The 288,358-nt window shown below is 43.9% G+C and overlaps 4 protein-coding genes and 1 long non-coding RNA gene across 12 annotated transcripts in view; 4 read left to right on the plus strand and 1 right to left on the minus strand.

Moving 5' to 3' along the window:
- The first annotated feature begins 2,887 nt into the window (after positions 1-2,887).
- LOC123491623 (plexin-B1-like) lies at positions 2,888-115,991 on the plus strand. The gene is made up of 38 exons (XM_045223063.1): positions 2,888-3,387; positions 30,161-30,236; positions 47,954-48,043; positions 73,732-73,824; positions 74,189-75,368; positions 77,486-77,668; positions 81,175-81,303; positions 81,825-81,925; positions 83,211-83,343; positions 84,308-84,464; positions 86,082-86,190; positions 87,633-87,741; positions 88,224-89,237; positions 89,681-89,815; positions 89,957-90,079; positions 90,579-90,672; positions 91,220-91,386; positions 91,809-91,960; positions 92,049-92,291; positions 92,501-92,677; positions 92,918-93,146; positions 94,954-95,199; positions 95,627-95,812; positions 97,362-97,510; positions 97,677-97,777; positions 104,863-105,080; positions 105,468-105,646; positions 105,773-105,839; positions 106,501-106,647; positions 106,943-107,108; positions 107,332-107,435; positions 107,685-107,769; positions 109,706-109,872; positions 110,025-110,185; positions 111,559-111,706; positions 111,854-111,994; positions 112,322-112,396; positions 112,877-115,991. The coding sequence occupies exons 5-38, from the start codon at positions 74,199-74,201 to the stop codon at positions 112,979-112,981; spliced, it is 6,870 nt and encodes a 2,289-aa protein (XP_045078998.1). The 5' UTR covers positions 2,888-3,387; positions 30,161-30,236; positions 47,954-48,043; positions 73,732-73,824; positions 74,189-74,198; the 3' UTR covers positions 112,982-115,991.
- Positions 115,992-121,528: 5,537 nt separating this feature from the next.
- LOC123491624 (probable peptidyl-tRNA hydrolase 2) lies at positions 121,529-128,772 on the plus strand. 3 transcript variants are annotated; one of them, XM_045223065.1, is made up of 7 exons: positions 121,529-121,552; positions 124,392-124,508; positions 124,707-124,778; positions 124,888-124,962; positions 125,290-125,387; positions 125,646-125,760; positions 126,915-128,772. In XM_045223065.1, the coding sequence occupies exons 2-7, from the start codon at positions 124,398-124,400 to the stop codon at positions 126,999-127,001; spliced, it is 558 nt and encodes a 185-aa protein (XP_045079000.1). In that variant the 5' UTR covers positions 121,529-121,552; positions 124,392-124,397; the 3' UTR covers positions 127,002-128,772. The 3 variants fall into 3 exon arrangements, with proteins under 3 accessions (XP_045079000.1, XP_045078999.1, XP_045079001.1); XM_045223064.1 differs by lacking the exon at positions 121,529-121,552 and adding an exon at positions 121,947-122,392; XM_045223066.1 differs by lacking the exon at positions 121,529-121,552 and adding an exon at positions 122,488-122,510.
- Positions 128,773-155,292: 26,520 nt separating this feature from the next.
- On the plus strand, positions 155,293-185,855 carry LOC123491625 (histone-lysine N-methyltransferase SETD5-like). 5 transcript variants are annotated; one of them, XM_045223067.1, is made up of 23 exons: positions 155,293-155,406; positions 159,687-159,789; positions 160,240-160,514; positions 168,288-168,346; positions 172,702-172,889; positions 173,501-173,539; positions 173,919-174,379; positions 174,683-174,800; positions 175,583-175,692; positions 175,848-176,157; positions 176,370-176,453; positions 176,564-176,713; positions 176,831-177,193; positions 177,480-177,737; positions 177,954-178,077; positions 178,586-178,872; positions 179,095-179,151; positions 179,318-179,824; positions 180,437-180,529; positions 182,269-182,579; positions 183,521-183,648; positions 183,971-184,059; positions 184,222-185,855. In XM_045223067.1, the coding sequence occupies exons 1-23, from the start codon at positions 155,336-155,338 to the stop codon at positions 184,876-184,878; spliced, it is 4,842 nt and encodes a 1,613-aa protein (XP_045079002.1). In that variant the 5' UTR covers positions 155,293-155,335; the 3' UTR covers positions 184,879-185,855. The 5 variants fall into 5 exon arrangements, with proteins under 5 accessions (XP_045079002.1, XP_045079003.1, XP_045079004.1 ...); XM_045223068.1 differs by having other exon boundaries at positions 184,228-185,855; XM_045223069.1 differs by having other exon boundaries at positions 160,270-160,514.
- Positions 185,856-226,525: 40,670 nt separating this feature from the next.
- LOC123491626 (LHFPL tetraspan subfamily member 4 protein-like) overlaps positions 226,526-288,358 on the minus strand; it is an 83,110-nt gene continuing 21,277 nt past the window's right edge. Inside the window, exons 2-4 of one of the 2 annotated variants that reach the window (XM_045223072.1) lie at positions 256,001-256,240; positions 235,536-235,552; positions 226,526-228,541 (exon numbers count right to left, since the gene is read on the minus strand). In XM_045223072.1, coding sequence (XP_045079007.1) covers positions 228,488-228,541; positions 235,536-235,552; positions 256,001-256,240 — 311 coding nt within the window. In that variant the 3' untranslated portion in view covers positions 226,526-228,487. The remainder of the gene's footprint in view (positions 228,542-235,535; positions 235,553-256,000; positions 256,241-288,358) is intronic. The other variant, XM_045223073.1, reaches the window with a different exon arrangement.
- On the plus strand, positions 228,487-232,339 carry LOC123491627. Its single transcript, XR_006661497.1, has 3 exons — positions 228,487-228,571; positions 231,844-231,950; positions 232,084-232,339. It is a non-coding gene; the product is annotated as an uncharacterized LOC123491627 (long non-coding RNA).

The raw sequence follows: 288,358 nt of genomic DNA on the forward strand, positions 1-288,358 counted from the left end.
CACATCTGCCACGCTGCTCCTCAGGGGTGCGTGCTCAGTCCTCTCCTGTACTCCCTGTTCACCCATGACTGCATGGCCAGGCACGACTCCAACACGATTATTAAGTTTGCCGACGACACAACAGTGGTAGGCCTGATCACCGACAACGATGAGACAGCCTATAGGGAGGAGGTCAGAGACCTGGCCGTGTGGTGCCAGGACAACAACCTCTCCCTCAACGTGATCAAGACAAAGGAGATGATTGTGGACTATAGGAAAAAGAAGAGGACCGAGCACGCCCCCATTCTCATAGACGGGCTGTAGTTGAGCAGGTTGAGAGCTTCAAATTCCTTGGTGTCCACATCACCAACAAACTAACATGGTCCAAGCACACCAAGAGAGTCGTGAAGAGGGCACGACAAAACCTATTCCCCCTAAGGAGACTGAAAATATTTGGCATGGGTCCTCAGATCCACAAAAGGTTCTACAGCTGCACCATCGAGAGCTTCCTGACTGGTTGCATCACTGCCTGGTATGGCAACTGCTCAGCCTCCGACCGCATGGCACTACAAAGGGTGCTACATCACTTGGGGCAAGCTTCCTGACATCCAGGACCTCTATACCAGGCGGTGTCAGAGGAAGGCCCTAAAAATTGTCAAAGACTCCAGCCACCCTAGTCATAGACTGTTCTCTCTGCTACCACACGGCAAGCGGTACCGGAGCGCCAAGTCTAGGTCCAAGAGGCTTCTAAACAGCTTCTACCCCCAAGCCATAAGACTCCTGAATATCTAATCAAATGGCTACCCAGACTATTTGCATTGCCCCCCTCTTTTATACTGATGCTACTCTCTGTTTATTATCTATGCATAGTCACTTTAATAACTCTACCTACATGTACATATTACTTCAATTACCTCGACTAACCGGTGCCCCCGCACATTGACTCGGTACCGGTACCCCCTGTATATAGCCTCACTATTGTTATTTTACTGCTGCTCTTTAATTATTTGTTACTTTTATTTTGTATTATTTTATATTGTATTTTTTTGTGTAATTTTTTTGGTATTCTTTCTTAAAACTGCATTGTTGGTTGAGGGTTTGTAAGTAAGCATTTCACTGTAAGATCTACACATGTTGTATTCGGCGCATGTGACAAATACAATTTGATTTGATTTGATTTAAGGCAAAAACGAAAGGATGGTGGTTGGGTGGGTGTATTATGCGAACGTCTAGCAACCTTTGTGTGTTCGAATCTCATCAGGCCAACTTTAGCATTTAAGCAACTTTTCAACTACTTACTACTTGGTGTTTCAGATGCCAAGCTTATGGTCATGTTGCACATCCTGGTCGTAAAACATTTCGTATTATTCTGTATGTAAATCCGAGACACTCTATTTAGTATGATATGTTACGTTTCGTATTGTATGAATTATTTTGTGGATGTCCATCATCCATTTCATATGATATTTTACGAATTACAATTCATATGATATGTTATGAATTTGCAAAAATTTACAATATGTTACGAATTCACAAAACATACAATAGTTCTGAATTTGCCAAACGTATGATATGTTATGAATTCCAATTTGTTGTGGCTAGTGTTAGCTAGGTGGCTAACGATAATGTTAGCTAGCTGGCTAACGTTAGCTACGCTGGCTAACATCAGTTACGCTAGGGCAGGGTTCTTCAATTCCGGTCCTGGAGGGCCGAAACACCTCTGTTTTTCATCCTCTCCTTCTAATCAGGGGCTAATTCAGACCTGGGACACCAGGTGAGTGCAATTAACTACCAGGTAGAAATAAAAAACAGAAGTGTTTCGGCCCTCCAGGACCGGAATTGAAGAACCCTGCGCTAGGGGTATGGTTAAAGGGTTAAGGTTAGGGGAAGGGTTAGCTAAAAGGGTTAAGGTTAGGGGAAGGGTTTGGAAACATGCAGTTGCAAAGTAGCTAAAAAGTAGTAAGTAGTTGAAACGTTGCTAATTACCTAAAATGCTAAAGTTGATGAGATTCGAACACCTAAAGGTTGCGTGTTCGAATCTTATCACGGACAACTTTAGCATTTTAGCTAATTATCAACTTTTTAGCTACTTACTACTTTTGATCTACCTTGCAACTGCATGTTAGCTAACCCTTCCCCTAACCCTTTTAGCTAACCCTTCCCCTAACCTTAACATTTTAACCTTAACCCTTTAACCCTATCCCTAGCGTAGCTAACATTTGTAAATTCGTAACTATTGTACCTTTTGCAAATTCGTAACATATTGTAGATTCATATCATATGAAATGGATGATGCACATCCACAAATGAATACATACCATACGAAAAGTAACATAACATACTAAATGGAGTAGCTCGGCTTTACGTACAGAATAATACGAAATGCGCTGAGACCAGGTTGTGCAACATGACCATAAGCTTGGAATCTGAAACACCTTAGTGGGTTCCTGCCAAAACAACTGCTATGTGGATGTGGCTAAATCGGATCTGAATCAACCCCTAACCTGTTGCCCCTTTAAAGGGGTAATCTGCTGATACTACATTTTTTTGTTGTTGCACAAAACATTCATTGTATATACCCATTGATTCTTGAAGAATATAACTTATAAATGCCTGATGGGCTTAGTTCAAATGTCATACCCCATCCCATCAGAACCCAAAATATAAGCTTTTTTAAACAATGTAGGCTAATGGTAAACAAACACTGTATAGCCTCAAATGTTGATCTCTTGGATGATCAGTCCTTGCATCCATAGCTCTGTCAATGAATTTGAGAGTGGTTACATTTCTCCAGCTCCATCCCTGAGCTGTTTACCAAATCAGTGGCGGGGTCTCGTTTTTGTTGTTGTTTGAACTGCAGATTGCCCCGTTTAGATAACCAAATTGGTTGGCCAGGAGGGGCCCGCCAGTCACCAGGGCATTTCAGCAGTCGGTGTGGCCAAGCCCCTTTAAAACATTACGCATATCGGGGGCTGGCGTATCTGGGGCTGTCGTGAGGTAATCTATCCATTCTCGCCACTATTCGCCGGGCAGGCTTACATGTGGTAATCGTAGAAAGTGCACAGTGCAACATGAGAAAAAAGCTATAACAATAAGATCGCGCACGAGTTGGTTTTAAGCCGGGAAATGTACATGGAACATTGCAGACTTTACTAAAGCTGAAGGTTGTTTGATCTCGTGAAACAATCTTAAACCAGCAGAAAACTAATACCAACCAAACGCAAGTTTGAACGAAAATTGAATTTGCGTTATCCTGACCCCTGGGAACCGTTGTGATTTGCCTGGATTTAAAAGCACAAGTTGCTGACAAATTGGATAAGCTTGCCCCTGACGGCACTGAACTCACTTGCCTTGTATCCAGAACGAAACGGCGGGTCGTGGAATAAACCTCATTTATCTGAATTTAAGGTGAGTGTATGAGGTCTAAGCTTACTGTTACTGCGAAAACCTACTTTTGAGGCTTGCAAAACCCTGTTTCTCAGAAACGTCGTCCATAGTTCCTGCAAATTGGGGTTATCTCCTAAATACGTGGAGTCTAGTGCAAGTTGAATGCTGATTGTGGCCAATGTTACTATTCAATTCATACGGCTTTTATTGGCACGGGAAATATGTTTACATTGCCAAAGCAAGTTAAATAAACAAACAAAAGTGAGAAGAAACAAATTTAACAACATCAACCAAAAACGACTAGAAATTAACAGTAAACATTGCACTCAAAAATGTTGTACAAATATAGACATTTCAAGTGTTATATTATCAGTTACGTACATGTTTTTTTAGCAATATGAAAATAGTTGGTAGTACGAATAGTGTGGTACTACTATCTTAACGTTGAAAGCCAATAGTTAATGTATGGAGTCCAGTTTTGCCATGTAAAATAAGTCCTAGTTTTGAATGTGTAAATACACTTCGGTAATACGAAGGCTACTATCTCTATTACAAATCAATTGTCTTTTCATTAGGCTATATGGTGTGATAAACTTGACCACACTATAGGTTAGCTTTCCAAAACAACATCGGGAGTCTGTGCAAGGGCGAAATTGTGGTGTAGATATTGGTGGGGACGAACTATAGACTGGGTGTCCTGGGGTCCTTCCACTGAGTTATTTTTTGGGACATTTTAAAACGCGTTTCCTGCAATTTTACACAGTTTGACACAACTTATTATGCCTCTCTTGAGGGGTATATGGAGAGTTATTTAGAAAACAGTGGAAGGATAAGTAGAATTTTATTGGGATAACAGATTTATATTTTTAAAGGAAAACAGCTAACTTCCTGCATTTCACCACATTTTGCCATGGGGCAGAGAAACAAATGTGCAGTTTTATAATGCTATTCTACAAATTTAGTCATAAATCTCAGAGAAAATGTTGTAGTTTTAAAACGAATTTCCTGCAATGCTACACTTTGTCATGGGGCAGAGAGAAAAATATGCTTTTATAGCTCATCTCATGCTATTCTTCACATTTTGCAATGAGGATGAGAGAACATTTCACAGTTTTAAAGCTAATTTTCAGCTACATGTTTCAGTTTTAAAGTATCTGTCCAGTGAAAATCTCACTTTAAAAACGTCATATTCTGTTAACTCATACCAAAATAATATTGTTGAATCATCCTAAACTCGTAATTGTGGCCAAAGCATAATTTGGAGAAAAAAAACACTTAAAAAACTCTACATCAAACTTGTATCTCGAACAGACCGTTTAAAAAATGCTTGCTATTTCCTCACAGGGGTTGATGTCATCCTCCTGAGGAGGAGGAGCTGGCCAATCAGCGGTCTACTCACATTCATATTTTTAATGACCGGTATAAGCCCACACCATTCTGTTGTTGGGGTACACCTACGCCATTCCAACACAGAAAAGCTGCTTTTTAGCATACCTAATTCAAATATGTTGGAAGGAATACTATTTCACTCCTGTTAATTATAGGTAATATTTCATAGAAATCTGGAAACTTTGGACAGTTACATTAAAGTTTGACTTTCGGCAAAAATGCAAAAATAAGTTTTAAACTGTAAAACTGATTAATACAACATCATACCAGGTCATTTAATGATTACTTTTTTTAAATGAATAAGGTATTTGGCTACAGAAGTGCCATTTGTTACTGATCTCAACAGCTTCCGTCCAAAAACAAATAGTGTAAAATGAAGTCAACACATACTGGGGGAGTTACTGTCTAGCTACAAGTGGCTAGCTTAGCTAACAAACTAGCTACATCGGTCGCAGCGTGCATTACCAGAATGACACGTCGATGAACCATCAAAGGCACACCCAATTTCTGTTTAAAAATTGAGAAAGAGGAGGAGTTGGACCGTTTTTCATGCCCAAAGTCGACCGTTAAAGTTAATTTCCTGCAATTCTACACATTTTTCCATTTCTTATGACATGTTCATATGCTATCTGGGGGCCCCCCGACATTCAGTTCATTAAACCACAGCGGGCGGTGGGTTATTGGAGTAGGACTGCTTGTTCTGTTTTTACAGCCCGTTTTGTCTCTCTCCGGCAGGCGTCGTTGCTTTACGTTGCAGTCTTTACATTACTTTTCCGGTGGCATTTAGTGTATTGAAAATACTTAATATCAATATCTGGTTTCTAAGTTTCATGGGTATGTATGTTCTATGTTGAAGATGCACATTAAGAATTCCTCTTCAAGAGATCGCAAGAATGGACTTCATGCCTATTCAGCTCTTTGACAAATTGATCCCTAACAAATTCACATGTTTGATATGTTCCACCATTTGCACCCCAGTTTGTGTCTTGACAGATGCAGTTCTATGGAAGATGTCACAAGCTGAGCTACAGTCATGCACCCCCTCTCTCCACAAACACCCACACACAATCCACTCCCATAATAACAGTACCAGTCAAACGTTTGGAAACACCTACTCATGCAAGTGTTTTTCTTAATTTTTTACTAGTTTCTACATAGTAGAATAATAGTGAAGACATCAAAACTATGAAATAACACATTGAATCATGTAGGAACCAAAAAAGTGTTAAACAAATCAAAATAGATTTTAGATTCTTCAAAGTAGCCACCCTTTGTCTTAATGACAGCTTTGCACACTCTTGGCATCATCTCAACCAGCTTCATGGGGTAGTCATGAGGACCGCCACAGGAAAGGAAGACCCAGAGTTACCTCTGCTGCAGAGGATAAGTTTAGTAGAGTTACCAGCCTCAGAAATTGCAGCCCAAATAAATGCTTCACAGAGTTCAAGCAACAGACACATCTCAACATCAACTGTTCAGAGGGGACTGCGTGAATCAGGCCTTCATAGTCGAATTGCTGGAAAGATACCACTACTAAAGGACACTAAGAAGAAGAGACTTGCTTGGGCCAAGAAAAACGAGCAATGGACATTAGACAGGTGGAAATCTGTCCTTTGGTCTGATGAGTTCAAATTTGAGATTTTTGGTTCCAACCGCTGTGTCTGTGAGATGCAGAGTAGGTGAATGATCTCCACATTTGTGGTTCCCACCGTGAAGCATGGAGGAGGAGGTGTGATGGTGTGGGGGTGCTTTGCTGGTGACACTGTCCGTGATTTATTTAGAATTGAAAGCACACTTAACCAGCATGGCTACCACAGCATTCTGCAGCGATACGCCATCCCATCTGGTTTGCGTTTAGTGGGAGTATCATTTGTTTTTCAACAGGACAATGACACAACACACCTCCAGGCTGTGTAAGGGCTATTTGACCAAGAAGGAGAGATCAGATGACCTGGCCTCCACAATCACCCGACCTCAACCCAATTGAGATGGTTTGAGATGGGTTGGATCGCAGAGTGAAGGAAAAGCAGCCAACAAGTGCTCAGCATATGTGGGAACTCCTTCAAGACTGTAGGAAAAGCATTCCAGGTGAAGCTGGTTGAGATGATGCCAAGAGTGTGCAAAGCTGTCATCAAGGCAAAGGGTGGCTACTTTGAAGAATCTAAAATATATTTTGATTTGTTTAACACTTTTTTGGTTACTACATGATTCCATATGTGTTATTTCATAGTTTTGATGTCTTCATATTCTACAATGTAGAAAATAGTAAAAATAAAGAAAAACCCTTGAATGAGTAGGTGTGTCCAAACTTTTGACTGGTACTGTATATATTTATATTTCCTGAGTTTTAAAAAAAATCTCCTAGATTTAGGACAGACACTTCAAAACCTTGTTTCTTATGATAGATTTTTTTACTGTCCTTTTTGCCATTTATGAGTGTTATTCAATGCATTTCTATGGCCAAAATAGTAAAGGTCAAAATCAATACTTTATCAAATACATTATTTTTTGATACCTAAAGAGGTCCTAAAATCTAATAGCTAAATGATTATAATAATATAATATGCCATTTAGCAGACGCTTTTATCCAAAGCGACTTAGTCATGCGTGCATACATTTTTGTGTATGGGTGGTCCCGGGGATCGAACCCACTACCTTGGCGTTACAAGCGCCGTGCTCTACCAGCTGAGCTACAGAGGACCACAATGATCCATTGTATGACCATCTTAAAACAATTCCATATGTCAGCTTAGCACCCCCCTCCCCCAACGTCTTAGACTCTAAATAATTAACCGGTTGTGAGAAGGTTCTTCAGATGGGAGAACGTTTCTTGTCAAGAAAGGCATGTGAAGCCAAATCTAATGGTAAACTGTAATTATTTGAAGTATTGTGTGTTGAATTACTCTATCTGGGACAGTTATTAGAAGGTAAAAGTTCAAGTCCAGGTCATGATGTTTTCTATCACGTAATTTTTATTTGTGTTGATATTCACCAATCCAACAGTGTCATCCATGGCAGAAGAGCCATCAGTGAGAGTGACTGCGTGACCTTTTCCTCAAATGCTAGCCAACTGCTCTTCTTTTTAAGATCATAGCCTTGTAATTTAAGTGACAGATTAAGTTATCGCAACACCATAAGCACAGAAACCACTTGGAATATCCCATCTTGATGTTGATTGCCCATTGGATTTGCTTCGTAGTCTTGGTCGGACCTGGCATCTAATAACTGGGTCATTCCTCGTCATTTTTGTTATTGCATTTTTCCTGATTTGTTTTTGGCCGTGGCTGCCCAAAAAAAACAGCATCCACTCGGTTTGTTTTTACGCTCATCCGCAGATTGTCATTTTTGTGTGCGCTATTTTTGTCTTAGGCTGCACGGCATACACAGCTGTCATTTTTGGTTATTAACGGTTTGGCCTAAACCCCCTTGATAGGCTACAAAGACTAGATAAGTATTTAGCACAATCCATTTCTCTATAAAGCATCACTTTTTTTTGTTTTGGGTAGATTATTAAAAGTTTTTGAGACATTTATGGCTGTATTTCGGCAGCATGGAGATCAAAAGACTAACAGGGCATTAGCTTATGGACGGCTAAATTTGTCTCCAGTCATAAATATATAAAAGGGAAGTTACCTTTAAACAGAGGAGAGAAAGCTGCCAATTATGTCCCTTGGCTGTGGAAGCTCAAATAAACAGTTCAAGCTGGCCACTGTTGTAGGAGGTTGCTGAACAGCACTGCTGTTCATGATTGTGGCTAATTGGGACTGATTTTTACTGAGTGTGTATCAGTCACAAAGAAAGCAGTTACCAAGGCTCAAATATGTGGCAAGTTTTCTTTGCGAATGAGAGTGTCGTTGTATGCAGACATGTGGAAGCTGGCCGGCACCATTTTGCACTGGACCTGGACAGAGTCCGACAAGACAAGACAGATCAGTCTTGACTTGTAAAATGACCCTTGACTCCATGTATAAATGGTACCATTATTTGTTCACCGTTTTACCTTTGGAGATTTGACCTGTCATTACCTGAGCCAGAAATGCAATTTTGGAAGGGTGCCAGGTGAGTAGGGCTGTGACGATACCAGTATCGCAATATTGGTCCTTTTAAAACTTGCTGTATGTAAAATATTGTTTGCTATAGCTTGGAAAATAAATCAATGTGACTGGATGACACAATGATGTTTGTTTCCACATTTTAAATTCACCTTGTGTTTTGTTTCCTTTCTATGATATGTATCGTGATACTGGTATCATCCAGGTCCTACAGATGAGGGCTGAGGAATTTGATTATCTCCCATTTTAACCTTATTCACAGGGAATTGTTTTAGTGGAATTGATATTGTAATTTCAATGACTGTTGATTATGTTCATATTATTCCATTGCAATTTAGGCCCTCACCAGTTTGGCTTGCTGCTCAAAGAAAAATAATGATATGAATTGTACATTAATGCCCTTACAACTGCCATTACCATAACCTCACTTCCATGTTCTGAATATATTCAATATGGGTGGTGATGTATATGCTACTGAAGGTGGATTATTTTATGAGATTAAACCACAGTGGTATAATATGCATGACTGACTACACTAATTGCCTCCAGCTGAGTTAAAAGGGCATCGATACTTAACAGACTTCTGTGAAAGAGAGGGCTCCAGTGATAATGACCCAATTGGGCAGAGCACTCCTCACCTCTCTGCCAGTAAATGGTGCTAGTGTGACCTCAGACACCATGTAACTGTTAGTGTCAAAGACTGAAGGGGGATGGGTGTTGGCCCCCCTTGTTCTCCATGGCTGGCAGCTGTACGGGCTAGCATGAACATGTGGTGTCACCACCTTTCATCAGTCCTACTCCCTCAAACTAGTGCACCTCAGTCCTTCAGTCTGTCCGTCCTTTTGTCAAGTCATCCCCAGCAAAGGCAAGTAGGCGGGCTAGACGCTTTCGTGATTTGTCTTGTTTAGCATTCTTTGTGACTTATCTTGCCGGCCTGGCAATTAACAGGTGGGGAGATATCAAGGACGGGGAGATTGGATAAACTGCGACTGGGTGGCGATGGCAGTAGATCATCAGTGGTGTTGTTGATTAAATGATGTCTTGCGGCAGCACACTCAGTCAGGCCAGAGGTGTCACCACAAAGTGCCATATCCTGTGATGATACGGAGGCACAGAATCACAGCCCTGAACAGTTGAAACGGCTTTGGGTTACCGGAATAGGCCAATGTGTTGATAACGCTAACCCTGCAATGAGGGAAAGAAGGCCACTGCTTGCAACGAGCTGGCTGGATGGTCGCCTACTGACTGGTTTTGGAGGATAATTGCTCTGGTGTGGTTCCCCTCTTAGATATGGTAAAGCCCCTTATCCATCCAAGACTGGAGGGCAATTTCATGGTAACGGAATTATGCTGAGATTCCGATTTTTCACTTTAAAATGTACACCAGTTTAACAAACAAAATAACTCTGGACAAGGACTACCTTTGACTATTTCCACTGAAACTTTTACAAAAACACATTTACAGGAAGAACTGTGCAGATCCAAAGTTTGTTAACATAATAAAACTGAGGGAGACTTTACCGTAATTCTGTTACCAAACTTCGTATCTGCACAGTTTTTCCAGTAAATGTTAATTTTACTTTATAAATTGTTCAAAGTAGTCAATGTTGGTAAACTTGTTTGGCATACATTTTAAAGAGAAAAAATTGGAGTCTTAGCGTAATTCCTTTATCGTGGAATTGCCCTGGAGCAAATCTGTTTAACATGGATGGAAATACAACTTGTTGGGAAGGATAGCCAGCCTTACACGATTCGTGAAGGCTACACTTGCTTTAAAGTGGTCTTGCCCCTCAACAACCATGGCCAGATTAAATACCCTATTTAATTATGTCAGTGGGCATTAACTCAACCTTTATCAGAATGGTCTGGTCTTTTAATGGGGCTTTGCAAGCCAACAGATGCAAAAAGATTAAGAAGAATATACTGGTGGCACAAAGCACAATCCCCCTAAAAGAGGGGGTGGGGTGGGTTTCAGAATCAGATACCCAGTGCCAGACTGACTATTTCAACCATTTGAGATCTTTGGATCTTGCTAGATGGCAGCTATCCGACGATCTATCTCTAGATATCAATCAAAGGCTGCATTTTTTTTGGTAGCAGATAAGGTTCTGGGAATAACCGAAGACAACAGGCTTCCTGCTCTATTACATCACAGTGAACGTATCATTATAGATTATTGTATGTAATGTGTGGAGAAATAACATAAATAAAATGGTAGTTCCCATTAAACACTTGCCCCCCAATCCTCCCTTCCCCAAAACACATGTAAATATTGGACAAAAAAATAGTGCCTTCCTGTATTACACTTATGCTAAAAATTGTATTCTATTATACTGAGCCAGTTACTTTATGTTCGTATTCTTATCTTTTTATTATTTCTTATTGTTGTCGAGAAGAAACCTGCAAGTAAGCATTTCATTGGACGGTGTATACCATGTGTATCCCATACGACTAATAAAACTTAACTTGATCTAGGCTTAATCTTAATTCCCATCTTTATTCATTATTTGGCTGTGGTTCAGGCCATAGAAACAGTGCAAGGGTGCCAAGTTATTCTGCTATGATACTCTGCTAGTTTTATTTTGCTGTTACTTCTTAAGGTGTCCGCATGCTTCCCAGCCGAAACAGTTCAGAAGAGTTCTTGCAAATATCGTGACGACATTATGTGACGTTTTTGTTCGTTTTGGACTTCGGACACACACATTTTCTTCGGGAGGAAAGCTGAAGTTCGTAGCCGAAGTCTACGCCCGTTAGTCAGGTGATTGGTCAAGAGTAGGGATTCTTCAATAAAGTCTTTGTCATTTAACGAGACGACTTGTTTTCATGCAAATTTTTTCATTGAGAGATACTGCACCAAACATCTTAGTTAGACGTAAAATCGCGCGACTAAGATCTCCTTGGAAAAAACGTTAAAATTAATGACAGATTTCTTGGACATGTCTTAGATTAATTCTGACTATTTTGAGGAAGTGTATACTGGCTATGGCGTCTCAAAATGGACAAAAGCACTATTTTTACACTTTTTCTTGTTTTTCAAGCGAAGGTCTTTTAAGGGAGGCTGGCTAGGCGCCAGCCGAACTGAAGCATGCTAACGCCTTTAGTCAGTTAATTTAATCAAATTCAGATGCACAAGGGTAAACACTGCTCAAGAGGCCCCATTTAACATGTTACCCACACCCTCCAGACATGCCCTTGATTCTAATCAGTAGCCTAACCCCATGGATGTATGTTAAAACTTCTGTGATAATTTTTTCAAAAACTTGACTTTAGTCTTAACTCTCATAGGGTTTAATTAGACTGGAAAGCCTGTTCATTATTCAAATATGTAAATAGAGACCTAGATCATATGCAAACTATGAAAACTACGCACAGTGCAGTATCGGCATTCCTTTGAAGCACAACTGAAGTGCCCTATCGGAGTGTGAATTATTAACTCAGAAGGGCACGCTGCATGCTTCCACCGAATGCAGCGTACGAGTATAAATGGTATATGCGTGTGAGCTCCCTCATGAATGGAGTTGGTTAGTGTGTGTCTATCTGAATCCATGTTCAAATTCCGTAACACGAACGTTGTCTTCCTCCAGTTTAGCACATGGTAGGGCGGGTCGACATATTGTGAAGGCCTGCCTAGTTATTCAATTTCGATCTGCATGATGGATCTTAGCGTTCTACTATATTTACACTACCTCTGCATGCCTAAATGCATTTCTCACCCCTGCATACAGAGAAAACGGTAAGGATGTGTGTGGTAGTGGTGTGGGGGGGGGGGTGGTTCACAGCACAGGCTGGGGGAAAAGAGCAAAGCAGTTCCTGGGTTGTTGTTTTTGGTTGCGTGGGGTGTTGTCGCTCTCTTATTCGTTCCTTCTCGTCATCTCTTTTTTTGCGTCACTCTTTCTCTTCCTACTGAATGTGTCCATTTCCCATATCCTATATTTCGCTGTCTCACTCTCTTCCACATTCTCACTCTCACAAGTTCAAGCAGCCTCTTAGAGAATGAAGCCCTTGTGGTGAGATGGTATAGTATGACATGGCTGAGGAGGTCTTTGTCAAAGCCTCGGATGATTATGAGAAGATGAGACCCCCACCTGAGGCAGGTGAAGAGGGAGAACTGGAGACAGGGGAACAGACACAAACACACACGCACAACTAATTGGCATCTGTCTTGTGCACTGCAAACGGCATTCCTTTGGAGGCAACATGTAGAATGGTACATAATCTGCAGTTTGTCAGGCTGTAGTCAAAATAATGTTGATGTGCTCACTAAAGGTGTGTGTGTCTGCCCTCAAGTTTGTGTGCATATTTTGTGCAGGCCATATTTGTGTATTTGCATGTTTTCAGAAGTCAGGGGTAATGTGTGTCCTCGTGAAATGGTGTGTGTTAGCACTGTGGGTCTGTGTTTGCAGCATGAGTTTGCATTCACACACATGTGCGTACTTTGTGTACATGTGTCTACAGGTATGTGCGTGTGTAGAGTTTATTGCTGTGCTTGGCCTTTGCAGTCCCAATACTTATCTGAAAGGGTGGCCTGGTCTCTCTCTACCCTTTCTCTCTCTGCACTGGCTCCTTTTGTTTCTTTTGTTGGCGAAGGTTGAAAAGGCCAGCCAACAAGAGGGGGAACTGGGGCGGAGGGAAGGGATGGAGGGAAGGGATGGAGGGGGGTGAGGTATAGGTCTGGATGCGGTAGGATGGGGGGAGGGATGTGAAAGAAGGGAGGATTCGTGTTGCTTTGCTCTGTCTGTCTGAACTGTGTGTCTGTCTGTCTTTGGGAGAACAGCTGGTGTTGACTGGCTGCAGACTTGAGTCCTCCGCCGAGGGATAGGTAGGTAAGTGGGTGTGGTAGAGGGGGAGTGTCCACCATCTGGAACCCGACCCAAAAACTAGGGCAGAACTTCTCCAAAAGTCAGAACTTTGAAGCTTGAAAAGTTCTGAGAGTTTTTAGTTTTCTTCGGCATCAGTTCACCTCTAGTTTTTTGCCAAAGCTTGACAGGTGGCTATTCACTCGGATATTAAACTGCTCTTGAAACAGAAAATCATCTCAATAACATCAGGGGTTTTTCTGTGGCTTTTGACTCCCTGAAAACAATACACGGGGCATCTGTTATGGTGACATTCGCCAGGTTTTTGTGTTCCTGTGTGGTTTTGGCAGGCCGATAGGCAGGCTGTGTGAAAAGCGGTGTTCGGAATACCGACGCTTCTGGCCGTTGCTAAGTAGGAACTATGGAGTCCTTGGAAAATGGGGAGCACTCTGTTTCCCCAGAAACACCCTTTTTCTCAAGACGACTGCCAAAGCTGGAGCAGTCACCCTTAAACCCACACCCCACCATACATGCCGTGATGATGGGGTGCTAGGGGTGGGACATTCACAGCCTGCATGTGCCCCCCCTCCCCAACCCTCACCTCCCCATGACATTTCCTGCAAGTTCACACTTCTAAACGGTCAAAGGTGAAAGGTTGAGTGTCATCTCTCTAAAGACATGTTACTTTGCTGACAGGGGCTTTCCTCCACGCTGGATTTTTTTCAACACATCAGGAGTTTAATACAAAGCTCCAGTTAATACATTGAAGTGTATATGTGTATGCGTGTGCCCCCGCTCCCAGAGAGCAAGGTGTTTCCTAGCAACCTTTTGCCACTTGTTGCTAAGCTAAGCTAGGACGTACACTGTTAAGGGAACGATCTCTGGCTGTGAGAACATGGCCTCTCTTTTTAGCATTCCCTAGTCTGGGGGGTGGGGGGGCTGGCACAATTACTAATATTATAACTGTGTAACCGACAGTTATGGATGAAGACTGTCATGAAAATAACCATCATAACTGTTTTAAAAAAACACACTGAAAAACAGCTGACTGAAGCTGGACATTCGTGAGGTTGAGTCCGTTTCGGTCGTAACATGGACTCTTAACAACGTGATGAAACTGTGATGCTCCTTGCTGAAACAAGAAAACTAGTCTTTGTTGCCTAGGCACCACCCCACAATGCAGCAGCAGCACACATAGACATAGAATGAATAGAACGGGCTTGGAACCTCACCCTGGCAATTTGACTGGTAAACTCATGGGTACACTCACAATGGCTGCCTGGTATTGTGATGCAATAATTTCCATGTTAATGTAGAATGTTCTGTTAACTGATGTGGCTCATGCAATGGAATGTATTTTTTGTAATGTCAGTTGAGTTTAATCAACAAATCACAGCACATATTTTACTTCCCGCTTTGCTCCTATAGAGGGCTTGCAGTTGCGTCACAAATCACCTAGCAACCACACCAGGCCCCATGTTGGAAGACCAGAGACAGTCTGTTGGAACTCCTCCAATCATCCACATGGCTGGCTGCGTTTTGCTACCACTGGAAACTTTGTGAAGATTACCCATTATTTTGTTTTTCTAAGGACCCAGAAAACGGAGGCAGTGGGAGAATCTATTCAAGTAAAATGATAAACAATGGATCATTAGTTGGCTAGCTTGACGTATTTACCGTTGTAACTCGAAATGGATTTGTAGCTAAGTACAGTGCCTTCAGAAAGTATTCACACCCCTTTACCTTTTCCACATTTTGTTGTGTTACTGCCTGAATTTAAAATGTATTACGTTAAAATTGTTTTGTAACTGGCCTACACCCAATACCCCATAATGTCAGTGGAATTATGTTTTTTTAAATTGTTACACATTTATTAAAAATGAAAAGCCAAAATATATTCAGTCAATAAGTAGTCAACCCCTTTTTTATGGCAAGCCTAAATAAGTTCAGGAGTAAGTATTTGCTTAACAAGTCACATAATAAGTTGCATGGACTCACTCTGTGTGCAATAATACTGTTTAGCATGATTTTTGAATGACTACATAATCTCTGTACCCCACACATACAATTATCTGTATGGTCCCTCAGTCAAGCAGTGAATTTCAAGCACATATTCAACCACAAAGACCAGGGAGGTTTTCCAATGCCTTGCAAAGAAGGGCACTTATTGGTAGATGGGTAAAAAAAAAGCAGACCATGAATATCCCTTTGAGCATGGTGAAGTTGTTAATTACACTTTTGATGGTGTATCAATACACCCAGTCACTACAAAGATACAGGCGTCCTTCCTAACTCAGTTGCTGGAGAGGAAGGAAACCGCTCAGAGATTTCACCATGAGGCCAATGGTGACTTTAAAACAGTTACAGAGTTTAATGGCTGTGATAGGGGAAAACTAAGGCTGGATCAACATTGTAGTAACGCCACAATACTAACCTAATTGACAGAGTGAAAAGAAGGAAGCCTGTACAGAATACAAATATTACAAAACATGGATCTTGTTTGCAACAAGGCACTAAAGTAATTCTGCAAAAAATGTGGCAAAGTAATTCACTTTTTCAAGCATAGTGGTGGCTGCGTCATTATGGGTATGCTTGTAATCGTTAAGGACTTGAGAGTTTTTCAGGATAAAAAAGAAACGGAATGGAGCTAAGCACAGGGAAAATCCTAGAGGAAAATCTGGTTCAGTCTGCGTTCCACCAGACACTGGGAGATTAATTCACCTTTCAGCAGGACAATAACCTGACACACTGGCGTTGCTTACCAAGAAGATAGTGAATGTCCCTGAGTTACAGTTTTGACTTAAATCTACTTAAATCTATGGCAAGACCTGAAAATGGATGTGTAGCAATGATCAACAACCAATTTCACAGAGCTTAAAGAATTTTTAAAAGAATAATGGGCAAATGTTGCACAACCCAGGTGTGGAAAGCTCTTAGAAATTTACCCAGAAAGACTCACAGCTGTAATCGCTGCCAAAGGTGCTTCTGCAAAGAATTGACTCAGGGGTGTGAATACTTATGTAAATTAGGTATTTCTGTATTTCATTTGAAATAAATTGGCTAAAATTGCTAAAAACATGTTTTCACTGTCATTATGGGGTATTATGTGTAGGTGTGTGAGAAATCAATTTCATCCATTTTAGAATATAGGCTGTAACACAATAAAATGTGGAATAAGAATGAATACTTTCTCAAGGCACAATAGCTAGCAAAACAGCCATGGAAGAGGGTGAAAGGATTAGTTAGCAGTTCCAGCTGTCAGAGAACGGTGAGTAGGCTTCTCTGGATAGGGCAGGTAACTTTGAGGGAGGACATTATGAAAATATTCTCCAGTTCCTGTCCCCAACGAGAAACTGAGGACAGAGATATAGCAACATAATATTCAGTGCTGTCTAATTTGAGTATAATGCAGCCTGTTTCTTTGTGATCTTTTATGTACTCAGATACAGAGAGCTGTGAAACCCTGTCTGCAGATAGAGGTCCCAATGAATGCCCCAAGAGAATAAGGGTACATCATACTTTTCATACCATGGATTATATGTGTACCTATGTTAGCAAATTTTGTTAACAAAAATACAGTTTAAAAGTCACACAGAATGTGTAAACCTATTACAACTAGAGCAGGCCAACCCTGCTGAGTGTGCAGGCTTCTGTTCCAGCCCAGCACTAACACACCGAATTCAATTTATCAAACCTAATTAGTTGATAATTAAGTGTGCTATTGCTGTGATTAGTGTGCTATCAGGGATCAGTGGAGGAAGGTTGGCAACCTCTGGTATGGACTTTTTTTTGTTCACCTGAAATTATGCTTTAGTAATAATAGCCTACTTGTTACTAAGATGTCTAACCTTTTCCAAATGAGTTAGCTTACTTGTACACTATGAAATTATATTAAATAGTGTTGATTATTTTGAAGTGAAGTGTTTTAAACTTGTTTTAATTGTTAACTTAAAACTATTAAAGATGAACTAGTGTCAATGTTGATAGATCACAATCCTGCAATAGAGGGGAAGGGAATCTCTCTAATTTGTCTGTGTTTCTCTGTTGTATTCTGAACTGAACACTACTTTATTGTTCAATTGTAAGCTCTCCAATTAGTTGTATTTGATTTTCACTCTTTTTTTCAGAATATCAGCCATGTGAACCCATTTTGCAGCTGATAATGGCAGGCAAAACCAATGCAGCCATAGGCCTACAGCAGTGGTTCCCAACTCCAGTCGTTGAGTACCCCCAACAACACACATTTTTGTTGTAGCCCGGACAAACAAACCTGATTCAACTCAGAGGGCCTGATGATTAGTTGACAAGTTGAATCAGGTCTGCTTGTCTGGGGCTATAATAAATATGTGTACTGTTGGGGGTACTCTTGGGTTGGGAACCAATGGCCTACAGTATGATGGCATTTGTCTTATGGGTATTTGCAATGCATCCCTTGACATTTTGCATCTGAAGGAGAGAATAGCTTAACTCCCACATTATTTACATATTGTTGAGCTATATGTTCTCAATTTTAAAACGATACCAGTAGACGATGTATTTGAGACTAATCATTATACTAGATTTTGTACATGCCTTGTGCTGACATGAAATTGTTTAGTGCAAATTCAACCCTAGGTGGTGAAATGTCTGGAAGCAGGAGATGATGGGATCCTTAGCTTAAAACATACAACTACTACTACCAAGTTCAATGCCAGATACCTTTCTCCCAGAAGGTCTGAGTGGCACTTGGAGGTGCCACTGTGATAATGAAGATGGTTTGCCTAAGACTACCACAACAATTACATTGTCTATGCTAAATGTGTTTAAATTGTAAAAGAAAGAATAGTTAGTTATAAGTACATTGTGTTCAATGGGGCAAAGCAGAGATGACGACACAAAATACTTTTCATTTCACCAATACAACAATAAAGCATATTATTGAGGTACGGTATGGTTACAATATCATAAATAATAGTATTTTACATGTTCCAAATACATACGGTTTAATGGGGCACTTTTGTCATGACAAGGTGAAGGTGCTCTTTACTCAAGTGTCACAACAGAATCATTCAGATTGACCAAAGCACAGCATATGACAACCATCTTGTATTACTGAGGGATGCCTCCTTTCATATCTGGAAAAGGACAATGTAGTGAAGGAGAAACTGATGCTGCTGCAGCATTGCTCATCTTCACAGTGGAGTCCAATCGACATGGGTGACTTGATAGAGGTCAGCTGGTGAACCTACAGTACACAAACAAATGAGAAGCACACCTGATGTTAGAATATCACTTCAGGTCACCTTTACCATCAGGGCTCATGCTTGTTTGGTTGTGTTTAATTCATTCGGGTGTTTTAGTATTATATAAAGATGAAATCTATTGTTGGTTCTGGAACAACCAATAGTCAACACATCAGGTTGTCCTATCCCATTGAGGCCTTTGTCCTATGCTCTAATGTCCATACATTTTCCCTCTTATGAATAAAGTTCAACAAATTATCATTGGGTCAGTGCCACTGGAGTTTTCAGGCTAAATGGATGTCATATTGTACAATTTGTGTCTCCCCTTTTCATGGTTATGGCTAGAAGGGATCCAGCTTTGGTGAAATTAACGTCAGATTTGACTTTTTGTAGCAGGTTAGGAGAATTTTAGGTTAAGGTTAGGAACTTTTGAAGTTAATTTGACAACTGGATCCCTTCTAGCCATGACCCCTTTTCATAGGCCGAGATTACATGGTTGCGTTCAAGACAAGGTTGTTTTTATTGATCTGTTATCAGTGTAAGCAGAGTAGGGCTAGGCTACCGTCATATTAAAATGATTCTGCTAATGTCTCCAGTCATATAAAGTGTAGTAGAATTTCGTGAAATGTTTATCAAAGGCCACATTTTTCCCGTGTAAAGGAACGAAACATCTCTGAAATAGCCTATAAGGCTATGCCACTACACGCTTATTAATAGCCTAAATTATCACTATCCAATCTACTCATCACATTAGGGATAGTAGGCTTACATTAGTCTGCAAATGCAATGATAGATGCATGCAATCCTTTGTTATAAAGGTGCATTTTATGGTGAAAAAATTGCTTCCCCAAAACATGAAACTCGCGTGCCGCCTACGTAAGAGACTTGCTAATAGTTAGACTACAAGCTATCTAGCGAACTAATGTGGGCTAACTTAGTCTTGTTGTTAACACCTGGTTAGCATAACAGCTAAGCTAAACTCAAAATCGATCAGAAAACCAGTGGGTTCAGGTCTTGACGGGAAAAAAGGTTTCTAAGCTTTTCTGACAGTTCTTGAGTCTTATCTCGTTGGTGTTGTATGATTGCGGGGAACCTGTAAAATACACTGCTCAAAAAAATAAAGGGAACACTAAAATAACACATCCTAGATCTGAATGAATGAAATCTTATTAAATACTTTTTTCTTTACATAGTTGAATGTGCTGACAACAAAATCACACAAAAATTATCAATGGAAATCAAATTGATCAACCCATGGAGGTCTGGATTTGGAGTCACCCTCAATATTAAAGTGGACCACACTACAGGCTGATCCAACTTTGATGTAATGTCCTTAAAACAAGTCAATGAGGCTCAGTAGTGTGTGTGGCCTCCACGTGCCTGTATGACCTCCCTACAACGCCTGGGCATGCTCCTGATGAGGTGGCGGATGGTCTCCTTAGGTATCTCCTCCCAGACCTGGACTAAAGCATCCGCCAACTCCTGAACAGTCTGTGGTGCAACGTGGCGTTGGTGGATGGAGCGAGACATGATGTCCCAGATGTGCTCGATTGGATTCAGGTCTGGGGTACGGGCGGGCCAGTCCATAGCATCAATGCCTTCCTCTTGCAGGAACTGCTGACACACTCCAGCCACATGAGGTCTAGCATTGTCTTGCATTAGGAGGAACCCAGGGCCAACCGCACCAGCATATGGTCTCACAAGGGGTCTGAGGATCTCATCTCGGTACCTAATGGCAGTCAGGCTACCTCTGGCAAGCACATGGAGGGCTGTGCGGCCCCCCAAAGAAATGCCACCCCACACCATGACTGACCCACCGCCAAACCGGTCATGCTGGAGGATGTTGCAGGCAGCAGAACGTTCTCCACGGCGTCTCCAGACTCTGTCACGTGCTCAGTGTGAACCTGCTTTCATCTGGGAAGAGCACAGGGCGCCAGTGGCGAATTTGCCAATCTTGGTGTTCTCTGGCAAATGCCAAACGTCCTGCACGGTGTTGGGCTGTAAGCACAACCCCCACCTGTGGACGTCGGGCCCTCATACCACCCTCATGGAGTCTGTTTCTGACCGTTTGAGCAGACACATGCACATTTGTGGCCTGCTGGAGGTCATTTTGCAGGGCTCTGGCAGTGCTCCTCCTGCACCTCCTTGCACAAAGGCGGAGGTAGCAGTCCTGCTGCTGAGTTGTTGCCCTCCTACGGCCTCCTCCACGTCTCCTGATGTACTGGCCTGTCTCCTGGTAGCGCCTCCATGATCTGGACACTACGCTGACAGACACAGCAAACCTTCTTGCCACAGCTCGCATTGATGTGCCATCCTGGATGAGCTGCACTACCTGAGCCACTTGTGTGGGTTGTAGACTCCGTCTCATGCTACCACTAGAGTGAAAGCACCGCCAGCATTCAAAAGTGACCAAAACATCAGCCAGGAAGCATAGGAACTGAGAAGTGGTCTGTTGTCACCACCTGCAAAACCAGTCCTTTATTGGGGGTGTCTTGCTAATTGCCTATAATTTCCACCTGTTGTCTATTCCATTTGCACAACAGCATGTGAAATGTATTGTCAATCAGTGTTGCTTCCTAAGTGGACAGTTTGATTTCACAGAAGTGTGATTGACTTGGAGTTACATTGTGTTGTTTAAGTGTTCCCTTTATTTTTTTGAGATATATATATATATACACACACATGCATACATACATACATACATACATACATACATACATACATACATACAGTGGGGAGAACAAGTATTTGATACACTGCCGATTTTGCAGGTTTTCCTACTTACAAAGCATGTAGAGGTCTGTAATTTTTATCATAGGTACACATCAACTGTGAGAGACGGAATCTGGTCTTGGCCATTGTGGAGAGGTTGGAGTCTGTTTGAGTGTGTGGACAGGTGTCTTTTATACAGGTAACGAGTTCAAACAGGTGCAGTTAATACAGGTAATGAGTGGAGAACAGGAGGGCTTCTTAAAGAAAAAACAGGTCTGTGAGAGCTGGAATTCTTACTGGTTGGTAGGTGATCAAATACTTATGTCATGCAATAAAATGCAAATTAATTACTTAAAAATCATACAATGTGATTTTCTGGATTTTTGTTTTAGATTCCGTCTCTCACAGTTGAAGTGTACCTATGATAAAAATGACAGACCTCTACATGCTTTGTAAGTAGGAAAACCTGCAAAATCGGCAGTGTATCAAATACTTGTTCTCCCCACTGTATATTTTAAATCCCTGTTATCGTTCCTGCCTTGTTAGAGCAGTCAAATACTGCACAGAAATGGACTGTGGTTATGGATCAACTAGTTTTAGGCACCGTCGTTATCATGCAGCTTGGTGTAGCCACTCAGCTGTTGTTGTCGAAAGAATTGATGCGATGGTCTTCCAACATGGCCGCCAGGAGGCATCATGCGTCAACTGGCAACCCTCTATGGGTACACAAGGCTGCCAGTCGTCCCATTAAGACATAATTCACTTGAATTCCAGCACATGCAGTCAGGAGGAGAGGAGAGGAGAAAATGTGCATAAAAAATAAATATTTATGTTGCTATTCAAACCGTTATTACGGTGACTGCGGTCATTTGGCTGGCCAATTACCGTCATCCAAAATTCCATGACTGTCACAGCCGTGTGTGTGTGTGTGAGGGAGAATAGCCTTTTACGTTACTACAGTTGTAAGATAAATGATTTAGTGTTATAAAATATGGTATGCAACATTGTTTCTCACTGTATTTGAACAGCTTTCAAGGTTTCTCTGGTAGGCAAACAAATGTACTATAGGCCTAGAGCTGAGAGCTGACAATATTTGTAGAGTAACCATGGGTCCTTCATCTCTTGTGATTATGTTTTGGATTAGGGAACATTTCACCTGTATCACACTGTATCATGTCTCTGGAAACTTGTGTCCCACTCCCTTTACACCACACCATAATCGAGGCCTATCTCTGATACCTATAGGCTTACTGTATTGTAGTGACAGATCTTTGTCAAACGTTTCTCTCAATGCGAAAACAAATGCGTGTTCATAACCCTCAATCGGCAAGGGCCTCTTGCATATACGCTAAACAGTATGTGTGTGGCGGGGTAGGGTTCGACGTGTGTTGGTTGTAATTCGTTGGGTAACTTGGCATGCATGGCTAACAGCAGACTACGGCCCTGTACGTCCACTACACCACAGCAGAACCTCCAGGCAGCTTCATAAATAACTCACTCTCTACATATTGTTAGTGGAGGGCTTAAGGCTTTTTTTTTTTTTTTTGCTTACTGAGAATACAGTAAGTGTTTCCAACCGCCTGCTCCACCCCAATGGCCTAATCTGGGGGGTGAACTGGGCCTCTGTTTCTACATGACCGTGTTATGGAGGGACCTGGAGGGGTTGGGCTGGAGGTTGGAGGAGATGAAACCCCTCACATCACCCCACTAGTGGTTTTGTGTAATTTGCAGTCCTCTGCCCTGTCCTAAGAGGTGGTGCAAAGTGTGTGTGTGTGTTGGGGGGGGGTATTGGACTGCACACAACACTCTTATTCTACTGTATGATAGTAACACAATATCGACCATGGATCACACAACCGTTTAAACGAAATCTCCACACGTTAAATGGGTGTGAAGGGTGTAAAATGCAAGTCAGTTGCTCGAGTTCTAAATTGGTCGGAACAAGGAGTTAATTTACTGTCTGCTACACTAAAGTTTTAGATACTGTAATGTAGGCCTACTGCCTGACATAGCAAGTAGGGTGTGTAGCCTACTATCCTTGAACTTGCCTACCTTTGTCTCCCTCGTCCTGAGTACCAACCCCCCCTATCTCTATCGCCCTTTCTCTTCTCTTCTTCTGTTTTGTTTTTCTCTATTGTCCTCTCTGTTCTCGAGTCAAGGCATTGGCATGGAATAGCCTGAGGTGTCGGCGCTGGCTGGGCCAACCTGTGGGAAGCTGCTGATAAGTCAGTGGCTTTGTTGTTGTTTGGTGGCTTGGCAGTCTCCTCAGCCGCCTCCTCAGTTCTATTGGCAGATAGCTGCCATTGCTCAGCTGGAGACAGTGGAGGCTATCTCAGGCAGCGGCCAATAACATTCCATCCATAAAAATGTCAACAGGCCAGGCCAGGCAATTCCAAGGCCAGAAGGTATTCACAGATCCCGTCGACAAAACCACCCTCCCTGGGGAAGATGGGTATGGCGTATATAACCCTATGCCTGTCAATTTTTGTTTTTTAAAATGTCGAACACACTTTTTTTTTATTTTCATTTAAAATGTGTGTGTGTGTGTTCTTTAGCACAGGGTTTGATTTGGAAGTTTGAAAGAGGTGAGGCGTTTCCAATGGACCAGCTCAACTTGACTGAATGAAGGGGGGGAGGACTCCATTGTTTTCACTTTTCTTAGGTGGACCGCTTGCTAATAGAGTTCAGTCATGGTTCGTCACCCAGCCACCACTGTCTTGTCAAGTCATGTTGGTTATGTTTTGGTACAATGACTGATGGCTGGAAAGCGTTGTGTAACACACATTGTCATGGTTTATCTTTATTAGTGTGATATGTTTATCGTTCGTGTCATAGCTTCCCAACTAATGAAAACCAAACTCTTACACAAGCACTAGGGGCCAAATCCTATTAAAATGCTCATCACTGCATGATTTACACTAAAGTTAGTTTCTCACACACGTTAAGCTACGGTCCAAAGTTACTTACACTAGGTGTTCCTGAGAGTAGGTGTAGCTCTCTGGGACCCAGTAAGTATGACTTCAGTTACTTCTCTGGTCTAAACTGTTTATCAGATGGATTCACTCTGAGAATGTGTTGTAATTGGTTTTGGTTATGTTCACAGGGAAACATGGTGTATTTGTAGTTTTACTTTACTTACATGCCCGAGTTACTACACTAGCAGAAATAGAAGAGTGAATTATTTATTTCCTACAAGAAAGTCCAACTCGCCCTGAAGCTTTATTTTCTATGAAGGTTGAATTCCTTATTCCCTGGATTATATATGCCTAGAAGGGGGCACACACACACGGCATATGGGATCAGAATCGGATGTGTTCAGCACAGCTGGCCTAATGAGATCCAGCTGGAGGGAATTCTGGTAGCAGAGAGACTGTATCTGGACCCACAGACGTCACACACGCTCATACTTAAACCACACACACACACACTCACTCAATGCATATGTCTTGCAAAATCACAGCGTTTTAATAGACAGTTTTGGTCTGTGACATTCATCAAAGTGTTCCACACGTGTGTGTGTGTGTGTGTGTGTGTGTATATGTATGTCTTCCTTTGCACCTATAAGATAAGAACAAGAAAGAACCCATGTTTTCTTTTTGTATTATCCAAGCACACACATTGACAGTTTGGGCTGAGCACATTCCACAGATTTAGGGGTTAACCCAAAAAGCAGTGGTTTGAAAATAAAAACACTCGTCATGCACACAAACACACAGATCTCTGGGGACTGCGATACAATTAGTGTTTTTATTTTGCTGCCCGTGCATGTATGGGTCTTAAAGTCTGGGTCTCAAAGTCTCTGCACACAACTATCTGTTGGATCCAGAAAGTTCCATGTATCTCTTTTGTACTTAGAGGGCTGGTTGGTTATAGCTGAACTGACACCAATGGGTTTGAGTCAGAAGTCTTGGCTGTTATCAAGAAGAAAGAACGCCACCACATTTAGCATTTTATTGAATCTTCACTTGAACGATGAATGTTGACATGCTGAATGCTGACAAGGCCTCATTGGTGATATTGTATTTACCATTGATGTGGGCTTTGTTGTTGACTTTGTCTGTAAAATTGTTTATCACTGAAGGTGAAGACTCAACAGTAGTCAATATCAATGCTTATCAACGGTAACCAATAATTGAAATACTATTTGGTTGATGACCCTGAACCTCCCCCATTGAGTTTCAACAGTCAATCCGCTTCCTATCGACTGCGCTCCACAAATTTTCGTTACAGTCCCACAACCGCATGTCCTAGATAGCAGAAGTCCATCGACAATCCGTGGTCTCATTTGAGACTTGTTACTACGTGTCTCACGTTACTACTAGTCTCACTGACTTGAGCGATGGCTCTTTTGATTTCTCCTCTGGCTCATAATGGAAAAATTGCTGATCTTAACCCCAAGCTTGAGGAAATGGTTTTCATCACATCAACTGCACCCTCTCATCAAGTCAATGTATTTCAAAATGTATCTACCTTCTTGTTTTATGTTTGTTAAATCAAGTGGAAATGTCCTTTTTCATTGAACTTTGTGATTTAACTCGCTGATCTTGGCCCTATGAGATCCTTGGCCTACTTGTTGTGCCAGTCCGTTGGTTCGTATTGAGACGAAAGATTTGGAAAAGGTAATAGCTTTTGCCAGTGTAGGATAACTCTGTGGTAGAGAAATGAGCGCAGTGAAAAATATGAAGAGGCAATTTCTAGAGTCTGACTGTCTTGTATTTCTTGGCCCATAAAAGTAAGGTGTTGAATGAGTTGCTTACTGGCAAGACTCAAGCTTGGAGTCAAGCTTGCTTCTCTCCTCGGGATCTCTGGTCAAACAAAGCTAGCCAGTGTGAAAATTATAAAAATCACTATGACGCAAAGTAACAAATAATTCTCAAAGGTAGGAAGTGCCAGGAAAAGCCTATTACTCCCAAATCCACAGGAAATCCAGAGGACATTTTTCTCACTCTTGAATCGGAGGAGATTTTGCCACATTAACCAATTCTGCTTGTTCAGAGTACGACCGAGTTCCTCTGCCCTCAGTCATTACTATTTTGACATACTAGTCACTAGATTGTCATGCTAGAAAGACCAAACAAAACTTGCAATATCGTCAGAACTGATTCACCCTATTTTGCGGAGAAGAAGCAGCGGACTGTGGTCAGGCCACTGGAGAAAGGTCAATGTGTTGTCTGTGATGAACCAAAATTCAGCGGTTGGTTGTAGGCCAGAAAAGCCACCGCCTGACTTGACAAAACCGCACAAACAACACACTCTGTTTTCCCTCCTCCAAATTAGATTGACTCTGGATTGGCTCTCGCTCAGTTGTTAACTTTATGTGATATCTGGAGATGTGTGAAAGACTCTCTGAGGGGTGGGGGTGGGACAGCTAGAGGGACGTTGACCTCTCACCCGGGGAGTTAGAAAAGCATTGGTAATGAAAGAAGGCAGATGACACCCAAAAGATAACCGGGGCAGTGAGTGTGTGTGTGCAGCAGGCAAAAGGCATGCAGACTGCACAATAATGCATCTTATTTTCTACTTACAAAATATGGAAGCATGCTAATGTGAATTGGAGATTTTGCAGACATATGCCATGTGTCACTGTCGGATTAAAATGGTCAGCTTACTCCCAGTGCATGCCATTACAGATATGCAAAGGAAACTTAATGAGGTAGCCATACAAATATAGGCTAATGGTCATCATTTTGACTGAGAACACAGAAAGGCATTCAGCCCCGATCTCATCAAAGTGAGTGGAGAAGCCCATTCTCTCCCAGTTTCTCATTATGTAGTAACATGAGTAATCCTGGTTAGAGCTTCACATGGCTGCAGAATCATGGCCAATGAACATTCTCATATCTTTCTGATGGAGTCAAGTAGGCTCCACTAATTGCCCGTGGGCCTCCCTGACTCACCCACGATGCTATATAGTGTACTCTCATTAAGAAACTGAAGCCTCAATGGCCCTTTTGTTATGTTTGTTTGGTGGACCGTGACTGCGTTGGCATAACCTTTTGTGGAGTTTGGGGAGGCGATAATGTATTGTTAGTTCGGGAAGGAAGCAATTAGAATAGCATCAGCCGCGTGCCAAGTGGCTGGAGAGGGCAAGCCCTTTTGGACAGGATGCTGTGGAGTTATATATGGGACCCTTTTATCCTCTGCTTGAGAGGAAAAAAATTTAACTGTGTATTTTTTTGTATTTAAATATAGACCCACTGTGGCCAAAGAAACACTGTCAGTGGTAGTTTTAAGAGCCATAGCTTAACCACACAAGAAATGGTGGCATTGTTGGTTTTGATGACGTTGTGCTGTTTCTCCTCAGGTATTTTTTATGTGCTAGTTGAATGTGTGTTACAAACCCGCCAGACAGGAAAAATAGAGAAGCTGGTAGAGTGTGTGCAAATAGCTGGTACGAGAAAATCGTTGAGATTTATACTACATCTCATGATTCATATAATCAACAAACAAATTGTATGCTCATTTTTAGTACTTTTATTGAGTTTGCTGATGATTATATAAAATACATTTAGAATGTTCTCTTTTGAAGTCCCATTTACTCACAGCAGCCTTTATATTGAAGGTTCCAAGTTGCTATGAAGAAACCACTTTTCCTCCCAAACTGTTTACGGCCAACTAGTTTTCTGAAGTCCGGTGTGGTGGCAGTAATATTTTATTTTCTCTGTATGTCTGACCTGATTTACATAGAGTTAGCCCTATTCGGCCCGGTTAAAAAAAGGCCTTGTTTATTTGGAGCGCCGGCCATGTTTGAGAGGGCTTTCAGTACAATGAGTGTGATGTCAACCCCCAGAGTGTGTGTGAGGGTACAATTACCCCTCTGTTTAGCGCTGGTGACCCCCAATTTTGGCAGGGGTGAGCGAACATGCTATGTCACTAGTTGAGTCACTGTACAGTCTCAAACGCTGGGAAGTCTTGTTGAAATGGGTCCAGTCCATTTCATGGCCACAATGGGACCCATTAAGCTTGAAACCTCCATTGAATTAAAGTGTGGGGTGGTGTTTCACAACTGCCTTTACACAATTCTATCAAGCCCTACAACATACCATTTCCTACCTGTCAGAGGTAGTCAAAAGCTGACAGTGCAATATGTGCACAGTGAAGATCTGTAATAAAGACTCACACTATCTGGCTTTCTTACTCTTTCTGAGAAGGTTGTCTGTAGACAGTCTGCTCAACCTGAGGGACTATTGTGCTACTAATCCTTGAATGGGAAGTCCTATAGAGAAAACAAACAAGATCTTAGATGACAATATTTGTCTCCAACAAATCGCATGAAGTCAAATCGACCAGCTAAAGAATATCCAATATGTATCCTTGGGTTCTCCATTTGTCTTCATTTAGACGTCAACTCAGGCCCTAGCAGTCTTAGTCTAGATCAGTGATAAATTAACCCATTATATGACCGAGCGACTCCGCTTTTCCCTTGGGTTTGTGCTTGCCTCACCTGAGGGGAAGCGTCGCACAGTAAGACCCGACAGATCCAGGAATGGGAAGTTCCATGAATGAGCTCAGCTGGCGGAAGGACACAGGGTTTCCTGAGGTTTAAAAGCGTCATCGTGGCAATGCGAAAATGTTAAGACAGCAGATGCTACTGTAGTGCAGACCTCTGGGCAGAAACGTATAGTTTACTTACCACTTTCTCTTTTTACAACCGGGAGGGATTTCTGGAGATTATCCAGCTTTGACCGAATGTTGGCCCGTTATACAGGCAGCATTCCTTGACAATTGCTGTTATTTTGAACTCCTGTGTAGGAGAAGTTAATAATATTCCTTACAACCATCTAAGATGAATGATGAAATTCCACAATGTGATTGAAAGTGATTTTTAGTCTGGGAATAAAATTAATCTGGGTCTGGGAAACTGTCCCTTTTTGAAGTTGTTTAGTCCGGTTAGTCGTCTTTGATCCATTTTTGTTTGGCGTAGCGAAATAACAACGTTATGTCTAGTTAAGTGATAGTCTGTTTAAAAATAGTGATATTTACTCTGGTACTCTGGTCTACTCCGTCTGGTTGATATCTTAATGTCTAGACTCGTTCCTAACTGGTAACTGACTGACCTGGTTATAACTCAATATTCCCAGTCATTCTCTGCTCAAGGACATGTGGGAGTCTTTTTAAAAGCACTACAATGGGCCATGTTTCATGTTCTGCCAGACCTCTCCTCTGTGGTTGTCATTTGTCTGCCTTTTTGAAGGTGACTTTTGTTTCGCCCTGCTCCTCCGTGTTCAGCATGGCTTTTGTAGTCATCTCCGACAAAGGCTGCCTTGCCCTACTCGTGTAGGCTTCACCTAGGCAGCAGGATGATTCAACACAAACGTTTAACAGATTTAGGTCCAGCCAGCAGAAAATATATATCTTTAGCATATAATTGCATATGTAGGAACATTCAAGTAATTCCTCTTTTAGCCTTTTAGCAATATGATAATGATGTATGCATGATTGGATATGCTGTAGCCTAGTAGCAAGTAATTTCGCTACTAGCTAAATTAATTGTTTTACTTCTGTTTTTCTTATTTGCTTATTCACGCAAAGGTAGTGTAGACCTGAACAACATTTTCTCTGCATGTTTTAAGCATCAATTGTCTGCGGTTTTAATTTTAATCTCCTCTCTTCTCCATCTTCAGGTTTGAGCTGGTACACGTGTAATTCCGGAACGTTTGGAATGTAAGCGAAGGAACAGTAGAAATTGTAATACTACAGGTAAGAACCTTAAGGCTCTGTCTGTTTCTGTTAGGGGGGAATGGTTGCATGACTGACAGGAAGGAAAACTGTGGGAATAGAATGGCATGTTCACACAGTAAAACATAGCCGTCTTGGCCTCCTCCACCATTTCTCTATTCGCAGTGATTTTCAGTCTTATAAACTATACAGTTGAAGTTGGACATTTACATACACTTAGGTTGGAGTCATTAAAACTTGTTTTTCAACCACTCCACACATTTCTTGTTAACAAACTATAGTTTTGGCAAGTCGGTTAGGACATCAACTTTGTGCATGACACAAGTAATTTTTCCAACAATTTTTTACAGACAGATTAATTCACTTATAATTCACTGTATCACAATTCCAGTGGGTCAGAAGTTTACATACACTAAGTTGACTGTGCCTTTAAACAGCTTGGAAAATTCCAGAAAATGATGTCATGGCTTTAGAAGCTTCTGATAGGCTAATTGACATCATTTGAGTCAATTGGAGGTGTACCTGTGGATGTATTTCAAGGCCTACCTTCAAACTCAGTGCCTCTTTGCTTGACATCATGGGAAAATCAAAATAAATCAGCCAAGACCTCAGGGGAAAAAAACTGTAGACCTCCACAAGTCTTGTTTATCCTTAGGAGGAAAATAGAACTGTTTGGCCATAATGACCATCATTGTGTTTGGAGGAAAAAGGGGGTTCCTTGCAAGCCGAAGAACACCATCCCAACCGTGAAACACGGGGGTGGCGGCATCATGCTGTGGGGGTGCTTTGCTGCAGGAGGGACTGGTGCACTTCACAAAATAGATGGCATCATGAGGAAGGAAAATGTGGATATATTGAAGCAACATCTCAAGATATCAGTCAGGAAGTTAAAGCTTGGACGCAAATGGGGCTTCCATATGTACAATGACCCCAAGCATACTTCCAAAGTTGCAAAGGACAACAAAGTCAAGGTATTGGAGTGGCCATCACAAAGCCCTGACCTCAATCCTATAGAAAATGTGTGGGCAGAATTGAAAAGGCGTGTACGAGCAAGGAGGCCTACAAACCTGACTCCGTTACACCAGCTCTGTCAGGAGGAATGGGCCAAAATTCACCCAACTTATTGTGGGAAGCTTGTGGAAGGCTACCCAAAACGTTTGACCCAAGTTAAACAATTTAAAGGCAATGCTACCAAATACTAATTGAGTGTATGTAAACTTCTGACCCACTGGGAATGTGATGAAAAAAATAAAAGCTGAAATAAATAATTCTCTCTACTATTATTCTGACATTTCACATTCTTAAAATAAAGTGGTGATCCTAACTGACCTAACACAGGGAATTTTTACTAGGATTGAATGTCAGGAATTGTGAAAAACTGAGTTTAAATGTATTTGGCTAAGGTGTCTGTAAACTTCCGACTTCAACTGTATGTACAGTGCCCTCCATAATTATTGGGCCAGTGAAGCATTTCTTCATCTTTTGGCTCTATACTTCAAAAGTTTGGATTTCAAATCAAACGATGACTATGGGGTTAAATTGCAGACTGTCCGCTTTAATTTGAGGGTATTTTCATCCACATCGGGTGAACCATTTAGAAATTACAGCACCTTTTGTACATAGTCCCCCCATTTTAGAGGACCAAAAGTATTGGGACAAATTCACTTACACTACCAGTCAGAAGTTTGGACACACCTACTAATTCCAGGGTTTTTCTTTATTTTTACTATTTTCTACATCGTATAATAATAGTGAAGAAATCAAAACTATGAAATAACACATGGAATCATGTGGTAACCAAATAAGTGTTAAACAAATCAAAATAAATTTGAGATTTGAGATTCTTCAAATAGCCACATTTGCCTTGATGACAGCTTTGCACACTCTTGGCATTCTCTCAAACAGCTTCATGAGGTAGTCACCTGGAATGCATTTCAATTAACAGGTGTGCCTTCTTAAAAGTTAATTTGTGGAATTTATTTCCGTCTTAATGTGTTTGAGCCAATCAGTTGTGTTGTGACAAGGTAGGGGGGCTATACAGAAGATAGCCCTATTTGGTAAAAGACAAAGTCCATATTATGTCAAGAACAGCTCAGATAAGCAAAAAGAAATGACAGTCCATCATTACTTTAAGACATGACGGTCAGTCAATACAGAACATTTTCAAGAACTTTGAAAGTTTCTACAAGTGCAGTCGCATAAACCATCAAGCGCTATGATGAAACTAACTGGCTCTCATGAGGACCACCACAGGAATGGAAGACCCAGAATTACCTCTGCTGCAGAGGATACGTTCATTAGAGTTACCAGCCTCAGAAATTGCAGTCCAAATAAATGCTTCACAGAGTTCAAGTAACAGACACATCTCAACATCAACTGTTCAGAGGGGACTGTGTGAATCAGGCCTTCATGGTCGAATTGCTGCAAAGAAACCCCTACTAAAGGACACCAATAATAAGAAGAGACCTGCTTGGGCCAAGAACCACGAGCAATGAACATTAGTGGAAATGTTGTCCTTTTGGTCTGGAGTCCAAATGTGAGGTTTTTGTCTTTGTGAGACACGGTGTGGGTGAACGGATGATCTCCGCATGTGTATTTCCCACCATAAAGCATGGAGGAGGAGGTGTTATGGTTTAGGGGTGCTTTGTTGGTGGCAGTCGTATCATAAACATTTTAATCTGGGGCCGATGCGTATCGGTGAATCAGTACATCCCTAGGAAGCAGACATGGTGACCAGATCTGCTAGAACCTGATTTCAGCTGTTGTTTTGGTAGAAAGTCCTATTGTAAACCGGGCAGTGCCCATTGTGGCAACATAAATAACTGTTATGAATTTCGAGACATTTCCTCTAATTCATCTGAATTATAGAATAGCTCAGCGCCTGGGATTGGAGTTTCCTACCCTCTGGTGACAAGTCCACTTCCACCAACCGCATGCCAACGCATTCAGCAGCTATTTAAAGTGTCCACGTCTGGTCCCAATTACCTCCCCAAACCAGAGGCTTTAGCCGCTTTGTGGACCAAAGGGCCCTCCTACAGTAGCTTTTATCCGTTTGTTTTCATATTTCCCTTCCCTTTGGTTAGCGCTCTTCCCTTATTCTCCTCCTCGCCATTGCCCTTTTTGGCCCAGCCAAGGATTATAACAATTGTTCCTCCCATGCTGACCATGGTTATGTAAACTTGCCTCCTGATCCCCGCTTGATTCCACCCAGTCCAAGTTGCCATTTTGCCCCATTCTACGAGGACCAGCGCCCACAAAGTGTTTTGATTACATTGTGAAATCGGATCGGGGACAATTTTCCCCCCAGGCTGGCTGGGTGGGTAAAAGGGGTGGAGAGGGGAGGAGGTGCAGAGAGAGAGGGAGGATTGAAGGCGGGTGCGTGGGAGGAAGTTGTTGTGGTGGAACCCGGAGGGTTGTAGTGTGTGAGCGTGTGTAGGCTGTTTGCGCCTCCGCTAACCTCTCCTCATGCCCCTTGTGGCAAAGCAGCTGTTTCAATTACACAGAAAAACCCAATTTATGTCTCAGCAACCATATCAGTTTCATTCCCAACTCTTTCTTTATTGCCCATCCTAACCTCATTATTCAACTTTTTTCCCACAAAAGACAAATATTGAGGAAACAATTGGGAAACACTCTGGCCGATCAGACCTTTTTCATTAACACCCTTTGGACTCCCTCCCTCTATTCTATGGCAACAGGTGTCATCATATTTTTTTTTAAACAACATATTCTTCTTGGTTCAGTCAACCCTTTTCCACTTACTCTTTCTCGTTACCTGGTTAGCCAAACGCTCTGGAAAAGCTAAAGAAACATCAAGGAAACATTTAAGCAGACATTTGTCAGTGTGTCGCTCTCACAGGTTATCACTGAGGAACCTTTTGTCTCCATTAGTTCCCTTAACTCTCAGCACGGTTATTATACCGTTAGCAGCTCACACAAGCCTGTGACCTTGAGCACTGTTTAAACAGTGCTTCACTCACACAAGCCTGTGACCTTGTGCATGTGCCTCCTGAGTGCCTTATCATTGTCTACTTTTTCACTGAGATTTGACTGGGAGGGGAGTGATGTTATGGTAACGTGTGGTGTGTGTGTGTGCGTCATTTGATTGAGGGAGTGATGTTTTGGTTGACCATCGGGACCTCCGACACCCAGTAGCTCTCCCGGAGCCCAACACAACAGTGCCCTGCCTCTGTGTTTACTTAGCTGCTCATCACTCTCACACACCCACACTCTGTCTTCTCTAAACACACACTCACAAACTCTCTATTTCCTCCCTAAACATACACACACCGCTTTCAGTTTGACATTGTTATTGATTACTGCATTGTTGGGGTTAGAGCTGGCAAGAAAGGCATTTCACTGTACTTGTGCATGTGACATTGAAACTTGAAACGTTGCTCCACCAGGCCTTCTCTTCTTTTTTTAAAATCTCAATCTCAACACACATCCAAACACACTTGATTGAGTGCTTTGTTTGGTTCCATAACTTGAGTCACAGTTTCTTACAGTCAAGGATACAGAATAAAACACCACACCATACAAACACACACACTCCCACTCCCAAAGCGAACCGGAGATAAGCAGCCGAGTATTAGATTACAGGGAAATGATCAGCCAGAGTAGACCGGTAACCAGCAGCCACGCTGCAGGGGAGCTGTTTCTGTGTGCGTCCTTGTGTACGCACCTGAACTTTACCCCAAGCAGACTCACTGAACATCACACACCTGGTCTAGACACTATAATGACCGCAGTCCCATACCACTGACAACCAGACCGTGTAATTGTGTCATTTAAAACCCATTGCACATTTTTACTTTTAGGAACAATCAACAACAATACTGAGACCATGAGATAGAATAGGTAAGTACAGCAGCAGTGTATTGTCCTGAACTGTGTCCTGTGATTTGAGGTAGGGAAATGATATGCAAAGTATGGTGGAGCTCAATCTGCTCAGTCTACTCACCATGTATGGTTTTAGTCGGGTGTATTGATTTATAATGGTATTTTGTGTAACTGAGCTCCATGCCAAGATCCATGATGGCAGCTAAGTGCCTAGTTTTGGCAGTCCTGTTCAACTCATGACCAAGGCAGTGTCTGAACGGTGAGGTAACGGTCTGGAAGGAAGGCTAGCACTACTATCATATGGACTGCATTTATCACATTGCCAAATATGGCTCCTCTCAGAGATGTTTTATTGGAAAGGTGGACTGTGTAGTTTATACACTCAACTCTCAGGACCATATAATTAAAGGCACTATTTAGATTGAGACAATCAAAATTAAATCTTAGTGACATTTTATTATGACACTTTCTGTACTCTGTACTGTGGACAACATTATCTACTGTAAACAGCACTGTGTAAAATTCCCCCATCCTTGTCAGTGTTTGTGTGAGGGTTTGAGTAGTAGTCGTTTCGCTTCACTCCTGATAGGTAGCACCAAGCTCTCTAACTAGCGTTTTAATAGGTGGTAGTAGTACATTCATTAAAACATTTTAGTCACACTACTAGCGTATTTCACGACATCCAATTTCGAATGGGAGAAACTGTTACCCACGTCAATGATTCTCACTCCCTTGTTGTGCAGAGGAAAACTCTCTTTCACACGCTCAGTAGAAATGTCTGACATTTTCAGGTGTCTGTGTGATTGGTTGTGGCAATAACAAAATTGTCTGGACATCCTGAGAAATTGGCAACTCAGAAATGAAAGCTTCCACAGACCCAGACCACATGTGAGGCATTAACATAAAGTAATATTGTTATAATTTGGGTGAAGATGACAATTATTTTTGATGACTGTTACACAAATGTATTGCTGTCCTTTTACCAGTGAAATGTCTATTGTTAATAGTTTTCCCCTGGACAGACCAAAACAACACCCTCAAACATAAACCCATTCTCGTCACACATTCTTCTGTGTGTTTGTGGAGGTGACATCTCCACATAGCTTTTCCAAAATGACCCTCCATGCTGTCTGACGAAAGATCCTATTTTTTTCCACGCACTAACATGACCCTAACAGTAGGCAGGGTCTTAAAACACGCTATATATACCACATGTGAGAATTTTGCATCATTCTGTTTGTTTACTACTTAGACAAGGGACCGAAAAGTATTGACGTAGGACTTGAGGATAGGTGAAGAAAGTGCTGTTGTCATTTCAGAAAGTGGCCTATAATACTTACTGAGGTAAGATGTAGACAAGCATTGCCTTGGACACCAATCTGGAGTGTATACTTCTGAAAGGATGTGTTCATTTCAGAAAGTGGCGTATCATCACCAAGTTCACCCTAAGGGACCGTAATATGTGGTGGACCATTTCTTTTGAAAGGGCTGGTCTGTGTATCCGTGATTAGTCCTGCACTGCCATGCTCCAGCTTGTCTAGTATAGGGCACTATAAAATCTGTGTTGTAGAAAATGCGGACGGAATCACGGAATCCAGAAATTTAAAACGTACTTCAACAATATTCGAAAATTCATTAATTTGCCCAAGTTAACCATAAGACATTTAACAAAATGCATCAATGATTCGCATTCCTGCAATTTTCTGAAACGGCACAGGAATGCCCGTTTGTGTGCGGTGTGCTCGTATGTTTAGTCAACACTTTGTGTAGCCGTTAGCGATAATGCTAATAATAACCGTCTGCTGGTAGATGGAAAGGCTTTCCCAAAAACCTTCTCAATTAAATGTTAACTTCAAAGTAGCCTATGCCTACCTGGCAGAATGATATTAATATTTGCATCAATCCAGTGGCCATTTGTTTTGTAAACTCTGCAATCACATGAGCGCTACTGAAACACTGCTAACCCAACAACAGTCTGTCTGGTGCACACTTGCATTAAAAGGTGACTACACCCACATTTTCCCAGACCTCAAAAGTGGTCTGCTGATGCATTTTTTTTTAACTGATTTTATAGGGCACTACTAGTAGTACACACACACAATGTACACACACACACACCCTTCCGCTGAAGTTCGTCTCGCCACAGCCCTTGCCTTCAGGCCTCAGCAACAAACCCTTGATTCAAAAATGAGCCTCTAACCCATTTCCTGTTTTAGTTAGTTTCTTCAGCCATGTCTTTCTACATGACCGTACTCGCATCTGAAAGAGTTAATATATACAGCCGTGATGTAATCAGCAGTCTCTCTTTGCAGAGCAAGGTGACTTTCCTTCAGTGAGGGAGCAGTAGTCATAACAAGCAGGCAGAAGTAATCAAATCATGTCATTCTTTTTTCTCCCCCCTTTACTACATCTCCGTCCCGTGAACAATGTCTGGCTTTAATGCAGTCGCCAGGCCCGCGTTGAAGAGGGGGAGAGGGAACAGGACGCACTCCCCCTTGTCATCCAATGTCATCTCCATCCCTCGCTTCTTACCACTCCGCAGAAACAGTCCGGAATCATAATCACCACTTGACCGTTTGTGACTTTCACATGGCCGACTGTAGATGCTCCGGGGTTGTAGTAGAGTAGACTTCCCCATTATCTAAATTTTTCCAATCTGATGCTTCGTTGCTTGAATACAGAACATTCTAGAGGGAATTATGCACAGGAGGGGTAGGGGCTTAATGGGTGGTGCCTCTGCCTTTGATGTTGAGGTCTTGAAAATCCTGCCCAGTCAAAAATGAATGGGCTTTGAAATGGCAGAAGTGGGTCAATCCCTTGACAGGTTTGCAACTGTGCATACGTTTGGGCCTTGAAACAACACTCATAGAACCATTCTGTTTGGATCCGTTACTAGAGCATGGTGCTTGTAATGTCAAAAGTCATGAGTTGAATTCCCGCTGGAGCCACTCATACAAAAAAGTATGCACACACACGACTAAGTTGCTTTGGACAAAAGGATCTGCTTAATGGCATATATTATAATCATTCACATTACACACATTTTGCCCAGATATTCGTATAGGATGGTCCAAACTTCTTAAGAATGGGATATTGTACGTACATGAAATTAATGGTGAATATTGTGTAGTGTGAAAGCATGTTTGAGTACAGTATCTTAGGATTCAATGCATGCAGGGTCAACTACTTCCTATTGCTATAGTGCCACTGCCTACACACACACATTCTCAAGAAAACTGAAAGCATCTATCTGGTAGTTGAACACTAAATAAGCTATTCAGTCATTCATTTTTGTAATGTTTTGGGAATTTCGTGATATCCAATTGGTAGTTACAGTCTTGTCCCATCAATACAACTCCCGTACGGACTTGGGAAAGGCGTAGGTCGAGAGCCATTCGTCCTCCGAAACACAGCCCTGCCAAGCCGCGCTGCTTCTTGACACACTGCCAGCCGCACCACTGTGTCGGTGGAAACACCGTACAACTGGTGACCGTGTCAGCGTGCATGCGTCCGGCCCGCCACAGGAGTCACTAGAGCACGATGGGACAAGGACATCCCGGCCGGCCAAACCCTCCCCTAACCCGGACGATGCTGGGCCAATTGTGCACCGCCTCATGGGTCTCCCGGTCACGGCCAAGATCGAACCCGGGTCTGTAGTGACGCCTCTCGGGAGGCCATTAATTTCTTACTGACTTATGTAGCAAGCTATGTTCAAATGTTACTCTAAAAATACTTCAATGGTGGATTGGGGCCTTGGTGCTAATTCGAATGTTCTAGCTCAACTGGGTCACGGCCTGCATTGTGGTTTGTTTTGTTATTCAAATGTATTAAAATGGGAAAATATGCCAACCCTGCCGAAACGACCCGCTGTGGTTTTGTTCGCCTTTGTTTATTTGTTTGTTCGTTGGTGGGTTGGTCTTGGATGTTTTTGGCTGTGCGGATCTATGAAGGCCTTTCTAGTCTGTTTGGTTGAACTCTAAATATTTGTCCAGAATGTCCACCATGGGAAATTAAATGAGCAACGATGAATTTGTCTTGAAAGAAAACTGTAGCATTTTTCTATATACATTAATTAGTCATCTTTATTTCCCCAAATACTTTTTTGTTCATTCCATTTGCCAGTTTGGCTGGGTTTTTATGAAGACATAGTGATGATATTGAGGTGTTTTTTTCCTTCAGAAAAGACCCTCTGTGTTCTGTTATTTATTTTCTCAGTCTCTCCCCTCCACATTGGCCTCGTCGTTCACCTCTCTATCATTACCCAGCCTTCCTTGCTTTCTCTCCCTCCCGCTCTCCATCCATCCTCACCCCTGAGATCGACTGAGGAGAGTAAACCAAGAGAAAGACAAACTGAGAGGGAGAAGCAGAGCGACGAAGTCAGAAAGAGGGAGTGAGATTGAAAGAGACGTCTCCAAGACAATTCTAAACAGTGAAAAAGACCGGAACAGAAAGACAAAGTGCGAGGCAGAGCGACAGACTGAAATTAAAGAAACAAATTGAGAGCGACCAAGCCTTTAAACAGAGAGCCAGAGGGTGCAGAAGAACTGTGGTTTTATGCAGACTGAAGAATCCCCAGAGGTACAGTTAAACACACATGGGCCTGATCAATAATGGACACTTGTCCTCAGGTGCTTAGTCTGGCCAGACGCACGCACACATGCGGACACACCATCCTGGGCTAGTCTCCTGGGGAATTGATGCACGCTGACAAATTGGCACTCGTCCCCTCCTCTTTTTCTCCATGCTCTGGCCTCAGACAAGCCTCTGCAATTAGAGCCACTTCAGGAAGCCTTGATTAGGGCCTCTCAACCTGGGTTGGGTGGGCAGACATATTGTTTTATCATGGCAGGTCTGGAAGGCAGACTGTTTTCATGGTGTGTTGATGCTATTTTATGTTTACCGTCTTTGATTGTATCTCGAGGACTGCAGAATAAGGCTCTCCTAACGAGGCTGGACCGCACTGAAGGGAAATGAATGAAGACGCTAGGGAATTGGAGGAGCAGAAGGTAGCCATTTTGAGTGTGTGTAATTATCAGTCTCCGCATCTGTTACCTGACTCTTTAAAGCACAAAGATCCAAGGGTCTGCTTAGGAAGAACGTAGTCTCTCTTCAACCTTGTCCAGCACCAGAATGACTGTTCAGGGAACGCTACTCAAAATACCTTTCAAAGTACTTAGCGACACATGTTGATAGTCATTGACTTCCTAAGAAAACGATGTATAAGTTATGAACAAACAAATAGTCTAGACTCTAGTGCATGTGAAGCATATTGTGCGTGTCTGAAAATGTTACTCGCTGTCAAATCCTTGCTTCCTCCGTCCTTGTTTCCTCAATTCCTCTCAAAGCGCATTGGAAGGGGAGGTCCGACTCTGAGGGAGGGACTCCAATGAGCTTTGAGAGGAATTGAAGAAACAAGGACGGAGGAAGCAAGGATTGGGTGGCAAGGAACGTTTTTAGACACAGCCATAGTGATTTACATTTACATTTTAGTCATTTAGCAGACGCTCCTATCCAGAGCGACTTAGTTATTGAGTGCATACATTTTTCATACTGGCCCCCCGTGGGAAACGAACCCACAACCCTGGCGTTGCAAGCGCCATGCTCTACCAACTGATTTATCCATAAGAACATGACTAGTTTAGCTGTATGCTTCTCATGGTCAGATGGCATGGCCAGGGAGGACAGGGTAATGAGTAGTAGTTAGCTGGCTGTCAGCGCTATACTCATGATAACAGTGTGGGAGCATGGACTGGGGAAATAGGCTGTCAAGCTTACATCAGGACTCCCCTGCCACACAGACAGAGAAAGGGGAAGGGGACCCTCTTAGGAAAAAGTGTGTGTGTGTGTGCCTGCGCCTGTGTGCTGTTGTGCATAGTAAAGATCTACACACTGCTAATTCAAAACTATGGACAGACCAATATATACACCCCTTATAAGACATTGAAGATAATGTAAATTATATATTATCATTATTGAAGATAATGCAAAGAATGTTAACAAAATACATTGCTGAATGTAAAAATGCATAGCTGAATTTGAAACTACATTGCCAAATGGGAAACTACATTGCTGAATGGGAAACTACATTGCCAAATGGGAAACTACATTGCTGAATGGGAAACTATACTGAACAAAAATATAAATGCAACATCTGAAGTGTTGGTCCCATGTTTCAAGACCTGAAATAAAAGATCCCAGAAATGCTCCAAATGCACAAAAAGCTTTTCTCTCAAATGTTGTGCACAAATTGTTTTACATCCCTGTTAGTGTTTGTATGATGTCTGTGTAGCTGGGCAGAAAAATGTTTGTATGCTGTGTGTGTGGTTGTTAGTAAGGGTGTGTATCATCATGGGTAGCGTGTGTGTGTGTGTGGATCAATGGCCCCTATGGATCTGCCTATCAGTGTTAACAGGAGGAGAAGAGCATTAGATTGAGCTCATCTGTGTCTCTACAGGGGGTTATAGTGACCCTGTGGTTACGGAGTGAGGCCGATAATGTGTGTGTGTTGGTGCGTGGGTAGGTTTACATATGTGTTTGCATGTGAATTGACGGTAATGTACAAGTGGGTTCATACAGTGTGTGTGTGCATCTCCCCCTCTTTCTGCATCCCCCCTGTAATCTTCCAACACACACACACACACACACACACACACACACACAGTCCCATTTGCGGTCAGCAGGAGGGTGATGGGGAGATGGAGGGGGTGTCCATTGTGTTTCAAATGGAGCTGTCCATCCCCTGATATTGGAACAGAAGGAATAAGAAACCCCCTCTACCCTATTCTGATACACCTTCTCTCTCTCTCTCTCTTTATCTCTCTCTCTCTTTATCTCTCTCTTTCTTTAACTCTCTGTCTGTGTGTATGTGTCTGCATCACTTCCTCCCGTTGTCTTTTTTTTTGGCGCCCACCTCTTCCCTCCTCCCTATGTGGAAGTATGGGACCCGTGTTTTTTGATTGGGACCCAACGGCTCATCCATCATGGCCTGTCTCCACCACCCCCCACCCTCCTCTACTCCCGGTTGGTTTGACTGGTCCCTTGGGGAGATGATTGGGCTGGACCATTGGTACACAGATGGAGGGGTGGGGAGAGGGTTGACTTTATGACTGGACCTCGTATGGATTTTCTCAGAATCACAATGGAAAGGGTAGAGTGAGTTTTACCTCCACTGGCTTTGTTGTAGGGTGTGTGTGTGTGTGTGCAGTATTTGTGTGAATGGTAGAGTAGACATTATGGATTATCATATCTTCATTGGTGTGTGTGTGTGGGGAGGATCTGACCCCTCTGGTTATCAGCTGCTGGGCACCTGACACCATGTAATCCTATTGATCACATTAGGAACAATATTTAACCAGACCTCAGGCTATGTCCTTCTATATATCATGCTTAAACATCGTGTCAAAGGGCACAAGGTACTAGCACATATCAGCCTTGGGTCCTTGGCGCTATCTTAATTCGCCTTGCATCCTTTTCTCAAGTCCTTGCATCCTTTTCTCCTCGCCGCCTCCTCAACCATATTGGAGGAGAAGGTCCTTTTCCAATGCGTTTTGAGAAGAGGGGAGGAGAGAGAATGCAAGGAATCAAGGAAATATATATTAAGAAAGAGACTTTATGTTGCTCTTTTGAAACTGCCAGAAACAACATGACATCTAAGCCACAGGAGTACACAACACATTCAGCTTGACTCATTAACAACTGTAGGGCCTGCGTCCCAAATGGCACCCTATTCCCTATACAGTGCACTACTTTTGACCAGAGCCTATGGGCCTATATATATATATATAGTAGGGAATAGGGTGTCATAGAGTACCACAGTATGAGTCATAATACCCTTAAAACCTAGCAGTCAAACAAGGAAATGGTTCCAATTGTTTTTCCACCATGAATTTTTTCCATAGGGGCTTTTAGAAACAGTTAAAATAAGGGCTGTGTTTCGCGTAGTCTTACCCTGGCATGATGTTTTGATAACCGTGTAAATCTCTCTCGGACAAGGTGACTTTGATCAATATATTCGCCTGTATTTACCCCCAACAAATGAAATGCTAATTAGCTGCTAATGTGGCTATCATGAAGAACTACAAATGCCATGATGATCTGGACGAGACTGCCGAATCGAGGCAAAGGTAAGAATCTCTGGATTAAGTCTCTGTTAGATAAATTTACTAATTAATAAATTGGCTACTTTTCTGTGAACTGTCTTGGGCAAGTTTTAAATTGACACAATACCTGTTCACAAAGGTGTCAGCTAGAGATGACGTGCAGGAGCTTGCAGTGATTTGTAATCTTACATGATGTCTACTTTGATGCTAATTAGCATTTTCGAATCTGAGAGTAAATAGAGCCAAATATATTGATAAAAGTCACCTTGTCCGAAAACGATTTACATGGTTCTCAAAACATCACGCCAGGGTAAGCCTACACGAAACACAGACCTTATTTTAAGTGTTTCTATAATCCCCTATGGGAAAAATGAATGGTGGAAAAACGATTGGAACCATTTCCCTATTTGACCGCTAGGTTTTATGGGTATTATGACACCTCCACTGTGGGGCGCTATTTGGGAAGCATCCTAAGAAATACCAATTAGGCACATTCCTTTTCAACGTGAGTAAATATCTTTCCTCATGATCCTTGATGGAGAGATTAAACAGGGCCTGTGTGTGTGTGTGTGTGTGTGTGTGTGTGTGTGTTTCCAAGGTCAGGTCAGAGAGACCTTGTTTATCATGTGAGCCGGGCCATGCCGTACTGTACTAGGCTGATGTTATGGTTGATGTTGTTTTGTCTCTTGCGTTCCTGTTTAATGAGGTGTGTGTGTGTGACCCTTGTCCTGTCTGGGACACTTTGATGAATGGGACTGTTCTAGTGGAGGTGTGAGACTTGACTGTGGAGTGTTATCCCGCTTAGCGTACACACACACACGAACACACACACACACACACACACACTCTCTTTGTCTTTCTTGTCTCTCCCCCTCTCCTATAAGGCTGTGTGGGTGTAGTATCACCCTTAAGGATCTTCCGTACTCCTTCTCAGACAAACCCATTACACCACTATACAATCGCTAGACATTATCTATCTATATATAGGCTCTAGTATCTAGATATGTGTATAGCTTGTAGTATATGGTTATAGCATTACAATAAAAAATTAGTTGTGGTAAGTTTTACCCTCTCTAGATAATCAATGGACTAAAAATGCAGACTGACTGGTCAACCAAAATGGATAATATTACACTGGAACTTTCTCTACTTTTTAAGGGAGACATACAAACATAATGTTGCTTTCATGTGATGCAAACATGTTAGACATTTATAGTATCTGGTTAAATGGTTATAAATGACATGTTAATTATCTTCTATAAAGGTATGATGCATTTTTTTAAAGCCCATTTCAAAGTTACGAACAATTTTGGTATTCGGAAACAACTTCCATTCCTGTTGTTTTTGTATCACTGAGGTCCTACTGAAGTTCTACTGATCCTCCAGTCAACTAAAATGGCCACCTTATCTTCTTGAAATAAACATTGAAAGTGTCACCTTAAAGAGACACCAGAACATCTCCACAAGAAAATGATGTAACACCCCCTCAAAACTCTAACAACACGACGAGCCAAACAGTAAGACCACGTAACACCTAGCAATGGCCGACGTTATCCTACAAACATTCTACAGAGCAACCAGCTTTTAAAAGCAGTTCCTCAGCACTATCACTATATCACCATGTCCTAAAAACTGACATCTCTGATCTTTTCGGCCTGTATAAATCTGAGACCTTTTAAAATCTCCATACTATACACATACCATGTTGTCTTGTTTAATGAAGTCGGGTATAATTTAAAGCGTCTTATATTGTGCCGGTCCTCCTATAGGCCGCAGTCGGGGGTCGAGCCTTAGTAGTGTAGGCTAAATGTGCCCCAGTGTGAGTGCTGGAGAGGCTGAAATGTCAAGCGGTGTTTTCCAAGCTTCTTCAAGTGTATATATGGTGGAGAGGAGACGGGAGCACATATGGGAGTACGTAACATTCCTGAACCAGCTTCACAGAGAAGAGAGCTGGAGCGAGGAAGACATGGAGAGAATGAGATGAAAAATATTGATAGAAGAGAGGAAGTGAGGAAGTGGATAGAAAAATAGAAAGAGAGTGAGAGAAATGACGTGATGGAGAGTCTTAACCGTCCGACAGAGTTGAATGCGGCAGAGCTGCGCGATTTATTGGGACATACGTCTGCAACTTGAGAACAGCCAATGAAATGAGGTTTGTAAATGTGGAATAATAAATGGTCAATCAGACTATTGAGGCTACACTGCTGTGGACTATGAATTGAGCTTTATGGAAAGGGGGAGGGTAAAGAGAGAGGCAAGGAAAAGAACAAGGGCGGAGGAGGAATGGAGAAGTGGAAGAGATAGTTGAGTTGTAGAAAGGAGTTTAAGATTGAACTGAGAGGAAGAATGAGAGAAAAAGGAGACAGACAGAAAGAGCGTGAAAGAGAGCAAGAACAAGAGAGGGAGAGGAGAGACGAAGAAAGAGTGGACAGCAGACAGGTGGTCTGAAGGACGGAGGCAAGCCTCTCCATGTCCTCGTGAAAAGAGGAGGCGTATATTCCTCCTCCGGCCCAACCTAATAACCAGTCACGTCCTTCAACGATTTATTAGCTCAATCTCGCATCGGTGTTGTGAAACGGTCAAGGAGAGAAGAACCCAATACAAATGTATGACAGACAGACGTATTGGCGTGTGCATATGATATATAATGTAAACATGATTATGTACGCTAGCTCACCACAGAAATGTACTTGGAACTCTTATCTTCTCCTTTAGTTATCCTCACCAATCATCCCTTCATTCTTCTGTCACAGTTATGTTTGGCTGGAAATAGGCCTAGCTCCGGTCCTGTAATATTGGTTGCTTCATGAAGTAGAGTTGATCATGTCTTGAGTTACCTTAGACAAATTCTGAGTAAGGCGTCTCAAGATGGACAAATGGTGCTATTGCTGCTTTTTTCAAGCGAAGGTCGAATGTATGCGAGCACCCTCGTTCGGTTGGCTAGGCGCCAGCCGAACCGAAGCATGCGGAAGCCTTTAGAGAGACCGGTGCACCAGCCAGCCAGGGAGAGAGCTCGAGAGAGCCCCAGGCTAGTGATACAAAGCTCCAGGAATCCGTGGCATTTCGCAGACCCAGGCGAAGAGTCCTTTGGGGGAATAAATGGGAATGTGTTAAGGTCAACATTTATCCCTATGTGCCCTACGCTGGGGAGAAACACACAAAGACAGACTCCACCAGTCTGCATAGAAGGCACATGTTCTGGAATCTAGTGAATAGATGCATTGGTTAATACTGGAGAGATTTGAGGGTTTCTTCATGGACATTATGGTTTTGGTGGTTGTCCTTGTCCAGTCATAACTCGTACACAACTAGCATATTTATTTTCAAAATGTCTAACTCTTGTAAATTCGATTTGTTTGACTTTGATCTATTTTCGGCTGGAATTGATTAGAATGGTTCACTCTCTTTTTAAGCTCCATCTTTAAATGAATGTAATATTGTTTATTGACAACATTTGGCATGTCCGTGGCTCAGACAATTTACAGTAGGCCTAGCCCCTATATCAGTGCGAATGTTCAACAATACATTTCTATATTGAAGCCATGCAATTAGGCTTCTTAAAATGTGGACTGCAAACATGTTCAACATATTTAGCAAAGATGGGCAAGGCCTATATACATTTTATTTTGTTTCTGTAGGCTATTCAACAAACTATGCTATAACGGACTAACATTCAAATTAGAGTTGATGACAACGCAATACGTAAAAGACTTGAAGCAACCACATACACAAAAATGTGGAACATCTGCTCGTTCCATGACACAGACTGACCAGGTGAATCCAGGTGAAAGCTATGATCCCTTATTGATGTCACTTGTTAAATCCACTTCAATCAGTGTAGATGAAGGGGAGGAGACAAGTTAAAGAAGGATTTTTAAGCCTTGAGACAATTGTGACATGGATTGTGTGTGTGCGATTCAGAGGGTGAATGGGCAAGACAAAAGATTTAAGTGCCTTTGAACGGAGTATGGTAGTAGGTGCCAGGCGCACCGGTTTGAGTGTGTCAAGAACTGCAATGCTCCTGGGTTTTTCACACTCAACTGTGTCAAGAATGGTCCACCACCCAAAGGACATCCAGCCAATTTGACACAACTGTGGGAAGCATTGGAGTCAATATGTGGTCCTCTGTAGCTCAGCTGGTAGAGTACGGCGCTTGTAAAGCCAAGGTAGTGGGTTCGATCCCCGGGACCACCCATACACAAAAAAAAATATATGTATGCACGCACGACTGTAAGTCGCTTTGGATAAAAGCGTCTGCTAAATGGCATATTATTATTATTATTATTATTATTATTATTATTAACATGCCCAGCATCCCTGTGGAACACTTTCAACACCTTGTCGAGTCCATGCCCCGATGAATTGAGGCTGTTCTAAGTGCAAAAGGGGGTACACTTAGTGTATTAAGCCATGGAGCATGTTCTGATTGGCCAGTGAGGGATCAAGCCTCGACACACCTAAAACGTGTTTATTCATCAAAACCCAGCCCTTTTGTGCCACCGCTAGCTACTGTGCCCATAATTTCGGTTGTGAAAATAGCAAAAATATTTCGGACACACCTCCGAAACTATAGCGCTAAGATTTACCATTGCGTTAGGTTTGTTAAAATAGAACCCCTAGTGTTATTTCTGTCTATTTCAATGTCACACTGACTATCTCATACTGAACTTATTGAGGTTAAGTATTTTGCAAGTGACCAGATTATTTTCTATCTTTATCGGCCATCTTGTTTCAGCGCCCTGCCTTAATAAAGACACACTTAAGTGAGCTACAGTAAACACTTCTTTTTCTCCACAGGGCTGGATCTCAATAGTCTAGAGTGGCTTCGTCTCCTTTCCTTCATCTGCACTGATGTGAAAGAGCTGGACAGGTGAACGCTATATCCCGGTAGGCATCCTTTACTGTATATCACTGTACAATCCTGTGTTTATTATCGGATTTGGATTTAATTGGAGAAAAAAGATGACTCCCACACACACACTATTACCTCTGCACTTTGTTTGTGTTTATTTATACGTTACGGTCGGATACCTTTTTCAAAACATTATCATCTCAGTCCATGAGAGGGAAGAAGTCGAGGATAGAAAGCCATTGTAGACTATCTAGATGCAGCCCTTGTCTTTTCCCTGGGTTGTATTTATTAGGCACCAAACGGAAGAAAACGGACTGAAGCAGGGAGGGGACTACCTTAACTTGTCCAATAAGAAACGCTCATTTCATTGTCTGTTTTGCTACAGTGTGCCCTAATGAATACGACCCAGTCCTCATCTCTCAACAGCCTATGGTAGGTAGTAACTACTGTTTCTGCTGCTACAGTGGCACTGGCCCCCTACTATTTTACGGCATCATTTTCACCCCTGGAAGTTTATGCAATGCTGCTCGCTGGGCACCGTAAGCACCCCACACCCTGTGATTTATGTTTACGTTATGGAAAAGCGACGTTTGGGCACAGCAACACAAAGGCTCTTTGTTAACAGGTACATCATTCAGGTTGGGGGCCTAGACAGTTCTCTCTCTCTCTCTCTCTCTCTCTCTCTCTCTCTCTCTCTCTCTCTCTCTCTCTCTCTCTCTCTCTCTCTCTCTCTCTCTCTCTCTCTCTCTCTCTCTCTCTCTCTCTCTCTCTCTCTCTCTCTCTCTCTCTCTCTCTCTCTCTCTCTCTCTCTCATATAACTGTTGTACACACCATTCACATACATATACAGTGCCTTCAGAAAGTATTCACACACCTTTCACTTTTTCCAAATGTTGTTGTTTTACAGCCTGAATTTAAGATTGATTCAATTGAGATTTTGTGAGGCCTCCCGAGTGGCGCAGCGGTCTAAGGCACTGCATTGCAGTGCTTGAGGTGTCACTGCAGACCCGGGTTCGATCCCGGGCTGTGTCGCAGCCAGCCGCGACCGGGAGACCCATGAGCCGGCACGGGTTAGGGGATGGCCGGCCGGGATGTCCTTGTCCCATCGCGCTCTAGCGACTCCTGTGGCGGGCCAGGCGCATGCACGCTGACACGGTCGCCAGTTGTACGGTGTTTCCTCCGACACATTGGTGCGGCTGGCTTCCAGGTTAAGCGAGCAGTGTGTCAAGAAGCAGTGCAGCTTGGCAGGGTCGTGTTTCGGAGGACGCATGGCTCTCGACCTTCGCCTCTCCCGAGTCCATACGGAAGTTGCAGCGATGGGACAAGACTGTAATTGGAAATTGGATGTCACGAAAAAGGGGTAAAATAAGTCAATAATAATACAAAAACAATAGATTTTGTGTCACTGGCCTACACACGATACCCTATAATGTCAAAGTGGAAATCTTTTTTTTTTTTCTTTTTTTTTTGTTGCAAATTAATAAAAAATGTAAAGCTGTAATGTCTTGAGTCAATAAGTATTCGACCCTTTTGTTATGGCAAGCCTAAATAAGTTCAGGAGTAAAAATGTGCTTAACAAATCAAATCACATTTTATTGGTCGCGTACACATATTTTGCAGAGGTTATCGCAGGTGCAGCGAAATGCTTATGTTTCTTGCTCCAACAGTGCAGTAATACCTAACAATACAACATAATACACACAAATCCCAAAAATACAAAAAAAGGAATTAAGAAATATCAGAACGAGCAATGTCAGAGTCTGGAATATAAATATATACAGTGGGGAGAACAAGTATTTGATACACTGCCGATTTTGCAGGTTTTCCTACTTACAAAGCATGTAGAGGTCTGTAATTTTTATCATAGGTACACTTCAACTGTGAGAGACGGAATCTAAAACAAAAATCCAGAAAATCACATTGTATGATTTTAAAGTAATTAATTTGCATTTTATTGCATGACATAAGTATTTGATCACCTACCAACCAGTAAGAATTCCGGCTCTCACAGACCTGTTAGTTGTTCTTTAAGAAGCCCTCCTGTTCTCCACTCATTACCTGTATTAACTGCACCTGTTTGAACTCGTTACCTGTATAAAAGACACCTGTCCACACACTCAATCAAACAGACTCCAACCTCTCCACAATGGCCAAGACCAGAGAGCTGTATAAGGACATCAGGGATAAAATTGTAGACCTGCTCAAGGCTGGGATGGGCTACAGGACAATAGGCAAGCAGCTTGGTGAGAAGGCAACAACTGTTGGCGCAATTATTAGAAAATGGAAGAAGTTCAAGATGACGGTCAATCACCCTCGGTCTGGGGCTCCATGCAAGATCTCACCTCGTGGGGCATCAATGATCATGAGGAAGGTGAGGGATCAGCCCAGAACTACACGGCAGGACCTGGTCAATGACCTGAAGAGAGCTGGGACCACAGTCTCAAAGAAAATCAATAGTAACACACTACGCCGTCATGGATTAAAATCCTGCAGCGCACGCAAGGTCCCCCTGCTCAAGCCAGCGTATGTCCAGGCCCGTCTGAAGTTTGCCAATAACCATCTGGATGATCCAGAGGAGGAATGGGAGAAGGTCATGTGGTCTGATGAGACAAAAATAGAGCTTTTTGGCCTAAACTCCACTCGCCGTGTTTGGAGGAAGAAGGATGAGTACAACCCCAAGAACACCATCCCAACCGTGAAGCATAGAGGTGGAAACATCATTCTTTGGGGATGCTTTTCTGCAAAGGGGACAGGACGACTGCACCGTATTGAGGGGATGATGGATGGGGCCATGTATCGCGAGATCTTGGCCAACAACCTCCTTCCCTCAGTAAGAGCATTGAAGATGGGTCGTGGCTGGGTCTTCCAGCATGACAACGACCCGAAACACACAGCTAGGGCAACTAAGGAGTGGCTCCGTAAGAAGCATCTCAAGGTCCTGGAATGGCCTAGCCAGTCTCCAGACCTGAACCCAATAGAAAATCTTTGGAGGGAGCTGAAAGTCCGTATGGCCCAGCGACAGCCCCGAAACCTGAAGGATCTGGAGAAGGTCTGTATGGAGGAGTGGGCCAAAATCCCTGCTGCAGTGTGTGCAAACCTGGTCAAGACCTACAGGAAACGTATGATCTCTGTAATTGCAAACAAAGGTTTCTGTACCAAATATTAAGTTCTGCTTTTCTGATGTATCAAATACTTATGTCATGCAATAAAATGCAAATGAATTACTTAAAAATCATACAATGTGATTTTCTGGATTTTTGTTTTAGATTCCGTCTCTCACAGTTGAAGTGTACCTATGATAAAAATTACAGACCTCTACATGCTATGTAAGTAGGAAAACCTGCAAAATCGGCAATGTATCAAATACTTGTTCTCCCCACTGTATGTACAATGCCTTCAGAAAGTATTCACACCCCTTGACTTCTTCCACATTTTGTTTTTACAAAGTGGGATTAAAATACTCTGTAAAAATTCTAACATTTTAAAAACATTTATGAAAAATAAAACACAAATATATCTTGATTTGATGAGTATTCAACCCCCTGAGTCAATACATGTTAGAATCACCTTTGACAGCGATTACAGCTGTGAGTCTTTCTGGGCAAGTCTCTAAGCGCTTTCCACACCTGAATTGTGCAACATTTGCCCATTTTATTATTTTCAAAATTCTTCAAGCTCTGTCAAATTGGTTGTTGATCATTGCTGGACAACCATTTTCAGGTCTTGCCATAGATTTTCAAGCAGATTTAAGTCAAAACTGTAACTCGGCTACTCAGGAACATTCACTGTCTTCATGGTAAACAACTCCAGTGTAGATTTGGCCTTGTGTTTTAGGTTATTGTCCTGCTGAAAGGTGAATTAATCTCCCAGTGTCTGGTGGAAAGCAGACTGAACCAGGTTTTCCTCTAGGATTTTGCCTATTCCGTTTCTCTTTTATCCTGAAAAACTCCCCAGTCCCAAGCATACCCATAACATGATGCAGCCACCACTATGCTTGAAAATATGGAGAGTGATACTCAGTAAAGTGTTGTTGTATTGGATTTGGAAATTATAACAACGTTTCCACGCTTGATGAAGACCTAAGTGTCGAAAACATTGTTATAATAAAATCACCTGTGAGCATGAGCAGCAGTGTGCGGCGCTTTCCTTTTTATTTGCCATGAATTCACCTACAACTCCAGCACCTGCAAAAAGTACCTGGATCTGCGTATGTTCTTCAGCTTTTGTATTGGATTTGCCCCAAACATAACACTTTGTATTCAGGACAAAACGTTGATTGCTTTGCCACATTTTTAGCAGTATTATTTGAGTGCCTTGTTGCAAACAGGATGCATGTTTTGGAATATTTGTATTCTATACAGGCTTCTTTCTTTTCACTCTGTCAATTAGGTTGGTATTGTGGAGTAACTACAAAGTTCTTGATCCATCCTCAGTTTTCTCCTATCACAGCCAATCAACTTTGTAACTGTTTTAAAGTGACCATTGACCTCATGGTGAAATCCCTGAGCGGATTCCTTCCTCTCCGGCAACTGAGTTAGGAAGGACGCCTGTATCTTTTAGTGACTGGGTGTCTTGATACACCATCCAAAGTGTAATTAATAACTTTACCATGCTCAAAGGGATATTCAATGTCTGCTTTAAAAATAAAAAAAATCTACCAATAGGTGCCCTTTATTTGCGAGGCATTGGAAAACCTCCCTGGTCTTTATTGGTTGAATCTGTGTTTGAAATTCACTGCTCGACTAAGGGACCTGACAGATAATTGTATGTGTGGGGTACAGAGATGAGGTAGTCATTCAAACATCCTGTTAAACACTATTATTGTACCAGGTGTGTGTGGTAGGTTGGTTGGTGTGTGTGTGTGCGTCCGTCCGTGTTAAATTAAATATTTCTGTATTTCATTTTCAATCAATTTAGCTAAAATAAAAAAAAAAACATGTTTTCACTTTGTCATTATGGGGTATTGTGTGTAGATGGGTGAGATGGAACATCTATTTAATCAATTTTGAATTCAGGCTGTAACACAACAAAATGTGGAATAAGTCAAGGGGTATGAGTACTTTCTGAAGGTACTATATATTTATATTCTGGACTCTTGACATTGCTCATTCTGATATTGCTCGTTCCGATATGTAAAAATGTCTTGTTCTTTAAAAAAAATATGTGGATTATGTGTGTATTGTTATTGTATTGCTAGATACTGCTGCACTGTTGGAGCTAGAAACGAGGTTTCGCTGCACCTGCGATTAAAATCTGCAAAACTGTGTACTTGACCAATAAACTTTGATTTGATTATGACAAGACTTCTGTACTACACTACCCTGAAAAGAGAATTAGACCATTTGGTTTTTCCAAAGAGGGGTGGGTTGGTCCACGGTCGGTCGAAAATGTATGGACCAGTTGTTCAGTGTTTCAGAACTGGTTCTCTGTCTGTGTGTGTGCATGTAATCCTTTAGCATAGCTCCTTTACAGTCCGCCTTGTTCCAAGCAAATCCAAGCATGTCTAAGTATATTTGAGTCATATGAAAATGGGTTAAAGGACCCTTAGTAAAATAATACCCCTAAGAATGTTTTGTAGCCATAGGTTATGAACTGGAGTCACATTTGGCATTACCGCCGTGAAAGAGTGAAAAAAGAGAATGAATACACTGAATAATCGCTGTAATTGCTAATGTATACTAATGGTAGCCTTTCGATAGGGTTGGGCGGTATCCAGATTACCATACCTTCATACCGAGCCTTTGCCTTCCTGCGATATACAATATTACCTGTATTGCACACAAGGAGCACATTTGTATTTTTTTCAGTTGGAAAACAAAGCCCAAAAAACTTCACTTACCAGAATGCCAACAAAATACTAAGGAATCCCCATAAAGGATGGTAGCTAAATGCTAATGAGCGCATTCAAACATTTACTACTAAGACAGACAACCCAGCTCATAAAGCGCTGCAAGTATCTCAAAACGCAGTTTGCAGCACACACAAAACAAATATTAGACAGCAGGGATCTTAATCCAGGGGGGATTCTGCTGCTGTTACCAAGAAGCTTGATCTTGCAAGCTAACGTTAGCCACTTAGCTAACGTTAGCGAGTTAGCAAAATCCAGCTGGAGATAATTTTATTTGCCACATCTTAGATAGTAAGCTGGCAATCTTTAGGAGTGAATTTCATAGTGTAACTTGATCACCTCACTTAAGTTGTGCTGCAGGAGTGGCTCACCTCACAAAGCTCCTGTTTTGCTCATTGTGCTTCTTTGTAAACAAACGAACGTAACTAGCTCAAACAGCTGTTTTTGGAAACTAGTACCGGCAAGCTTCATAATGAAAAATAATCTAACAGGTGAAATGATGCAATATGTTATATCTATTACCTGGTGCACAAGATAAATGCAGGTATTTATTTAAAATGTACAAATATTCAAATTTATTCAAAAAATATGTTGACGGTTTTGGAAAAACATACAGAGGGTATTTCGAAATACCCTGGTAACGGTATACTGCCCACCCCTACCTTTCGACGCTAACGTGCTAAATATGGACACCACTTTGGCTTAAGCATGAAAGCGTAGGGGAGTAAATATTAACCCAGCTCCTCTTTAGTTAGTGGTGCATATAGTGGTGTACTGTAACATATTGTGTACTGTAATATCTCTGGCCTGTGCTTTCTTTTGCTCCGTCACTGTTATTCTGTGAGTTCCATTTCCTGGTCTTCTGACATCATGAGTCATGAGAGAGAGAGAGCGTCTGGGACTAGTGTTGGTGTGTTGATCCACAGTGTGACTTAGTGTGTGTGTGAAAGCAAACGTGTGCATGTAATTCATCACATTGGACTGTATGTTCTTTGGTGTGGCATAATGTGTGTAATGTTTGCCTTAAGGGCTGGATCATGCATATTCGTGTGTGTGCCCCCTAGTGGTCTTGGGTGGTCTCTTACTGTAATGCTACAGTCTGGAAATACCTAACCTCACCTGTTAAACTGTCACTGACTTCGCAGACTGATTGTTATAGATCAACTGTGGAGACTAAGAGGAGCTAGTAAATCTCTTCAGAAGCTCTTCAAAACGTATTACATTTCAACAAAATTATAGATCTTAACAACGCTGTGCTGGCTTGGCTATTTTCTTTTCACATTGTCCTCTCCAGCACGCTTCCAATAACCTATAGTGGATGTGTAACAAGGCCAGTACAGCTCGGCTTGACTTGGCTCAGTTTGGCCATACAGTGTCAATCAGGCACTATAGTATTTTGTTAACTGGGATATAATGACACAAATTAGAAATTGAATTAGTTAGCTCTCTCTCTCTCTCTCTCTCTCTCTCTCTCTCTCTCTCTCTCTCTCTCTCTCTCTCTCTCTCTCTCTCTCTCTCTCTCTCTCTCTCTCTCTCTCTCTCTCTCTCTCTCTCTCTCTCTCTCTCTCTCTCTCTCTCTCTCTCTCTCTCTCTCTCTCTCTCTCTCTCTCTCTCTCTCTCTCTCTCTCTCTCTCTCTCTCTCTCTCTCTCTCTCTCTCTCTCTCTCTCTCTCTCTCTCTCTCTCTCTCTCTCTCTCTCTCTCTCTCTCTCTCTCTCTCTCTCTCTCTCTCTCTCAGGGGAGTCACTCCTCTGTCCATCTGTCCTCTGGCTTGTTGTTGTCCCCTTTCCCAGACGTTATAAATAACTGCTTGTTTTTCCTGCTGTGTCAGAGGCAGAGCTGTTGGCTGCCCCGTGCTGCTGCTGGAGAGAGGAGGGAAAATATTTGTGTTTCTTCCCAGGGCCGTCCCTCATTCACTCCACTTACCAGTCCCCATCCCACCCTCCGCAGCTGGCCTGGTTCTCTGGCGCTCTCCCTGTCTGTCTGGTTCTCTCTAGTGCTCTCTCTCTTCCTCTCTCTCTCACTCACCCACTTATCAGTACTCATACTCTCACCCAGGTTTCTCTCACTCGCTCTCCTGCTTTCAGTATGATGATTGATATTTGTATTTAGCCTTCTCTTTCACGTACACTTTTACACCCCTTTTAGTGCTGATCTGGGATGAGGTCTCCCCTCTTATTAAATATGATCGAAAAGGCTAAACTGATCTTGGATCAGCACTACTCTGAGACACTTGATGAACACGGGCGGGAGAGCAATGCATACCTTCCTTCCTCCATAGTGTCCCAGTTGGTTAATATTTCGTTGATGTAAAGAATACTATTCAAAGCCAAGCTGTGGTTGGTGTCGTCACTATATTCCTGACAAGTGCTTATTAGAATGCCCTGCATTTAGGGACAAGCTAATGTTAGCATGATGGCATTAGCCGCTAACAGTTAGCCTCGACTTATAGATGGTCATATTGCTACTGTGGCTGGTATGTTCTGTCGTGATGAAAATGACCTGAGAAAAAAATGGCTAACTTTTTCCAGCTTCTCCCCCCGTGTCAGCGAAGCTTGCACATTCTTTCCGAGTGTGCACATATTTCTCCCTTCCATAATCGGCATGTGAAAACCCAAGCTGTAATTTCCCTCCGAAAGCATTTGCTCCATGAAAACACACAAACTTATGAATAAACACAGACACACACTATATTCTTGGGATTCTTTCACTCTGTTCATCCTGGATGAATACAATAGTCCTACCCAGTAGACTTTGTCCTGGATCTGTCATAATACCTCTGCATGTTAAGACTAGATATCACACCTTACTGTAACTCACCACACTCTGAGACAGATACAATTGATATGGTATTACTGTATAAGGCTAGGTTATAAATGGGGATTTATCAATGGGTTATCTGTTGAGGTGTCTGACTAGTGATCTCTTGTACTGATGATTGTGTGCCCTCTGCAGAACAGGCCTATTGGTCAGATGTTTACAAAGGCTGAATCCTTTGTAAACCTTGTGTCGATTGCAATTTCTGTCTAGCTCAGGCGTGTGTGTGTGTGCGTTAGTGTGGAAATTCCCCTGCCTGGTCCAAGCACCTCCTGCGACGTGTGTGTGCATGCATGCGTGCGTGCATGTGTACTGCTGACACAGTTATACACACCTTCCCTCCCTTACTCCTGTTGGGGAGTGGTAGGGTACTCATAGTAATCACCAGCAAACTGGTACAGTGTGTCCGTCCACAACCTACTTGCCAGAACAAAAGATGGCCGACATTTTAATGTTTTGTTCCAGTAGTGGTATAGCCACCCACCTAGCCTCTCACACACATACCTGGCTCGTGTTCATTAGACACCAAATGGAAGAAAACAGACTGAAACAGTAAGGGACTACTTGAACTTGTCCAATAACCCTTTAACCCTATTCTCAACTGGCTGGTAGAGCATATTTTGACAATGGATTTAGAAGTGGATATGAAAAATATTGGTCTACTCCCCCAGCCATCCTGCATCATTTGTTGCTACAAAAAAGTGTTGTGGCACTCTAACTTTGCCCGCTCAGCGGGCTGTAAGAAAACTCAAAATCAGTCACCTAAGATATGGGATAAAAGGCAGGAATTCAGTTGGTGAGGGATCAATATTGCACCATTCCTGTTAGTAGAGACCTTGAAGAGTAGGAATATGAAAATAAATAGTTAAAATGTAAAAAAGCTAAAAAGCATGAATTTTGTAAAACATTTGCTCAACCAGGTGGTTGATATGTGAGTAAAAAAGTATGGTGGACTAAGAATAGGGTACATTTATGTTTTACTAAGAATACTTATTTTGGTGACAAATATAATTGAATTGTTGACAGTACGCTATATTAATCAACATAAATAGGTTACACCACATTGTATGACCCATGGGGTCAATTAGTCAATATTCAGACTTAAGGTCGCCTATAATAGTAATACAAATGGTACTTTGTCATATGTGACCGACCGCCTCTTTTCGGGCTTATGTAGCAACATTTGAAATTGTGTCTTTTACATTGGATAAAAGTAGAGACTCAGAGCTAGAAAATGGTACATCATGCAGTTTTTGAACAATTAGTACAAGTAATTCTGCTTTGGGAGTTGATAAACTTGTAACCCCACTTTTTTGAGAAAATGGTCCTTGAATGTTTTGGTACACCTACTGGGAAGCTCTTCTTTGTCTACACACATTCAGCATCGTTCACACCCTCTTAAGCCTTAGCCCCACCCATCTCTTTTAAGGATTCACATGTGAGGCCATGTGGTAAACACACACTATATCAAATGTTTATTTGTCACATGCACAGGATACAGAAGGTGTAAATGGTACAGTGAAGTGATTACTTGCATAGTAGCAATATCAAAAACAAAGTGTCCAGATAAAAATATTGTATAAATATGTTATCATTATTAGATTACGCTTACTGACACACTTGTCTAAATTGATGGGTCATGTGAAGGAAATGCTATAACCACCCCCCAGCCACATCTAGCTAAGTGGATGGGTCACTTGTCTAGACATGTACACATGTTCATGAAATACAATAGATTGCCGTAATCACCCCCACACACCTAATTTGATGGGTCAAGTAATATTCCGGCCGAAGTGGAGTCTTTTGTTTAGATATGTAGCTAGCTAGCTAAACAATGAACTGGCATAATCCCAACGCATACTACTACCAATACAAACATTGTCATAGCTGTAGTATGAATCTGCAGGTAGCTAAAGCTAACAAACTAGGTTCAATGTTAGCTAGCTAACTTTAGGCTATAACTAGCAATGCAAATGGCTTCTGATTCTAATAATATTACTACACAGATCATACATGTAACGTTAGCTAGCGAAACAGCAAGCTAATGTTTGCTAGCTAACTAACAGTTCATGACAAAATTATAAACTTATATCTGAAAATGTAGCTAGACTCTTACTGGAAATATTTTTAAAAAATACTATAGGTCTGCTTCAATCACATTTTCTACCTATAAAAACAATTGAAGCAGACCTACAGTAATTTTTATAATATTGTTTAGATTAGTAAAATTGCTAAGCAAATTGCCATTCTAATATGGAATTGCTGGTACGACCTTCTTTTGACTTCTCAACCGCCTGGTAGAACTCTGTTATTTCCAAAATAAACCTGAAGTTGGAGAAATAAAACTATTGGACAAGTTTTTCAAGAAGGGATAAGCAACACATTTTCGTGGTCCGTTGCAAAACATTTTACTACGGAGTTTCCTAATGAATACAACCCTGGTGTCTATAACTTGAACTGGCCGCTACGTACTGGCAGGACAAAGCAAGCCAATGTCATCCTAGGATGTATATTTTTTTATTTGCACAGTCTTACTGCCACTGCCAGACAACAACAGTACCATTCACTAGACTGGAACCTCCAAGATTTCCCTATATGGCACGCTATAGACTCTCCTATGGTTAACATGTTATAGTGCCACTTATTGGTAGTGCACACTGGCCGTTTTCATTTGGATGTAGTGAAGTTTCACACTGGTGAGATGGTAGATCGAGTGTACTTGTACATGTCATGTAGTTATGTATGTGGTAATATGACTGCATGATGATTTGACCATTTGAAGAGTCTGTTTCTCTATCTCAGTCTCTCACTCTGTGGCTTTGGCTCTCTCTCTCGGTTAATACCCCTTTCAGACTTGTCAGTCATTTTTTCCGGGTCACCTTATAGTACATGATGAAAAAGCTCCACCTGTTTAATGATTGCTTTGGTTCCTTCCTCCATGCTCTGTCTGCCCTTCCCTATCTGACCAAAAATGTTTTATTATCACTCTTTGGGGGCCTTTGAACTATCGAGGCCTACATCATTTGAATTGGTCAGACCTGTAAGCAGTTAAATGCCGTCTAGGAGCACAGGGTCTTAGTGTCTAATGAAAGGGTTAGAGTATGTATGTGTCTGAAGTGGCACCCTATTCCCTATATACTAGTGCACAACTTTTGAACAGAACCCTATGCGGTCCCTTGTCAAAAGTAGTGCACTATATAGGGAATAGGGTGCCATTTCAGACACTGTCTAATGACAGGGTTGCACTCAGTGTTTATTTATGGATCTGTATTTGAGGTCTCGGCCCTGCTGTCAGGGTCCCCACCCTACTATTGCACTGTGGCAGGATGACTGTCCCCTCTGGACAGCTGCCACCAGCGGTGACCACCCTAAATAATGGAATTATACACTCACACCATGGTTTCCGTTAGGAAAATGTGGCACTGGCCATTTTTTAATTTACCGGACATTTGAGAAATCTGTCCTGACCCATAACCTGATTAGGGCGCCCACCCACGGTGCTCAGAATGACAGAAATCACATTTAGATTATGGTAATTAATATTAACAGAACATGCAAGTCGAGGATGCAACGATGTGCGGTCCTTACCGAATTCTGATGTGCACTTTGAAGATGTTAGAATAACTGTCCACATTTACTTTTCCTCAGCCAGCAAGATGAGTAACGAACAGCAAAATCACTAGCCTATGTCAATCTACTATCCCCCATAGTAGAAAAGTTAACTATTCTATTGGTCAGCTTGTCGAGAAATAAATAGCTTATTCCAAGCAGACTCTGGGACAGTTGTGGGAAGATGGATCCCAAATTCATTCAACCAGTAGGCCTAGGCTACATTAAAAAACATTGAAAAGCAATGAGTCTGATGCAACAGATCAGAACATTTAGCTTAAAATGTTGATGAACTATTATTTCTTCACATTATAAGTGCAGCACTGCTCAGAAGGCAGTAGGCTACGAGCGAATGTTCGTTCCACAATGCAATTAGCGGGAAAACACCATTGTCAAAAGGGTATAACGCACATGCAAGCGGTTTCATGTGACAGAGATGAAAATATCTGTTCGAAATTTAGAAAGAGAGGAGATCTAATAGACTACTTTGAAGCAAGGTAAGACGTGCCCCATAGTATATATTAAAACGTTCAGGTTTCAAATAATAAAATATATTTTTCCAAATTATGCATAGCCTACTGCCTCCAGCTCATAACAAAGTGGTGTGTGAGGCACTGATGAGGTCTGGCTTCAGTTGCCGTTTGAGATGCTGCAGCAACAGCTCTCGCGGTGTCTGACAGTTTCCGCTCAAAGGCTCTGTATCTGTATGCAGTAGGCGTGTGATGAATAACGAATATACTATAGCCTACACACGCGGCAATTTAATTCCACTAAATTATGCAAATTAATGTACTGTATTTCCATCGACTGGTATTTCCATCAAGTAATAGGCTAAAAAGCATTATTTCACAATTAAGGATTTTTTAGTCTTCTCCAAACCCCCCCGCCCCCATAACCATAACTGTTATAGACTCACCTCCACCATCTCTCCACATGCATGTTTGCTTGATCAACATGAACTCATCACATCATATCTTAGGACTGTGACAGCAGCTAACATGGTGCAGATGAAGTCAGAGAGATGGGAATTTAGTGGCCTTTCTGAGCTGTTGTGTTTTAACTTCTACTGTTATAAAACCCCTAGACTCTGGCAATTTCAATGGCGACAGCTGGCTGGTCAGCTAAAGCCCTGGAATGCACCAACTCATACCCAAACAATGGCAGAACTTGGGGTAGAAGAGTTGGTGTGTGTGTTTCCACGAAAGAGCGAAATCTCAGCTAAATCATAGCTGAATCATCCGACACACTTGTTATGGTGTGAAAACAGTAGATCCTTTTGAATATGTTGCAATGACATCCACCTGTCTCTATTTGGGTGTAGTTAAATTGACATGAGTTTTAGGCCTACACTTCATTGCTTCCTTGCAGCTGTTGGCGTCTGTATATGCTATGCAAGTGACTCGTCGTATTCCAGGAAGTAGCCTTGTATTCTTTTTAAAAACGTTTGTATTTATAAAAGAAATGTATTTAATGGGAAAAAACGTAGCGCATCTGGCAGAAGTAAATTAATCAACACAAATTAAATTTGATATATACTGTATCTTAAATTACCGCGGATTCACGAATTTGATGATATAATCGTCAAGCCCATTCAAAAGATTAGGGGATGTGATACGGAAGTAGATCGGAAGATGCAGGTACTTTCACAGGGGTATACACTTGTTCCTCTAATTGACAGTTTGTCCCAGAGGACACTCTGCTTACTATCTGCAGCCAACATCTGATTTCAGATGTCGCTGTCCCCACCCTAACTCCTTTTTTATTTTATTTTTTATTTTTATTTTTTTGAGATCTCAAATTCATACGTTTACAGAGTAACGTCTGGTTAGTTGCTTTAGAAGTAAGTGTTCAGAGAAAGGACCATACAGGCTCCTTAGTTTTAACATGAACTGTGAGCTCAACACAGAGAGGGAGCAGTTTGATCAGAGTTCTCATATGTCATGCCCATATCTGTCCCCCTGAAAGAGGGGGGATCCCCTCAACCAAGCCGCTGTCTTCCGGATATCCATCCCTCTGACAACTCATCAGCCTCCCTCACACAGGAGTCACTCCTCCTCAGGGGCCATAAAGTTTAATAGCCATTGGAACTTCCGTCCTCTCTCCTAGTGACAAGTTTCTCTTCCCCCAGAGCAGTGGAACATGACCAAAAGAGTGTGAGAACAAACTTCTCCCTAAAAGGGGCTAATTATTTAAAAAAATGTCTCCGCCAAGTGAATTTCATGTTCCACTTGTACCGGTAGAGAATAACTTTCCGGAAGAACACACAGGCAGTAATCTCCCTATCAGAAAGTTCATCAACTGAGCTGCCGAGGAGGAATGTGTTCTCTTCAGTTCAGCGGCCATTGTTCTCTATAAATAACTTGTTTTCAGTTAGCCAGGCAAGCGGTCAGGCCAACAGGCAGGCTGGGGAACAGTTATTCGTGGGGCACCACTTGTATCACGACCCAACTCTGTCTGGAAATGCTGGGGCAGAAGCCATGAAACGACTTGTACTAAATAAAAAAAATACTCACAGGAACTCTGACAATCTGTAGCCTTTCGAGTGTTATTGATAGTAACGGTAATGTTATGACTTGCTCAGAGTGAAAGGGCTCAAATAGTGTCTTATAAAGAGGGACTGATGGTGAGTAACAATTCGATATCTTAAATGAAACAAACAGTGAAACTCCACTCAGCCCTTTCAAGAGAGTTTTGGAAGAAGAGTCAAGTCTGATACAGAAAATAAATAATGTACCACTGCCTGTAACATAATTTGTGGCCAATTGTAACATATTGTAACATATTACAAACTGTAACATGACTCTGCTCAGTTCAGAGTCTTATAACGAAATGTTTGAAGCACACCGATAAATAAAGGCTACTTGAACTAACTGGACACAGAGCAGTCTAGTTAACTTATACAGTACTTCTCTCACAAGCACCGACATCATACAAGTAATGCAAGTTAACGCCTGGGCAATTTACGTTAGGAATAAACAACATGGCCTTTCAAAGATTCAACTCATGAGTAATAATGAAAACATTTACGATCCTCATATAGATGCTGCTGCCCAGTGACTAGGTGTGTGCTGTCACAGATACAGTGCCTTCAGAAAGTATTCACACCCCTTGACTTTTTACACATTTTGTTGTGTTACAGCCTGAATTTAAAATGGATTAAATTGAGATTTTTTTTGTCACTGGACTACACACAATAAATACCCTATAATGTCAAAGTGGAATTATGTTTACACATTTGTTTTTATAAATGAACTAAAAATGAAAACCTGAAATGTCTTGAGTCTAAGTATTCAACCCCTTTGTTATGGCAAGCCTAAAGAAGTTCAGGAGTAGAACATTTCTTAACAAATCTCATAATACGTTTAATGGACTCACTCTGTGTGTCATTATAGTGTTTAACATGAGTTGTTTTGAATGACTACCTCAGCTATGTAATAATATATAATATAATATGCCATTTAGCAGACGCTTTTATCCAAAGCGACTTACAGTCATGCGTGCATACATTTTTTTGTGTATGGGTGGTCCCGGGGATCGAACCCACTACCTTGGCGTTACAAGCGCCGTGCTCTACCAGCTGAGCTACAGAGGACCACACACATACAATTATCAGTAAGGTCCCTCAGTCGAGCAGTGAATTTCAAACACAGATTCAACCACAAAGGAGGTTTTCCAATACCTCGCAAAGAAGGTCACCTATTGGTAAATTGGTAAAAATAAAAAAACTATATCCCTTTGAGCATGGTGAAGTTATTAATTACCATTTTTATTTTATTAATTACACTTTAGATGGTGTATCAATACAACCAGTAACTACAAAGATACAGGCATCCTTCCTAACTCAGTTGCTGGAGAGGAAGGAAGCCATTTAATGGCTATGATAGGAGAAAACTGAGGATGGATCAACAACATTGTAGTTACTCTACAATACTAACCTAATTGACAGAGTGAAAAGAAGGAAGCCTGTACAGAATAAAAATATTCTAAAACATACATCCTGTTTGCAACAAGGCACTAAAGTAATACTGCAAAAAATGTTGCAAAGCAATTCACTTTTTGTCCTGAATACAAAGTGTTACGTTTCGGGCAAATCCAATACAACACATTACTGAGTACCACTCTCCATATTTTCAAGCATAGTGGTGGCTGCATCATGTTATAGGTATGCTTGTAATAGTTGAGGACTGGGGAGTTTTTCAGAATAAAAATGAAATGGAATGGAGCAAAGCACAGGCAAAATCCTAGAGGAAAACCTGGTTCAGTCTGCTTTTCACCAGACACTGGGAGATGAATTCACTTTTCAGCAGGACAATAACCTAAAACACAAGGCCAAATCTACACTGGAGTTGCTTACCAAGAAGACAGTGAATGTTCCTGTGTGGCCTTGTTACTGTTTTGACTTACAACTGCTTTAAAATCTACGTCAAGACCTGAAAATGGCTGTCAGCAATGATCAACAAACAATTTGACAGAGCTTGAACTCCCAGATTCGTTTTTTGGACCATCTGGGGGGGTCCAAGAAAGTCATCCGGATACACCCCCAGATGGTCCAAAAAACAAATCTGGAAGTCTAAGAAAGTGATCTGGGATACTCCTCTAGATGGTACTCCACCATGCCCCCTGGACTTTTAGTTTTTACAGCAACTTATCCCTTCCCACTCAACATACTTTGTGATTCTTGTGTATGAGACACTACAGTAGATACTACCGTTGTTCAGATTCTGGACCTGCCGTATGCAGTATCTCACCAATGACAGTATCAAAGAAACTCATACAGTGACTTCAGAAAGTATTTGTATTTATTATGGATCCCCATTAGGTCTTGCCTTTGACTTTTTCCAAATGTTGTTGTTATAAAGTTGGATTAATATTGATATAAATGTCATTTTTTGTCAACGATCTACACAAAATACTCTGTCAAAATGGAAGAAAAATTCTAACAACTTTTTGGACCCGGGGTTAGGGTTGACATGCCAATCAATCGCATCCCTTTAGTCGCACCCATTATCATTTGCTCCCACTGAAATGGAAGCCGTACATATCACCCTCTGATATATCCTATATCCTAATGAAAACATACAGTGGCGGGATCAGACACATATTTGGCGACAAGCTAAGAACTTACCGAGGCTCTGACTAACGATGTTGTAATTTCCCCACTCACGCCACTTGATGCTTTGCTTATTTAACGCACAACGGTGTACATTTGTACTGACCCTCGTCGGCTAGCCTTTACGAGCTTCCCCTAATGGTTTAAGCAGCTTGTATATCACAGTTCTGTGTGTGTGCTGTAACAGTTGCACTGTGAAAAGGGGTGGGGTGGAGGGGGGGATATCGACGCCAGTGTTTGTGTAATTGAACATGGGCTCTAAAGCATCCTTTGTAAACACGGTTTGTTGAAAAAATGGATGTGTGTGTGTGTATGTATGTGTATGTATTTATGTGTAAAAATGTATATGGGGGATTGGAAGTGATGCAGACAATTACATTGATGGAAGTTACAATCTATCTGCAATATTAAGCTGGTCTACCCCCTAAAAAAAACGTTAAAAAAAATAAAAAACACTGTTTGTTGATGTTAGGGAGTGACTGACCGCAGAAGGCCGTGTGTACTGTCCAGACCTGATTTTGTCCCGCTTTTCTGTCGAGCCAAGGGAAGAGTGTGTGCGAGCATGGGTGTGAAATGAAGGAGAGGGATGGGATGGGAGTCCACTTCTCCACAGATTTCTGTTTTTGTGTTTTATGTAGACAATCATTTGTCACTAATTAGAAACCCTGCTCCATTCTTTTCCGGTCTGTGAATGAGTGGGTGTTGAATGGGGAATTATGGGTAGGCCCTGTAATTAATGGCTACCTCCCCCCTCATTTTCTCTCTCTCTCTCCAGCTCCCTCCATTTGTGGCTTATTATCATTAGTCACATTCCATCAGTTCTCAGGGAGCACTGAGGCTTGCGAGCACTTGTTTGTGGTGATTTCTCTGGGTCTGTCTCGCTCTTTTCCTCTCTCACTCTCTCTCTCCCTCATTCTTCCCTTCAATAGTCCTATATCTTTCTCTCTCTCTTTTTTGTCCCTTTCTCTCTCTGTGTCTCTGTCTCTGTGTCTCTCTCTCTCTCTCTGTCTCTCTGTGTCTCTCTCTCTCTCTGTGTCTCTGTCTCTGTCTCTGTGTGTGTCTGTCTGCCTGTATGATTTGGCCTTGATTGAATGAGATGGTTGTTGTGTGTGGGAGTCGACTCCAGTAAACAAATGATGGCCCCCCAGGAATGCTCCGTAGTCGTCTGGTCACTTGGCGAGGCCCAGACCAGTGGACCTCCTTGAGTCCTGTACTTATGCCTGAAAACCCAGACCCCAATGCCTGAAAATCCAGTCTGTATCCATGGTGACCTCTCCATATCCAAGGGCAGTACGGCCAATGAGAAAATGGTCAATTGAAAACCCATATAGGCTAGTAAGGCTATATCTCACAAACACAAATAAGCATATACATTGGCCACACATTTAGGCTCTACACAAACAGGCTTGGTCCGCAGCTTTACTTTGGCAATAGACCTAGATACTGTAAACTCTGTTCAATCTGCACAGCTTGACCATAGGAATCCAGTGCATTAGCTTCTGTGTCCACTCCAATCAGTAAAGAGACAGAGGGGAAAAGGAAAGGAATACTCCATTACTCTGAGGTGAAAGAAACATTACATACAGATAAACCAATTACAAGCACACATTTCCTCCCCGCTCTCCTTTCACAGTGATACCTAACCTGCCAGCTAAAGTGCCGGATTTGGAGATCCGACTACAAGAATTGAATCACCACTCCATTCGCCCGTTCTCGTATATCAAAAAAACGGAATAAAGTTTAGTCTGATTGGATTATTGCTTCGGGAAAATGAAATAATTTCCAAGTCAAACAGGACGAAGTGGAGTGAGAAGCCAGTGTACCGTACTTTTTGGCAGCTTTATTTCCAAAAATAAGTTTGAGGGAAGGGAGTAAAAACGAAAAGGATTAACACAGACATTGAACCGACTGTTGCTCTTGGACCGTGAACGTGCAGGCCTGCAAGATGTTTGCCATCATTCAAAGTGACAACCACGTAACTGGGCTGTGCCAAATTCACCATGACCCGAGATGGTATTACATGCGACCTCCAGAATCCGGTGGTCAAGGAGGAAGTGGGAGAAACACTGTTTGTTGCTACAGTCTTTCAAAGAGTTAACATGTCATTCCTGACGGGGCTGCCCTAAACTCTGGGGCTGTAGCGTTCTCAAGGTTAGCGATCCTTCTAGCGAGGCAGAGTTAGTACAGTGAAGATGTTTCCAGAAGGGTCGTGACATGCGCAAAAACATAGGGGAGAGTGGGGTAAGTTGAGCCATTCTTTACATTCAGCATTACTCCATCAACAGAAATATGGTATTCTTTTTAACAAAGATATCTACATATATTTCAGGATGTTGTGTATCACTGGAAAATCAGAATTTATCTAAACATAGCTTGTCCCAAAAAAGTGGTCGCTTGGCACAACTTAGCACATGTATGGGGTAGGTTGAGCCGCGGGACATGGTAATTTAGGAGCCTACACATTTCTGTACTGAATGAAATATTACCACTACTCTACCTTTTTAAAAATCCATGTCTATCTTTTATTTCCCAAACACAATTCAAAACAATCACAAAGCGCTTTTTTTCTTTTAATCATTTTAAGCATATTTTATCACAGGCTTAACACCTAACAAACACTTTGTACTTTTTAAAACACTTTTAACATAGGCCAGGCCCTGTTGTTACCTCATCCCAGCGATAATGCCTTGCAATTACAGCTGGGAAGAAAACACTTCAATTTGCCATTGCCTCAACTTACTCCATGGTAAACATTTAAAATATATTAGCCCCCACAGCTACAAGGCTACACTTTAATGCTCGGTTTAGGACCTTAAATTGAAGATTATAGAGACCCCAACTAATGTATAGAACAAAATTATCTACTTTGGTTTAGATACAAGAATTCTGAAACCTGTAACACAATAAATTCATTTGACTTGGTGAAAATCCGTTTTTTGGACCTAACTTGCTTACCACTTTTTACATGTGGTTTCTTCCTTCACAGACCATGAAATGATGACCTCTTCCTTAATATTTGATCAAATGATACATTTTGTGTATGGTTTCCTAGAAACAAGGGTGGCTCAACTTACCGCACTCTCCCCTACCTGGGTTAAAAAATAATGTGAAATATTTTTATTTATTTTTATACTTAGATTTTATTAGTCTTTTTCAAAAACTATATAGAGTATCAACAGAAACAATGAAACTAAAAAAATAAAAATACAAATCAGTTGCCATACAGTAGGTACAGAATAATATATAGCTTTGCACACCTGGATTGTACAATATTTGCACATTATTCTTTTTAAAATTCTTCAAGCTCTGTCAAGTTGGTTGTTGATTATTGCTAGACAGCCATTGTCAAGTCTTGCCGTAGATTTTCAAGGCAATTGAAGTCAAAACTGTAACTAGGCCACTCAGGAACATTCATTGTCGTCTTGGTAAGCAACTCCAGTGTACAGTTGAAGTCGGAAGTTTACATACACTTAGGTTGGAGTCATTAAAACTTGTTTTTCAACCACTCCACAAATTTCTTGTTAACAAACTATAGTTTTGGCAAGTCGGTTAGGACATCTACTTTGTGCATGACACAAGTCATTTTTCCAACAATTGTTTACAGACAGATTATTTCACTTATAATTCACTGTATCACAATTCCAGTGGGTCAGAAGTTTACATACACTAAGTTGAGTGTGCCTTTAAACAGCTTGGAAAATTCCAGAAAATGATGTCATGGCTTTAGAAGCTTCTGATAGGCTAATTGACATCATTTGAGTCAACTGGAGGTGTACCTGTGGATGTATTTCAAGGCCTACCTTCAAACTCAGTGCCTCTTTGCTTGACATTATGGGAAAATCAAAATAAATCAGCCAAGACCTCAGAAAATAAATTGTAAACCTCCACAAGTCTGGTTCATCCTTGGGAGCAATTTCCAAACGCCTGAAGGTACCACGTTCATCTGTACAAACAATAGTACGCAAGTATAAACACCGTGGGATCACGCAGCCATCATACCGCTCAGGAAGGAGACGCGTTCTATCTCCCAGAGATGAACGTACTTTGGTGCAAAAAGTGCAAATCAATCCCAGAACAACAGCAAAGGACCTTATGAAGATGCTGGGGGAAACGGGTACAAAGTATCTATATCCACAGTAAAACGAGTCCTATATCGACATAACCTGAAAGGCCGCTCAGCAAGGAAGAAGCCACTGCCCCAAAACCGCCATAAAAAAGCCAGACTACAGTTTGCAACTGCACATGGGGACAAAGATCGTACTTTTTGGAGAAATGTCCTCTGGTCTGATGAAACAAAAATATAACTGTTTGGCCATAATGACCATCGTTATGTTTGGAGGAAAAAGGGGGATGCTTGCAAACCGAAGAATACCATCCCATCCGTGAAGCACGGGGGTGGCAGCATCATGCTGTGGGGTGCTTTGCTGCAGGAGGGACTGGTGCACTTCACAATGGATGGCAACATGAGGAAGGAAAATGTAAGTGGATATATTGAAGCAACATCTCAAGACATCAGTCAGGAAGGTAAAGCTTAGTCGCAAATGGATCTTCCAAATGGACAATGACCCCAAACATACTTCCAAAGTTGTGGCAAAATGGCTGAAGGACAACAAAGTCAAGGTATTGGAGTGGCCATCACAAAGCCCTGACCTCAATCCTATAGAACATTTGTGGGCAGAACTGAAAAGCGTGTATGTAAACTTCTGACCCACTGGGAATGTGATGAAAGAAATAAAAGCTGAAATAAATAATTCTCTCTACTATTATTCTGACATTTCACATCCTTAAAATAAAGTGGTGATCCTAACTGACCTAAGACAGGGAATTTTTACTAGGATTAAATGTCAGGAATTGTGAAAAACTGAGTTTAAATGTATTTGGCTAAGGTGTATGTAAACTTCCGACTTCAACTGTACATCTGGCCTTGTGTTTTAGGTTATTGTTCTGCTGAAAGGTGAATTTGTCTCCCAGTGTCTGTTGGAAAGCAGACTGAACCAGGTTTTCCTCTAGGATTTTGCCTGTGCTTAGCTCTATTATGTTTCTTTTTATCCTAAAAAAAAAACCTAGTCCTTGCCGATGACAAGCATACCCATAAAACTGCATTGTTGGTTAAGGGCTTGTAAGTAAGCATTTCACTGTGAGGTCTACACCTGTTGTATTCGGCGCATGTGACAAATAAAATGCGATTTGATTTGATGCAGCCACCACCATGCCTGGAAATATGAAGAGTGTTACACAGAGATGTGTTGTGTTGGATTTTCCCCAAACATAACGCTTTGTATTCAGGACATAGTTAATTTCTTTGCCACATTCTTTGCTGTTTTAATACTGAACAAAAACTTGTAAAGTGTTGGTCCCATGTTTCAGGAGCTGAAATAAAAGATCCCATAAATGTTCCGTACGCACAAAAAGCTTATTTTGTCTCCAATTTTGTGCACACATTTGTTTACATCCCTGTTAGTGAGCATTTCTCCTTTGCCAAGATAACCCATCCACCTGACAGGTGTGGCATATCAAGAAGCTGATTAAACAGCATGATCATTACACAGGTGCACCTTGTGCTGGGGACAATAAAAGGCCACTCTAAAATGTGCAGTTTTGTCACACAACACAATGCCACAGATGTCTCACGTTTTGAGGGAGCGTGCAATTGGCTTGCTGACTGCAGGAATGACTGAAATGTAAATGTAAATTGTCTCATGGTGAAACCCATGAGTGGTTTCCTTCTTCTCCGGCAACTGAGTTAGGAAGGACGCCTGTATCTTTGTAGTGACTGGGCATATTGATACAACATCCAAAGTGGAATTAATAACTTCATCATGCTCAAAGGGATATTCAATGTTTTATGTTTTTTTTTTACCCATCTACCAATAGGTGCCCTTCTTTGCAAGTCATTGGAATACCTTCCTGGTCTTTGTGGTTGAATCTGTGTTTGAAATTCACCGCTCAACTGAGGAACCTTACAGATAATTGTATGCGTGGGGTACAGAGATGAGAGTCATTAAAAAATCATGTTAAACACTATTATTGCGCACTGTGAGTCCATGCAACATTCTTTAACTTATTTAGGCTTGCCATAACAAAGGGGTTGAATACCTATTGACTCAAGACATTTCAGCTTTTTCGTTTTTAATTCATGTCAAAAAAGTTCTGAAAACATAATTCCACTTTGATATTATGGGGTATTGTGTGTAGGCCAGTGACACAAAATCTCAATTTAATCCATTTTAAATTCAGGCTATAACACAACAAATTGTGGAAATAGTTTTCCATATTAAAGATTTATTGGATTATACTTTGCCATTCTTTAGATTTTGATGCTTCCACTTTATACCAGTTCCTGGTAATGTTTTTTAAAAACTTTAATCAGGTGTCTATCACTTCCCATCACATTCTGTGGAATATTGCCAGGATACATTACTGGGTAAGTTCTAGGGACTTCATATCCCAGGACATCTTTTAACCCTGAGCACACGTTATCTCAAAACAATGATATCTTCTGACATTCCCCCAAAAATGGGTGTGGTTGGCATCTACATGGTCACACAGCCGCCAGTATGGCTGTATACCTAGCTGTTGACTTTTGGTTATTTTGAAGTGATAAAAACGTGTCATATTTTTCCAACAAAACTCCCTCCATGTTCTTGAGTTTGTAGAAGTACAGTATGTTGTGTTGTGCATATATTGTCCCAGTCTCCCAGTCAGTTCCTTTTCCTATTTTTGCTTTAATATACAGGGTTGAGTCTTTTGTACAGGCAATCAGGCTGAGAGAGAGTGAAGAGATTGTCTTGGATGATCCTTGTTTATATGGATTTCGAATCACATGAATAGTCTCATTTTGGTATTGAAGATGGTTCTGTCATTTTTATCTAATTTGAAATCTTTCAAATACTTTTAGTTTGTTTTTGCCTGCCTGGATTGCCAGATGGGTGTGGTTTGCATTTCTGCAACTTCTATTGGTTCCATTGAACCAGGCAAGCTCAATGGAGCCCGGCTGAAGCATTTTAAATGATTTCAAATAGTGTTTGAACCCAGGTATGCTCAGGAAAGGGGGTTCACAACCTGAACTCGTACCCAGAGGAAACCTTTTTGGCTTTTCATTTGTTTTTGTTGTTCCTTCGCCAGATCAAAGGGGAGAGTCGGTCTTTTTGTCAGTGTGTCCCATCTTCCCTCTGAATCCCGACTCAATGTTTGGGTTGCTTGTTTTGAATGTTCACCGACTAAGGCGTCAATCAAAGAGCGACTTTGCCTCTGGTGCCTTCAGTTGATTTAAACTTTCCAGAGAACTGTAATTACTTATACATGAGCGGGGCTATCAAGTGGAAAAACAAACATTTGCAGAGGAAGGGCAAAATTTACGGCTTGAGATGTAATTCATGTCAGGTCAAAATGATAGAGAAACTGGTCATTATTATTATGCTTGAGTAAAAATGGTTTTCTCTCTTTCTTTAATAGTTTGGCCCCTTGCCAAGCCTTTACCCTATTTCCCAGATAAAACCTCTGCCCCTCCTCATAAAGAGGGCTCTCTAAATGCCCCAGAGTGGTCAGGAATGAGGTGTGTGGGGGGGGGGGGGTGAATAGTTTATATTTCAGTGTGTGTCTTTCTCTCACTCCTCTCAGTACAGACAGAGAGAGAGATCCGTCTGATCTAGCAGGGGATAATCCCACTTCCGTGCCAGTGACTCACTCAGTATGTTGGTGCCAGGGATGACTGTGGTTAAAGTGTCCAGGGGTGTTAGTGACTGTGCTGAAGTGAAGTGTTTTTGCCTGGTAGCCTAGCAATGGGGAGGGCTTGGAGCAATGAGTGTGTGTGTGTGGTACTGAAAGCTCTCTATGAGTGACACTGCTTGACCTGGCTTTTGATAAGAACGGCTTCCCAGGCCAGTGAAAACGGATGTTGTTGGGAAAAGGCAGGTCTGACTGGAATTTCAATGGGAATGAGCTCCATTGAGCTCCATTTTGTCAAAGGTGCGATCAAGACAACTCACAGTGCGCAACCAAACACAGTATCGCTCAGGGGGATAATTCATTCTTATGGAGTGCAGGAGACCTGGGTTTGAACCCTGCTTCCGAACCTGTCCGGTCACGTGTATCCTCTGGCGCAGGATTAAATTACTTCTTATTTTTGCATAGACTTGTGGTTTATGAGTTAGGATTTGAAGGGATTTGTTCAGTAAGAAACATGCTAACTCTTGGTTTGGGGTAACACTTGTTGCTGCTAGTACTTGTTGCCAACACTTGAGGTGTTGAGGAAAGTGGAAATCTTTATATACACTTGAACTGGTGTCCCTTGGTTTACAGAGATGTTAACCATTTGTCTTTGTTTCCCATTGTCTTGCAGATTGGAGCCGTAGAGGAGGTGTTTTTAACCAAACCAAGCTGCTGGGAGGTCAAGAGGTGACATGCCTCTGTAACACATTGTTGGAAACAAATGGTGAGGAAAAGCTATCCTATTCATTAGTCAAATAGAGGTATAAGTTGTAGTTTATCAGTTTGTACAGGGTCTTTTATTTTTATTATTTTATTTAACCTTTATTTAACTAGGTAAGTCAGTTAAGAACAAATTCGTATTTACAATGATGTCCTACCAAAAGGCAAAAGGCCTCCTGCGGGGATGGGGGCTGGGATAAAAAATAAAAAATATAGGACAAAACACACATCACGACAATGTAAATGTATGTAAATGTGTAGTGTACAAGGGGTTTAGAAATGTTGTGAATCTTGTCTATGTACTGTATATACGGATCTATGGTTATAAATAGTGTGTGAATCCCTCTCTTTCTCTCCTGGGTTGCCAGATTGGTTGCCATGCCTCCGGGGATGGCGCGACGTGGTTTCTCAGTCCCAGCGGCGGTCCCAGTACTGTCGCTGCTGCTGCTGCTAGCCGCCAGCTGGCCCTCCTATGGCCTGGCCTGGGCTTCTGACCCCTCCTCCACCCTCTACTCCCCTTACCCCACCTTCACCCGCACAGACACCCTCTTCGAGCACCTGGCCCTGCACCCGGACCCCGCGGTGGGGCGCATCTACGTGGGGGCGCGGGACCACCTCTTCCAGCTGGACCGCCACCTGAACGCCGAGCTCCAGGACAACACTGGGCCCGTGACGGACAGCCGCGAGTGCCTGCCCCCCGTCACCGAGAGCAACTGCCCGCAAGCGCGGCGCACCAGCAACCACAACAAACTCCTGCTGGTGGACCCCTACTCCATGGAACTGATCACTTGCGGCAGCGTCAACCAGGGCATCTGCCAGAAGCGGAGTCTGGACTCGGTTGGTACGGTGCTGTTCTCGGCCGAGCGGCCTGTGGACACACAGTACGTGGCTGCCAACCACCCCAACGTGAGCACGGTGGGCCTGGTGGTGCGATCCCGCCCCGACCGCCAGCCCGTGCTCTTCGTGGGCCGTGGCTACACCAGCAGCCACCCACCCATCTCCACTCGCAACCTGGCCCAGGAGCCCGTCTTCTCCTACGAGGAAACGGCGAAGCTAGCGGTGGCGGGCCGCCTCTCGGAGTACGACCACCACTTCGTGGCGTCCTTCGCCCACCGCCAACACGTATACTTCCTGTTCTACCGCCGTGACCTCAAGTCGCAGTCGCGCGAGTACCGCACCTACGTGTCACGCGTGTGCCTGGACGACCAGGCCTACTACTCGTATGTGGAAGTGCCCCTGGCCTGTCGCTCGGCGGCCGGTAAGAGCTACAACCTGCTCCAGGCTATCCGCCTTGGTCTACCACCAAAGGAGAGTGGGGGGGAAGCTGGGCAGGCAGAGGTGCTCCTGGGGGTGTTCTCCACCCGGCAGGCCTCGTCCACGCGACCCAGTGAGGACTCTGCTCTCTGCATGTTCAATCTTGACGATTTGGACCAGAGGATCAACTCTACCAGGGACCTGTGTTACACACAGTTCGGCCGGGGCGAGGGAGGGGGGGAGGCGGCCTACATCGAGTACGAGGTCAAATCCAACTGCGCCAACCTGCCGTCGGTGAGTAGGAGTGGGGTTGAGTTGATTGACTTGCCAGATCCTTATTTGATTCAATCCTGGGTTCAAATAGTGTTTGTAATCTTTCCAAACCTTTTAGCGTTCGCTTTAGCCTGTCTTGAGTCTCAGATGGACGGGGTTTGGCATTTTGGACTATTCCATTCGTTCCATAGTGCCAGACAAGCTCAATCAAGCCCCGCTAAAGTATTTGAAATGATTTCATATAGTATTAGAACCCAGGTCTGCTCGCCAATTCCTTATTGTATTGTGTCTCTGGAAGCACTTTAGTTTACAATCCTTTTATTGCTGATATTTAGGCTACCTAGTATGAGGAAATTGTGGGGCAACAATGGGTACTTTCCGGTGCCCCTTGCCAAAAATCCAACAATTTGTAACCATTTGGTGCCAGATAGTAAGCAGTCTGATCCTCGTTTTATTGTGTCTGGTAATGCTTTATTTAATAGTTCTGTTCAGCTGGTATGTATTAGGAAATGACATGGCATGCAATTGATACGTTTTGGTCCTTATTTGAAAACCTAGTGGTAGTATTAGAATATTATTAAGTGATAATAATGTAACATGTATGCTGTGACCATGTTTTATGTACTTAGAAGGCAAATAGGGGATGGTCAAATAGAGTGTAACTGGGTTTCTTCTACATGTGCTCATTAAGATGTTGTTTTTTACAAAGTCAGAATGTCTTTTAGATTTACTGTAAGTCTACTATTGAGTATGCTACTAGATCACATGCTTTCCAGGTTAATTCGGTTTCGGCAACGTGACCTCTGTTAGAAATTCAATGACATTTAATTTGATCTTTTAGTACAGACAAATGTAATCCTCCGATTTGGGGAATTAAATTTGATTATTTTCTCGTAATGCCACTGTAGCTTTGGAAATCCCCCTGTTGTTTCGGTGTGTGTGTATCTGTGTCTATGTGCTGTATACGTGTGTGTGTGTGTGTGTACCTTTGCGTGCGACTACCACTCCAACTATAGTTGGTCACTGAGCCACAATGTGTTTAATGATACATCACAAACAGAACAATTGTTAAACTCTGACCCCTGAATGCTGTTTACCTCAGTGAGGGTCAGGAAATAGTAGTAGTGTGGTGGTGCAGTGTGTCCCGAATAACACCCTGTTCCCTGTATAGTACACTACACAGAACACAGGGTGCCATTTGGGACGTATACAGGGTAATTTAATAGGGTTTTACGGGGGGAATTCGATCGGCGGCATTAGCCTTCATTAGCGGGAGGGCCATGTTTAACGAGGACTGACAAGGACGGATAAAGTCACCCATTGCCGAGAAGCGAAGGAGGGAGATGGCAACAGTGAAGCAGACAGGGAAGGAGAGCGAGGGGGAGGAAGAGAGAGATGGGGTGTGCGTGCGTGAGGGAGAGGGAGGGAGATAGGGGTATGGGGTGATGCGGGTAGTGCTGGGCTAAGGCTCTGTAACAAATAGGAACAACACCATAGGAAACCATCAAAACAAGCCGCTATCAACAGTGGTAGATCCCAATGTTTATTTATTGTACCTCCTGTTGTTGCTACTCTTTTTTTGGGGGGGGGGCAGGAATGCGTAAACTGGTCATATTTATCTTGCCATAATGAAATTCCGTGAATGCGTTTGTGTTTGGGAGATTGTCAAAACGTTGCGAGATTGTCAAAACAGATTGTTGTACTCAGAACAACAGGTCCAACCATAGATCTTCCACTGCCAAAGGGTCGAAGCAAAACAATTATTTAAAGCACTTTGGACACCGTTCGCCGGATTCCTGCAATAGTTTCCCCCTCACCTCTAACCCTACCACTATAAATTGTGACTCCGTGTTCGTATAGGATACGAGGGAGCCACTATAGACTTTTAGCACCTGTCTTATCTTCCTCGCAATTAATAATACTAGCAAATGAGTTGCCACTGCGTATCTGTGCATTTGACCTTAGTCATGCTTTTTGAAGAGCAAATACATCAGTATTTAGACTAGTTGTTGTCTGACTGTAACCCAATTTGTTTCATTATAGATGCATGATTCATCAAAAGTTTATGAATTGTACCTACTTCCTCATACATCTCTAAACTACATTCATTTGCATATTCCTTCCCTCCTGACCTATAGAACACCCTGGATGCCTACCCCTGTGGTTCGGACCACACCCCCAGTCCAATGGCCAGCCGGGTGCCGGTGGAAACCGAGCCCATATTGGACAGCCCGTCCGCCCGTCTCACCGCAGTGGCTGTCAGCGTGAGGGTGGGACATACCATCGCCTTCCTGGGGGACTCCAAGGGGAACCTGCGCAAGGTAGAGACCATAGAGATCAAACTAATGGGGGGTTTATATCTATGGTATAGGGACCACCTTCAATACAGATCAAAATAAGATTACATTGACAGGACTCTTTATTACTAGATCAGGACTCTTTATGAATTTAGGCCCTGACTGGACATGTCCTTTGCTGGTTGTTTTTGTGTAAAGTACATTCCATTGCATGAAGTGAGCCTTTGATAATCTGTAAATAACTGCAGCTCTAGATATTCACAAACTGCCGCACACACACATGCATGCACGCACGCACACACACGCGCCAAGAGGTCAGAAATAGCATCTTCCATAGTAGCACAGACTTTAATAGCAGGAGCAGACTGGCTCAGGTAACTAATGCATCTGTCTTAATTGGCTCTGGGTGCTTTTGCATTTTCCTGGACCTGCCAGATAACACTAGTACTGTTGTTACGGACAATGAGACCTCTTCTCTTTCTCTCTCCTTTTCTTCGGCTGGTCTTTCTTCCCCTTACTTCATTTATTTGTGTTGTCCTGTTTCGTAAAATGTAGTCGTAGTCCTCCATTGTTTGGGAGAAAGCCCTTTAAATGACTACAGGGAAAGGCAGTATTGGTCCAGCATGGACCAGGCCACTGATAGAAGGGCAGCATAGACTGAAACTATTGTTAACCATACACGCTATGAGGGGGATATTCGTACATCCACCCTTTACCATCCTCCGATATAGAGAACAGTGAACGGGCATCTCTATACAAACTCAACAGTCATCATTGTCCCAGAATATTAAGTCCAGGGAGTCCATTGGGTTTCCAGTTTGGCTGGGATAAATCCAATCCATTGGTTTGCCAGTTTGGCTGGGACAAGTCCAGTCCATTGGGTTGCCATGTTGGCTGGAATAAATCCAATCTACTGGGTTGCCATGTCGGCTGGGATAAGTCCAGTCCATTGGCTTTCCTTATTGGCTGGGGTCACATGAAGCTGTTGTAAACAGGAGGCATGGTTCTGTTCTGTCTGCTAGATTTTTGTGTGGTGCCATCACCTGGTGCAGAGCAGAGGTGTCGTGTGGAGCTGTGTCTTCTGGGGTTCACGGACCAGGGCACACACAGGGGAGGGGGGGAAAGAACCTTTGGGTTAACATGCCAGTGATACACAGAGGGCTTGGAGGAAAAAACACCACACTTCAAATATGGTCTTGAAACACATTAGGGCCAGGGATTGAGTTTATATCACCCAAACATGGGAATTAGAGGGGTGATGTGGTGGGGGGCTCATAGGGTGAATCTCAGTAGTTTAAATTTGCTGTCTTGGTGGAAACCCACCAGTCGGTTTGCCTATCACTGTCAGCGAAGCCACGTCAGAGTATTTAAGCATTACAAGTTCATAGCAGTAGTGAGTTCTCTCACTCTCAGAATGTCACTCGAGGAATGGTGACTAGCGCTAACAATTAGCGCTTTGTGTCATTTTTGTCAATGACTGCCCTGCGGTTGTGACCAGAGCGGGGTGGGGTAGAGTGGGGAAGGAAGCTCTATCAGCACAGTATTTTTGCATACACTGACCAGAAAACAAACACCACTGGCCAATGTGGCCGTGCCTCATCATGTCTGGCTAATAGCACTCCATGACTCAGGGCTTTGTTGTGTGTGTCACACTCCGTGTGTGTAACAGTGCACAGACGCTGACTAGTGGCAACTAGATGGTAAAAACCAGCGTTATAAATAGAAGGCCCTATTCTCTTTCCATAGACTTATCAGTCCTCACACACACACTGCCTAATTCTGTGAATGAAGTCCCTAACTGTAGTCCTAGAACTCTATATGACCCTGGGACAAACTAGACCATTGCCTGCCATTGTGCCCTTGAGCAAGCCACATAACCCCATACAATTGCTCTAGGGGTGCTGCACTGTGGCTGACCCATTGCTTCCAGCCCCTCGGTGTGAGAGTGTGTGTGTGAGTGTCTCGGGGGGTTGGGTTGTGAGCATAAAAGGCACATTTTCATTCTCTGTAAGTTAATTGATAATAAAGTACATATTATCTTATATATATGCGTCTCTCGCTAGCATATTACTGCACGTGACTGATACTCACTAGGTGAATTGTCAGTGAAAGAGATATTTGTTGAAAGTGGTATTTGTTTAAGCTCTATAACTAGTACAGATTTGATATTGGGAAATCGATTGATTTGTATTGGCCATCAATGCGATTTCATTGTCACAAATGTCGTATTAACTTCCTGGAGGCCAAAAGTCGGAAGAAAGAGCAATGACATCCATTTTTTTTTTTAAAGCCACATTTCCCCCCAAATTAACAAATGCTACACGTCACAAACCAGTATGACAGGGAGAATGAGAAGGAGCAAGAGGCATAGAAAGAACGTGTGTCTGTTTCAATCTGTGAAAGTGTGTGTGTGTCTAAGTTGGTTTGTTCTGTACTGTATGTGTGTGTCCAGGCGGGGCCACACACAGACACAGATGATGGGGAGGTCGAGATATGGGCCAAGATTTTGCCGTGATGAGATAATCCTATTCTATTGGATGGTGGGGGGGAGTTTTGGGTCAGCTGTGCCGTCGCATGTTCTTTGATCCCGGCGTTCATCAAAGGCTTTGACTGTCCAGGCTCTAATAACAGCAATTTAGCCCACGCTAGATCACTATTAGTTCTCCCAACATGGCAACCCGACAGAACAGATGGGTCAGACGGGTTGCCAGACATGAAACAACCGATTTTAAATTAGAATTCCCCCTCTTCAAAGGGGAGCAAGCTTGGGCCATTGACTCATCAGATCAGCCTTTCTTTTCAAGAAATGCCAAGGCAAATGTCTCTGCGTTTCTTGAAGAAATACACGCCTGCATTGAAATAATATTCAGACAGTTGCGTACACACACACACACACACACACACACACACACATACACACACACGTCCAAACCCAAATCGGGTGTGTATTGGAAAGAGAGCGAGAGGAGAGCGAGAAAAAGAGATGAGGATGACTGAGTGAACAACATCTACTTACAAACAATTACCCTGTCGCCATGTTCCCAGTTGACCTCTTCAAGACAAACATTTCGATTGGCATCCCAACTCATCCAAACAGTGCATCTTTATGCTTTCAGCAGACTTATGTCGTTTCACCATTAAAACTCCTCTCCGAAACCATTGTGGCTCAAAATACTTCAAATACCAACAGAATTCAATTTAGCACGCTTGTTATTCCTAATGGCTATATTTAACAGATCATGCTAGGCTATTTGTCTCCCTGGCTATTGAATTATAGAACTAGGGGTATGTGTCACATTAAAATAGAATTTCTAATAACTTTTTACGAAAATTATAAAATATAGATTCTGTAATATTGTAGCGATCCTCGCTAATGAGCCTACATTACAATTTCCTCAAGTGGGCTAACCCTATTGTATGTTTTCCTTTCACACAAGTGACCCGAGTTCTATTATCCCCCCATCCGTTTGCTATAATGAAATTAAATGTACCTTATGGGTTTCTTAACCATTGGTTTGTGTGTGCTGCAGGTGTTCCTGGGCCCTAACGGTGAGGTGGAGGAGTACGCTGTCGTCTCCATCCAGGCCAACACAGCCATCAGCTCTGACCTGGTCCTGGATCAGTCTGAGGAACACCTCTTCATCATGACCGCCACCATGGTACAGTACACTAGCCTGGTCCCAGAACTGTTGGTGCTGTCTTCCTAACTCTCTCTGGTCAGTGTCTGTGTGTCACAGTTGAATCCCACTTCTGACACCAACAGTACACCCACATCACAACAACTGTGTATTTTCCCCTCCATTCACACAGGCACCATGGCAACAAGTGTCTCTCATAAAATACTAGTTTATAGTTAATAGCAGCATTTCCCAAACTCGGTCCTGGGGACCCCAAGGGGTGCATGTTTGGGAAGCGCTGGCATATAATTATCTCTTTAAGCCTGGGGACGGGTTTACGTTTATAGTAATCACTCAATCCGCAGTACCAATAGGCTAGGACTTGGCAACATTTTCACCACATTGCTTATATCTATCCAACTATCCCTTCAGCTACCCAGTAAGTGATTACAGTTGTGGTCAAATGGGTCTCCTTTGTCTCGGTTAAGAGCTGTGTCATCATTTGCAATGCGTTGGACATAACGTAATGATGAATATTCCCTGTTGTTTTGTTGTGGTCACAGCTGCAGAAGAGGCCAGTGGCAGAGTGCCACGAACACCTGGACTGCCAAGCCTGTCTGTCGGCCCACGACCCCTACTGTGGCTGGTGTGTCCTGGAGGGGAGGTGAGCGACTCATTCTGAGTAATCCAATGGATTCCGTCACAAATTACTTTTATTGTCATGAAATCAGTCATCTTTAACAGATTACATTTTTCAAGTAATCCACCCAACCCTGGCTCTGGTTAAAGGGTTGACATATCAAACTATTGGCCAGAGTTTTCCATTGTCAGGTCAAGCACACTGGAAAAACTCAGGGCATTACAGATTCTCAACACAGTCAGAGAAGGTATTTGTGGTACCACGCGTATTTACTCAGGGGGGTTGCTATGAGTAATGATGCAATGATGTGGTCCTCTGTAGCTCAATTGGTAGAGCATGGCGCTTGTAACGCCAGGGTAGTGGGTTCGATCCCCGGGACCACCCATACGTAAATATGTATGCACACGACTGTAAGTCGCTTTGGATAAAAGCGTCTGCTAAATGTCATATTATTATTTTATTATTATTATATTATTATTAAGAGCATCATCTCTTTTACCATCTGTTTCTCTCTTTCCCTCCGTCTCCCTCATCCCCATCTCACCCCCCTCTCCCTTCTTTTCCTGCACCTTGGCCACCTGTCCTCCCTCCTTTTTCTCTATTTTTCCAGCTAATGTTAGCTAATGTTATCTAGTGTTAGCTAATGTTATCTAGTGTTAGCTAATGTTATCTAGTGTTAGCTAATGTTATCTAGTGTTAGCTAATGTTATCTAGTGTTAGCTAATGTTATCTAGTGTTAGCTAATGTTATGTAATGTTATCTAGTGTCAGCTAATGTTAGCTAGTGTCAGCTAATGTTAGCTAATGTTAGCTAATGTTATCTAGTGTCAGCTAATGTTAGCTAATGTTATCTAGTGTCAGCTAATGTTAGCTAATGTTAGCTAATGTTATCGACTCGCCTGTTTTGCTGTCCTCCTTCCACATTTACTTCATTTTTCCTTTCCATTTCTCTTGCTCCCATCACAATGGTGTAGCCGGTCCACACTCAAAAAGGAGATTCAAGGATTCTTAGTATTTCTTTCATTCAGGGGTAGGTAGATAGACAAACGTTTCGGCCTTCGTCAGTGTCATCACCTCTTTGGCCCCGATTCCCCTATTGCTCTTTCCCGTTCTCCCTCTCTCTGTCCCTCCATTTCCCCTCTCCCTCCCGTCCTTCTTTCCCTTCTAATCTTCTCCTCCCTCTTCCCCTCCACTCTACATCCTGCCTTTTTATAGAGATATGATGCTGAGGTCATAATGTATCTATTACAGTATGATATGATAACATAGTGTATACAGTATTGTATGATAGTAATCTGTTGTATGTGTAGGTGTGGGCAGAAGTCTCAGTGTTCACACGGGGCTCAGGCGGGCCAGTGGCTGTGGAGCTTCGACATGGAGCAGCAGTGCCTCACCATCCAGTCCCTCAGCCCCTCCAACATCAGCCGCGAGGAGAAGAGACATGTACGTGTGTGTGTATATGTGCATGCGCGTCTTTGTCTCTCTGTGTGTGTGTGTGTGTGTGTATATGCATTTGACTGCATGTGTGTCTGTGTGTGTCCATGTACATGGGTATGCGAGCACATGCTTATAGATAGTGCATTCCTTTATGTCCACACTGTACATGGGAGTTAGTTTTAGCCTGGCTGGCAGGGTGTTTGCTCGTTTTACTTCCTGTGTTACAGCAGAGATCAGAGATGGTTATCAGACTCGGTGCTAGCTGCCCCTGTCTCAACATCTAGTAGAAACACAAACAGTATAAATCATGTATTAAGTGATCTGGCTCTGGACAGCTTTACAGATAATTCATGTGAGGTGATGTATATCATCTGACATTGGGGAAGGAGGAACGGTGGATTAATAGTGGGAGGAAGGGGAGGCTCCTTGGACATGTCCAAGTAAACATGCAAGGCATGACCTTGGATGCGTCTCAATAGTTTACAAAAAAGCATATAAACATGCAAGGCATGACCTTGGGTGCATCTCAATAGTTTAAAAAAGCCTCCTCTGCTTTATCTGCGCTGATTTGAAATTGGGGGGTAGGTGAAGGTGATATGGTGGATTCTTCTGGAGGATTTGCTTTTTGAATCTGCTCACATCAATGCGGTGGGACGGAGGGGGCGAGGGCGAGTTTGGACTGTTGAGATGCTGCTTGTCAGTGATGACAAAGCTCCTCGAGGGAGACTCAATCTCTCCTCAGTTTCTCAGCCCTTCAACAACATCTCTGTGAAATCCAGATAAATCCAGATCTTACCGACTTTATCAAGTTCAAACCAGTTATATCAAGCCAACGTCCAATTAGTGTTCCTTGAGATCCTGAATTTAGTTGAAATGCAGATCCATTCTTGCAGAGCCGAGCCAGGTCGTTCATACTCTTTCTCTTTCCCTCTCTCTCACATCCTCCCTCTCTTCTCCCTACCTCCCTTAGATTGCTCTATCAGTCCCGGGCCTGCCCATCCTAGAAGAGGACAACTCATACTCCTGTTTCTTCCATGACACTGAGAGTCCTGCCACCGTTACCGATACGGGCGTCACCTGCCTCTCCCCCGACCCCCACAGGGTGCCAACTGTGCCCCCCGGACAAGGTGAGTACCAACGGGGTGAGATGATCAGCGGGTACTGGGCATTCAACCTGCTTCTCCATACTGTTTACACTCACACACACTGAGGTTCATGGGTTCATTAAAGTGTGTGTGTTGCTATACAAGCCGATCAGCCTCTAGCTCCACCCTAAGCAGCGATATCCTATCCTATGTCCTTAGAGAGCAGATGTGTGTTGCACCCCAATCCTCTTTGGCTCCCAGTTTACACAGCAGGGAGTCATCTCCATCTCCGCCGGTCCGGGTAGCAGCTATAGCTAGTGATTTTTTTTAATTCACGCAACAATTCAGCCATCATCTGCCTATGCGTTTTGATGCACTCTTCCATCATTTTGTCTGGGATAGTCTGCGATGGTTCAGTTGCGTGCTTGGAGCCGTCGATTTGTTTTGGTTAGTCATCTTGGATATATTATGGGGATGAACTGTTAGTCGAATGCCGATTAAAAAAGCAAACGTATACGCTTGCGGGTAGTTGGCCGTATGAATGTACACACACCTTCACACACCAGTGAACTCCTCTTTCACCCCCCCACCTCTCCTTTCTCCCCTCCGTCCCTCCCTCCATCCATCTACTCTTTTTTCATCCCCCCATCTCTCTCTCTCTCCTTGGTTCCCATGAAAATCGTTCCTGGACCAAGGAGGTTTGTTGTGGTTGTCAGGCCGTGGGGGTTAAGTAGTTATGCCCGTCTGCCTGGGGGTATTAGTGAACAGACACACACAGGGGGGATCCACTGATCCCACAGGTATTACAGGGAGATCTCTGTGTGTGAGACTGTGTGTGTATATGGAGTTAATTTGTGCATATAAGCACGTGTGTGTGTGTGATCTGCGGGGGGTTCAAATGGGATCTTGGGAGTAAAGAGAGTCCAGCCGTACTCACATAATGTAATCGTGGTTTAGTTCATAGTCTGAACCATTAATTCATTAAGCAGATGCTCTTATCCTGTGATTAGAATAAGGAAGATCATCTTGTTACTTGGAAAATGACTCAAGATTGTATTAAGTGAATTGATACAATCCAATTGCATGGACCCAGCTCCCGAAAATATTTCTGTGCACGGGCTAGTAAGTGTGAGGGAATACACGTATACAATATTTACATGCCCTTATGTGTGTGTGTGTGTGTGCGAGTGTGTCTGTGTGTGCAATCAGTGCGCTTCAAACTTCACACACAGTGGGCCCCACAGACCTGAACAACTCCCTCTGCACTGTTTACGTCTGGGGCTTTGGGGCTACAGATGGATTTTATTAGAACTCTGTTATGGCTCTTCACTCGGCCAAGCGTACTCTCAGGCACTGTCCCAAATGGCACCCCGTTTCCTACATAGTGCACTACTTTTGACCAGGGCCCATAGAGCTCTGGACAAAAGCAATGCACTGTATAGGCAATGGGGCGCAATGTCTCAATCTCACGTTCTCCCCTCCTCACACTGTTTTGAAGACACAGTGCTTTCATTCGGACAGACCGACACGGCCAAGTCTCTGTCTCTCAAACCTTCAGAACAGAGTATTTTCAGAAAGCTTGGCACGGTGTTCGGGTAGGGATCCTGGGGAAGTGAAACACAATATTTTCTCTTTCTCTCCGTTTCGCTCTCTCCTCAGATTTTGTCACGGTCACCCTGTCCCTGCGCTTCGGTGATGTCATCGTCACGGCGACAGAGTTCACCTTCTACGACTGTACCGCAGTCAAGCAGCTGTCTGGGAGCGTGCCGTGAGTTGGCCCACCACTCTCCCTCTTTTTCCTACTCTTGCTCTGTTTTTTTCTCTCTTCCTCTCTCTCTTTCTCTCCGTCTCCTCTCTCTTTCTCTCTGTTTCTCTCTTCATTTCGATATCCATTTCTGCCCTTCTGTCCCCTTCAATAGGGGCCTCTCTCTTGCTCTCAATTTTTCTCTCCCTCTTGGGCTGATTGACCTGGGTCTGTTGAACCTCTGTACTGCACCACTTGGAACCGCTTATAGCATCTTCCAATCCCCTTGCTCCATTCTAAACCTATTCTAAACCTATTGGACTCTCTTTTCCCTCTCACTTATACTCAGGAGAACCTGTGGTTATTATGGCTGCAGGCACCTGACCCTTGCCCTCCACATGCCTCCTCCGCTCTCTAGTCTGGTTGATATTAAAACCACATCTCAGAGACATCTCCATATATGTCCTGCAGGAAAACTGTCTGCACGTGAACGGACCCAGCTAGAATAATAGGAGTAGGAGCCACATTTCTTCAGAGAAAAATGAAACTTAACTGTCTTTATAATCGTCCATCAGGTGTTATCAATCTGTTAATTTTCATTCAACTTTTTGGTTTCTGCCTTGCATGTTTTATTCCCTATAGATGGTGATAGTTGCAAACTTCACACTGGTGCAAAACCCTTATTAAATCAAATCAAATTGTATTTGTTAAATGCGCCGAACACAACTGGTGTAGACCTTAGTGAAATGCTTACTTACAAGCCCTTAACCAACAATGCAGTTTTAAGAAAAATAACTGTTAAGTAAAAAATAGATAAGTAAATAAATAAAATAATAATAATAATTAAAGAGCAGCAGTACAATAACAGTAGGGAGGCTATATACACGGGGTACCGGTACAGAGTCAATGTGCGGGGGCACAGGTTAGCAATACGTTGGATACAGTTGTTGTCAGAAGTGGGATATCTGGCCATAGGAGTGCCTTGTCAAGCTCTGTCTAGCAATGCTAATATTCACTGTATCAGTTGGGCTGTGTTAGCCATAAATATGGATAGAGGGCACACTTGACCACAAAAGACTGATAGCATGGGCAGCGCCATGGTGGGCACTCTATCCATCTCTATGATGTTAGCACATACACTCACTCAATGATCCTCTTTCTCCTCTCCTTTCCTTTCCTTTCCTGGTACACAGTTCAGAGCACTCTGACTAGGAACCAGCGACCGGTACTTTATTCAATTAAATGATTGACCTTTTTTTACCACTGGCCCTAGATTGCCAGCAATTGGATTGCGCTGTGGGCCAGGCTTGCTCTCTCCTTCCTCACATTTGTCTATCTTTCTGTCATCTCCTTTCTTTCAATACCATCTCACTTTCTTTCTCTCTATACCCCCCTCTTACTCTCCCCCCCTCTCTCTCATTGTAGTAGTGTTAGTATGGTCACTGATTCCTGCACTGTTCCTATAGTTGCCGTGGTTGCGTGTTGAGTCGCTGGGGCTGCAACTGGTGTGTCCACCAGCACACCTGTACCCACAAGCCCACCTGTGACAAGGGGGTCATCATCTACAATGAACACGTAAGTCACACACACAGCGACAATGGTCAGTTAGCTAGAGGTCAAACAGCATGCTGTGTGCATTCTGAAAAAGGAACCGCCAGCCTGGCTATATTGTTTGCTGTAGAGTTTGGTCCACCTAATGCACCCTAGTGACATGGTAAGGCTGGTTGGGGCTGATCAATTGTAGCTGGTTGAGTGAAAGAAGGTCTCTAATGAGAACACAAACTGTTGGGAGTCATTAATAACCCAACACAAATTTTCTCACTGCTCCTCATGTCCCAAAACAAGCATACATCAGATATAACTAATAATCATCTCCATTTTGCGTATGTGTCGCCAACCAAATGCATGAGTTGTGTCATCATTGATGGTAACACTGACAACATTCAGGATATGTGTTTCACATCCAATTTGAGTTTTTCAGTCAACTTATGAGTTTGTTTATTTCTGTCTCACCCTCTCCCCCATGTCTTCCCCCTTTACCCCCCTCCACCACCCAGTTTAAACTCCCCACCTCGGCTCCTCCCACAACTAAAGCCGTAACTATAACAACGACTTCCCCGTCCACAACCGTGGCCCCCACAACAGCAACTGTGCCCCCAACAACGACAACAACAACCACACCCCCAACAACGACAACTACCACAATTTCAACAACTATCGCCACGACTACAACAACCGAAGCCGCAACCACCATAGCGACCACCGAGGAGCCTACGACAACAACCCTGCCTACAACCGTCCCCACAACCACCACCCCAGAGCCGACTACACCGCCCACCACTGTTATGTCAACGGAGGCCCCCACCACTCTTCCCCCGACAACGGTAGTCGAGGCTACAACGCCCATGCCTGAGACCACCACCAGTGAGGAAGAGGAGCAAACGACCGCAGAAGAGCTCTTTGCAGAGGCTGAAACTGAAAGTGAAACTGAAGGACCTGTGGTTACCCCTGGTGACATGGAGCTTGCCGCTGAAACCGAGGTGGCGACAGTTATGCCTGAAGACGAGCAGCCGTCCGATGATCTCGCCATCCTAAACCCCCTGGCGTTCCCCCCCGAGACATCCCCATTGGAAGTGGTCACCGCGTCCCCCCCTCAGGAACTGGACGAGGCTCTGACTCTGGCCAAGCCCCCCATGGAGGTCCAGCCCACCTCTGGCAGCTACCCCTTCCCGACCCCCTTCCCCCTGTGGGAACCGGCCGACTCGGAGCCCACCTTCCACCTGGACCTGACGGGAGCCCACTTCCCGCCTCCGCTAGAGCCTCTCCCCCCCACTGAGGCGGAGGGCCAGGGCGCCGAACCGGAAGTGCTCCTCTGGCCCAGGGAGGAAGTGGAGGAGGAGACAGAGGGCACAGCGGCTGAGAACGACACCAGCGCCGCGTTTTCGGCCGCCACCGTGCTTTCAGGGGACGGAGAGGCAACTGACTCCCCTTCGGCCTCTGCCTACCCCCGGCTTCTTGGCGCCAACTTAGAGCTGGACTACCAGTACGACTCGTCCGACACCTTCCTGCCGGTGAGTTCGAGTTCCCCTGGAGCTTCCATGGCCACCGTTCTCCCAGCTCTTGACTGGACACAGCTCTCTAGAATCCCACTTCTGACACCAATTGCCAGAATCCCCGATCTCCCCTTATCCCCTTGCAATTCCTCACTGTTTTGATTTCATTGTTGACATTGCTTTGGCTTTTGGAAATCGACCTGAAAAAATGGCTGCGTCAGCATAAGCTGGAGCAGTTGCTTTTTTGTGAATGTTTTCATATGTTTTATTGTTTGTTAGGCCATTTTAATAGTCCATTATTACATAAAAAAGCCTATGACATCCTTATAACTTAACTGTCAATTTCTTATGGGTTGATGGGATTTTCAGAAATGTGCGATAGCTTGTGTTGGGTGGAGTGTGTGTGTCCTTGTGAGTGTATGTGTATGTATCTAACATAACTGTGTGTGTGGGGAATGTAGGGGGACGAGGGCTCCTATGTGAGTTGGGGCTCGTCTGCTTGCCCCTGTGTGGAGAAGGTCCAGGGTTCGCCTCTGTTACCAGTCAGAGTGGAGAGGAAGATCACGCTACTCGCCCGAAACCTCCACCTGTACCAGGTAACACACACACACACATCTACTCCGGGGTCTGGGGCAATTACAAAAGTCAGGATTTCATTTGGTTTTGAGGAAGTTATCTGTTAACAATGCCCCTGTTGAAGTTTAATCCTGGCTTGGTGTATGTGTGTGTGTGTGCAGGACAGAGACTTGGACTACGAGTGTGTGTTGGTGATCGAGGGCCGTACAGTGGTGGTGGATGCCTATGTGGAGATGGACGAGATGAACCCGTCTCTCTTTGACATCACCTGTCAGCTGCACCAGGTCAGACTCTATCCCATACTCACTCACTGCCAGCTTGGATGAAGAGTTAGTGTAATCTTGTCAGTTGCTTTAATATGTCTCTGTTCCAATATCCACACTACATTACCTAGAATGATGAAATATATTGGCGTGCATTCTAAGTGGTATGAAAGTATGGGACTTTGGATTTACCCTATATGATTATGTTTTTGTACATGGATTTGTTATACTTAAACACTTTTGATTTATGTGTGTTAAACACTGCTGACACTGCAGCCCACTGTAGTTTTACTTTCTGATCACTGTTATATCCCTTTCTTTTTAATATGAAAATGTTGAAGTTTCTATGGTTTCTGTTGAAACTCTATCTGCCTCGCAAATGGCACCCGTTTCCTTTTATAGTGCACTCTACAGGGAATGTGGTGCCATTTGGGGGACACCCTCTGTCTCTAAGTTTCTATGGAAACTTTAGTACTCTTGAAGTTTCTATGGAAACTTTAATGACTAATTCTCGCTGCAGTATTCCTACTCTGCCCTGGTGGAGGAGTACAACGCCATGGTGTACGTGAAGAGGCGGGACACCTTCCACGTGGACAGCTCTCACGATTTGTATGGTGAGCCCCGGCGCTAGAGCACTGAGGAACAGCTGCTGCCATCCCAGACAGCTTTCAGCCATAACAATGTTTTTCTATTTCACTTCTGTATCAAACATATGGTCCCGAGAAACTGTTCTCGCATTTTCCGTTTTCACACCCATCCCCAAGGACCTGGTAGCACGAGTTGTGTGATGTTTTTATCACGCTGTCTTCTGTTTTGTACACACACACAAGCATGCAAGTGTGCAAGCATGCATGCACTCAGACACACACGCTCTACATCTCTTTCCCCCCGTGACTGTATTCCTCTTCCTCTCACTCTCTAACATCTTTCTCTCACAGACACTCAATCAACTCGAACTCTAAACTCATTCAACATACTGTAAACTCTCTCACACAGTCTGTATAACTCTCTCTCTCTCTGTTCCTCGCAATGACTCTGTTCAACTGTACACACTAGATGTATCATTTTCCCTCAGCACTCTACAACTCTCCTTCAGACTCATTTAAACTCAACTGTCAAGTTTAGCAGGTTGACTATAGTTTGCCTCTCTCTCCCTTCCAGTGACTCTGTACAACTGTTCAGTGGGGCGTTCGGACTGTAGCCGGTGTCACACGGCGGACCAGAAGTACGGCTGTGTGTGGTGCGGAGGGGGCCAGTCCACCTGTCTCTACAGAGACTCCTGCAGCGAGCCTATTGAACAGACCTGCCCCGCCCCCGTCATCCATGCTGTGAGAATCCCCCTATCAAGGGTTCAACGCTCAGGACTTATTATTGCTAATTGATTTACACTTAGTAACACGTTTTTTAAACACTTAACACTTATTGCTCATTGATTTACACGAAGTAACACGTTTTAACACTTGAACTTGAATCCTCCTGTCATTTGGCTCATAAAGCATTTTCACTGTAAAAGATAAGTCAGATGTGATAAACAGTCATATACAGTTGTGACAGCTGATGTCAACTTATGAACTAACTAACTTAGTTTTCTAACGTTCTAGTTTTCTATCTATCACAATTTGCTCAGTTTATCTTCACTAGAATATTTGATAGTCCTATATAGAGATATGAGTAATATATAGAGATATCTTAATAGTGTTGAGGCTTATGTTGGAGGATATGTTTGAATCCCCCCCCCCCCCCGTGTTAGATCGAGCCCCTGTCAGGTCTGGTGGAGGGGGGCACGGTGGTGACCATCTCAGGGTCAAACCTGGGCCAGAAGGCTGAGGACATTCTGCACTCTGTCACTGTGGCTGGGGTTTCCTGCTCTGTCATCCCCCACCTCTACGAGGTCTCCTCCAGGTAAGGACTGTAAATGAGAGTGTGTGTGTGAGATGACTATTTCTATGATGCATTGTCTTACATCTGTGTGTTTGTGTGTTTTCTGTAGGATCGTGTGTAAGACTGAAGCCAGCGGGGGAGAGAAGATGGGCCAGGTGTCAGTAGAAGTGAGCGGGGGAGAGTTTGGCCTCTCCAGCCAGAGGTTCAGTTACCAGGACCCGTTTGTGATGGAGGTGTCCCCCCAGAGGGGTCCCATGGCGGGGGGATCATCCCTTACCATCACTGGGAGGAACCTGCTCACAGGACGCCCTTCTGACATCACTGTCACTGTGGGAGGAGTGCCCTGTGTCATGTGAGTGATAATGAATCACACACTCATGAACACACACATTCATTAATACAGACACATAGACACAAGCACACTCATTCATAAGTATGCACATTCATACGCACAAACACACACACACACAGAGCCATTGATACATTATCCTATTAGCAGTATTGTAGAACTTCTCGGTTCTCAACTACCCTCCCTCTCCTCCTGTTCTCTCCTCCCCCCAGTTTGTCAAAGGTCCAGGAGGGCAGTGTGGTGTGTGTGACGGGCAGCAGCAATGGGACGGGAGAGCACCGCGTGACGCTTCGCTATGGCAACAGCCAGCGCCACCTCCACGAGTCGGCCTACCGCTACACCCCCAACCCCAACATCACCCAGGCCGCGCCCGCCAAGAGCTTCCTCAGGTGTGTGTGTGTTTGGCCCCACTCCTACACAGAAACTGTATATTTCAGAAGCCTAGAATTGGGTATGACCATAGAAATTGAATTAGAAGAAGGGGCAAAGACCCTTAGATCACGTCAATTAGACTGAAACACTTGGAGACACTGAATATGGCCACCGATCCACCAAACATAGAACATAGTGCAAGTTTCCTTCAGACCAGTGTTATGACACATCTCCTCCCCCTCTCTCTCTCTCTGTAGCGGTGGTCGTCTGGTCTTCGTGTCTGGCCATAACCTGGATGTGGTGCAGGAACCTAGGATGTTGGTGACCGTGTCCCCCTATGAGTCAATCGGCCAGAGGAAGAGAAGGAGGAGGAGGAGGAGTGGAGGAGAAAGGGAGGAAGAGACTGAGGACAAGGTGCTGTTGAGGCATCGCAGGATCGTCCCGGAGCCCGATTGCCCCGGCGACCCCCTATGCTCCATCAAACAGGTGTGTGGATAGGGAGAGTGTGTGTGTGTGTGTGTTGTCATCTTTATGGTAGTTGTAACTGAGGAAGGAATAACATTCTGACTGTGTCAGGCTTTCCTCACTCAATGAAATCCCTATCGCTCTCCCTCTCCCGTCCCTCTCCCCCCCCTCTCCCCTCCCTCTCCCCTCCCTTTCCCTCTCCCCCTCCCGCACCTCTCCCTCTCCCCCTCCCGCACCTCTCCCTCTGCCCTCTATCCTGGGCAGTGTTGGGATTAACATGAAAAGGTAATATTACGTATTACTTGTTACATGGGGGGAAAAGTAACTTGTTCCATTACAATATTACTTTGCACAGAAAGTAACGCGTTACATTACTTTGCGTTACTTCCATGAACACAATCTCAAAACCTCACTGTTTGTTTGTCTGTCAGAGGGAGCGAGGCGAGCTACAAACGCTCTACCAAAGATAGGCTACTAATGTCATCTAATTCATTCAAAAATAATCTTCAACCCGATCAGAAACATCTTGATCACAACTTTTATTTCCTAATTGGTGTAGCCTGATGTATTCACTGGTGCATTTATGTCCGAATTTTGCAGAACATTTGCGGTACATATTATACATTTACATTTTAGTCATTTAGCAGACGCTCTTATCCAGAGCGACTTACAGTTAGTGAATACATATATATATATATTTTTTATACTGGCCCCCCGTGGGAATCGAACCCACAACCCTGGCGTTGCAAACGCCATGCTCTATCAACTGAGCTACATCCCTAGGATACACCCATAGCATGGCCCCTCCGTGACACAAGATAATATTTTATGCACACGTGAAATATAGGCTAAGCACTGTTGTTTTCATCCATTTACGAGACAAGAAAAAAATATATTTCTGTAATGTCAACCATCAATAATTTCATGTAGCCTCTTTTGGTTTGATAGAAAACAAGTTGTCCCAGTTGATAGCCTAATCCACAACACTGCAGCCATACGGTATGTGCCAGCGCACTGATCATGAAATTGAAAGCCTGTTATCTATAGAATGCGCGATGATAATGTATATAAATAGGCATACAAAATTAGTAGTAGACAAGGCTATTTGCTGAATCATTTCATGATTACGGATCACTTGGAACTGCTGTCAGAAGTTCCGGTGGGAAAGTTAGTTCATTTTTTGTATTTTTAGCCTAATGAATAGATTTTTTTTTCTATAAATAGAAAGACCCTTTGGTCTATACTTATGTCATCCTATGAAATTGATTGTTATGTTGCACAGCCAAACCTAATATAAACTAAACCTCTGTACAGATTATTTATTTTTATTCAAAATCTTTCCTTCCAGCCGCCAGTGCTACTGTTGGGTAGCTAGACGGCACACTTGCCACTAGATGGTGAAGCCAAAGATAATGGTGTTCCTATTACAGAAGCTGTCAATGGCAATCAGAGGTGCGCCCTCTATCCATTTTATGGACAGCTGTCGTGACAATTCTCCAAAATGCTTTCTCTGCTCGCTCGAGAACTAAATGAGGAAACAAGCCGAGATCAGATCATAGAAACACCACGCCTGGTGGGGAAATATTTTCTTAAAGTAACGTGAAGGTAACTGTAATAATATTACCATTTAAATTTGTTTTGTACTCTGTTACTCATTAAAGTAATCTGATTACTGTAACGCGTTACTTCTGTAACACTTTACCCCCAACACTGATCCTAGATTGCTAAAAACAAGCACTCTTTGACAACTGTCGATGTAAAAAGAGCGTTATAAATACATTTAATTTATTGATATCCCCTCCCCCTCCTCTCTATCTCCCCCCTTCAGTACATAGAGCGCTGCGAGGTCAACTCCTCCAGTCTGATCCTGTGTCGGAGCCCAGCGGTGGAGCCCTCGGTGTGGGGCTCGCGGGTGGACGTGGCCTTTCTCCTGGACAACCTAGTGTTCCCGTTCGGTGCCGTCAGCCCCCAGGGGGCCTTCAGCTATGAGCCCAACCCTGTGCTGCACCCGCTCAACCAGCAGGAGCCCCTCAAGCCCTACCGCTACAACCCAGGAAGCTTCATTCAGCTGGAGGTTAGCATTAGCTGCTACCTGCCACTCTCAACTTGTTAAATTAGCTGCTGGAGGCTAGCCAGCTTTCAGGCTAACGGCATGTACAGTTGACAGCTGGATTAGCATTAACCGCTAGCTAGTACTATAAAGCCAAGGCAAATGGATAGAATGTAAAAAGAAAAATGTTTACTTTCCACTCAACTGGTATTTAGAGAGAGGTCTCCTGGAAGGCCTTGCAGCTGAAATCTGCAGTCAGAAATAAAACGCTTTCATTCTGTCCCCCTGGCTGGAGTTTAGGAGAAGGCTAGACTCCCATGAGAGATGGGGGAAATAGAGGATGGAAATAGAGGAATGTTCCGAAGACGAGGCTGGGAATGCAAAAGTTTTGATTCAAGCATGATGCTCAATGTGGTAATATCGTCTATATTTCTCCCTCCCCCCTCCATAGGGTGAGAACTTGGACCTGGCCATCTCTAAGGAGGAGGTGGTGGTACTGGTGGGGGAGGGTGTATGTTCCGTGAAGACCCTCACCAGGAACCACCTGTACTGCGAGCCCCCGCCCCAGCAGCCCGTCCCGGGACCTCCCAACGGCGGCAGGAAGCGCGAGGGCGCCGACACACTGCCCGAGTTCACCGTAAGTCCACCTTACTATTGCCGTTTCACACTTTTGTTCCAAACAGACAAAAACACACATTTCAAAACACACTGTCCCAAAGATTGACATTTCCCCAAAATACAGTTCAATACACAAGAACAACAAGAGAGTCCATTCCAACACAATAGTACTCTTTTCACACTACTGTGCTGACCAAAACTGTAGTGTGCTGGCTTGGATTCTTTTCACTTTGTCTTTTCCAGCATGGTTTCAGCAACTTTGGTGGATGGATGTGTAACCAGGCCAGCCCAGTACAGTTCCGCTTGGCTTGGTTTGTCCCTATAGTGTGAATCAGACAAAGGTTGACACACATCTCAGTAGTCTCAATTGGACTTCCAAGCCCCAGCTTGTACACGTTCTATATTGAACAGAAATATAAATGCAACATGTAAAGTGTTGGTCCCATGTGTCATGAGCTGAAATGCTCCGTATGCACACATTTTGTGCACAAATGTGTTTACATCCCTGTTAGTGAGCATTTCTCCTTTGCCAAGATAATCCATCCACCTGACAGGTGTGGCATATCAAGAAGCTGATTAAACAGCATGATCATTACACAGGTGCACCGCGTGCTGGGGACAATAAATAGCCACTCTAAAATGTGCAGTTTTGTCACACTACACAATGCCACAGTTGTCTCAAGTTTTGAGGGAGCGTGCAGTTGGCATGCTGACTGCAAGAAGGTCCACCAGAGCTGTTGCCAGAGAATTGAATGTTAATTTCTCTACCATCGTTTTTAGAGAATTTGGCAATACGTCCAACTGGCTTCACAACCACAGACCACGTGTAACCACGCCAGCCCAGGACCTCCACATCCGGCTTCTTCATCTGCGGGATTGTCTGAGACAAGCCACCAGGACAGCAGATGAAACTGTGGGTTTGCACAACCAAATAATTTACTGCACAAACTGTCAGAAACTGTCTCAGGGAAGCTCATCTGCGTGCTCGTCGTCCTCACTAGGGTCTTGACCTGACTGCAGTTCGGTGTCGTAACCGACTTCAGTGGGCAAATGCTCACCTTCAATGGCCACTGACACGCTCAATAAGTGTGCTCTTCACGGATTAATCCCGGTTTCAACTGTACCGGACAGATGGCAGAAAGCGTATATGGCGTTGTTTCGGCGAGCAGCTTGCTGATGTCAACGTTGTGAACAGAGTGTCCCATGGTGGTGGTGGGGTTATGGTATGGGCAGGCATAAGCTACGGACAACGAACACAATTGCATTTTATCGATGGCAATTTGAATGCACAGATACACCGTGACGAGATCCTGAGGCCCATTGTCGTGCCATTCATCCTCCACCATCACCTCATCTTTAAGCATGATGATGCACTGCCCCATGTCGCAAGGATCTGTACACAATTCCTTGAAGCTGAAAATGTCCAGTTCTTACATGGCCTGCATACTCACCAGACATATCACCCATTGAGCATGTTTGGGATGCTCTGGAACTACTTGTACAACATTTATATATTTGTTCAGTGTCACTCCAAAGCTGATGTGTGTGTGTGTGTGTGTGTGTTCCAGGTCCACATGGGCAACCTGAACTTCTCCCTGGGCAGGGTGCAATACGACACCCTCAGCCTGTCCACCTTCCCCCTGGAGGCCAAGATAGGGGTGGGCGTGGGGGCCTCCATTGTAGCCCTCATCGTCCTCATCATAGTGCTCATCTACAGGTACGTGTGTGTGAGGGGGGGTCGGGGTATGTGGGTGCAAGCATTTGCATTTGTTTACATTAAAATGTTGTACCTTGAGCTATGAGTGTAATTCTAATGTGTGTCTGTATGTGTGCTCTCACTCTGTCTGTCTGTCTGTCTGTCTGTCGGTCTGTCTGCCTGTCAGGAGGAAGAGTAAGCAGGCTCTGAGGGACTACAAGAAGGTTCAGATCCAGTTGGAGAACCTGGAGACCAGCGTGAGAGACCGTTGCAAGAAAGAGTTCACAGGTCAGACCTTAACACTATGACTAACAGACAGCGTTAGAGGAAGTGACAGAGAAAAAAACATTATTGTCCACACCAAAGTGTGGAATCTTGGCAGTACAGTCGTGGTCAAAAGTTGAGAATGACACAAATACTAATTTTCACAAAGTCTGCTGCCTCAGTTTTGATGATGGCAATTTGCATATACTCCAGAATGTCATGAAGAGTGATCAGATGAATTGCAATTAATTGCAAAGTTTGCCATGAAAATGAACTTAATCCCCAAAAAACATTTCCACTGCATTTCAGCCCTGCCACAAAAGGACCAGCTGTCATCATGTCAGTGATTATCTCGTTAACACAGGTGAGAGTGTTGACGAGGACAAGGCTGGAGATCACTCTGTCATGCTGATTGAGTTAGAATAACAGACTGCAAGCTTTAAAAGGAGGGTGGTGCTTGAAATCATTGTTCTTTCTCTGTTAACCATGGTTACCTGCAAGGAAACACGTGCCGTCATCATTGCTTTGCACAAAAAGGGCTTCACAGGCAAGGACATTGCTACTAGTAAGATTGCACCTAAATCAACCATTTATCGGATCATTAAGAACTTCAAGGAGAGAGGTTCAATTGTTGTGAAGAAGGCGTCAGGGCGCCCAAGAAAGTCCAGCAAGCGCCAGGACCGTCTCCTAAAGTTGATTCAGCTGCGCGATCGGGGCACCACCAGTGCAGAGCTTGCTCAGGAATGGCAGCAGGCAGGTGCGAGTGCATCTGCACACACAGTGAGGCGAAGACTTTTGGAGGATGGCCTGGTGTCAAGAAGGGCAGCAAAGAAGACACTTCTCTCCAGGAAAAACATCAGGGACAGACAGATATTCTGCAAAAGGTACAGGGATTGGACTGCTGAGGACTGGGGTAAAGTCATTTCCTCTGATGAATCCCCTTTCCGATAGTTTGGGGCATCCGGAAAACACCTTGTCCGGAGAAGACAAGGTGAGCGCTACCATCAGTCCTGTGTCATGTCAACAGTAAAGCATCCTGAGACCATTCATGTGTGGGGTTGCTTCTCAGCCAAGGGAGTGGGCTCACTCACAATTTTGCCTAAGAACACAGCCATGAATAAAGAATGGTACCAACACATCCTCCGAGAGCAACTTCTCCCAACCATCCAAGAACAGTTTGGTGACGACCAATGCCTTTTCCAGCATGATGGAGCACCTTGCCATAAGGCAAAAGTGATAACTAAGTCGCTCGGGGAACAAAACATTGAAATGTTGGGTCCATGGCCAGGAAACTCCCCAGACCTTAATCCCATTGAGAACTTGTGGTCGATCCTCAAGAGGCGGGTGGACAAACAAAAACCCACAAATTCTGACAAACTCCAAGCATTGATTATGCAAGAATGGGCTGCCATCAGTCAGGATGTGGCCCAGAAGTTAATTGACAGCATGCCAGGGCGGATTGCAGAGGTCTTGAAAAAGAAGGGTCAACACTGCAAATATTGACTCTTTGCATAAACTTAATGTAATTGTCAATAAAAGCCTTTGACACTTATGGAATGCTTGTAATTATACTTCAGTATACCATAGTAACATCTGACAAAAATATCTCATAACACTGAAGCAGTGAACTTTGTGAAGACCAACACTTGTGTCATTCTCAAAACTTTGACCACGACTGTACAGGAAATTAGGGCTGGGTGATATGGCCAATATGTCATCAAGATATTTTTCACTTTTATGACGGTATTTCACAGTAGGTTTTTGAATAATGAAAGTTCTAAATATGCTTTATGAGTAGTTCATGACCCCTAGGGTGGCAGCACTTAAATTATACTTTTTCAACGGGGCTTTCTTCATTCTGATTGTTTTATACTGTTCAATCCAACTTCAACCAACAATTATGTTGAGCATTTTCAAAAAATCTAGGCCTAATTAATTGGTGAACTGTTGGAATCATGGAAATAGAATGCTTATTCTAATGCCATAGTTGGAATATAGTGAGCAGGCACTTTGAGCATGGTGAGTGTTTGAGGGATGGGGGCAAGGCTTGATGTAGTGAAGCGTATGGGGAAGCAGCATACAGGAGGAGAGGGAGAGAGATGACTTGAGTAAACTATCAAAATGGACGTATCACGTTTAACAATTAAAATACTGTTATAGAAGGTAAAGTAAAAACCCAAACCGGTCCGTGCATCAAAACCGGTGCATGGTAAAATACGAGTTCCCTAAGGGAAGTTTCTCATGGCTATCGGGGGGGGGTGACCCTTTTACATTTACATTTTAGTCATTTAGCAGACGCTCTTATCCAGAGCGACTTACAGGAGCAATTAGGGTTAAGTGCCTTGCTCAAGGGCACATTTACGTCATTTAGCAGACGCTCTTATCCAGAGCGACTCACCAATTGGTGCGTTCACCCTATAGCCAGTGGGATAACCACTTTACAATTTTGGGGGGGTAGAAGGATTACTTTATCCTATCCCAGGTATTCCTTAAAGAGGTGGGGTTTCAAATGCCTCCGGAAGGTGGTGAGTGACTCCGCTGTCCTGGCGTCGTGAGGGAGCTTGTTCCACCATTGGGGTGCCAGAGCAGCGAACAGTTTTGACTGGGCTGAGCGGGAACTATGCTTCCGCAGAGGAAGGGGAGCCAGCAGGCCAGAGGTGGATGAACGCAATGCCCTCGTTTGGGTGTAGGGACTGATCAGAGCCCGAAGGTACAGAGGTGCCGTTCCCCTCACTGCTCCATAGGCAAGCACCATGGTCTTGTAGCGGATGCGAGCTTCAACTGGAAGCCAGTGGAGTGTGCGGAGGAGGGGGGTGACGTGAGAGAACTTGGGAAGGTTGAACACCAGACGGGCTGCGGCATTCTGGATGAGTTGTAGGGGTTTAATGGCACAGGCAGGGAGGCCAGCCAACAGCGAGTTGCAGTAGTCCAGACGGGAGATGACAAGTGCCTGGATTAGGACCTGTGCCGCTTCCTGTGTAAGGCAGGGTCGTACTCTCCGAATGTTGTAGAGCATGAACCTGCAGGAGCGGGTCACCGCCTTGATGTTGGCGGAGAACGACAGGGTGTTGTCCAGGGTCACGCCTAGGCTCTTCGCACTCTGGGAGGAGGACACAGTGGAGTTGTCAACCGTGATGGCGAGATCATGGAACGGGCAGTCCTTCCCCGGGAGGAAGAGCAGCTCCGTCTTGCCAGGGTTCAGCTTGAGGTGGTGATCCGTCATCCATACTGATATGTCTGCCAGACATGCAGAGATGCGATTCGCCACCTGGTTATCAGAAAGGGGGAAAGGAGAAGATTAGTTGTGTATCGTCAGCGTAGCAATGATAGGAGAGGCCATGTGAGGATATGACAGAGCCAAGTGACTTGGTGTATAGGGAGAAAAGGAGAGGGCCTAGGACTGAGCCCTGGGGGACACCAGTGGTGAGAGCACGTGGTGCGGAGACAGCTTCTCGCCACGCCACTTGGTAGGAGCGACCGGTCAGGTAGGACGCAATCCAGGAGTGAGCCGCGCCGGAGATGCCCAGCTCGGAGAGGGTGGAGAGGAGGATCTGATGGTTCACAGTATCAAAGGCAGCAGACAGGTCTAGAAGGACAAGAGCAGAGGAGAGAGAGTTAGCTTTAGCAGTGCGGAGAGCCTCCGTGACACAGAGAAGAGCAGTCTCAGTTGAATGACCAGTCCTGAAACCTGACTGGTTTGGATCAAGAAGGTCATTCTGAGAGAGATAGCAAGAGAGTTGGCTAAAGACGGCACGCTCAATAGTTTTGGAAAGAAAAGAAAGAAGGGATACTGGTCTGTAGTTGTTGACATCAGTGGGATCGAGTGTTGGTTTCTTGAGAAGGGGAGCAACTCTCGCTCTCTTGAAGACGGAAGGGACATGGCCAGCGGTCAAGGATGAGTTGATCAGCGAGGTGAGGTAGGGGAGAAGGTCACCGGAGATGGTCTGGAGAAGAGAGGAGGGGATGGGGTCAAGCGGGCAGGTTGTTGGGCGGCCTGCAGTCACAAGTCGCAGGATTTTATCTGGAGAGAGAGGAGAGAAAGAAGTCAAAGCATAGGGTAGGGCAGTGTGAGTAGGACCAGCAGTGTCATTAGACTTAACAAACGAGGATCGAATGTCGTCAACCTTCTTTTCAAAGTGGTTGACGAAGTCATCCACAGAGAGAGAGGAGGGGGGGGCGGGGGGGAGGATTCAGGAGGGAGGAAAATGTGGCAAAGAGCTTCCTAGGGTTAGAGGCAGATGCTTGGAATTTAGAGTGGTAGAAAGTGGCCTTAGCAGCAGAAACAGATGAAGAAAATGTAGAGAGGAGGGAGTGAAAAGATGCCAGGTCGGCAGGGAGTTTAGTTTTCTTCCATTTCCGCTCCGCTGCCCGGAGCTCTGTTCTGTGAGCTCGCAATGAGTCATCAAGCCACGGAGCTGGAGGGGAGGACCGAGCCGGCCGGGAGGATAGGGGACACAGAGAGTCAAAGGATGCAGAAAGGGAGGAGAGGAGGGTTGAGGAGGCAGAATCAGGAGATTGGAGGGAGAAGGATTGAGCAGAGGGAAGAGATGATAGGATGGAAGAGGAGAGAGTAGTGGGAGAGAGAGAGCGAAGGTTGCGGCGGCGCATTACCATCTGTGTAGGGGCAGAGTGAGTAGTGTGGGAGGAGAGCGAGAGAGAAAAGGAAACAAAGTAGTGGTCGGAGACATGGAGGGGGAGTTGCAGTGAGATTAGTAGAAGAGCAGCATCTAGTAAAGATGAGGTCAAGCGTATTGCCTGCCTTGTGAGTAGGGGGACGGTGAGAGGGTGAGGTCAAAAGAGGAGAGAAGTGGAAAGAAGGAGGCAGAGAGAAATGAGTCAAATGTGGACATAGGGAGGTTGAAATCCCCCAAAACTGTGAGGGGTGAGCCATCCTCAGGAAAGGAACTTATCAAGGCGTCAAGCTCATTGATGAACTCTCCAAGGGAACCTGGAGGGCGATAGATGACAAGGATATTAAGCTTAAATGGGCTAGTGACTGTGACAGCATGGAATTCAAATGAGGAGATAGACAGATGGGTTAGGGGAAAAATTGAGAATGTCCACTTGGGAGAGATGAGGATTCCTGTGCCACCACCCCTCTGACCAGATGCTCTCGGGGTATGCGAGAACACATGGTCAGATGAGGAGAGAGCAGTAGGAGTAGCAGTGTTTTCAGTGGTAATCCATGTTTCCGTCAGCGCCAGGAAGTCGAGGGACTGGAGATTAGCATAGGCTGGGATGAAGTCAGCTTTGTTGGCAGCAGAACGGCAGTTCCAGAGGCTGCCTGAGACCTGGAACTCCAGGTGTGGGGTGCGTGCAGGGACCACCAGGTTAGAGAGGCAGCAGCCACGCGGTGTGGGGCGTTTGTGTAGCCTGTGCGGAGAGGAGAGAACAGGGATAGGCAGAGGCATAGTTGACAGGCTGCAACAGATGGCTACAATAATGCAGAGGAGATCGGGATGAAATGAACTGAACATCAGGGAAAGGAGAGAGCAGGCCTCCCTCACCAAAAAAAATAAATAAATATATAACTCTCCCACTTCCACCTCAGAAACTATAATTGTTTCACTGAACCACCCGAATAAAACTCTCCCAACTTCCACTTTAGAAATTAGAATTGTTGTAAGCTACAGCAGACTGTTATCAGTAGCTGTAATTAAGTACAGCAGCTACCAACCACCTAACGTTAATGCCTCGGATGAGGTTAGAAAAACAGCTGAATGGTAGCAGCTAGCTGGCTCAATCACAGGTACTCTCAAGCATGAAATAACATTGGAAACAGCTAACCACAGTTGCTAAGAGTTACCGGTAGCTACCCTCTAGCTAGCTAGCTTTGTTGGTCCAGGTAGTGGGTAAGCTAGCCTCGTGCTTCGCCTGGGCTCCGCCGAATAAAAATCCTTACCTACAATAATTACCTACAATAATAACCTACAATAACTACCGGAGTAAGCTACCTATAATACCAAACTACAATACCTACCTACAATCTAAATACATGGTTTAAGCTTAACTCAACACCATATAAGAAGCCAAGCTTACCTTTCATAACGCAGCAATGATTAAACGTTGGGTAGCTAGCACAAAGATATTGTATTTAGCTACCACAGCCTGCTGGTAGTGTTGGCTAGCTAGCAATGGCTACTGTGTTGACTTTGTTTGAAAAACGGCGTCGCTGTGAGCGAATGTAGCTGGCTAAAAGGATATTGTTTTTAGTTGCTACCGTTGCTAATAGAAACTCGCCAGCTAATCCAGGAGGTGAGTTAGCGAGCTAGCTTCGTGCTACATCCGGCACCGCCGAATACAAAAGTAACCTACAATAACTACACAACAGCTACCCGCAACAGCCCACGATGCCTACCTATACTACTTAATAATATACAGCCCACGATGCCTACCTATAGTACCTAACTACAATCTAAATACATAGTTTAAGCCTTACTCGACAAAGCCCAAGCTATGTATAAAGCCAAACTGGCAGACTGCAATCAGTAGCCGAAATTAGGTACAGCAGCTACCGACCACCTAACGTTAATGATAATGAGGTTAGAAAAAACAGCTGAAGGTGGCAGCTAGCTGGCTCAATTACAGGTACTCTTAAGCGTGAAATAACATTGGAAACAGCTAACCACCGTTGCTAAAAGTTACCGGTAGCTACCCTCTAGCTAGCTAGCTTTGTTGGTCCAGGTAGTGGGTAAGCTAGCCTCGTGCTTCGCCTGGGCTCCGCCGAATAAAATCCTTACCTACAATAATTACCTACAATAATAACCTACAATAACTACCGGAGTAAGCTACCTATAATACCAAACTACAAAACCTACCTACAAACTAAATACATGGTTTAAGCTTAACTCAACACCATAAACGAAGCCAAGCTTACCTCTCCTGCTAGAGAAAACACAACCTCTCCCGTCAGGTTTCCCTCTTTCTGTCCAATGATGTAATTTCTGGACAATATATCTGTCCATTTAGGTGACCCCTTTATGTTCTGCCTCTAAGGGGCCCTTTTTCGCCACTGACTTTCACTCAACCATTTATTAGATTGATCTGTGTTCCAAGGAAGGTCATACTCCCTTAACCGTTGCGCCCCTGACCCCTGACCCCCCACCCAGACCTGATGACGGAGATGATGGACATGTCCAGTGACCTGGTGGGCTCAGGCATTCCCTTCCTGGACTACCGGCGCTATGCCGAGCGGATTTTCTTCCCGGGCCACCGCGAGTCGCCCCTGCGGAGGGATCTGGACGTGCAGGAGTGTCGACGGGCCACAGTGGAGCAAGGCCTGGTGCAGCTCTCCAACCTGCTCAACAGCAAACTCTTCCTCACCAAGGTAGGGGGACAGTGGTGATGATATGCGATTCTTACCACGTTAGTGCACTTCTGAAAGTTTGTTTTAGACGAGTGGTTTTGAAGGAAAGCAGGCAAGGTGCAATGACTGTGATGAAGAACATTGGTAGTTGACCTAGCAAGACTTAGACCAGGATTTGAATTGTGTAGCCTATAACAGACTGGTCTAGTTTTATAACAAGGGAGAAAGAAAAAACACTCAAATTACAGAAGAGAACCATCCTCTTCTTCCTGAATACACCAGCCTCTTCTCGTTGAAATGTTATGGGAGAGTATTCATGGTTGATATTTGGCGGTCTCTCGATCCCTTTTTCTTTTTTTCTAACTCTGTCGTTCCTCTCTCTCCTCTTCCTCCATCCCTCCCTCCCAGTTCATCCATACTCTGGAGAGCCAGCGGACGTTCTCGCCTCGGGACCGGGCCTACGTGGCATCTCTCCTGACAGTGGCACTGCATGGTAAACTGGAGTACTTCACCGACATCCTCAAGACCCTCCTCAACGATCTAGTGGAGCAGTATGTGGCCAAGAACCCCAAACTCATGCTGCGGAGGTAAGATAGGAAAAGATGGAGAGTGGGGGTGTGTGGGTCAGGGGGTGGGGGGGGGGGGGTGGGTCAGGGGGTGGGATTGTGCTCCATCGACCTGTAACTGATTTTTAACATGTTGTCATTTTGCAGAACGGAGACAGTGGTGGAGAAGCTTCTGACCAACTGGATGTCCATCTGCCTCTACGCGTTCCTCAGGGTGAGTCGGCCCACATGAATTGAATTACTGCCACACAAAGAGGAGGAAATGATGGCCCCATTCCACAGGCAGCCCAATTCTGATTTTTTTTTGCCACTAATTGGTTTTATGACAGATCAGATCTTTTTGCCAATAATTGGGCAAAAGATCAGAATTGGGCTGCCTGCGTAAACACAGCCAATTGGACAGACATTATAGCCCCATTCTTTAGAAGTGCATTGTTGTGCATCATCTTCCTCCCTTCCTTGAAGTAATCATAGATGAGACACAATTGGACAGAAATAAAACGGCTCATTTCTAATCAGTGATTACTCCATGGAAAGGAGGAAGGAAGGATGCACTTTCAAATAATTTGAACGGGGCCTAGGCTTTATTCCAGGGGTGGGAATCTTAACTATGTCTTCCATGCCAGTTTGAAGCATACTTGGCGATCTATATCTTACCTGGGTCAAAATGCCTTGTAGCATTAGCATTTATTAGCGTAAAGGTAATTACTGTATGTTGGTAAATGTCGTGTCCTCATCTTTCCCAGGACAGTGATTATTAGCATGATGCTAATTGTTTACCTGATCGTTAGCATGGTTTACCTGATTTCTTAGCCTGATGCTAATTGTTTACCTGTTTCGCTAGCATGATGCTAACTGTTGTTGTTTCTCCCTAGGACTCTGCAGGCGAGTCCCTGTACATGTTGTTCAGGGCTATCAAACACCAGGTGGACAAGGGGCCAGTGGATGCGGTGACGGGAAAAGCAAAGTACACGCTCAACGACAATCGCCTGCTCCGAGAGGACGTGGAGTACAAGACCCTGGTGAGGATGCTCACACTCAGGGGTTCAGACACACTCACACAGACACACAAAGACACAAACACATTCAGATGTTCAGACACACACACATGCATTCAAGGGTTCAGACACACACTCACACACGTGCACTCAATCTAACCACACACACACTGTTATTTTTTTCCAGTGAAAAAACAGAGATAGATAAATAGATTATCCTAAGACTGATTTAAAAATTTGAAAAATATACATCCAAGAAAGTGTGCTTTGTGAGTGATTTGAAAGCTCATCCTCTCTCTCTTTCCTCACACTCTCCCAGACCCTGAACGTGTTGATGCAGGGTGGGGGGGTGAACGAGACCCAGCCGCTGCCCTCCAAGGTGCTGGACATAGACACCATCACCCAGGTGAAGGAGAAACTCCTGGACCAGGTCTACAAGGGCACCTCCTTCTCCCACCGGCCACACACAGACTCCCTGGACCTGGGTGAGAAGCACACACACACAGAAAGATGTGCACGTAGATACACACACTGCAGACACACACACACACACAAACAAAGATGCGCACACACACACATTCACGCAGATGCACACACACAGCCTCTTTTCGATCTCTCTCTTTTAATATAATTTTAGTGTTCTATAATATAGTGTTCTATTTAATTCTGTCTATAGCCCTGTCTAACATTGTGTGTGTGTTGTTTCAGAGTGGAGGTCCGGTGTAGCTGGTCATTTGATCCTGTCTGATGAAGACCTGACATCTGTTGTCCAGGGCAACTGGAAGCGCCTCAATACACTACAACACTACAAGGTCTGCACCCACACATTCATAGAGCCTTCCTAACGCTTCATAAAGAGTTTATAACACTCCGTAAAGTATTTGTAGAGCCTTTATAAAGCATTCATAATGGCTTTAAGATTTAACATTCACGTTTCTAAGCCTTTACTTAAAGGTGTGTCACTTCATTAACCCTTCATAAGCCTTCATAAGCCTTCATAGTGCATCCACTAACCATTTGAGAGATTTATAACAGTTGTTGTTGTTATTTTTGTGTGTCAGGTTCCAGACGGCGCAACAGTGGCTTTGGTCCCGCGCCACAGCAAACACATCCACCACGACAATCATGACTACGTAGCAGGGGAAAGTGAGTTCCAGTTGCATTTTAGTTCCTCTCTCTCTCTCTCTCTCTGGGAAATGTCTTGTTGTTCCTCTATAGTGCGCAGCCAAACTATAGTGGCTTGCGAAAGTATTCACCCCCCTTGGCATTTTTCTTATTTTGTTGCCTTGTTGCCTTTTTGGGGGTTTGTATCATTTGATTTACACAACATGCCTACCACTTTGAAGATGCAAAATATTTTTTCTTGTGAAACAAACAAGTAATAAGACAGAAAAACAGACAACTTGAGCGTGCATAACTATTCACCCCCCCCCCAAGTCAATATTTGTAGAGCCACTTTTTGCAGCAATTACAGCAAAAAAAAAAAAAAAAAGTCTCTTGGTATGTCTCTATAAGCTTGGCACATCTAGCCACTGGGATTTCTGCCCATTCTTCAAGGCAAAACTGCTCCAGCTCCTTCAAGTTGGATGGGTTCTGCTGGTGTACAGCAATCTTTAAGTCATACCACATATTCTCAATTGGATTGAGGTCTGGGCTTTGACTAGGCCATTACAAGACATTTAAATGTTTCCCCTTAAACCACTCGAGTGTTGTTTTAGCAGTATGCTTAGGGTCATTGTCCAGCTGGAAGGTGAACCTCCGTCCCAGTCTCAAATCTCTGGAAGACTGAAACAGGTTTCCCTCAAGAATTTCCCTGTATTTAGCGCCATCCATCATTCCTTCAATTCTGACCAGTTTCCCAGTCCCTGCCGATGAAAAACATCCCCACAGCATGATGCTGCCATCACCATGCTTCACTGTGGGGATGGTGTTTTCGGGGTGATGAGAGGTGTTGGGTTTGTGCCAGACATAACGTTTTCCTTGATGGCCAAAAAGCTCAATTTTAGTCTCATCTGACCAGAGTACCTTCTTCCATATGTTTGGGGAGTCTCCCACATGCCTTTTGGCCAACACCAAACGTGTTTGCTTATTTTGTTCTTTAAGCAATTGCTTTTTTCTGGCCACTCTTCCGTAAAGCCCATCTCTGTGGAGTGTATGGCTTAAAGTGGTCCTATGGACAGATAGGACCACTTTAAGCCATACATAACCCTCCTTCAGGGTTATTTTTGGTCTCTTTGTTGCCTCTCTGATTAATGCCCTCGTCTGGTCCGTGAGTTTTGGCGGGCAACCCTCTCTTGGCAGGTTTGTTGTGGTGCCATATTCTTTCCATTTTTTTATTAATGGATTGAATGGTGCTCCTGGGATGTTCAAAGTTTCAGATATTTTTTTATAACCCAAGCCTGATCTGTACTTCTCCACAACTTTGTTCTTGACCTGTTTGGAGAGCTCCTTGGTCTTCATGGTGCCGCTTGCTTCTTGGTGCCCCCTTGCTTAGTGGTGTTGCAGACTCTGGGGCCTTTCAGAACAGGTGTGTATATATACTGAGATCATGTGACAGATCATGTGACACTTAGATTGCACACAGGTGGACTTTATTTAACTAATTATGTGACTTCTGAAGGTAATTGGTTGCACCAGATCTTATTTAGGGGCTTCATAGCAAAGGGGGTGAATACATATGCACGCACCACTTTTCTGTTATTTTAGTTTTTTGAATTTTTTGAAACAAGTAATTTTTTTTCATTTCACTTCACCAATTTGGACTATTTTGTGTATGTCCATTACATGAAATCCAAATAAAAATCCATTTAAATTACAGGTTGTAATGCAACAAAATAGGAAAAACGCCAAGGGGGATGAATACTTTCGCAAGGCACTGTAGCTATATGACCAGTTTCTTCCACCTACGTTTTTGTAGAATAAGTATAAATGTATCTCATCTTGTGAAAGGCCACTAGGCTGAAACGTTGACTCCAATGTTCACTTTTGTGGACATGGAATAAAAGATACCAGATAAACATTTTGGTTTTTTTATATTCTTTCTCAACCCTTCTCCTTTCTTTTCTCCCCCTCCCTCGTTCAGAGACGCCCATGCTGGAGGATGCGGACGAGGGCGGGGTGAGGCTGTGGCACCTGGTCAAGGCCAGTGATGAGCCCGAGCTACCCAAGCACCGCCGGGGCAGCGTGAGGGAGAGGGAGAGGGCCAAGGCTATACCAGAGATCTACCTCACACGCCTGCTCTCTATGAAGGTAGATACTGGATGCACACAGACACACACGCATTGCATGTACACATACACACTAAGAATCAAGTGAAGAGTCAGATACTGTAGAGACACACACACCCTTCCACCCACTTTCAAACCCTAACCTTTTCCCCATCTTCCACCCTCCCTCCACAGGGAACTCTGCAGAAGTTTGTAGACGATCTGTTCACGGTGATCCTGTCCACCAGTCGTCCCGTTCCGCTGGCAGTCAAGTACTTCTTTGACCTGCTGGATGACCAGGCGCAACACCACGCCATCACTGACCCTGAGACCATCCACATCTGGAAGACCAACAGGTACACACACACACACACTGATGCAGACGCATGGCACACACAAGTGCCTACACACATAACAAGTATGAACATAGATTCAATCACACACATATACACACACACTTATCCCGATGCCGTTCACATCTGGAAGATCAACATGTTTGTCTTTGTGAGTGTGTGTGTGTATGTTTGTATGTGGTCTGGTGATATGATATGTATCTAACAGCCGAATCAGATTGCTGCCTGTTCTTAGTAAACTGATGGAGAGAATTGTATTTGACCAATAGAACCCAGAGAGTGTTCTTCAATGGAAGCTTCTCTAACATTATAAATATACAGTGCCTCAGGGCAGTTGCCTTGGGCCATCACTCTTCTCTATTTTTACAAATGATTTGCCACTGGTCTTACACAACGCTAGAATGATTATGTATGTGGATGACCCAAAGCCAGTGAGCTCACTGAAATTCTAAATAAGGAGTTACAGTCAGTATCAGAATGGGTGATTAATAATAAACTGGTCTTAAATACATCTAAAACTAAAAGCATTGTATTTGGTTCAAAACATTCTCTAAGACCTAAACCTCAACTGGAGTTGTGCCTAAAGGGTGTGACCATTGAACAAGTTGAGGAAGCTAAACTCCTAGGCATAATATTGGATGGTCAATTATCATGGTCAAGTCATATTGACAAAGTTATTGTCTGTCTGTTAAAAAAATGTGTTCTGCGTTTTTTACACAAAAATCAACTGTACTAGTTGTTCAGGCTCTGGTCTTGTCCCATCTTGATTACTGTCCGGTAATATGGTCAAGTGCAGCAAATCAAGACCTAGCAAAGCTGCAGCTGGTTCAAAACAGAGCAGCACGCTTTGCCCTTAACTGCACATACAGAACGAACATCAACAACATGCATGCCAGTATTTCCCGGTTGAGGGTTGTCGAGATACTAACTGCTTCTCCTAGTTTTTATGAGATATATTACTGTAATGACAATTCCAGATTGTCTGCATAACATTCAGCTCAGACACCCATACATACCCCACAAGACATGCCACCAGGGGTCTCGTCACAGTCCCCAAAACGAATTCACGGCAACGCACAGTATTACACAGAGCCATGATCGCATTGAACTCCCATCTCCAATTACTCAAGCAAACAGCAAAAAAAACGGATTAAACGTCTTATGGAACGGTGGGGACTGTGAGGGGACACAAACAAACACGCATACACAGACACACTAACACACCATTTTTCGTTGTATTGTTTGTATATCGTTGTATAGAGTAGCTACTGCTTCTGTTAAAGATCATGGGGATCCAAATAAACAAATATATATGTAGCATGTGAACATGACAATAACAGTTCTGTAACGCTGTTTCCCTCCCTCCCTGCCTCCAGTTTGCCCCTGAGGTTCTGGATCAACATTGTGAAGAACCCCCAGTTCATCTTTGACGTCCAGCCCTCGGACCACGTGGACGCCGTGCTGACGGTCATCTCCCAGACCTTCATGGACTCCTGCACCACTGCTGAGCACAAGCTGGGCAGGGTTAGAGAGGGAGAGAGACGGATAGGGAGGGATGGGACCAAGGGGGGTGTCGGAAGTATTGACTTGGCCATGGGAGACGATGGAAGGTGGAGGATGTGATTCTTTATAACTGGTTATCTCTCTCCTTCCCTCCGTCTCTCTCTCCAGGATTCACCAATCAACAAACTGCTGTATGCCCGAGACATCCCCCGTTACAAGCAGATGGTGGAAAGGTACTACGCTGACATCAGACAGACCATCTCTGCCAGTGACCAGGAGATGAACTCAGCTCTAGCAGAACTTTCCAGGGTGGGTCTTTTTCTTCAGTTTATCCGTTCAGTAAACACTGTATTGTTCCTTTAAAGGGATAGTTCTCCCAAAAGTGATATTCGCAAAAGTGGTCTTCCCATCATCACAGTTTTTGCTCTGTACTGAAAGTGCTCCATCTTGAAAACTTGACTGCTGACATTTTTTTCCATGTTTTATTTTGGAACAAATACCAAAGAACAAAGTTTGAGTGAACTATCCCTTTCATCTGTTCTTTGTCCTATTGTTAATTTAACCTATATTAGCACATTTTCAAATAAGCTTATTATTTATTTGTAATGACTTGGAAATGTGTTTTTTTCTTCCCAGAATTACTCAGGAGAGTTGAATTACCTTGTTGCCCTGCACGAGTTGTACAAGTACATCAACAAATACTATGACCAGGTGAGTTTTCATTCAGTCGCTTGTCTGGTTGGATGGAATAACGAATCAGAGTTGTCTTTGGTTTACCTTGCACCTGCTCTAAACTGGATTTGTTTTCTGGTTCCCTCTGTCCCTCTCTCACTCCATCCCTCTCTCTCATTCTACCCCCTCTTTCATTCTCTCCATCCCTTTCTCTGTCTCACTCCCTCTCTCTCTATCTGTCTCACTCCAACCCATCCCTCCCTCTCTCTCATTCTACCCCCTCTTTCATTCTCTCCATCCCTTTCTCTGTCTCACTCCCTCTCTCTCTATCTGTCTCACTCCAACCCATCCCTCCCTCTCTCCCTCCATCTTTCTCTCTCGGTCTCTCACTCCACCCCCTCTCTCTCTCCATCTCTCTGTCTATCACTCTACCATTCTCAATCACACTCCACCATTCTCAATCTATCTTCATCCCTTTCTCTCTCTCTCGCTCTCTCTCTCCATCCCTCCCGCTCTCAGATCATCGGGGCCCTAGAGGAGGACAGCATGGCCCAGAAGATGCAACTGGGCTACCGGCTCCAGCAGGTCGCTGCAGCCGTGGAGAACAAAGTCACCGACTTGTGACAGCAGAACCACCGACCGAGACCACGCCGGCGAGGGGGACCACATTAGTGGGTAACCTCACACTGTGAGGTTACCCACTAGAGTGGGGGAGGGAAATGCAGAGGGGGGAGCAAAAAGCCCCGCCCCTTTTCCACATTAAGGGCCAATGGGTGACTGGTGTTTACACACAAACACCCCCTTTGGTGGTGGTGGTGGACACAAACCCTTCTCTCACTCTCCACTGTGGACAAAACAGGAGGGAAAGGGCAGGGGAGACACACACACGGACCAGGTGCCTTTGTTTGTATGTCCCACCCATTCAACCTTCAGCCCTGAGTTGGACCACGTTGTGGCATCTGCATCTGCCTCTCTTCTAGAACTCTCTGTGGAAGTAGGAGAATTATAAGAAGGGGCTTGGGATATCTGGATGTTATCCGGACGCTATCTGGACATTATCCGGACATTACATGATGTGCCAATGGAAACGTGCTGAAGTCAACACTCTGTAGTCTCATATGAATGAATGAAAGAAATCGTGTAATATGTATCAAAATGGTGGTTATAGGGGAAGCTAGATGGAAAGGACTCACCGGTCACTATTTTGCTTGATGGCATGATGTGAAGCCGTTTCACAATGGGAAACACTGAGTGGATGAAATTGAAAAAGATACTTCCATTCCTTGTGCTTGTGTCGTTGCGTAATTAGAGGTTGAATGTCTGTCCATCTCCCTCTCTTTAAATGTGCGTGCGTGCAAGGGCGAACTGTCTTGGTTTACACGCCCCGCCCACTGACGCCATTGTTTTATATAATTGAAGATATATGTTGGGCATTACTTGTATGTACCTCCCTCTCTCTTGTGCACAATTGCCAGAATTCGGGTTGGATTTCCCCCCATTCAAGACAACACAATTTTTTCACAGCAGAGTGAAATGTTTTATTAGCGTTTCATAAACATTACACAAAACGACATCGTCACCAATTAATACAGTTGGATAGGGTCGTTTTCTGTAGGGTCTTGAGTCTCATCAATTATCAGCACTCTCTTCCTCCTTTTACTCAAATAAATACTCAAGCTATCCTCTTATCTCATTGAAACTTGTTTCATGTGATCACGGTTTGTCTGCTATGGTAAACCAGATTGCGCTCTCCCCCTGACTCTCTTTATGTCATAACACTAGCTTCGTTCCATATCCGTCCAAATCATAAGTACAAATAATGTATTTCACACGCACACATGCAGACACACGCACACATAGTTCACTCAATCATGACACTCTTGAGACAGCTATTGTAAAAAAAAGAAATGCTGTCTTTTTTCAAATCTGTAATTATTGTCATTCCGCTTTTTCAGGTAGCGCCCACGTCCATACAAATCTGTGCGTTGTTCATCTTTATGTTATAGGAACGGGAGGAAAATGTTTTTGTAGGAGTTGAAATAAACAGCTCTGGGAGGCTGACTAGACTGCAGGACTAAAATAATGGTACTGAAAGCAGAGGCAGTCTTTCAAAAGGTACTAAAAATTGGTGACCGTGTGAATGAATTGTTTACTTCGACTTTTTGTTGCTTTTACGCTGTTTATTTCGAAAGGTAACGGTCACTGGAAGGACACTAGATCAGAGATTAAAGAAACAAATCTCAACTTTAGAATTTAATAGTTAAAACATGTGTCCTACAGACAGTATTTTATGGCGTACGTTCTTACAGATTCCCATGTTGTACATTTTTAACATTCCTTTTTTGTTTTCAACCAAGAAAATGCTATTGAATCATGATTTTTCACTTTGTGCTGTTGTAAAGTAGACTACTTATCTGACATCAGCGAACGCTCATTGATATGTGTATTGCAGTTCTTCTATTGAACACAAGATGGCAACCGCTCCTATATTTGTTGAACTTGTGCTCTAACACAAGTGCACTGCTGTATTTACTGTCCATTAAGTTTCACAGAAAATACTTTGACCTAGTCATATTTTCCAAGGTTTGATTAAATATTAGGATTATAAAGCACATTGCCATTTCTGAACTTTACCGAAATGAGTTATCTTATGATTTCCCCATGGGCTATGTTATTCATCATTTGCTCACATCGACATTCTCTATTACACAACAGCCTTATTTTATAAAGCTAGATTGCATCCCAAATGGCACCCATTTAGGGTTAGGGTTATAGAGATCTGGTCAAAAGTAATGCATTATGTAGAGAATATGGGGCCATTTGAGACGCATCCCTAGACTTATCATTCTATTCCACAGAGCTTTAATAGTTTGTTGGAAGTTAGGATGAAATCCTTTGGTAAAGCTACGTACCAAGCAACAACGTTATCACATGAATTGGAGGTGTTGCATGAATGTTAACTACACATAAGCCCTAACTGACTTATGGATGAAGTTTGACACCACCCTCCTGGTAGGCTATATCTTTATATGAGGGTGCACTGTTGGCTTTCTAGTGAGTAGTGACCAAAAAGAGCCTGACAATGAGTCGGCATATCATTTAACTGTAAAACCCAATCACGTGTCTTCCTGTTTGGATAGCCAATAATTTCCAAGAGAGAGGCACCTTTTTTAACAGATGTGTATGGAGTGTATTCGTTACACGCTATTGTGTAGGTTCTCCAGTTTGATGCTGTTTCATGTGCACCACCATTGTCCCTAGATTGCACAGTATAAGTGAGTCATAGTAGCCTATAGGTTAACATCACACTACTTACCACACGCAACTGTCTCATTTGAAAGGACAATTTGTACTGTCATATGCTTTTAATGTAGACAAATATGTATGAAGCCTTATGATGGAGTGACCATGATGGTGGAGGTCATTTGAGGGAAAAACTAACTATTGTTAGGCTGTATAAATTCAGCTATGTAGAGCAGGCTCTGCAATGAGCAATTTTTAAGGAGGGTTCTTATTTTGTCTGTTAATATCATTGTACATAATGATTTTAATGTAACTTGTAGCGACTTAATCTGTTTAATAAGAGAGTGTAAATTCTTACAGAAGGTGAGGTAATAAAGTATTCATAAAATCATATGCTCTTTGTCTACGTCTGTCTCATATGGAGTAATGTTTTGAAGTGAAGAGAATTTCAGTCCATTATGCTTGTTTCCTCATTTGTCTGCACTGACATGATATTGTTTTATTGTTTTCAGATCAGTGTATGGAAATGAGGACTGGAAGGCCCATCACTTAGTCATGAACAGAAATAATCGCTCTAACATTACCTAATGCCTTCACACACCATATGCAAAACAAATCAGTTTGAGGAGGGTCATAAAGTGACTAAGAAGTATGCATGGGAAACTACATCAACAAAGTTAGGAAACTTTCAGAAACTTCTGACGGAGGAACATACAGTGAGGGGAAAAAAAGTATTTGATCCCCTGCTGATTTTGTACGTTTGCCCACTGACAAAGAAATGATCAGTCTATAATTTTAATTGTAGGTTTATTTGAACAGTGGGAGACAGAATAACAACAACATAATCCAGAAAAACACATGTCAAAAATGTTATAAATTTATTTGCATTTTAATGAGGGAAATAAGTATTTGACCCCCTCTCAATCAGAAAGATTTCTGGCTCCCAGGTGTCGTTTATACAGGTAACGAGCTGAGATTAGGAGCACACTCTTAAAGGGAGTGCTCCTAATCTCAGCTTGTTACCTGTATAAAAAGACACCTGTCCACAGAAGCAATCAATCAATCAGATTCCAAACTCTCCACCATGGCCAAGACCAAAGAGCTCTCCAAGGATGTCAGGGACAAGATTGTAGACCTACACAAGGCAGGAATGGGCTACAAGACCATCGCCAAGCAGCTTGGTGAGAAGGTGACAACAGTTGGTGCGATTATTCGCAAATGGAAGAAACACAAAAGACCTGTCAATCTCCCTCGGCCTGGGGCTCCATGCAAGATCTCACCTCATGGAGTTGCAATGATCATGAGAACGGTGAGGAATCAGCCCAGAACTACACGGGAGGATCTTGACAATGATCTCAAGGCAGCTGGGACCATAGTCACCAAGAAAACATTTGGTAACACACTACGCCGTGAAGGACTGAAATCCTGCAGCGCCCGCAAGGTCCCCCTGCTCAAGAAAGTACATATACATGCCCGTCTGAAGTTTGCCAATGAACATCTGAATGATTCAGAGGAGAACTGGGTGAAAGTGTTGTGGTCAGATGAGACCAAAATCGAGCTCTTTGGCATCAACTCAACTCGCCGTGTTTGGAGGAGGAATGCTGCCTATGACCCCAAGAACACCATCCCCACCGTCAAACATGGAGGTGGAAACATTATGCTTTGGGGGTGTTTTTCTGCTAAGGGGACAGTACAACTTCACCGCATCAAAGGGACGATGGATGACGCCATATACCGTCAAATCTTGGGTGAGAACCTCCTTCCCTCAGCCAGGGCATTGAAAATGGGTCGTGGATGGTTATTCCAGCATGACAATGACCCAAAACACACGGCCAAGGCAACAAAGGAGTGGCTCAAGAAGAAGCATATTAAGGTCCTGGAGTGGCCTAGCCAGTCTCCAGACCTTAATCCCATAGAAAATCTGTGGAGGGAGCTGAAGGTTCGAGTTGACAAACGTCAGCCTCGAAACCTTAATGACTTGGAGAAGATCGGCTAAGAGGAGTGGGACAAAATCCCTCCTGAGATGTGTGCAAACCTGGTGGCCAACTACAAGAAACGTCTGACCTCTGTGATTGCCAACAAGGGTTTTGCCACCAAGTACTAAGTCATGTTTTGCAGAGGGGTCAAATACTTATTTCCCTCATTCAAATGCAAATCAATTTATACCATTTTTGAAATGCGTTTTTCTGGATTTTGTTGTTGTTATTCTGTCTCTCACTGTTCAAATAAACCTACCATTAAAATTATAGACTGATCATGTCTTTGTCAGTGGGCAAACGTACAAAATCAGCAGGGGATCAATCAAATTTTCCCTCACTGTATGTAGTTTCACACAACCCATTATTCGTGCAGAACTGGATGTGTGTGGGGGGGGGGGCTTTAAAAGTGACAACGGGAAAAGGAGCCAAATATGATCTATTATATGGCAAGATGGTCAAGTGACCGCTCTAACTATGGAAATACATGTCCTCAAAGATGGAAGGCAGGCATGAGGAGGGACCATTCTTGCCAATGAGAGGGTAGGAGAGGGCAGATACGCTATTCTATTGCCTATGCCGAGCAAGGGGCCAGGGTTCCTGTCTAGAAGCACTGTTTCGAATGCACCTACAATGTTGCTTCGGTACTGCAGTTTAATTGACGCACAGCCCAGAAAGACAATTTCCATAGACGGCCATAGATTTTTAAATTCCTAATAAGACACTTTAGTCATCACCTTTGTGCACAAAACATCCATTTAATTATTGAAATAATTGTCGCTGAGGCTGATAATTAAAAAAAATGAATCACTCACAGCCGAAGATATTAACATTTTATATTCATCCAATGTCTGCCATGTTTTTGGATTATATCTTCACTGCTCCCTGTGCGCACTGAATGCTAGTGTTCATGTGATGTTGGTCTGTATAAACCAGATACAATCCAGAACATGATTAGATTATCCATTTGTTGTTTCAGGGTGGTTGAAAACGGAGTTGGGTGCTGTGGAATCGGTGAAGATAACCTGAAGTGGTCTTGTGATTGTTTGTGTTTCTGCTGGTCAGAGGGAGCGGGGGCTTCACGCCAAACGGATTGGGACAAGAGATGTGAAAAGGGCGCCATTGAAAGAAGTGATTACTGGGATAGCGGTAAATGTGAAAGTGGATCAACTGAAGGGAAAGATTCCCGGTTTTGTGATGCTCGTCGTTTGGTGCGACAGACAGGATGGTGTGAGAGGTGAAACTAGAGTAATTGTCTGTTCTGTTGAGTTTTGATGTTGAGTCTTTGCCTGACAAAGTGATGTTAGGATATTTCAGTTATTCCATACGAGCTTATGTGCCAAATACATTACGTTGTTACAGGTGTCCAGCTTATAGGCATGTGACAGCAGTGTAGGAGGGAGGTTCCTAGGTGTGAGAAGTGAGCAGAAGGGCATGAGACAAAGGAATGTGTAGCATTGGGTAAAGAAGCAGCATGTGTTAATTGTAGGGGTGCCCATGGGGCTGGGGATCAGAAATGTCTGGTGTGAGAGAGGCAGGTTGAGGTTACCAGGGTTAGAGTAGAGCAGAGTGTGTTGTATGCTGAGGCAGTGAAGAAAGTTGAGGAAGATTCATTCATAGTAATGGTTATCAACTGCACTGTAAGTCGCATAAAATAAAGGTTTTTGTGGCAGCTGCAGAGAAGTATTTGGGTGTACGGGATTTGACGTCAGAAGAGTTACAGGGGGTGTTGAGTGGTGGTGTCCCGTCCTTTCAGGCTGTTGGTCTGAGGTAGGACTAGATAGGTTTAAATAGTTGAGTAGGGTGGTGAGTTTTTAACGAGTGTAAGGTTAGATGGTAGGGTATTTGATTTATTTCCCTTTTTACAACTATAAGGGAGTTATATTCCAGTCGAGTTGGTGGCAGTAATACATAATATATTGCCAACCGCCATTAAACCTCATTGAAGGAGAAGACATGAGTAGATTACCTTGAAAACAATGGTCGAACATCTTGGACGCAGTCTACAGTTCTTATTATACCTCAGTGATGCGGAGTTACCAGAAAATGCTAACATCTGGTTTTCAGGGATACAGTATTTTCAATCTGACTTATGTTTTCCCTGAAAAACGAAAGTATGAACTCTGATCAGGTGTCTTTCTAGGCCTGCTATGTAAAGTTAGTGAACAACAGGCACAACCATATAGAGTGCCATTGAGTAAATCTCCATTTTGAAGTAGTCCATTTTCTTCTTCACGATTGGCTGATCCCTCCTGATGACCCTGTTGGACATGACTCCAACCCGGTCACCAGGAGGGATCAGCTAACGAACCAACGAACTATCATGGTCCAAACACACCAAGACAGTCGTGAAGAGGGCACGACAAAGCCTATTCCCCCTCAGGAGACTGAAAATATTTGGCATGGGTCCTCAGATCCTCAAACAATTATACAGCTGCACCATCGAGAGCATCCTGACTGGTTGCATCACCGCCTGGTATGGCAACTGCTTGGCCTCTGACTGCAAGGCACTACAGAGGGTAGTGCGTACGGCCCAGTACATCACTGGGGCCAAGCTTCCTGCCATCCAGGACCTCTATACCAGGCGGTGTCAGAGGAAGGCCCTCAAAATTGTCAAAGACTCCAACCACCCTAATCATAGACTGTTCTCTCTGCTACCGCACGGCAAGCGGTACCGGAGTGCCAAGTCTAGGTTCAAAAGACTTCTCAACAGCTTCTACCCCCAAGCCATAAGACTCCTGAACAGCTAATCATGGCTACCCGGACTATTTGCACTGCCCCCCCACCCCATCCTTTTACGCTGCTGCTACTCTGTTAATTATTTATGCATAGTCACTTTAACTCTACCCACATGTACATATTACTTCAACTACCTTAACTAGCCGGTGCCCCCCTGTATATATAGCCTCCCTAGTGTTATTTTATTTTACTTCTGCTCTTTTTTCTCAACACTTTTTTTGTTGTTGTTTTATTTTTACTTTTTTGTTAAAAATAAATGCACTGTTGGTTAAGGGCTGTAAGTAAGCATTTCACTGTAATGTCTTCACCTGTTGTATTCGGCGCATGTGGCCAATAAAATTTGATTTGATTTGATTTGATTAATGAAGTTGGAAGTCCGACCCAGTTGACTTCATTAAAATGATTGAAACTCTAAATGGCACTGCCCAGAAAGATTGAGGAGGGTGTTTTGGTCAATCAAGATAAGCCTCAGTATGATAATGCCTCATTCCTTGTTGGAGGGCATTTCATGAGCAAGATGTTTTTTTTGGGGAAACCAGTTTGGGTCACACAGATGGTGAAGGATACATTGGGAGAAGTGGAGTCAGTCAGTGACCAGGAGTGGTCTGATGTTGATTTCATGTGTGTCGAAAGGAGAAAGCACTGTGGATGTACAGATTATCGACGCATGAAGAGGAATGCTATAATTATCAGAGTAGGGCACCGATAAAAGGTGTCATATCCGGCGTCTCGATGGATATTGAGGCTTCATGATTTGATTCACGTCACTTAACCCGCACTGTGAATGGAAAGGAGGAGGAAAGCCTTTCTGTATTATTGATGTTTGATGAGGTATTTCTCCCAACCCATGTAAAGCTGGGGATATTTGAGATATGCGGTGCAAGCTTATGTACAAAAGTCACTTCAATGTCATATACGTACAAGTTTGGCAACGTGTCAAGTGTTTGCAAACGGAATATAATTGTTGAAGAGCCTGAGGATGCAAGGTGTTGCAATTGTGATGGGAATCACATTCCAGAGTTCCCCTAGTGCCCTGTTAGGGTGAAGGAGGTCAAAGCAGGAAAGAACAGGACTGTCGAAGGTCTCCTATGCAGAGGCAGTGAAAATTGTTGAAGCAGCGAGTAGAGATCATGAAGCTATGGCAGTGGATACCTAACAGTCTGTGGATGTCAGTCAGTTGAGAGATCCTGAAACACTAATCGTGAAGAAGGTTGATTTTGTTGTGTTTATTGCACAGGTGATTAATTGTATAGGACAAACTAACAAAACATTGAAGAAACTGGAAATCATTGTGAAAGCGGCTAAAAGGTTATTGGATCTCCAGGATTTCACAGCTGAAACATCACAGGGAAAACTGTCTGAAGATGCTTCCCCCACAGCCTGTGTAGCGATCTGAGTACAGTGAAGGAGTACCTAGACTTATTTTTTTATTTTTATTTTTAAATAATATGAGTGTGTTTTATTTTTTTCGTTCAAGTATCAGTTTTATCCCCCTAATACGTCGTGGCAATAGACCTTTTGGGATGTAGTCCGCAAATAAAACCTTAAAGAAGAAGAAGAATGGCGCTGCCCATGCTAATATGGCCCTTTGGCCACTAGAGGCCTCTATCATTCTCTATGGGCACAACTCAGATAACGTTTTTGCCAAAATGTTACGTGCGTCAATTTATATCAGTGCATTCATAACAACCTAACCATTAAGAAGCTTATATTCGATCGAATAAGCCTCACGTAGCAAATTAGCAATTACATCTTCGGTTGACCAAATTCGACATTCAATGACCCCCATACAAAAATTGCTCACTTTGTGGTCTTATTTTGGTGGACAGATTTTGGGCGGAGTAAACCCTCTCGCTTTGCCTCTTCCTCTCGAAGCGAACCGTGCTTAAAATGGTGTAAAGAGCTAAAACCACAAAACGCCCATCTTTGAATGAACAAGTAATCTGCAGTCAACAACCTGGCTTCATCGTAGTGAAAGGAGAGCGTGGATATTGGTTTGCAAGCTAGCACTCCCATCCCACAAATTCACGGGGATTGTCGCTAACTTGGTCGCTAACAAGTTATCTAGGCAGCGCAGGTAGGAGTGGCTGGCGCAATTTTACACTGTAAGCTAGCTAGCTAACGTTAGCCAGGTAGAACTTGCAGGGAGAAGAATACATAGCAGACAAATGCATTTTAGCTAGTTAGGTAACTAGGTAAAATATAACGATGTTTAGTTACAATATAGAAAACGCAATCAGCTATTAGCTAACGCGTGCTGTTCAATCATATTATTGTTACAATGCATGATAGGTACTGTAGCTAGCTAACTTCGCTTGGTTGGCTAACGTTATGGTTTGTTTTCTATTTCATGGTTGACATTATTTCACCTCGGTGTCTTGTGATCACCGTTGGCTAACTAGTTAACGTTAGATGTCATCCCACAATCGAGCTGCCAGTTTGTAAGTGAGATAATGTGCTCTTTCATGCCATGATATGAGTAACTAGCTAGATAGCTGGCTAACGCGTTAGACACGACTTGCTCTACTCTGTCGGTAATTGTCTAACGTTACATAGTTAACTAACGAACGTTAGTTGCGTGCCTTGTAGTTAGCAAGCGAACGTTACCTAGCTATGTTAGCTCCCTCAATTTAGCAGCTGGCTAGCTGTAGACAACTGTGAGATGTCTGGCTAACTACATGATTTTGATTTAGGTTGCTAGCTAGCTATGATATCAGTTCACTAACGTTAGTGAAACACTTGGCTAGTTACGGGGTGTGTCTTGCCTAGCTAGTTGTCAAGGGCAGCCCCGATGGCTAGTCTACTAGGATGAGAATGCCCTGATGGCTAGTCTACTAGGATGAGAATGCCCTGATGGCTAGTCTACTAGGATGAGAATACCCTGATGGCTAGTCTACCAGGATGAGAATGCCCTGATGGCTAGTCTACAAGGATGAGAATGCCCTGATGGCTAGTCTACAAGGATGAGAATGCCCTGATGGCTAGTCTACAAGGATGAGAATGCCCTGATGGCTAGTCTACTAGGATGAGAATGCCCTGATGGCTAGTCTACTAGGATGAGAATGCCCTGATGGCTAGTCTACCAGGATGAGAATGCCCTGATGGCTAGTCTACTAGGATGAGAATGCCCCGATGGCTAGTCTACAAGGATGAGAATGCCCTGATGGCTAGTCTACAAGGATGAGAATGCCCTGATGGCTAGTCTACCAGGATGAGAATGCCCTGATGGCTAGTCTACCAGGATGAGAATGCCCTGATGGCTAGTCTACCAGGATGAGAATGCCCTGATGGCTAGTCTACTAGGATGAGAATGCCCTGATGGCTAGTCTACTAGGATGAGAATGCCCTGATGGCTAGTCTACTAGGATGAGAATGCCCTGATGGCTAGTCTACTAGGATGAGAATGCCCTGATGGCTAGTCTACTAGGATGAGAATGCCCTGATGGCTAGTCTACTAGGATGAGAATGCCCTGATGGCTAGTCTACCAGGATGAGAATGCCCTGATGGCTAGTCTACTAGGATGAGAATGCCCTGATGGCTAGTCTACTAGGATGAGAATGCCCTGATGGCTAGTCTACTAGGATGAGAATGCCCTGATGGCTAGTCTACTAGGATGAGAATGCCCTGATGGCTAGTCTACTAGGATGAGAATGCCCTGATGGCTAGTCTACTAGGATGAGAATGCCCTGATGGCTAGTCTACTAGGATGAGAATGCCCTGATGGCTAGTCTACTAGGATGAGAATGCCCTGATGGCTAGTCTACTAGGATGAGAATGCCCTGATGGCTAGTCTACTAGGATGAGAATGCCCTGATGGCTAGTCTACTAGGATGAGAATGCTCTAATGGCTAGTCTACTAGGATGAGAATGAATCATGGTGCTCTGGCTGTGCCTCAATCCTAATTGAACAGGAAATACAAGCACCAAAAGTTAATAATTTAACATCATGGTGCCAGTCTTTTAAATTAATTTGGGATTGAGACACAGCTTGTGGAGAACTATGCTAAGGTGTACTGTATATATTGAATGCTGCACCTTATTAAACTAACTCTAATCCAACGTGCTCCCGCTCCAGCTAACTATGGAGCCCTCCGACCAACAGACAGTCCCAGACTCTGGCTCTCAGGAGGTCAACCCTGTGTACCTGCAGCAGCTTCGAGAGCTGGACATCCCAGAGGAGGCTGCCAAGCAGGTGGGTTAATTTACGGTATACAGGTTCTCTTGCATTTCCTGAGATATGATCTGTAGTATATTATGCTAATTTTCTCTTGGTTCGGCATATCTGTTTTTGAATGCATTCATAATGACTGTATAGAGTACCATAGCTATGATTGACATGGCTAATCCACCCAACATTTTCTGCCATTTTCTATGTTTCTACCTCCCGCAGGCACTCTTGCACACCCGAAATGTGTCTGCTGAGGAGGCTGCCATGTACTACTTCAACAAGCTGGAGAATGAGGTGCCCATAAGATAGCCTTAGTCCGCACAGGTACACGTTGGTACATTACTTCTCCTGTATTGTGTTTGAGTCCACCCTGAATGTCTCTTTCTCTCTCTCGTTCCCTCAGGAAGAAGGCGATGACGACCTCATGTTCAAGATGGTGTTTGTGGTGAACATGGACCTGGCCATGGGTGTGGGAAAGGTCAGTGTGAAGACACGGGTTGGAATGTGTTGTTTTGATTGATTTTATTTGCCAGTTTAAGAAAACACATGCATACATTGGAGAAACATGACGGGAATATCACAGTCAGCCATTGTGGTCCCTAAATTCCATGGTGCAAAAACATTACATAGAGTTTGTCCGGCTAGTATGGTTGTTGTGGTATAGTTTGTTCCAGCCAGACGCACAAAGGCCCAGCTTGCCCCTGTTGTTTTTAAATGAGAATCGCACATCAAACACAAAGCGAATACATGAAACTTTTGTTTATATTTCTGCTTACTCTGAAAGCGTTTGGTGTGTGTTGTGTAGGTGGCTGCGCAGGTGGGCCATGCGGCCGTAGGGCTCTACCAGGTCCTGCAGGAGAAGAACAGCTGGAGGGAGATGGCCTGGAAGTGGGACCATGGAGGGTAAGGACCTGTCTGGACTGGACCCTGTTTTCATTAGGGCTTTACAGGGGCAATACTATAATCCTGTATGTTACTTGAGACCCCATACTGCTGATCAAATTGGATCTGATCAGAGAAAGAAAGCCGGACACTTTTAAAACACCATAATGACATCTGGTAATGGCAATCACACTATCTGGCTGTTCTATGCGCCGGCTCAACCTGCTGTCGACGTTTGCCACAGCAGGATATCTAAATGTATGTTTGTGTGGTGTGCAGGGCGAAGAAGGTGGCGTTGCAGGGGACCAACATGGCTCACATTTTGGAGCTGCAGGCCCTGGCGATGAGCCTTAGCCTGCCCACGTATCTGGTCCAGGACGCCGGACGCACCCAGGTGAGACGTGCGGCTACACAGCAGCGGTTGCAGACCCATGGGCCACTATTACGGCTCTATAGTAGCACTGCTGCACCTGCTTACAGGCACACAGCCCCACCACGACGGATTCGTAGTTATAGTAGCTCCTGCTTACAGACACATGCACCACCATTGTGGCTCCACAGCAGCACCTGCGCACAGGCAAACACCACCATTACGGTTCAACGTGACACTAAAGTGTCAGCTTACAGTGGTATGCACAGCCATTATGATAAGTATTGAGTTTGAACGTAGGATACCCCTCTGGTTTGACGAGTTAGCGAGATAACTTTGGTCAACTCTGAGTTCAACTTGGGATAACTGGTACCACGAAAGAGGTTCACCTTTTAGCCAGGTAAATGTATATGGCAACGAATGCTTTAGAACTAACCTGCTCCGGGGCAGGCTAACTAGGGGCTAACTCCATTTATCCTGAATGAAGTGTCTGAGACGCGAGTTGAGGAACAATTTAATCACATTCGCTCCCTCTCCCAAACGTTGCGTCATCATCCCCTTCATTTGAGGAAGATGACATTAAACATTTTATTAATCAAATTGTTTTTGATAGATAGTCATGCAAAATTATCTATCTATGTTAAACACTATTATTGCACACAGTGAGTCCATGCAATTTATGTGATTTGTTAAGCAAATTTTTACTCCTGAACTTATTTAGGCTTGCCATAACAAAGGGGTTGAATACTTATTGACTCAAGACATTTCAGCTTTTCGTTTTTAATTATTTTGTAAAATGTCAAAAAACATAATTCCACTTTGACATTATGGGGTATTGTGTGTAGGGAAGTGACACAAAATCTCAATTTAATCCATTTAAAATTCAGCTTTAACACAACAATGTGGAAAAAGTCAAGGGGTGTGAATACTTTCTGAAGGCACTGTAAAAGACAATACAGATTCTGTAGAGGACAAGGGGGAAAAACGCAATTCATTCAATATAATAAACAATCTGCATCAATTAATATTAAGGGATTCTCTATTGAGATTGAATCCAATAAATTCATGCCTAGTCTTCCCTGCCTTCCCACACACTTTTGTTGTTACAACCTATTCCTAGTACCTCCTACCCACAAGGATGCTAGTCTAAATTCTATGACCTCCGCCCCTTTTGCCAGGTGGAAGCTGGCTCGCGCACCGTCCTGGCCATTGTCGGGGAGGAGGAGATGGTGAACAACGTCACTGGAAGTCTGAAGCTGCTCTGAGGGACTTAACCGGCTGTGGAGGTGCAGGGCCGTGTACTGCCACCAGGGCAACCAGCAGAGGGCAGCATCCCCTAACAGCAAAAGGGTCTCGACATGCAAACGCGCAACAACAATGTAACGAAACAACAACAAAAAAGAAACAACCAGACATGACCCAACCACCAAGACGAACACACTCAGCCATTTTTCTTCTTCTGTTCCCTGTCCGATCCACTGACTGGAGAAGAGATGTATGCAGAGCTGCTTAGGTTGAGAGGAAGGGACTGTTTCCTCGAACCGACCATGTTGAAGGCAGTTTGAACAACTTTTAGTGTCTACTTGTATCTTTTTTTTGATTATGGAGTTTTGCAAGTTAAGGGAAAGTCCATTACTATATGAGAGAATCATATCAAATTTTTATAAAGGTAAAAGTCCAGGACATCCATAATTCCATCTCCCAATTTAAGATATAATTTAGCGTTTGAAAACATCAAGGATAGAACCTAGTGTTTTGGTGATTGTTAAATACTGTTATCGTAAATTCAAGGAGCAAAATATGTAATTGTAATGAAATCCTTTTAGATGTAGGATATCCTTGTGAAAGTTACTGCTTGCCAGTAAGGAAGAGTGCTTTACTGATACCTTTACTATTTCTTCGATGTATAAAATGTAGGTGTATGTGTATACAGTCTCTCCCAAAGACCCTGTCCCTTAGAATCTATAACACTATATACTGATGTCAAATGGCCATCCATTGCGTTAATGTGCATCATATATAATGTGGTGTGCCCATTGACATAGATGGAGGGCTCATCTTGATATCTGTGCCATTATAGCATCTGTGACAGCTTGGGCAGTGTCATTGAGGCTACAACCCATAGGAATCCCCACCCAGTTGACTACTTTCACTACTTCAAAATGGCGGAAGCATGGAAGCCCTCAATGGTGTTGCCCATGATAACAGGCTTTTGGCCGCTAGAGGTCTCTATCAGTCGCTATGGGTGTGCCATCCTCAACGTTTCACACAATCACTGTTGGACTTTGTTACAGTTTTATTTTTTTTGCAAAAAAGGTAAAGGTCGACTCAAGGCTCACTCTGAGTTATAATTCCTGGACTGGGGGCATGGCAGAAAAATAACACTGTATTTGGGGAATAGGATTTGAGTGTGAGGAACTCATTGTATGGGTCAAAATAAGCGACTGTGCTGATGCTTGCACAGTGCCCAAGCGCTTGTACTTTAGCTGACTATAATGGTTTACACAAGTGAAATATTTGTATAACTGCTTTGAGGTTAAAATATGTTAACACTGTAGCTAGCTAGCTAAATGGTTGAGCTATGAGTTTTTTACCAAACCGGTATAGATTTTAAGATGGTGTAGCAAATACAGGATAACATTTGTTAAGGACCGCTTAAAGAATGATTGATTCTTGCACTTACAGTCTTAAACATTTGGCAAACAGATACCTAGGATATATTGTATGTTTCTGTTAAAACAGCTCTTTGTTCATTACTATACAAAGGAATTGTATTTTGTTGGCATGAGATGTCATTTGGAACCATAAATGGCTCTGAAGTCTTACTAAATATGGAAAAGGCTTATTATATGAATGATTTAAATGGAACTGACATGACATGCATGTAACAGTGACTCATATGAAATGTTTTTTTCTTTGTGTTAGAGACCATGCAAAACCCCGTGGCTGCATCCATGTTCATGTTAGCACTTTGATACCGTCCTGTGTTACACAACCATTTGTTCGTATTAAAACCAAGGAGACAATTAAAAATGACTACTGGCCAAGTGAACTGATTGATTTTAGTTACATGATCCATATTATACATTTATGTTTTATGTGAACATTTCTAACCCAACACAATGTCATATGGCACAAAATTACTTTGCTATGATTTCTTTATTGTATTAAAACTGTTAATGTTGGAAGTTCTGCCCTGCCACGTTTCAACACTGGGCGTGGGGTTCTGGGGACTATTGCTTGGTTAGGTGCTATGGTTAAGTGGCCAAGTGACATGACTATTGGTTTGTAGCCTGTTCACCGTATTTACAATAGAAGTATTGGCGAAGGCACTATCTGGCACGGTTGCTGGGAAACTTGTACATGGGCCCTCAGAAGAGATCTTTAATCACGTGAGGGCTACAGAACAAAGGTTATCCTGTCTGTACAGGAATCCAACTTCCCAATAACATTTTAGCGAACAAAACCTGGGTGCGTGTATCGGTTCGTTAGAAGGGTGTGAAAACCTGGGAACTAGTGTGGAATTATTTGTTATTGTGTTATTCTTCTTTTATATTGGAGTCAGAATACATTCTCATGAGCTCTTAGGCTATAGAAATCCACTTGTGAATGTTTACGGGAGCTCCATCATGTCTAGCTTGTTTTGTCTTCAGCTACCCTTGATGAGAGAAGGTAGTAATGGTACCAATCGTATCAGCAGAGCAGGGATGCCAAATAAATAAACAAAGCCGGTGCAAATCAACCCAAGCGAGGAATAAAACCAAAATGTCGTAGAATTATAGATTGTATCTATTTTGGAACTGCCATTTCTGTTCACTAAAATGTGAACGCACTAACTGTAAATCGCTCTGTATAAGAGCGTCTGCTAAATGACTAAAATGTGATATAAAATGCATAATAACAACAAAATGCCTAAACCGAAAGAACCCTTGATTTATTCAGATCACATAATCTTCGTTTTCATCGGGCAGAAATAACTAGACTACACAGTGTATGTAAGGTCTCAAATTTGATCATTTATATTCACAAAAATGTACACAGCTTAACATCTTTATTGTGAGTTTGTGGTTACATTTGTCACCTACTGTCAAAATGCATTGGATTCGAAACGATTTATCTGAGTAAAAGTAACAACTTAAAAATGTGAGAAGCGTGAAAAATCAGCGTTCTATCGTGTAGCCGTCGTCGCACTTAACACCGTTGAAGAAAAAAAAAGACATTAGCATGATCACTTTAGCCAATCCCAATACTTCTCCCAGGTCTCATGACGTCACAACAAATCAAGAAGCCAATCGCACGTACGCTTAATTATATCCATTCATCCACAGACGCAGTTATATATTTTATTTTTTACCAATGAAGGATAATGGAAGCGGAATCTGAAACATTTCATCCATTATGTGAATGCCTGTAAGAACAGTCAAACATGAACAGTAGAATATTGCCTAAAATCTAATTGTTTCTTCTTTTTTTCGCTATCGAATTTGGCTTGTTTATAAGAAAATACGATCTGATCGCATACATGGTATTTTCGTGCAGTTAATGAGACATTCGAATAGATAGATAGTATTTTTTGTCAAGTGTATCTTTGGTTATCCCCACTCCTCAAATGTGGAGCGACTGAATTCGGGCTGGGCAGTAGGAGGGACAAGAGGTAATACATACAACCCTGGTGAATTTCCCTGCCCAATCCAATGCCAGATCCTACAAGAGCGACCGACACCTCATATTCTGTCGTATTCCCTTTGGGCCCCGTAGACCACGTTTAGCTCAAATTGGCTACTTTGATTATTATCTCTGTATCTGTATGTAACGAAGGCTTTTTCTCTTTGCGTTGAGCATACACATAAAACATTCAAGCAATATAATCCTTCTATAAAAGAATGAAATAAATCCCCGGCCTTTTCATTTAATTACTTCAGCATTTTCCTCATGTTGTAGACACGGGGTCCGCTTTTTGTATCAAATTCTCTGCCGAATCCATCCATTCTACCGTCACATGCTCTCACTCCTGTGTGCCACCACTACACACAGCAGAATGCGAATGTGCTTCCACACCCCTCCTAGAAAAACGTCACGCCCTCTGCGTAGAGAAAAGCAATATTCGCCGCCCAATCGCTTGCTCATACAGCTTTTTCTTTTGCCTTGACTGGCACTTCACTGACTAATAATATATAAGAGGCAGGACATCCGTGTAAAAGCCGCCCTATTAATGAGCCCCTGAATCATCGCTCGGGAAACCCCGTGGCATGGTTGTGTGTCACTTTCGCTGAGACCCGCGGTCGATGCCGGTGGAGGGGGATGGGTGCCACTGCGAATGTTAGAAGCCGAGACAGAATCAGAGCCCTGTACAACATAGAGCAAGCATATACCCCTTTATAAATATTGATTGTAAATCATATAAAACGCCATAATAAAAGGATTCAAGCACCGGGGATTCAACATAGACACGCGATGGAAATACGTTGTCCAAGCAGGACAGGGAATTAAACGTTTAACCTTTGCGTGGGGGACATAGAGAAGTTTGTTTCCTACCCCGGGAGAGGGCGCTACCTTGGGGGGCAAAGGATACAGGAGACGCCGAGGCCGAGGTGGAGGCCTACTGGTCTGATGTTGGAATACTCGAAGATCTGCAGACAACACAGGAGGATACTTTATTTGTACTGGGTTGGAATGTCTCACTAGGTGAGTGGTTAAGCCATGTTAAATGTGTATTTTTTAGGTTGATCAACTTTTCAATGTTTTAGTTTAAACACACATTGGATTGCTTGCTGTCTTTCAGTATCATAACGCCAGCAATCCAAATTGTGTATTAGTAAGCCTGTTATCTAGCTAATGCAGCTGTCACTTTGTTGTCCTTCATGGGGTAGTTTAAGTATTTCATAGTTTAGATTCGTTTGCTAATATTCCTGATGTTGTCTAACGCCGCAAAGCAGTTGATAAATGCAATGATTATCCTTGGTTTTGGCCAGGTCCTCATGCAATCATGTAATTTAGCTAGCCACATTCATTGGAATTCTTTGATAGTTAGCTAGGCTTACTGACGTTACCTAACATCAACAAGATGTATTGTTTTATGATCATCTAATTTTTTTTTCTTCTTCTGCATTTTCGTGAGTTATAATTGAACTAACTTTAGCTCAGCAATGAGTGCATTTTATTCAGTTACACCCTTTTCATAACTAACTGTTACAAAGGGTTCAACTTCTAATGGTTGGTTCCCACGATGGCTGAGCAGCTGAATATTCATATCAAGATGAATATCCATATTTGGTTTTCTTGTTCTCAGTAAATTGATTATTGCCTATTTTTAGGTAGACTATATCTAGCTAGCTGTTTTAACTATATTATTAGCTATATACCATTTCCCCTAGAAGTGACTGTCCACGTAGTGATTGGTTATATACTACAACTAGCCAACTACATTAGAATAAACCACATTTCAAGAGGACATTATTCTTATTAGGCTACATGGACCCTGGTTTGGTGTTTATTAGCTAGTTAGCTAGCTATATGAGCTTGTTAGCATGATTGGCTAGGTTGCTTACAAGTTGCTTGGCTTGCCTTAACAAGTTGATAGTGTGTGTGTAGATGGCTGTATGTGGTTTGGAATCATCCGTTTGATACAAAGTTACTTTTCTTGGTAGTTAGCTATGTATTTGGGAGCAGCCTTGGAAGAAAATTAGTGAGGGAAATGTCCCCAAGGAAACTAGCTAGTTGACTAGGCTAGCAAGGCTGTAGCTAACTTTATGGATATCTTCCAGTTGATTGTGTACTCGCTTGATTCAGGATTTCATTATCTGTCTGAGTTGTGAGATGGTGAATATAGCTACGTTTGCTGAACATGTTTACAGTTGTGCATACATTGAGCTAGGCTATCCTGTTTGTGTTATTTATTCCAAGTTAGCCAATAGTAATATTAGCCTAACCCTAGCTACGTTTGAGTTCAGTGTATTTGCCTTGTGGTGTAAAAAATAATGTAGGCTATTTAAGATTGGGCAACTAACTTTTTCTTTGTCGATTCAAGCCAATAGAAAGCCATATCTCAAGAGTAGTGACTTGCTTTTCTCATTTTTCTCCACCTCCCTCATCTACCAACCCCCAACCTCTGTGGTGGAGAATAGAAATGGGTGGTATTTTTGAAGGGAGCTCGTGTTTCCTTTTTTAGCCTCCATTTTTATTTCAACAAGTGAGTCGGAGCGCTAGAATTGTTGCGCGAGAATGGAATCGCTTTAGACTCGAATGCTGAGCTCTGTTTTGCTCGAAGTTGATTCAACACAGTTGTTTTGGCCTGTTTGACCGTCTGTCTATGTTGGATAATGCCCTGGTAATGACACACACGATGAACTCGATGGGCAACTGTTTCACATAGTTACCACCAATGTAGTCAAATTAATCTTTACAATCTTTCTAGACAGTTGATTTGGACAAGCCCTTGCAGTTTATTTTTAGCTTCACCCATGGCTGGCCTGGATCTTTCTTGTTGACGTTGGCCTAGTTGTTCTGCACAGAAGGCTTACTGATCTTACCATTTAATTTTGTGTACTGGCTGGGGGCCGTTAAAATGTTTTACTTATGCATTGTTACAATAGTAAAGGGCCATTGCGCGTTGAGTTTATATTATAGTTTGCTAAATTCATTAGGACCCCACATTGTATTGCCACAATGGCTGCCCTCATCATTGAATGAGTTATTTGCCCAAGCTCAGCTGCTGCACATAGACTCCATGAGTGTGGTTCCTGAATTAATGAAAAAATTGACATGCCGTCATGCTTAGGTTCATGTATAAAAATACCCAGTTGCCTGTTATTTTGGCTACCATGGCTAGAAGAAGATATCTCAGTGACTTTGTAAGAGGGGTCTCAAAGGAACGTTGGGGGCTTAAAGGGTGTTTGTGTGTCGGTCACCAGATCTCAACCTAATTGAACACTTATGGGAGATTCCAAATTATGGAATTTTTCGTGGAAGAAGGGTGTCACATCCCTCCAATAGAGTTCCAGACACTGGTAGAATCTATGCCAAGGCGCATTGAAGTTGTTCTGGTGACTAGTGGTGGCCCAATGCCCTATTAAGACGCTTTATGTTGGTGTTTCCTTTATTTTGGCAGTTACCTGTACATGCGCCGTCTGTCGTTCCCAGCCCAAGAGCAGAGAGTTGGCTACAGTGAGAAAAATAAGTCTGTTTTATTTCCCCCCCAGTTTCGCCTGTGTAGGCCAATCTGGAACCGGATGTGTGACGACCTAGTCAAAGCGAATGTGTTGTGTCCGACTCAGTGTTCAACGTGTCATTACCTAGTCCTCCTCTAGAATAAGAATAAGAATTTGCCATGTTTTCTGCAAATGTTCTTCAAATGTCAAAGTTCTTCTACAAATGAAATTAGTGTATAATGTATGGTTAATTTGTCAATCCTCATTTCAGCCCAAATAGATGAGCTGCTATAATATTTGGATACGTATACTTTATTTGATAGTGTAGTTGTGTGGGTAAAAGCAAGGTATGCTGCTGTTGATTAGCTCTGCTTAGATTAGAAACCTTCAGTGTCACAACACAGCATGATAGGCCTACACATCAAGAGCAAGTGCTCCTATTTTATATCATCACAAAATACTGTCAGTCCATTTTTGCAGGATGTCAGAAAAAAAACTGAAAACTTAAATGTCACTGATGGACTTGTGATTTGATGAAACAGTATGCTACCACGACCTTAGTAGTATGGCTACCATGACCTTAGTAGTATGGCTACCATGACCTTAGTAGTATGGCTACCATGACCTTAGTAGTATGGCTACCATGACCTTAGTAGTATGGCTACCACAACCTTAGTAGTATGGCTACCACGACCTTAGTAGTATAGCTACCATGACCTTGCCTATTTCATACCGAATAGGCTGGATTGATATGTGTTGGTTGCTCTCGAAGCCTGCCGGTGGCAAGGCGCTCAGAGTAGAGACTTGTTTTGATTGGTCCCGGCTCGCATTCTCCGAATATGTTTTCCCGTCTTTTAATAGCCTCTGCGCTGCCGTTCTGGCCACTCATAACCATTGGAAACATGAGCCCCCCACACTCCCCCTGGCCTGACCCTTCTTGTTATCTAGAACAAACGGTGTGCTCACCAAGAGAGACAAAGACAACCACATGGGAATTGGACACACAATGGCTCGCTTTCTTAACCCAACCTGCAAATATTGTGAAATGTTCACATGGTCTACCTGGCCTCTATTACACAGGGTCACCTTGTGAGCGTAAACACTTCCCACAACCCGCATAAAATAAATAATTTAGCCTACATACATGTAACACACATAATCAACAGAAAGGAGTTAACGTAAGAGGGTTGAATTAGTTATTCAGAAAGAGAAAATGGCTTCAGCTGTACACTGTTAATGTGTTTTGCCTTGGCAAGCTTATCTTTGAGAGTTCTGTACTGTTGAATAACCTCTGCTCGGATTTCCCTTTGCTTTATTGTGTGTGTGTGTGTGTGTGTGTGTGTGTGTGGAGGCTGCGGAATTCCCCCCAAAAGTGGGCCTCTCTAACTTTCAGAGATCTGAAGGAATGTGCGGACGGGCAAGATTAGTCTGGTCTGTTTTTTTGTGTTGTTCCTGTTAAAGTGGATGGATAGCTACACACACACACAGCTGTAAAATAACTGCAAGTGATCATTAACTGTTGGGCAACAATGTATCATTGAACTAATATAACACCAATCCATGGAAGGGGAAGTTGCTGATTATTGATGTTTCTCGAATGTTGACATAGTTGCATCTTATTTGGATTACCTTATCATGCGATTTGGCTGTGTGTGTGACAGAGAGACAGAGGCAGGATGCTGGCCTGTTTTCAACAAAGGAAGACAGGATCCCAGCTCCGTCCTGCAGACTACTTTAGGCCGGGGGGATGTGGCTGGCTGTTAGGAAGAGCCGAGGGGGGGGGGGGGAAATGTGCTCTTTTTTTTTAGCTGCCCATTTGTATGCTGATGACACTTCGTTTCATTACATGGAGGGCAGGTGTGTCCATTGACATGGTAATGTGGTGGTGAGTTTCTGCTTGTGCAGAGCACACAGTCACTGTTTTGAATGTATCATTATATGGCCAGTTGGATGGATTGAATTCATGGCTCAGAGAATTAATGAGAGAATCTTGGTTGTGTCTGAGAGACTGTGGTTTCACTTTAGCTACTTCCTTGTTTGGTAGTGATTTGCAATGGCTTTCAGCAGTATTTCCTCTGGAAAAAATTGTAGCAGTGGGGGGGAAACGGTCACGGAGGTGGGTGGGGTCCCCCCGCCCCATAATTTTTATGAAGGACTGAGAAACTCATTTAAAAGGACTTTCTACATAAAAATGCTTGAAAATAAAATTATGCTGACACCATCTAAAATATAATTTCCACCTCCAGAAATGAGCCAAATAACATATTGGTAAACTTATTAACATATTGGACTATTGCATATAGCCTATGCATGGTCCATATAATCAGGTATGCTATTAGCAATAAGCATTATCACCTGTAGCCCAACTGATGCAGCATAGTGGCAATAAATAAAAAGGCTGAAGCATGGGGTTGGCTATCTGTTTTTACCCCATTGGGCTAATCATTAGTAGTCCTGTATCGGGTTAGATACCCACGGTTCCCAGTGGTTGAGCCGTGGGTCGGCACGCGGTTCCGAACAATTACATTGCGCGTCGTAAACGTTTTAAATCAAGATAATACAGGCGCTTGTTGTGTTGCATTATGTTGCAAATTCCATTCTGTGAGCAGTGAGGCAGACATGAGGCTACCAGCCACGGACGCATTGAGTGTGTGAAGCCGTGAACTGTCCCTTATTTGTGTGGTGCTAAAACATTCTAATTTGTCCACCGCAGAGTTTATGTTCACTCTCCCCACGTGAGATTACGACACATTGCCAAGTTTACTTTCTTTGGATAGCCTAGCTCACGCGAAAATAGCTAACGTAGGCCTAATCGGATAAATAAAATGAAAGGTTATGATAAGGTAATAGGCTACAACACCATTGTGGAAACAGGTGCTGCACGAGTGAAATCCCCAGTTTGGAAGGACAACAACGCGGTAGATGGATACACAGCCTGCAGAAAGTGCAAGCAGGTAGGCCTATTTGTTTTCGATAATTCAGTTAATAATCACATTAATTCAGGCTTTCGTTCATTAGACCATACGCAGGCCATATAAAGTGTAAACCGATGCGACTGCTAAAAGTTTGAGTAGCCAACTAAATAAATGTAGTCTATTTTTGCCGCCAATATTATATGGCACTCGTAACTTGAATGCGCCTCGAGAGGAATATTTTTCTCACATAGAACACACAATAACAAGCCGTCTAGATCCCGTGTAGCTCAGTTGGTAGAGCATGGCGTTTGCAACGCCAGGGTTGTGGGTTCGATTCCCATATATTCTACTATGGGGTTGTCCGATGTTTCTATTCGTTACTAGTTATTTTCTCTCTTCATATTTTTTTTGCGTGGCGGCATTGATTTTGACGTGGTGCAGCGCCATAGCTAAACGACTGCAGCAGAAACACTGGCTTTCAGTGAATCCATTATCTCTGCCTCTTTTAATAGAAAATTGCTCTCAGTTATGGTTGCTTTTCCTGACTGTGCTCTGTACCGAGTCTATACCTTTTTACTGACTGGATGATAGCAAGAATGTGGGTTGTACTGTACATGCTGGATATTGATTACTTTTGCAACATTGTTTTGCTCATGTCCCTGCCAGTGAAGGTTGCCTGCATTTCAAATGTGTTTGTTTAAGGGTGTGTGTGTAACTGCATGCGTATGTGACTCTCTCCCTCTGTCTTGCTATCTCTCTCGTTCCTTCTCTCGCTCTCTCTGTTTTTCTCTCTCTGCTTCTCTCTCTCTCTCTTGTCTTCGGCAGCTGCTCTGTGTTATGTTGCTGGCTCGTCTTGCACAATGGGGTTAAAAAAAAGTCGCTGTGACGCCTGGGTCTCTGGTGCCCTCTGATTGGCCCAGGCGCTCTGGAGTTGCTCCAATTGTGCTCGCCGATTCCTCAGCCCGGCAATGGCACTGGGAGAGCAGTGTTGCAGAGGGCTCTGCTGGGTAATTCTGTTGTGTGGCGAGGAGCAAGGCTTCTTGGGAGAATAATGGAGGGGGAGGAGGAAGAGGTTGGGGGAAAAAAACAAGGCCGGGAGAGGCAGGCGAGCAAGCTACGTAATCATCTCACACTCTTCTCGCTCTCTCGTTCTTTCTTGCTGTCTCCTCACGCCCTCCCTCCCCTTCTCATGTTCTCTTTGCTTTTCCGCCCTCATGCTTCGTCCTTCGCGCTCCGTTCTTTCTCTTTAATTCTTTCTCTTTCCGTCTTCTTCTCTCTCGCTCTCCCACACAGACAGTTTCTCCCTTCCTAGTTTTTTTATTTATTCATTTATTTTTCCACAAAAGGCTCTGATTAATGAAGAGACCTGTAGTGTATGGCAGAGACACACGTTTCTTCTTTAGGGAAGAAGAGCTTGGTCATGTTCCCCTCTTATGTGGCACAGACAATAAAACAAGCTCGAGGTCAGAGTACTGACGTATTTGCATTGGTCAGGTGAAACCATTGCAAAACCATATATCTGACTTGTGTGTTTACATAAAGGGTGTTGTCACACCGCAGAGAGCAAATGAGGAAGATGAAAGAAATAGGAGTCAGGCCGCTCAACACCTACCTACCTACTGCAGCCTCCTGTTGGGGGAGGGCTGCCTTTTTTTATTGCCTTTTTCCAGAGTTGCTTGTATCCCTCCCCCCTCCCAAAACTGGTTATGGCTGAATTGGAAGTTTGGCAGCAGTAGATGTGTGCACTCCGTCCTGACCAAAACCAAGCAATGGTCTGAATTTTTTCACTTAGCCATGCTTACTTTATTAAATACTGTATATTGTCATTTTTGGGCCTGTTTACGTCATTGTATTATTGCATTTCCTGAGCCCCAAACAGAATATACTTTGTAGGAAGCCGACACATGGGCTAAACCCAGGAGCCCCAAGGCATGTCAAAATGGCCACTCTCTCTGTGTTGTCTGTGATGCTGCCTCTAGCCTAGTGTTAGCATGCGTATGTGTTTTGTGATGAACATCAGTGCAGGTGGCGCAAGGGCTGACCTGTGTTTGTGTGTGTGAGTGGGACTGACACACACACTCTCTCTCAGGGGAAAATTCCACCCTCGACACCCAGGAAGCCAACGAGTTCAAACAAATGTAGCAAACACATACATTTTGTTCCAACAAATGTAAGAAAGTAACAGTCCCGTGATGAATGTCGACTGGACTCACATTGTACGGCCCTATTCACAGCTAAGCTAAACCGATTGTTAGCTCATACCTCAGAACGTAGAGAAGCAGACTTTATTTATTCAATGAGCAGCTCTGGTGTCTCAGTCTGACTAATAGAAAGTGATAGGGCTGGATGGGATATTGTGTACCCAAACAGGCACCCCTTCCCGTCCTCCCTCCTCTGTTGCCCCAGTGGACAGTGGCTTGGTGTGTTTGCTCCCGAAACAGATGATTGATTTTGTGTACTGGCCCTTCTGTCGGCCTGCTCTCTTCCCCCCTTCCTCCTATGGCACTCTCTCCCCCTTTGTTCTCCATTGTGTCTTTCTCATCCCCAGTCTGGTCCCGGTCCATTCAGACAGCTGGACATTGTTGTGTTAATGGCAGGCTGCAATGCGTTCCTCGCCGAATGACCGCACGGCATGAGAACGGGCAGATTATGATAGAGGTATTCTGATCTGACGACAGGCCGGCTGACCAAAATTCGACTGGAAATTGCAGTTTATTCATTTTACTTTTCTTTGGTAGTTTTTGCCCCTTTGGGGGGTGCTGTCTCGACGATGTGACGATATATCGCTATATATCGATATCAGATTGTGAAATATATAATTAACTAAAAATAATACTGAAGTTGGGACTCATGCCAGTTCGTGGGATTATTATCATGCTAGCTTGTCTCTCAGTATCCCATGTTTACTTTCAGGGGTTGCTTTTAGCAGGAGGCCAGCTGGTGTCCTATCTGATGCAGACAGTGTTTCTGCTTTGTAATTGTCTTGTGAGATCAAGAGACTGTCGATGTGGGGAATAATTGTGTTGTGCGATGTGTGGAATAATTGTGTTGTGCGTAGAGCAGACGGTTGTTGTGTCACGTAATTGTGTTTTTTTGAGGGAGCATCAGGGAGGGAGAGATTCGATTCAAAGAGGATAAGAGAGATGGAAGAGCCGGTTTAATGCAAACTGCACTTTCGCTCCTGCCCTTATTTCCCCTCCCCCTCTCTCACTCTCTCTCTCTCACTCTCTCTGCATTATTTTCATTTGAAAGGTTTGCATAAATGACGATCGACTTCTGCCAAATATTGTGGGATTTCAGTGAGGATCTTTACCCTTCTACCTGCGTCAAGAACCTTAGCCTCTTTTATTTTCTATTTTTCTAAAACAGAAAAATATGTGAACAAATGTAGCCTATCCTGTTATTTGACTGTACAATATAAAAGCATATCCCCCGCAGCTCAAATGTGAAGCGCTCATCCCAGTCCGTGTACAACACATTATTATAGAATCAGTCTCTGACGTCAGTGTGTGAATGTGTGTGCACAAGAGGGAACAAAATATTTCTCATTGAGGCCTTGATTTCCTACTAGTTCCCCAGGAGATAGCTATTCATCTTTGATTAATGTTCTATTAGTGATGTGCTTTTCCTACTTCTCATCACCCACCACACATGTTCTGTCAATTCAGCCAGTACAATGTGCATCAATAAGTAAGCTCCTTTGTCTTTGAGCCCATACCCTCAATCTAGACCTCAAGCATCGCATGTCCTTTTTTCTGATGTCAATCAGCCACAGTTAAAAATGACCCACAGTGAAACATGCTAGGCTATAGCCTACCCTGTGCTGAAGCAGCACGTCATTGAAGCATTGAAACGTGAGAATAGCTTTGCTGAACCACTTTGTACGCTTCAAATCTATTTCTCAAACGTTCTGCGAGGGTTAATGTGGCTTGCGTTGTGCAAGGCTATGGTCTTCTGCTTCTATTAGGCTAAAAGTTTCTGGTGAGCACTCACAACATTTTGCTAACAGAATGCTTATGCAGCATTCACATTACCAAGGTACAGTATTCAGTTTGGAGTTTTTTGATGTAAGCTAGCATGTTTTTCAAACCACCTAGCCCATGAGGTTTCATTCCGTCCGGTCTGTCCGGTAATGTGAATGCGGTTTTACAGAATACGCACAGCCATTGCAGTGTGGTTTCGGGGTGACAGAGTTGACTGAGAGGGTTGGTGTTGGCTAATCTTTGGCGACCGAACATGAGAATGACTTGACAAGGTGACGGGGTGTCACTCTGATGCATAGGCCTACTGCTCTGTGCTAATCTTCTGTGGGTCCAAAAGCACATAACACATTATTTCTGTGCGACAGACATAGGCCTAGCCTAATTTTTCCTATGCAAATGCTTTCAACGAACGCCACTGTAGGTAAGAAAAACAGGCCTGAATTACAGTTTTATCCGCGCAACGTCCATTGTGAGCAAGGGAGGGGGGGAAATGATCTCTGTTAGGTGACAGAAAATTGAACTTGTCACTTGACAATCATTTGTTGTGTGCTTTAGACTTCTGTGTGTAGGATAACTGTCAATTGGGCAAGCAACAGAAACCCAGCACCTTGCTCCTCGATGGCCAACAGGGCAGGGAGTGGCACTATTTAGAAATCGAAGGACACATTGCCCAAGGAGTTTTCACCCTCTCAATTCCCCTACTACTGCACTGATACTCTGAAAACAGTGCTATTTTGGTCGAGCGGTATAAATGGCTTAAGGCGTCCACATGCTTCCTAGCCGAAACAGTTCCGAAGAGTTATGACAACATTTTGTGACGTTTTTGTTCATTTGGGAATGTTACATTTTTGGGGGGCTGTTCGGGGGCAATTTTTTTTATTTAATACGTTTTTGTTGTCATTCAACAAGAGATGACTTGTTTTCATTTTTTTCATTGAGAAATTCTGCACGAAACATCTTAGTTAGATGTAGAATTGTGCGACTAACATCTCCTCGGCAAAAAACGTAAAAAGTAATGGCAGATTTCTTGAGTTATCTTAGATTAACTATTTTGAGGAAGCGAATACTGGCTACAGCGTCTCAAAATGGACAAACAGTGCTATTGCCGCTTTTCCCGTTTTTCAAGCGAAGGTCTTTTAAAGGAGTATGCGAGCACACTCGTTTGGTTCGCCTAACCGACTTCGGCTAGCCGCCAGCTGAAATGAAGCATGCTGACGCCTTTACTCCGCCCTGCTAGGCTGTAGCTAGGTGTGTAGTTGTGTCTGTGTACACATCCTGGTTCCTCTCTCCCTTCTTGTGACACCATATGTAGACTTTATCCCTCCAGGAACATGGTACAAATGCATCTAGCATAGCTTAACTGTGTCTGGAGAGTGAAAGAGAAGAGAAAGAGAGGGAGGCAGTGAGGGACAGGCAGGGAAGAGCGGAAGCAGGAGGAGAAGGGAGGGAGGGAGGGAGAGAGCGTTCACTGTGCTGTTCATTTTGTGTGTCCCTCACGGACTCCTCTCCAAAATGGCCTCTGTTCTAGTGAAGTGAAAAGACTGAGGCCATTGGTAATTTGAGCCTGGTATTCAAGGCTATGGGGAGCGAACAAGGGAAAGAGGGCGAGCTTTTGGAATTTACCTCTCGGTTCACCGTCTGGTCGTTTTGGAACGAGGCCCAATCGTGAACTCCCTTTGAGGCCTCGCAGGGAACCGGCTATTTCTTTCTCTCACTACTGACAGTCAAGTTGTTTTTAATAAGCACTTCTCTCTATGGCACGGTGGCCATGCGCTGTGGGATTTTCTTCCACTTTTTTAAATACGTCACAGTTACTCTGTTAACTCTGTAACTCTTTGATTTATTTAACCTTTTATTTCACCAGGTAAGAACCATTTAGGTTAGAAACCTCTTTTGCGAAGGTGAGCTGGCAAGAAGGCAAAACAGGGAAATGACAGCGCGTACATAACAATTTACAGAAATACAAATACACACAAAAGACAGTGTCACAAGTTACAAATACATTTGAAGATTGTATTTCTCTTGCATTCTCTTACGCAACTTCTCTCAAGTACACATTTCACGATTGTACATACTAAATGGGCTGAATCCACATCCGCATTTCTGACTATAGCCTACTTGTAATAGATAAGCATTTTATCTCAAAGAAAAGTTAATGAATGTCCATCAGATTTAAAGGGGAAGTGTGAAATTGGCGTGCTGATCTGTACCTTAAACACTTTGTATATTGTTCCTTCATATCAAACCTAACACAAGGCTTGAATCTCAGTTTGTAGCAGAGCAACACAATTTATTTCGACAAAAACATTTCTAGGACCAAACCATTCCACAATCGTGTATGGAGTGCCGTCAGCAAGTTCCACTCTAATCAAGAGACAGTTATCGCTGTCCAGCTAGAAATAAACTGTGTGCAGCAGAGTTAGCCGACCTTGACGTTAGTAGAGGCAGCTAGGCCATTAGCTAACCCATTGTTGTGGCCTAGATGCAGGTAACTAGGCACTGGGAACGCATGCAAGTTAGCGTAGCTAAGGGACCAGTTCAGAAATGCCATGCATCTCAGTACTTTGACTAGGCTACCCATTACTGGACCCACCACTGCAGTAGAACAATGACTTGAGCTTTATACAAGGATGGGTCATAAAGTCTGTGTAGTGCAGAATAATTAGATTTTGTTGATAGCCTTAAAAGCCACACCCTTGTGTGTGTGTGTGACCTGTGTGCGTACATGTGCACGTTTGAGTGCGTTCACGTAAGTTCATGTCTGTGTGAGAGTCAGTCAGTGCGTCTGGGTGGCCTTAAGATGACCTTGCTCCCAGGGCTGCTTCTTCTTTCTGCAGCCGCAGTCTGCTCTGCTGCCTGACTGTCCTGCGAGGTGGCTAGGCTGGGCGGATGAGATCGGGAGAGAGCGGAGGAGGAGGAGTGTGGGTTAGTGTTCCAGCGTCTGTGTTGTCGTGGTGTGTGGATCACATGACAGGCTGCCCAGCCTAATGCGGGATGACTCACCCCCTAGTAGTGTCTGTCTGGGCAAACACTGCCCCCGCTGGTTGTCCTTGGTACTGTGCCTGGTGAGGGGAGAGCGAGGCCCAGATAGAGCTCCTGCTGTAGGGGCAGGGTGGTGGTGGTGGTGGTGACTGGGGAATCTGGCGCTTGTTTTTCTCCACATTGGAAAGCACCACTGGCCTGGGCAGTGGAAGCCTTTGTATGGAAGGGAAAGCACCTTATTCCTTATTTAGTGCACTACATTTTACTTTTACAAATAGCACCTTATTCCTTATTTAGTGCACTACATTTTACTTTTACATGTTGGTAATTGACCCTCTTATTCAGAGCTTACAGTCAGACAGTAACCCATAGGGCTCTGGTCAAAAGTAGTGCACTGTATTTGGGACGCAAACAGTCCGTCCCTGACTGTCATTGCTATTGCAAGGCCAATCTAGGTGGAGTAGGGCTGCCAACTTGGCCTGCACACAAACCCATATCATAGATAGCAGCATGACTCAGCATAGTGTTTGTGTAATGTGAGGTATTATAGGTGGCTCTTTGACATTTCCCCTTCTCCTATGCAGGACATGCACTAGTTACGTGTGGATGTTTAACTGTTTGCCTGCGTGTGCGTGTGTGAAAGAGTGTATGCGTGTGTGTGTGCGAGAGTGTGGGGGAACAAATGCCATAGAGAGGTGCTTGTAATGGACACTTCCTGATTTGAGTATGGAACATTCTTTTGCTATGAACCTGTTTAACTATCAGACGTTAGTTGACAATGACATTGCTATTGCCTGAACAGTCTCAGATTGTTCTGGAAATTCTCACATAGAAACGTCATTGGGAAGAAGGATGTTTGATATGCTTTTTACATTTGTACCTATACATGCCTCCTGCAAGACCCTGTGAAGGGCTATCCTGTGTTATGTATGTGAAATTTGCACACAAAATGAGAAACTAAATGTTTCACAGAATTGACTTATCATGCATTAATGAAAATGTTAATGTGTTTATTTGTAGAACCCTATAGGGGAAGTGTAGACACACACAAATTACACAATTCTAAGTACCGTAATTTTTGGACTATAAGCCGCGCCTTTTTCCCCATTTTTCGACCCTGCGGCTTATATATAACGGTGCGGCTAATCTATGGATTTTTACAGCTAACGGCCACTAGAAGACCTCCTAAATCTATGGATTTTACAGGTTACAGTCCACCAACTTTAACTCTATGGGCTCTATGACCGGTCCGCGCCCCCCACCTTTAAGCGGCGGGCTCCAGCAGGAAAAGCTGGAGGCCGGAAAAGAGTGAGACAGGTAGCGCGCAAAAGTAAAAGTGGAATCGAGAGTGGTACGAGAGACAGAACGAGAGACAGAACGAGAGCAAGACAGACAGACATTACGAGAGCGAGACAGTTTGTCTCTTTCCCGACAATCCCCTCTGTGCACGAACCCTTACATATGGTAATTAAACATTAAAACACCTGCGGCTTATAGTCCAGTGCGGCTTATATGTGTACACATCATTCAATATCATTCAATTTAGCTGCTGCGGCTTATACTCCGGTGCGCCTTATAGTGCGGAAAATACGGTAATACCACTTTGAAGTAACAGAACAGCAAAACTTTTATGGATGTGACGGAAATGGACATGCATTTTTGGGAGAATGGACACTTTGGCAAAAGTCTGTGAATCTCAAAGTCTTAGGGTAAAATATGAATAGCCATTTTGAAAGTAAGGCTTGGCTACACACTAAAACAACAATGATGAAAATATAACAATTGTCTCATATACTTTAGAGAGGAAAATGTTCCGTTATGGATGTGACATTCTCCGTTATAGTTGTGACGCTGTGTAAAATGAGTGTTTGTATAATAAACATTTATTCACTAAACTTCATCCATAATACTTTTGTTGTCATCTGAAAATGCAGTGTACATCAAAGAACCAAGAAATCACCAGTGTCTTGAATAGTTATTACATAGGCTATCAAAGTGCACTCCTGGGTCCTGTCTTAACAACCATACATGCACAAATGTGCTAAGAAATGCGTTTACAATTCTTTATTTGAAAACCTCTATTTTCATTGTAAATTAGAGTGCTGCATACCTCAACAATTATAGAAATATTAGCACATTCATAATAACCCTAGAGGAAAATGTTATGGATGTGACATTCTGCATTATGAATGTGACAGGGTCCCAAAAGACAGACAGCAAATGATGACACTGCAGTCCATTTCAAATGTACAAAGTTTTAGTAATTTCATTCTAGATCGTTAATGACAGATGTTTGATAATAACATTTCATATTTTTTAAATAAATCACCTACTGAGTAACGGAATAAACATACAAAAACGTCAGTGTTTTTTTATAAGCTCAGCTTTGTATCATTTCACACCCTTTAGTCTGCCAGCACAAGCTCTATGAAATGGTATCTCCTCCCCCTGTTGTCCACAAAAGGACACAGGGACTGGACAACTTGACCTGCAGCCACCCAAGCCTTGTCGTCCTTGGCTGTCAAGATGTACACATCGTGTGTGGATGTTTCTCCTCAAGAACTGCATTTCAAAGCATCAGAGTCAGTCTTTATCTGTTACCAGTCCCACAAACTGCCTGTATATACACTGTGTATACCAAACATTAACACCTTCCTGAACCCTGCACTGAGTATACAAAACATTATGAACCATGCACTAATAAAAATTAGTAAGTAAGATGACATTCATATTCTGACAGTCTCCGAAATTCACTTAGATAATACCTTTGATACAGTGGTAGCAATAAATGGTTATAAGATCTACAGAAAATACAGAAATGCCAAAGGTGGAGGTGTGGCTGTTTTTTATATTCAGAACCACATTCCTGTAAAGCTTAGAGAGGATCTCATGTTAAATACTGTTGAAGTAATATGGCTACAGGTTAATCTGCCTCACCTAAAGCCCATTCTGGTGGGAAGCTGCTATAGACCAAGTGCGAACAGTCAGTATCTGGATAACGTGTGACATGCTTGATAATGTATGTGATATCAATAGAGGTATATTTTCTGGGTGATTTTAAATATTGACTGGCTTTCATCAGGCTGCCCACTCAAGAGAGAGCTTCAAACTGTAACTAGGGTCTGCATCCTGGTTCAGCTTATCAATCAATCTACCAGGGTAGTTACAAACAGTACAGGAATGAAATCATCAACATGTATTGATCATATATTTTCTAATGCTGCAGAAATTTGTTTGAAAGCAGTATCCAAATTCATTGGATGTAGTGATCACAATATAGGAGCCTTATCTAGGAAAACCAAAGTTCCAAAGGCTGGGCCTAATATTGTGTATAAGAGGTCATACAATACGTTTTGTAGTGATTCCCATGTTGTTGATGTGAAGAATATTTGTTGGTCCGTGGTGTGTAATGATGAGCAACAAGATGCTGCACTTGACACATTTATGAAATTGCTTATCCCAGTTACTAATAAGCATGCACCCATTAAGAAAATGACTGTAAAAACTGTTAAATCCCCGTGGATTGATGAGAAATTGAAAAATGGTATGATTGAGATGGATGAGGCAAAAGAGATGGCAAATAGGTCTGGCTGTATAACCGATTGGCAAACGTACTTCAAATTGAGAAATCATATGACTAAACTGAATAAAAAGAAACTACACTATGAAACAAAGATAAATGACATCAAGAATGCTAGTAAAAAGCTTTGGAGCACCTTAAATGACATTTTTGGCAAAAAAGCAAACTCCGCTCCATCATTCATTGAATCAGATGGCACATTCATCACAAAACCCACTGATATTGCCAACTATTTTAATGATTTTTTCATTGGCAAGATCAGCAAACTTAGACATGACATGCCAGCAACAAACGCTGATACTACACATCCAAATATATCTGACCAAATTATGAAAGACAAGCATTGTAATTTTTAATTCCGTAAAGTAAGTGTGGAAGAGGTGAAAAAAGTATTGTTGTCTATCAACAATGACAAGCCACCGGGGTCTGACAACTTGGATGGAAAATTACTGATGATAATAGCGGACGATATTGCCACTCCTATTTGCCATATCTTCAATGTAAGCCTACTAGAAAGTGTGTGCCCTACCTAAGAATAGTAAAGCCCTCTTAACTGGCTCAAATATCCAACCAATCAGCCTGTCAACAACCCTTAGTAAACTTTTGGAAAGAATGGTGTTTGACCAGATACAATGCTATTTTTCAGTAAACAAATTGACAACAGACTTTCATCATGCTTATAGGGAAGGGCATTCAACAAGCACAGCACTTACACAAATGACTGATTGGCTGAGAGAAATTGATGATAAAAAGATTGGGGGGGGGGAAACGTATGTTTTATGGCTTTACACCCCCTGTTATATTGTGGATAAAGAGTTACCTGTCTAACAGGACAGAGGGTGTTCTTTAATGGAAGCCTCTACAACCAAATCCAGGTAGAATCAGGAATTCCCCAGGGCAGCTATCTAGGCCCGTTAATTTTTTCAATCTTTACTAATGACATGCCACTGGCTTTGAGTAAAGCCAGTGTGTCTATGTAAGCGGATGACTCAACACTATACCCGTCAGCTACCACAGCAACTGAAATGATTGACATGCATATATTTATTCCACATCAAGTAACTCATGCCAGCAGTAAAATTAGATTTATGAAACGGATAAAAATAAACTTTATGGAACAGCGGGGACTGTGAAGCAACACAAACATAGATGCATGCATACAAACACATGATAACATACGCACTATACACACGTACACATGGATTTTGTGTTATAGATATGTGGTAGTAGAGTAGATGCCTGAGGGCACACACTTAATATGTTGTAAAATGTATAACTTTATCTCCAGTATTTTCCACAACTTGTCAAATGTATTCCACGCATCTGACTTCCCCTTTACCTTCTTAGCAACCAGTAAACATTCTGAGTTTCGAGTTTATTTTTCACGTCCTCTGCATCCATTTTGCTGTCACGTGTTACGGTGTTAGGAGTTTATAACCAATTTGTTGACGTGATCATGATATGCTCTAGGTCCTATTGGTCACGTGCATGCGTTGCATACAGTGCATTCTGAAAGTTTTCAGGCCCCTTCCCCTTTTCCACATTTTGTTACGTTACAGCTTTATTCAAAAATTGATTAATTAAAAAAAAATACTCATCAATCTACACACAATACCCCATAATGACCAATGCGAAAACGGGTTTTTAGAAATTTTTGCAAAAAATAAAAGACAGAAATACCTTATTTACATAAGTATTCAGACCCTTTGCTATGAGACTCGAAATTGAGCTCAGGTGCATCCTGTTTCCATTGATCATCCTTGAGATGTTTCTACAACTTGGTTGGAGTCCACCTGTGGTAAATTCAATTGATTGGACATGATTTGGAAAGGCACACACCTCCCACATTTGACAGTGCATGTCAGAGCAAAAACCAAGCCATGAGGTCGAAGGAATTGTCCATAGAGCTCCTTGACAGGATTGTGTCGAGGCACAGATCTGGGGAAGGGTAGCAAAAATGTCTGCAGCATTTAAGGTCCCCAAGAACACAGTGGCCTCCATCATTCTTAAATGGAAGAAGTTTGGAACCACCAAGACTCTTCCTAGAGCTGGCCGCCCGGGCCATTTAGAGCAATCGGGGGAGAAGGGCCTTGGTCAGGTTGGTGACCAAGAACCCGATGGTCACTCTGATAGAGCTCTATAGTTCCTCTGTGGAGATGGGAGAACCTTCTAGAAGGACAACAATCTCTGCAGCACTCCACCAATCAGGCCTTTATCATAGCGTGGCCAGACGGAAGCCACTCCTTAGTAAAAGGCACATGACAGCCCGTTTGGAGTTTGCCAAAAGGCACCTAAAGACTCTCAGACCATGAGAAACAAGATTCTCTGGTCTGATGAAACCAAGATTGAACTCAATGGCCTGAATGCCAAGCGTCAAGTCTGGAGGAAACCTGGCACCATCCCTACGGTGAAGCATGGTGGTGGCAGCATCATGCTGTGGGGATGTTTTTCAGGATCAAGGGAAAGATGAACGGAGCAGAGTACTTGATGAAAACCTACTCAGGACCTTAGACTGGGGTGAAGGTTCACCTTCCAACAGGACAACAACCCTAAGCACACAGCCAAGACAACGCAGGAGTGGCTTCGGGACAAGTCTCTGAATGTCCTTGAGTGTCCCAGACAGAGCCCTGACTTGAACCCGATCGAACATCTCTGGAGAGACGCTTCCCATCCAACCTGACAGCGCTTGAGAGGATCTGCAGAGAAAAATGGGAGAAACTCCCCAAATACAGGTGTGCCAAGCTTATAGCTTCATACTCAAGAAGACTTGAGGCTGTAATCGCTGCCAAAGGTGCTTCAACAATGTACTGAGTAAAGTGTCTGAATACTTATGTAAATATAATATTTCAGTTTTTTTATTATAAATTTGGCAAAAAAATATAGAAACCTGTTTTTGCTTTGTCATTATGGGGTAGTGTGTGTAGATTGATGAGGGGGGGAAAACAATGTAATACATTTTAGAATAAGGCTGTAATGTAACAAAAATGAGGAAAAAATCAAGGGGTCTGAATACTTTCCAAATGCACTGTACACATGTCACGTATAGAGAGCAAGGGAATAGGAAATGTTTTTCCTGAACAAATGAGGGATTTTGGTAACATAACTTTTCAGTCAGAAATGTCTTTAATTATGTGGCAGCTTCAGCAACACGGACAGCGTGATACACACTGTTGATGTTCTGTGGTGGTCGCTGCAGCAGGGAGGAGAGAGAGAGACAGCGGGTGCTAGTCACAGTCACTCGCAGTTTTTTGTTGTTGTTTTTTTTAGTTTTTTTACACAGCTCGGCAAGTCGGAGCCAGGCCCAGCCTCCCTCTAGTCATTTGTGTCTTAATTATTTCATCAAACAGTTTGCTTAAAGCATCAGACAAGCTCTGTGCATATAGTTTAATTGATTAAAACACATAGGATGTGTCTATATATGGAAAAATACACGTTTTAAAATTTCGATTGGTCGAAAGAACAGACTCTTGGTCGACAAATAATTGTTTTGTCGGGGCAGCCCTAGTTGTTACATTGGTGAGTAAAAGCTCATGCTTCCTACCCTCTAAAACAATATACTCTACAAGTACATCAAATTTAAAGGGTGGGCTCTCTGACCCATTTTATACATAGAAATTGATATTATAGGTCATTAAACAATCATAGCCCTCATTTAATATTGCACATTCAGCAAATCTCCAGCAGAGGGAGTTTCCTTTGAATCCATTTTCCCATTCACTGTGTTGATGGTGCTAGGGATGTGACAGTCTTGGAATTTGAGCTTATGGCAATTGGCCAGGCCAATGTACAAGGTCACCGACATAACCAGGCAGGGGGGAGGTCAAAGAAGGGGAGGTCACAATTCTGTTTGTACACTTGTTTTCATGGATATGCTTCTTAATAAAAACCTATTTGAATTAAGCCATTACACTTATTATCATGGCATTTCATTATTATCATTCAGGTTATTACTTATAAATATTAATTATCAAATTAAGAAATGCCAGGTTGGAGAGGATCTGTTGCATTTTCGTATTGGCAATATTAACAGAGTCAAAATAAAGATATACCTACCTTGTCCTTTTCTATTGGCTGTTCTGCATATAATTGTTTTTAATTCAGATCCTATTTCGAAGCACAAAACCATTCAAACGAAGTCCGTGGGTTTTCTCCCACTTTTCCAGAAATATTCGCATTACGTCACACACCCTGCTGCTGCGGTCATTCGATGGCAGTGGCATATGTTCTTCAAAGAGAGGATGCCGTAATGAGATGAATAAGAATCAAACGCTCCTGTCATGATTTAAAGAGATTGAGTCCAGACAGGCTACTTTAGGAAACGTTCTGAATGGACATACAGTGGGGGAAAAAAGTATTTAGTCAGCCACCAATTGTGCAAGTTCTCCCACTTAAAAAGATGAGAGAGGCCTGTAATTTTCATCATAGGTACACGTCAACTATGACGGACAAATTGAGGAAAAAAAATCCAGAAAATCACATTGCAGGATATGTAATGAATTTATTTGCAAATGATGGTGGAAAATAAGTATTTGGTCACCTACAAACAAGCAAGATTTCTGGCTCTCACAGACCTGTAACTTCTTCTTTAAGAGGCTCCTCTGTCCTCCACTAGTTGCTTGTATTAATGGCAACTGTTTGAACTTGTTATCAGTATTAAAGACACCTGTCCACAACCTCAAACAGTCACACTCCAAACTCCACTATGGCCAAGACCAAAGAGCTGTCAAAGGACACCAGAAACAAAATTGTAGACCTGCACCAGGCTGGGAAGACTGAATCTGCAATAGGTAAGCAGCTTGGTTTGAAGAAATCAACTGTGGGAGCAATTATTAGGAAATGGAAGACATACAAGACCACTGATAATCTCCCTCGATCTGGGGCTCCACGCAAGATCTCACCCCGTGGGGTCAAAATTATCACAAGAACGGTGAGCAAAAATCCCAGAACCACACAGGGGGACCTAGTGAATGACCTGCAGAGAGCTGGGACCAAAGTAACAAAGCCTACCATCAGTAACACACTACGCCGCCAGGGACTCAAATCCTGCAGTGCCAGACGTGTCCCCCTGCTTAAGCCAGTACATGTCCAGGCCCGTCTGAAGTTTGCTAGAGTGCATTTGGATGATCCAGAAGAGGATTGGGAGAATGTCATATGGTCAGATGAAACCAAAATAGAACTTTTTGGTAAAAACTCAACTCGGTCGTGTTTGGAGGACAAAGAATGCTGAGTTGCATCCAAAGAACACCATACCTACTGTGAAGCATGGGGGTGGAAACATCATGCTTTGGGGCTGTTTTTCTGCAAAGGGACCAGGACGACTGATCCGTGTAAAGGAAAGAATGAATGGGGCCATGTATCGTGAGATTTTGAGTGAAAACCTCCTTCCATCAGCAAGGCCATTGAAGATGAAACGTGGCTGGGTCTTTCAGCATGACAATGATCCCAAACACACCGCCCGGGCAACGAAGGAGTGGCTTCGTAAGAAGCATTTCAAGGTCCTGGAGTGGCCTAGCCAGTCTCCAGATCTCAACCCCATAGAAAATCTTTGGAGGGAGTTGAAAGTCCGTGTTGCCCAGCGACAGCCCCAAAACATCACTGCTCTAGAGGAGATCTGCATGGAGGAATGGGCCAAAATACCAGCAACAGTGTGTGAAAACCTTGTGAAGACTTACAGAAAACGTTTGACCTGTATCATTGCCAACAAAGGGTATATAACAAAGTATTGAGAAACTTTTGTTATTGACCAAATACTTATTTTCCACCATCATTTGCAAATAAATTCATTAAAAATCCTACAATGTGATTTTCTGGGAAAAAAATGCTCATTTTGTCTGTCATAGTTGACGTGTACCTATGATGACAATTACAGGCCTCTCTCATCTTTTTAAGTGGGAGAACTTGCACAATTGGTGGCTGACTAAATACTTTTTTCCCCCACTGTATATGCCTATAGAGAGAATCAGCGAACTCACACACGCACACCCCCGTAAAAGCACCCGTCAATCAAAGCCACCAGCATACGTCAGATACAAGCAAATATTTATCCTTTCCTTAAAACGTATTAAAAAACCTAGGCCTACGGTAGGCTTTCCGAAAGTAGGCTATAAATAATGAATTGACAAGGAAAGTATGAAGGGGACAGCTGTGCTATAGTATGAAGGGGACAGCTGTGCTATAGTATGAAGGGGACAGCTGTGCTATAGTATGAAGATGAAAATGACTATCATTAAAATAGAAACAAATACACGCAATATGCCCAAAGCCTATTTATCAGCAACGCTGATTATCGAGGGGGAGTGTTGGAAAGATTTTTCAAATACTGTGAGGAAGTATTATAATTTGAATGGATGTAAAAAATACTTAGTTGATTTACTTTGTTAGGTGAAGAGAAAATGACTGAGAAGCCCAGCGTATTAGTGGTGGTGAGTTAAGACAATCAGACATCCCCAAATGGGCACTTTCCTACATTTGACATTTGCGAGAAGCAGGCCAGGTACTTCTATGCATGCTCAGGCGCACGGTCTGTCAACATTAACAGGACAGAGAAACCAGACAGATGTTCACATGGAGCACATAAATGACAGTATGACATGAACACAAACTCGTTTCTCACAAGTGTAGCAGGTTGTGAACTCTGCAAACAACGTTTCCACCCCGAGAACGGTAAATGACTGTAATTAATACATGCATTCACATAAATGTATCTAACCAAATTACAAATGGTAGGCTACCACACGGGCATTCGTAAAAGTGCATTGTGGACCAAAACTGTATATAGCCTAGGCTGCTATTCTACTTTGCGGGGATAGGAGGGTGGCACATTTTTTTTGTCTCTCCTTGGGCGGCATATTGGCCAGAACCGGCCCCGATCAGCGTTGATTAGTCTATAAATAAAGAAATGATTCTGTATGAAATTATACCATGCCAGGTTGGAGAGGGTTGGTGCATTGTCCATTTGACACAACATATTGATATCAAACATCCTTCCTCCCAATGAAGTTTCTATGTGAAAATTGACAGAACAATCTGAGATACCAAAAATATTCCCTGTCCAAGGTGGTGTGGAATCGCCCTATTACCATTAGGCCTATTATATAACTTGCCATGGTATTGAAACTCAATCAAGATCATTGTTCACACACACTTACCGAACATGGGGCTGCAGTAGTTTGCCACCTGTTTTGCATTTGGCTTTGTTATGTAAGACAGAGTATTGCTGCTGGGCCAGTAACCGAAAGGTCGCTTGTTCGAATACCTGAGCTGACAAGGTGAAAGATCTGTCGACGTGCCCTTGAGCAAGGCACCTAAACCTCATTTGCTCCAGGGGCGCCGTATTCTATGGCTCACCCTGTAAATTTCACTGCACCTATCCGGTGTATGTGACGACAAAACTTCTGTAGCACTTCTTTTAGGCTTGTATCGATTTACAAGGCCCAGCATTTCGAATGACCTCTAAAATGGTATGACTCACGATAGTTCATTGAGAATCCAAATGAAATAGTCCAATCGTGTGTCAACAGCCGCGGGAGACCAAGCTTTATGCTTGTCCGTATAATGGTGTTCTACCCATAGAAATATAATCTATAGAGTATAGATTATATTTCTATGGTTGTACCTGTATTTTAGGCTATACCCTACTCCCTCAAGTTCATGGGGTCAGAAGTGTCTTTGCGGACTCTTCACTTGATTCCTTGTGTGCGTGTTTGGTGCGTGTTTGGTGCGTGCGTGTTTAGGTGTGTATTTGTGTCTCACTCCTAACCTGTCCTCTCGCTCTCTCCCCAGGTCTCCCCATGTCCGTGAGCCGTCGGCTGCGGCTCTGCGGCGCCCCACCCCTAGAGTGGTCTGTCACTGCAGTTCAGACCCCGTGATCCCCCCCCTCTCTCCTACTCCTTCCCCCTGTCCCATCCCATCCCACCCCTCCCCCTCCCCACCCCCCTCCTCCTCCCTCCCACCGTTCCCCCCCCCTCCCTGTGCGCCGCTGTGCTGGACGTCATGAGCATAGTAATCGCGCTGGGAGTCACCACACCAGAAACGTCCTACTCAGATATGGCTGCTGGATCAGAGTGAGTACCACAGAGGGGGGGGGGGGTTGAGGACAGGGATGCTAGGGTGTTTGGGGGTATCTCCTCTCTTTTCACAACCCAACTAACCATGTGCAGCAGTTCTAAACGTTTCTAAACTAGCTAGACACGCTTTTTTGGGGGTTTGCTTTTTCCACTGTGAGGGGCGGCAGGTAGCTTAGTGGTTAAGAGCGTTGTGCCAGTAACCGAAAGGTCGCTGGTTCTAATCCCCGAGCCGACTAGGTGAAAAATCTGTCGATGTGCCCTTGAGCAAGGCACTTAACCCTAATTGCTCCTGTAAGTCGCTCTGGATAAGAGCGTCTGTTAAATGACAAATGTAAAAAATTTAGAATCAGGAAGTGACCAGGAGAGCTGGAAACTGGGGGAAGTGTAGGTCACAGTAAAGGCCCTCCAACCTAGACCAGGAAGCTGGGTCCCACCAGAGGCAGAATTAGGCTTGGGCGGTATCCAGATTTTCATACTTTCATACCGACCTTGTGCCATACAGGGATATTCGGGAATACCGGTACTGAACACGGGCGCTATTTTCAAACCCCACTGAGCCTTTGTAATCCAAAATTTTGCAATGCTAACAATTACATGTAAAATCCCATAGAGAATGCTAACTAAATGCTAACGAGTGCATTGCGAACATTTTATACAGTGTCTGAGCTAAATTATTTTCAGGACAAACATCCCAGCTCATAAAGTTGTACAAGTAACTAAAAAATGCTACTCAGTTTGCTGCATGCACAAAACAAATATTAGACAGCAAGGCTCTTGATAAAGGAGGTGATTCTCTGCTGTTACCAAGCGAAGCTTGATTTAGGAAGATAATCACTTAGCTAGATAGCTAACTAGTTAATAAATTAGCAAACCTAATGCACAACTGCTGAGCATTGAGCACATTTTAGACTAATAACTTAATAGTGAAAAGATATCTAGCTGACAAACATTTAGTTGTGAATTCCATACTGTAACTAGATCACCTGGCGTGTGCTGCTCAACAGTGAGTGACTCACAAAGCTCCGGTCTCTCGTCGTTGTGTGCTTGTAAACAAAGACCACGGGACTAGGGAGTACCGGTAAGCTTCATAATGAAACATTATATTTCTGGTGAAATTAAGAATGAGATCTTCTTTATCTCCTAAGTTGACAGCAGGTATTTACTTAAGTAGCTACACATATTGACATTTATTTAAAAACGTCAAAAAATAGTTTCAATGGTATTGAAAACCCATCCCGTGGTTATTTCCAAATACCCCGGTATACCGCCCAAGCCTAGACTACCGGACGCCTTTCTCTCTATGGGGCAGAAGGTAGCGTGAGAGACCATTAGGATCTGAACCCTCCTCCCCCTGTCTGTCAGGCCTTGCACGCAACCACCCCATCACATAGTGTCTGTGTCCCAAATGACACCCTATTCCATACATAGTGCACTAATTTTGATCCAAATATATAGGGAATAGGGTACCATTTGGGACAGAGCCTGTAACTGATCAGTGATGACCCCAAGGGTGGCTTTAGCGTGGCTGAGGCTAAATCAGACAAGAATTGGAACAGGAGCCAACTGCTCTGCTGAGCGCTGTATGAGGAAATGGCTCCAGACTGCACAGGGAAAACAATCTGAACCCAGTGCTCCTACTACACTGTAGGTGAGCCAGATGACTGAGCTTCTATGGAATGTAGCTGGATCAGGCTCTTTCCCCTCCCCCATGCATCTCCCTTCTAAGAAACTCAACCTGACTCAGGGGAAGGCATGCAGGGTGGGGGGATTTCACCTCACATGAAAACAATGAGAAACAGAAAAGCCAACATGGGCGACATTTAGAAAAATCCCCAGCCTGGATGTAATATTTTCTTGTTTTGACATGGAGCCTTTTGACATTTTGAGATCGTTCGGCAGGGCTACGTGCACCAGGACTGTTAGTTGTTGGGTAAAAAGACAAGGTTGTTCTCTCCTCCCCTCCCACCGAAACCTCTGCTAAAGGGCAACGGGGGAGTTGTATAATACGCTAGGTATCATGGCCGCTGACATTCCATATCCTGAATGGTCATCGTTCACCAAGACTTCCCTTGGCTCGTGAGGATGTTTTGGGCTGTGGCGCCATCTAGCGTACAGAACAGGCCTAGGAGATTTCACCTTCGAGTTGGTTACAAGTAAAGCAGATTCATGCTGGAACCTCCCCAACAGGGTAGTATTCATCAGGACACACTGTACCAAAACGTTTTGCGACGATAAGCGAGAATGAGCATGGCTTATTGGACAACTTTAGGTTGTCTTATATTGTTTTTTTCTGTTTTCAGTCTGTTTGGTGCGTTATGAATATGACCAAGCTTAGCTGCTTAGTAGTTGAAAAATGGCTTTCACTGTAGTTAAGTTGACTCTTTCTAGATACGATATTTCATTCTTAATCTCCTAACTTTCCCTATATCTGGCTCTCGTTCTATCTTTAACTCCTGTACATTTCTCCAACTTACTCTATATTTTACATAACTTTGTTTTACTCTCCCTTTTAAGGGTCAGACACACCGAGTGCCCAGAGTGTTGGCAATTACCTTTTTGATGTTCACACAGAACAGTGTTGCCTCCGATTTGCTTCATTTAAATACTCCAGGCCACAAGGTGGCAGTAGCTTGTTTGGCTTGTGCATCCTGGAGCTAATGTAAGCTAACTAGCAAGCTGCTCTTATGTTACTAATTTACTTGAAATGAAAGTCTGCAGAAGTGAGACTTCGTCCTTGTATTTCTTGGCTGAGTTACAGTTCATATAAGGAATTCAGTCAATTGAAGTAATCTCATTAGGCCCTAATCTATGGATTTCACATGACTGGGCAGGGGCGTAGCCATGGGTGGGCCTGGGAGGGCATAGGCCCACCCACTGGGGAGCCAGGCCCAGCCAATCAGAATTACTTTTTCCCCCACAAAAGGGCTTTATTACAGACAGAAATACTCAGTTTCATCAGCTGTCTGGGTGGCTGGTCTCAGACGATCCCGCAGGTAAAGAAGCCGGATGTAGAGGTCCTGGGCTGGCATGGTTACATGTGGTCTGCGGTTGTGAGGCCGATTGGACCTACTGCCAAATTCTCTAAAACGACGTTGGTAGAGAAATGAACATTCAATTCTCGGGCAACAGTTCTGGTGGCCATTCCTGCAGTCAGCATGCCAATTGCACGCTCCCTCAAAACTTGAGACATCTGTGGCATTGTGTTGTGTGACAAAACTGCACATTTTAGAGTGACCTTGTATTGTCCCAAGCACGCGGTGCACCTGTGTAATGATCATGCTGTTTAATCAGCTTCTTGATATGCCACACCTGTCAGGTGGTTGGATTATCTTGGCAAAGGAGAAATACTCACTAACAGGGATGTGAACAAATTTGTGCACAAAATTGGCGAGAAATAACCTTTTTGTGTGTATGGAGCATTTCTGGTTTTATTTCAGCTCATGAAACATGGGACCAACACTTTACATGTTGCGTTTTATATTTTTATTCAGTATAGATAACTAGTGTAGTTAGCAACATTATAATTAAATCACAATGGATTAGTTTTTTATTGAAGCAGCTGCCTGTTATCTGTCGAGAGTTGGTGGAGTAGCTAGCTAGCTGTGTTGTGCTAAATGGCGATGATAGCAAGCGTACTGGCACTGGCAGTATGGGATAATGGAGAGTGAATTAAATGATTTCTTCATCTTGCTAGATGGCTAGCTTGGTAAAGCATTTAGTGTTATGTGCATTGTGCTTCACTTACCATTTAATTTGTTTAATATGAAGTGTGTGTGACTGCCTAGCTCAGTTAGCGAGCTAAAGTTAGCTAGCTAGCTAAATAATGAGCAGTTGCACATTATCAAACTGAACCTAACAAAAAAATAATCCCTAGCTAAATGTAAAAGATGTAAAGACTTGCTATAGAAAAAAAAGATGTATTATGAAGCGTTATTGTTTTAGTTAGAACAATTCTGATAAATAGGGGGTGGATTACACCAGGAAAAGTGCCCTCTTTTTCACTTATCACTGCTGTCGGCTCCCCCTCGTGGAGGTTTGTGCTCTCTGATTGGCTCAAAGTCAACTTCTCGGCAACTGATGAGCATTGCGATTCTACAAGTAGAAACTGAGGTTTGTCGGTACACAGCAGGGACGTCTTTGTTCAAGCAAGAGAAGGAACAGCCTCCTACTGTGCTAAGTACCTATCAGCAGTCAGATTTCTCAGTGTGTCTGTACCATTACTCTTTTACTCTCCATGTTTCTCCTGCTTACGCTTTCGTTCTCTCTCCCTCTCTCAGCCCTGAGTCAGTGGAAGCAAGCCCTGCCGTGAATGAGAAAAACTACCCTAACCACAGCTGTGTGAGTGCACAGAGTCATGGGTATCGGGGACTACCATATACTGTAAGTACACAGCTCTTTTCTTCCTTCATCACTTGGCCAATTTTATAGGCCAGTCTCTCTTACATATAAAGATATCAACATTCCAATCAAGTACCTTTTGTAAGATATCCCTTGTGGACTTTTCGCAGTATACTAAATGAATGTGTCGGTCTGAGCGCGTAAGGCCAGTACTGTTGCATGCATAGTCTTAGATCAGAGAGGAAGGAGAGTCCCGCACGACATGCTAAGTCTCAAGTATCTAGAAAAACATAACAAAATAAAGTCAGCGCAAGGCTGTAATACTATGAATCTCTAATGCTGATTAACACGTTCGCAGCACCCTCTTGCGTGTTTAGCTAACATGCTGTATTGTGTCACGTACCATTTTGTTTGCCCTCATTTTCATTCGTCTTCCATTTTCCGTTTCCCCCTTCTTCCTTTTTTTTGTGCCTGAACACCCATTGTTTGAAGATGCAACAGTCTTCCGTTGTGTGTTGTCAGGATCACAACTATGGCGCGCCCCCTCCCCCCACCCCACCCGCCTCCCCGCTCTCCCAAACCATCATCCCCCGCATGGAGCTCAACGGCATGGCACGCGGCCCTAACTCCCGCTACCACGACAACGGCCGCCAGGAGGAGAACTCGGCTGACAGCGACAGCTCGTCGGAGGAAGAAGGGGCCGTGGCCGGCTGGTGCCACTGCAGCCTGACTCAGGATGGCTTCCTCATAAAGTGCGAGAGCTGCAGGTGAGAGCCAGCGGCGGCCATTTTGAGAAAAGGTTCCAAATACATGGTACACTCTGTGTAGGATGTTGGATGGTTGTGTGTATGTATATATATATATATATATATATATATATATATATATATATATATATATATATATATATATATATATATATATATATATATATATATATATATATATATTAGCCATATTAATGGTGGGTCACCACTTCTAGTTGTCTTACATTGAATACAGATATATATATATATATATATATATACACACACACACACACAGTGGGGAGAACAAGTATTTGATACACTGCCGATTTTGCAGGTTTTCCTACTTACAAAGCATGTAGAGGTCTGTAATTTTTATCATAGGTACACTTCAACTGTGAGAGATTCAATCTAAAACAAAAATCCAGAAAATCACATTGTATGATTTTTAAGTAATTAATTTGCATTTTATTGCATGACACAAGTATTTGATACATCAGAAAAGCAGAACTTAATATTTGGTACAGAAACCTTTGTTTGGAATTACAGAGATCATACGTTTCCTGTAGGTCTTGACCAGGTTTGCACACACTGTAGCAGGGATTTTGGCCCACTCCTCCATACAGACCTTCTCCAGATCCTTCAGGTTTCGGGGCTGTCGCTGGGCAATACGGACTTTCAGCTCCCTCCAAAGATTTTCTATTGGGTTCAGGTCTGGAGACTGGCTAGGCCACACCAGGACCTTGAGATGCTTCTTACGGAGACACTCCTTAGTTGCCCTGGCTGTGTGTTTCGGGTAATTGTCATGCTGGAAGACCCAGCCACGACCCATCTTCAATGCTCTTACTGAGGGAAGGAGGTTGTTGGCCAAGATCTTGCGATACATGGCCCCATCCATCCTCCCCTCAATACGCTGCAGTCGTCCTGTCCCCTTTGCAGAAAAGCATCCCCAAAGAATGATGTTTCCACCTCCATGCTTCACAGTTGGGATGGTGTTCTTGGGGTTGTACTCATCCTTCTTCTTCCTCCAAACACGGCAAGTGGCGTTTAGACCAAAAAGCTCTATTTTTGTCTCATCAGACCACATTACCTTCTCCCATTCCTCCTCTGGATCATCCAGATGATCATTGGCAAACTTCAGACGAGCCTGGACATGCGCTGGCTTGAGCAGGGGGACCTTGCGTGCGCTGCAGGATTTTAATCCATGACGGCATAGTGTGTTACTAATGGTTTTCTTTGAGACTGTGGTCCCAGCTCTTTTCAGGTGATTGACCAGGTCCTGCCATGTAGTTCTGGGCTGATCCCTCACCTTCCTCATGATCATTGATGCCCCACCAGGTGAGATCTTGCATGGAGCCCCAGACCGAGGGTGATTGACCGTCATCTTGAACTTCTTCCATTTTCTAATAATTGCGCCAACAGTTGTTGCCTTCTCACCAAGCTGCTTGCCTATTGTCCTGTAGCCCATCCCAGCCTTGTGCAGGTCTACAATTGTATCCCTGATGTCCTTACACAGCTCTCTGGTCTTGGTCATTGTGGAGAGGTTGGAGTCTGTTTGATTGAGTGTGTGGACAGGTGTCTTTTATACAGGTAACGAGTTCAAACAGGTGCAGTTAATACAGGTAATGAGTGGAGAACAGGAGGGCTTCTTAAAGAAAAACGAACAGGTCTGTGAGAGCCGGAATTCTTACTGGTTGGTAGGTGATCAAATATTTATGTCATGCAATAAAATGCAAATTAATTACTTAAAAATCATACAATGTGATTTTCTGGATTTTTATTTTAGATTCCGTCTCTCACAGTTGAAGTGTACCTATGATACAAATTACAGACCTCTACATGCTTTGTAAGTAGGAAAACCTGCAAAATCGGCAGTGTATCAAATACTTGTTCTCCCCACTGTATATATATATATGCTATGAAAAAGTATTTGCCCCCTTTCTAATTTTCTCTACTTTTGCATATTTGTGATACTGAATGTTATCAGATTTTCAACCAAAACCTAATATTAGATAAAGGGAACATAAGTGAACAAATAACACAACAATTACATATTTATTTCATAAACAAAGTTATGCAACACCCAATTCCCCTGTGTTAAAAAGTAATTTCCCCCTTACACTCAATAACGGGTTGTGCCACCTTTAGCTGCAATGACTCCAACCAAATGCTTCCTGTAGTTGTTGATCAGTCTCTCACGTCACTATAGAGGAATTTTTGCCGACTCTTCCATGCAGAACTGCTTTAACTCAGTGACGTGTGGGTTTTCAAGCATGAACTGCTCGTTTCAAGTCCTGCCACAACATCTCAATTGGGGTTAGGTCTGGACTTTGACTAGGCCATTCCAAAACTTCCAATTTGTTGCTTTTTAGCAATGTTCATGTAGACTTGATTGTGTGTTTTGGATCATTGTCTTGCTGCATGACCCAGCTGCGCTTCAGCTTCAGCTCACAGACGGATGGTCTGACATTCTCCTGTAGAATTCTCTGATACAGAGCAGAATTCATTGTTCCTTCTATTAAGGCAAGTCGTCCAGGTCCTGAGGCAGCAAAGCATCCCCAAACCATCACACCACCACCACCATGCTTGACCTTTGGTATGATGTTCTTACTGTGGAATGCAGTGTTTGGTTTTCGCCAGGCATTACTGGAACTATGTCATCCAAAAAGTTATGTTCCCTTTATCTAATATTAGGTTTTGGTTGAAGATCTGATAACATTCAGTATCACAAATATGCAAAAGTAGAGAACATTAGAAAGGGGGAAAATACTTTTTTATAGCACTGTATATATATGACTTATAGTATATCATATATACAGTGCATTCGGAAAGTATTCAGACCCCTTGACTTTTTCCACATTTTGTTACATTACAGCCTTATTCTAAAATTGATTAAATAGTTTTTTCCCTCATCAATCTACACACAATACCCCATAATGACGAAGCAAAAACAGGTTTTTAGAAATGTTTGTAAATGTAAAAAAAAAGAAAGGAAATATCACACTTACATAAGTATTAAGACCCTTTACTCAGTACTTTGTTGACGCACCTTTGGCAGCGATTACAGCCTTGAGTCTTCTTGAGATGATGCTACAAGCTTGGCACACCTGTATTTGGGAGTTTCTCCCATTCTTCTCTGCAGATCCAGGTCAGGTTAGATGGGGAGTGTCGCTGCACAGCTATTTTCAGGTGTCTCCAGAGATGTTCGATCGAGTTCAAGTCCGGGCTCTGGCTGGCCACTCAAGGACATTCAGAGACTTGTCCCAAAGCCACTCCTGCGTTGTCTTGGCTGTATGCTTAGGATCGTTGTCCTGTTGGAAGGTGATCCTGTTTCCATTGATAATCCTTGAAATGTTTCTACAAAGTCCACCTGTGGTAAATTCAATTGATTTGGACATGATTTGGAAAGGCACACACCTGTCTATATAAGCTAAAACAGCTGACAGTGCATGTCAGAGCAAAACCAAGCCATGAAGTCGAAGGAATTGTCCGTAGAGCTCCGAGACAGGATTGTGTCGAGGCACAGATCTGGAGAAGGGTACCAAAAAATGTCTGCAGCATTGAAGGTCCCAAAGAACACCGTGGCCTCCATCATTTTTAAATGGAAGAAGTTTAGAACCACCAAGACTCTTCCTAGAGCTGGCCCCCTGGCCAAACTGAGCAATTGGGTGAGAATGGCCTTTGTCAGGAAGGTGACCAAGAACCCGATGGCCACTGACAGAGCTGCAGAGTTCCTCTGTGGAGATGGGAGAACCTTCCAGAAGGACAACCATCTCCGCAGCACTCCACCAATCAGGCCTTTATCGTAGTGGCCAGACGGAAGCTACTCCTCAGTAAAAGGCACATGACAGCCCACTTGGAGTTTGCCAAAAGGCACCTTAAGGACTCTCAGACCATGAGAAACAAGATTCTCTGGTCTGATGAAACCAAGATTGGAATCTTTGGCCTGAATGCCAAGCGTCACATCTGGAAGAAACCTGGCACCATCCCTACGGTGAAGCATGGTGGTGGCAGCATCATGCTGTGGGGATGTTTTTCAGCGGCAGGGACTGGGATACTAGTCAGGATCGAGGGATAGATGAACAGAGCAAAGTACAAAGAGATTCTTGATGAAAACCTCCCGAGTGGCGCAGTGCTCTAAGGCACTGCATCGCAGTGCTAGCTGTGCCACTAGAGATCCTGGTTCGAATCCAGGCTCTGTCGTAGCCGGCCGCGACTGGGAGACCCATGGGGCGGCGCACAATTGGCCCAGCGTCGTCCAGGGTAGGGGAGGGAATGGCCGGCAGGGATGTTGGTAGAGCATGGCGTTTGCAACGCCAGGGTTGTGGGTTCGATTCCCACGGTGGGCCAGTATAAAAAAATAAAAATAAAAAACATATATAATGTATGCACTCACTAACTGTAAGTCGCTCTGGATAAGAGCGTCTGCTAAATGACTAAAATGTAAAAATGTAAATGTAAAACCTGCTCCAGAGCGCTCGGGATCTCAGCCTGGGGCGAAGGTTCACCTTCCAACAGGACAACGACCCTAAGCACACAGCCAAGACAACGCAGGAGTGGCTTCGGGACAAGTCTCTGAATGTCCTTGAGTGGCCAGCCAGAGCCCGGACTTGAACCCGATCGAACATCTCTGGAGAGACCTGAAAATAGTTGTGCAGCGACACTCCCCATCCAACCTGACAGAGCTTGAGAGGATCTGCACAGAAGAATGAGAGAAACTCCCCAAATACAGGTGTGCCAAGCTTGTAGCATCATACCCAAGAAGACTCAAGGCTGTAATCGCTGCCAAAGGTGTTTCAACAAAGTACTGAGTAATGTAAAGGTCATATTTTATAATGGCGCCGGAGGAGATTGCTGCCGTTTTACGGCCCACCAACCAATTGTTTTGCGTTTATTTATAATTTATTCTGAACATAATGTTTCTGACACCGTCTCTTATGACCAAAAAGAGCATCTTGATATCAGGACAGCGATTACTCACCTCGTATTGGATGAAGATTTTTTTTCAACGAGTGAGACGTTAAGGATATTCTACAGACACCCGACAAGGCCCAAATCCCCGTCATTCGCATGAGAGATAGAGATATCGTGGATGTAGGTCGGGGTACCTTGTAAGGATCTGACAGCGAGCGAGTAATCTGCCTCTTCCGTCCTATTAGCCAACGTACAATCATTGGAAAACAAAATGGACGACCTACGATCAAGGATATCCTACCAACGGGACATTAAAAACTGTAATATCTTATGTTTCACCGAGTCGTGGCTGAACATGCAGCTGGTGGGATATACGCTACATCGGCAGGATAAAACGGCTGACTCCGGTAAGACAAGGGGTGGCGGTCTGTGTATATTTGTAAACAACAGCTGGTGCACTAAATCTAATATTAAGGAAGTCTCAAGGTTTTGCTCGCCTGAGGTAGAGTATCTCATGATAAGCTGTAGACCACACTATTTATCAAGAGAGTTTTCATAAAACTCAAGACCACCTTTTACTCCACACACAGAGACGCGTACAAAGCTCTCCCTCGCCCTCCATTTGGCAAATGTGACCATAATTCTATCACCTGATTCCTGCTTATTAGCAAAAACGAAAGCAGGAAGCACCAGTGACTCGGTTAATAAGGAAGTGGTCAGATGACGCAGATGCTAAGCTACAGGACTGTTTTGCTAGCACAGACTGGAATATGTTCCGGGATTCTTCCGATGGCATTGAGCAGTTCACCACATCAGTCACTGGCTTCATCAATAAGTGCATCGATGACGTCATCCCCACAGTGACCGTACGTTCATACCCCTACCAGAAGCCATGGATTACAGGTAACATCCGCACTGAGCTAAAGGGTAGAGCTGCCGCTTTCAAGGAGCGGGACTCTAACCCGTACATTTATAAGTAATCCTGGTATGCCCTCCGACGAACCATCAAACAGGCAAAGAGTCAATACAGGACTAAGATTGAATCGTACTACACCGGCATCGACGCTTGTCGGATGTGGCAGGGCTTGCAAACTATTACAGACTACAAAGGGAAGCACAGCCGCGAGCTGCCCAGTGACATGAGCCTAGCAGACGAGCTAAATCACTTCTATGCTCGCTTCGAAAAAAGCAACACTGAAGCATGCATGAGAGCATCAGCTGTTCCGGATGACTATGTGATCACGCTCTCCGTAGCCGATGTGAGTAAGACTTTTACGCAGGTCAACATTCACAAGGCCGCTGGGCTAGTCGGATTACCAGGACGTGTACTCCGAACATGTCCCTGACTGAGTCTGTAATACTAACATGTTTCAAGCAGACCACCATAGTCCCTGTGCCCAAGAACACTAAGAACCTGCCTAAATGACTACCGACCTGTTGCACTCACGTCTGTAGCCATGAAGTGCTTTGAAAGGCCGGTCATGGCTCACATCAACACCATTATCCCATAAACCCTAGACCCACTCCAATTTGCATACCGCCCCAACAGATCCACAGATGATGCATTCTCTAATGCACTCCACACTGCACTTTCCCACCTGGACAAGAGGAACACCTATGTGAGAATGCTATTCATTGACTACAGCTCAGCGTTCAACACCATAGTGCCCTCAAAGCTCATCACTAAGCTAAGGACCCTGGGACTAAACACCTCCCTCTGCAACTGGATCCTGGACTTCCTGACGGACTTCCTGACTTACCAGGTGGTAAGGGTAGGTAACAACACATCTGCCACTCTGTTCCTCAACACGGGGGCCCCTCATGGGTGCGTGCTCAGTTCCCTCCTGTACTCCCTGTTCACCCATGGCTGCATGGCCAAGCATGACTCCAACACCATCATTAAGTTTGCAGACGACACAACAGTAGGCCTGATCACCGACAACGATGAGACAGCCTATAGGGAGGAGGTCAGAGACCTAGCCGTGTGGTGCCAAGATAACAACCTCTCCCTCAATGTGATCAAGACAAAGTAGATGATTGTGGACTGCAGGAAAAAAAAGAGGACTGAGCACACCCCCATTCTCATCATCGGGGCTGTAGTGGAACAGGTTGAGAGCTTCAAGTTCCTTGGTGTCCACATCACCAACAAACTATCATGGTCCAAGCACACCAAGACAATCGTGAAGAGGGCATGACAAAGCCTATTCCCCCTCAGGAGACTGAAAAGTTTTAGCATGGGTCCTCAGATCCTCAAAAAGTTATACAGCTGCACCATCGAGAGCATCCTGACTGGTTGCATCACTGCCTGGTACGACAACTGCAGCACATCACTGGGGCCAAGCTTCCTGCCATCCAGGACTGCTATACCAGGCGGTGTCAGAAGAAGGCCCTAAAAATTGTCAAAGACTCAAGCCACCCTAGTCATAGACTGTTCTCTCTGCTACTGCACGGCAAGCGGCACCAGAGCGCCAAGTCTAGGTCCAAAAGGCTTCTTAACAGCTTCTACCCCCAAGCCATAAGACACCTGAACAGCTAATCATGGCTACCCGGACAATTTGCATTGTCCCCTCCCCCTCTTTTACGCTGCTGCTACTCTTTTCATTATCTATGCATAGTCACTTTAACTCTACATATTACCTAAATGACCTCGACTAACCTGTGCCCCCGCACATTGACTCTGCACCGGTACCTGTTTTTGCTTTGTCATGATGGGGTATTGTGTGTAGATTGATGAGGAAAAAAACAATTTAAGCCATTTGAGAATAAGGCTGTAACGTAACAATGTGAAAAACGGCAGGAGGTCTGAATACTTTCCGAATGCACTGTATATATAAGATCTGCAATTTCCTGGTTGTAATGTTCATATTTCTGTGATTTCAGGGGGCTAGACAGGAGGAAAGGACTGGACGGCCAACGCCGGAAACAAGAAAATGTATCAGGTATGGTGAATGCCACATGCCATAGACTGCATAACATACAGTGAGGGGAAAAAAGTATTTGATCCCCTGCTGATTTTGTACATTTTCCCACTGACAAGGAAATGATCAGTCTATAATTTTAATGGTAGGTTTATTTGAACAGTGAGAGACAAAATAACCACACAAAAAATCCAGAAAAAACGCATGTCAAAAATGTTATAAATTGATTTGTATTTTAATGAGGGAAATAAGTATTTGACCCCCTCTCAATCAGAAAGATTTCTGGCTCACAGGTGTCTTTTATACAGGTAACGAGCTGAGATTAGGAGCACACTCTTAAAGGGAGTGCTCCTAATCTCAGCTTGTTACCTGTATAAAAGACACCTGTCCACAGAAGCAATCAATAAATCAGACTCCAAACTCTCCACCATGGCCAAGACCAAAGAGCTCTCCAAGGATGTCAGGGACAAGATTGTAGACCTACACAAGGCTGGAATGGGCTACAAGACCATCGCCAAGCAGCTTGGTGAGAAGTTGACAACAGTTGGTGCGATTATTCGCAAATGGAAGAAACACAAAATAACTGTCAATCTCCCTCGGCCTGGGGCTCCATGCAAAATCTCACCTTGTGGAGTTGCAATGATCATGAGAACGGTGAGGAATCAGCCCAGAACTACACGGGAGGATCTTGTCAATGATCTCAAGGCAGTTGGGACCATATTCACCAAGAAAACAATTGGTAACACACTATGCCGTGAAGGACTGAAATCCTGCAGCACACGGAGGTCCCCCTGCTCAAGAAAGTACATATACAGGCCCGTCTGAAGTTTGCCAATGAACATCTGAATGATTCAGAGGAGAACTGGGTGAAAGTGTTGTGGTCAGATGAGACCAAAATCGAGCTCTTTGGCATCAACTCAACTCGCCGTGTTTGGAGGAGGAGGAATGCTGCCTATGACCCCAAGAACACCATCCCCACCGTCAAACATGGAGTGGGCAAGCGTCCAGTGGGCAAACGTCCAAAATCAGCAGGGGATCAAATACTTTTTTCCCTCACTGTATATCTCAATGTGCGTATTCCAGGTATGGAACACACATACAGCCACCACATGAATGCACTGGCAGTACGTAGATACATGGTGCCACTTGGCCTCAACTTAACCTCACGTAAACTCCATGGGCCAGTTTTCCTGGACGCTGATTAAGTTTAGGGCTTTTCACACACACTTCATAGCTATAGTTCGAATCCGACTTTGATTTCATTTGTTACATTTGTATTTGTATACATTTGGTCATGTTGGTTTCACATTGCCAAATGTCAAACAAAACCATGTGTTCATACGAGTCATTTGTTTATTGGAGAAAATTGTCACGTTAAATCCATCTATGATTATCAAGAAGCATAACTTGTGTGTCCCAAACTTCATATTACTTTCGCTTTGGTCATCCAACAAAAGTGGGAGGAAACAGCGCAAAATCCGCTCTAACGGCGACAATGGCCGCCTGGAGGAGAATATACTACAGTGCCTAGTGAAAGTCGACACACCCCTTGCACAATCTTCACATTTTGCTGCCTTAAAATTATATCTAAAAAGGGATTAAATTGGAGTTTGTTCCTTCAGATCTACACAACCTACTCCACATATTCAAAATGAAAGAAAGTTAGAGAACATTTTCTAAACAAAAAAACAAATAGTCTTGATTAAATATGTCTTCACACCCCAGAGTTAGTACTTGGTGGAAGCATCTTTGGCAGACATTACAGCTGTGAATCATTTGGAATAATATTCTACCAACTTTGCACAACTCTTAGGGGAACATACAGTGGGGCAAAAAAGTATTTAGTCAGCCACCAATTGTGCAAGTTCTCCCACTTAAAAAGATGAGAGAGGCCTGTAATTTTCATCATAGGTACACGTCAACTATGACAGACAAATTGAGAAAAAAAAATCCAGAAAATCCCATTGTAGGATTTTTAATGAATTCATTTGCAAATTATGGTGGAAAATAAGTATTTGGTCACCTACAAACAAGCAAGATTTCTGGCTCTCACAGACCTGTAACTTCTTCTTTAAGAGGCTCCTCTGTCCTCCACTCGTTACCTGTATTAATGGCACCTGTTTGAACTTGTTATCAGTATAAAAGACACCTGTCCACAACCTCAAACAGTCACACTCCAAACTTCACAATGGCCAAGACCAAAGAGCTTTCAAAGGACACCAAAAACAAAATTGTAGACCTGCACCAGGCTGGGAAGACTGAATCTGCAACAGGTAAGCAGCTTGGTTTGAAGAAATCAACTGTGGGAGCAATTATTAGGAAATGGAAGACATACAAGACCACTGATAATCTCCCTCGATCTGGGGCTCCATGCAAGATCTCACCCCGTGGGGTCAAAATGATCACAAGAACGGTGAGCAAAAATCCCAGAACCACACGGGGGACCTAGTGAATGACCTGCTGAGAGCTGGGACCAAAGTAACAAAGCCAACCATCAGTAACACACTACGCCGCCAGGGACTCAAATCCTGTAGTGCGAGACGTGTCCCCCTGCTTAAGCCAGTACATGTCCAGGCCCGTCTGAAGTGCATTTGGATGATCCAGAAGAGGATTGGGAGAATGTCATATGGTCAGATGAAACCAAAATATAACTTTTTTGGTAAAAACTCAACTCGTCATGTTTGGAGGACAAAGAATGCTGAGTTGCATCCAAAGAACACCATACCTACTGTGAAGCATGGGGTTGGAAACATCATGCTTTGGGTCTGTTTTTCTGCAAAGGGACCAGGACGACTGATCCGTGTAAAGGAAAGAATGAATGGGGCCATGTATCGTGAGATTTTGAGTGAAACCCTCCTTCCATCAGCAAGGGCATTGAAGATGAAACGTGGCTGGGTCTTTCAGCATGACAATGATCCCAAACACACCGCCGGGCAACGAAGGAGTGGCTTCGTAAGAAGCATTTCAAGGTCCTGGAGTGGCCTAGCCAGTCTCCAGATCTCAACCCCATAGAAAATCTTTGGAGGGAGTTGAAAGTCTGTGTTGCCCAGCGACAGCCCCAAAACATCACTGCTCTAGAGGAGATCTGCATGGAGGAATGGGCCAAAATACCAGCAACAGTGTGTGAAAACCTTGTGAAGACTTACAGAAAACGTTTGACCTGTGTCATTGCCAACAAAGGGTATATAACAAAGTATTGAGAAACTTTTTGTTATTGACCAAATACTTATTTTCCACCATCATATGCCAATAAATTCATTAAAAATCCTACAATGTGATTTTCTGGAATTTTTTTTCTAATTTTGTCTGTCATAGTTGACGTGTACCTATGATGAAAATGACAGGCCTCTCTCATCTTTTTAAGTGGGAGAACTTGCACAATTGGTGGCTGACTAAATACTTTTTTTCCCCACTGTATGTCCATTGTTTCGGTCAAAATTGCTCAAGCTCAGTAAATTTGGTTGGGGATCATTGATGGACAGCAATATTTCAACCTTGACTGATCGTCAAACAAATTTAAGTCCGTACAGAGGCTAGACCACCCATGAACACGCAACATCTCTTGGAGAGCCATGTGTCTTTAATATAAAAATCTGTGTAAGTGTCTTGCTGATAAAACTCTATCCCAGGGTTTTCAGAAGACTGAGGCAGGTTTTCCTTTAACTTTTTACCTGGGCTTTGCTCCTTTCATTTTTCTTTTGATCCTGACAAACTCCCCAGTCCCTGCCAATGACAAGCATAACATGATGCTGCCACCGCAATACTTGAAAATACTATGTAATCCCTTTTTAGATTTTATTTTAAGGCAGCAAAATGTGAAGACTGTGCAAGGGGTGTGTAGACTTTCACTAGGGACTCAGTAGCCTACAGTATAGCCCCCTTCTCCATTAATCTGCATGGATGCGCTCATAAATGCGCTGTTACATAAATGCGCTGCTACTCACAGAATGTTAAGTTATGGTACTGCGTGCATTTTATCAAAGACTGGCAGTCAAACAACCAATAATACTGCATGCGCCTCTGGTTCTTTTACTGTTTGGTACGGACTGCAGCAAACCACACCACAGTACAAATGGAATCGGACCGAGACTTTTTGAGCAAACCACGGTGTTGTATAGTGCACTCCCTAGTGTTCACCCCAGTCCAAACGAACTGAACTAAGGGAGAAAACGCGCCAGAGTTTGAAAAAAACGCTCCAATCCAATTTGGTGTGAAAAGCACCCTTAGGCCTGGTCTGAAAAGCTAAATGCAGAATCTCTATTTAAATAGCTTTTTAGTCCGGGAAACCAACCCTAAGTCTTTACTGTTGGCGTGCCCAGGTGGAAACGAACTTTGCCAAGTACCTGTGCATGCTCAAATCTCTCTTGTGCTTCTAGTGGGCGATAGCAGTGCCACAGAGAGTGGGGACGAGGAGGTGTCGCCGGCCACTGTGTCCTACACGGCAACGCAGCACACGCCCACCAGCATCACGCTCACTGTCAACCGGATCAAGCGGAACAAGTCCAAGAAGAGGAAGAAGAGCACAGAGAAGGCCCGCGGAGCGCCCAAGGGCAAGAAAATTAAGGTAGGAACTAGGGAGCAAGGGCACAGACCTGAAAAGGGCACACTTAGCAAAGAGTCCTAAGTGTGTGCGAAATGCGAGGCATGCCAGGCAAAAGCTAGCGGAAGGTGCCAGCCACTACGTGGGTTAAATGCAGCGGTAGCGACGGCAAGAGTATCCTTGCTAAAGACACCGATAGTAAGGGGAAAATGGCCAAGTGTACCAAATGCCACATGAGCAAAGTGTAAAAAGGGTGCTGAGGGTGCAAATTCAAAACCAGGACCAAGATCGTAAAGTTTCCTGTTTTAACTTGCTCTTAAGGCTGAATATGCCAATTATACCTATAGAGGCCAAGAGAGAAGTGGCAGTCTTTTTCTAGTAGCAGAAAGTTATTTTTGCTACATTATTTAGATGAATCTCTGAAACGTGTAAACATTGTAAGTAGACTTTCTGAAACGTTGTTTAAACGTTGTGAGTAGTAGACCCTCTGAATGTTGTCTAAACGTTGAGTAGTAGACTCTCTGAAACATTGTCTAAACGCTGTGTGTAGACTCTGAAACATTGTCAAATGCTGTGAGTAGACTCTGAAACGTTGTGTAAACGTTGTAAGTAAACGACCGTGTCTGTCTTTACAGGCCTTCAGAGAGGGTTCTAGAAAGTCCATGAGGATGAAGGTAAGATTAATTCATTCCCGAGGATCTTCTGTTTAGTTATATATGAACATATAAATGACACATTTGAACTTCACAGCAGTAGTGAACGGGATCAAGAAATCATCAGTGCCACTTTGTTAGCGTCAGGGTTCCATTGAGTGACATGTTCCATTGAGCATAACACAAATACACCCATCATCTTATTATCATATGGTAAGTTGATATAGAGCAGAGTGCACCACCCACCCATGATAACCCATTCATCTAAGGGGAAGAAACACTGGTTGTAGACCTGAAATTGTCATTTATGAAAAAGATCTTAGAATGGAGGTGAATAAAATAAAAATACATGTATTTTCAACACGACACGGCTCTGAAGTAAAAACGTTCTCCTCCCCAGAACTCCACGACGGAGGCCAGCGCGGTGGACGAGACCACGGCGGAGGGCTGGGAGAGCCGCATCCGCCAGTGGACTGACCAGTACGAGGAGGCCACGGCTAACCAGTACAGTGCTGACGTCCAGACACTGCTCCAGCTGCACCGCGCCGCCACCGTTACAGTCGCCGCCGATGGCGTGGTAGTGGGCAAGATGACGCCAGCGGCGACGACGACGACCTCACCGGCCCAGGTCAACCCATCGGCCGACGCCATGGATACAATTAACCGCACGGAGTTGGCGTGCAACAACACGGTGCTTGGCTCTCAGATGCAGTTACAGCTGGGGCGGGTGACGCGCGTGCAGAAGCACCGGAAGATCCTGCGGGCGTCAAGGGATCTGGAGCCAGACACCCTGATCATCGAGTACCGGGGCAAGGTCATGCTCAAACAGCAGTTTGAGGTCAACGGACACTTCTTCAAAAAGTATGCATTCATTCACTACACTTATTCATATGGTTGCAGAATTCCCCAAAATTCCATGCTTTTTCAAGCAGTATTTAAAAACAAGTGGCATCTTTGTTTTTTTTTTGCAACCTGACCAACTCATTTGTAAGATGTAAAAACTGACATTTTAATGTGGAATATTTTGGTTTTCATATGCTGCACCATTGCATGGTTTTTAAATGTTTTATGAAGGAAATTGAGGATGTATTCAGGATAAACACACTTCAGCTGTAAAATATTACGCATAAATACACATTTTGACATGGTTTTGACTTTTTCTAGGCCCTACCCTTTCGTGCTGTTCTACTCCAAATTCAACGACGTGGGGATGTGCGTGGACGCGCGGACATTTGGGAATGATGCACGCTTCATCCGGAGGTCCTGCACCCCCAACGCAGAGGTCAGCCATCTTGTTTTTTTTTTTCCTTCAAGAAAGGCATTGGGTGTATCTCAATAGTCTACACTTACTCCCTCATCTCCTCTCCTTAGTTCATCTCACTCATTTGAAATGTTAGACCAGGTGAATTTAGCTCTCACCGTTCCTAGTCTCTTACATCAGCATAGAGGAAGGAAAAGAGATGGGGAGAGGAGGCCATTTAAGACTATTGAGACGTACCCTTCTAGAACAGTGGTCTCCAACAGGTCGATCAAACAATTCCGAAAGTAGGCCGATATGCAATTTGTCGTGTGTTCCATCGCAAACTTTCATAAACAATCAATTTGGTAGTTTTTTTTCCAGGCCTAAAAAAAAATTGTATTCTGATGTGATTTAACCATGGGCATGGACATCCAATTTCGTTGTTTCTCTATGAACAATTGTAATTTTGAGAGTGAAAAACCAGGAAAAATACAACTGAGAAAACAACATAATTTAGGAATAAATTACAGATTTTATTGTGCCCCCCTTAGAGTTGTTTATTTACCATTATTTTACCAGGTATATTGACAGAAAACACAGTGCACTACTTTCTCTTGTACACTAAGGACCTGGGGAAGAGTTGCAGGGGAGAAGAGAAGAATGTTCCTATTTGAAAGCTAGAAAAAAATGAGTAGCTTGCGAACATGTTTCATAAAAAAAAAAAAGTGCTAGAATGCTAGAAAAGGTTGGAGACCCCTGTTCTAGAGGGAAATGGATACAATCATCGCCAAGCTAATCCATAATGTCTTCTGTCCCCTCTCCAGGTTCGGCATATGATCGCCGATGGCATGATCCACCTCTGTATCTACGCCGTCACGCAAATCACCAAGGACGCCGAGGTCACCATCGGCTTTGACTACGAGTTCAATAGCTGGTCAGTATTTATCAATCTATCAAGTAAATCTGTAAAGCTTTTTTATATCAGCACAAAGTTTCTCTCTGTCTTCTCTCTCGCTCGACCCTACAGTGTCCAGCATCTTTGGGTTTTAGAAAAGCATGCTAAAAATCCTATTGTTATCGTTATTACAGTAACTACAAGGTAGACTGCGCCTGCTACAAGGGCAACCAGCACAACTGCCCCGTGCAGAAGCATAACCTGAGCCCGCGCGAGACCCTGCTCTGCCCCGCCACGGGGTCGCTGCCCACGCCCTCCCAGCTCCCGGCACCCACGGGGGCCGAGACGCGGCGGCGGAAGGCCCAGCGGAGAGAGATGGAGGGGCCAGGCGGCGGCAAGGGACCGTGCGGGACGTCAGACGACAGTAACCAGCCACCCGAGGAGAGTGGCGAGGTCCGGGAGACGCTGCAGGGCAACGTCAGCCTGGGCAACAGCGACACAGAGGTGTGTGTGTGTGTGTGTGTGTGAAGTGTTTGTCTTGGTGCAAAGACGTGTGTGTCCGTATACACAGGAAGTTACCGTTGGTGTGTGTGTACGTATAAAGACAGGATGGGTGGGGTGTAGAGGATTTTGTGGTGCTTTTGTGTACACTGTGTAATGAAAATGTAGGTGCCATTTAGCAATCACAAAGTAATGTGTGTGCATGTGTGTTACAGGAGGGACTCCTAGATGGGGTGAAGCTGGAGGAAGGAGAGGAGGAAGAGCTGGACGAGAACGGAGTCCTCATCTCCAGTAGACCGGTATGTGCTACATCACCGCTCTGACACAATTCCTGTCACACCAACCCACTGTCACTATCAAATCATAGTATAAGTCTGCAGTTCGTAACCCACTCTCTCTGTCCCTGTAGAAGAGGACGTCCAGCGCAGGGGGCATGGATGAGCTTAAACAGGAGGGCCTGGAGTCTGTAGAGGGGAGCGGAGGGAACCCCACGGGGGTTAACGCCGCGCCCCACCAAGCAGGGGTGGGGATAAGCACCCGCCGTGCCACCTACGTCACCGTGAGTCAGACTTTCCTCCCCCTTACCGCCACATTCTCTTATTGAACTTTATGACCAATTTTCCAATTTCAATATCGACCCCCGGACCCCCCTAACAGAATCTCTCTCTCTCTCCAGGAACCCTCCTCAGCAGCCGACACAGACAAGGCCCCGGCGTGTACCGCTCCCCATCTGGCCCCTCTCGCTGCACCCTCCAAGCCTCCCCCGGCCCGCTCCTCCAAGCCACGGCCCAAGAGCCGCATCTCGCGCTACCGCTCCAGCTCGTCGCAGCGAGCCCGGCGCCAGCGGCAGGCCCTGGCCCTGCAGCAGGCGGCCCTGGAGCAGGCGGTGGTGGCCGAGGGGCAGGAGGGTCCCCTGGGGGGCCCCGGGACAGAGCTGGGGATGGGGGACGGAGCACTGGGAGCTGGGCAGCTCCTCGACGGAGAAGGCCTGAGTGCTCTGAACAAGGGCAACCTGCGCAACCTGCCTAAGACTAAGAAGGTGAGAGGGATGGGGCTGGCTTCTAACCACCATATTTTTTTTGGATTTAATTATTTATTATTTATTTAACCTTTAATGTACCAGGACAACTCTTTAGTTTTTTTGTATTACAGCGTTTATAGGCCAATATACACAAATGTAGAATTTGGCACTAAAAGTCTCTTCCACCATTTATTGTTAAAAATAATTCCAAAATGTCTCGCTAAAAAGTCCCTTTTAGAATTTTCCGCTAACAAGTCTTCCAGAATTTGTTTGCTAACAATTATTCCCCCCCGACCCGACCCAGTATCTGGTGACTGAGTGGCTGAACGACAAAGTGCTGGACAAGGTGGCCCAGCAGGAGGTGCCCACGGTGGAGCGGCAACTGCGCATCACCACCGACCCCACGGTGCTGGCAACCACGCTCAACATGCTGCCGGGGCTGGCGGCCTCGCCGCTCATCTGCACGGCGCCAAAGCACTACGTGCGCTTCGGCTCGCCTTTCAACCCTGAGCGCCGGCGCCGGCCCGTCAGTGTGGACGCCACCTACGGCTCCTTCAAGAAGGTAACGGTGGATAGAGTTGTGAAGTTGGGGTTAAATTGGGAATAGAGGTAGTTGGGAAATGTAGTGTGACGTGTAGTGGGTGCTTGAGAAGGACAGGGCTGTTTAGAAGTGGATGCATCCCAAGTGTACGCTTGTTCACTACCCTTCATAGGTTTGAAGGATATTCAGTATTCCATTATTTTGTCTCATGCCTGTTTGTGTCTCCCGTCTGTGCAGAGATGGATCCAACAAGCCCAGGATGAGAGCGGGCTGTGCTCTGGGGGCCTGGAGGACGGCACCGAGTCCACCTCCTCCCACCAAAGTAACAGCAGCAGCTCCACCCCCAACCCTTTCAAAGCCGGTATCTAGAAACTTCTTTTTGGTGTTCACTGTCTACTAACAAGTCTAGTAGCATTTGTTATCTAGTACAGACCTGGTTTATACTATCCAAAGTCTTTTCAAATACGTTGAGCATTTGCAAGGTGGACGATGTTTGCACTTTTGGGACTTTTCTTTTGGTTCCATTGCAACAGGTCAGCCAAGCACAGCTGCAGTATTTGAAAGGTTTCTAATAGTTTAAATAGTTTTTTGGAACCCGGGTCTGGTATAGCAGTCTTGCTGTTGAGGAGAACACTTGCACATCCTCAGACGTGCCAGCATTTAGCTGTCAATTGTCGCCAATGTTTAGCGTTGATTATTAGTCTGGTATTGTTTTACTTACTTTATCCTAATTAGTCCACCATGTACATCATTTAAATGAACCTAACCCCAAATGAAGATCCTTTTCATCAGTGTGCGCTGACACCTGTCACAGCAGGTCATCTGACGCTATTGCTTTCTTTCCCCTCACCCTTCTTTCCGATACAAAGAACTGGCGGCGCCCCCTAAGAAGCGGCGGTCCATATATGGCCCGGAGGTGGAGGCAGCGCCACCTTTGCCCGGCTCAGAAGAGCACGGTCTGCTGTTGCGGCCCCTGTCGCCCATCACGCCCCCGCTGCCCTCGGACCACCCCCTGCTCAGCCCCGCCTCATACGCCGCTGCCGCGCTGCTGGATTGCTACGGCGACGAGGAGCGCCGGCGATCCAACAGCATTGCTGGCTACTCGCCACTGCCCTCGCTGCCAACCAGCCGCTGCAACACGCCACTGCAGTTTGAGGTACTTTGGAAGGATGCAGAGAACACACCCACAGGACAGAAATACTCTCACACACATGCGCACACACACACACAGAGGACATACTGAGCGTGTGTCAATTGGGTACCAGAACATATGAAAATTCTGCATACAGAACTACAGTGCATAAACATGGTTGTTTTCACTGTGCTGTCTATCTGTTTCTAATGGTATTTCATGTCTCTCGCTCTTCTACCCATCCAGAACATATCATCTCCAGAAGCCTCTCCTGTGCACAGGCCAGAGTCAATCTCTCCAGAGGTAGGCATTCATCCCACAGATCCAGAGTAGCTGTGAGAGCACTGGAGACGGGGCTAGATGCGTTAGCTTTAGTGTCACCGGATAGGGAACACGGGACAGATGATGTTTTTCTTTGTCACAGGTTTTGTTTCGTAACTCTTTTCCTTTCTTCTTCCTCCACCTGTAGCCGTGTCTGCAACCGGACTTTGACGCCCCGCGCTGCGCCCTGCAGTTCCCCGACTTGTCCTCGGGCCTCGATGGGCCCGTGCCCGCCATGTCGGACGACTTCTCTCTCCTCTTGGCAACAGGGCCTCCTCCCCCCGACACGCAGGGGCCGCTGGCTTCCATGGTGGGCGGGGGAGGCCTCCTCACTCCCCTGGCGCCAGGCACCCCGTCCGAGTCGGCGCAGCAGGCTAGAGAGCAGAGCTTCAGGACTGAGTTCAACCTCATCTATACCTGCTCCCCGCTCAACGCCAACCTGGGCAACCCCGCCACCACCGACAGGCGCCTCAGCCAATCGGAGGGCAGCTTCTCCCCGGCCGAGTCCTTCTACAGCACCGTGAGTGGCCAAGGGCCCCTGGTGGAGGCAGGGCCTGGCTCTCTGTCGCCCTACGGCGAGCCGCACTATGGCGGGGGCTACCCTGACAGCGGCACGCCGCCCCACCACACCAGCAACCCACCGCAGAAAAAGAAGGCAAGTCCTCCAACTCTCTCAGCTTCTTCCTGCTTTAGTTTCCCCCCCCCCCGAAGAAATTGTACTATTAACAAAGATATTTGTGTTTAAATTAAACTCCCAAATGGGGGTATGATCGGTAGGTCATGTCTGTAGCGGCAGTATGGAAGAAGTGCCTAACTGCTTATTGGTATAATGTCCAAATTTGAGGGGAAAGAGTGAAATAGAGTGTGGTAGAGTATGTGCAAACTGAATGGCTGCTCAGTCATTGTAGTCTTTCCTTGCTTTGTGTTGTCCATTCACTTTGTGTCAAATGGACTCAGTTATTCCACATCGAGATAATTAAATCAAAATAGACGCGGGGTAACAATTGTTATACATTTATACTTTCGAGGCTCTCAGTTCAGTGGGCGCATTTACTCTGTACTGTCTTTAGAAACAAATAATGCCAAACTTCTACTACTTCTAGAATGATTTACACATTTCTCTTTCTTTATGTGTATTCTGTCTTTCCTACTGCAGCTAGCCCAACAGGTTGTGTGTTCTGTCGACCCTCTCCCCACCCTCCCACTCCCCCTATGCTCCTCCTGAAACCTTTGCCAAGTCTTTATTCCACTGTTTCTTCCAAGGCAGAGGGCCAACCTGCAAACCGTTAGTCTGCTGACAGGACAGCCAGGTTACCAGGCTATAGCAGTAAGACGTGAATACAAGACAGTACACAATATGGTGAATATTTCCATACCATTTAGAAGTGTGCATGTAAATATTGTTTTGCATCCGCATACAAACCCCACGCCCCGCCCCAAACCCGCCTTCTCCAAAAACGTACATGAGTATGGCCTATTATATCAGAAACATCTCTATATCAGAAACATGGTCACCCCATCGTCTCGGAGCGCCGTGCTACGAGCCTGATGGTTCATGATGTCATATCCGGCTGCCGAGGTTGGGCTGGGCCATGTTGGCGTAGGCTTCACTGGCCATTCGTCTATGGTCCATCTCATCCATAGTTCTGTCCCCCTGTGCCCGCACCCCCTTTCACCAGCCTTGACCCATGCCCAAGTCCGATCCATACCAGCAGTATGGCCAATGCCCATCTAAGAACCATACTAGCAGCCCTTCAAGAGGCACCGCTAAGGGCCCAAGGACAATCAGAAGGTCCATAAAAGTAGTCTTTGAGGCCCAATCAGAATCAAAAGGCCCTAACAAGTACAGTAGTCCTCAGGTCCGAAACCCCTACTGTGTGGCGATTCTTCAAGTCCTAGGTTCTAGGTGGGGCCTCCTGAGGGCCCCCCCCCCTCCTCTCGGCCCTCTTTGGGTTGAACTCTCCGCCCCCCGATAGCCCTGATATCGGACTGTCCATTCAGCCAGCCTTCTCCATCTCTCATCCCCACCCCCTCCTTGAGTCTCCTGCCTGTGCCATGATGACATTCTGCCGGGCTGTTCTCTCTCATTCTCTTGAGTGTGGGTGTATGTACCGTACGTGAGTGCCCCGTGGTTCTGTTTTTGTCGTGTTTCCTTTTTTCTGTTTTGTTTCTTGCCTCGCAGTGGTTGCTTTGTGTTGTGATGTTTCATTTGATGGTAATGATGATGATGTTAAGTTGCCTGTGCTGATGTTTCATTTTGGCCTGTTACTAACTATCCACAAAGGCTTCAAATGTCAAACAGAACTGTGTTGCGTGACAACCCATTTAGAACATGATAGCTTCCCGATTCTGGTAATAACACTGATGCCAATATCAATACTCTGGGACAAAAAGCCATTTTCGTTGCCATTCAGCAGGGTTTTGTCCCGACACTGTAGGGAGAGAGTGCTAAAGCTACACTGGATTGCGTCTTTGTTTTTCTGTTATTCTCGAAGTCGACTGATTCAAATTGTCAGCCAAGGTATTGTATTTTTTAATAAAATGCAAATTATTACTTAAATATCATACAATGTGATTTTCTGGATTTTTGTTTTAGATTCCGTCTCTCACAGTTGAAGTGTACCTATGATAAAAATTACAGACCTCTACATGCTTTGTAAGTAGGAAAACCTACTTAGCAAAATCGGCAGTGTATCAAATACTTGTTCTCCCCACTGTATGTATCCACGTCAGATAACCACAGCAACAGAGGATGTTCACCAATCATGGAACAAAATAGAACTTCCAGGATGGTAGAAGTAGAAGATTGGTGACCTGTAGTTTCTCTTCCGTTTAGGGTTTGGTAACATTTTGGATGTTTGGTCAGTCAGTTGATAACATGTAAGCGAAAGTGCATTCAAGGTAAGTCGTCTAACAGTTGAGTTGATGCATGACATCTGACCATACCGCCATACTGTACTGGTGAATAATCACTAGTGTCGCAATGCAACCAATGGTATTGTACCAATGTGTGACATCATGGTGAGTGTGTGTGACCTCATGGGACTAATGCTGTACATATGGCTGACTAGGGATGGTTCTTTTCCCTCGACTCCTCAGGTGTCTCTGCTGGAGTACCGTAAGAGAAAGCAGGGGAGCAGCAAGGACCCAGAGCCCGGGTGTAGCTCCCTGGGCACCCCCACCAGCCCCAGCTCCATCTGTGCCAGCGCCGAGTCCCCCGGAGGCCTCCGTTCCTTCCACCTGCAGCCCCCGGCCTCCCCCCACAGCTCCTTCTCCTCCCCCACCCACTCCTCCATCTCACAGATAGAGGAGGTGAACCCCCCAGATAACCAACACAACAGCACCACCTCCCACGCTCCAGGACCAGCAACACAGCAGCACCCTGGGGCTCAGGAAGGCACCAGCCACTGGTAAGACTAGACACCACATCACATCCTCTCACAGCACTTTGTTCCCTGTCAGTGTTTCCAGACATATCCATCTTTGCTCTCCCACCTTTTGTGTGACGTGTTGTGGGATTTGAGACCATTTGCTTGTTATGGCAAAGGTGGGAACATCAGCAACCTGAGCGCCATGCAGTGTCTCCAGACATAGCCAGCTGATCTGAACATAAGTTGGGACCTATAAAATCTGCAATGCGGAGAACACGGACGAAATCACGGAATCCAGACATTAAAGTGGAATTCAACAATATACATTTTTTATTGGACTTAGTAGGAAATCAAATAAATATATTGAACTTATTAGAAAAGTAATTCATTAGCCCAAGTTTACCATAAGACATGAACAGAGTGCATCAATCATTCATATTTTCCTTCAACTTCTCGGCACAGGAATGCCCCTACCTGTGTGCGCAGTGCGTGCATATTTCAACCACTTTGTGTACCCGTTAGCGATGATGCTAATGATAACCGTCTTTTGGTAGATGGAAAGGTTTCCCAAAAACCTTCTTAATTAAACGTTAACTACAAAGTAGCCTATGCCTGCCTGGCAGAATGATATCATGATTATTTGCATTAATTCAGTGGGCATTTGCATTCACATGTCTTGCTGGTGTGCAGTTGAATTAAAGGGTAACTACACTCATAAAAAAAATCTTACATTTTTCCCAGACCTTAAAAGTGGTCTCCTGATGTGGTGTAAGCATTGTTGTGGACTTGGAACTTCCAATATGGTTGTTTTCCTATAAAAAAATAGGTGATTTTGAAAGCGAAACATGAAAAATTGGCAGAAAAACTAAACGGAATTGGGCAAAAAAATATTCAACAGAATTTATAGGGTCCTACATAAGCCCCTTGTGTGTGACTGAACGTACTGTACATGACGGTGTTGGTGTTTTGCTTTGGTCCAGGATGGTGCCCACGACAGTTGAGCGGCTGAGGGAGGGCCAGGGCGTCTTAGAGCGGGTACTGAGGGGCTCCCTCAAGCTGGACCGTGTGCTGAAGAGAACGGACGGCTCGGCTGCAGACAAGGACCCTGGTACTGCACACGTTTTCACCACCAGTTGTTCTGGTTTTCACATGAATTAAGTAGTAGCAAATTCAAGCCAGATGTCCTCCTGTCCCAATTTTAGTCTAGACTAAAACAGACGTCTAGTCTGAAATATAGAGGTATGTTTAGGCTGGTATGTCTTGGTTTTCTTGTCTAGGTTTGTCTTGTCTGAAATGTAGATACAGTATCTAGCCTAGTCTGGAACAAAGACGTTTGCCAAATTCATTTCAGATTCAGAGGCTTCAGGGAATGCGCATGCATGTACCATCTGTTCTCCTGTTAAGCTTGTGTCCTGTTATGTTTATCCCAGATGCAGACCGGTATGAAATCCAGACGGTACCCCTGGCCTCTCCCATGAAAAGCCCACAGAGGTACAGCCCGTCTGTCTACACACATCAGGTATGGTGTCCCTTGTAATTTGTGAGAGTTTAGTGTTTTCTTTTGCTTGGTTTTGTTTTGTCTGGCCTGGTTTTTGTTTTGGCACTCTTGTGTTTGGATATTAATTTGTTTGAGCTGTGTACTAGGGTGTCAGGTGAATTTAGTGTGTTTTGTCGTTCTAAGGTGCAGCCCCCCTTATCGGAGAGCCACCACCAGACAGCGGACAGTCCGGCCTTCCTTCAGCAGAGCGTGTCCTCTCCATTCCGTGGCTCCTACAGCCCCTCGGCTCCCCCCCCCTCAGGCCAGGGCTTCTACCCTCGCCTGTCCTCCCACTCCGGCCTGTCTCAAGACCCCTCGCAGCAGCATCAACAACAGCCCCTCAACCCCCTGTCCTCCTTCCCCAACCAAACCACCTCCACTGCAGACTCAGCGCTGTGTGGGGCCTCCAGATCGCCAGGAGGCCCCCTGCACCAGCCGAGCGGCAGCAGCAGTATGGACGGGTCTCACATGTACAGTGGCGGTAGCCACCTAAAAGCCAGCCTCTTGAACAGTGGGTTGTCGGGGTCTCCCACCCCTGGCTCCAGGGCTCACGGCAACCCTAAAACAGACTTGGGTGCGGCAGGGAACCCGGCGTCCCACCACGCCTCCAGACTGAGCCAGCAGCAGGCGTCCCGGAGCCTGAAACCAGGCAGCCCCGGGCAGACAGTGCTGCAGGCCGGCTCCAGGCTTCTGGCGGCTTCCACCGGCCAACACTACCCGCAGCGCGGGACACCCCTCAGTCAGTTCCAGCACCCCCCCATACAGGGGTCAGGAGTAAGGACAAAGTCAGGAAGCTTTTAGGACGTTGTTTGTGTGTGTGTGTGTGTGTGTGTGTGTGTGTGTTTGCGAGAGCGTGTGTGAAATCGTGTACCTCCTCTCTTAAACCCTGTGGAGAAACTAGGCTTGGGGGAGGGGATATGTACAGACCTAAGAGGACTCGGCTTCTAGTGTGGATTTCTCCTTTCTTATTTTCTTTTGTTTTATCTGAAAATAAATTACTGCATTCTACACATGGCTAATTGTGGGACTTCAACCTCATCAAGGAATCAATGGAAAAGAGAAAAAAGCTAATGTGTAATTTCAAATTGCCCTGACATGAACAGACTGTGTAAAACAGGCTAAGTAGATGGTAAAACTCAACCACGATTATCTGTACAAAGTGTTTTCTTTGTTTTCTTTTTAAAGAAGCGTACCTATTGTTTTGGTACCTGATTTGATAATGCTGAGATGGCAGGTGTAACTCAGCAGAGACTTTGTCGAGGTTACTTTTTGGATTTGGCTAGAAGCCGGGTCAGTCCTGCAGTATAAGTGTTTCGTTTGAAAAGGGGAAACAATACGAGCAAGAGCGTATGTGTGTGTCATCCGTTATAAAGATGCGGAGGGTGGCAAACGAGCTGCCTAAAAATCATTCCTTATGATTTCCAGCTTTTTGTGTCTCAAACTTAGCCAATTTCTGAAAACTCTTGATCTGTATTTTACTGTTCATTGATTTTCTTCTGCTCTTTTTTCTTTCCTACCTGACTCTGTTGATTTGATGTATTACTACTTCTCAGTAGATTTGCTATATTGTACTTGAGTCATACAGATCTTGTAATTCATGGTGCTGCAGTTGTTTTCGTCTTTTTAAATTATTTACATTCAAATCCAGTTATGTTCCACACAAACCGGTTGATTCAACTCATCTGTAATTTGGAATCAGACTTTTGCCAGAAATACATCCTAGTAATCGTTAACTTTTTATTGTGCTAAGAAGCCGAATACATTTTTTTCCTTCTTTACTCCGTTGTTGGGTTTGTTGTCTCTTGAATCCTGTCGGATTCTTTTTATGAAAATGTATTGAGAATATATTTTTTCTCTCCCTCTGACCAATCCTTGCATTCCGTATGCCACCTAAGAAAGTAGGAGGATAATCTATGGCGGAATTTGTTTGAATGGTATAAAAAAAAAAAAAGCTGCTGTGTTCTCATTTTTATTTTTTATTATTTACACAAGTGCTGCTTCAAGACGTCTCCCTTCCCACAGAATGCTGTACCCCCATTTTAGTAGAGTCCTCACCAACTGAATACAAAACAAAAATATGAAAAATCACACAGCGACGTTAACAAGTCATGTGCCATGACCACTGCAGTGGGACTTTAATCAATGTTAAATGACATTGCTGATGCACACTGGGAGATGTAGTCTCCTCATGACAGACGAGACCGCAGGAAGATGGACCTTTTTATGGAGCTCGTTCGGACGTTCTAGTTTGGTTGGGAGTTAGATGTCTTTGGGGAGCTAGGAACCACACTGGGGCTTTAGGGGAAGGCTTTGGAGAGAGGGACTTGTCAGCTTGACCAGACACTTGACCTTTCCTCTCATTGCCTCATCCATAGACAAAGGGTACTCAGTTGTTACATGAATGTTTGACAGAAGACTTCAGAGAAATTTGTGGACAAATTACCCTAAATTAAAATTACCAGCACCTTAAGTAAAGACAACCCTAAAATGAAACAAAAACAACAATGTAAGATCATGTGTACTTGTATAAAATGTGTTAAACTGTACAAAGAAAAATATAGTACACTAAATTTGTAGCATGATATTTCTTTTCTGGATCTTACCGATGGACAGATGGTCGGATTGGGATGACTGAGTCTGTCCAGAAAATCTGGTTTCCTCTTCACTTTGGAGTCTTGGAAAAACTGGACACTGCCTTTTTTTTCTGGTGAGGTTGAACTTTTGTTTAGATTTTTACACAGCATAGTGGTAACTATTTGGACTCCCCATCCAAAAGATAAAAAGGCAGGAGTGATGTTATTCATTTTGATAATAAAATACTCATGATAAACATTTTAGTCATTTAGCAGACACTCTTATCCAGAGCGATTTACAGGAGCAATTAGGATTAAATGCCTTGACCGATTTTTTTTCTTCACCTAGTCGGCTCAGGGAATCGACCCGGCGACCTTTCGCTTACTGGGCCAACGCTCTTAACCGCTAGGCTACCTGCCATCCTATCCATGGTATGCTGTGTATACCTTTCCCCAAAAATATGTGAAGGAAATGGTGAAATAATGTCCACACACAGTATGTAACACTGCAATGTTTTATTAGAAAGAAATTCTATACATACAATGAAGTGAACGGTGAAATATCGGCATGCATCTCCTTAGCCAAGTGATGAGTGAGGCTAGGATGCTTAGCAATACGTCACTGACGCTTGCATAAAGTCGCAGAGCGGTTGCGGAGCCTCTATGGAGTACGCCTAGGGAAGTGTAAACCCAGCCTACGTTTGAAGTTGACTGATGGCGCTCTCGCTACCTTCACATTGAAACCCTATCAGTGTGCGGCAGCTCCACTTAGTCAATGTCATATAGAAGACTGTACACCTACGAAGGAACAGATAGGAAAATATAATGGGGAAACAGCTATAGACCTTTAACACTGCGCAGTAATGACGGATGTCTGGTTGGGGTGATATGGGTATCCACACTTGGGCAGTGGAGTGTAATAGCGTCGACATGTATAACTGAACGCCATTTGTCTTGCGTACTTGTCACGAGGTGATACATGGTCTGTCCTCTTAGAATGGCAATGCAGTCCACCAATCTACTCAGTTGGTCCCATGTATCAGTGGCCACTAAAGTAAGGCCACAAGGGCAGGAATTTGAACAAGCATATTGGGACGATAGGGGACTGTATACTGGAGTTGGTTGCTACTTTTACGGTACTTGTGTTTAACACATTATTAGAATCCATGCCAATTGAGGAGGTCCTTTGGTACAGGTAAATGTTTTTACAGTCAATATTGTGCACACACTCTGGCACCCAACTCACATTCATTCAGACCAAAGATGAAACTTTGGGAGTTGGGTTGTTCAATTTGGGAATTGGTTCCTCCTTTTGAGAGAACCAATTCCCAAATTGAAGGTCGGGTGTGGTATGTTCTCTGCATCGTAACTGCTTCATTAAAAGGGTTGTCCACTGCCAGAGTCTTGCCATCTTGTATTTTGACTGAAGGGGGCGTCGGTGTCTGTCTTCCTATCACCGGATCCAGCTGTATGCGCGACACTCCACCTCCGGCAACTCCTTATAAACGATGCGGTAGCCACACTCTGTCGGAACCCGCTGGCACTTGTTGGGCCATGTGGTAGGTTTCATCGGGCTGGGGATACAAACAGAAACAAGGCACGTTGTGATATTGGCAACAACAGAATTCCTGTTTTGGTTTTACCAGCTTTTTCACTGTTGCATACCAGTACTCAATATTTTCATATGTCTCTTTTAACCTAGCCATTCATTTGGTTCGTTTACTCACGAGAGGCAAAAGTAGCCATTTTCGTGGCAGTAGCACTTGTCACAGCCCCTGTAGAAGGTCTGTCCAGGCTGAAACTGAACCTCCTTGTAAATACATGGACCTGCAGTCAAAGAATACAGAGATCAATTGACATTGATAAAGGTACAGGTTGTTAGATCAATTTATCTGGCTATGGCATGCATAATTGCAAGGATTAACAAATAAACTCACAAGAGTGATACCAAACTGACCCTGAATAAGTAGGCCTGCCCTACAGTATCACGCCATGCGCTGTCAGCATTATTTCAGTTGGCCGGTAGATGGAAATGTTACACTTAACTGCTGAACAGTAAAGCTTTCCATACCAAAGAAGTGGTGACCCAAATTGAGAAATGGATTCATACAGTGTATGTGAAAATGCATTATCACAGATGTGCTTTTTATTGATATTACAACACACAATGTGTATCTTTATCTACGCTGATTTATTAAGGGGATTTATGTGGAGTTTTGTTTTGTCAAGTCACTATTCAATTGATGGAAGAAATGTGTGCAACATGTTTATATTTGACCAAAGCCTAAATATATTCTATATAGGTTTTTACAGAAAGGTAAAACGAAATGTATTGTGAAAAAACAAAAACAGCCTGTGCACCAAAAGAGAAACGACAAGTTACCAGCAACGTCAGCCCACTCTGGCGCACTACCAGAGCGGGTTCTTCAGCTGTCCTTGATGGAGAACCCTTGTTTTGGTTCCAGGTAGAACCTTTTTTACAAAAGGGTTGTTCGTTGCGTGAAACATTTCTACCTGGAACCAAAAAAACAGAAGAACCCTTCATGAACCCTTTTTTTCTAAGTGTGTATATAATCAAGGTTCTACTGTACCTGTGTGTCTGTAGATGGCTGCCTGGGTCACCTGACAAGTCCAGATGAGACTAAGGGACAGACACAAAGCCCAGAGACAGACTGACATCCCGGGTCCAAACACACGTCTCACCCACGCCATGGCAGCCCGACTCCACTCCAAGAAGTCACAAGAAAAAATAAAGTAGGAAATCTACCAGGAAGAAGCAGATCTTCACACTCCACTAACCTCCCGACAGCAAATGCTAATCAAGGCGAGTGAGTGAACAGGTAGCCTATGTTTTTAGTGAGAGAGCGAGTGCCGGAGGCCGGTGTGTGAAGAAGCTGGTAACAGGTTCTTTAAGCGAGGGGGGGACCAGATGGTTCATCTGAGCCCTGTCAGTGTGGAAGTCTTCATTCTCACTGCTCGGCACTCCAGATGGCCTTTATACCCTCCCTGCCCAACACCTGCTCTGACGGCCAAAGTACCGCACAGCGAAGAAAGCGAGGGTGGGAGACGCCTAGGACTAAACAGACATTTCTGTGCTTGTTCCTTTCCAATTTAAAAAAAAGTTATGTTCGTTCCTCCCTCTCTTTTTCTATTGCACTCCTGTCTGTGCCAGGGAGCACCCCAACACTCCCCCGCCCCTTGTTGTCTGGCTCGCCCATCCCCGTTCTGGAGCGCTCTCGCTCCGGGTCGACTGGGTTTTGGTCCGTCTGGGTCTGGGCAAAGACAAAAGTTCCACTAAATATTTTGATATTTCTTCTGACTCATTGGGTTTATATGAGCAAAGCGCAGCTTCCGGAATTGTAACGCTAGGTGTGGAATGTGGACCGCTTAGTTTCGGAATGTCCCGGCATGGCGTTTTCCTGTGGGTGTGGGTGTCGGTGCCGTGTCTAGCACTGTAGCACGCTGGGTGGCTTCTTCACAAAAACACGCACACATCATCAGTCAACCACACCTGGAGTCTTACGTGGGAACGGGCTGTCGTGTAGGTCTATCTGTCGTCACCGCCGCACTCGGAATAACAATCACTCAGAGAGGAAACTCTGGAGAGCTAACAGACCTAACGAGAGCCCTACATGAGCTAACCCAGTTACCATGACACAACCCCTTTTTCAATCGCTCCATTCAAGTCTGGGACATGAGTGGCTCCTGACCTGTTTTTTGGCCAAATTAAGTAGTGTTTATTCTCATCTCCCACCCAACGTCCTAACCAAGTAATTAGCAGCAAACTCACCTTTTGGCCCTCAGGGTTTGTGAAAATGAGGGTATGTGGCTAAAGTATATACAGTGAGCTCCAAATGTAATGGGACAGTGACACATTTTTTGTTGTTTTGGCTCTGTACTCAATCACTTTGGATTTCAAATCAAACTGTCAGCTTTAATTTGAGGGTATTTCCATTCATATCGTGTCAACCGTTTAGAAATTACAGCACTTTTTGTACATAGTCCCCCCATTTTAGGGGACCAAAAGTATTGGGACAAATTCACTTACGTGTATTAAAGTAGTAAAAAGTTAAGCATTTGGTCCCATATTCATAGCACGCAATGATTACATCAAGCTTGTGAATCTACAAATTTGTTAGATGCATTTGCTATTTGTTTTTGGTTGTTTCAGATTATTTTGTGCCCAATAGAAATTCATGGTAAATCATGTATTTTGTTACTTTTGGAGTCACTTTTATTGTAAATAAGAAATAATATAATCATGGTAGCATCCACATTAATGTAGAAGTGTTCAGAAACATATTCTTATTTACAATTAAAGTGACTCCAAAGTGACACAATACATTATTTACCATTTCTATTAGGCACAAAATAATCTGAAACCAGTGGAGGCTGCTGAGGGGAGGACAGCTCATAATAATGTCTGGAACGGAGCAAATGGAATGGCATCAAACACATGGAAACCGATCACGGCCGGTTGATATAGCCCGGGATCGAACCTGGGGCTGTAGTGACGCCTCAAGCACTGCGATGCAGTGCCTTAGACCACTGCACCACTCGGGAGGCCCTAAAGTGCTGTAATTTATAAACGGTTCACCCAATATGGATAGAAATACCCTCAAATTAAAGCTGACAGTCTGCACTTTAACCTCATAGTCATTTTATATTTTTGAAATCTAAAGTGCTAGAGTAAAGAGTTAAAGCAACAACAAATGTGTCACTGTCTTTTGGAGCTTTTGGAGCTCACTGTATGTGCATCGGTGATGACGTTATTAGATGTGTCCGTTTTTAATGAGGAGAAATCCCGCCATGCAATCACTGTGGCAGCAGAACTGTTACATAACTGGTTAATTATACCAGCTGATGAAACCCACGGTCAAATTTTATCTTGGTGCGTTACCCAACCAGTCTCCAGAAAGAGAGCCAGCTCGTTGTGGCTGTAAGTAGATGCATACTGGTCCTGATCCTGGACATCTATGTTGCCCCTGGATGCTGTTCTTGGGTCAGTTTTGCGTTTTCCCATTAATGGTTAAGCTTAGGATTTGGGAAAAGCAAGCTGATCCTAGATCTGTACATAGGGAAACATCTATGTAACTTCTATGGAGCTCTATGTACATTTGGCGAAGGTAAATATTGAAGCTTATTTCCTGTAAGATGTATTGACAAGCTCTTTAGGAGCTTTGCAGAGAAAATATACTCTTGCACTGCTTTAATTTCAGTCCTTGGTCTGAATGGATGTGCGAGGATGGCCCGTGTTTGTACATGTGCTGTTCCTGTTCATGCTTGTGTGTTACGTGGTGGAAAAATTAATGTCCACTGGAATCAGGGCCCGTATCCACAAAGCGTCTCATAGTAGGAGTGCGGATCTAGGATCAGGTCCCCACCTGTCAATATATTTGTATTAATTATGATCTAAAAGACAAAACTGATCCTAGATCAGCACTCCTACTATGAGAGACTTTGTGGCTACGGGCCCTGGTCCCCACCAAGTGCTTTAGATAGGGTGTGATGTGATTTTGAGTCTTGTCAGCACATGTTGTTCTTTAAGACAGACAATAAACATGTCTGATAGAAGACTACAACTAAAATGGGGACAGCAATAACATGCCATTTAGAACCATGTGTGTTTGACTGCACCACTATGTTCGTGTTGTGCGCAGGTATGCCTGTGTTATTTTGCATACATTTTAGTCATTTAGCAAATGCAATTAGGGTTAAGTGCTTTGCTCAAGGGCACATCAACAGATTTTTCGGTGATTCAAACCAGCAACCTTTTGGTTACTGGCCAAACGCTCTTAACCGCTAGGCTACCTGGCTAGTCCCCCATGAATGAAGAATATAAAGCAAACAAAGCATAATTTCTCTTTTTCAATCAGCAGTGACATGCACATGTCTTGCGTGTGTGTGGTTTCGTCTTGCGTGTGTGTGCAGGCAAGTGTGCGCATTGTAGGTAAGAGGTAATGTTTTCCACCTTTCATGCCAAAGCCTCACACACAGAAGCCAGGCCCTGCTGCTGGCTCTGTCTACAAAGTGACGTGACATGGCTGCTTTATTTTCAAAGCTGCCACTCCGAAGGCAAAGCCTAAACACTCAGGCACCCTGTGCCAGATACCCATCCCACCGAGACCCTGTCTAGCACATCTTGTCCTCCCTCCCATCCCCTCCACTCCTGGCCAAGCCCATCCACAGATGAGAAACGCACATGGCCAAAGAGCTAATCTCTGCTCACCCGGTGATGACCACACTCCATGTGATTATTGCGCGAGCAAACACTGGCCACACACACACTCTCGCTGGCCACACACACACACATACACACTGTGGTCCACTCCCTGACACACACACACAGTGACAGGCCACACATACACACACTGTGGTCCACTCCCTGACTCGACTGTTCTCCCTCCAGTCGATGAGCTCAGGGCTCAGCTCTTCAAGGTGTGGCGGCCACTGCCTAGTTCATTGTGTGCGTATTACTCCTGATGACTCACAAGGACTGGACGGGTGATGATGATTTAGAAGTGATTTGGAGCCAGGGCTGACCACATCCTTTTCTTTGACCAGACTGAATTATTTAAACAAGGTGTGCTATAAACAACTGGTCTTTCCTTTGTCCTTTCATGTCTACGGTCAGAAAGGAGAGTGGTCAATAGGACCACACAGGTGCACTGGTCAGACCCGATTGATTGACACTGAGAGTGAGGGTCCAGACTCGCTCACTATCTGAGTCGTACCACACTTCTGTTTAGATACTGTAGATGACAGCTGGTGCTATCAAAGACAATGACATGTTTATACCATATACAGGTTTCAATTATATATGACTTTTGATGCAATTCATTAGTGTGGCTGTGCAACTTCACTTATCTAATCGCCAACACATCAGCGAACCTCTCAAGAAAGGGAGAAAGCGAGGACGTATTCAGAAACTGGGCATTAATGGGATTCAATCAGCTCAATCTCCTTACCAGCCAACTGGCACTGTCCGCCACCCAGCAAGAGTGGCATGATACTGGGTGTAGTCAGAGAGGAAGAGGTGACGCGAGAGGGTTTACTCCGCCCAAAGATAAGACCATGAAGTGAGGAATTTTTGTTTGGAGGTCAATGAGAAAAATGGAATTGCTAATTTGCTACTTGAGGCTTATTTGATCGAATAGAAGTTTCATATTGCTTAGGTTGTTACGAATGCACTGATATAAGTGGACGCACGTGGCATTTCGGCAACCACAAAACAAATACTTCATATCGGAAATGTGCCTGTTGTTCACACGCATATCTGCCCTCTCATTGGCTAGAATGGTCCCACCTGATCTCGCCTACTCCCACCTGCCTTCCATCAAAGACGATACAGTGCTTCCATCTTTGAGGACATGTATTTCCATTGTTAGAGCGGTCACTCGACTATCTTGTCAATATAATAGATACTCTTAGGTGTAGTAGGACACCTTGGCGTCGGTTCCGTTGGCGCTGGCAGTGCCATCATCTGTCGGTGCCCCGTGATCAAAGTAAAAGTGGCCCTGACGGTACCCTCCACAGGGCTCCTCTGTGACAGCTTGGCCCCTCTCAAAGCCTGTTGGCACTGCCCGACAGCACTGGCACTGCCCAGGCCCGTGCCCCCTCCATTCTGCCGCCCATTGGCCAGCCCGCAAGGAGCAGACAGGAGACGGCCTGCTGCAGCCAAGTGCCAGACTGACCATCTGGGTCTTCTTCTCTATTTTTTTTCTCTCTCTCTCTCAATTCCAGCTGTCTCTTGCTCTTCACTTCTCTTTTCCCATTTGCCCAGATTTGCATTCACTTTCTGCCCTTTTTCTCTTTCTCTCTCTTTCAATTCAATTCAATTTAAGGGCTTTATTGGCATGGGAAACGTATGTTAACATTGCCAAAGCAAGTGAAGTAGATTAGTAAACAAAAGTGAAATAAACAATAAATATTAACAGTAAACATTACACTCAGAAGTTTCAAAAGAATAAAGACATTTCAAATGTCATATTATGTATATATATACAGTGTTGTAACAATGTGCAAATAGTTAAAGTACAAATGGGAAAATAAATAAACATATATATATGGGTTGTATTTACAATGGTGTTTGTTCTTCACTGGTTGCCCTTTTCTTGTTGCAACAGGTCACAAATCTTGCAGCTGTGATTCTTTCTCTGTCTCTCTCTCCATCTCTCTCTTCATTCCTCTTTCTAGCCATAGCTTTGTAATGGGATATTTAACTGTGTGTCGTTTCAGCATTTCAAGCTTCTGTCATAGAGTAAATAGTGTGGAGATCATTTCAATTGATAGTTTACTGTGGTGTCCATTGTTAATAGAAAGAATGATAATACAGTAGTAACCGTCTCCTCGGTCTACACTACAGGCTAAAATCCTACTGTTCCTCTAAGGATTCGGAGTTCATTGACAATTTTGACAACTTCTGGAAGATGCCCCAGTTTTACAAGAGCGATGGCTTGCATCCAAATAGGAGAGAGGCAAGCATTCTCTCGGCGAACAACGAGGAGGCTCTTATAAAAGCTTGATGTCAAAGATGGACCTTCTTGATGACTGGATGCAAAGAGTCCTGATATTTTGGTTCTCACAGAGACCTGTCTCAATGATTCGATCATGGATAAAGACATTGAAATTGCTGATTACAACATCTTCAATAGACTGAAAAAACGGGGAGGGGTGGCTATATACACTACCAGTCAAAAGTTTGGACACACCTACTCATTCAAGGGTTTTTCTTTATTTTTACTATTTTTTACATTGTAGAATAATAGTGAAGACATCAAAACTATGAAATAACACATATGGAATCATGTAGTAACCAAAAAAGTGTTAAACAAATCAAAATATATTTTATATTTGAGATTCTTCATATAGCCACCCTTTGCCTTGATGATAGCTTTGCACACTCTTGGCATTCTCTCAACCAGCTTCATGAGGTAGTCACCTGGAATGCATTTCAATTAACAGGTGTGCCTTCGTAAAAGTTAATTTGTGGAATGTCTTTCCTTCTTAACGCATTTCAGGCAATCAGTTGTGTTGTGACAAGGTATACAGAAGACAGCCCTATCTGGTAAAAGATCAAATCTATATTATGGCAAGAACAGCTCAAATAAGCAAACACAAACGACAGTCCATCATTACTTTAAGACATGAAGGTCAGTCAATACGGAACATTTCAAGAACTTTGAACGTTTCTTCAAGTGCAGTCGCAAAAACCATCAAGCGCTATGATGAAACTGGCTCTCATGAGGACCACCACAGGAATGTTTCTTGGCCTCTGCTGCAGAGGATACGTTCATTAGAGTTACCAGCCTATGAAATTGCAGCCCAAATAAATGCTTCACAGAGTTCAAGTAACAGACACATCTCAACATTAACTGTTCAGAGGAGACTGCGTGAATCAGGCCATCATGGTCGAATTCCTGCAAAGAAACCACTACTAAAGGACACCAATAAGAAGAGACTTGCTTGGGCCAAGAAACACAAGCAATGGACATTAGACCGGTGGAAATCTGTCCTTTGGTCTGATGAGTCCAAATTTGAGATTTTTGGTTCCAACCGCCGTGTCTTTGTGAGACGCAGAGTAGGTGAACAGATGATCTCCGCATGTGTGGTTCCCACCGTGAAGCATGGAGGAGGAGGTGTGATGGTATGGGGGTGCTTTGCTGGTGACACTGTTGGTGATTTATTTAGAATTCAAGGCACACTTAACCAGCATGTCACGATCGTCATCTACAGAGGAGGACCAAGGCGCAGCGTTGAATGCGAACATTTTATTTAATTAGAATGAACACACGAACAAAACGAAAACGTGACGTCCCTGGTTACATACACGAACCAACATGGAACAAGAAACCACAAATAATGAATGCCAAACGGCTACCTAAGTATGACTCCCAATCAGAGACAACGAGCTACAGCCGTCTCTGATTGGGAGCCACCCTGGCCAACATAGATATACAACAACTAGAACATAAACAAATGAAAACTCACACCCTGGCTCAACATACTAGAGTCCCCAGAGCCAGGGCGTGACACAGCATGGCTACCAAAGCATTCTGCAGAGATACGCCATCCCATCTGGTTTTCGCTTAGTGGGACTATCATTTGTTTTTCAACAGGACAATGACCCAACACACCTCCAGGCTGTGTAAGGGCTATTTTACCAAGAAGGAGATTGATGGAATGCTGCATCAGATGACCTGGCCTCCACAATCCCCTGACCTCAACCCAATTGAGATGGTTTGGGATGAGTTGGACCGCAGAGTGAAGGAAAAGCAGCCAACAAGTGCTCAGCATATGTAGGAACTCCTTCAAGACTGTTGGAAAAGCATTCCTCATGAAGCTGGTTGAGAGAATGCCAAGAGTGTGCAAAGCTGTCATGAAGGCAAATTGTGGCTATTTGAAGAATCTCAAATCTCAAATATATTTTGATTTGTTTAACACTTTTTTGGTTACTACATGATTCCATATGTGTTATTTCATAGTTTTGATGTCTTCACTATTCTTCTACAATGTATAAAATAGTAAAAATAAAGAAAAATCCTTAAATGAGTAGGTGTGTCCAAACTTTAGACTGGTACTGTATGTGAAATCGACTCTTGTGGCATAATTTTGTCTAAGTGTCACTATCCCCAAAAGGTTTGAGTGTTTGGTTATAGATGTGGCCAAAATATGCATACAGTGAGGGAAAAAAGTATTTGATCCCCTGCTGATTTTGTATGTTTGCCCACTGACAAAGAAATGATCAGTCTATAATGGTAGGTTTATTTGAACAGTGATAGAGAGAATAACAACAACAAAATCCAGAAAAACGAACGCATATCAAAAATGTTATAAATTGATTTGCATTTTAATGAGGGAAATAAGTATTTGACCCCTCTGCAAAACATGACTTAGTACTTGGTGGCAAAACCCTTGTTGGTAATCACAGAGGTCAGACGTTTCTTGTAGTTGGCCACCAGGTTTGCACACATTTTGAGAGATTTTGTCCCACTCCTCTTTGCAGATCTTCTCCAAGTCATTAAGGTTTCGAGGCTGATGTTTGGCAACTCGAACCTTCAGCTCCCTCCACATATTTTCTATGGGATTAAGGTCTGGAGACTGTCTAGGCCACTCCAGGACCTTAACGTGCTTCTTTTTGAGCCACTCCTTTGTTGCCTTAGCCATGTGTTTTGGGTCATTGTCATGCTGGAATACCCATCCACGACCCATTTTCAATGCCCTGGCTGAGGAAAGGAGGTTCTCACCCAAGATTTGACGGTACATGGCCCCGTCCATCGTCCCTTTGATGCGGTGAAGTTGTCCTGTCCCCTTAGCAGAAAAACACCCCCAAAGCATAATGTTTCCACCTCCATGTTTGACGGTGGGGATGGTGTTCTTGGGGTCATAGGCAGCATTCCTACTCCTCCAAACACGGCGAGTTGAGTTGATGCCAAAGAGCTCAATTTTGGTCTCATCTGACCACAGCACTTTCACCCAGTTCTCCTCTGAATCATTCAGATGTTCATTGGCAAACTTCAGACAGGCATGTATATGTGCTTTCTTGAGCAGGGGGACCTTGCGGGCGCTGCAGGATTTCAGTCCTTCACGGCGTAGTGTGTTACCAATTGTTTTCTTGGTGACTATGGTCCCAGCTGCCTTGAGATCATTGACAAGATCCTCCCGTGTAGTTCTGGGCTGATTCCTCACCGTTCTCATGATCATTGCAACTCCATGAGGTGAGATCTTGCATGGAGCCCCAGGCCAAGGGAGATTGACAGTTCTTTTGTGTTTCTTCCATTTGCGAATAATCGCACCAACTGTTGTCACCTTCTCACCAAGCTGCTTGCCGATGGTCTTGTAGCCCATTCCAGCCTTGTGTAGGTATACAATCTTGTCCCTGACATCCTTGGAGAGCTCTTTGGTCTTGGCCATGGTGGAGAGTTTGGAATCTGATTGATTGATTGCTTCTGTGGACAGGTGTCTTTTATACAGGTAACATGCTGTGGATACCGAGGAACTTGAAGCTCACGACCCGCTCCACTACAGCCCTGTCGATGTGAATGGGGGCGTGCTCCACTCTCCGTTTGCTGTAGTCCACGATCAGCTCCTTTGTCTTACTGACGTTGAGGGAGAGGTTGGAATGAAAGGATGTCAGGGACAAGAATGGGCAGGTAGCGTTCTCCTGGCATCCGCCAAAACCAGATAGTGCCAACTGTAAAGTTTGTGGAGGAGGAATAATGGTCTGGGGCTGTTTTTCATGGTTCGGGCAACAGTTTTGGGAAGGCCCTTTCTTTTTTCAGCATGACAATGCCCCGGTGCACAAAGTGAGGTCCATACAGAAATTGTTTTTCGAGATCGGTGTGGAAGAACTTGACTGGCCTGCACAGAGCCCTGACCTCAACCCCATCGAACACCTTTGGGATTAATTGGAATGCCGACTGCGAGCCAGGCCTAATCGCCCAATATCAGTGCCCGACCTCACTAATGCTGTTGTGGATGAACGGTAGCAAGTCCCCGCAGCAATGTCCCAACATCTAGTGTAAAGCCTTCCCAGAAGAGTGGAGGCTGTTATAGCAGCAAAGGTGGGACCAACTCTATATTAATGCCCATAATTTTGGAATGAGATGTTCGACGAGCATACTTTTGGCCATGTTGTGTAGCTACCTCAATTACCCCGTACCCCTGCACATCGACTCAGTACTGGTAGTCCCTGTATATAGCCATGTTATTTTTACTCGTTATTTACTGTGTATTTATTACTCATATCACTATTATGATTAGAATTGTTGGAAAAGGACCTGTAAGTAAGCATTTCACTGTTAGTCTACACCTGCTGTCTACAAAGCATGTGACTAATAAAATGTGGTTTAATTAAATTATGTAATTAATTGTATGGATAGGAAGAAACACTGTGCGGCCCTTGGGGATCACTTATTCAGAGTCTTTCTTCAATTGGCCTAAACCAGCCTGCGTGTAGCTGGTTTGAAAATTATTTAACGTACACTACGCAGTGTGTATTTAATGATGGTGTTAAATCAGGTTTTCTGGACATAACAAAGGGTGTCCCACAGGGATCGATTCTTTACTATGTAAATTAAATTAACAATATTTGTTTATCTGTAAAAAAAAACATTCACCTGTATGCAGATGACAGATGTTGTGTATGCTTTTGCCCCCATGGCTGACCAGGCTAGTTCGGAGCTTCAATCTGCCTTTATTGCCTTGCAGAAAGCCTGAAACTGAACAGCCACGGTCTCAGGGATGGCTAACTCTGTAGATCCCTTCGATCTCGACAGAGTTAGGTAAATCTGCCTTTAGCTATTTTGCACCTTGTTTGTGGAATGGTCTACAGAGGTCGCTGAAATTGGAGGAATTGGTGCCTCTGAGGCAGTTCAGACGGCTGTGTGAGGACCTTTTTAAGGACGAATGTGTTTGTTTCTTATGATTCTATGCTTGATTTTCTTTTCTTTTTTTTCTGTTTGTGTTATTTGCTTGCTTATATATTTTGTAGGTTCATGTATTTTTATGTTTTGTAACTTTCTGCAGGTCGTTGCTGTAAATGAGAATGTATTCTCAGTTAAATAGAAATCCATTTAAAAAAAGGTCAGCAAATGTCTTATGTTTAAAAATGAAAACAATAACCTGAATCACTAACTGGGTCTTCTACTGTAAACAGATACATGTAGCGTACAGATAAAGGACGTTTGGAGTTATGGACGTGAAGACAGGAAGTTTGGTCTGTCAGACAGGAAGTGCAGAACCCAGGGTTACACCTCCAGCTTCAGTCGTCCTTTTTTTTCTGTTGTCCTTTTCTCTCCTGCTCCTGATCTCTAACCTTTAACAGTTATCATCCCTGTCCACACCCCAGTTAAACGCTCGCTTTGGGCATGCACCCCAGAGGGGGTGCAGACCAGGGCTCTAGCACTGGCAGGGCTCTTGGGGTCAGTGCCCCCTGGGGCGGGCATGAGGGGGAGAAAGAGCGAAAGAGCGGAAGAGAGAGAGGCCTCAGAGGCCCATTGCACTAGGGATGGCAGTGTTATCATCCCTATAGTCTGGGCAGCCCTGCTGCACAAAAAAACGCCAATCTCATCTGACATAATGTGCTGCACGCAGTCATCTTCTAGCCGCTCCGCCAAGGTCTAAAAATAGCCGGGGCTAGCATGCGCTTACCGATTTAGTGGGGTGGAGAGATTTGTATGGTGTGCCAGGAGATGTTTCCACAAGGTTGGGTTTCACGTTAAATTCCCAGTGCATTCAAAATTCTGTTTTTCCTGTGTTTTATATCGTATTTTCAACAGCAGACAATGTAAAAGTGTCAAAAAATGGATCAGGGTTATTTCCTAATAGTTGCTGTTTGAAAATATAATCTACACAGGACCTTCTAATCGGCAGGTTTGCATGGGCGGAACGTTCGGCTTTCTATGGTGACATCACCATGTAGTAAATTGGTTAATAGACCAATAACAAAGAGAGTTCCAAACCTCTCTGCCAATAACAGCTAGTTTTCAGTTTTCCCCTCCCCAACCAGACAGTCCTAGCAAATAGTTGTACTAAAAAGCTATTTTTGACCATTTTGATGGAAATCTATTACAGTAAGGTACTTAATTGTTGCACAGAAAGATTTGATATTGATATAAAAACGGTTGCATTGGGGCTTTGTGTTTTGCAGAATGTCCAGAGCAGTGGTGAACCTTGACTATAGGACCGAGGCCTTCAGAGGGACCAAAAATCTTCCAATACGTTGTACCAAACAAAACAAATCTAGAAAATAACAGAAAACATAGCATCACTTAATTACATTTACATTTTAGTCATTTAACAGACGCTCTTATCCAGAGCGACTTACAGTTAGTGAGTGCATACATTTTCATACTGGCCCCCCGTCGGAAACGAATCCACAACCCTGGCGTTGCAAGCGCCATGCTCTACCAACTGAGCTACAGGGGATAATGCGCCCGACAGTATATCTTCTGTAGTCGGACCATTCTAGTGAAGGAGGAGCAATGCTTTTTGATGACATTATGAATTAATCAAACAGGCCTGGCAGCGCTTTGGGCTGCAGCACACACAGAGACAGAACCGGCATGGACACAACATGACACACATCATAAAATAATGCACTGTATACACAACTTATCGTAGCCAACACCACTATTAGACTATCACCAATAGCAACAACAACAGTTTCACATCAAAGGTGACAGGCTCATGGTGCTGAAAGGGCAGCGACCGTAATACCTGTGCCCTCCATGGCACTGAAGGAGAGCCAATTTCGGTCAAGCACATAGACACAGCTGAGGCGACAGCAGTCACACACATTATCAAATATTTGTAAAGAATAAGCAGCCCATTCACTCCAATAGGCCCCATGAAATCATACCAATACAAAGGCACAACCATTTCATGGCCAAAATGAAATGAACAAAGCAGTTGTTACTTCCCACTGCAAATATATATTTTATTATGTTCATCACACTAACCAGTGATCTAAAGTTTAAATGCAACAATGTTTCACAGTCATTATTTTCAAAGAGATAGCTAACAGCAAGCGAGCTGCAACAAAAACAGTGCCACACCAGATGATAATCATTTGTAAACGAAGTTTGAAAGTTAATCTTGAAAAAGGTGATGCTAACAAATTAGCAACAACATCCACCTTGAAGTTGATAACAGCTGCTGCAGCCGCTGTCACCATTGTCACACTACTGCAACACAAGCTATCTAACGTTACTAGCGTTAAAGCCAATTTATGCTTGATCCGAAAATGTGGTCGGAGGCTCCATATGGAGGGTGTGACACAATTGCGCAGCCTCCGGAGGCATGCAGAGGCCAAATTGAGCACCACATCGCCATGAGCCTCCCAAATTTTGTAACAATGCGGAGGGCTACGTATAGCTCCGCATTGACATGATTGGTTGATGGTAGGTGGGGGCGGGTGGTCCTGTATAGACATAAACTCACTTCCTTGACAACTACCTTCATAACAGCTCTGCTCAACAGCTCTGCACTGCTCTGTGTATGAATGCTCTGCCCTGACTTCTGCAGAGGCTGTAAATGCTGCACTGCCAATGTAGATGTCGGATTGACCATGCAGCGCCCTTTAGCGTTGGAAAACGTCTTATTCTTTAGGGTTTTATGGCAGACTACAACCTAGTAGTGTATTACCACCACAGTCCCACCCATTGCAAGTCAAAATTTGATTGGTTTATTCCACTGTCACTCCAAAATTCTGTTCTAATACAGTTGAATAGCAGAGGCCTTCTGTCCAGCTTCTGAGCTAGCTAGATTTTTCTACCCAGAGACCACAAAAGAAAATCCTGATTGGATAAATGTTTCTATTCACTATTAACCCTGCTCTTTCCAACACAAACTGTCACGCCCACGCTATGTTTGTGATCTAGGTTTTCTAGATCTATGTTGGCCGGTGTGGTTCCCAATCAGAGGCAGCTGTCGCTCGTTGTCTCTGATTGGGGACCATACTTAGGCAGCCTATTGGCACTAGTGGGTTGTGGGATCTTGTTCCGTGAAAAGGTATGTTGTTTGTGTCTACCTTGGACTTCACGTTTCGTTTTGTTTAGTCGTTGTGTTTATTAAGTTTAAATAAATATGTATGCATATCACGCTGCGCCTTGGTCTGACCCGTCGATGAATGAACGTGACAGAAGATCCCACCAAACGAGGACCAAGCAGCGTGCCCAGGAAGAGCGAGTAGCGATGTCACAGGTGGGCAAATTGTGGTCATGGGAAGAGATATTCGCGGGGAAAGGGCCATGGGCGAAGGTAAATGCCCAGGTAGGAGAGGAGAAACGGCGCCAACCGTGCCGACGACGGAGACCCGAGAGGCAACCCCAATAAAACATTTTTGGGGGGCTAAAGGGGTGGTCGGGGAGCGAGAGAGAAGAGCCCCGACCACTGCACCCGGTTGGTTTTCAGATTGGGTCCCTACGACCTTGGGAAGAGGAGTGGGAACAGTAAAACACGGAGGAGTCGGAGGATGACGACGACGACGAGTTTCTGTTCCCTAACTCGTGGGGGCTTCCGGAGGAGTCCTCACGGGAAGAGGAGTGCCAACGACGGAGACCCGAGAGGCAACCCCAAGAAAATTTTTGGGGGGAGCACACGGTGTGGACAACGAGGCAGCAGGAGGCCACCATGTTACGGGGGCTATTGGTTCAGAGGGAGCAGGAGTTATTCGGTCAGAGGGAGGCGCTACAGGAGGCTAGAAGGGAGAAGGAAAGTGTAGAGGCACGGCGAGAAGAGCTGGTTAGGCAGCAGAAGGAAGCAAGTGGTGCGTGTCGCCAGTCCGGTCCAGCCCGTTCCTGCTCCCCGCACTAAGCCAGTGGTGCGTGTTCCCAGTACGGCCCGACCCGTTCCTGCTCCCCGCACTAAGCCAGTGGTGCGCGTCGCCAGCCCGGCCTGTTCCTGCCCCTCGCACCAAGCCAGTGGTGCGCGTCGCCAGCCCGGTCCGGCCTGTTCCTGCCCCTCGCACCAAGCCAGTGGTGCGCGTCGCCAGCCCGGTCCGGCCTGTTCCTGTCCCTCGCACCAAGCCAGTGGTGCGCGTCGCCAGCCCGGCCCGGCCTGTTCCTGCCCCTCGCACCAAGCCAGTGGTGCGCGTCGTCAGCCCGGTCCGGCCTGTTCCTGCCCATCGCACCAAGCCAGTGGTGCGCGTCGCCAGCCCGGTCCGGCCTGTTCCTGTCCCTCGCACCAAGCCAGTGGTGCGTGTTGCCGGCCCGGCCTGTTCCTGCCCCTCGCACCAAGCTAGTGGTGCGCGTCGCCAGCCCGGTCCGGCCTGTTCCTGCTCCTCGCACCAAGCCAATGGTGCGCGTTGCCAGCCCGGCCTGTTCCTGCCCCTCGCACCAAGCCAGTGGTGCGCGCGCCAGCCCGGTCCGGCCTGTTCCTGTCCCTCGCACCAAGCCAGTGGTGCGTGCCGTCACGGCCCGGCCTGTTCCTGCCCCTCGCACCAAGCCAGTGGTGCGCGCCAGCCCGGTCCTGCCTGTTCCTGTTCTCGCACCAAGCCAGTGGTGCGCACCGCCACCGCCCGGCTGTTCCTGCTCCTCGCACCAAGCCAGTGGTGCGTGTGTCCAGTCGGCCGCCCGTGCCTGTTCCACCGGTGCCTGGTTCGGCACCGGTCAGCTGCTCTACTCCGGAGCCAGAGCAGTCCGCTCCACCGGTGCCCAGTTCAGCTCCGGTCAGATGCTCCACTCCGGAGCCAGAGTAATCCGCTTCACCGGGGTCCAGTCCAGCTCCGGTCAGCGGCTCCACTCCGGAGCCAGAGCAGTCCGCTCCACCGGTGCCTGATCCAGCTCCGGTCAGCTGCTCCACTCCGGAGCCAGAGCAGTCCGCTCCACCGGGGTCCAGTCCAGATCCGGTCAGCGGCTCCACTCGAGCCAGAGCAGTCCGCTCCACCGGTGCCTAGTCCAGCTCGGTCAGCGGCTCCAGTCCGGAGCCTGAGCAGTCCGCTCCACCGGTGCCCGGTCCAGCTCCGGTCAGCGGCTCCAGTCCAGACCCAGACGTCAGCCCCTCTCCAGGTTCGGGGTCTCCCACACCAGGGTCCAGACAGGGCTTGGAGTATAGTGGGAGGAAGGAGAGGGGAAGCAACGCGCCGAGGTCTAGACCAGACCAGGGGTGCAACAGGGAGGCGAAGAGTGAGAGGTCGTCACGCCCTGAGCCGGATCCGCCTCCGAGGCGGAATGCCCACCCGGCCCCTACCCTGTTAAGTAAAGGTTGTGCGGTCGGAGTCCGCACCTTTGGGGGGGGGGTACTGTCACGCCCTGACTCTGGGGACTCTTATTTGTTGAGTCAGGGTGTGATTTTCTATGTTTGTGATCTAGGTTTTCTAGATCTATGTTGGCCGGTGTGGTTCCCAATCAGAGGCAGCTGTCGCTCGTTGTCTCTGATTGGGGACCATACTTAGGCAGCCTATTGGCACTAGTGGGTTGTGGGATCTTGTTCCGTGAAAGGTATGTTGTTTGTGTCTACCTTGGACTTTTGTTTAGTCGTTGTGTTTATTAAGTTTAAATAAATATGTATGCATATCACGCTGCGCCTTGGTCTGACCCGTCGATGAACGAACGTGACACAAACTGAAGAGAAGAAATCAGAAAATTATTTTTATTCTTGTAAAGATTAAATAGAAATTAAAACGAAATTGTATTATATTTTTATAAATCCTTAGCCTCTCTGAAGGCCTAGAAGGCTATGACAGTTCCCCACTGGTCCAAAGTACAGACCCCCTCCTCTCTTTGCTTATTGATGTTGCATCCACTCCCTCCCTCTGCCTTGCGTGGAAAAACGTACTGTTCCAACAGAAAGCATTCGCCTCAGAAGTGAAGATTGTCTCTGAGCGGAAGGTAGCCTAGCTGTTAAGAAAGGAACCGAAAGGCCGCTGATTCGAATCTCTGAGCCGACTAGGTGAAGAATCTGTCGCTGTGACCTTAAGCAAAGCTCTTAACCGTAATTCGCTCTGGATAAGAGTGTGGTAAATGTAAAATTAGCAAAATAAACATTCTGCCAGCACCAACTTTTATCAAGTTCACCATTGCTATTTCCCTTAGATACTCTCTTGGCCCAATTACAATACTTCCAAAGTATACAGCAAATAAGGGCGTTATTGTGACCATAAAAGGTCAAACTGCAGTGGCCTAATTCCAATAGTGCCAAATTATTCAGCAAATAAAGGCGATTGTCACCATTAAAGATTAATGAAGTTTTAATGCTCATTCACGCCTGCACTGTTTTACGATAGGTCTGATATACACTGCTCAAAAAAATAAAGGGAACACTAAAATAACACATCCTAGATCTGAATGAATGAAATAATCTTATTCAATACTTTTTTCTTTACATAGTTGAATGTGCTGCCAACAAAATCACACAAAAATTATCAATGGAAATCACATTTATCAACCCATGGAGGTCTGGATTCGGAGTCACACTCAAAATTAAAGTGGAAAACCACACTACAGGCTGATCCAACTTTGATGTAATGTCCTTAAAACAAGTCAAAATGAGGCTCAGTAGTGTGTGTGGCCTCCACGTGCCTGTATGACCTCCCTACAACGCCTGGGCATGCTCCTGATGAGGTGGCGGATGGTCTCCTGAGGGATCTCCTCCCAGACCTGGACTAAAGCATCCGCCAACTCCTGGACAGTCTGTGGTGCAACGGGGCGTTGGTGGATGGAGCGAGACATGATGTCCCAGATGTGCTCAATTGGATTCAGGTCTGGGGAACGGGCGGGCCAGTCCATAGCATCAATGCCTTCCTCTTGCAGGAACTGCTGACACACTCCAGCCACATGAGGTCTAGCATTGTCTTGCATTAGGAGGAACCCAGGGCCAACCGCACCAGCATATGGTCTCACAAGGGGTCTGAGGATCTCATCTCGGTACCTAATGGCAGTCAGGCTACCTCTGGCGAGCACATGGAGGTGTGCTGTGTGCTGTGCGGCCCCCCAAAGAAATGCCACCCCACACCATGACTGACCCACGCCAAACCGGTCATGCTGGAGGATGTTGCAGGCAGCAGAACGTTCTCCACGGCGTCTCCAGACTCTGTCACGTCTGTCACATGTGCTCAGTGTGAACCTGCTTTCATCTGTGAAGAGCACAGGGCGCCAGTGGCGAATTTGCCAATCTTGGTGTTCTCTGGCAAATGCCAAACATCCTGCACGGTGTTGGGCTGTAAGCACAACCCCCACCTGTGGACGTCGGGCCCTCATACCACCCTCATGGAGTCTGTTTCTGACCGTTTGAGCAGACACATGCACATTTGTGGCCTGCTGGAGGTCATTTTGCAGGGCTCTGGCAGTGCTCCTCCTGCTCCTCCTTGCACAAAGGCAGAAGTAGCGGTCCTGCCGGTTGTTGCCCTCCTACGGCCTCCTCCACGTCTCCTGATGTACTGGCCTGTCTCCTGGTAGCGCCTCCATGCTCTGGACACTACGCTGACAGACACAGCAAACCTTCTTGCCACAGCTCGCATTGATGTGCCATCCTGGATGAGCTGCACTACCTGGGTTGTAGACTCCGTCTCATGCTACCACTAGAGTGAAAGCACCGCCAGCATTCAAAAGTGACCAAAACATCAGCCAGGAAGCATAGGAACTGAGAAGTGGTCTGTGGTCACCACTTGCAGAACCACTCCTTTATTGGGGGTGTCTTGCTAATTGCCTATAATTTCCACCTGTTGTCTATTACATTTGCACAACAGCATGTGAAATTTATTGTCAATCAGTGTTGCTTCCTAAGTAGACAGTTTGATTTCACAGAAGTGTGATTGACTTGGAGTTACATTGTGTTGTTTAAGTGTTCCCTTTATTTTTTTGAGCAGTGTATAACGGGAAACATGCGTAGGCCTATGTATGGCATGCACCAAGTTCATAAGTTCAGAAATGGCACATGCAGCCTCATTTATAACCGTTGCAATTTCACACTAAATACTGTATCTGTGGGCACAATTTCTGAAAAGACTGTGCACCCACAAAAATATATTCATAAACTTGGCGCACGCCATACATACAGTGGGGGAAAAAAGTATTTATTCAGCCACCAATTGTGCAAGTTCTCGCACTTAAAAAGATGAGAGAGGCCTGTAATTTTCATCATAGGTACACGTCAACTATGACAGACAAAATGAGAAAAAAAATCCAGAAAATCACATTGTAGGATTTTTTATGAATTTATTTGCAAATTATGGTGGAAAATAAGTATTTGGTCAATAACAAAAGTTTCTCAATAGTTTGTTATATACCCTTTGTTGGCAATGACACAGGTCAAACGTTTTCTGTAAGTCTTCACAAGGTTTTCACACACTGTTGCTGGTATTTTGGCCCATTCCTCCATGCAGATCTCCTCTAGAGCAGTGATGTTTTGGGGCTGTCGCTGGGCAACACGGACTTTCAACTCCCTCCAAAGATTTTCTATGGGGTTGAGATCTGGAGACTGGCTAGGCCACTCCAGGACCTTGAAATGCTTCTTACGAAGCCACTCCTTCGTTGCCCGGGCGGTGTGTTTGGGATCATTGTCATGCTGAAAGACCCAGCCACGTTTCATCTTCAATGCCCTTGCTGACGGAAGGAGGTTTTCACTCAAAATCTCACGATACATGGCCCCATTCATTCTTTCCTTTACACGGATCAGTCGTCCTGGTCCCTTTGCAGAAAAACAGCCCCAAAGCATGATGTTTCCATCCCCATGCTTCACAGTAGGTATGGTGTTCTTTGGATGCAACTCAGCATTCTTTGTCCTCCAAACACGACGAGTTGAGTTTTACCAAAAAGTTCTATTTTGGTTTCATCTGACCATATGACATTCTCCCAATCCTCTTCTGGATCATCCAAATGCACTCTAGCAAACTTCAGACGGGCCTGGACATGTACTGGCTTAAGCAGGGGGACACGTCTGGCACTGCAGGATTTGAGTCCCTGGCGGCGTAGTGTGTTACTGATGGTAGGCTTTGTTACTTTGGTCCCAGCTCTCTGCAGGTCACCGCTCACCGTTCTTGTGATCATTTTGACCCCACAGGGTGAGATCTTGCGTGGAGCCCCATATTGAGGGAGATTATCAGTGGTCCTGTATGTCTTCCATTTCCTAATAATTGCTCCCACAGTTGATTTCTTCAAACCAAGCTGCTTCCCTATTGCAGATTCAGTCTTCCCAGCCTGGTGCAGGTCTACAATTTTGTTTCTGGTGTCCTTTGACAGCTCTTTGGTCTTGGCCATAGTGGAGTTTGGAGTGTGACTGTTTGAGGTTGTGGACAGGTGTCTTTTATACTGATAACAAGTTCAAACAGGTGCCATTAATACAGGTAACGAGTGGAGGACAGAGGAGCCTCTTAAAGAAGAAGTTACAGGTCTGTGAGAGCCAGAAATCTTGCTTGTTTGTAGGTGACCAAATACTTATTTTCCACCATAATTTGCAAATAAATTCATTAAAAATCCTACAATGTGATTTTCTGGAGAAAAAATTTCTCAATTTGTCTGTCATAGTTGACGTGTACCTATGATGCAAATTACAGGCCTCTCTCAAGTGGGAGAACTTGCACAATTGGTGGCTGACTAAATACTTTTTTCCCCCACTGTATGCATGTTACCCGTTAAAAATCAGACCTGTCGTAAAACTATTGAATCTCAATTCACCTTTTATGGTGACAATCGCCCTTTATTTGTTGAATAATTTGGCACTATTGGAATTAGGCCACTGCAGTCTATAAAATTAAGAGCAATGGCATATTTGATCGCATTTCTGTAGAGGTGTGGGCAGAATGTTGTGATATTTTGCAGTGATTTTTTCTAACTTAACATGCCTATGGGTCGAGTAGATATTCACGTAATAATTAGGAATTTCCTTCGACCACGCCCACAAATTGGGGAAAATAAATTATTTCCCATTCACCCCATTGTGAAAGAGCCAACTTCATCATCGATTTTTTGTTATACAGAATTATACAACAGGTGGGTCTAATCCTGGACGCTGATTGGTTAAAACAGCATTCCAGCTGGTGTCTAGCTAGTGTCCTGACGAGAGCGCACATTTTCTATGTCAGGTGAAATTGCTAATTGCATTAACTAATTCTCATGAATGTATCCAAATAAATGTCACTCGAAAACAGCTTAAACAAATGCAAATGAAGCCACTTTGCTGTTATTCTGGCTGCACTGTTTGACGGTCCTGGCGCTTGCTGGACTTTCTTGGGCGCCCTGAAGCCTTCTTCACAACAATTTAACCTCTCTCCTTGAAGTTCTTGATGATCCGATAAATGGTTGATTTAGGTGCAATCTTACTAGCAGCAATATCCTTGCCTGTGAAGCCCTTTTTGTGCAAAGCAATGATGACGGCACGTGTTTCCTTGCAGGTAACCATGGTTAACAGAGGAAGAACAATGATTTCAAGCACCACCCTCCTTTTAAAGCTTCCAGTCTGTTATTCTAACTCAATCAGCATGACAGAGTGATCTCCAGCCTTGTCCTCGTCAACACTCTCACCTGTGTTAACGAGAGAATCACTGACATGATGTCAGCTCGTCCTTTTGTGGCAGGGCTGAAATGCAGTGGAAATGTTTTTTTGGGGATTAAGTTCATTTTCATGGCAAAGAGGGACTTTGCAATTAGTTGCAATTAATCTGATCACTCTTCATAACATTCTGGAGTATATGCAAATTGCCATCATAAAAACTGAGGCAGCAGACTTTGTGAAAATTAATATTTGTGTCATTCTCAAAACTTTTGACCACGACTGTAGTTTATTCGCCTAAGCATGACCTTCATCCACATACCAATTTTTTTCCAAACGTTGCTTTTTTGTGTCAGTAATTAGACACTGTTCTTAGGGGCGGCTAGTTACCCCCTAGTACCCTACTATGTCAAATTATTTTAGATTCCAAAAATAAAACACACTCTATTTTCGCTCTTCCCACTAACGGCAAGTGGCTGCATCTTGTTACTATGTTTTAATGGATAAGCATGTCATCATACCCCCATTTGCACAAAATACTTAGGCCTACTTGCCTGCTTGCAATACAATACTTCAACCACTAGAACATGGCTCTCCAACCCTGTTCCTGGAGAGCTACCCTCTTGTAGGTTTTCACTCCAACCCCTGTTATAACCAGAGAGGAAGAGGAAGAGAGAGGCCCAACTAGGCGGAAAATCATTCTCCCTCCAGCAGGTGGCGATTTTTCATTGTTTCACCCATCAAGCAAGGAGTTTTTTTTTTTTGAGGTCAATGACCACGTTCACATGCAGACAGTATTCCGGATAGTAGCTCATACACCGTTTAAGGTATTATTCGGGACAAGCTATTTACAAGTACCTTTGATATCCCGCTCATGAGTTTCCCTGGGATCTTTTATTTCAGCTCATGAAACATGGGACCAACACTTTACATGTTGCGTTTATATTTTTGTTCAGTATATATATTATTTTAAATACTGTATATATATATTTTTAAATATATATTCCTTGTTTTATTATTTTCCCCTAACCCTACCACCCCTCCCCTAATTGGAGTAAACTTATGGACAACAATACTAAGGCTTCTACTTCCAGCTTATACACACTATATATATTTTACGGACACAGTATATCCTACATTAGTTATCCTTTGTTTGTTTGTAGTCCCATCCTTCGGCTACCCTCCCATCTATCTCTGAAGACCATCCAGTTTTGATTTCTAGCTGCCATATATTTTTACAATGCGCTGTGATGTTTCACAAAAGTTCTCAACCTTTCTTTCTCATAGTTTCTACAGATTGTAAATAACACATTTTTCTAAGAGTATTAATATTCTATTGATCTTTTCAAATCACCCAGCAGTGCTATTTGCAGAGTTAGCTCCAAGTAAATGTTGCAATTTTTCAGCCATTCCTGAAAACAAGCTACATATGGGCAGTACCAAAACAAGTGATCTAATGAATCTGTCTCTTCGCAGCAAAATCTGCAGAGCTGGGATGGTTGTATCTCCCATATATATAACATTCTATTGGTTGCAAGAATGTTGTATATCAGTTTATGAACAATGTGCCATGGAATCGATACATCGAAAATCTCCTCCCAACTATTTTGCAACCTGTATTTTTTGGTCCTTAAATGAAACTGGTATACTTTTTTCCTTATCACAATTTTCTAGCATAATATAATATTAACTCCTGCAGAATTATGCATTTCTTGCACTTTATTTAGTATTCTGGGGCATCAAGTTATGACAGAAGAAGATAAGCTGCATGTATCTAACTGTAGTTGACAAACAAATGGCCTACCACATGTTGGAAATTATAATATGGCCTACCAAATGTCAGAAATTATAAACAGAAAATTGTGTAAATTAGGGGTGAATGTAGCCAGTAGGCTATGCGGTTCAATACTGAGTATCAGCAAAATAAATTATTATGGAATTATGGTTGATCGAATTGCGCAGGTAGCCTATTTTTTTAAGTGATATTTTTTTTTACAATCAGATGAAAACATCATCACACAACACCTATGGTATTCGAAACTGAGCCTACGCAGGCCACGAAAAACAACAGTAAACGGGATAAGATGTTTACATGCCACAGTATCCAGTCTAAGATCAGCATTTCCCAGGCATTTTATCCGGGTTTCTCATAACAGCGATACAAGTTTTTTTCTGGTTATTGTAAGCGCGATATGATGTTTAGCCTACATGTGTCAACTCAAAAACAGAATATGCCTACCTGAGTATCCCGAATAATAACGGGATATTGGTGTGCATGTAACCGTGGTCAGTTAGGGCGGAGAGACATGTATCTTGTCAGTATATCCATAATATTTCTTATAACTAACCTGATTCAGCGTATCAACCAGCTAATTATTAGAATCATGTGTGCTAGATTAGGGTTGGAGTGAAAACCTCAACAGAAAGTGTCTACCCAGCCTCAGACCTCACCATATGTCACTGCTACAAATACACCATAGCCAGTGGCGGCTGGCCGATAGAGGGCGCTAGGGCGCCGCCCCCTTAAATAAAATAATTTAAAAAAATAAAATAAAAAATAAATAAAAATAATAATAATAATAATAATAAAAACATCAGTATGTCAATATTTGTGTGTTTGAAATATGGAATGCACACAGTAATATGTGTAAGATATGATAGAAAATCATATTCGCAACCTTTCCTCTGCCTGTCAAACGCCTCGTCAGCTCTGGGCGATACAGAAAGTGCCCCGAGGAGGCGGGTCTACGTAGCAGTTAAGCCAATTGCTAATTTAAGATATGAATGTATGACATAAAATGTAGCTAATCAGCGATTTTAATTCGAATCCAAGGAGGGCGATTATTTTATCGCCCCAAGCTCGCCCCTGATAAAATAAGGACCGGGCTCCAGTGGCGCCATTTTTACTAGACGACAATGGCGAGCGCAAACGTTACTCCTCCAAGACCCAACCCTAACTCGGTGAAATCTCTCCTCCAAGATCCGTTTGAGAGGAGAACTTTGTCAGAGAAAGTTCGGGTGAAAGAGCTGGGCCCAGATCAACCTGACCTCTCAATCAGACAGCAGGCTAGCGAGAAAGGGAAGCAGTATATGCGCGGCTTCTCCCGTAGCTGGTACACCAGGAAGGCTTGGCTAGCTGGGTGCACTGATGCTAATGCTTTATTTTGCTTTCCGTGCTTGCTTTTTAAAACGACGGGGTCAGATTCAGCATGGACAGGTACCGGAGTGAGGGATATGAAGCACCTGTCAGAGAAGGTAAAGAAACATGAGAACACCAGGGCACACATGGACAACTCTGTAAAGCTAGCTGTATTAGGAAGGGTGAACATTGCTACGCAGCTGGATGACGGCCACAGGATTGCGGTGAGGAAACACAATGAGGAGGTGGATAAAAACAGGCACATTCTATCCAAAATTATCGATTGTGTGAAGTTCTGTGGGGCTTTTGAGTTGGCCTTGCGTGGGCACGAGGAGACTGACTCCTCGGACAACCCCGGCATTTTCCGGGGCTTAGTGGATTTTGTTGCCTCCCTCGACAGTGTGCTGGAGGAGCACCTGAAGACAGCTACCGTTTTTAAGGGCACGTCAAAGACGATACAGAACGAGCTGTTGGACTGTATGCTGTCAGTGCTTAAGGATTACATCCTGGAGGAAGTAAAGAGTGCTGATTTTATCGCCATTCAAGCTGACGAGACGACTGACGTTTCCACCCACTGCCAGTTGGTGCTTGTGATACGCTACATCGATGCTAAAAGTAACGTCCAAGAGCTTTTTTTTTTGAGTTCATTTTGATCGAGAACGCAACCGCCGACACCATCGCTACAGCGCTGCTGGAGAGGCTCAGCACCATACTCTCACATGGACAAAAGGCCAAACTTATTGCCCAGGCTTACGACGGAGCAAGTGTGATGAGGGGAGCCACCGGCGGAGTGCAGCGTAAAATAGTGGATGTGTACGAAAATGCGCACTACGTCCACTGCTATGCACATCAGCTGAACCTCATCATGCAGCAGGCTACTTCACGCATCCCCAGGATCGGCACTTTCTTTTCCGACCTTGCAGGATTTTCTGCTTTCTTCTCCAGGTCTCCCAAGCGAACCACCGTGCTTGACGAAGTGGTTGCGCATAGACTCCCAGAGCCTCTACAACACGGTGGAACTTCCACAGTCGCGCTGTAAACACTGTGTACGAGTACAGGGATGACCTCCTAACGTGTTTCCAGACCATCAGAGACTCTGGGAACTTTGATGCCCCGACTGTCAGAGAGGCGGGGGGCTTTGTGAGGATGCTCGAAGACGAGGCTTTCTGTTTTTTCCTGGCACTGTTCCACAAGATCATGCCAAATGTGGACATGCTTTTCAGCCAGCTGCAGAATAGGAACATCGACCCTGTCTTCATTAAAGCACTTGTCCAGAGGTTCACAGACAGCATGCTAACAATCAGGTAAATAACTATATTTACTATTGGCTGATAAAGATGTTGTTAGAAAGATGAATAGTTCACTTACAACAGTTTAAAAGCCTAAATGTGTCTGGTCATCAAAGTGAGTGATTATCATAGAGCCGTCACAATTATATTTGTTTTAGTATTTTAAAAGGAAAGAGAAGACACAATCAGACGTTGATAATAATGCAGGAAAGTACTACACAGTTTGTAATAATTATTCAGGTGTCCACCAGGTCAATTTCTAGAAGAGGCCTAGTTGTTATTGAAGATTAACTTTATTGCTAAGTGCACAGCAGAACAAAATGATGTTGCATCCCTCTCACAAATGTAATAGAAAAAGGCTTTAAAACGTAATAACATCAGTTAATTATGTACATCACAGGTTAAAAGCAGTTACTAGACATAGTTTGTGTGTATATACACACTATCTGTCTGTCTGTCTGTCTGTCTGTCTATTATATTTCATTATATATATATATATATATATATATATATATATATAAAAGTCACTGGTTGTGTGTTGAGGGGGAATTACAGTGAGTTAAGAAGTCTGATTGCAAGTTATCAAATTAAACTTTATTTTTTGGACCCAGGGCCTCAATTCCCTCTTTGTGTGGGGACAGCGCATCTGACAAGCAGCAACAGCCCATCAAGCGACGGAGGATGCTGGGACCAGGAGAACAACAGAGGTTGGCTATAGAGGTAAGTTGTGATGTAATTGTCAGTGTTTCCCCCTAGAACTTTTTTCAGGCCTGGTAGTATGTAGCCAAAACCCTGAACAATCAGCACCTTGGTAATCATATACTTGAGTTGGACATAGGCATGTGTCAGTCAGGATCACTTGCATCAAAATAGCTTAATTGCAAATTAAAGCTGATGATGTATCTTTTACAGGTATGTGATACCATCCTGAGTCATGCCAAAGAGAGGTTCTCCTTCACCCAGCACCTCATCAGCGCAACACTATTGCACGGAGAGTTGTTCCCACAACACAGTGTGAAGTTCCCCGATACAGCGCTTGAAACAACCGTGGAGGCGTACCCCATGTTGAACAAGGCCAAGCTCAAAACCGAACTGTCCCTCATCTATGAGAACAGTGAGTTCAAGGCTTGTAGTGGTGCAGTGCCCCTGTACCAGTTCTTCATGGAGAACAACCTTCAGAGCACTTTCACAGAGACTGCCAGCCTCCTCAAGATCCTCATCACCACACCCATGACAACTGCTGAGTCAGAAAGGTGCTTCTCTACACTGAAAAGGATCAAGACCTTCCTGAGAAACAGCATGACACAGGATCGCCTGAACGCTCTGGCCATGCTCTCCATGGAGAAGAAACTTGTCAGGGACATTCCTGACTTTAATCAAAGGGTCATTGAGAGGTTTGCCACTCAGAAGGACAGACGGGCAAAATTCCTGTACAAATAAGATGACAGACACACACACACAGAGCAGCTCTGGCCGCATGTTTCTTTGTATATAGTTGACCTTAGCATAAAAAAATCCAGTTATATATGGTACTCTAGAAAGTCTTAATAGTGTCTTTGCTAATATTACTGTATATATGTTGTTTTGTATCAATTAATTGTTGCAGTTCTGGAGCACATTAACAATTAGTCACATTTAGTATGATCATAAAATACTGTATGCTATTCTTCCAGTCAAAGGTTTGAGTTCATCCACTTGATATCCATTTCTATATTATACATCATTTTATACAGTGTAAGATTTCCTATAAACTTTATAATAATTTCATGTTATTGTCCACTTTCCACTCTGTTCTGACAGCATGCCTGTTGCGTTGCCTGTTTACTACCAATGGTGAAAAGTTCACTTTAAATGCAAATGAAAGGCTTGGGTTTGTGTAATATGTTTTTGTGTAAGAATGCCTCAACTTTTTAATATTGGCATTAAATAATTACTGAATGTTTCACTGAGCACTGCTGTCCTGCAGTTTGTGTTAAAATATATCGCGATGGTTACAGGAAAAAAAAAGTATGGCACAGCCCCACCAAGAATATTTTTCACCAGCCGCCACTGACCATAGCCCAGTGGTATTCAAAATCGGGGAATTGCAGTGGGGTCGCCAAAATTAATGGGACAATATACAAACGTTTTTGAGATAGATCATTAGAAAAATACAATTGTATTGAGTAAATGTAGCCTATTTATTGGTTTCTTTTCATTTTGATAAGAGATGAAAATTCAATGAATTTAAGGTTATTTGCTCATGTAAAAATAGAAATCTACCGATTTTGAAGGTTATGTCATTAGATTTGAGGTGTGGTCGCGATAAATTATTGTGGGAAAAATTAGGAAAAAATGGTGTCCCCGCTGAAAAAGTTTGAATACCACTGCCATAACCAAACCTCTAGCATATTATTCCCCCCAACAGGAGTTAACATATTGAGAAGGGTCATGTCTATGATCCCCTCTCCCCTCAGTGTACGTAGCGCAGCCTTGGGGATGAAGCTCGGTCATGTTACAGTCCAGTAGCACTCTGTCACACCCCGCCGCTTCTCAAACAGATGAGATCAGAGGATGACACTGAGGCGCCCAGCACGGTCCTTCCGTCACCCCCTCTGCCCCCAACCCCCCTACCTAGCTTCCACAATGCCTGCCCCTATTGCGGCTGCTCGTTCCATTTACATTTACATTTTAGTCATTTAGCAGACGCTCTTATCCAGAGCGACTTACAGGAGCAATTAGGGTTAAGTGCCTTGCTCAAGGGCACATTAACGTCATTTAGCAGACGCTCTTAGCCAGAGCGACTCACAAATTGGTGCGTTCACCCTATAGCCAGTGGGATAACCACTTTACAATTTGGGGGGGGGGTAGAAGGATTACTTTATCCTATCCCAGGTATTCCTTAAAGAGGTGGGGTTTCAAATGTCTCCGGAAGGTGGTGAGTGACTCCGCTGTCCTGGCGTCGTGAGGGAGCTTGTTCCACCATTGGGGTGCCAGAGCAGCGAACAGTTTTGACTGGGCTGAGCGGGACCTATGCTTCCGCAGAGGAAGGGGAGCCAGCAGGCCAGAGGTGGATGAACGCAATGCCCTCGTTTGGGTGTAGGGACTGATCAGAGCCTGAAGGTACAGAGGTGCCGTTCCCCTCACTGCTCCATAGGCAAGCACCATGGTCTTGTAGCGGATGCGAGCTTCAACTGGAAGCCAGTGGAGTGTGCGGAGGAGGGGGGTGACGTGAGAGAACTTGGGAAGGTTGAACACCAGACGGGCTGCGGCATTCTGGATGAGTTGTAGGGGTTTAATGGCACAGGCAGGGAGGCCAGCCAACAGCGAGTTGCAGTAGTCCAGCCGGGAGATGACAAGTGCCTGGATTAGGACCTGTGCCGCTTCCTGTGTAAGGCAGGGTCGTACTCTCCGAATGTTGTAGAGCATGAACCTGCAGGAGCGGTCACCAGTGGTGAGAGCACGTGGTGCGGAGACAGCTTCGCCACGCCACTTGGTAGGAGCGACCGGTCAGGTAGGGACGCAATCCAGGAGTGAGCCGCGCCGGAGATGCCCAGCTCGGAGAGGGTGGAGAGGAGGATCTGATGGTTCACAGTATCAAAGGCAGCAGACAGGTCTAGAAGGACAAGAGCAGAGGAGAGAGAGTTAGCTTTAGCAGTGCGGAGAGTCTCCGTGACACAGAGAAGAGCAGTCTCAGTTGAATGACCAGTCCTGAAACCTGATTGGTTTGGATCAAGAAGGTCATTCTGAGAGAGATAGCAAGAGAGTTGGCTAAAGACGGCACGCTCAATAGTTTTGGAAAGAAAAGAAAGAAGGGATACTGGTCTGTAGTTGTTGACATCAGTGGGGTCGAGTGTTGGTTTTTTGAGAAGGGGAGCAACTCTCGCTCTCTTGAAGACGGAAGGGACATGGCCAGCGGTCAAGGATGAGTTGATCAGCGAGGTGAGGTAGGGGAGAAGGTCACCGGAGATGGTCTGGAGAAGGGAGGAGGGGATGGGGTCAAGCGGGCAGGTTGTTGGGCGGCCTGCAGTCACAAGTCGCAGGATTTTATCTGGAGAGAGAGGGGAGAAAGAAGTCAAAGCATAGGGTAGGGCAGTGTGAGCAGGACCAGCAGTGTCATTAGACTTAACAAACGAGGATCGGATGTCGTCAACCTTCTTTTTCAAAGTGGTTGACGAAGTCATCCACAGAGAGAGAGGGGAGGGGGGGAGGGGGGGATTCAGGAGGGAGGAAAATGTGGCAAAGAGCTTCCTAGGGTTAGAGGCAGATGCTTGGAATTTAGAGTGGTAGAAGGTGGCCTTAGCAGCAGAAACAGATGAAGAAAATGTAGAGAGGAGGGAGTGAAAAGATGCCAGGTCGGCAGGGAGTTTAGTTTTCTTCCATTTCCGCTCCGCTGCCCGGAGCTCTGTTCTGTGAGCTCGCAATGAGTCATCAAGCCACGGAGCTGGAGGGGAGGACCGAGCCGGCCGGGAGGATAGGGGACACAGAGAGTCAAAGGATGCAGAAAGGGAGGAGAGGAGGGTTGAGGAGGTAGAATCAGGAGATTGGAGGGAGAAGGATTGAGCAGAGGGAAGAGATGATAGGATGGAAGAGGAGAGAGTAGTGGGAGAGAGAGAGCGAAGGTTGCGGCGGCGCATTACCATCTGTGTAGGGGCAGAGTGAGTAGTGTGGGAGGAGAGCGAGAGAGAAAAGGAAACAAAGTAGTGGTCGGAGACATGGAGGGGAGTTGCAGTGAGATTAGTAGAGGAGCAGCATCTAGTGAAGATGAGGTCAAGGTTCCAGCACCAATGACCCCTGTAAAATATTGTGGAAGAAGATGTGAAGGCCAGGTTGGGTCATCTGTTTGATTAAACTATATTAACTTAGGTGGTGCCAGAGTCGGCCTGGTGGTAGTGCTGACTCTAGACTAATGGTTCGAAACCCGCCGTGACCTTCCAAATCTGTCTCCCCATCTCATTCCTCTTTATATCAATCCATTAAATTATTAATAAATAGCCTAACATTTTCATTTAAATTATTATAATAAAAAAAATACTATAATAAGGATGGATAGCATTGATGTGGTTAACCAATCATCAGATGTCTTAACCGTAGGTGTGCACTGTGTAGCATAACACACCTAATTTCCCACACGTGCTGTAGTGGAGAGTTGGAGAGAGACATCCGACCGTTTTAAGCAGTGGTAGCTGTTGTAAGTGGTGAATAATGAATAGGATATAAATGTTGTTCCAGGTTGACTACACAGAGAGGCCGTTTAAGACGGTGTAGTAGAGTTTTGTCAGTCAGGCTGAGCCAGCTTGTCTTCATAGATTATTCATAGATTATTCCCCAAATAAATACAGTAACATCATAATTTTAGCTTGAGAATTAAGTAAAAACCATGTGCGTGTACTCTTGACTCAGGGCCTGGTTCTGGCAGTAACAACTACAGTAGGTATCCCAAACAAATCTCAAAGAACCTGAAAATGTCATAGCAGAGGCACTCAGAATAAATACAAATGAAGTTACAGTAGTCATCTGGTTCACTAGTGCGTTATTATTATTATTATTTGCATTTGTTTTGGATACATAATAATTGAACTTTAAATGCTACTAGATGGCGTTATAGTTTACTTTGGCTGAATGCATTATTATTAGTTTTTCCAGATAGTTAGAGTGTCTCCAGGGGGGCCAGTATGAAAATGTATGCACTCACTAACAGTAAATCGCTCTGGATAAGAGCGTCTGCTAAATGACTAAAATGTAAAATGTATCTCCACCAAATAATGGGAAAGCATGATATTCAATTGATTTATTTCATTTTTTCTTTAAAACAACAACACTAACAATGTTAAAGTGGTGTGTGACAATATCTGTCACGATGGACTCTCCTGCTGCACAATCTTGCATAAACATTCCATTTTCATAACATCGAGAGACATCACAGCATCTCATTACGATAGAAAATAACATTACGACTATTGCAAAGCAACAAACAAAGATTGAAAAGAAAAGCATTCAACAGGTAATGCACGTAAAAATAAATAGTTGGATGAATTACAAAGTATTCCACAATTTCAGTTTTCTTGTTTTGGCACATTATGATCAGAGAAAGAACAAAAATAAAAACAAATTCTTAAGTAAAAGTGACAGTGCATGTGACTACCTAGCCTGGGCAGCCGCTAGTGGGCCTTATGGATCTCCACTATCGTCTGGGCTTGATGTGCACAGCCGGTAATACACTCATGTCCCCCGGCGACCGGTTCCTACATAAAGCATTCTCTATTCAGGCTACAAAGGCTTCGACTTCCTCCTTAACTAGATTTAATGGCAAAAAGCGGGAAAAAAAACTGGGAAAATATACATACTTTCTTTATGAAACATCATTTTCCACCACCATGCTAGTGGCTAATGCTTAGGAACGCCACTTCCTGATGTTGCGCCCCGCATTCAGCCAATCAGGTGGCAGCAGTCTGTTGTATTTCAAACCGAGACGAATCGTTTATTTTTATTTGTGAAATGGCAGCCAAGCATGATCATCATGTCACCAAAATAAGACCCTCAATATTTACTGGAAAGGAGCATCATACTCGTCACCGTGCACTTTCGCCACCCTGTGAAATTCATGATAATTTATTTAATCTGTACCCTAATAAACTGCATGCTTTCCCGAGTTGTAGTGGGAGGACCACACAACATATAATTGCGTGACTTTACGAGTTTACTTTGATACAATGGTTATGATATCAATATTTGCGCATAATGGCGTTTCCACCGCCATTTCTCGCATAATTAATTTTACCTACACCAAAAGATCCCACCTTATCTAGCTTATTTTGTTTTGTCAACATTTGGAAAGTTTACTGAAACATTTTCTTTTTCCATCAGGCGTGTCATGAAACGTTTTATCTGACATGTACTTTACTCGCATGAAAAGCTTGGATGGAATCCTGATTATTGGTACCGAGTGTCTTGTATATTGAATTCACAAACTCATCTCAGTGTGTGGTTTGACATAAGACTCATCTGGAGGGATGCTCGACACTAAGACTATAAATATAATTGTAATGTCATTTTTGGCACATTTTAGTAGAACATATCAAAGTGTGAATCAAGCAACAGATCATATAACTAACATACAAATTAAAGAATTGATATGGCAATTTGCTGACAGGTTTCATTGTAGCCAATACAGGGAGTTGTACATTTTTTTGGAATAATAATGAGGTTCAGAGATATTTGATGTAAATCACAGTAAAACAACAGGGATAATACAAAAATGAAATGGTCTCCCATTAGAACCATCCCAATACATTTCAATTTCCGTTGTTACATACACATTTAATTCGAATTGATGTGAGGCTGGGATGGGAGTAGAAATCTGCTTTGAAACGGCTATACAAAGGGTGCTTCTGAAATGGCATCCTATTCCCTATAGACTGTATTGCACTACTTTTGGCACCCTATTCCCTATGTAGTCAACTAATTTTGACCAGAGTCCTAGTCAAAAGAAGGGATTCTGTTTAAAAGTAGTGGTCTACATAGGCAATAGGGTGACAAAAGTAGTGCAATATATGGACTAAAGTGACCCTTTGGAAGCTCTGTCCTGAGGAAACCCTCAGGATGTTGTCATTGCTGCTGTCAGGCCAATGGGGCGCAAGAGTGGTTTACAAGAGACTAGCCCAGTCAAACTCCTAATGAAAGATGTGCCACATGGCACTATTCAAAACAAAACAGCCTAGTGAGGGCACCCCTACCGTACAAAACACTGGATGCTCTGCAAAATATAAAACTCTCAAAATATTTGTAAGGGTCCAAGTATTCAACCATGAGGTACTCCCACCCATCTGCGTCAACGTGGGCTCTTGTTCCCTCAGCGTCTGTAGATCAGGGAGGTCATTTGATGGACAGGTGTTGATACGCACAACCTTGTAAGACTAGTTGGGGGGTCAACTCAGTCCTCTTGTCATATTGTCTTACCAGAAAAGAGAACAGACATGTAGAAAACAAGTGAAAGGAAAGTGATACTAAGCACACCAAATTATATATATTTTTGTTCTATATTTTCATATCCCCATTCATATCCCTCTGTGGTCAGTTGTTACACCAGTCTTTCGTTTCCATGTCCCTCAGGTGGATAAAAGGCCTGAGGAGGACACAATTTCCTTCAAAAGAGTCTCGCTAAACGGAAACGATCGGTCTGAAAATGGCAATGGCCCGGGAGAAAAAAACTCTGATGATATTCATTCAAATACTACCAAGGAAACATATATTTTTGCATTTACAAGTCCTCATTTTAGAATGGCTGATCCACGGGAGCCAGAGGAAGGGGTGTTGGGATAAGGAGAGGAGAGGGGCGAAGAAAGAGTACGTGTCTCTGCCTGACGTCTACAGTAGGACGTCGACTGTGTTTGATTGTCAGGCTTTGCCGCCATTTTGCTGGGTTCCTCCTCCTCTCCCTTTGTTGTTCTTCATAAGCTCATTCTCCTTTGTTATTTGCTACATCTCAAAAGAGGAGCACTTCTATTTCCTCATCTATATTGGAGGTTCAAAGTTCAAGTATGGGGGACTTAAGGTATGGTGACATAGCTGGGTTGGGAAAGCACCACAGAGGAGTCTGTCCACCACCTAAAGAGACCGCTTTGATTACCTCTGCTCCACATCCAACATCCCATTAGTCTAGCCAGGCAGGACATTACGATTGTGTTGCAGCACAAGAGGTCAACCTCACTGACCTCAAGATGATGACACCAGTTCTATTGACCCAAGACATGTCGCAACACTTCGTCTACTCACCGTTGGAGAACAACCCTGGGATGTCCTGTATTTATTTAATCTGAGATCCAAAAATGGGATCTGTGATACACTTCTCTGTATGTCTTTTGACCTGCAGCTAAGCCTCACAGTAAGAAGATCTGTGAAAAGTGTGGGGCAAAATCTCTGGGCATCTGAGGTGTCAGGGTCTAACATTTAGTGCTGAGCGATTAACCAACATCTAATTGACCAATGTCGGTTCAATTATTAGAATTATATTTAGTCTCTAGAGATAAATCAGATCATGCCCGAACTGTGCGGTGTAGTAGGGAGTTGTAGTTTCCAACAGGCCAATATTCTATATAGTTTAGTGCAGAAAACGTGGCAATGAACTACAATGACCATAATCCATTGCATGCCTACTTGTCCGGTCTGTGTGGTGCAGATACAGAAATGGAGAGAAGAGACAGAAGAACACGATCGCGAGGGAATTTTGTCAGACAGCATAGGCAGCAGCTCTATAGCGATGAGATGACTTGGAATTAAATAATAAACTTGTCAAATAGGCCTAAACAACTGTAATATACACAACAACTGAAATATTTTTAATTTATTTGAATAAATGATGGTTAATAAGTGATACGCAGTAATGGGCAGTCGCTACCATCATTGGACTGTGTCCATCATTGTTTTATTCTGTGTTGTTACAGCATTTAACCCACATAATGCATAGTGCATTTAATGTAATTTCTAAAAATCTAAATCATGTACCGTGATTATTTTTCAATAATCGAACCGAAACCGAACCGACCTCAAAAATCACTAATCGCTTAACACTTCTAACATATACTCTACTATAGTATTATACTCTACTCTACTCTAATCAGGTTGAATAGTGTCTATATTCTTCATTAGTTGCATCTCCCTGAGATAATACCGTAAAACTTTAATTAATAGCCCAGGCGTTTATTTGCTTAAATCACTGAACAAAACAGGCGCTTTTTAGGGACAGGCTTCTATTTGAGCCAGGCATCTATTTCTTTAATGCACACAGCTTTTGCTCATTTGCATAGTTAATTGTTTAATTCCAGAATTAATTTCCAGCATTTTTATCAATTTCTTCATTTCCTGCACTAATGTGTTATCATTTACACACTGTAACCACGTTTCTTTTGTCTTAGTATGCCTAAAAAAATACATAAAAAAATACACTATTATTCTAAACAATGACTGTGTGCATTTTCGGCAGTTCTTACTTTCGCCACTAAGGGCGATTGGCCGATTTCTATGGGTCTGTACTCCCGAAGGTGTTGACTGTTTTTTGTTTGCCAGTTAGCTAGCAGTTCTCAGCTATTAGCAGCCAAAGGCTTGCAGTTTCTCTTACTGGCGATAAAAACGGATGATTGCCATAATTTTTTCAAGTCATTACCAAATTATTTAATGTAATAAATCAAACATTAAACCTTGTAAACAATTCATGGTAATTAATGTTAACCTTGTAAACAATTCATTTAGACCCAGCGTTTATTTGAAACAGACATTTATTTGCTGAAATGTGTGCCATTGCCCGGCTATTAAAAGGGACAGGCGGCTATTTGAGACTCTGCGTTTAATTGAAGTTTTACGGTACTCTGGCCTGCTTTCACAATGATATTAACATGACCGCATGAGAAACAGAGGCTATTTTGCTTGTACCACTATGTTGCGATAGACTAAAAACGAAGTTTTCTTACCAACAGCAACATAGATTTTCAGCTAATGTTATGCTACCACTGCTAGACATGTTGTGTTACTTGTTTCCAACTTTCACTAGGGTTTTCCTCATTCTCTGGTTTGGGACTGTGAAGTTCACCTTTTTCCCAATCAAAGTTATGAATGATCATTCAGGAATGTATGAGTGCTTGAGAGGGGAGAGATCTTTTTGAGTCTGACTCATCTGTGCTCGGCTCTTAGCCCCTGGCCTGTGGAGTGGTAGAACCCTTTTGGGTTTCATTAACCCAAAAGGGTTCTACCTGGAACCAAAATGGGTTCTTCAAATGGTTCTCCTATGGGGACAAGCCTTTACGGTTTTAGATAGCACCTTTTTCTTCTAAGAGGGTAGACCATGAAGCTTGTTGTGTCTAGAGCATGGAGCTGGTTGCCTCTGGAGCAAAGAGTACTGTAAGCCTTTCTTTGCAAGCCTGCACTCTTAGAAAAAAGGGTTATTTGGGGTTCTATATAGAACCTTTTGCTTCTTTGGACAAGATTAAAGAACCCTTTACTAAAAAAAGTTATATATATATATATATATATATATATATATATATACCCATTAAAGGCAAATAACCAACAGCTAACAAAAGCTAGCACAATCACATCAACCTCTGAAATGGCAGCTAACTAGCTCACTTTCCATTTGTTTTAGCTGTTTTGCATTGACATTTCTATCCATATTAATGATGCTGCTGCATGATTTCGCCTGGTCAGAAAAATGGCAAGCTGACATCCCACACCTTTAAACTCTCTATGGCAGGGGGGAGCTCGAATTCACATTTTGCAACATTGTTGCCGAGGTCGGAGTGGCAAACAGCAAGGTTCATACAAACCTGTGCTGTTGCAAACTAAATGCTAGCTAAAAGCAAGAGGAAATAATGTGTTTAATAAAAGCATACACTCTTAGATAAAAAAGGGGTTCTATATAGAACCTTTTGGTCTATTCAAATTTTAACTGCCATTCTGATTCAAAAACAAACTGCCATTCCAGCATGATGTTGCAAGAGGATGGTGGTTAAAGGTGCAAATAGCCTATCAATAAGCATGTTTTTTTCCATTTATTAAGGTAAGCAAAGTTGATTATTGAATTCAAATATATGACACAAAAGTAATATGATAAACTATAGCTATGCTAGATAGATAAAGTTGTATTAGAATTTTAGCACCATTTGTAAGCTAGCTAGCTAGCTAGACAGGAAAAAGCTAGGATACTTTAATTAGCTACTTTACAAGCTAGCTAGCTCAGTTATTAGTAACTCTTACAAAAAACTTTATTTTGTATTATTGAAAATGCCAAATAGAGCTACAGACCCAGCCTGACATGGGCTATTAGCTAACTGTTACTTTTATTTCAGTATTTCACTGTGGAGTCAGATGAGGGGACTGTTTCATGAAGCCATTAGAAGACTCTTGCTGACCTCTGTTGAATGCACGTGATGGGCAGTGGGCTGACTGAGAGGAGGTATGCATCTAAATTATTTATAATTATTTATAAGTCTTGGTGATTCAATAGCCTAGTTAATCATTACATTACTTTTAACACACTATCTATATTTTACTCAGTCTGGCAGTAACCCAACTATCAGAGGTAGCGGATCTCTGTTTCGGCTGCTGCTGACAACAACTCTATGTAAGTTGTTCTTCTACATCATAATAATTATATGTCTGCACAGCATTTTGTTTTCATTTTGTCAGATTAACTAATGCTTATTTGATGACATGGGCCATCATTCAAACAAACATATGCCTCCTTGGCCACCAGTGCATATTTCCAAACTATGTTTGTATATAATGACAATAAAATCTCAAAACTATGCTGGTATTCTTTTCTCCATTATATAATTGTTTATTAAATTATATTCTTAGCTACAAATATTACCATTTATTAGTATTAGCCATAATTCATAAATGGCACCATCCAGGGTTCTATATGGAACCAATTTTGGTTCAGTGAAGAAGAACCCTTGGGGTTCTGATCAAAGAACCCTATAAAAGGGTTCCATATAGAACTTTTAGAGGTTCCATATATGAAGCAAGCGATAGAACCCTTTTTGTTTCTATAAGAACCCTTTTTTCTAAGAGTGTGAGTTAGATGCAGCATGCAGGATTGTGATTGAAATTCTGTAGATTGAAAGAGTTGAGAGCAGTGAAGTCTTTTCTTTTCAATGCCTGACAATTAATTAGGTCCATCATTACCACTGTCGTTGCTCCTGTTGGCTTTTCTGGTTCAGGGATGTTGGTAGATCAAATTACACGGGGAGAAGAGAAGAAATGGTGCAGATAATCCACACTTCCTTTTCCAAGATGATGATCAGAAAGGGGTTGCTATTCCAAAGGGTTTTGAGTGATGATAATTATGGGGTAATAAATGCTAGAAGTCTTTTTACCCTGTTTCCATAGAAACACCTTATTTACACGTCTTCCTTTTCTTTTGTATTTCCTGGGACCAGACATCATGTACAAAGAGGGGGAAGTTGAAAATCAGTCAGAAAAAAGATGATCTTCAAAATTCCTGTAGCTGTACAAAATTCTTGTTTGTGTTTTTTTTCCCTTTTTTTCTTATTTTATTAGATATCTCAGAAGTAGCACCCACTTGTACAAATGCACTTCTTAATGGTTATTTTTAAAGCTGGAAATTACTCATTTTCCATTCTGAATACAAATATGTAGATTTTCATAGAATATGCCTGCCGCAAGCATTATCATTATCATTAACTTAATTACCTTGGTTATAGTAATATTATGTGATAATTAATTAATACTGTATATCATTAATTATTTTCCCAGAGTTTTATAAAGCTGATCATATTATTCCTTTTTATCGTATTTCTCTTCAAACAGACGAATAGTTTCTCTTTTTGAATATCTTCCATTTCAGTTCTATTTTACAAACAGCTGGATGGAGCCTCCACTCCGAGACCAGTGGTTGGACCTGAAGAGCTGGGGTCTTTGGGGGCGAATGAGTGGAGGAGATGGAGAGGAGGAGGAGGGTCTGAAACAGTTGGGGAGGGGGATGCTCAGCGGAACCGTTGGACTCCGTATCGTGGATCCTTGGCCTCCCGGATTTCAATCTGTGAAAAAAATGAAAAGATAAGAGAAAGGTAAGAGTGGACTCCAGAAAGTAAGGCAACACATGGGGGAAAGAGGGAATGGGAGAGGAACAAGGAAGTAGCAGGGATCTGTTCTGGATTAAGGGGAGTGACACAAAGGTTCACATTATGGGTTTTGGATCATTCATGCCTGATTTCATACTTGTGTCAGGAATCCACTACCCACTGCCGCCCCACCGGCCACCCCCCTGCTTGTGTTGTGTGCTCAGTTATTAGTATTACTGTCCATCCCAGCACCATGGTGAAACAAAAGCAAGAACAAAGGTGCTGGGGCGGACAGTAACACTAATAACCAAGCACACAAGCAGGGGGTGGCCAAGGGTAGTGGTTCCTGCTTTAACAGAAAACAAATAACTTGATTCCTCTAGTGGCTATTATCATAATTTTTTATAATCCTGTCAAATCATTTCATTTCGAATGTCATCGTGGATGTGAAAGGAGCAGCACAAGGGAAACATGAGTCACGGTCAGTAACCGAGGTGTGTGGAATATGAAAGAAACAAAAAAGCATACAAATGCAATACCGTTTAAAGGTCACAGATGACATTTTCTCTGACATTTCAGACCAAATCCCTAAAAACAACATTTCATTATGTTTTTGTATGGGACCATCTTGTATATAACTTTTCATTATGTTTGATATATTTAAATTGAATGGGACTCAGCGTTGCGACAGTGATAACCATAGTAACTGTGCTACAGCACATAACAAAACTTGATGTGCCTCAGAACGTGTATCTGCTCTCCTTGTTTATATGCTATTATTGTCTTTTTGCCTGGTTTTAAAAATAGTGTTTGCATAAACAAAATGTGCATGTGCTTGACTTGTTTTGTCCTTGACGCTTTGCAGAACACACAGAAACCCAGCTGATGTTTTCAAGCACAACAGCCATTAACATTCTGTACAAAACGGCTACGTTGCCTAACGAGGACTATCAAAGTAACGAGTCAGTTAATTAAACCCAAACCGCATCGCGTGTCACATCCTGCCCTAACCCCACATCGTTAGTCCACTTGGACCTGAGACTACATGAACTTCCTGTTTGCGACTCAGCGTGCCTGGCGGGGATAATAATAGCTGGAGCACTTTGCCAGGATGACTCATCCTCCACGCAAGCCAATTTAATGAAAATCGGATTACGCCAAAAGTGAATCAATCAGGGGCGGGGGCTGAGGATGAATAGGTGGATGGAGGCGAAAAGGGATTACAGTGTTATTAATCTGTTTAAGAGCCTCGCTCTACCTCCGCCACCCAAGCAGGTGTCACATTTGGCTGGGGGCCAGGACGGCTGCGGCGCAGACTGAATTAAGTCATCACATTCCTCCCCCACTTTGGAAACATACCGGGAAGTGCTAAGGCTCCACCTGGAACACAACACTACATCTCACCCCCAACTCCCACCTCCAGCTGCCCACCTCTCTTCACCCCCCTCGCTACACATAGGTTGGGCTGCTTGCCTGGAGCATGAGTTTTTCCCCCTGATTTATGGGGAGATCTCTGTGCCTTCCAAAGACAGGCTTTTTGAGGTCATTAATTACAATAGTTTGGGGCATGTCGGCCATTTTGTTTTGAGTTGGCGTCTGACCTGTGCTCTGTGCAAAACTAAGTTGATTAATTATTGTATTATCTACAAAAATGCTGATTCACTGAGAAAAGTATCAACTTGTCTGTAGCAGGTTGGAGAAAATATCTAGAGAACAATGTCAAGATGTCTGATGTGGTCATGAAAAAAATTGCATCACCTGTCTATATCAAGAAGAGAATATGAACATAGTGATATCTAGATGTCTATTTTGCTGACTTATTTTAGACAAGCTAATTGATGCCTTTAATTTGGGAGCATCACGCACAGGAAATATTATTAGAGGTCGAGGGAAGGAGTGCACAAAACACCAGTACTACTTATTACAAACAGAAGCAGTCACGTCAAGACATCCGAAACAGCTACAAACAGGTTCCAGGTGAATGCTGGGGTAAGTCACATGCACATTGGTTGAGTGACAAGGTCATATTCCCCCATCATTGAATGGGGGAAGCTGATTGGTCTTACTCCGTCCATCCTGAGGGTGGAGCCAAGGTAGAGATGCTGGAGGGGAGGAACGTAGCGTTAGCCCTGTGAATCGTCACGACAACAATAGGTACTGCTATTGTCTACCACACCCAATTACTTTTGTCACATCACTTGCATTAATAGCACTAAATAAACATTAAGAAAATGTACATATTTATTGTAAACTATTACAGCGAAGAAACATAGCCAACCAGTGCCTAGTTGACCATATTTAGATTTTATTGGATGATTCATTGGAAAAACTAGCCTACCTCTATAGCCTCAAAATTATAATTTAGTTTTTCTTACTGCAGCCAGAGTGAAAATGACATCCGCACATTAACCTATAGTTGTGCTGTACGGCATCCATATTAGGAAGTCATCAGTTCTCAGACAAAACTCTCTCACGACTTCCTAATATGGACACCGTACTGCTGACTAAAATGATGGACATTGCATTAAAAATGACCTCCGAAGTGTCTTTGTAGAGCAGTGTCATCAGCTTACTACTGTATATTAAATACCAGTCCTCCGGCTCTATCAATATTGTATGCGGACTCTGTCATTACTTTCACCACCTGACGAGCACAGTTGTCTCCTTCTACAGTATGTGCAAATAAAAATGCCTCATGGTTCAATTTGGCCCATTTCTATCGATTGAAGCTATAAGTCAGCGTTTTCAAGGTAGCCACTCAATCTACTGTGGCAAGGGGTTCATTTCTGCACTCGTCTAATAGACAACTCTACTTTGAGGTTATTATCTCTCCTTGAACTATGATAACCTTCCCTCCTCCTCCTCCTTAACCAAGAATAAGCCTTCTTCCAGATCAAGTGAACAGACACTTAAAATGCGGAAAACGGTTCTTAAAATACCCCTGACATTAAATATTCACATATTCAAGGTACAATTCCTTTTCATTGCGAGACATTTAAGATATAAGCAGACATTTTTTCCCCCAGCACATTAAAAGTTATCGCGGCGGCTTCTTTTCTGTGGAATACAAAGAGGCGGACACGTTTCTCCCCTTAAGCGTCACTACTAGTGCTTTTAACAATTCATTTTTCATGGGCCCCGGGGTGCTGGTGCGCACAGCTCACGTCATATTTGTGTTTGTGAGAGCTTGTTTTTTTTTAAAGACCCCTCCACTCGTAATTAGGCTAGCATTTTCCTCTGCTCCCTTTCTCTCCCTCTCGTTCTCTCTTTCTTCCCAGATCTGAATCGGAGTGGCTACACACTAGCCCCAGGCCCCGTAGCTTCTCCTGCAGACAGAGGCTCAGTGATATGAGTTCCTCGACTTGACGGCTCCTCTCCACTCGCGGTATGCCTCGCTCCTGTGGGAGTGCATTCTGCCCCGGGATCTTTTAATACAACATGCTACCACCTTTGTTTTCCACTAACCTCTCTTCTCTCTCCCTCCTTCCCCCCTCTATCTACTCCCCTGTCCCCTCCAGGGGGGATGAGAGAGGACTGAAATCACTGTGGAATATCACTTAGTGAGGCCAGCGCATGTGACCATCTCACAGGGACGAGTGGAACGCTGAGGGGTAAGACAACCGACATAACACCAGGTTGTGTTAGCAGAGGCAGTAACACACGCACACACACAGGCTGAAGCAGGGGGTGGGGTTCTACTCTACTCGCTAACCCACCTGGACAGCAGAGGTCACTGTAAACACCAGAGGAGGCTGGTGGGAGGGACTATAGAAGGATGGGCTCATTGTAATGGCTGGAATGGAATCAATGGAACGGTATCAAACACATCATATATATCAGTATATGGAAACCACATGTTTGACTCCCTTCTATTCCTTTCCAGACATTACAATGAGTCCTCCTATAGCTCCTCCCACCAGCCTCCACTGGTACAAAGTAGTGGTGCGCGGGTCAGCTGTTTGTTCACCCGCACCCGGCCGCAATTGCTAATAACCCATCCGCAACCACTTTATATGTGATAAAGTGAAATCTGAGGCCTGCACCTGACCCTAACCCGCTAATATAGAAAATACGCTGTAGGCCACACAGTCAGAGACGGCGGAGCGATTTTTTGACAGGGGGTGCAGGATTATTTGTTGTTGCCTGATTTAGATATGTTTCTGAATATAATATGACACTTTGGTAGGCTTTTTGTTAGTCAACTTGTCTATAATTAGATACATGCAGCTTCTCTGTCACTATATGTTGCCTTAGAAGACTAAATAAACCTTTGCTCACCAGAATAATGTCATAAATCGATAGAATGAATGCTTCAATGTAGTTGACATCGGTAAAGTTCTCTCTGTGATCTCTGCTTCTTTCGCCAAGCAAAGACGTTTAGGGACCGGAGAGAAAATGCAATAACCAAAAAAAGTTTGACCGGTTCTAAGGAAAAAGAAAGTGCTGAAATCTCTTATGATGCTGATAAAGATAGTACCTCTACAGACGGTATCTAACGCTCAAAATTCTTAAATAAATAAATCATATTTCTCCACTCCTGTTCCCGAATAAACATTTTGTGTACATTTGGAGTATAATATTACTGCAAGCAATACTTAATTCTGCAGGAGTTAATATTAAGGCTATGTGAGAGGTTATACACTGAGTGTACAAAACATTAAGAACACTTGCTCTTTCAATGACATAGACTGAGCAGGTGAATCCAGCTGAAAGCTATGATCCCTTATTGATGTCACTTGTTAAATCCACTTCAATCAGTGTAGATGACAGTGAGGAGAGGGGGGGGGGGCAACTCAATATTAGGAAGGTGTTCTTAATGTTTTGTACACTCAGTGTAGACCTAGAGTCAGTGTCCAGATTTCAGTTTCCATTTAACCCATCTGAACAGTAGGCTACAGTTCCTTTGATGTACCATGGGCCTATTTGAAGTTCCCATCTTGTGACTGTCAAATTTGTATAGCGCATCTCACAATCATCACACATAATATAGCCGGCACTGCTATCATCCTCTTTTATCACTTCACCAAATATTTCCCAAACATTACTTTCCTGTCCCTACCTTCTCTTTATTTTCAACTCTCCATTTCGCAGCTTTTCTCTTCTTGAATTAAACTCCGATATTGTCCTTTTTGCCTCTGTGGATCGACAATAACTCTTTCTGCCCGTTCCCAAAAGCATTTAACCATTGGCATGTAGGCCATTTGGCCCGTGTACAGTTAGGCCCTAAAACTTAAGCTTAAGCACTAATGGCAGATTGCCAAAAATAATGAAAGCAAAACCTCAATGTAGCCTATAGATATAAATTGCACAAGAATTATACATTTATGAATTTTTTTTAACGTACTGTTTTCTATTTATTCAATCCAGCCGTCACCCACCCACCCTTCATCCACACAATATTTCATGACCCTAAACCCGCCCGCCCCGCGGATATAACCGAGAGGACTGCGGGTTATGAGTCAACCTGCGCATCACTAGTACACATCACACACACGCCGGCGCATGAGCAAACAACACAGATACAGTGCCTTGCAAAAGTATTCATCCCCCTTGGCGTTTTTCCTATTTTGTTGCATTACAACCTGTAATTTAAATGGATTTCTATTTGGATTTCATGTAATAGACATACACAAAATAGTCCAAATTGGTGAAGTGAAATGAAAAAAAATAACCATGAAGACCAAGGAGCTGTCCAAACAGGTCAGGGACAAAGTTGTGGAGAAGTACAGATCAGGGTTGGGTTATAAAAAAAATATACAAAACTTTGAACATCCCACGGAGCACCATTGAATCCATTATTAAAAAATTGAAAGAATGTGGCACCACAACAAACCTGCCAAGAGAGGGCCGCCCACCAAAACTCACGGACCAGGCAAGGAGGGCATTAATCAGAGAGGCAACAAAGACACCAAATATAACCCTGAAGGAGCTGCAAAGCTCCACTGCGGAGATTAGGAGTATCTGTCCATAGGACCACTTTAAGCCGTACACTCCACAGAGCTGGGCTTTACGGAAGAGTGGCCAGAAAAAAGCCATTGCTTAAAGAAGAAAATAAGCAATCACATTTGGTGTTCGCCAAAAGGCATGTGGGAGACTCCCCAAACATATGGAAGAAGGTACTCTGGTCAGATGAGACTAAAATTGAGCTTTTTGGCCATCAAGGAAAACGCTATGGCGCAAACCCAACACCTCTCATCACCCCGAGAACACCATCCCCACAGTGAAGCATGGTGGTGGCAGCATCATGACGTGGGGATGTTTTTCATCGGCAGGGACTGGGAAACTGGTCAGAATTGAAGGAATGATGGATGGCGCTAAATAAAGGGAAATTCTTGAGGGAAACCTGTTTCAGTCTTCCAGAGATTTGAGACTGGGACAGAGGTTCACCTTCCAGCAGGACAATGACCCTAAGCATACTGCTAAAGCAACACTTGAGTGGTTTAAGGGGAAACATTTAAATGTCTTGGAATGGCCTAGTCAAAGCCCAGACCTCAATCCAATTGAGAATCTGTGGTATGACTTAAAGATTGCTGTACACCAGCGGAACCCATCCAACTTGAAGGAGCTGGAGCAGTTTTGCCTTGAAGAATGGGCAAGATGACTGTGACTAGATGTGCCAAGCTTATAGAGACATACCCCAAGAGACATGCAGCTGTAATTGCTGCAAAAGGTGGCTCTACAAAGTATAGACTTTGGTGGGGTGAATAGTTATGCACGCTCAAGTTCTGTTTTTCTGTCTTATTTCTTGTTTGTTTAAAAATATATATATTTTGCATCTTCAAAGTGGTAGGCATGTTGTGTAAATCAAATGATACCAACCACCCAAAAAATCTATTTTAATTCCAGGTTGTAAGGCAACAAAATAGGAAAAATGCCAAGGGGGGTGAATACTTTCACAAGCCACTGTACCTTACAACCACAACACACTACAAGGCACAAAGAAAATAGCCATAATAACGGTTGAACTTACCCTGGACACTGCAAAATCTGTGAAGACAGAAGGAGAATTGTTTTGAGTCAACCTCCTTTAGTAGGACTGATGTGAACATCGGGAAATGGTTTTGACTGCACATGTATATTCTATCTAATAATTTTTTCTCATCAAATTGTTTCTAATTTCATCATACATACAGTTTGATTCAGAAAACCATAACCTTTAAAGGCCCTGCGCAGTCAAAAATGTGATTTTCCTGTGTTTTATATTTACAAACCAAATCAAATCAAATTGTATTGGTCACATACATGTGTTTAGCAGATGTTATTGCGGGTGTAGCGAAATGCTTGTGCTTCTAGCTCCGACAGCACAGTAATATATGACAAGTAATATCTAACAATTTCACAACATATACCCAATACACACAAATCTAAGTAAGGAATGAATTAAGAATATATACACATGGACGAACGATGTCAGAGCGGCATGGACTAAGATACAGTTGAATAGTATAGAATACAGTAAATGAGATGAGAAATGCAAGATATGTAAACATTATTAAAATGACTAAGATACCGTAGAATAGTATAGAATACAGTATATACATATGAGATGAGAAATGCAAGATATGTAAACATTATTAAAGTGGCTAGTGTTCCATTTCTTAAAGTGGCCACTGATTTCTAGTCTATGTCTATAAGTGAAGAGGCGACTCCAGGATGCTGACCTTCTAGGCAGAGTTGCAAAGAAAAAGCCATATCTCAGACTGGCCAATAAAAAGAAAAGATTAAGATGGGCAAAAGAACAAAGACACTGGACTTTTTCTTTGCAACTCTGCCTAGGTCAGCATCCCGGAGTTGCCTCTTCACTCTTGACGTTGAGACTGGTGTTTGTGGGTACTATTTAATGAAGCTGCCAGTTGAGGACCTGTGAGGTGCCTGTTTTTCAAACTAGACACTCTAATGTATTTGTCCTCTTGCTCAGTTGTGAACCCGGGGCCTCCCACTCCTCTTTCTATTCTGGTTAGAACCAGTTTGCGCTGTTCTGTGAAGGGACTAGCAAACAGCGTTTCTTGGCAATTTCTCGCATGGAATAGCCTTCATTTTTCAGAAGAAAGTTATTTGTGTCTGGCCATTTTGAGCCTGTAATCGAACCCACAATTGCTGATGATCCAGATAATCAACTATTCTCAAGAAGGCCAGTTGTATTGCTTCTTTAATCAGCACAACAGTTTTCAGCTGTGCTAACATAATTGCAAAAGGGTTTTCTAATGATCAATTAGCCTTTTAAAATGATAAACTTGGATTAGCAACACAACGTGCCATTGGAACACAGGACTGATGGTTGCTGATAATGGGCCTCTGTACGCCTATGTAGATATTCCATTTAAAAAAATCAGCCATTTCCAGCTACAATAGCCATTTACAACATTAACAATGTCTACACTGTATTTCTGATCAATTTGATTTTCTTTTAAATGGACAAAAAAATTGCTTTTCTTTCGAAAACAAGGACATTTCTAAGTGACCCAAAACTTTTGAACGGTAGTATATATATATATATATATATATATATATATATATATACAGTGAGGGAAAAAAGTATTTGATCCCCTGCTGATTTTGTATGTTTGCCCACTGACAAAGAAATGATCAGTCTATAATTTTAATGAACAGAATAACAACAAAATAATCCAGAAAAACACATGTCAAAAATGTTATAAATTGATTTGCATTTTAATGAGGGAAATAAGTATATGACCCCCTCTCAATCAGAAAGATTTCTGGCTCCCAGGTGTCTTTTCTACAGGTAACGAGCTGAGATTAGGAGCACAGTCTTAAAGGGAGTGCTCCTATCTCAGCTTGTTACCTGTATAAAAGACACCTGTCCACAGAAGCAATCAATCAATCAGATTCCAAACTCTCCACCATGGCCAAGACCAAAGAGCTCTCCAAGGATGTCAGGGACAAGATTGTAGACCTACACAAGGCTGGAATGGGCTACAAGACCATCGCCAAGCAGCTTGGTGAGAAGGTGACAACAGTTGGTGCGATTATTCGTAAATGGAAGAAACACAAAATAACTGTCAATCTCCCTCGGCCTGGGGCTCCATGCAAGATCTCACCTCGTGGAGTTGCAATGATCATGAGAACGGTGAGAAATCAGCCCAGAACTACACAGGAGGATCTTGTCAATGATCTCAAGGCAGCTGGGACCATAGTCACCAAGAAAACAATTGGTAACACACTACACTGTGAAGGACTGAAATCCTGCAGCGCCCGCAAGGTCCCCCTGCTCAAGAAAGCACATATACAGGCCCGTCTGAAGTTTGCCAATGAACATCTGAATGATTCAGAGGAGAACTGGGTGAAAGTGTTGTGGTCAGATGAGACCAAAATCGAGCTCTTTGGCATCAACTCAACTCCCCGTGTTTGGAGGAGGAGGAATGCTGCCTATGACCCCAAGAACACCATCCCCACCGTCAAACATGGAGGTGGAAACATTATGCTTTGGGGGTGTTTTTCTGCTAAGGGGACAGGACAACTTCACCGCATCAAAGGGACGATGGACGGGGCCATGTACCGTCAAATCTTGGGTGAGAACCTCCTTCCCTCAGCCAGGGCATTGAAAATGGGTCGTGGATGGGTATTCCAGCATGACAATTACCCAAAATACACGGCCAAGGCAACAAAGGAGTGGCTCAAGAAGAAGCACACTAAGGTCCTAGAGTGGCCTAGCCAGTCTCCAGACCTTAATCCCATAGAAAATCTGTGGAGGGAGCTGAAGGTTCGAGTGGCCAAACGTCAGCCTCGAAACCTTAATGACTTGGAGAAGATCTGCAAAGAGGAGTGGGAGAAAATCCCTCCTGAGATGTGTGCAACCCTGGTGGCCAACTACAAGAAACGTCTGACCTCTGTGATTGCCAACAAGGGTTTTGCCACCTATTACTAAGTCATGTTTTGCAGAGGGGTCAAATACTTATTTCCCTCATTAAAATGCAAATCAATTTATAACATTTTTGAAATGCGTTTTTCTGGTTTTTTTGTTGTTATTCTGTCTCTCAATGTTCAAATAAACCTACCATTAAAATGATAGACTGATCATGTCTTTGTCAGTGGGCAAACGTACAAAATCAGCAGGGGATCAAATACTTTTTTCCCTCACTGTACATTTTATGGACACAGTCAATTTTACAATAATTCTATTTCGTTTGTTTTTACTCCTGAACTTCCTCTACCCTCAACCTCTCCGATCATTTTCATGATGTCCATCCAGTTTGCCTCTACATTCCATATCCCCCAAACTGTGCTATTTCACAAAAGCTCTCAACCTATATACTTATTATGAACACAGTATGTTCTACATTAGTTATTTTGTTGTTATTAGTTGTTATTAGTCCCAACCCTCAGCTACATTCAACCCCTCCCATCTATCTCTTAACACCATCCATATTGGATTTCTACTTGCCATATATTTCTCAACTGTACTGTGATGTTTCACAAAAGTTCTGAACCATTCTATTCTCATTGTTTCTACAGATTGTACATTGAAAATAAATTTTTTTTCTAAAAGTATTATTATATTATTGATTGATTGACTATGACTTTCAGATCACCCAGTAGTGCTATCTGCAGGGTTAGCTCCAGGTAAATATTGCAAACTTTCAGCCATTCCTGGACCTGTGACCTAAAACAAGTTACAAATGGACAGTACCAAAACAAATGATTCTGTCTCTTTGCAGCAAAATCTGCAGAGCTGGGAAGATTGTATCCCCCATCTAAATAACATTATATTGGTTGCAAGAATTTTGTATAATAATTTAAATAGAAAAATTATACGTTTTGAATTCGGCGTCGTTTTGCGTATCAGTTCATAAACCATTTGCCATGGAATCGGTACGTCAAAAATCTCTATATCCCAACTATTTTGCAATCTATATAGGACGGCTGTCAGTCCTTTGGTCCTTAAATGAAACTGGTATACTTTTTTATTTATCACAATTTTCTTTAACCAATTATGGTCTTTAATGCAGGGCCGACAGAAAAGTTCCTTACTTTTTCCCCCTTCCACTTTCATCTTCAATTTTTGCGGTAATGCTGCAATTATTTGGTTGTAATTTTGGGTAGAGCAGACATTTCCATATGTTTTTGTTAGCTACATGTGCAACATAACTCCACCAGTCCTACCTATGATATCGTTTACGAATATTATACTTATTTTATTTTATTTTATTCAAAGAATAATGGTTTTTTATCAATTAGTATATTTGAGTTTAACCACAATATTTGTTGCATTATTTGTTCTGGCGTTTCTGGCGGATTAAATTGAAATTGCAACCAACTTTCTATGGCTTATTTTAGAAATAGTGATATTTGGGAGATTATTTCCTTTTCAAATAACTGAAAGTGAGAGGTTGTAATCTGAATAAAGGGGAAAAGGCCATTCTTGAACATGGGGTGAGACAATCTTACTAATTTGCTAGAGAACCAGCTTGGATTTAAGTATTACTTTTGTATGACTGAAGCTTTTAGTGATAGGTCTAATGCTTTAATATTTAATAATTTCTGTCCTCCGAATTCATATTCATTATATAAATAGGCCCGTTTAATTTTGTCTGGCTTGCCGTTCCAAATAAAATGGAATATTTTTTTCTCATATAATTTTAAAAACAGTTCGCTAGGCGTAGGCAAGACCATAAGCAAATAGGTCAACTGGGATAATACTAAAGAGTTAATCAGGGTGATTTTTCCACAAATAGACAGGTATTTACCTTTCCATGGTAGCAAGATCTTATCTATTTTTGCTAACTTTCTATTAAAATGTATTGGAGTGAGATCATTAATTTCTTTTGGGATATGCTAACAGTTCGATGGCCATAATAAATAGATATGCCGATAGTGGACAACCTTGTTTTACTCCTCTTGACAGTTTGAAACTTTCTGAGAAATAGCCATTATTTACTATTTTACACCTAGGGTTACAATACATGATTTTAACCCATTTTATACGAAATTCTCCAAAATTGAAACGCTCCAGTTGTACTTTATCAAACGCCTTTTCAAAGTCAGCTATGAATAGCAGACCTGGTTTCCCAGATTTTTCATAGTGTTCTATTGTTTTCAGTACTTGCCTTATATTATCTCCAATGTATCGTCCATGTAAAAAACCTGTTTGATTAGAATGAATAATGTCTGACAATACCTTTTTCATTCAATTTTTTAAATGGACTGGATCTTTATATTTCCCACTTGTATCCTGTTTCAGTAATAATGAAATCAGACCTTCTTCTTGAGTGTCTGATAATCTACCATTTACATAAGAGTGGTTAAAACATGCTAATAACGGTCCTCTGACTATATCTAAAAAGGTTTGGTATACCTCAACTTGTATGCCATCCAACCCTGGAGTTTTCCCGGACTCAAAGTCTTTAATTGCATCCAGAAGTTCCTCCTCTGTAATTTCACCTTCACATGAGTCTTTCTGTATGGCTGTTAATTTTACATTATCAATAGAAGAAACAAAATCCATACAATTAGCTTCAGTTAGAGGAGATGGAGGCAACTGAAACGAAAACATATGTTTAAAGTACTTGGCTTCCTCCTTCAAAATATCATTTGGTGAATCATGGGTGACTCCGTCATTTGTAACCAGTTTCAGTAAATTATTTTTGGTAGCATTTCTATGTTGAAGATTAAAAAATAATTTGGTGCATTTTTCCCCATATTCCATCCAGTTTGCTTTATTTTTATAATATATTACACTTGAGCTTTCTTGAATAAATTCCTCCATTTCTAATTTATTCTGAGCCTTTATGTTACAGTTTTTATAGCAATCTATCTGTTCTGTTAGACCTTCTATTTCCTTTGTTAGTATGGACTCTTTTGACCTAAATTGCTTTTGTTTTTCGAGATGAGTACTGAATTGCATGGCCTCTCAAGGCACATTTGTGTCGAGTACTGAGGATACGAAGAGGTAGGACGCAGATGCAGGAATCAACAATGTAAAGGTGTACTTTAACACTGAGCAAGAGAACGACATGACACTAACAATCACACACTGAACAGTACAGGGCTATATTTAAATTTTAGTCATTTAGCAGACGCTCTTATCCAGAGCGACTTACAGTTAGTGAGTGCATACATTTTCATACTGCCCCCCCCCCCCCATGGGAAACGAACCCACAACCCTGGCGTTGCAAGCGCCATGCTCTACCAACTGAGCTACAGGGGTGGTGATGAGATGATGAGGTGCAGGTGCGCTGGAGGTGATTAGGGTGCGTTGGGTTTCCATTCTGGTGTTGCCGAGGTGGTGCGCTCAGACCGGTGGCTCAGTATACCGGCGAATCAGAGAGCCGGAGGGGAGCAACGGGATGAGACGTGACAAAATTTAAAAGTGTCCCATACAATAAGGGGATTTGCTGTACCTATGTTATGTCGGAAAAATTCAGCTATAAATTCCTCTCTCCTAGTTAAAAACAAGTTATCATCCAATAGGCTTTGATTAAATTTCCAATATCCTCGCCCACGTGGAATTCAGTAAGAGTAATGTATATGCCAATGATATGATGGTCCAACCGCATTCTGTCCCCTATCAACACTTTTTTAACATTTGGTGCCAACGAAAATGACATAAGAAAGAAGTCAAGACGACTAGCTTGATTGAGTCTCCGCCATGTACATTGCCTTGCAAAAGTATTCATTCCCTATTTTGTTGCATTACAACCTGTAATTTAAATTGATTTTTATTTGGATTTCATGTAATGGACATACACAAAATAGTGAAATGAAAAAAATAACTTGTTTCAAAACATTATAAAAAATCAATAACGGAAAAGTGATGCGTGCATATGTATTCACCCCCTTTGCTATGAAGCCCCTAAATAAGATCTGGTGCAACCAATTACCTACAGAAGTCACATAATTAGTTAAATAAAGTCCACCTGTGTGCAATCTAAGTGTCACATGATCTGTCACATGATCTCAGTATATATACACCTGTTCTGAAAGGCCCCAGAGTCTGCAACACCACTAAGCAAGGGGAACCACCAAGCAAGCGGCACCATGAAGACCAAGGAGCTCTCCAAACAGGTCAGGGACAAAGTTGTGGAGAAGTACAGATCAGGGTTGGGTTATAAAAACATATCTGAAACTTTGAACATCCAACGGAGCACCATTAAATCCATTATAAAAAAATGGAAAGAATATGGCATCACAACAAACCTACCAAGAGAGGGCCGCCCAGTCATGGACCAGGCAAAGAGGGCATTAATCAGAGAGGCAACAAAGACACCAAAGATAACCCTGAAGGAGCTGCAAAGCTCCACAGCGGAGATTGGAGTATCTGTCCATAGGACCACTTTAAGCCATACACACAGAAAAAAGCCATTGCTTAAAGAAAAAAATAAGCAAACACGTTTGGTGTTCGCTAAAAGGCATGTGGGAGACTCCCCAAACATATGGAAGAAGGTACTCTAGTCAGATGAGACTAAAATTGAGCTTTTTGGCCATCAAGGAAAACGCTATGTCTGGCGCAAACCCAACACCTCTTATCACCCCGAGAACACCATCCCCACAGTGAAGCATGGTGATGGCAGCATCATGCTGTGGGGATGTTTTTCATCGGCAGGGACTGGGAAACTGGTCAGAATTGAAGGAATGATGGATGGTGCCAAATACAGGGAAATTCTTGAGGGAAACCTGTTTCAGTCTTCCAGAGATTTGAGACTGGGATAGAGGTTCACCTTCCAGCAGGACAATGACCCTAAGCATACTGCTAAAGCAACACTCGAGTGGTTTAAGGGGAAACATTTAAATGTCTTGGAATGGCCTAGTCAAAGCCCAGACCTCAATCCAATTGAGAATCTGTGTTATGACTTTAAAGATTGCTGTACACCAGCAGAACCCATCCAACTTGAAGGAGCTGGAGCAGTTTTGCCTTGAAGAATGGGCAAAAATCCCAGTGGCTAGATGTGCCAAGTTTATAGAGACAAACCCCAAGAGAATTGCAGCTGGGATGAATACTTTCGCAAGCCACTGTATATCTCACTAGGTCAGGATATCTAAGCCTCCATATATCCACTAGTTCTAATGTATCCATGACATTCATGATTTCCTCAAGAGCATGAGGGTGATAGTTTGTAGTGTGATTTCCTTTACGGTCCATTGAGCTATTTAAAATAGTGTTATAATCTCCCACCATAATAATAGAGTCTTGTATTGCATGCAGGGTTGATAATTTATTATATATATTTTCAAAAATGTGTGGATCATCCTTATTTGGTCCGTAAAGGTTAATGAGCCATATCTGTTTATGGTCCAATAACATATTTAAAATCATCCATCTACCTTGTGGATCTGTTTGGACAATTTGCACATTCTGATCAAAATTACTGTTAAATAATATCATCACAACTTTTGAGTTCCTTTGCCCATGGGAGAAGTATATTTCGCCCCCCCAGTCCTTTTTCCACACAACTTCATCTAGAATTGTTGAATGAGTTTCCTGTAAACAATAGATATTATATTCCTTCTCTTTGAGCCAGGTAAATATTGTTCTTCTTTTCTTATTATCTGCTAAGCCATTACAATTATAACTGGCTATACTTACAGTATTTCACCATTTACCATAATGAGATACACATTTCAAATCTATTTATCATAATATATGTTTGTAAATTTACCATTAAAAAGTACCATAGTGATTGATTGTCCATATAGCTGTACCATGATATTTGCATTGCTACTAAGTAACCCTCCAATTGTTCTCCACTATTACCCCCGCTAAAGCCCCTCTCCATCCTAAATTGGGTTGTCATCCCAGTGATCGGCAGACCACCCCCGTCCCCCCGGATCCCTAGGCCCCCCGAGAGGCCAGGACCCATCCTTTGAAAACAGCACACAGTGCCACCCACAAAACAGAAGCAGGTCAACCACCAAAAGCCTTTCCAATGCTCTCACCTCAATTTGCTTTATATATAGCTATTAAAAATATAGATCTATTCAAATATCTTGCATATTGTAATTTCCATCATTATTGATTAATATGCGTAATAATGTCAGCAGTTCATGCAAAGGATTGTTACCTATAACCCGGATTGCCATTGCATTACATTACATTTTTGTCAAGCAATTATTATTTTAGCAAACAATTATATTGTGGTTTATCCTATATTCTCCCTAACATCCTTACCCCCTTGCAACAGATGTGGGATACACACACACACACACACACACACACACACACACACACACACACACACACACACACACACACACACACACACACACACACACACACACACACACACACACACACACACACACACAACCCCTTTCCTCCACAATCATCCATAAGCGCAGATGCTCAACGGTTGTTACATCCCAGAGCCCAACTCAAAAAAAGGACCTGATTTACGAATGTATATACAGTTATAGCTGTTTGAGAAATCATGCAAGATTGAGCAAAAATTTACAAAAATGTGAGATTTGATTAACCTATATCAAGTCCTAGGTGACGGAGATCAGATCCACCCCATTCCCCTGAAACACACACACTCTGGTCCCCTGTTGTAACCATTTTCCCAAGCATCTCTGTGCAGTCTGACCTTTGATTATTTTGTGCCACCAGGGCCAGAATAATATGCTCCCTCTCTGATTGTCTGAGTGTGACCCCCTCCCCATGGGTTACTGCAGCCAGTGTTGCCAGCACTGCCACTACCTGGGTGGGGGTACCCCACCGGAATCCCCACCCGGCTAGGTACAAGGTCGTCAAGGTTCTCATTAACAGCTTTGAGAATTTCCTTGTATATTATGCTCTCCCATCAGGGGGCTCTGGCTTTGTAGGACCAACCCTGCCAGGCAGGCTCAGAATCTTGAGGGGGCGGTGCTGCTCTCGTAGGTCTCTGACCGCATGTATCTTTCTGTTTTGGCTGCATATAGGCAACTTACAGCAGGGCCATAAAACAGATGGGGACTTCTCTTTGGTGTATGGGTCGCTCAGGTGGGTGTCTAGAGCCTCGAGCTTAATGATGAGCTAGGAGGGTACTATGGTGTTGAATGCTGAGCTTTAGTCAATGAGCAGCATTCTTACATAGATATTCCTCTTGTCCAGATGGGATAGGGCAGTATCCAGAGTGATGACGATTGCATCGTCTGTGGATCTATTGGGGCGGTAAGCAAATTGAAGTGGGTCTAGGGTGGCAGGTAAGGTAGAGGTGATATGATCCTTGACTAGTCTCTCAAAGCACTTCATGATGACAGAGGTGAGTGCTACGGGGCGATAGTCGTTTAGTTCAGTTACCTTTGCTTTCTTGGGTACAGGAACAATGGTGGCCATCTTGAAGCATGTGGGGACAGCAGACTGGGATAGGGAGAGATTGAATATGTCCGTAAACACACCAGCCAGCTGGTCTGCGTATGCTCTGAGGACACGGCTAGGGATTTCGTCTGGGCAGGCAGCCTTGCGGAGGTTAACACATTTAAATGTTTTACTCACGTCGGCCACGGAGAAGGAGAGCCCACAGTCCTTGGTAGCGGGCCGCGTCGGTGGCACTGTGTTATCCTCAAAGCGGGCGAAGAAGGTGTTTAGCTTGTCCGGAAGCAAGACGTCGGTCTCGGCGACGTGGCTGGTTTTCCTTTTGTGTCTGTAGATCCTGCCACATACGTTGTGTCGGAGCCGTTGAATTGCGACTCCACTTTGTCTCTATACTGACGTTTTGGTTGTTTGATTGCCTTGCGGAGTGAATAACTACACTGTTTGTATTCTGCCATATTCCTAGTCCCCTTGCCATAGTTTAATGCGGTGGTTCGCACTTTCAGTTTCACGCAAATGGAGGGCGGGGGAGGGCCTTGTAAGCGTCGCAGAAGTTTGAATAACAGTGGTCCAGTGTTTTAGCAGCGCGGATACTACAGTCGATATGTTTATAGAACTTCGGCAGCCTAGTTCTCAAATTTGCTTTGTTAAAATCCCCAGCTACAATAAATGCAGCCTCAGGATATGTGGTTTCCAGTTTGTATAAAGTCCAGTGAAGTTCTTTTAGGGCCGTCATGGTATCGGCTTGAGGGGGGATATACACGGCCGTGGCTATAACGGAGGAAAATCCTCTTGGGAGATAATACGGTCGGCATTTGATTGTGAGGTATTCTAGGTCAGGTGAACAAAAGTACTTGAGTTCCTGTATGTTACTACAATTACACCATAAGTCGTTAATCATGAAACACACACCTCCGCCCTTCTGCTTCCCGAAGATATATTTATTTCTATCTGCGCGATGAACTGAGAATCCCTCTGGCTGGACCGATTCCGACAGAGTATCCCGAGAGAGCCATGTTTCCGTGAAACAAAGTATGTTACAGGCCTTGATGTCTCTCTGGAAAGAAATCCTTGCCCTGAGCTCATCAACTTTGTTATCCAAAGACTGAACATTAGCGAGTAATATACTCGGAAGCGGTGGGTGGTGTGCGCGCCTCCTAAGTCGAACCAGCAGGCCGCCTCGAGTGCCTCTCCTCCGCCGGCAATGTTTTGGGTCGGCCTCTGGAATCAGTTCAATTGCTCTGGGGAGAGCGAACAAAGGATCTGCTTTGGGGAAGTCGTATTCCTGGTCGTAAGGCTGGCAGTTCTGGTGAGTTACCGCCGCTCTGATATCCAATAGTTCTTCCCAGCTGTATGTAATGACACAAAACATTTCCTGACCTAATAATATAAAATAATATAAAAAACAAAATACCGCAAAGTTTCCTAAGAGCTAGTCGCGAGGCTGCCATCTCCGTCGGCGCCATCAATAAACCGTGCACCATCAATTGAGGTTGGAATAATACTGTGAAATTATGATAATGCCCTTTTAGTGTAAGAGCTGTTTGAAAAGACCGCCTAACATTTCTGCCTGTTTCGGTTGGATGGAATTTAGGCCTGCCTGGTTACGTCACCAGGCAATACATTAGTTAATAGACCAATAAGAAAGAGTGTTCCAAACCTCTGCCAAAAAAAGCTCGTTTTCAGTCCCCCAAATGTGTTAAAAACAACTTTATATGGCCTATATCAGGGATGGGCAACTTAATCGGGGTGAGGGCCAAAAAAAATCTGAACTCATCATCGGGGGCCGCAGTGGCATAAACGTCTGCATACGCACATCCATACCCACACGTAGTCAGAGCTGGCCCTAGCCTTTTGGGGGCCCTAAGCTAAATTTAGTTTCCCCACCTTGCAAGCAAAACAAGTTTTTGACTTAATTTCTTGCAATTCAATACATTTTGCCATGGGGCATAGAGAAAATGTTGCAATTTTAAAGCAAATTTGTTGCAATTCTACTCATTTTGCCATGGGGTGGAGAGAAAAATAACAGCTTTACAGCACATTTCCTGCAATTCTACAAATTTTGACGTAGGGTGGAGAGAAATGTTTGCAGTTTTTAATATGATATCTGAGTGAGAGTGACTAACAAAATCAATGGGTCGGTAATTCAACCATGATTACTACACGTTTAGATAGCTGGCCACTAGACTTATTTACCACTCTAAAAATGGGCTAATTGAGTGACTGACATAACAAAATAAAAACTGTTGATGCACAACCAAATTTCTAAATTGCACCTTGTGTATACTACTATTCTAACTCTCAACAGTAAGCTGAGACACCGACTGAGTTAAATCCCGCTATGGCCTTGGATGAACAATGAAACAGACAAAGCTTCAATACAGGACTAAGATTGAATCCTACTATACCGGCTCTGACACTCGTCGGATGTGGCTGGGCTTGCAAACTATTACGGACTACAAAGGGAAACCCAGCTGCGAGCTGCCCAGTGACGCGAGCCTACCAGACGGGCTAAAAGCCTTTTATGCTCGCTTCGAGGCAAGCAACACTGAAGCATGCAGGAGAGCACCAGCTGTTCCGGACGACTGTGTGATCACGGTCTCTGTAGTCGATGTGAGCAAGACCTTTAAACAGGTCAACATTCACAAGGCCAGATGGATTACCAGGACGTGTACTCAGAGCATGCGCGGACCAACTGGCAAGTGTCTTCACTGACATTTTCAACCTCTCTCTGACCGAGTCTGTAATGCCTACAGTACATGTTTCAATCAGACCACCATAGTCCCTGTGCCCAAGAAAGCGAAGGTAACCTGCCTAAATGACTACCGCCCTGTAGCACTCACGTCAGTAGCCATGAAGTGCTTTGAAAGGTTGGTCATTGCTCACATCAACGTCATCATCCCGGAAACCCTAGACCAACTCCAATTCGCATACCGCCCCAAAAGATCCACAGATGACGCAATCTCAATTGCACTCCACACTGCCCTTTCCCACCTGGACAAAAGGAACACCGAAGTGAGAATGCTGTTCATTACCTACAGCTCATCGTTCAACACCATAGTGTCATCACTAAGCTAAGGACCCTGGGACTAAACACCTCTCTCTGCAACTGGATCTTGGACTTCCTGACGGGCCGCCCCCAGGTGGTAAGGGTAGGCAACAACACATCTGCCACGCTGATCCTCAACACGAGGGCCCATTAGGGGTGCGTGCTTAGTCCCCTTCTGTACTCCCTGTTCACCCATGACTGCGTGGCCAAGCACAACTCCAACACCATCATTAAGTTAGCTGGCGACACAACAGTGGTAGGCTTGATCACTGACAACGATAAAACAGCCTATAGGAAGGAGGTCAGATACCTGGCAGTGTGGTGCCAGGTCAACAACCTCTCCTTCAACGTCAGCAAAACAAAGGAGCTGATTGTGGACTTCAGGAGGAACCAGGCTGGGCACGCCCCCATCCTCATCAACAGGGCCGCCTTGGAGACGGTAAAAAATGTCAAGTTCCTCTGCGTACACATCTCAGAGGAGCTGAAATGGTCAAACTACACAGACACCCCGGTGAAGAAGGAGGCTGAAGAAATGTGGCCTGTCCCAGAGGGTCCTCACAGTGTTTTACAGGAGCACCATCGAGAGCATACTGTTGGGCTGCATCACAGCCTGGTATGGCAACTCCAACGCCACTGAATGCAAGGTTCTACAGAAGGTGGTACGCTCAGCCGAAAGCATAATTGGGTGCTTCCTGCCTGCCCTCCAGGTCACCTACAACACCAAGTGTCGCAGGAAGGCCAAGAAGATCATCAAGGACCTCAGCCATCCGAGCCACGGTCTGTTCTACCCGCTTTCATCATTCAGACGCGGGCAGTATCGGAGCATCATGGCAAAAACTGTCAGACTAGCCAATAGCTTCTACCCCCAGACCATCAGGCTGTTGAATAGCCACCACTAGTCAGCTATCTGCTCCCCCTGTACCCCTCCTGTCCCCCGGACTTCCAAACGTTTACTCTTGAACTTATTTAGGCTTGCCATAACAAAGGGGTTGCATACTTATTGACTCAAGACATTTCAGCTTTAAATGTTTTATTAATTTGTAGAAATATCGAAAAACATAATTCCACTTTGACATTATGGGGTATTGTGTGTCAGGCTGTAACACAACAAAATGTGGAAAAGGTCAAGGGGTGTGAATACTTTCTAAAGGCACTGTAAGTCAAGGGGTATGAATACTTTGTGAAGGCACTCTCTACACTCACCCGCAGTTTATTAGGTACACCACCCCGTTCATGAAAATGGATCGCTCCTACAGACAGTGAGTCACGTGGCCGTGGATTGCTATATAATGAAGGCAGACAGGCATCGAGGCATTCAGTTACTGTTCGATTGAACATTAGAATGGGCAAAACGAGTGACCTAAACGACTTTGAGCGTGGTATGCATAGAAATGTAGTATAGTGTATTTTCCTTCTATCGCAGGTTAAACCAACTGTTCATCCCCAAGGGTTGTTGAATAAGACTATTCCTCTTGGGTGGCTCAAATAGGATTTGCAACTCAGTCGGAATTCTATCCAAATTCTGGCCTCCCGCGGTGAGAACCAGTGGGAGGTCTGGAGTGGGAAGCAGAGGAGGGAGACCCTCTGAAAAATGTGCCAGGAAAATATCCCTCGCAATCCATCGGACACGGGCACGGTTCCCAACACGCAAACATGTCCACATCTGCCCTTCGATGCTCCATCGTATCTTATTCAAACAAAAAAGTGGTTTAATTGTTTACATTTTTTGGCTTATTTTTCATGTATAATTGTTTTCCCAATTGCATTTCAGGGCGTCATATTTCTATGACTGAGAGAAAAGACGAAGCAGTCATATCGTAATGAAACGAATCATGACGCTGTGAATGAAGCTATTTTATCTGATGAAGAATAAATAAATACAGATGGGGGAAACAGCAGAGTGGATTAAGGCAAAAACAAATAACGCCAGTGGAGTTCTGGCACAGTGCCACCAGGTTTGGTTGTTGACGCAACACCGATCCTCAGGCAACTACAGATGCCTTAACACCCCCCTCCACACACACACTGCATCCCCCCAATCTTGTGCTATCCCAGAGAACCCCAACCCTCCATCCCTGCTATCTTGCCCCCCACCCCCTCCAACCTCATTTACCCCCTCCCACCTCATTTACCCCCTCCTTAAACCTGATGAAACAAAATGAGCATCCAGATGAGGGATGATAGGGAGAGAGAGAGAGGAGGGGGGGTGGGGAGAGAGAGAGACGGGGAGGAAAGAGAGACATTAATCGAAAGGGGGAGAATCGAGGAGGAATGATTGGAGGAATATTGGAAAATGTATGTGTGAGAGAGGGAGAGGGAGAGAGAGGGAAGAAGGAGGGAAAGCAGGCACAGCTGCAGAGTGCCAAGTCGCTTGGGAGAGAGAGCAACCGCAGCCTTATCCTGCTTGAATCTGACACGTAACCATGGAAACTTCCTCAATAGAATCAGAGGGCTATGAAGGAATTTTCCTGCCTCTGATCATGCTGCAACATCCCTCATCACGACGCTAACAATATTTATGGTAAATCATACAAATATACAGACGCACCAAATCTAGATAGAGCGGCGTTGTCTCGTTATGCAACCCTTAGACAGCACACATTGAAATATGAAATACACTGACATTTTATAAAGGGAACAGTGGGTAGATGATTGAAAACCTGGATGATGTAATGCACACAACTAATTTAATATCCCTTGATCTTCAAGAATAGGACTTGGAAATATGGAAGTATAGATTAGCTTAATTGTTTTACCTGAGCATAACCCCAAAACTAAGGACTTATTAGCCAGCCCTACTCTGTTGTTTATGATTTAGTTGTCATGGAGGACTGATTGGGCTCATTGATTCGAGTTGAAAAATAAATGCTGCGCTCATGGAATGGAATGCTTTGAGCACTACCGAAAAGTGCTATTTACATGAGAAAAATGTATGCCATATGCTGCATTTGCTATAGGCCTATTGTTTACCTTTTTGTTGGTGACACTTTGATATCTTGATAATATGCAGCGGTTTAAAGGGCAAGTCCACAGTTGAAACAATAATAAAACGGCCGCCCCGCCTCTGTTTTGGTAAAAAGCTAAGGGATGGGCCTGGAGAAATGTAACCACTCTCAGATTAGTAGACAGAGCTATGGATGCAAGGACTAACCATCCATGATATCACAATTATTGTTTTACCATGTTATGAGGCTATACAGTGTTTGTTTACATTTACAATGTTTACAAACATTGGAGAAAACGAGCTTATATTTTGGGTTCTGATGAGGTGTGAAAGTTGAACTAAGCTCATGAGGCATTTACAAGTTATATTCTTCAAAAATCAATGATATGTATATAGTCCAAAAATGGATGTAGCAACTACAGATTGCCCCTTTAAGTCTATCAAAAGTGTGCGAGTTTGATCACGTGTCCATTAGGCCTATGGATTTTTTTTTATCAGCATGAATTCGATTGAGCAATAAAAGCCCCACTTTTATTCCATAGGCTGGCATCCGCACTATGCAGCTGCTGCAAGAGCGCATTTTTCACTGGCTGTCCACTGGTTTCAAAAACATTGATTGATAGGCAGCTTAAACTTCTTGAATTCAACCATTATTGGGTTCAAATACACATTTAGATTTGTGAACAGCCATCCACAACAATCGCAATCCGTAAGGCGCAAATAGCTAAATGAGAGACCAGCAGTGTGATGCATTTATCAATAATACATTATAGCCTCCCGAGTGGCGCTGTGCCACTAGAGATCCTGGTTCGAATCCAGGCTCTGTCGTAGCCGGCCGCGACCGGGAGACCCACGGGGCGGCGCATAATTGGCCCTGCGTCGTCCAGGGTAGGGGAGGGAATGGCCGGCAGGGATGTAGCTCAGTTGGTAGAGCATGGCGTTTGCAACGCCAGGGTTGTGGGTTCAATTCCCACGGGGGGCCAGTATGAAAAATAAAATAATGTATGCACTCACTAACTGTAAGTCGCTCTGGATAAGAGCGTCTGCTAAATGACTAAAATGTAAATGTAAATATCAGCATCGTCCGTAGACTACACCACTGCTGTCGTTGTTAACTCCAAGCGTTTTTTTCAAGTCGGATAATCTTTGGATGCCGACAGCAGTCGCACCATTGGAAGACATAGTTTGGACTGTAGACCACAGAAGCCTATTGCTGCGCTTTTCCCACGATCCATCAAACACATTTGGTGTGTCATCATAGTGGTCTCTGACTTGTGGTCAGACTCGCTACGGCATAACAAACTTAAACATGCGCCTTTTTTCAATACTGATTTGAATGTCATTGAGAAAACAGAGACGTGTCAAATATTTATTTTCGCAAACATCCTTTCTGAATTTAAAAGTAATCCTAGAAGTAATCATCTACTTTTTCAAAAGTATCCGTAATCTGATTACAATATTTTAGCTGGTAATGTAAAGGATTACAGTTACAGTTTTTTTGTAATCCATTACATGTAATCCGTTACTCCCCAATCCTGGCGGTGTTGCACTATAGCTGTAGCTAGCGGTTTTCATTTTGAAACAGCTAGCTACACCACATGACCAAAAGCATGTGGACACCTGATCGTCGAACATCTCATTCCAAAATCATGGGCATTAATATGGAGTTGGTCCCCCCTTTGCTGCTACAACAGTCTCCACTCTTCTGGGAAGGCTTTCCAGTAGATGTTGGAAAAAAAATAACTATCATTTTGATTTAATGTATTTTCCATAGCGTAATCTATGGATTTGAGAGTAGTTGCATTTCTCCAACCCCATTCCTCAGCATTTTACTGAAACTGTGGTGGGGAGACACTTTGTTAATGTTTCAATTAAGAATTGCGGCTTTAAACACCTTTAATAGAGTAGTAGTGGTGTTATATGGTGCAATCCTCTAGTGAGTGATTTACTTTTGTGCCATCAAGCAAAACTTCTGAATTCGAGAACGAAATTCGAAGTATTGCAAACAAAAAGACTGATATTGAAAACAAAATGTAATCCCAGAAATATTGATAGTAAAACACATGAAAAATACGTGAAGAATTAACATGTGAAACTTCACACGTGTCCGAAAACCACGTGTCTGTCTCGTGAACATTTCAACAACCAACATTAAATAATAATTCACGTGAAATTTTTTACGGGTTTGAAAAGCACAGTTTTTTTTTTTTTTTTTTTCATGTGTTTATTTGTAAGGGTGCTGTGTGTGTGTACGTGCCTAGAAGAGAGCAGCGGTGGACGAGGGACTGTTCTCCCTGTTATGTGATGGATGAACAGTTGTAAGTGCTGCTCCAGAAAAAGAGGACATATGCCCATAAGATACAGTGTTATGAATAAATGACCAGGGAGGTACACTATGTGGACACCTGCTCGTCGAACATCTCATTCCAAACATCATGGGCATTAATATGGAGTTGGTCCCCCCTTTGCTGCTATAACAGCCTCCACTCTTCTGGGAAGGCTTTCCACTAGATGTTGGAACATTGCTGCGGGGACTTGCTTCCATTCAGCCACAAGAGCATTAGTGGGGTCGGCACTGATGTTGGGCGATTAGGCCTTGGTCGCAGTAAGCGTTCCAATTCATCCCAAAGGTGTTCGATGGGGTTGAGGTCAGGGCTCTGTGCAGGCCAGTCAAGTTCTTCCACACCAATCTCGACAAACCATTTCTGTATAGACCCTGCTTTGGGCACATGGGCATTGTCATGCTGAAACAGGAAAGGGCCTTCCCCAAACTGTTGCCACAAAGTTGGAAGCAGAGAATTGTCTAGAATGTCATTGTATGCTGTAGCGTTAAGATTTCCCTTCACTGGAACTAAGGAGCCTGAACCATGAAAACAGCCCCAGACCATTATTCCTCCTCCACCAAATTTTACAGTTGGCTCTATATTTTCGGGCAGGTAGCGCTCTCCTGGCATCCGCCAAACCCAGATTTGTCTGTCGGGCTGCCAGATGGTGAAGCGTGATTCATCACTCTGGAGAACGCTTTTCCACTGCTCCAGAGTCCAATCGCAGTGAGCTTTACACCACTCCAGCCGACTGCGCATGGTGATCTTAGGCTTGTGTGCGGCTGCTCGGCCATGGAAACCCATTTCATGAAGCTCCCGACGAATAGTTCTTGTGCTGATGTTATTTCCAGAGGGAGTTTGGAACTCGGTAGTGAGTGTTGTAAGGCTATTCTTCTGCCAATGTTTGTCTATGGAGATTGCATGGCGGTGTGCTTGCTGTGAGTTGAGCATGGAGACTTGTTTGTGGCAAATTTCAAACTCAAAACCACTACATTGAAACTTGATGCGCAATAAAATAATACAAAAGGACAGGGCTGGTTTTGAAGTTTCATCACTTGTATTAAAACATAGAGAATGCCAAAATAATACAAAAGGACAGGGCTGGTTTTGAAGTTTCATCACTTGTATTAAAACATAGAGAATGTCAAAATAATACAAAAGGACAGGGCTGGTTTTGAAGTTTCATCACTTGTATTAAAACATAGAGAATGCCAAAATAATACAAAAGGACAGGGCTGGTTTTGAAGTTTCATCACTTGTATTAAAACATAGAGAATGCCAAAATAATACAAAAGGACAGGGCTGGTTTTGAAGTTTCATCACTTGTATTAAAACATAGAGAATGTCAAAATAATACAAAAGGACAGGGCTGGTTTTGAAATTGCATCACTTGTATTAAAACAAGAGAATGCCAAGAGTGTGCAAAGCTGTCATCAAGGCAAAGGGTGGCTATATGAAGAATCTGAAATATAAAATATATTTGGATTTGTTTAACACTTTTTTGGTTACTACATGATTCCATATGTGTTATTTCATAGTTTGATGTCTTCACTATTATTCTACAATGTAGAAAATAGTACAAATAAAGAAAAACCTTGAATGAGTAGGTGTTCTAAAACTTTTGACCGATAGTGTAGCTGCATAGCATTTTGTAAACCAAATGCATTGCTTGATATATGACAACAATTAGCATTAGCCACTGGTGTCTCAATAACCTAGCCCATCTGTTAAATGGGCAATGCTTTATTTTACAGTCCTGCTGGTAAGATGTGGTAAAAAAATGGGACTTTTGGCGCATAATAAAACAAATGCCGATAGCATAGATTAGCATTAGCCTAGCCATCAGTCTAGCCTAGCGTCATTAGCGCCTCACCTTTCTGTTCTGCTTTAAGCTGCTCCTCCAGCTGGAAGTCGTTCTGCCGGTTGCCCAGCACGAAGGCCAAGAAGGAGAGGATGAGGGCGTCCATGATGCCAACGATGGCCAGCATGTAGGCCCAGCGCACCGAGCAGTTCCCCAGTGTGTACTTCCCCGTCTCCTCGCCACACATGTCGCGCACCACCTCAGAGTCCCAGCCGTCCGGAAAGATCATACAGCCCAGGATCAAACACACGGCTATGAGAGAGAGAGAGGAGGGGGAGAGAGAGGAGGGGGAGAGAGAGGAAGTGAGCCCTAGCTATAAGAGGTGCGCGTCGACTACCACACCACAGAGTCATCTATAAATCAGGTTGAAAGACCACACTGCCACTGTATGTTTTAGCGTACTCGCTTGAGACAGGATGAAGTGTACAGTTTGGGGTGGAGGGGGTTGTATGGGAAGTGTCATGAGGGAGGGGTGGAGAGGTAGATTGAGGGGGGATGGTATGGGGGTTTAATATATGGGGGTGAACAAATGGGAACAGTGTTGTTTTGTTAGGGGTACTATAGTACTATATGGTAAAGTTGGCGCCGGAGGGGATGGCTGCCGTTTTATGGACTCTTAACCAACCGTGCTATTTTGTGTGTTTTTTTGCATTGTTTATAACTTATTTTGTACATAATGTTGCTGCTACTGTCTCTTATGACCGAAAAGAGCTTCTGGACATCAGAACAGCGATTTCTCACCTTGAACTGGACGAATAATTTTTCTTTAATGAGTCGGACGAGAGGGCTTTGCTCCAGACACCCGACAGGGCCCTCATCCCCGTCATTCACAGTAGATAGAAAATAAGATATCGCGGAAGGAGATCGAGGTACCTGGTAAGGAGCCGGTGACGAGTGGCTAATCTGCCTTTGCCATCGATACTATTGGCCAATTTACAATCGCTTGATAATAAAGTGGACGAATTACAGGCAGGAATATCCTACCATTGGGACATTAAAAACTGTAATATCTTATGTTTCACCGAGTCATGGCAGGATAGAACGGCAGCCTCTGGTAAGACAAGGGGTGGCGGGCTATGTATATTTGTAAACAACAGCTGGTGAAAGATATCTAAGGAAGTCTCGATGTTTTGCTCGCCTAAGGTAGAGTATCTCATGATAAGCTGTAGACCACACTATCTACCAAGAGAGTTTTCATCTATATTCTTCGTAGCTGTCTGTTTACCACCACAAACCAATGCTGGCACTAAGAACGCACTCAATGAACTGTATACGGCCATAAGCAAACAGGAAAACGCTCATCCAGAGGCGGCGCTCCGAGTGTCTGGGGACTTTAATGCAGGGAACTTAAATCTGTTTTACCTAATTTCTACCAGCATGTTAAATGTGCAACCAGAGGGGAAAAAAACTCTAGACCACCTTTACTCCACACACAGAGACGCATACAAAGCTCTCCCTCGCCCTCCATTTGGCAAATCTGACCATAATTATATCCTCCTGATTCCTGCTTACAAGCAAAAACTAAAGCAGGAAGCACCAGTGACTCAGTCAATAAAAAAGTGGTCAGATGAAGCAGATGCTAAGCTACAGGACTGTTTTGCTAGCACAGACTGGAATATGTTCCGGGATTCTTCCGATGGCATTGAGGAGTTCACCACATCAGTTACTGGCCTCATCAATAAGTGCATTGATGACGTCGTCCCCACAGTGACTGTACGTACATACCCAACCAGGAGCCATGGATTACAGGCAACATCCGCACTGAGCTAAAAGGTAGAGCTTCCGCTTTCAAGGAGCGGGACTCTAACCCGGAAGCTTATAAGAAATACCGCTATGCCCTCCGACGAACCATCAAACAGGCAAAGCGTCAATACAGGACTAAAATCGAATCATACTACACCGGCTCCGACGCTCGTTGGATGTGGCAGGGCTTACAAACTATTACAGACTACAAAGGGAAACCCAGCCGCGAGATGCCCAGTGACACGAGCCTACCAGACGAGCTAAATTACTTCTATGCTTGCTTCGAGGCAAGTAACACTGAAACATGCATGAGAGCATCAGCTGTTCCGGACGACTGTGTGATCACGCTCTCCGTAGCCGATGTGAGTAAGACCTTTAAATAGGTCAACATTCACAGGGCCAGACGGATTACCAGGACATGTACTCCGAGCATGCGCTGCCCAACTGGCAAGTGTCTTCACTGACATTTTCAACCTCTCCCTGTCTGTCTGTATTATCAACATGTTTCAAGCAGACCACCATAGTCCCTGTGCCCAAGAACACTAAAGTAACCTGCCTAAACGACTACCGACCCGTAGCACTCAAATCTGTACTCACGTCGGTAGCCATGAAGTGCTTTGAAAGGCTGGTCATGGCTCACATCAACACCATTATCCCAGAAACCCTAGACCCACTCCAATTTACATACCGCCCGAACAGATCCACAGATGATGCAATCTCTATTGTGTTCCACACTGCCCTTTCACACTTGGACAAAAGGAACACCTATGTGAGAATGCTATTCATTGACTACAGCTCAGCATTAAACAGCATTTCACTGTAAGGTCTACACCTGTTGTATTTGGCGCATGTGACAAATCAAATTAGATTTTGATTTGATTTGATTTATAGGTAGGATAGGTGAGATTTAGGAAAACAGGTTTTGGGAGTAAGGACAGGGGACAAAAGGAGGGGATATGGAGCAAGAAAGAGGAAAGCGATGGAGAGAAAGAAAGGGAAGGAGAAAAAAAGTATATCATTTCTCAATTTCACATCGTAAATCAACCCTCATTGCCATTGGAACTGCTTCGCAAGCATCCCTCTTAGTCTTTCTCTTGCACTCGACCAAGGCTGAGCCAAAGAAAGAGGGAGGTCGGGAGTGAGAAAAATAGGGAGAGAGAAAAGAAAGAAAGAGAAAATGGAGTGCTAACAATCGTATTCATCTTCAGCAAAGGCCTAGTGGAGTCAGTGAGGAACACTGACACTGCACTGCAGCTGCGCCCAGTGAAAAGACCCCGGCTAAAGAGGTGCGCGCGTCTGTCGACTACCACACCACACAGTCATCTATAATGAGGTTGAAAGACCACACTGCCATTGCACTGCCACTGTAAGTTCTAGCGTTGTCCGCTCAGAGATACAATGCTGCACTTGCACTGTTTGTGGAGCGCCTCATTAATACTGTATCAGTGTCTTCTTCCAATGTAGCTTGCAACAAGCGAACTCTGACTAACACTGTAAATATTACTTGCAATGATACAAGCGAAGACAGACAGAAGTCGCGTAATATCGTACACCACCATATAACATACAATCTGATGTAGTATGTTACATGAAAAAAGGTCAAATAAAATACAATATTCTCTCTGCGCTATGTATGTTGATTGCACTAGGAACAGGCCTAAACTATGGCTTATACATACAGATACAGATATACACATACATGATACACAGTATCGGCTTCAAAACCAATATAAAAAACAAGTGTCTCCAGACAGTAGTGCCGTTCATCTGCAGTATACAACAGGAGGGAAAAGGAAAGTAAACGGATCACTTCATTTCTATCTACTTTTTAAGAGGAGCAGGGGGACAGGTTGTTTTCTGTCAGTGGCAAAGCCCAATGAGCGCTGATCTACGCTGTGAATGTAGAAGGTGCTTTGATCCACCACTGTCACAAACACACACACACACAGCCGAGGAGAAGAGGGGGCAGAGCGCTTTATGAATTATTGATAATGAAGAAGAGAGAGAGAAGAAGGGAGGGAGGGATGAAGGGAGAATGCCAGAGTGAAATAAAGCCTCAAAAGGAGTAGGAGAGAGAGGGAGGATGAAGAAATGACTGGCATAGAAAGGATAGTCAGAAAGGAGAAAGAAAATGTGGCGAAGAACTGAAAAGAGAGGGAAAATTAGAGAGAAAAAGAAGAGAGAAGGAGATTTAGGGAGTCTAATATAAAGAAGAACGTGATAATGATTCATATTTATCATTACTATTCCCCCCCTCCGTCTCTCTCCAACCTCATATACACTATATATATGGCCAAAGGTATGTGGACTGAATTGCTTGCTGTTTGGGGGTTTAGGCTGGGTTTCTGTATAGCACTTTGTGACATCTGCTGATGTAAAAAGGGGTTTATAAATACATTTGATTGATTGATTGATTGGACACCCCTTCAAATTAGTGCATTCGGCTATTTCAGCCACACCCGTTGCTGACAGGTGTATAAAATCGAGCACACAGCCATGCAATCTCCATAGACGGCGCACAATTGGCCCAGCGTCGTCCGGGTTTGGCTGGTGTAGGCCGTCATTGTAAATAAGAATTTGTTCTTAACTGACTTGTCTAGTTAAATAAAGGTAAAAAATAAAATAAAATAAAATAGACAAACATTGGCAGTAGAATGTCCCGTACTGAAGAGCTCAGTGACTTTCCAACAAGTCAGTTCGTCAAATTTCTGCCCGGCTAGAGCTGCCCTGGTCAACTGTAAGTGCTGTTATTGTGAAGTGGAAACGTCTAGGAGCAACAACGGCTCAGCCGCGAAGTGGTAGGCCACACAAGCTCACAGAACGGGACCGCCGAGTGCTGAAGAGCGTAGCACGTAAAAATAGTCTGTGGAATAATGGTCTGTGGCTGTTTTTCATGGTTCGGGCTAGGCCCCTTAGTTCCAGATTTCCCTTCACTGGAACTAATTGGCCTAGCCCGAACCATGAAAAACCAGACAATTACTCCTCCTCCACCAAACTTTACAGTTGGCACTATGCATTGGGGCAGGTAGCGTTCTCCTGGCATCCGCAAAACCCAGATTCGTCCGTCGGACTGCCAGATGGTGAAGCGTGATTCATCACTCCAGAGGACGCATTTCCACTGCTCCAGAGTCCAATGGCGGCAAGCTTTACACCACTCCAGCCGACACTTCGCATTGCGTATGGTGAACTTAGGCTTGTGTGCGGCTGCTCGGCCATGGAAACCCATTTCATGAAGCTCCCGCCGAACAGTTCTTGTGCTGACGTTGCTTCCAGGGGCAGTTTGGATGTCACTGAGCTCTTCAGTAAAAAGAATAATAGCCGAATCCACTAATTTGAAGGGGTGTCCACATACTTTTGTATATGCTGTATAGTGTATTTTATTTCAGCTCATGAAATATTGGACCAACACTTTACATGTTGCGTTCATATTTTAGTTCAGTATATTTTGGGTTCTGATGGGGTACGACAGTTGAACTAAGCTCATTTATACATTATATTCTTCAAAAATCATTGGGTTCATATAATTAATTTATAAGTCCAAAAATGGATGTAGCATCTAAGGATTGCCCCTTTTACAGGCAGTGACTATCACATATGAAACTGCAAATGTGATTTTTACATGTGAAAGTGAGATTTTCATATGTGAAACTCAATATCCAATGTGAAAGTTTGTAACATGTGTAACGGCAAATTTCACGTGAAACTGCAATTCACATGAGGTGAAAACATGTTATTCTCCTCACATGTAAAAAGGTGACGTTAACATGTGAACTCTAAATGTAATACGTGTGAAAATATGGTTTCACGTGTGAAATTTAAGCTCAACGTGAAAACAGCTGTGAGAATGCAATTTTCACATGTGAAAATGCTAATTGTACATGCAACGCAATCACGCACACACACAAACACACACACACAATCCCCACCTTTGAAATCAGTCCACAAAATCTAATCATTAAACACTTTTTTTTACAATTTTAATGACTGAGCTCGAATTAAAACCATCGTCGGGGAACCATGTAGTGTTGCCATAGTGCACAGCAACAGCGGGTTGGTTCCTCACGCACTACACATCATGCCCTGGGGTGGCACTTCCTCTCTCCCTCACGCTCTCTTTCTCCCTCTTTCTTTCTCTCTCGCTGCACTAACCACAATGTATTCCACTTTGGCGAGCACAAATAAAAGGGTATTTCAGTGTAGACTAATAATTGATAACAGCCCATATCCTTGGGATTCAGGGATAACCTTTTAGACGAGCTTGTGCATTGAGATAGGAAGAGCACTATTAACCTTCTATTACTTCATTAGATCACACAGAGAACTGAACGTTGCCAACACCGACCATGAAGAAAAATGTGCACATATTATACCAGTAACCACAACATATTCCATATGTACATACTTATACATACCAGTATGCTCGCAATTTATACGTCTTATTGCCTGAACAACGCTGCTCTCTCCCTGTCCTACATGTAAAACATTTGTGTGTATGTGAAGCAGACAGCTTGGGAGTTGTCCCAATGGTCTGAGCAGTCCCCGTGTGGCATACAGGCCAGATGTGACCAAGCCGTGTTATTTTATTGGGCCGTTCCTCCTGATTAACCCCCCACTCTGATTTAATGTTAAGGAAGGAGAAGCCTTTGCATGATGGAACTCTCAGGCCATACTAATAAAGCATCTCAGAGTAGGAGTGCTGATCTAGGATCAGGTCCTCCGTCCATCGTATTCATTATGATCTAAGAGGAAAAACTGTTCCTAGATCGGCTTTATGAATACGGGCTCTGGACTTGTGACTCTGGAATTTAGACAATTAATTTAGACCCAAATTCTAACTTGAGATCTGTGCTGTGAACTCTTTTTGCACTGACATCAATGTATGATTTATGTAATCAAATTTTTCTCAATTTCTGTTCCTCTATTCCTGGTCATGGCTAGAAGGGATCCAGCTTTTGTCAACTTAATGTCAGATTTGACGTTTCATAGCAGGTTAGGAGAACTCACGCAGCAGGTTAGGATAATTAACGTAGCAGGTTAGGATAATTGGGCTAAGGTTAGGAAAAGGATTTGGGTTAACTAAAATGCAAAGCATTTCAACTTTTGATGTTAATTTGACAAAAGCTGGATCCATCCTAGCCATGACCGCTATTCCTTATCAATTGGTCCGGGTCAATTGGTGTTTCTGTGTTCTGATTGGCTGTCCTCTGCTTGTGGCTGGCTGACACAGGTGAACACGATTTAGACTTAGTAATTAATAGCAAACGATTTAAATCGGTGTCAGGGATGTTGGAAGAGGCTTCCATAAATGTAACGCGTATTCAGTGTCTCTCACTCCCTAAGCACATGCTCTCTGAACTTGTGTGTATGTACAGTGAGCTCCACACTGCACTTTAACCTCATAGTCATTGTTTCATTTCAAATCCAAAGTGCTGGAGTAGAGAGCAAAAAAAAAAAAAAATATGGGTCACTGTACTTTTGGAGCTCATTGTATGTGTGTGTGTGTGTGTGTGTGTGTGTGTGTGCGCACGTGTATGTGTGTGTTTGGCCTTGTGTTGGAAATCAGTGCAGAGCTGATCCCATTTTGAGACACAGCACTCTGAAGTAGTTTTCTTCCCATCTCTCTCTGTCTTTCTCTCGCACACACACGCACACACACACACACACACACACACACACACACACACACACACACACACACACACACACACACACACACACACACACACACACACACACACACACACACACACACACACACACACTGCTGCCATTGTAGGGGTTAAACCCAAGGGAAGTGCACTGTGGATGTACATCAAGGTTATACCTTCACTGAGGGGACTGAAAATAGCTAGCTAACTCTATAGTGACCTCCAACTGAGAGCTGTACCTTAAATACAGTAACTATTTTCACACTCTGTGTGGGAAAAAAACGATACTAATCTTTCTGTACTATTTCTAGCTTTGGGACTTGGGCTTTTGAGCAGCTTGAATTATTTTGAATGAAAAAAGCTTTACTGGGCATTGATTTGATTTGGAGACAACTACTAAACAGTGAAGAGAGATATGGTGTTATTGCGTCAGATATATCCTGTCTGTGGAGTGAAAACACAAACACAAAAGCTGTTCAGAAACTAACGGCATGACGAAAGACCCTTCAGTTATTAATGTCCCCCAAACTTCGCTCCTCTGAATGGGAATCCAATTGACTCGCTCTACGCTAATGTTGCAAGAAAACAACTGAATGAACGAAACCAACTCGACTCAATTAACTCTGACCATTAGTGTTAAGCCCATTCACAGTCACTGTGGAGTGTATGAGATACATACTAATAATGAGAGCAAAGGAAATTAGAATAGTGCATCCGAACAAGCATCAAGCCAGTCCCACAACATGGGAAATAGCTTGTTTGACATGTGCTAATATGAATATAAATGGGCTATTCTGACAGGGATCTACAGTATATCTGCCATGCAGCCTGGTGTGATTTGTACAGTATATATGGCCAGTCAGCTGAGATATAGATTATTTTAAATAACAGAAAAATAACTACATTTCCCAGATGCCCTCGAGGCCTTGGAGTTCCAGAGGTATTCATTATATTTTGGTTGGCCCAGCTGGGAGGAGGGGGAGGAACAAATTACTAAATCGATTATTCTGTTAATCCAAGGCTAATGCCAGACTGTACACACACACATTCACAAGCTCATGTACATACAGGAATTCATTAATGGCACACAAACATACATATACTGTCAACATACACATACTGTCAACATACACATACTGTCAACACACACATACTGTCAACACACACATACTGTCAACATACACATATGACTACTACACAACTAAACTCAGCAAAAAAAGAAACGTCCCTTTTTCAGGACCCTGTCTTTCAAAGATAATTCGTAAAAATCCAAATACCTTCACAGATCTTCATTGTAAAGGGTTTAAACACTTTTCCATGCTTGTTCAATGAACCATAAACAATTAATGAACATGCACCTGTGGAACGGTCGTTAAGACACTAACAGCTTACAGACGGTAGGCAATTAAGGTCACAGTTATGAAAACTTAGGACACTAAAGAGGCCTTTCTACTGACTATGAAAAACACCAAAAGAAAGATGCCCAGGGTCCCTGCTCATCTGCGTGAACGTGCCTTAGGCATGCTGCAAGGAGGCATGAGGATTGCAGATGTGGCCAGGGCAATAAATTGCAATGTCTGTACTGTGAGATGCCTAAGACAGCGCTACAGGGAGACGGGACGGACAGCTGGTCGTCCTTGCAGTGGCAGACCACGTGTAACAACACCTGCACAGGATAGGTACATCCGAACATCACACCTGCGGGACAGGTACAGGATGGCAACAACAACTGCCCGAGTTACACCAGGAACGCACAAGCTCAGACTGTCCGCAATAGGCTGAGAGAGGCTGGACTGAGGGCTTGTAGGCCTGTTGTAAGGCAGGGCCTCACCAGACATCACTGGCAACAACGTTGCCTATGGGCACAAACCCACAGTCGCTGGACCAGACAGGACTGGCAAAAAGTGCTCTTCACTGACCAGTCGTGGTTTTGTCTCACCAGGGGTGATGGTCGGATTTGCGTTTATCGTCGAAGGAATGAGCGTTACACCGAGGCCTGTACTCTGGAGCGGGATCGATTTGGAGGTGGAGGGTCCGTCATGGTCTGGGGTGGTGTGTCACAGCATCATTGGACTGAGCTTGTTGTCATTGCAGGCAATCTCAACGCTGTGCGTTACAGGGAAGACATCCTCCTCCCTCATGTGGTACCCTTCCTGCAGGCTCATCCTGACATGACCCTCCAGCATCACAATGCCACCAGCCATACTGCTCGTTCTGTGCATGATTTCCTGCAAGACAGGAATGTCAGTGTTCTGCCATGGCCAGCAAAGAGCCCAGATCTCAATCCCATTGAGCATGTCTGGGACCTGTTGGATCGGAGGGTGAGGGCTAGGGCCATTCCCCCCAGAAATGATCGGGAACTTGCATGTGCCTTGGTGGAAGAGTGGGGTAACATCTCACAGCAAGAACTGGCAAATCTGGTGCAGTCCATGAGGAGTGTCACGAACGTCGAAGGAGGAGGACCAAGGCGCAGCGTGATATTCGTACATACTTATTTTATTAAGTGCACACAATAAACAAAACAACAAACGATAACGTGACGTCCTAGGTCTAACACAACCAACACGGAACAAGATCCCACAACTACTGTGGGAAAACAGCCTGTCTAAATGTGGTTCCCAAACAGAGACAACCAGCAACAGCTGACACTCGTTGCCTCTGATTGAGAACCACTCTGGCCAACCTAGAAATACAACAACTAGAATCTACAACACAGAACACAAACACATAGAATCTACACACCCTGGCTCAACATATAGAGTCCCCAGAGCCAGGGTGTGACAGTACCCCCCCCCCCCAAAGGCGCGGACTGCAACCGCGCCTAAACATAAACCAAACAGGGGAGGGCTGGGTGGGCATTCCTCCTCGGAGGCGGTTCTGGCTCCGGGCTTGACCACCACCCTCCAACAATCCCCCCGTAGCGCCCCTGGTCCGGTCTGGCCCCGCTGGCTGGAGCTGGACTGGACATCGTAGGAGCGGATTGCTTAGGCTCCGGTGTGGAGCAGCTGACCGGTACCTGACCAGGCACCGGTGACCCAGGCACGGGTTGTGCCGGACTGACGACGCACACCCCTGGCTTGGTGCGTGGAGCAGGAACGGGCCGTACCGGGCTGACGATGCGCACCCCTGGCTTGGTGCGTGTGGCAGGAACGGGCGGACCGGGCTGACGACGCGCACCCCTGGCTTGGTGCGTGGAGCAGGAACGGGCCGTGCACGGGCTGACGATGCGCACCGTGGCTTGGTGCGTGTGGCAGGAACAGGCCGGGCCGGGTTGGCGACGCGCACCGTAGGCTTGGTGCGAGTGGCAGGAACAGGCCGGGCCGGGCTGGCGACGCGCACCGTAGGCTTGGTGCGAGTGGCAGGAACAGGCCGGGCCGGGCTGGCGACGCGCACCGTAGGCTTGGTGCGAGGGGCAGGAACAGGCCGGGCCGGGCTGGCGACTCGCACCGTAGGCTTGGTGCGAGTGGCAGGAACAGGCCGGACCGGGCTGGCGACGCGCACCATTGGCTTGGTGCGAGGAGCAGGAACAGGCCGGGCCGGGCTGGCGACGCGCACCATTAGCTTGGTGCTGGGAGCAGGAACAGGCCGGGCCGGGCTGGCAACGCGCACCATTGGCTTGGTGCGGGGAGCAGGAACAGGCCGGGCCGGGCTGACGATGCGCACCCCTGGCTTGGTGCGTGTGATAGGAACAGGCCGGGCCGGGCTGGCGACGCACACCATAGGCTTGGTGCGAGTGGCAGGAACAGGCCGGGCCTGGCTGGCGACGCGCACCGTAGGCTTGGTGCGAGTGGAAGGAACAGGCCGGGCCGGGCTGGCGACGCACACCGTAGGCTTGGTGCGAGGGGCAGGAACAGGCCGGGCCGGGCTGGCGACGCGCACCGTAGGCTTGGTGCGAGTGGCAGGAACAGACCGGACCGGGCTGGCGACGCGCACCATTGGCTTGGTGCGAGGGGCAGGAACAGGCCGGACCGGGCTGTGGAGACGGATTGGAGGCCTGGAGCGAAGAGCTGACACAACCCGTCCTGGCTGAATGCCTACCTTCACACACACTGTGTGAGGCATCAGCACAGGACGTACAGGGCTGTGTACCCGTACTGGCATAACAGCACGTGACACTGGCGCAGGATATCCGGGACCGAGGAGAGGCACTGGAGACCACGAGCGCTGAGCCGGCACACTCCGTCCTGGCTGCCTGCCCACCTTCGCACAACACGTGCGGGGTGCTCGCACAGGACGTACCGGACTGTGCCGGACCACTCGCGGCACAGTACGCAGCTCCGCATACCTTGGAACCTGCCCAGTCTCACGCTGCCATGCCTGAGTACGGGGAGTTGGCTCTGCTCTACCTCTAGGCTCCGCCAACCTCCCCTCCGGCCCCCCAAACCCGGTGGCCTCCTCTCCTAATCTCCCAATTCGCCCTGTGGCAGCCTCCTGCTGCCCCGTCGCCCATGCCGTGTGCCCCCCCCTAAAAATGTTTTGGGGTTGCCTCTCGTCCGTCCGCCGACGACACTGTTGATGCCGTTGCTCCTCTCTCGCCAGGGCCTTAACTTTAGCCCATGGCCCTTCTTCCGCGAGCATGTCCTCCCAGGACCACCATTGGCCCACCTGGGCCATCGCCAACCTCTCCAGCTCCTTACCCGGCGCTTGCTCCTGGACACGCTGCTTGGTCCTGGTTTGGTGGGATCTTGTGTCACGAACGTCGAAGGAGGAGGACCAAGGCGCAGCGTGATATTCGTACATACTTATTTTATTAAGTGCACACAATAAACAAAACAACAAACGATAACGTGACGTCCTAGGTCTAACACAACCAACACAGAACAAGATCCCACAACTACTGTGGGAAAACAGCCTGTCTAAATGTGGTTCCCAATCAGAGACAACCAGCAACAGCTGACACTCGTTGCCTCTGATTGAGAACCACTCTGGCCCACCTAGAAATACAACAACTAGAATCTACAACACAGAACACAAACACATAGAATCTACACACCCTGGCTCAACATATAGAGTCCCCAGAGCCAGGGTGTGACAAGGAGGAGATGCACTGCAGTACTTAATGCAGCTGGTGGCCACACCAGATACTGACTGTTACTTTTGATTTTGACCCCCCCTTTGTTCAGGGACACATTATTCAATTTCTGTTAGTCACATGTCTGTGGAACTTGTTCAGTTTATGTCTCAGTTGTTGAATCTTGTTATGTTCATACAAATATTTACACATGTTAAGCTTGCTGAAAATAAACGCAGTTGACAGTGAGAGGACGTTTACTATACTCAAACCTTTACCAAACAAACCATCATGTGTAGTGCTGCCCGTCTTTTAAGAACGATCAATTATCTTAATCTGCTTGTGTTAGATTTACATTTACAGTTCATACATACTGGTCCCCCTTGGGAATTGAACTCACAACCCTGGCGTTGCAAGCACCAACTGCTAAAATAATGGAAACAGTTGAGTAAATGAGGGATACAAAGTATATTGAAAGCAGGTGCTTCCACACAGGTGTGGTTCCTGATTTAATTAAGTAATTAACATCCCATCATGCTTAGGGTCATGTATAAACATGCTGGGACAGGCCATTCTTTTGGCCATTATTTTCGCTACCATGGCTATGCCCCCATAGGATGACAATGCCCCCATCCACAGGGCACGAGTAATGGTTTGATGAGCATGAAAACGATGTAAACCATATGCCATAGCCGTCTCAGTCACCAGCTCTCAACCCAATTGAATACTTCTGGGAGATTCTGGAGCGGCGCCCGAGACAGTGTTTTCCACCACCATCAACAAAACACAAAATTATGGAATTTATTGTGGAAGAATGGTGTCACATCCCTCCAATAGAGTTCCAGACACTTGTAGAATCTGTGCCAAGATGCATTGAAGCTGTTCTGACTCGTAGTGTCCCAACACCCTAATCCTTTATTTTGGCAGTTACTTGTACTTCCCTCCTCAATATAACCTTTTACTAATTTGATGTCAGGTATCACTTGATTGAATGAATGCCATTGTCCATTCCTTTTCATAGCATCTGGATCAAAAGCTGAAAGTGGCGAATCAAAGAGCTTTATTTTGAGGGGGATGTTCCCGCTCAGCCCAGTCAAAGCAATTTGCTGCTCTGGCACCCCAAATGTGGAACAAGCTCCCCCACAACGCCAGGACAGCGGAGTCACTCACCACCTTCTGGAGACACTTGAAACCCTACCTCTTTACGGAATACCTGGGATAGTATAAAAGTCATCCTTCTACCCCCCTCCCCCACCCCCCCATAAAAAAATAAGAAAATAAGTGGTTGTCCCACTTGCTATCATAAGTTGAATGCACCAATTTGTAAGTCGCTCTGGATAAGAGTGTCTGCTAAATTATGTAAATATAAATGTAAATGTAATGTAATCAGCTCTTTAGTATAACATATGGACCACAGTCGACCAGATGGAGCAGATATGGAGAATCCAGCAGGGAACCAGGTGCTATAGACGTGTGTGTGTGTGTGGTGTGTGTATTTGTTTATGCGTGCATGAAAGTGTGTGTGTGTGTGTATACAAGTGTGCGTGTGTGTGCGTTTTTCAAATGAGTGTAACAGTGACACATGTAAGATTGGTCGATGCAGCCAATTATCCAAGAGCAGGGCTCTTACAACTATCAGCACAACATGACTTCAAGATGAATACGCAAACACACACACTCTCCACGCACACGTTTGCTATTTACACACACACACACACACACTATATTACACACAATTTAACCCCATCCATAATACTAGAACAGAATGGCGCCAGAGGAGATGGCTGCCGTTTTACAGCCCTCTAACCAATTGTGCTATTATGTGTGTTTCTTCGCGTTATTTGTAATTTATTCTGTACATAATGTTTCTGCCACCATCTCTTATGACCAAAAAGAGCTTCTGGATATCAGGACAGCGATTACTCACCTCGTACTGCACAAAGATTTTTTCTTCAACGAGTCGGACGCGAAGGATATTCTATAGACACCCGACAAGGCCCAAATCCCTGTCATTCGCATAAGAAAGAGACAGAGATATCGTGGACGTAGGTCGGGGTGCCTTGTAAGGATCCGACGGCGAGCGAGTAATCTGCATCTTCCATCAGTCCTATTAGCCAACGTACAATCATTGGAAAACAAAATGGACGACCTACGATCAAGGATATCCTACCAACGGGACATTAAAAACTGTAATATCTTGTGTTTCACTGAGAAAGTGGCTGAACGAGGACATGGATAACATACAGCTGGCGGGATATACGCTACATCGGCAGGATAGAACGGCTGACTCCGGTAAGACAAGGGGTGGCGGTGTATATTTGTAAACAACAGCTGGTGCACAAAATCTAATATTAAGGAAGTCTCAATGTTTTGCTCGCCTGAGGTAGAGTATCTCATGATAAGCTGTAGACCACACTATTTACCAAGAGAGTTCTCTTCTATATTTTTCGTAGCTGTCTATTTACCACCACAAACCGATGCTGGCACTAAGACTGCACTCAATGAGCTGTATAAGGCCATAAGCAAACAGGAAAACGCTCATCCAGAGGCAGCGCTCCTAGTGGCCAGGGACATTAATGCAGGGAAACTTACATCCGTTCTACCTAATTTCTACCAGCATGTTAAATATGCAACCAGAGGAAAAACAACTCTAGACCACCTTTACTCCACACAGAGACGTGTACAAAGCTCTCCATTTGGCAAATGTGACCATCATTCTATCCTCCTGATTCCTGCTCATAAGCAAAAACTAAAGCAGGAAGCACCAGTGACTCGGTTAATAAGGAAGTGGTCAGATGACGCAGATGCTAAGCTACAGGACTGTTTTGCTAGCACAGACTGGAATATGTTCCGGGATTCTTCCGATGGCATTGAGCAGTTCACCACATCAGGCACTGGCTTCATCAATAAGTGCATCGATGACATCGTCCCCACAGTGACTGTACGTACATACCCCAACCAGAAGCCATGGATTACAGGCAACATCCGCACTGATCTAAAGGGTAGAGCTGCCGCTTTCAAGGAGTGGGACTCTAACCCGGACGCTTAAAAGAAATCCTGCTATGCCTTCCGATGAACCATCAAACAAGCAAAGAGTCAATACAGGACTAAGATTGAATCGTACTACACTGGCTCCGACGCTCGTCGGATGTTGCAGGGCTTGCAAACTACAGACTACAAAGGGTAGCACAGCCGCGAGCTGCCCAGTGACACGAGCCTACCAGACGAGCTAAATCACTTCTGTGCTCGCTTCGAGGCAAGCAACACTGAAGCATACATGAGAGCATCAGCTGTTCCGGATGACTATGTGATCACGCTCTCCGTAGCCGATGTGAGTAAGACTTTTAAGCAGGTCAACATTCACAAGGCCGCAGGGCCAGACGGATTACCAAGACGTGTACTCCAAGCATGCGCTGAACAACTGGCGAGTGTCTTCACTGACATTTTCAACATGTCCCTGACTGAGTCTGTAATACCAACATGTTTCAAGCAGACCACCATAGTCCCTGTGCCCAAGAACACTAAGATAACCTGCCTAAATGACTGTAGCCATGAAGTGCTTTGAAAGGCTGGTCATGGCTCACATCAACACCATTATCCCACAAACCCTAGACCCACTCCAATTTGCATACCGCCCCAACAGATCCACAGATGATGCAATCTCTATTGCACTCCACACTGCCCTTTCCCACCTGGACAAGAGGAACACCTATGTGAGAATGCTATTCATTGACTACAGCTCAGCGTTCAATACCATAGTGCCTTCAAAGCTCATCACTAAGCTAAGGACCCTGGGACTAAACACCTCCGTCTGCAACTGGATCCTGGACTTCCTGACGGGCCGCCCCCAGGTGGTAAGGATAGGTAACAACACATCTGCCACGCTGATCCTTAACACGGGGGCCCCTCAGGGGTGCGTGCTCAGTCCTCTCCTGTACTCCCTGTTCACCCATGACTGCATGGCCAGTCGGCAAACACCATCATTAAGTTTGCAGACGACACAACAGTGGTAGGCCTGATCACCGACAACGATGAGACAGCCTATAGGGAGGATGTCAGAGACCTGGCCGTCTGGTGCCAGGATAACAACCTCTCCCTCAACGTGATCAAGACAAAAGGAGATGATTGTGGACTACAGGAAAAAAAAGAGGACTGAGCACGCCCCCATTCTCATCGACTGGGCTGTAGTAGAACAGGTTGAGAGCTTCAAGTTCCTTGGTGTCCACATCACCAACAAACTATCATGGTTCAAACACACCAAGACAGTCGTGAAGAGGGCACGACAAAGCCTATTCCCCCTCAGGAGACTGAAAAAATTTGGCATGGGTCCTCAGATCCTCAAAAAGTTATACAGCTGCACCATCGAGAGCGTCCTGACTGGTTGCATCACTGCCTGGTATGGCAACTGCTCGGCCTCCGACCGCAAGGCACTACAGAGAGTAGTGCGTACGGCCCAGTACATCACTAGGGCCAAGCTTGCTGCCTTCCAGGACCTCTATACCAGGCGGTGTCAGAGGAAGGCCCTAAAAATTGTCAAAGACTCCAGCCACCCTAGTCATAGACTGTTCTCTCTGCTACCGCACCACAAGCGGTACCGGAGCGCCAAGTCTAGGTCCAAAAGGCTTCTTACAGTTTTTCTGAATTGCTAAAACACTAAACCCCATTCTCTGAACCAAATGCTCAGTGGCTTAAACCCATTTGTCAAATCAATCACTCTTTTTGCAAAACTCTAAACACATTCTCACTCACTAAAACACATTTCGCACTGTGATGCACTTGTGTTACAAAATCGTAAACACAGGCGGCAAAAGTTAAACACAACTAAAACACAGTTGTCATCGTTTACACACAACGACTCCAAATTGTTCACACTTGTTTGTAATGATGTGATCAAACCAATTGTACCGAATATAAGCCAGTTCAGAGTGCACAGGTGGCACAGGTGCGTTGAATGTTGATACCAACAATGGATGGAAACAATCTGAGAGGCAGAGGAGGAAGAGTACGTGTAAGAGGTGGTGGATGAGGAGGAAGAGTACGAGGAAGAGCAAGACCAAGAACAGTCATTTCAGATGAAATTCAAGCAACTGTGATAGACCATGTTGTTGTTCATGGAATGACAATGAGGGAAGCAGGACAAAGAGTACAACCCAATTTGAGCAGATTCTCTGTGGCCACCATAATCAGGACATTCAGAGAAGAGAACAGGTCATTGTTTCTTTTTATTTTGGTCACTGAAGGTTTACTGTATACATTTGATTCAGTACATCACTTTGTCAATAGAAAGGGGACTGGGGGGAAAAATAATACTTTTTTACGTATAGAAGTAATGTCCATTACTATTTTTACTGTATGTATACGTTTGTAAGTGCACCATACAGCCCTTTCCTCAACCCAATAGAATCGTTTTTCTCTGTGTGGCGGTGGAAGGTCTATGACCGAAACCCATATACCAGAGAAAATCTCTTACAGGCAATGGAATTGCATAGGTGTGGAGTGTTGTCAAGGCTGGATCCGGCACACCAGAGGGTTTTTCCCCCGTTGCCTGGCAAGGGACAACGTTGCCTGTGATGTGGACGAAGTCCTCTGGCCGGAACCAGCACAAAGACGTGATGCTGAGGCAGAATGAATCTCTCATTGACTTTGATTTCGCAGTTGTACAACATTTTTGAGTGTACTGTAATGTGCTTTTCATTTAGAGTTTTCTTTGTTCTTTGGGCTTTTGCAGTTGGACTACTGTGTTTTTATGCTGAATATACAGACATTCAATACTGTATTACTTGCAGTACTTACAGTATACAATATATTCACTGTACTAAGTTGTGATTACTATACTTTTTGTTTTAATTGTAAAATGCGTTTACTATTTACTATTTTTTTTAACAGTTTTTTTCAATTGCTTAAGCACAATTTTGAAAACAGGGCCCGGTTTTTCAAACCCCTTCACACAATTAGCACAACACTACACCAAAGTAGCACAACACCTCAGATCATTTGCAAAATGGAACACTTTTGTCAAAACTATACAATGTCTTATAAAAACCTTATTCTGTTGTCATAACATAAACCCAACCATCATATGGTCTGATTCTGTTTCAATCAGTTAAACACTCCTGTGCTCAACCTAAAACACTTTTAGCATTTACACAGAGAAAGTGTAAAAATAAATTCACCAACACCACGACACCAATTGTGCAGACTAATGAAAATATGTATTTATTTTCATGTACTCAAGTCAGTCAATACTGAACATTTCAACAAAACATTTTCCAGTTTTCATACAGTATTACTGAATGTACCATTGTACTGTAAGCTTACAGTAATACTGTAACATAAATTACATATCCTTTTCAGTACCGAATAAAAAAGAAAAATAACCTAAACATCTCTCCGCCTAGCTGGATCTGGCCACAGGGCCTCGTCAACATCACAGGCTATATTTTCATTTGCAAGGCAATGTGGGAAGAATCTTTTGGAGTGACGAATCCACCCTTGTATGGATGCTGCTTCAATTTGATCACATGCTTCCACCATAGCTTGAATGAGGGCCATCTGGACATAGGGCCGGAGATCATAAACCTTCCACCGCCATGCTGAGAAGAACTCCTCGATGGGGTTTAGGAAGGGGGAGTATGGTGGAAGGTATTGAACTGTCAATTGTGGGTGTTGATGAAACCAGTTTTGGACCAGAGCAGAACGATGGAAAGCTACATTGTCCCAGACGACAATGTATTGCATCTGGTCCCTTTGGTTTGCTGCTGTGATAATATTGTGTAATCTGTCTAAAAATGTAAGAATGAGGTCAGTGTTGTAAGGACCAAAGTTGGCATTCTGTGTAATGGCAGCACAAAGGGTAATGTTACCCCCACGTTGCCCTTGTACATTGACAATAGCCCTGTGGCCAATTATGTTTCTTCCCCTTCTTCTCACTGTTGTCAGGTTAAATCCAGCCTCATCAATGTATATAAACTCATGCGGGACTTCCTCCGCATCCATTTGCAAAACTCTCTGAAATACAGCAAAAGATCACATTGTGTAGATCAATTTACTGTAGGTCTGCTATACAGTAAAATTACATGTACAGTAAAAAGGTTATTTTTTATTTTATTTTTATGTGTGCAGTACACAATACTACAGTCAGTGAACAAAACGTACCACCACATATTCACGCCGCAGGCCTTTCACCTTTTCTGAATTTCTTTCAAATGGCACTTTATACAGTTGTTTCATCAGAACTTTATGTTTTTTAAGGATACAGGCTATTGTTGACAGAGAGACCTGTTGGACATTATTGAAAATTCGGTGATCATTGACAATATGGCCTTGAATTTCTCTAAGTCTGATTGCATTACTGGCCAAAACGAGCTTTATGATCTCTCTCTCTCTTGCTCCTGTGTGAATATGGGGCCCCTCCCTACTTGGTGTTCTCGACGTTCAATCCTATGTTGGCCAAACTGTAAAATGATACAGGAACTGTTGATATAGTACATGCAGTAAGCTATGGATTTTCTGTTGACAGAAGATACGTTTCTCACCTGTGCTCTTCACGAAATGTCCGAACTATTGATGCCACCGTGTACCTGCTTAGGTACACGGTGTACTCTCAGTCCAGCCTCCCTCAGTGTTAGTCCGTGGTTTATTACATGGTCTACAATTGTAGCACAAATTTCGTTACACAGATTTGGTTGTCTTCTTCTTTGTGCATGTCCTACCCCTCCTCCAGGTCTTCCTCTCCCTCTCCCTCTCCCTCTTCCTCTTCCTCTTCCTCTTCCTCTGACACCGTCCATTTTTTTTGAAGACAGGTGAACTTACCTGTTGCCTTTTTATAGTGCTTAAACCTGATTGGTGTGTCTACAATTAAGCACCAGTGTGTGTGCACACCTGGCGGCTGTGTTTAACCAATTGGTTCATGGGTGTGTTCATTTGAAAGCCTTTGCTTTGAAATTGCAAGGAAATGACATCATGATACATTTCTGTGTCAAATGCATACAAGTGTGTTTAGTGTTTTTGCAAATCACTGTGTGTAATGTTTTGTAAAAAGTGTGAAGCTGACAATGTGCTTACAGTTGTGCAAATCTAGGCCGGTGTTTTGCTCCTTGAGTGTAAGGTTTTCCTAATTGTGGGAAAGTTTTAATTTTAGTTTGTAAGCATTTGAAAAAAACTGTAAATCTGTAACTACATAATATAATAATAATAATAATAATAATAATATAATATAATATGCCCTGGACGCTGTGTTCTCCATTTTTTTATGTAGTGTCTAAGTGGCGCAGTGGTCTAAGGCACTGCATCGCAGTGCTAGCTGTGCCACTAGAGCTCCTGGTTTGAATCCAGGCTCTGTCGTAGCCGGCCGCGACCGGGAGACCCATGGGGCGGCGCACAATTGGCCCAGCGTCGTCCAGGGTAGGGGAGGGAATGGCTGGCAGGGAGGTAGCTCAGTTGGTAGAGCATGGCGTTTGCAACGCCAGGGTTGTGGGTTCGATTCCCACGGGGGGCCAGTATAAAAAAAATAAAAAAAACATAATAATAATAATAATAATTCTACAAAATTATAATGCATGCTCTCACTAACTGTAAGTCGCTCTGGATAAGAGCGTCTGCTAAATGACTAAAATGTAAATGTAAAATGTAATGAACGCTCTCTAGTGTTTATATATTGACTGGCTGTGTGTATGATCTGAAAGCATTGTTTGATTTTAAGCACAGATTAAATGGTTTTGAGGCGATTGTTTGATTTTGCCAGAAGAGTCAGGGGTTTTGTGAATGTAGTTTGAAGATTTGGTTTTGTGTTTCAAGTTTTGAGAAAATGGGTGAAGGTTTCAAGAAATTTGTCTTAGCAATCGAGAAAAACTGTAACAGCTTCTACCCCCAAGCCATAAGACTCCTGAACAGCTAATCATGGCTACCTGGACTATTTGCATTGTCATTTGTTTTCATTTGATTTAGTGCACACCCTCCTAGATCCTCAAACATAAGATGCAATTCACAATCTTTTTGCTGTCACACACTGTACTAGGTCTCTCTCAATGTATGAGAGAGAGGGAGAGAGGGAGGGAGAGAGGGAGGGAGGGAGAGAGGGAGGGAGGGAGGTAGGGAGAGACAGAAAGAGGGACAGTGAGACAGAGAGAGGGAGGGAGAGACAGAGAGAGGGACAGTGAGACAGAGAGAGGGAGGGAGAGACAGAGAGAGGGACAGTGAGACAGAGAGAGGGAGGGAGAGACAGAGAGAGGGACAGTGAGACCGAGAGAGGGAGGGAGAGACAGAGAGAGGGACAGTGAGACAGAGAGAGGGAGGGAGAGACAGAGAGAGGGACAGAGAGACAGAGAGAGGGGAGCGAGAGACAGAGAGAGGGACAGTGAGACCGAGAGAGGGAGGGAGAGACAGAGAGAGGGACAGAGAGACAGAGAGGGGGAGCGAGACAGAGAGAGGGACAGTGAGACAGAGAGAGGGAGGGAGAGACAGAGAGAGGGACAGTGAGACAGAGAGAGGGAGCGAGAGACAGAGAGAGGGACAGTGAGACCGAGAGAGGGAGCGAGAGACAGAGAGAGGGACAGTGAGACAGAGAGAGGGAGCGAGAGACAGAGAGAGGGACAGTGAGACAGAGAGAGGGAGGGAGAGACAGAGAGAGGGACAGTGAGACAGAGAGAGGGAGGGAGAGACAGAGAGAGGGACAGTGAGACCGAGAGAGGGAGGGAGAGACAGAGAGAGGGACAGAGAGACAGAGAGAGGGAGGGAGAGACAGAGAGAGGGACAGAGAGACAGAGAGAGGGAGCGAGAGACAGAGAGAGGGACAGTGAGACCGAGAGAGGGAGGGAGAGACAGAGAGAGGGACAGAGAGACAGAGAGAGGGAGCGAGAGACAGAGAGAGGGACAGTGAGACAGAGAGAGGGAGGGAGAGACAGAGAGAGGGACAGTGAGACAGAGAGAGGGAGGGAGAGACAGAAAGAGGGACATTGAGACAGAGAGAGGGAGGGAGAGAGGGACAGAGAGACAGAGAGACAGAGAGAGGGACAGAGAGAGGGACAGAGAGAGGGAGGGAGAGACAGAGAGAGGGACAGTAAGACAGAGAGAGGGAGGGAGAGACAGAAAGACAGACATTGAGACAGAGAGAGGGAGGAGGAGCAGAGAGACAGAGAGACAGAGAGAGGGACAGAGAGAGGGACAGAGAGAGGGAGGGAGAGACAGAGAGAGGGACAGTAAGACAGAGAGAGGGAGGGAGAGACAGAGAGAGGGACAGTAAGACAGAGAGAGGGAGGGAGAGACAGAGAGAGGGACAGTAAGACAGAGAGAGAGAGGGAGAGACAGAGAGAGGGACAGTAAGACAGAGAGAGAGAGGGAGAGACAGAGAGAGGGACAGTGAGACAGAGAGAGAGAGGGAGAGACAGAGAGAGGGACAGTAAGACAGAGAGAGAGAGGGAGAGACAGAGAGAGGGACAGTGAGACAGAGAGAGAGAGGAAGAGACAGAGAGAGGGACAGTAAGACAGAGAGAGAGAGGGAGAGACATAGAGAGAGACAGTAAGACAGAGAGGGAGAGACAGAGAGAGGGACAGTAAGACAGAGAGAGAGAGGGAGAGACAGAGAGAGGGACAGTAAGACAGAGAGAGAGAGAGGGAGAGACAGAGAGAGGGACAGTGAGACAGAGAGAGAGAGGAAGAGACAGAGAGAGGGACAGTAAGACAGAGAGAGAGAGGGAGAGACATAGAGAGGGACAGTAAGACAGAGAGAGAGAGAGGGAGAGACAGAAGGGATGAGTGATGAGGAGGAAGGACAGAGACATAAACAGAGTGGCAAATAAGAAGTTGTCTCGAGACGGTAGCGCCGTGATACAGGAAGGTCATGAAACCATGGCAACCGGCTGGGCCCCGGAGAAGGGAGGAGCAACTCCACCACGACTCGCCTCTCAGCTCAGGCACTGTGCAGCGTAGAATAGAGGGAATGGGACACCAGGTGGGAGAAAGAGAGAGGGGGAGGAAGAAGAAGGAGAAAGACAGCAGAGCCAGACAGAGGAAAGTAACAAGGGAGATGTGGGAGGAAGAGATAGTGATATATGCACGCACACACACACACAACCCCCCGCCCCCAAACACACACACACACACATTACCCTAAATGGTTGATCAGAGTTGATTTCAGATGATGAGTCATTTGAATGGAAAAGGCCCAAAGAGTATACCACACACACACACACACACACACACACACACGCACACACACACACGCACACTACTGGAAGCCAAAACACAGCAAACACACAGGACAAACAGCCACTGTGCCAGTTCAGCTCCTGCTGTGTTGGAGATATGGCTTTGATTGGCAGTATCAAACAAATCCCCTACCGTTGACAGGGGACAATATTTAGAACAGCCAGTTATTCTATCAGAGTAGCGTTAAAGGGCACACTTCTGAACCATGGACAAGCGCAATGTGCTACCGTAACGTGTCCTCTTTCATGCCAGCGACAAATACAATGCACCTCAATTCTGCACCATGTAACGGCCTCCATACATCAAAGCCATTCTCAAACTGTATGCAAAGCGAAGCATATGAAGCTTCAAACAACATGCGTCTTTCCACCCACACCCACATGCGCGCGCACACACACACATGTACCCTACGTTTCACTTTGTTCCACATACATACAGAGTACCTTATGGAATTATTCTAGCTTGTTATTTTTCACAGGGGTGAGAATTCAAGCATGAAGTGGCGTTGAGTAGCGAGGGGCCAAATATAGACCATTAAAATTGTTTATAAGCTTTCGTTACGTAACTCTTGATTCAGCAATGAGTCCACTGAAGTGTGGTTAAGACTGCGGTGGAAATGAACACACCAGACACACATCACATCGCTCCTTCCCTCCCGTCTCCAGTCATCCTGTTCTGGGGGATGTGACTCCAGATTGGGATTAAAGGTGTGTGAGATTACATAGGAAGAAGTCTATTGATGGGATTATGATTAGAAGATTGATATCTAGACTGTAGGGTCGCTAATCTATTTTTAATGGAACAGGGAACGATACTGACCAAGCATGTCTTTGCCTTACAGTAACTAACTTTTGCCCTGGTATAGATCTACTGATGTAAATCAACAATTACTACGGTACAATATTGGGCAACATTGCCCAGTTTTTGAATGAACTACAGATGATAGGGACTGTTGGGATTTCCGTTGAACAGTGCTTACAATGATTTCTAAGTCGTTTAAGGTAACAAATAAAAATATAGCTGCAAGCAGCAATAAAATGGGTTACTGTCTTATGAGCAGGCTGAAAGAGACAGTTACATGGAAGCATTATACATCTTCCCTCTTGTACATGCAACAATTCAAAACACTTTATGTGCAAGCTTCAAGTTGATAGAGCGAAGAGAAGTGGAGTTATTATGGTTAAGCTGAGGCCCTTTTTTAAACTTTTTTTATTTTTACAAATATGCCATTTTATCAAGGAGATTTCTGAAGATTTTATCAAAAATCCAATATGGCGGAAAATCCAATATGGCGGAAGAGAGACAGACTTTGATTGCTTACTACAGTGCCACCTATGGGCCAATCTGTGCCGTGTTTGGTGTAGCGGTGTTGCTACTTTTTTTATTTATTGCCAAAGTGTACTTTTTTAAACCAATTTGGGCATTGAGATATTGTAAAATTGTGCGAAAGAATAATTCCATCAAAAACAATAGCTTTGCTTGCAGCTTCACTGCCAGCACCCCTAACAAGTCATTTCATAATTGGTATTTTACAACTGCTAATAACATCCAGTGTATATGTACCATTCCTTTTATGACATGGTGTGATCCTCATTATGTGTTCCTACCTGTCCATGCCTCTTCAGCCACTAGGGATAATAAAGTGTATATCACCAACTCAACTCGAATCCAATCCAACTTTTATGTAAACTAGGCCTACATTTAAAAATGTCAACACACTTTACAGTATCTACAACATAATCTACATCACATCTACATCATAGACAGCAATATGCCAGAGGCTGTTAGCTAGTAAGCATTGGGTCTTCAGCACCCCTCATACGCCAAGGTCCTCCATCCATTCTCCCTGCCTTAAGGCTTCGATAACAAGCAGGGACTTTGATTGACAATTTGTCCCCGGACGGCCACTCAATTATCTCTGTTGATAGGAACACCTCCCCCAGCCCTTCCTTTAGGAGAGGGACGCAATCTCCTGATTCACAAGGAGTGGAATGTAATAAAAAATCCATAAGTGGTTCTGATGATTTACTGCGAGATGGAGTGAGGCGCTGAGATCACTTCTCGCTCGGTGTGAACGCACACGCCGTGGAATCAGTTAATGACTAAGTAGGGTACACTCCACTGTTAGTGTGGCAGGTGGCCTTGCAATTATTGGCGTTGGGCCAATGACCGAAAGCTTGCTCTAAGGCTATGGCTGACATTTCCTTGTACCTATCCGTTGTATGTGACAATAAAAACATAAAATACATATAGACTCGGAAGTTTACATACACTTAGGTTGGAGTCATTAAAAGTCGTTTTTCAACCACTCCACAAATTTCTTGTTAACAAACTACAGTTTTGGCAAGTCGGTTAGGACATCTACTTTGTGCATGACACAAGTCATTTTTCCAACAATTGTTTACAGACAGATTATTTCACTTATAATTCACTGTATCACAATTCCAGTGGGTCAGAAGTTTACATACACTAAGTTGACTGTGCCTTTAAACAGCTTGGAAAATTCCAGAAAATGATGTCATGGCTTTAGAAGCTTCTGATAGGCTAATTGACATCATTTGAGTCAATTGGAGGTGTACCTGTGGATGTATTTTAAGGCCTACCTTCAAACTCAGTGCCTCTTTGCTTGACATCATGGGAAAATCTAAAGAAATCAGCCAACACATCAGAAATAAAATTGTAGACCACAAGTCTGGTTCATCCTTGGGAGCAATTTCCAAACGCCTGAAGGTACCACGTTCATCTGTACAAACAATAGTACGCAAGTATAAACACCATGGGATAACGCAGCCGTCATACCGCTCAGGACGTGTTCTGTCTCCTAGAGATGAACGTACTTTGGTGCGAAAAGTGCAAATCAATCCCAGAACAACAGCAAAGGACCTTGTGAAGATGCTGGAGGAAACAGGTACAAAAGTATCTATATCCACAGTAAAACGAGTCCTATATCGACATAAACTGAAAGGCCGCTCAGCAAGGAAGAAGCCACTGCTCCAAAACCGCCATAAAAAATCCAGACTACGGTTTGCAACTGCACATGGGGACAAAGATCGTACTTTTTGGAGAAATGTCCTCTGGTCTGATGAAACAAAAATAGAACTGTTTGGCCATAATGACCATCGTTATGTTTGGAGGAAAAAGGTGGTCCTTGCAAGCCGAAGAACACCATCCCAACCGTGAAGAACAGGGGTGGCAGCATCATGCTGTGGGGGTGCTTTGCTGCAGGAGGGACTGGTGCACTTCACAAAATAGATGGCATCACGAGGAAGGAAAATTATGTGGATATATTGAAGCAACATCTCAAGACATCAGTCAGGAAGTTAAAGCTTGGTCGCAAATGGGTCTTCCAAATGGACAATGACCCCAATCATACTGGCTTAAGGACAACAAAGCTTAAGGACAACAAAGTCAAGGTATTGGAGTGGCCATCACAAAGCCCTGACCTCAATCCTATATAAAATTTGTGGGCAGAACTGAAAAAGCGTGTGCGAGCAAGGAGGCCTACAAACCTGACTCAGTTACACCAGCTCTGTCAGGAGGAATGGGCCAAAATTCACCCAACTTATTGTGGGAAGCTTGTGGAAGGCTAACCGAAACGTTTGACCCAAGTTAAACAATTTAAAGGCAATGCTACCAAATACTAATTGAGTGTATGTAAACTTCTGACCCACTGGGAATGTGATGAAAAAAATAAAAGCTGAAAGAACTCATTCTCTCCACTATTATTCTGACATTTCACATTCTTAAAATAAAGTGGTGATCCTAACTGACCTAAGACAGGGAATGTTTACAAGGATTAAATGTCAGGAATTGTGAAAACTGAGTTTGAATGTATTTGGCTAAGGTGTATGTAAACTTCCGACTTCAGCTGTAGATATTTATTTTCATACCTTGAAAGACAAGAAGTGACTGGAATACACACTTTGGTTTAAATGTCATCCCCAAAACTTCTGACTTCAACTGTATATATGTTCACTTAGGGCGCCATTCCAATATTGTTGGTTAAATTATTTTTATTTTTTTACGGGGCCCAATATGCCACAACAACGTTAGAATTTAGACACTGCATTTAACCATAATCAAATGGTGAAGTAACAAGTGCCGTGGGGGACAATTGTTTTGATTTAGGGCAAGAGTAACCTTTGTGAAAGTTCAGAACTTTTCAGAGTCAGTTATTGAGTTATTGAGTCAGGACCTTCGGTACTATGATTCATCTGAACACTAGTAAGTCTGAAATGAGTCCTGACAACTTACAAACCTAAACACAGCTTACGATTTGAAAAAGAGGGTTTCCTACCACAGTTGGCATGGTAGGCTAACCCACTGGCAAAAGCCAGAAATGTTGACTTCAGGTTTCTGCTCGTAACTTATATGTCAATTGAGGTCAATGGCAGGTTTACCCTTAAGTTTGCCTTTCAAGTTCACATTAGCCCTTCGGTTACCCCAACTGTCAAAAGCACGGAAATGAGTGTAGAATGGGAAAGGTAATGTCACGCCCTGACTCAGGGGACTCGTATATGTTGAGTCAGGGTGTGTATATTCCTTGTTGTATATATTCTATGTTGTATTCTAGTATGTATAGATCTATGTTGGCCGGTGTGGTTCCCAATCAGAGGCAGCTGTCGACCGTTGTCTCTGATTGGGGATCATACTTAGGCAGCCTATTGGCACTGCATAGTTGTGGGATCTTGTTCCGTGTAAGGTATGTTGTGTGTTCTACCTTGGACTTCACGTTTCGTGTCGGTTGTTGTTTTGTCGTTGTGTTTATAAGTTAATAAACATGTACGTATATCACGCTGCGCCTTGGTCTGACCCGTCATTCAACGAACGTGACAGGTAAAGTTAGATAGGCTTATCAATGATTCCCAATAATGCCTGTGGGCCACCAACTTTTAAAAATGGTTTTGTATATGGATGGAGGAGTACACTCAGTTAATCAAACTTTCTTTGGTTACACATTGCACACATAATCACCATAATGACCATGTGTGCTTGCTTGTGTCACGGTCGTCTACAATTCAATGGGAACAATGGGTACAACACCAGACCTGTCCCCCTCATTATTGGGCTTTATCTTTAATTATTATTCTGTGGTCTCCTGGAGCCAAACCCAGTTCACTTTAACAGCAACAAATCAATGCTAACTAGGCCAAGTCCTGCTTAGAAGTGTGTGGCCAAAAGCAGAATAACAATGGCGAAAGAAGAGAGAGAAAGAGAGAGATCTCAAAAGATTGGTATTCTCCAAATGTAGGCTAATTAGACGCAAATAACTACAGTTCCCCGCAGGCCCAGAAGTTTCTCTCTCTCTCTCTCTCTCTCTCTCTCTCTCTCTCTCTCTCTCTCTCTCTCTCTCTCTCTCTCTCTCTCTCTCTCTCTCTCTCTAATTCATGGATGGAGGGAGGAGAGAAAGAGAACCTCTGTGTGTTGTGTCATCTGGCCTCACAGGGGAGGTGTTGTTAGTATAATTTTTTTTCGTGATGAGCAGGAATGTGATGCAGCTGGCTGTACAAGTGGTCAACTTTATTGTTTGAAGAGCACTAAATCATCGCCACTTGGAGAATCCTAGCCACGTTGACTGACATCACCTGCCATCTGAATACACGGAATCTCCAGCTCCATGGGAAATAAAACTATCTAGCTAATCAGGGGTGGAATTGGGAGGGGAGTGAAATTATTTTTAAAAAAGTATGTTTTAGAATAGAATGGAATATAAGAATTTACATTGGTGTGACGAGTACTTGAGGATACGAAGAGGCAGGACGCAGACGCAGGAATCAACAAGGTGTACTTAACACTGAGCAAGAGAACAACAAAGAGCGCGTACACGACAAGACACTAACAATCACACACAACACAACACTGAACAGTCCAGGGCTATATATGGGTGGTGATGAGATGATGAGGTGCAGGTGCGCTGGAGGGGATTAGGTTTCCATTACTGTGTTGCCGAGGTGCTGCGCTCAGACCGGTGGCTCAGTAGACCGGCGAATCAGAGCGCCGGAGGGGAGAAATGGGAGGAGACGTGACAATTGGTGTTTTCCCAGAGTGACTTTTTACTGCAATTGAATCCCTGCAAGTAACATGCTGCATGTCGTCACAGCATTCCAAAACAAAATCACCACGCTGTTCATACCTGACAGACAGTCTGTGCACTTCCCAAAACTCAGAGCAGTCACCACAGATGACCCAGAACTTTTGCAACATTTCAACTACAATGTATTTGTGGAAGTGTTGGAGGATTGGTCTTCTCTTACCCAAGTCATCACAGGCCTCTCCCCTGACCATGCTGCAGTGGAATGTGAAGTTGTTGAACTGCAGGCAAATGACACCCTGAAAGGCTGAGCTGAGAACCGGGGTTTCCCACTTCTGGAACATCGTCCCTGACACAGAGTACCCAGCTCTGAAGCAGTGTGTGCAAAAGGTGAAGTCCTTTTTTGTGAGCATGAACTTTGTGAAGCGAAAACACAGGAACTGACTGCCCCACTGCACGTCTGGACTGCATTACTAGGATTGCCATGACAAAGTACAAGTATTGCATGAGGAGAGTCAAGGGGCAGCAGGCACACTTCTGCTCATCAAATGATTAAGCATGTTGCTCTAACATAGGGGTGTTTACAACACATGACTAGGCTTATTTGTTTTATGAGAAGAGTCAAGGAGCAGCAGGTACACTTCCGCTCATCAAGGTTCAGCTTTTAATGTCACAAGCACAAGTACAGTGAAATGCCTTTCTTGCTAGCTCTAAACCCAACAATGCAGTCATCAATAACAATGTAATACTAAAAATAACAAGGTAGAACAAAAACACACGAGATATAAAAATAAGAAATAAGAAGAACACGAGAAAGTAAGTAAGCATACTACAGTATATACAGGGTCAGTTCCAGTACCATATTTACAATGTGCAGGGATACTGGATCGATAGAGGTAGATACTGTATGTATAGGGGTAAGGTGACTAGGCATCAGGATATATGATAAACAGAGTAGCAGCAGCGTATATGATGATTGTATGTGAGTGGGTGTGTGTAGAGTCAGTATAAATCTATGTGTATATTATGTATGTGTGAGCAAATGATGGAGTGAGTGTTTGTATGTGTGTTGGAGTATCAGTGTGTGTAGTGTGTAGGGTCCTGTGAGTGTGCATAGAGACAGTGCAAAAATAAGAATAAAATACAATACAAAGGTCAACTCAGATAGTCCGTGTAGCCATTTTGTGAGCTATTTAGTTAGCTATTTAGCAGTCTTATGGCATGGGGATGGAAGCTGTTCAGGAGCCTGTTGGTGTCACACTTGATGCACCGGTACAGCTTGCCGTGTGGAAGCAGAGAGAACCATCTATGGCTTGGGTGGTTGGAGTCTTTAACGATTTTCCGGGCCTTGCTTTCACACTGCCTGATACAGAGGTCTTGGATGATAGGGAGTTCGGCCCCAGTGATGTACTGGACTGTCTACACCACTCTCTGTAGCGCCATGCGATCGACGGCGGTGCTATTGCCATACCAAGCAGTGATGCAGCCAGTCAATATGCTCTCAGTGGTACAGCTGTAGAGCTTTGAGGATTTGAGGGCCCATGCCAAACCTTTTCAACCTCCTGAAGGGGAAGAGGTGCTGTCGCGCCTTCTTCACGACTGTGCGCGCGTGTGTGGACCATCTTAAGTTCTTAGTGATTTGGACACAGAGGAACTTGAAGCTCTCGACCCGCTCCACTGCAGCCCCGTCGATGTGGATGGGGGCGTGCTCACCCCCGTTTCCTGTAGTCCACGATCAGCTCCTTGGTCTTACTGACGTTGAGGGAGAAGTTGTTGTTCGGGCTCCATACTGCCAGGTCACCGACTTCCTCCTTGTAGTCTGTCTTATCGTCGCCGGTGATCAGGCCTACCACCGTCCTGTCGTCAGCAAACTTGATGAAGGTATTGGAGTTGTGCATGGCCGCGCAGTCGTGGGTGAACAGGGAGTACAGGAAGGGATTAAACACACCCCTTTGGGGCCCCAGTGTTGAGGGTCAGCATGGCGGAGGTGAGGTTGCCTACCCTCACCACCTGGAATCGGCCCGTCTGGTAGAGAGGCATCGTTGGCCAGATCACGGCTGGATCTTCCTTTGTAATCCGTAATGGACTGTAGCCATGTGAGTAAGACCTTTAAACAGGTCAACATTCACAAGGCCGCAGGGCCTGACGGATTACCAGGATGTGTATTCAGAGCATGCGCTGACCAACTGGCAAGGGTCTTCACTGACATTTTCAACCTGTCCCTGACCAAGTCTGTAATACCTACATTTTTCAAGCAGACCACCATAGTCCCTGTGCCCAAGAACACCAAGGTAACCTGTGTAAATGACTACCGACCTGTAGCGCTCACGTCTGTAGCCATGAAGTGCTTTGAAAGGCTGGCCATGGCTCACATCAACACCATCATCCCAGAAACCCTAGACCCACCACAATTTGCATACCGCCCCAACAGATCCACAGATGACGCAATCTCTATTGCACTCCACACTGCCTTTTCCCACCTGGACAAGAGGAACACCTACATGAGAATGCTGTACATTGACTACAGCTCAGCATTCAACACCATAGTGCCTTCAAAGCTCATCACCAAGCTAAGGACCCCGGGACTAAACACCTCCCTCTGCAACTGGATCCTGGACTTCCTGATGGGCCACCCCCAGCTGATAAGGGTAGGCAACAACACATCTGTCCTGTTAATCCTCAACACTGGGGCCCCTCAGGGGTGTGTTCTTAGTCCCCTCCAGTACTCCCTG

This window comes from Coregonus clupeaformis, chromosome 10 (genome assembly GCF_020615455.1).
Source record: "Coregonus clupeaformis isolate EN_2021a chromosome 10, ASM2061545v1, whole genome shotgun sequence".
Lineage (NCBI taxonomy): Eukaryota > Metazoa > Chordata > Actinopteri > Salmoniformes > Salmonidae > Coregonus > Coregonus clupeaformis.

Bases quoted from the DNA above. Each gene is read 5' to 3' on its own strand.
- LOC123491624 (XM_045223065.1), top strand. From the start codon at position 124,398: ATGGAGCCCTCCGACCAACAGACAGTCCCAGACTCTGGCTCTCAGGAG. The intron at 124,509-124,706 runs GTGGGTTAATTT...TACCTCCCGCAG, and splicing joins CAGAGGAGGCTGCCAAGCAG to GCACTCTTGCACACCCGAAA. The intron at 125,388-125,645 runs GTAAGGACCTGT...TGTGGTGTGCAG, and splicing joins TGGAAGTGGGACCATGGAGG to GGCGAAGAAGGTGGCGTTGC.
- LOC123491623 (XM_045223063.1), top strand. From the start codon at position 74,199: ATGCCTCCGGGGATGGCGCGACGTGGTTTCTCAGTCCCAGCGGCGGTC. The intron at 109,873-110,024 runs GTAGATACTGGA...CTCCCTCCACAG, and splicing joins CACGCCTGCTCTCTATGAAG to GGAACTCTGCAGAAGTTTGT. The intron at 110,186-111,558 runs GTACACACACAC...CCCTGCCTCCAG, and splicing joins CACATCTGGAAGACCAACAG to TTTGCCCCTGAGGTTCTGGA.
- LOC123491625 (XM_045223067.1), top strand. From the start codon at position 155,336: ATGAGCATAGTAATCGCGCTGGGAGTCACCACACCAGAAACGTCCTAC. The intron at 179,152-179,317 runs GTAGGCATTCAT...CTCCACCTGTAG, and splicing joins CAGAGTCAATCTCTCCAGAG to CCGTGTCTGCAACCGGACTT. The intron at 182,580-183,520 runs GTAAGACTAGAC...GCTTTGGTCCAG, and splicing joins CAGGAAGGCACCAGCCACTG to GATGGTGCCCACGACAGTTG.